The sequence below is a fragment of the Centropristis striata genome, chromosome 4 (genome assembly GCF_030273125.1).
Source record: "Centropristis striata isolate RG_2023a ecotype Rhode Island chromosome 4, C.striata_1.0, whole genome shotgun sequence".
NCBI lineage: Eukaryota > Metazoa > Chordata > Actinopteri > Perciformes > Serranidae > Centropristis > Centropristis striata.
Genome location: NC_081520.1, coordinates 37,289,731 through 37,578,088, shown reverse-complemented (window position 1 = coordinate 37,578,088; position 288,358 = coordinate 37,289,731). Strand labels below are relative to the sequence as shown.

The 288,358-nt window shown below is 39.2% G+C and overlaps 10 protein-coding genes across 19 annotated transcripts in view; 3 read left to right on the top strand and 7 right to left on the bottom strand.

Moving 5' to 3' along the window:
* Positions 1 to 22,797: 22,797 nt before the first annotated feature.
* septin4b (septin 4b) lies at positions 22,798 to 51,807 on the top strand. Of its 4 annotated transcripts, XM_059331312.1 has the most exons (12): positions 38,052 to 39,172; positions 40,428 to 40,757; positions 41,613 to 41,709; positions 41,832 to 41,918; positions 42,031 to 42,154; positions 43,238 to 43,372; positions 44,791 to 44,908; positions 45,033 to 45,134; positions 46,532 to 46,628; positions 47,357 to 47,519; positions 48,634 to 48,733; positions 50,878 to 51,807. In XM_059331312.1, the coding sequence occupies exons 1-12, from the start codon at positions 39,023 to 39,025 to the stop codon at positions 50,944 to 50,946; spliced, it is 1,572 nt and encodes a 523-aa protein (XP_059187295.1). In that variant the 5' UTR covers positions 38,052 to 39,022; the 3' UTR covers positions 50,947 to 51,807. The 4 variants fall into 4 exon arrangements, with proteins under 4 accessions (XP_059187293.1, XP_059187292.1, XP_059187294.1 ...); XM_059331311.1 differs by lacking the exons at positions 38,052 to 39,172; positions 40,428 to 40,757 and adding an exon at positions 31,080 to 31,327 and having other exon boundaries at positions 50,878 to 51,806; XM_059331310.1 differs by lacking the exons at positions 38,052 to 39,172; positions 40,428 to 40,757; positions 50,878 to 51,807 and adding an exon at positions 22,798 to 23,010 and having other exon boundaries at positions 48,634 to 50,853.
* Positions 51,808 to 55,780: 3,973 nt separating this feature from the next.
* Positions 55,781 to 75,128, bottom strand: mnta (MAX network transcriptional repressor a). 2 transcript variants are annotated; one of them, XM_059331800.1, is made up of 6 exons: positions 74,647 to 75,128; positions 68,856 to 69,441; positions 68,183 to 68,224; positions 67,782 to 67,893; positions 59,003 to 59,195; positions 55,781 to 58,398 (listed from the first exon to the last, which is right to left on the bottom strand). In XM_059331800.1, the coding sequence occupies exons 1-6, from the start codon at positions 74,717 to 74,719 to the stop codon at positions 57,596 to 57,598; spliced, it is 1,809 nt and encodes a 602-aa protein (XP_059187783.1). In that variant the 5' UTR covers positions 74,720 to 75,128; the 3' UTR covers positions 55,781 to 57,595. The 2 variants fall into 2 exon arrangements, with proteins under 2 accessions (XP_059187783.1, XP_059187784.1); XM_059331801.1 differs by lacking the exon at positions 68,183 to 68,224.
* Positions 75,129 to 80,052: 4,924 nt separating this feature from the next.
* mettl16 (methyltransferase 16, N6-methyladenosine) lies at positions 80,053 to 113,806 on the bottom strand. The gene is made up of 10 exons (XM_059332059.1): positions 113,675 to 113,806; positions 113,152 to 113,293; positions 98,075 to 98,262; positions 97,221 to 97,361; positions 96,244 to 96,359; positions 95,934 to 96,076; positions 92,024 to 92,093; positions 89,963 to 90,052; positions 83,162 to 83,335; positions 80,053 to 81,746 (listed from the first exon to the last, which is right to left on the bottom strand). The coding sequence occupies exons 2-10, from the start codon at positions 113,277 to 113,279 to the stop codon at positions 81,066 to 81,068; spliced, it is 1,731 nt and encodes a 576-aa protein (XP_059188042.1). The 5' UTR covers positions 113,280 to 113,293; positions 113,675 to 113,806; the 3' UTR covers positions 80,053 to 81,065.
* Positions 113,807 to 115,031: 1,225 nt separating this feature from the next.
* On the bottom strand, positions 115,032 to 155,049 carry LOC131969685 (lissencephaly-1 homolog). Of its 2 annotated transcripts, none has more exons than XM_059330819.1 (11): positions 154,891 to 155,049; positions 146,983 to 147,293; positions 136,225 to 136,309; positions 132,534 to 132,608; positions 131,520 to 131,726; positions 125,757 to 125,925; positions 123,628 to 123,730; positions 123,290 to 123,518; positions 121,249 to 121,350; positions 120,942 to 121,098; positions 115,032 to 119,151 (listed from the first exon to the last, which is right to left on the bottom strand). In XM_059330819.1, exons 2-11 carry the CDS (start codon positions 147,012 to 147,014, stop codon positions 119,078 to 119,080), a joined length of 1,233 nt encoding a protein of 410 aa, XP_059186802.1. In that variant the 5' UTR covers positions 147,015 to 147,293; positions 154,891 to 155,049; the 3' UTR covers positions 115,032 to 119,077. The 2 variants fall into 2 exon arrangements, with proteins under 2 accessions (XP_059186802.1, XP_059186803.1); XM_059330820.1 differs by lacking the exon at positions 154,891 to 155,049 and adding an exon at positions 154,677 to 154,694.
* Positions 155,050 to 156,972: 1,923 nt separating this feature from the next.
* On the bottom strand, positions 156,973 to 190,146 carry cluha (clustered mitochondria (cluA/CLU1) homolog a). Of its 3 annotated transcripts, none has more exons than XM_059330983.1 (27): positions 189,844 to 190,146; positions 183,057 to 183,250; positions 182,628 to 182,799; positions 180,587 to 180,730; positions 179,335 to 179,462; positions 179,066 to 179,220; positions 178,161 to 178,286; positions 176,406 to 176,553; positions 176,222 to 176,314; positions 174,621 to 175,055; positions 173,183 to 173,442; positions 171,734 to 172,146; positions 170,866 to 170,967; positions 169,490 to 169,590; positions 169,244 to 169,396; positions 169,088 to 169,150; positions 167,720 to 167,964; positions 167,042 to 167,126; positions 166,798 to 166,951; positions 166,565 to 166,704; positions 165,739 to 165,819; positions 164,667 to 164,792; positions 164,428 to 164,549; positions 163,614 to 163,707; positions 162,466 to 162,600; positions 162,287 to 162,360; positions 156,973 to 159,067 (listed from the first exon to the last, which is right to left on the bottom strand). In XM_059330983.1, the coding sequence occupies exons 1-27, from the start codon at positions 189,977 to 189,979 to the stop codon at positions 158,941 to 158,943; spliced, it is 4,206 nt and encodes a 1,401-aa protein (XP_059186966.1). In that variant the 5' UTR covers positions 189,980 to 190,146; the 3' UTR covers positions 156,973 to 158,940. The 3 variants fall into 3 exon arrangements, with proteins under 3 accessions (XP_059186966.1, XP_059186967.1, XP_059186968.1); XM_059330984.1 differs by having other exon boundaries at positions 171,821 to 172,146; XM_059330985.1 differs by lacking the exon at positions 189,844 to 190,146 and adding an exon at positions 188,746 to 188,787.
* Positions 190,147 to 191,289: 1,143 nt separating this feature from the next.
* On the bottom strand, positions 191,290 to 210,931 carry ccdc92ba (coiled-coil domain containing 92Ba). Its single transcript, XM_059331313.1, has 4 exons — positions 210,543 to 210,931; positions 210,082 to 210,224; positions 200,183 to 200,230; positions 191,290 to 196,713 (listed from the first exon to the last, which is right to left on the bottom strand). The coding sequence occupies exons 2-4, from the start codon at positions 210,212 to 210,214 to the stop codon at positions 195,995 to 195,997; spliced, it is 900 nt and encodes a 299-aa protein (XP_059187296.1). The 5' UTR covers positions 210,215 to 210,224; positions 210,543 to 210,931; the 3' UTR covers positions 191,290 to 195,994.
* A 9,476-nt stretch (positions 210,932 to 220,407) lies between these two features.
* On the bottom strand, positions 220,408 to 251,485 carry tlcd2 (TLC domain containing 2). The gene is made up of 4 exons (XM_059331368.1): positions 250,952 to 251,485; positions 249,550 to 249,632; positions 246,090 to 246,172; positions 220,408 to 221,284 (listed from the first exon to the last, which is right to left on the bottom strand). Exons 1-4 carry the CDS (start codon positions 251,128 to 251,130, stop codon positions 220,904 to 220,906), a joined length of 726 nt encoding a protein of 241 aa, XP_059187351.1. The 5' UTR covers positions 251,131 to 251,485; the 3' UTR covers positions 220,408 to 220,903.
* Positions 251,486 to 256,661: 5,176 nt separating this feature from the next.
* aifm4 (apoptosis inducing factor mitochondria associated 4) lies at positions 256,662 to 270,464 on the top strand. Its single transcript, XM_059331293.1, has 18 exons — positions 256,662 to 256,732; positions 257,501 to 257,610; positions 257,712 to 257,821; positions 259,838 to 259,882; positions 259,990 to 260,071; positions 261,450 to 261,562; positions 261,673 to 261,759; positions 262,990 to 263,081; positions 263,810 to 263,940; positions 264,130 to 264,245; positions 264,352 to 264,423; positions 265,736 to 265,799; positions 266,200 to 266,276; positions 267,212 to 267,329; positions 267,428 to 267,526; positions 268,849 to 268,924; positions 269,012 to 269,116; positions 270,364 to 270,464. Exons 1-18 carry the CDS (start codon positions 256,698 to 256,700, stop codon positions 270,392 to 270,394), a joined length of 1,563 nt encoding a protein of 520 aa, XP_059187276.1. The 5' UTR covers positions 256,662 to 256,697; the 3' UTR covers positions 270,395 to 270,464.
* Positions 270,465 to 274,341: 3,877 nt separating this feature from the next.
* On the bottom strand, positions 274,342 to 282,519 carry zgc:153372 (uncharacterized protein LOC767695 homolog). The gene is made up of 10 exons (XM_059331506.1): positions 282,413 to 282,519; positions 282,026 to 282,159; positions 280,272 to 280,422; positions 280,062 to 280,198; positions 278,853 to 278,922; positions 278,684 to 278,765; positions 277,331 to 277,462; positions 277,089 to 277,231; positions 276,123 to 276,245; positions 274,342 to 274,821 (listed from the first exon to the last, which is right to left on the bottom strand). Exons 1-10 carry the CDS (start codon positions 282,446 to 282,448, stop codon positions 274,744 to 274,746), a joined length of 1,086 nt encoding a protein of 361 aa, XP_059187489.1. The 5' UTR covers positions 282,449 to 282,519; the 3' UTR covers positions 274,342 to 274,743.
* A 2,180-nt stretch (positions 282,520 to 284,699) lies between these two features.
* prpf8 (pre-mRNA processing factor 8) overlaps positions 284,700 to 288,358 on the top strand; it is a 20,748-nt gene continuing 17,089 nt past the window's right edge. The window contains exons 1-9 of one of the 3 annotated variants that reach the window (XM_059330897.1): positions 284,700 to 284,903; positions 285,550 to 285,670; positions 285,784 to 285,952; positions 286,147 to 286,311; positions 286,449 to 286,667; positions 286,773 to 286,985; positions 287,232 to 287,357; positions 287,593 to 287,698; positions 288,058 to 288,248. In XM_059330897.1, the coding sequence (XP_059186880.1) occupies positions 285,562 to 285,670; positions 285,784 to 285,952; positions 286,147 to 286,311; positions 286,449 to 286,667; positions 286,773 to 286,985; positions 287,232 to 287,357; positions 287,593 to 287,698; positions 288,058 to 288,248 (1,298 nt within the window). In that variant the 5' untranslated portion in view covers positions 284,700 to 284,903; positions 285,550 to 285,561. Of the gene's footprint in view, positions 284,904 to 285,546; positions 285,675 to 285,783; positions 285,953 to 286,146; positions 286,312 to 286,448; positions 286,668 to 286,772; positions 286,986 to 287,231; positions 287,358 to 287,592; positions 287,699 to 288,057; positions 288,249 to 288,358 lie in introns of all 3 variants that reach the window. The other 2 variants (XM_059330895.1, XM_059330898.1) reach the window with 2 other exon arrangements.

Below are 288,358 nucleotides of genomic sequence, written 5' to 3'. Positions count from 1 at the left end.
ACCAGTACAGAAGGTACTGCTGTGGATAGGGGCAGCAGCCACCTAAACAAATCTATATCAGTTCAAGTGTGTGCTTTATGTTCACTGCTTTACCTTATATCAGACAGTTGTTTAAGTTTACCCAGGGGGAATTGAAGCTGTTCAATTCTCTCCTCAAAGCCACCAGACTTCATTGAAGAAAAAAAAAAATTACTTCATCGAACACAGGAATATCTGTTCTACCGCTGACTTGATCATTTGTTTTGTTTGTCTTATTGCATGGCTTTGGTGAATCCAAAACTAATCTTTAAAACACCAAAGTCACACAATGGTTCGAGGCAGTGCTAGACCAACAAATTCTGTGTTCTGAGAGGTAACATAATTGTTTTTTCAAAGGAGTATGGTAGCTTTCATACAGCAAGGTGAAGGGGTGAAAATATTCAAAATCTAGTGTACACTTAATCTGATATTGGCTAAAATTGTGTACCGATAGTCTTGCCTCTTTCTCCAATATCTGGGCATGCGACCACCCTCTACTGTAGATTAACACTGACTGTGGATAAGCCCCTCATACAACCCCACTTCAAGAAATCAGAGCTAACCCTTCATACTGCATATAAAGGAACATGTTCCTTTTCTACACAAAACAACTCCAGCCCCTGACATCAGCCCAGACTCACTTAAAAACAAAGTCTGAGCAAATCACCCAGTAGGAAAGTGAGTGGTGTGGATGGGAGGCACAGTCAGCAGTAGCTCACATTCCTCAGGGAAAGCCTTGTGGATAGATGCTACCATCCTCGACGCTGTCTGTGGCCGCGCTGACAGCATCACTGGTGGAGGACCTCGGCATGTAGGTCAAGAGACGAACCACAAGAAAAATTAACAAGTCAAGCGAGTAGCCATTATAGCACAGAAACAACAGAACCCGGAATTTAACGTTGATCACATGTTCTGCATCTGTGTAATAAGACGTTTTCAACTCCAAATTTGCAGCCATTTTTGGAGGGCTGCAGTTGAGGATGTTTAAATCATCTGTTCATTTGTTTGCTCTGACAATAGTGTGCAGGAGTCTTATTTGTATGTCATCCTGCCACAGTAATTCCATTCAAAGTACATCTGAACTGATGCATGCTGATGCCAATTCTGTTTTAAAGAGCAGCAGCAGCAATAAGCAGCTCATACATAATATATTTTCTGCATGCAGGGACTACTGAAGCACCGTCTGCCTGCTGTAACAGTTCTGCTGCTCCTGAAGCGGTAGTAAAAGGTGACAGGGGTTATAATGATATTTCTGTCCCCTGACCTGCATCTCGATACAGTCTGCTCTTTGAGCTGACAGGCAGTGATGGTCCAGAGTTTAAAGTAGTGAATCAATATTTGTAACACTGCCAGAAAGTTTCCCCGGACAGGCAGCTCTGAAGTAAAGAAATTTGTTTTGCCTCTTAAGAACTGAAAGAATCAGTAAATGGCAAACATCATGAATAATTTGGGTTGTCGTCTGCTCTTGACAAATTACTGGAGAGACCGGCTGATCTGAAAGTGCCAGACTTTGAGAAAAGGGCCAGTTTCATCACATGAGAAGTGTGCAACACTTCTGCTTTGTTTCCTGAAGCAAAGCACATTACTTTTACTAACAGGGTATGGAAATGGAAGGTTTTCCAAATGTATTTTCCGCTAATAATTGCTGTTTTGTTGCAACCCAATCCTCGAGAAGTGACCATTGCAGTCAATCAGAAAACCCAATAGAAGCCCTGCACCAATTGATTAGGGGAACATAGACATACTCAGCCTTTGAAAACTAAATTGCATGCAGGCTTTGAATCATGCATACCTGGATACTTGTGCAACATAATCACTCAAGCCTTTTTTAATGGTTCTAGAGATGTGCAGAAGGTGATATGATATGAATATATGAGGGCCATTACCATGTTCAATTATGTCTCTTAAGTTGTTGCAGTCATTTTTGGGTTGATACCATTTTAACACTCAAGAATTTATTTTAAAAATGGTCAAAAATCCCTCTGAAATACCACATTAAGACACAAGGACCTAGAAGAACACCATAGAAAAATCCATCTTGTGAGATGGTATCAACACCTCTGACATTTCTGCAAGAACAGCAATTTTTAGTCATTGGATGGTGAGCACTTCTGTTCTGAAAACTGCTCTGAAATCCTCCTATTGTCAGTGTATCTGGGAAAGCCACACATCCTCTGAATGCTCGAGGACTCTAGTTTGTGGTTGTAAATTTTCATCAGTTTCATTTATTCATCACACATGAATAAAATTGGGCTCATTGAATCCAAACGAGTCCCAGCTTTCCTGTGATTAAGGGGTTAATAAAGCATAGATGTTTTGTTTTTTTACCTTATAGATAATTAAGTAAAAATGGAACCGGTCCATGACCAGTTTATGTGACATGTCTAAACAAGCTGTAGGGTTTCAGGGAGTCCCGGTGGCTCAGGGGTAGAGCACATACCATTAAGGGTTAGTCCTTACAATGCAGTGGGCCAGGCTTCGAATCTGGCTCTGAGGCCTTTCCTGCATGTCTTCTCCTCTGTCTCCCCCATTCGCTTTATATATCTGACACTTTCGAATAAAACTGAAAAAACGCCCAAAAAATGTGTTTCCCTCTCCTAAAAAAACAATTTATGTGAGCCAGATCCTGAAACTAGATGCTCCAGGTGTCAAATACTATGAAATCACCTCAAAAAAGGTCAGATGCTATCCCAATGTTACCTCACAGTGTCAACATCAATCAGTTGTTTCTTAGATTATTACCAGCATGTAATAAATGTTCACTTAACTTGTTTTCAGCATGATATATTTTCAACATGTTGACAATATTGTGTTTCTGTTTCTCTCCCATGTGAATGATGTCCGTTGGCTGTGGTTTTTGAAAATCTCTCCTGCAAATCAATCATCCTCCCCTAACCAGACGATGAGGTAAGAAACCAGAGTTTTCCTCAAATCTGCTGCCGAAGACGAAGTAGGTCACTGGTGAAGAGAGATTTGGCCTTGATTATCTCACCAAAATGAGGACATTGTGGTTGTTGATGTCAGCCCATTTTACCCCTGATAGCCGGTGCTGGTCAGGCAGGGCTTTGTGCAGTTTGTGTTCATGTGAAAGGAGTTTATGTTTTAAAGTTTGAAATAAGTGGAACAGTCATAGATGGCAGCTGACCATGCGGCATTTTAGAATTTGATTGCTGAAGTCACAGGCCTGTTGTTCTGGTTTCCCATTCACAAAGTGCTCTAACTGAGCATGTGATGTTTTCGCTGTTAATACTCTGAAGTTGTTTGACTTCTCTTTTCTCTTTGTGACTTTCTCTACTTTATGTGCTTCGGGGTTTTACCTGACACCATAGAGGAGTAGCTGCGTGAGAGTAGGTGTGTTCCCAAAGCCCAGATTTTCTTGTTCCTTGTCTCGCCAAGTGACAACTTTGAATCTGCTGTGTGTGTGTTAGCTTTGTTTGTGTTGCTGCAGAGTTTCACTCTTTTCATTTTTTGGGTTTATCTCTTAGCAAACCTCTTGATTATCCTTTAGCAGAGTCAACAGCTCTCCTGAAGCGTATCATAGTGTCAGATTGATGGTGCTCATCTGTTATCGCCTCTCCAGTAGCCATTGGCCTGTCACCTCAGTGTCAAAACCCCTTCTCCATGTCACTGTCTACATCCTAAAGCCCTGCAGCTGTGTTTGGCCCGGCTGACTGCGGATGAAAGAGAGGAGGGGGCGTGTTTGTTTTCAAGCCCAAACAGTTCACAGACGGGTGGAGAGGAGTGGATCCGTATGGGTGTGACAAAACCTTGGTTCCTTCCTCAGCAACATTCCTAGCCTATGTGACAAAGCTTCAATATGTGCTGACAGAGGGAACACCTTGTGAGGAACCTTTCAACATCTGTCCGAGCGTCACAGACTACTGCTGCTAGCCGGGTAACCAGAATCTCTGGTAACGCTCATGATTCTTTGGCACGTCTCTCGTTGGCTATGTGGTTAAACAAGCAGATGCCCAAGTCCACATAAATGGAGTTCCTGCTCTTCTTACCACACCCTTTGTATCATTAAACACAATGTATCTCTCCTCTGAAAGCCATCATTCAGTCCAGGTTGACATAACTAAAGTGCCCTTCCCCTGCGCCCACACCCCGACGCTGTTAACCATGCAGGACTGGGGTGTGGTGGAGCAAGAGGGTGGCTGCTGTGGCTTCCTTTTGTTAGCCTAAAAATGCCACAAAACCTCCCATACATGCACACACACAGAATGACGTCACTGTTCAGGGGCAGTGCCAGTTGTGGACAGAGAAGCAGAGGACGAGGACGGTTGTCTCTCTCTCAAACACACATTCAGCATGGTGCATTCCTCTGTGGCTTTTACCCAACTAACCATTAGCTTCCTGTGCCTTCAATTGCTGCTTGCCACTGCAGCCAAAGTGTAGGCAGTCTATACTTGGACTTTATTAGCCCATTAGCTCGCAAGCTACTGCAGTGGAAGCCGGTTTCCCCCTTTCCTCTCCCTGCTTCCCCCCTAGCTCTGTCTGTTTTTCTCATTTGCCGTCACTGCTAGTGTGTGCACGCTCATTGCATTCATTTGCAAACTGGAATGGCAGAATCTGGAGATTTGCTGCACCACACCCCGTCTGTGCACTGATTGACATTTCATTGTTGACTAAGACACATACAGTACATTTTATTGCGAAGAAAAAAACATTGCAATTAAATAAACAATTGAAATGTCAGATGATGGGTGTGAGACATGATCCTATGACATTTACTTACAGTTCATTGACTTCATGGTTCAACACAATGTGTGTTAGATGAGGAGGATTTGACCCAGACTCATACAACTTCTCTCTCTTCCTTTAGTTTACATATATATTCATGATCTTGTAAATCTTAATTACCATACAGTATCAAATGTTAACATTATACTCTTGCATGTGCAGTAGTTCTATCATCCATGATATTATCTCAGTGAATTCACACACAGTAGTGCCACTCTACTCTGTGAGCACTTCAGTGAGGGAGGGTGGTGTATCACTCATCAGTGCAACCTGACCCATCGTTTTGTACAACTCTTGGTAAAATGTGTGGGCTTTACTCTCTGAGAATGCAGTCACATTCACTGTGTGATGCGGACACGCAGGCTGTAGTGGTGGGGTCTTGGCCTGTGGGCTCGGCTGTGACAGGCGGCCCTCTGGGCTTTTTCAGTTTGATGCGAGGGCAAACAATCGGGTTAGTGAGCATGCACACAACATTCCACTGAATACGAGGCTGTCGTAACACAACAATAAAGACACGGTGAAAGATGAACATTAGAAGCCATCATGTGTTCAGTATTGTTTTGTATGAGCCAGTTTTTCCATAGCAGTCATGATAAATTATGTAGGTTTCTATCAAGTGTACTAATCTAGGCCCATAACAAGGGAAATACTGTGTTTTCATATTATTTATTTGTATTTATATCGGGTGGAGAAGGCTGCAGGTACTAGTTTATACGATTTTGTTTCCCTCATTTACTTTTAGGGCTGGGCAATATCTCATCGTATATCTAAATGTTATATCTGATATAGGTGATTTAATTTCTTGATATATATGATAATGATATATATCATGACAAAGCGTGTTTATTGGTAGTTCAATATATGAAATAACTGCATGATAAAGCCCATTGTTGTATATTACATACTCCATTTTAGCAAAACATGGCTTCCATGCTCCATCCCAGCTTTGCTCTTGTTTGCACAGATCAGGATATTTTTTTCCTTTACAAGTTTGAATGTTAGATAAGGTAGATAATATTAGATAAGGTATGTGATCTTTGGCTATCCATCCCATTTCCTTGTATGCATTCCCCTATAAACCTCTCTGGAATATCTGATGTTAATAATCTTTGTCTCATTTTCGTAAACTGCAAGCTTTGAAATGGCTTGCTGAATTGCCCTATTTGGTCCTCCTCTGACATCCCAACTTCCTATGCTCACCGCTTCCTTCCTGTCCCTGCTGGGCCTGCTCACCAGACCCTCAAGCTAATTGGCCCGTGTCTTGGTCTCTGCAGATGTCCTACGTCAGCCTGAGCTAGCCTCCCAACCTCCAGCCTCAGCACGCTGCAGAAGTTTTGGTCAGAGGGCGACCTTAGACATTCCTCTAAAGCCTCATAGAAGTGGCCCCTGCCAAGCCCCCCACCCGCTATAAATAATCCCAGCCCAGTTCCCATGGCCCCCACCGAGGTCCCTGCACTCAGCTAGCAACGCATGAAATGCTGTGGTGACACCATCCTGTTCTACCAACCCAGGGAAGATTAACTTTCTGGTAGGAAGTGGGGCAGGTGTTGATGTCATGGCAGTTATCAAGCCTCCTGATCGCCATGATTAAAGGATTCTTTCAGTATACAGATTATTGTTGTTGTGCTCCAGCTGTTGTTTATTTGAGAGGCTTTAATTGTCTATCTAAGGCCTGCATGTCCTCTGCAAAGGTGACAATCAGTGACAGAGCTGTGGAACTGTTTGTTATCAAACCCCAATTCACATTTCTAGTGTGGCTGTTTTTTTTTTTTTTTGCAAACTTGGATTCATTGCGCAATTATAGTGTTTGCAGCATCTATTCCTAACCGCTTACCCCCGTGGGACAACTCTCAAATTCCTCCAGTTTTTCAATCTGTGGTTTGGTGTGCAGTCATAATCCTTCTGGGATCTGTCTATTTAAAATATATTTACATGCAGGGGTGTGACTACTAGAGACGACAAGGCATACCATAGAGGGAAAATTCACCATAACCCACTGCAGGCCAGCTAAAACATTAGCACGAGTATTAGCATTTTGCATTTATGTATAGGTTTCATCATTTGATGGTTTATTTATTTAGTTAACTTTGTTTATTGTGCTTTTTAACACGTGGTACAATGGTGTATGACTATTTTTGGTGGCAACCAAGACAAAAATAGAATCGAAAATAGGGTAATAAAAAAAATCCCAAATAAAGAAAATAAGACAAAATAAAAACAAAGTAGGCTGTCGGATAGTTATGTCTTCTGAAGTGGAAATGCAACACTATTAAACGGACCAATATCAGTTGTGGGCTGCGTCGCTGCAAAGTGTAGTTCCGTATCTGGAGAGGTGTACATCATGCTCAGCTCGGCCACAGGTCTGCACTTATATAATGCTTTTCTAGTCTTAGTGACAGCTCAAAGAGCTTTATATTTCATTAACCCATTCACACACATTTATACTGGTGGCCGAGGCTACCCTAAACAGAGCCACGTGCCACCATCAGGAATTCATTCATACACCGATGAATGCAGCAACCGGAGCAATTTGGGGTTCATTATCTTGCCCAAGGATACTTCGACATATAGGCTGTTATGATCAGCGGTCGAAACTTCTGATCAGTGGAAAACCACTCTACCAACTGAGACACAGGACCAAAACACATCGGCATAAGTATTGGGAGATAAATTGCAAATATTTCAAGAGGGATTAACATATGGGAGGATTAAGGCATGTTTTATTTGTCCACTGGGTGGAGTGCATAATGTCATGACTGGCACAGATTTATTAGTCTTTGACAGACTTATTTGTGGTAAGATGTTGATAAAGTGACACGTAATTTCCACTGCAGCTACTGTAGAGTTTAATAAAGGAAAAGGCTTTATAAAATGTCATTAGTAAAGGCCTGAGGGTTTTTTTTCTGTTTACTAACATTTAACAGGCATATGGCAAGTATTCCAAGATGTAAATATGTCAGCTTATGACTTAAGGTTCAGTAGGCAAGAATGCAATTAATCCTCAAGACACAGTGCATGTTTTATAAAGGACATTCATGTTGTTAATGAAACCTGCAGTGTGATGAAGCAGATATAAGCTTTCTCTGTAAGCGTTAAAAGGTATTTTAGGCAAAACAGAAAATGTGTAAATTCTGAAATACAGTACATCTTGTTTGCTTTTATTACAACTTCCCATATTTCATGTGTTGCAGTGAAGTTTCACACAGCGAACACAGGCGATGTATCAACCAGACTGATGTTTGTCAGGACGGACAGTAGCCTCTCCTGGGCCCAAAGCCAGGATGCCTTGATCTAATCTTTGTTCTTCTGGGAGCAAAGTCAGAGAGTTTACTCTAACTGCAGGCACTGTGAAGACAGAGCTGCACATCAGGCAAATAACTCATTAAGACAGTCGTTAGTAGAACAGTTTCATACAAATAAATGGTCGAATGTGAAAGCATGTGGGAAATTGTCGCAGGACGCTTTGAGAAGATTGTAAATAATTTTAAATGTAATGTAATAATTAAATTTTAGCTGATTGTGATGCAAGCCTTACATAAGTTTTTGCAGGTCACATTTTGAGGCCCCACAACCATAATTTACTTATATAATTATTCATCATCATGTTCAACACATGTTACCCCATCAGCAGCAGCAGCAGCCATGGCCTTCAGCCTTTTAGTTAGTTTTGTACTTAAGATTTAAATATTACATGACTTTGACATCTTCTGATGGTAGTCATGAGTGCTGAAGTCTTTTTGAACACTCTCGCATGTGTGTGTGAGTCTGTGTATGTGCTAAATGCATAGAGATGCTGGTTGTGCGTGTCCAGAGCCAGCATGGTCCTCAGCTGCAGCGCCCTCCACTCCCCTTAAGAAAACACTTCCAGATGCTCCCACCATGCTGCAGGACAGTGAGAGGAAATGCCAGGCCAGCCAAAAGGAAGAGCAGGAGAGATGGAGGAGATCTTGTCGAGGACAGGGGATGTAGTAAAGGATGGCTAATGTCCCTGGAGGACATGAAACCTCTATCTTGATTTAGTTTGTCACTGGAAACAAGCCCCTTATCTTCAGGATCTGGGTTTTGAATATAAAAAAGGCTTGGGTATTGGAACGTTTGATGTAATGTGGAGTAAAAACAGAAAGGGAAGATGCTGTGGTGTTGAAGGGTTTGTAGATGACCCAAAACAGTCATGTGGAAAGTGTGAGCAGTGAGTGAAAGAAACTGTATTCTTCTATCCACACCATCAGCATCAACACAACCAGCAGGCTCATGGACACACACAGAGACAAAACATATACAGATGGTGGTATCAGATTTAAGCACTTGTGAGTAAGTAAAGCAAGGAATGTGTTAGCATGCTGTGACACGATGATAGATGGAGGAGAGGAGGCCGGGAGTTTAAGACACTTAAGACAAAACCACAATATTTAGAGAATGTTACTGTAAGTGGGATTTAGGAAGTGGTTCAGTGAGAAGTGTAAGAGAGCAGAAAGAAGGAAATCACTGTTAGCCAATCAATCAGTACGTTTGTGCATGTGGATTTGCGTGACTTTTTGAATGGGCTGTTCCCTCAACATCACAGACCTCCGGACTGTAGGGCCAACATAAGCAGGAGACCCCAACCTGCAGCAGACAGATAGGCTCTACACAAACATGCAGAGGAGCTGCTCACCCAGTGTAGGTAAACAGTGTCAGAATTATAATGGGGGAGTTCAGAGACCAGGTGCACTTTTATTGACCAACAGTGTGTGTGAATTTTCTTTCCTCTCACCCTTTTGTGTGTGCGAGCAAACGTGTGTGTGACTTAATACATATCACTCCACACTGCAGCCTTTTGGAAACCAGATGCTGAAATAACCTCAGCTCTGGCACGCCACCATTCAGTAAATATTTACTACTCTTTGAGCGGTTTTATGGACTTCCATAAGTCAAAAGTGAATGCTATCTTCTGATCCTTTTCTCTCTCTGGAAACAGATTTAGTGTATTTGGGATGGGAATTGGTAGGATTTATTGATATTAAAACCATCATCGATTCTGCTCATCATTCCAATTTTTAGCAATTCCTTTATTGATATCTGATAGATTTTCCGTGTGGAAAAATGTAGGCTTACACAGGTTTTCAGAGTCAACGCAACTTTTTTTATTATCTATCCAAACACAGTGTAGATGAAATGCATTAAAAGAATATTTTGCAGCATTTTAAAAAAAATGTAGGTTTGCTTAGTTAAAGAACACCTAGGAAACAAACCAAGGGAAGCATTGGCACCCATGCGTAGTGTGTCATATGCACAGCATTCCTGTAATTTAAACCCATGTTGTGTGGAAAGATGTTTCTGCATATTGTTGGTGTTTCTACACTTACATGAAATCATAATTTGGCATACATCACAAGCAGGACTGCGTTGAGTGTTGTGCTCCAATGTGCAACCATCAGAGAAACATGCCGGCATCGATAATGGAATCGATAAGCTTGGAGGCATACACATTCTGATGAATTGCACGCATTTGATCCAGTTCTCAACAGGAACTGGTTCTCAATTCCCATCCCTAGTTGGTATCCAGGTGAGCTGCAGATGACTCAGCATTATAGGGGATTTGCCTGTGAATCTTGGCATTTTGTAGAAATGCACTGACATTCAGTTCTGATCTGATCTGCTCTTCCTGCATTCTGATGTTACTACAGGCACGAAAACCTCTTTCATCTTTCTTGGCACATGAGTCCGTTCTCTTTTAAAAGATCTGAACCTTTATGTTTGAAATCTGACACAGTTAGCTTCTTCCTTGAAACTGCTGATGGAAAGAAATACAAGAAATGGTTGTTATTCCAATTTAAACAAGAGTCAACTATTACAGTATATGTGGGCAGTATTGATGAGGATCTGTTTGGATGGGTACTTGTCTGGATCTTGATCGGTTTCATATTGCTCTGTGACATTACAGTCTGAATTGGTCTTCTGTTGTGTTTAATGCATCGATATGGAGTGTTTTGGTAATCAGTGTTGGACAATGTTGCTGTTGCTACTGTTGGCCTTTGGGACGGAAGTGTCTGAAATGTGCTTCTGTGAGAATTGGGACCATACGAAATGGGTGAAGACCACAACATGTGGATCTCATTGAAGGATCAAAGGGAAGACACGTGGCTCGTGCCTCCCTCGATCCCTTGAGTCTGCTCCCCCTTTTTGCTTTCACCTCTCTCCCCTTTCATGTGCTCCCTTCTTTCCAAACTTGTTTTTTCTTCTCTTTGTCTTCCGGTGTACCAAGGAGCCCCCCTGTCTAAAATAGTCTGCCTCACTTACAGGGGTGACTCCCTCTGGCTTTCTCTCTTTAACCTCCATAAAAACACACTCGCATACCTGTGGCATCTTGACCTTCCTATTATCAAGGAGCTCAAACCACACAGGCATCCCCCTTTATACCCATCCATGTACCAGACTCCATGTGTCTCCACCCTCACTGCCAAGAAGCAAGCTTCAGAAAAAAAAATAAACAGTAAGAAATGGATATGAGTTTTGGAAAAGAGCCAGCTTTACATCTTTTTAAATCATGCAGCATGAATGTGATGTATTTTACAGTAACATCCATTAGACATCATCAGAAATTCTCCCAGATAGTTAAAGTCACAATGCTAAGAGACATTTCTGTGTCTTTATCTATTTGGCAATCTGTCTGTCCAAAGAGTAAGTTCATGAACCTCTCATACCACTGCTGTGGTATGAGAGGTCTTCTATCTTTTTACTTACATCAAGCTATGCTATGTTTTTGCTTCGGTTTGTCCGTCTGTCAGCAGGATTATGGAAAAACTACAGGCCCAGTTTTCATGTAACTTGTTGAGAGGTTGTCACATGGGTCAAAGAAGAACCTAATGCATTTTACAGCGTGTTGTGTAATAATCTGAAATGTGGAAAAATTCACATGAAAGCCTGTACATTCGTTTTTGTTTTTTTTTATATATTTTTTTCCCCCCTCAAAAAGCACTTACATGACAAAACACAGAAAAAGGGAAAAAAAAACAAACAGCACAGCATGCAGACAAGGAATGCAACAAAATAAATAAAAATAAGAGATAAAAATACGAATAAGAAAATAAAATAAAATGAAAAATAATAAGTTACCACTGTGTTAGCTATACATCTCTCATCAACCGTCAGTCACCCAGTCATCCGCGCAGATATACAAGGCCGTACAGTCCACATGAAAGCCTGTACTTTCATCCACAAATCCACAACTTTTTAAACTACAGCCGCATACAAGCTTGATCAAGTTATATTCAGTTATAACAGTTTCATATCAAGTTTTGATAATTGGCAGTAAAATAAAAAGTCACTTAAAATGTACTTTACTTCTATTATAATACATAGTATTGCATCCCTTATACCTGTTCTTCTATTTATATCTTCTAATTTAGGGGAACTCACAGTAAATATACAATGCAATTACTAAACTATAGAGTGTTGAAAACCCTTGACTGGCAGGAAACCACAAACTAATTTAATGCTGCTCTGTGTGAGGTATTTTTAATTACAGGTGTCTATCTTATCGTGTGTGTATGTGTGTGTGTGCACATAATGATCTTCAAAGGTTAAGAGGACACAAAGCATGGATGCTCATTACTGACTGCTTTATGGAGCTGACCTTAGTATTTAAACACCATAAGGAGCTGATGACTTCCTTATTTTTACTGCTGGAAAACCTCTTCCAGTCTCTGTTTTTAGGCTCCTGGTCATTGAAAGGAAACAAGAAAAGCATCCGGTAGTTTTAACAGATTAACAGGTTGCCACGGGCAACTCTTTATGGGGTGATACACACTGGCAGTGTTAATTCAGACCTTTCTCTGAATATCCCTAGTATTTCTTTTTGTTGTTTCTTTTTTAATGAAACAAAGACACAGGAAACAAGGGTTTTACAGCCAGAGAACCACTGTTATCATAGCTTTAAAATCTCAGTACAAAAGAATGTGCTCACACTCACCTTCTGAGGATATTTTCAAGTCAGTGGGGTGAAAACAGAAACTGAAGAGGAAGCCAGAGTGCCAAAAACATTTGATTCGTCTTAAAATAACTATACCCTATTGCTGAGTGTGATGCTTTATTTCCAGCTAAACTAATCAAATCAATTTCCCATAAAATGTAGAGCCCAAGGTCAAAACCAATGGAAGGGAACTGCATTTCCAGACATAGACCAGGTTCAAAATAGCTCACATACTGTTAACCACTGTGCATGTACACCTGCTGGACTTGACCCAGCTTTGACTTTTTGCAGTGACAAGCAAATTTAAGTCACTGTCAAAGTCATACTGAGTCTTTAAGTGACCTCATTAGTGGGTAAATTGGTGCAGATTTATATAGAAGGCTGTTGTCTTATTGCTGTAGCCTATCTCATTATCACCGCCTTCCTGCAGGGAATCATTTTTAAGAATTAAGGTTGAATTAGATTTCAGTGTGCAGCACATACTGTTTGTGGCGGGATGACATTATCATAGCACAGCTCAGGCTATATATGTACACATCCTTCATAATAAGTTATTCAAGAGAAGTAGACCTGGAACTGTCTCGTTGAGATGCCAGGGGAAAGAATAGAAGCTCACTTCTTGCTGGCAGAGATGCTGGTGGAAACTGGGATGGAAATACACTTAAGCTTCTGATTAGCTATTTAATAGGTGTTGGATAGTATTGCTTGCTCCTGCAGTGTCACTCTCTTGGATCACCTGTAAAGGGCTAAAAATGTATACCAGTCAGTGCAATGTCACAGTTTGTAAATGGGTTTTTTTCGTTGTTTTTGTTTTTTTTAAACCCAGAATTGAAATAACTTAAAAGAGCCCTTGAGTCTGGTATAGTCTCCCAGACCACTAGGCGGTAAGTAAACGCCCCCAGTGTCCTTGCCCTTCAATTCCACCTGGTAACCACTGCCACAGCAGACTGCCAGTTGCCCTCTCGTGACGCCTGTTTGTGATATTTATGTTTGTGAGGAATGTGACATATTTTAGGAGCACCCTGAAGGAGGGGAAATGTGTTTAACCTTTGGGGATGTACTACATCAAATTACAAAACACTCACAACAGGAGGGTTCAAAATATGTGACCTTGGTGCAGTTTTACTGCTCATATAAGCAGTTAACCCTTAGAGACCCACATAGAAACATTTTTTTTCTTTTTTAGACGGGACAAGGGGTCTTTAGGGGGAGATTACAGGTTATCAGTAGATGCCGCATAGAAGTGGTGTGCATCATCTGAAAGCTGAGCACTATGTGTCCACTGTGTCAAGTTGACATAAGTCTGTAATAAATGTTGTGTTTTGGTTAGGCGCCTATTCAAATTTTTAAGTTGTAGAAGAGCATAGAACATTATCGTGACAGTATATGATGCTCAATTTTGTCTCATACGTTGTTGCAACAATTTTTGGGTTGATAGCATTTGTTAAACAGGTTTGGTGCTATATTTGACCATGTTTGACCACTTGAGAATTCATTAATGTGGTCAAATATCCCTCCAAAATGTCACTTTAAGTTGCCATGCCCTTGGGAACACCACAGATAAATTCATGCTGCGATTTTGTATCAAAAACTTTTTGATATCTTGCAGATATGAAGCTGAGGTATGAGCTGATCATGAGGCTGTGATTATTCCCGATCACTGAATGAATCAGTGAATCTAAAAGACCCTCAGCTTTCCAGTCATATCCAATTTGTACAATTCCAAGACTGTTTAGGCACCCCAATATGCAGAAATATTCAAATACACAATTTTTAGAATTGGCAAAAGTGACACATTTATACTGCATGCAAAAGACTGCATGGGATTAACATAAAGTGGATGTCGGTAAAAGGGAGCCTCGTGTGTACCCATAGAGCCTATTTTTCTCCAGAGGTGAGAGGTTAGGGGACAACTGTGAAATTGGCCATTCCACTAACTTTGGGGCATTATTTATGCCCCTTGCTGAGAAGCTAGCATGACATAGTTGGCACCAATGGATACCTTTGGTCTTCTGAGCCGCTACAACTTCTTAAAGACAGCTGGCCGAGACTACAGAGAAGCGGTCCCACTGGTCTTAGAGTTGTGATTGCAGTAGACAAGAGTGTATTTCAGGCATTTGTCAAAAATAAGTAGCACTGGAAGAAGTTCAGTTTTCTTGTAATTTTGGTGACAACAGAGAGAAACTTAGTAGGCCGAAAGTAAGATGTAGCTTTGAGATCATGTTTATCTAAAATGACACTTGTGGCCTTTTCCACTCAGCCACTTTGGGTATGACATTGTTTTCATACAGAATGACTAGGCCAGTGGCATCCCAAGACAATGTATACCAATCCCCCAGTGCTTTAAAGAAAGCAAGCCTCACACAAACACACCGGTAGGATTCCTGTGTGACATGAACGCTCGAGCAGTAAATTTCTGTCACCATAAACACATAGAGTCAGTTTATAGCATGAAGGAAGTTTGGCATGTTGAAAAGCAGTCTCAGAAGCCTGTCAGACATTGTACATCTTTTGCTACATTTAGGCAAGTTTTCTACTGATTTACTACCAGCTCTTGTTTTTGTTGGAGCTGCAGCACACCAATATTCTCCGGATCCTTTTCTGTTTTTAAGAGTTTGTGGAGACAAAAGTTTCCCTGCTCTGAATGAGCAGTCTGGTTATGGCATAGCAGTGTCTCTTTCGCATTGCTGCCCAGTTTCCCTGGGAGTCGTGCCAAAAGGGGTGCCCCCTTCTCTGCAGTATGAGCATCAGAGAAAGATGCTGAAGAGTCATGCATTGTCGTGTTGCAAGCATACCATTCTTCTTAAAAATGTACAGATTTAATCTCAATACAGATATTGATATTGATATGTGCATGGGAGGCGTAAAAACTTTGTCATCCATGTTTGGACTGCATTGTATATTTTTAGTTGCATTGTACTTTTTCTTGTAAACACTGGAGAATGACTAACTTGAATAAGTTGAGAAGGCAATTCAGGAGCTGTGTTTTTCTTTCTAATCAACAGCCTGGTCCATCTCGAGCCAAACTAAAGCAGGGCCTGGCGAGCAAGCTCTGGCTGCTGACTTAGGAGTCTTGCGCTCACTGGTGTCTGGGCTATTAATAGAGCTAGCCTGAGAATTCAGACTAAGGTCAGCAATCAGATTCCTGCTCCCAACTAGTGGAAGGGAACAAAAAGAAAAGTCCCTCATAGAAATTACGCATTTTTCACATTTCCATAAATGTAAACTTCCACTCATGCGGGATGAATGTACTGAGAGGTAGGGGTACCCAGTCCTCTTTCTGTGCCAACTCTTATGTGTTCTGCTGCCTACATAAGCGCACCACTTTAAGCTTTTACATGAGTCACACAGTAGAACATACTTTACCCATGGGATTGTCTTCAGCATCCTAACCACATTATGTGTTTTAATTCATGAGATGAAACATTTTTATGCACTGGAACTGTTCTTAAATCTCCCTCTTAAATGTCCTCCTTCATTACTTTAACATGAGCTTGTGTTCCAGAAGGTAGAAGATGACAGATGTAAACAAGCAAGAGACATTTATATTTTGGGGCTGCGTGCTTCGGGAGCACTCTATTAATCCTGTCCGCCCTTTTTACTAAACGTGATGGATTAACACCAGTGGCTTAGGTGAGCGCATTTAGGATAAAATAAATTGAAAGCAAATCTTACCCTGCTCCAGAGCTATGATATGTCACTCCCACAAGTCAGCATTTGGCCTGATCTATAGAGCTGCACATTTAAAGGTTCAAGTCAGCTCCTCTGTGAATCTTTGTAAGCTGATACAGGGTTTAAATACTTGCTTTCTTGGTGGTATTTTTCCAGAGGCGTTATGTTTTGTTGGGTTGTCTGTCCATTCATCCATCTTTTTGTTCCATTCTTGTGAACGTGATATCTCATGAACGCCATGAGGGAATTTGTTCAAAATTGGCACGCACATGCAACAAAAATCACAGATGAACTCATTTAATTTTAGAGGTCAAAGTTCAAAGTCACTTGGACTTCATGTCCATCCCATTCTTATGAACATGATATCTTAGGAATGCCTTGAGGGGATTTTGTTCAAATTTGGCACAAACATCCATTAGGACTGAAGAATGAACTAATTGGAATTTAAGTGGTCAAAGGTCAAGGTCACTGTGACTTCACATAATCTGTTTTTGGCCCTAACTCAAGCCTTCTTAAGCTAATTTTGACAAAATTTCACACAAATGACAAAGTGATGACATTTTAAAGCCAAAGGGTCACAGGTCAATTTCACTATTAGATTAGAATGTTCTGCAAAACACACATATTTCACATTTGGTTGGATACAGAATAATTAAAAATAATTGTTTAAAAAAAAAAAAAAAAGTGCTGCCAGGTTGAAACGTGTGAAGCAGCCACTTTTTTTTTTATAATTTGAAGCTTCTTTGCAGCAGCATCCATTTATGAAGCATTGTCTACTGTCACTGCAGTTGTCATGAACAATTACATTGACAGGTAGAAATTCAATTTTTGTTATGACGGAGAGTAAAGCAGCAAAAAAAGGTACCATTAAGTATCATATTGGTTCAAATGTGAATGGTACCCAACCCTATAAGTGGTGTTTCATTTATTTCTCCTCTGAAGTAGCTGTGTTTTCTTTTACACTACAGATGTGGCTGAATGGATTATTGTTATTAGCACAGCACAGCTGCTGGCTAGACGACGGCAGCTTTGTCAGCAATCTGTCCACTCACACAGAATAGATAAATAGACACGACGAGCATCGGTGAACAGTCACACGCAGCTGGAGTTTGCAGCTTAACTCAGAGCCACACGGTCCTGACGATCACACACTAATTTAAACAAATATGGACACAAGACTGCTTATTCCTCAGCCACAGATGGCCTGCATGAACCCAGTATAGCCCCTACCAGATTAATGTCGTACACTATGACCCACACAGATTACAATCCACTCAACATCTACACATACGATGGGTTAAACAGTGTGTGTCAGACAACAGTTCGCCATCTTTGACGTCATTATCTGTGGATTTATAGTCCATAGCATAGTTTAGCGTGCGGCTGTGTATTTACAGTGACAGTTCTGATGTGTTCTGTTCATTCTTGAGTCTGTGCTTCAGTCACTTTGTCTAACATAAATCTGCTATTTTTGGTCTATGCCGATTATACTGTGAACATCTGTTGGAATTACTTTTTTGAGTGCCACAGTGCAGAGTGCAGAGCTTCTGCAACAGATGCAGAAGAAGGTTTTCTAGAGCTGGAGGCCTTTTGCTATGTACAGTTCATCTATTTTTATGCTTATTATAGCCATATTTAACTTGAATGAAATGCAGGAATGTGAACTTCATAGGCAAGCTGATCATTTTTGTCCTTTTGGGGTCATGCCTGCGAGGGTAGAGTGAACGGAGCCAAAGGGAAAAAAAACAACAGCCCTGGTGGATAGTTATGAGATGTCATTTGATTCTGGGCCTCTGATCTCTGGATCTCCGTGCATCAGTCTCTGCATTGCTCAAAGCTTTTTCTCTCCCCCTCTCGCTATCTTCCTGTCACTGTTGTTAATTCTTCTGAACTTGCCCTTCACCCATATCCTTCCCTCCTCATCTCTGTCACATTGTGCCATGGTGGCTCAGTCCCTGCTGTTCCCAGCAGCCATGAAGACCCCAAGGCTGTTTAACAGTGGAGTTCATCACTTCATTCAGTTTGGCTCACAGAGTGTTTCTGATTGCATCTCCCATAAAGAGGCTTCTTACAGTCCCAGATGAGATGAAAATATCTCTCCTGGAGGAGTTCTGTGCCATTTAATATCGTCTATGCCAGTTGGAAAGTTATTTATCGCTTGGGTTGAAAATCACTCTGCAGCATTAGGTTTGTGTTCTTGCATTGGCTGCTAAATAAAAGCATCCAATGATTAAAAGAATACTGCTTCCTTTAACTAAGGGAATGAGAGAAAAATCTATAAAGACCCAAATAACACCTGATTTAACTCTGCATTAAATAAGAAATCTAAATCCTATTTAAAAAAAAACAACAACTGCATAGTGCACACTGTACTACAATTTTCCCATGCTTTGTGAGATATTTCCTTGGGCTGAGTGATTATTCAGTATGATTTATAATATTTTGATGTAAACACAGTGATGAAATCCTATAATGATAATGATATATCATGATACAGAATAACATCATATAAATTGATTTTAACAAGCAAATTCTAACTATTTTTTCAAGAAAATCTGATGTGAAATATTATATATATTTATATTAATTATCTATTTATTATTATATAATTATATATATTTATTATTATATAATTATATATATATATATAATATATATATATATATATATATTATATATATATATATATAATTTTTTTAAGGGATTTTGAAGATTGTGTTACCACTTGGTTCAATTTGATTAACAAACTGGACTCCAACTGGCAACCTTCCAGTCAAGTTTCTCCCTTTAGCTCCATTACCCAGAATACAATAGTGCAGATTCAAGAAGATTTAGTCAATATCGCCCTGCCTTTATTTCCACCCCTTTACTACACTAAATCCTGGATCTATTCAACTGTACACAGGACCTCTCTGGTGGTGCAATGACCCACTTTAAGAATGAAGACGACTTTGAGATGGTATTCTGCTTTTTCCACAGAAACGTGGCCATGACAGTTATTGACTTACCATTGGCAGGCAAGGAGCTCATAACATAAGACGAGCTTCTCACTGGAACTTATTGCTCAGGAGTTTTTATATCTGCAAAAAAAATCCCAATATGAAATTCAGTATTTCAGTCTTCTTTCTTTGATTTAATCAAAATGTTGATGTTTCAGCACAGTCTTTCCAAATTAAAAGTTGCCAGTTGAGCAAATACTTGAATCTTTGTTTAACACTTTAAGTTAACATGTACCGTATCCCACTATCTGCTGAAATCAATTCCAATGAAAAGTAGTAAAAATACCAACATAGATTAACTATAATAATATAAATTTTCACAATGTACAGCAGAATTATTATTTCCATGTGTTGCCCCTGTGTTCATCACACTGTGTGAGACCAAGCAGGATGCCAGGTGTCTCACTGAGTCTGTCATTTCCTTTTCTGACACTCTTTTGACACCTCATTTACTTGAGGTGTGAGCGCTGGTGACGCACACCATGTGCTATACATAATTTGATGATTTTTGAGAATCGTGCAGCACTCTGAAATGCAGCAGCAGTACTCTTCTCACAACTCTGTGTGCACTTGTACTGCCTTTTCTTTGGTTCATAGATAATTGAACAGTAAAGCTCAGTGGAAATGGTGACAGTGAATATTTTAACACAACTGAGGCTACAAAAAAAGAACGCAGTTAGCAAAAGAACAAAGGTTCAAGTGTTTTACATTATGACAAGTTTGAGAAGAAGTGCTAACTTTGGCGCTGGAGTCACCAAAGGCTGTCAAACGTACCCTTAGCTACTGTTCTGTTCATGTGTAAGTGAGGGAGCGTGCTATGCGCTGCCTTAATAAATATTATCATGCCTCACTGAGCGTACCCAAACACACTCTAACCAGGACAGCAGTTACCTAAATAAACCAGAGGTGACAGCCCTCGCTGTGGCTTTTTGTTGGGCTTATTATTTGCTTTGGTTTTCAGTTCACCATAAAAATGTATGGTGTGGTTCTGGGATGAATTACTTAACTAAAATAAAGCGGTAAAATCGTGTCACCAATCACAGATATTAGCATCTGTTATTTAATTATATCTGAGTTAAACAAAGGTTTAAGCAATTTGCATAAAATTAAATATCATTATTTAGATTCAGGGCAATGAAGTAAGCATAAAGTTCCCCTCCACTCAAAAAATGTGTTTTTCTTATTTTAATCTCCTTGACTATACTGACTTGTATCTGTGCTGAGTTGGTCATAAGAGAGATGTTTTTATATTCCTCTACTGAACGGGGGTTTAAAGACTTCGAAGGCCAATCAAAAGCCGTGAAATGAACCTGAACCCTCCAGCACGAAGTAAAAACACACTGTTAACATGGTAGCAGATATTATTTAATGTTTCACAACCACTAACGCTGGGTTAGCAACTTCCAGTTAAAAGCTGACAAACAACATAAAGATGTGAACTACGATTAGCATTCTGATACGTTGGCTAGTCACAGATTATGGTGTAAACCAGGTGGCAACCTCCGGATCTGAGCAGGGAGGCAAACCAGAAAATGCCTTAAGCCTGCATTCTACCGAAAATTCCAGCAATTTGATGTTAATAGTTCAAATAATGGCCCCATTTAGAAGAAAATAGAAGATAAAGAATTGTATGATTTGGGGCGTGGCTACCTTTGATTGACAGGTCACTAACAAGGCGATCTGTCACCAGGAGAGAAGAAAAGCAATGCGTATCCACGGCACTGTGTTAATTAAGTTATATAGATATATATATACATATAAAAATGTACGTTTACCGGTTTGGTCTCATAACTAACCCTTTCACACTGTATTTTCAGTTAATGACAGTTTATTTGGTAAATGGAATGGTAAATGGACCTGCACTTATATAGCACTTTTCTAGTCGCTTTGCGACCACTCAAAGCACTTTACACTACAGACTGCGCTCATTCACCCTTTCACACACACATTCATACTGGTGGCAGAGGAGACCCTAAACGGTGCCACCTGCCACCATTGGGAATTCATTCACACACTGATGAACGCAGCATCGGGAGCAATTTGGGGGTTCACTATCTTGCTCAAGGATACTTCGACATGTAGGCCGAACCACCAACCCTGTGGTTGGGGAGCAACACACTCTACCAACTGAGCCACTGCCGCCCCTATTTGAATGTTTTGTTCAGTAAAAATGTCTTGTTCAGCGTTTGGTTGGACTAACAGACACTACAAGGAGTCGCTGCTCATTTTTCTTCAGTAAGTAACATACTTTTTGTTTTTTGCTAGCCAAAATTAAAATCCCAGTTAATGCTCCAGTTAATGCTAACATGAATTAGCAGCAGCTTCTCTCAGTCAGGTTGAGGTGTAGAGAGGCTGTAGTCAGTGATCAGATCCCTCTCCTCCTCCACAGTCCAAATATGATCTGCTCCTCATATCGGAAACAAGATGGCGACACAAGATGGAACTTGATGCTTCCAACGGGCAGTCCACAAACCAGTGGGTGACGTCACGGTCACTACGTCCATTATTTATATACAGTCTATGTGTACAGCAGACTCCTCATCTGAGCCTGGAGGCTTGAACACTAATTAATTCATTATCCTTAACCACTTATACAAACTCGGCTTGCAGGGGGCTGGAGCCAATCCCAGCTGATACGCCCTGGACAGGTCGCCAGACCATCACATGGCAGACACCTATACCCCTTTTCGACCAATGTCAACCTAGTTCTTTTGCTGGGCTGGTGCTGGTTCGCAGTTGGTTCAATTTGCAAAAACCTTCTCAAAACCTGTTTGCTTTTCGACAGGATTGAGAGCCACGTAATAATTACGTCACTGTATACAAATGTCTACCTCTCTGCTCTTCACAAGCATAATATCAGTCAATTAAACCTAAGCTTCATGTTTTTGGATTGTGGGAGGAAGCTGGAGGACCTGATGAGAACCCACACTGACACGGGGAAAATGTGCAAATTCCACACAGAAGAGCCACAAGCCAGATTCAAACCCATGAGGTGAGAGTGCTAACCACTACACCACTGTGTAGCCAAGTGTCTGCAGATCACAAGTCTCCACAGCCATTTTTTTTACATGGGACAACCCTGTTGAATAAAATATTAATTATAGTGTTTTTATGTATTTTAAAAAGGGGGAAGGGGACTTTAAGTATGTTTTTTGAGCTGTTGTAGAGCCCCCGGGGTCTTAAGGAGACCAAACACAACATTTAGGTTGAATGATGATATTTTTATTGATTGTTATTGTTGTTAATATTGAGATTGTGTGGTGATTCTAGTTCTGAGAGAGTTAAACCACAGCAGTACCTGGTGTTTGATCCTGCAGCTCTCAGGTCTGTCAGTATGCCTCGCCACACAAAGCTTTTCCTTCCTCCTCCTGTCTGACCCTCACACTCAGGCGATCCTCTCCCTTTTCTCCTTTTCCACTATCGCTTCTCCTTTTGCAGCAGAGCACCAGCCAGTCAAGCCCGGGATGCAGCATGTGTCAGTGTGCAGCATTACGTTATTAATGTCTGCCTGTAAGACTGTGTAGCTCTGCTGGAGCTGGTTTGTCCATACTGACCTGGAGTAGCTCGCAATCTATCGCTTTCCTCCACTGGGTCGTGTGTCTGTGTGTTTTGGTCATCTGCAGAATGGTAAGTGCGGCGTATCATCTGCATTGTGATGAGAAGTGAGATGAGCTCTGCTACAGGCTACGCCTCCTGGTTTATAATGTGAGGAGTGTGGTGTATATGACCAGCCTTTAGTTTCTGACAGTCTGATTCTCTAAGCTGTGCTTTTAATAACATGCTAATGACGATCTGGACACACTGTGTGTACTCTGCCTGCATGTCTTGAGATTGGTGTGTTCTTGGTGGCAGTATTACTATAGTAGTGAGAGCTGGGGCTGTTTCATGTCAATGGGACTGCTCCTGGCAGGCAGATGTTCCTATAGTTTAATCCCAGCTGTGCAGTATAAGGCTGCTGTAAACCAGAGAGGCTCATGAAATCTGTGCCAGAAGAGTGTGAATTCCATATGAAGGGGTTGCCTGATGGTTGTGTATTAGTTAATGTATGTTTTAGCTGCTAAAGTCACTGGCATCATAGTTGAGTCAGTTGGCATGGTATCCCATTTGTGTGTGTGTTGAGGTTTTCAAGCTTTTTTTATGGCTCTTGGTGTGTTTGGGCATCAAGATTAGAGAAGCGGATTACATCCGGGCGGAGGAGAACAGATGGAAAGAGAAAGAGGAAAGGGACAATTATGTGTGTTCATGTTGGAGCCCAGGCCAGTCAGGCACCACCCCAGAAGTCACCAACACCATCTGTTGAGGGTACAAGTCATGGATTGAGGCATTTCTCTAAGTACTTATTAGGAATTAGCAGAATTCATTTAGTTTTACTATTTTTCTGCGTTTGTCGTGTAAAAGAGTCTTCTAAATGTCAATGTTAATTTTGAAAACACTTGCACTCTTCACACTAGGGGCGGGCAATACAGCACAATTGGATTTCCATCTGATACCAAGTAATACAGGGCAAGAATCACAGATGCCAATGAATCGATACCAATACAGATACATTTTATTATTAGACGCTATAGCCTATCATGGACTACATGTAGCCTAGATAGAAGAATCATATACTGTGAAGCCATTTTCATATTTGAGGTGTATTGTTTTTTTCAATTCCATTAAAATATATTAATGCACAAGGGTTTCAATGGACTTAATATATTATTTAAATGTCCGAATATAGTCTATTTAGTCAATCAAGCCTTCATGTACACATATTATTTTGCAAGGTTTTTCATTCACAGCAGTGAAATGACTTCAAACAATGCTCCTCTTTTGTTTGGAATGAAGGAGACATGTATGTTGTTTTAGCACATTACAGTACATGCACTTAGATGTGCTCAGGACAACAGAACATTGTTTGCACAGGTACAACATACAAGAGAGAAACTAATCCTTGCCTTGTTATTGATCCCATTGATGCAAAATCAATCTTCAAACAAAGATCTAGTGTCTGTAGTATTTTTAAATGGATCCGGCCACTCCAAGTTTACACTGACTGTTTACCACATATAAGAGCAGAGACTGTTAATGCCACATGGTGGGAAATCGGCTTTATTTGTTTCATTCACAGGTGAAGTCCAGATGTGACAGCCATGTTCCTCTAGTCGGTATAACAGCTTTTTAGCCCCAGTGTGTAGACATTTTCTGAGCTGCTAACTTGCTTATTATGCTAACAGCTTCATAATCCTGAGGGATTCCTCATGTGGTGTCTGGAGCGTCAATCACAGGCTCTTGTAAACTCAATTTGGGTCTGCCGCTTGTCAATCAATGATGCTGTAGGAGCTTAACAATCTTTGACGTTTGAAATAAACAGCTCAGCCACCAGGGAGATGACCCCAGATGGCCCAGAAGAGGTGGCACCAAAACCAAGCCATTTGTGCACTTGACAAGTATTGGATCCAGATGAAACATCATCATCTTGTTTATATGGGGGAGAAATGTTAAACAATTGTGTATTTATCCCTCTAAACTTTATTTATAGAAGTCTACAGACTAAAGTATATTAACTGATTTCTAAAAGAGTTGGTTCAGAGGATTCACTGAAGTACTTTCTGCTTTGCGAGAATTCAACACTTTCAAATATCTGATTTGTTCTCACGTTAAGTAACACTTTTGCTGTAGTGTGAGAGCTATTGTGTAGTAGCTGACAAAAAGTGTACATGCACACTTACCATCTGTTACAAGGCCTATTGTGTGTATTCAAGTGTGTGTGTGTGTGTGTGTGTGTGTGTACCACATGTGATATAAAATATTCATTAATGTTTAAGGCACAGATTTATAATCAGCAATAACTATGAAATCTTGTCCCAGGAGACAATCTTGAGTGCTGCAGATGTTGGCTTTTGCCTTTTGTTCTGTTCATTGCTGTGTGATCCTATACATGCTGACTATTGCATTTTGGCATTGTCAGCTTAGCACAGTGACTCCTGTATCCCCCAAATACCAGATTACAATGATTATTGAACAGGACAAATATTTTATTCAACATACCATCTCTCAACCTTGAGAGATAGAATAGAATAGTCATACACACAGATTACTCTGCCACTGTGCAACTGACCTGTAATCCTTGCATGCTATGTTTCTTGTTTTATTTTTTCAACTATCTTGTTTATCTGTCTGTCTTACAGTGTGCTGCGTTTCTAACACCTAGGGTTGTAATAGCATGAGATTTTTACAGCAACGATCACAGAAAATATCACAGTATACCGTTTTACACTATTGTTATTATTATGATCAAAAACTGCCCACTAGTGCATTTGAGCTAGGGTTTGACTCGGGGTGTTTGAACTGATGTCATTCTCATGTGATGCATTTTTACGCATGCCATGGTGGCTGGGTTTAGGGATTCTTTATTAATCTCTGAAGTGTGTGTGTGTGTGTTTGTGCTTGCACACACACACACCGGACGGACCCAGTGAGGCATGGACCATATCCTACTTCGCCCTTAACCCAGTAGCAACAGCTCTTAGAGTGCAAAGCCTATACAAAATAGTTACGTACTGAAACTTCTATGAAATTCTATGAGTATAGGCGCAGCCCTCTAAGAAATGGGCCTCACTGGCTCCATAATGGCTGAAGAAAAAGTGATGTTTGTTACATACTGTGGCACCTCTTCACTAACGTGTAGTAGTGGCATCCCCTGCTTTCCGGGTGGCGTCTGTGGTGTGTTGAGGTTCCTTGACAAGTACAAAACACTATTTTTTCCTCATAAATCTGCAATTTTTTTCTTGTAGATTTGACACTTTTAATAAATCTGCAACTTTTTTTCTCACAAATTTGACACTTTTAAACTCATAAATCTGCAACTTTGTTTCTCGTAGATTTGCCACTTTAATCTAGTAAATTTGCAGTTTTTTTTTCTCGAAATATTACCCCCCTCCCTGGGTTTTTTTTCATACTTTCCCCAAATACGCAGTCATACTAACCCTAACCCTGGAGGTTAAATGGTAAATGGAAACCTAAGGCAACAAGCTACCATGCAATATGCTGATCGAACCATCAGGAACAATTTGGCATTCAGCGTTGACAGTAGACGATGGGAATTGAACCACTAATGCTGCAATAAGTGGAGTTGCTTTTCCTGCTGAGTCACATCTTACTGAAGAAAGGGATTGTTCAAACTGGTGCTTCTAGTTGCAGATCTAGTTGTTGATACTGGTTATACAGATACTTGGACACTTGTTTTAAGGCGTACTGTACATACAGCTGCAGGTTGGGTTTCACATTAAATTCTTGTTGTTACAGTGCTCTTTGATCTATGTTTGGTTTAATTCTATCAACATGTTTGCCTTTAAAGACTTTCAGCAAAACTTTAGGTGGCCAAGCTCAAATTTGACACAACAGGGCTGATCATGTTAATGAAAGTAGTAAAGCTGAAAGTCTTTAAACTTTTTCTCCCAGGCATGTGTTTTTGCCTCTAGTTCAAACTTAAATTAAACTTTTGTTATGCATATTGCACATGATGTAATGAACAGTCAACCTCCAACATTGCCTGCCTTGGGGACCACCGACTGCGGTTTCCTAATCTGCTGTTGCAAGAATAATGAATCCAAGAATAGTTTAGCTACTTTCTGTTTGTTTCCACACGATTGGCACCTTTTGGCAAGACAGGAAACCCAGTCCAGACGCTGATGCAATTTCTCTTATTGAATCTGTTCAAGACACAATGCCAACACTGTTTCAGCAGATCTGTGGCTCCGACTTCAGACCTAACCCCCTTCAGTAGCATTGTGATAAGGCCTGGCAGGAGCCAAAAATCACACAAGGTGGTTTGTGTTCATGTAATGTGGGAATTACACAGGCTGGAGTCCAGTGTTGCAGGAGCGAGGCCACACAACAACCCAGTGACTTCCTTTCTCCAGGGCAAACTGAGTTCACCGCCCAGCAGATGTTGGGCTTGTTTTGTCTGCTCTCGCCTCTTGTCTGACAGGTGTTGGTTTTCCTCTGCTCTGTTTGGGTGCAGTCAAACTTTAATTACACCTTTCTAGACTGGATCCAAGTCAGTTTATGTGGTCTCCTTATGATTCAGCTGTCTGGAAGTCAGTGGAAACCCATAGACCTTATCATTCCTGGTTCTCATTTTGAATAATGGCTGAGAATAAACAGTACAAGTCATTAAAATGTGCAGGTCTCTGGTGGTGGATGGTAGAATAAAAGCGTTAAAGTGAAACCAGACCCTTTTTGTTGTGGTTTCTTAAGTGTAATTCCAGCATCTTGTGTGTGCTTGTCTGATGTCGATAAGCTCTGAATATGCTTGATATTTTTAAACATTTCTTCCTTAATTTAGCCAGGTTACATTAAACCATCCATGACTCTTGCTAATGATGCAGTTCTGACAAATTGTTGGAAAAGATTCCAAACAGAACAGTGCAAACTCCCTAAAATTGAGACTAAAGTTCAGCCATAATTGCCTTATTTTCTGCTGTTTTCCCACTGAATCTTTTGCGATTTGTTTTTTCTCTGAGGAGAAGTGAGTAAAATAGAAAACATGTAGATACAATTATCTTGAGACAGATTTTGTGCCGGCTGGAAATCCCACTCTCTGCAGGCAGAGCTGGTTCATGTGGGTCAGTGGACACACAGACTGGACAAGCCACAGGTGACTGCGCCTGGCATTACACCACGCATAAATCTGGCATCCCATGAACATACTGTACCAGCTATGTCCCTCCTGAACCCGGAAACCTTTAGGTGACTGTTGATTGTAACATACAATGTGATTAAAATGAATTAAAATGAACAAAGGAATTCCTCACTTTTAATCTGCAAAAGCCTCTCCCTTTCTTAAAGTCGTGCAGCAGAAAGCCCCCCCGCCCCCTCTCTCCAGAGCCACATGAGCCTTTGTTGCACAAATGCCACCTTTTTAAAGGGGAAAAAACAAAGTGAGAAAATGCTTTAGCTGCTTTCCAACAGGAATCGCTCTGTGTCAGATAAAGAGCCTTAATTGAATGGAGGAGGAAGTGTAGGAAGTGTAAGTTCAGCAGATCCAGTGTCCCTCGCCATTGTTGAACAATATTTATGTTCCTGCAGAGATGGTGGATATCTGCTTCAGAGGGCGTCAGCGTCCACTGACTGAGAAACTGGATGAAACGGTATGGTTACAGACAGCTCAGGAGAAAATGTATATCCAATTCAAAGGTTCTGCATATTTTCTGCCAATTTCCTGTTGGCCTCATACTACACAGGTTTTCATTCTTTCCTGGATTTTCCTCCTGAGTATTCACTTGCACAAAACACCCTGCTGAAGAGAGAGTCACAGGACTGCTTGTGCTTGGGGTGAGAGTTGTTGTAGAATTCAGAGCTGGTTTGTTTCTACAATATCAACTTGTAGTGGAAATGGTATTGTGACGATATGATCATACAAAGCAAAATGGCACAAGCAGCTCCGGCCGTTCATACTTGTTCATATTTTTACTCGATAAACAATTTGTTAATCTAAGTATGCGTAGCTGCATGTAAACAGGAATATTCATTTCCATTAGCAGTGTAAACAGCTTAATAGGAATATGTGGTTTTTGGAATAAGGGGCAAAAACCTATTGTGGATTATTGTTGTGGTTTACGGGGAATCTTGAATAGAATTTTATCATTAACATAAGTTACTAATAAAACATTAGTAACACCTGTGCCACTAAAAGTCAAAAGGCATGCTATAAAAAAGATTGTGACTCGTACAATACATACTATGTATCATACACAAAACATATATGCAGATCCACAGCTGTACATCTACAGTCCAGCTATTGTTTTCCAGTCATGAGCAGCAGGTGGCACTGCCCTCCCTCCACTGTCTGCTCCCATGGGGCACAGCAGCATCCTCTGCAATAAGTAAATGACACAAAGTCATGCTTTGTGAAAATTTAATAAATAGATCAGACTCCTCTCTCTCCTCTCTTCCCTGTTTTTTTGGCTCGGGTCTTTTTTGAATACTAGCGTTTGTTGGCTGCAGATGTTGGTCCGTGTGCCTTGGCTTTTATCAAGGAGCTCATTCCAGCCCTGCTGGACCTGAGCCAGACGACCTCACAGTGTAAACAGGGAAACATTTTAATTACGACCGGCAATGTGATCCTCACAGGCCCACAGACAGCGTTTTACCATTTTATCATGTCTGGTGTGTCTGACATTTGTGTGTGTGTGTGTGTGAGTGTGTGTGCAGGCCAACATATAAGTTAACGCATGTACATGAGTGACTACGTGCAGCCGGAGATTGTATATCTAAAGCCATCCCTCCCTTGGGCACAGTCAGCCCTTTCAGGCGGTCCATGATAATCACCCTCATGATGAAGAGCAGCCAGAGAGGATTAAAGCAGACCTGAAGTCGTCTCCCCAGACACCGTCTTTCCTTAAAGGAAGTAACGTCTACTGTGTGTTCGCCTGTATTATGCCCCCTCTCATACACGCCAATTCTGTGAACACATAAAGAGGGGGATTTAAGTGAGATTTGCCTACCGTGTGGTTTGTTAGAATGGCATGACCTGATACTATTTGTGTTACTCTCTACTTATGGTAGTTATTACTGTTGTATAAGTTGGCACACTTTGCAGTGAGAGCTATTAAGATTGGGATCATGTTACGTTTAGTTCTTCCTCCCATAGGCAGAAAATGAATTCTCAGCTGAATTCAAGTCCCTCTGTTTTCTCTCCCTCTTTCTTTCTCATGTTAAACTGAAATACTGAACATTAGGTCCCAGACACGAGCAAATTAGATCTCTGTCTTTGTGGTTTAGACAGTGTCGGGCTGTGGTTAGTCACTGGGACTGTCACAGTCTCTTAAATGTCTCTTGTTTCTATAAGTCATACAGTAAATGGCTGAGAGTCATTGAGCTCTTTCACTTCTGGACAAAGACCCAAAGCTATAACTTAATCACAAAATCCTAATTCCTTAAGAATGGGGAAGTATTATAAAGCCTTGTAAAGATCCATTGAGATTAATGGAAAAGCTTTGTGCTGTGGCCCAATTAAGTGTGTGTGTGTGTGTGTGTGTGTGTGTGTGTGTGTGTGTGCGTGTGAGAGAGAGAGAGACAGAGAGAGAGAGAGTGAGTGTGTGTATTAGATAAAAAGATTATTTGTAGCATGTAGGCCACAAGTCACCTCATGGACAGGCACACACACACACACACACGCACACACACACTGATTCCTCTTGTACCACTCTGGCCCTGGCGCTGCCAGCTGGGAGGTCTGGGTTGGATGTGACGGCCATTGTAAGAAGTTATTTGTACACAGCTGATGTGTTCCTCTGATGCTCTTACCCCATGTCTTTGATTTTTATAAAACTGATTTGTTGATTCGTGTCATGTCAGACTAACTTCTTAATACTCCTTCATTCATGCTGCTGGTGACAAAATATTTTGTTCATGCAATTATTTATGCGGTGTGATCTTGCATGTGTGACTTTAAGATCGAGGGCATGACAGGCTTGTTGCAAGGCGACAAAGATGTTGTCATGCTCTCCACAGATCATCACCTCCTCTGAAGTCGGGATGTCTCTGCAGACGCAAGCTTCCGTCACTTCAGCTGCAGCTCATCTCCATATCAGCTGCAGATTGGCCATAGCACGAGAGCGGGGTGGAGCTTTTGAATTGCTCCAGATGCAGAGTGGCAGAGACCGAAGGTGTACCTGTTTTTAAAAAAGAGGTTTCCAGTCCAAGTGTGTGGGGGAGGGGGGAGATGGGAAAAAGAAAACTGGATGCCATCCGATTGGTGAGGCAGGGAGAATAGGTGTGCTTATGTAATGTGGGGTGCCCTGAAACTCAAGAAGTGACAGTCTGAGGAGCTTTTCAAGGGCCTTTTTTACAGGTTGCGGTCTCTTCTCTGGCTGTCCCGGTGAAACTAAGGGAATATTGCTAGTTCTGAAGGGATAATATGGCAGCAATTTCAGAAACAAACTGTGATACAGAGGTATGTGCTCATTGCTTTGCTTCTAGCTGACCCTGCAATTAAGTGCATCTTTGTTTATGGCTTGCTCTGTGTTTTTGTAGTTCTCTGTGGCTGCATAATACAGTATGCTGTACATGTGTCAGAGTGTAGATTATCCAAACACACCAAGTGGACCATTCATGTGAATGCATGTGACCAGGGCTTTGTGCTCAAATATAACCATGTAAGTAATGACAATTTTCTGCGAAGCTACTGAGAGGAGTATCTGCTTTCCACATGACTGCAGAGCTCAGTGGACAAGTATTGATCAGGTGTGACAGTTTAATGCATTGAGAGTGTGGTGAGCTTCGTAGACTCTGATGGTGCAAGACACAGACAGTAATACTTTTTGAATGGAGATGCATGCACCATCTTCTTCCTCTGACTTGAAGTTGAAAGCAAAAGCACAGAGAAACCCTTTTAATTGTGTTTTCTGTTGCTCTGAATATGTGGAGTTTTGATCACGTGGAAATTTGCATCAGCTCTGTAGCTGTGGGAGTGTGTGGTGAAGCAGGACTATTTCTGTCTCTCTCTCTTTCTCTCTCTCTCTCCCTCTGTCTCTCTCCCTCTCTCTCTCCCTCTCTCTCTCTCTCTCTCTCTCTCTCTCTCTCTCTCTCTCTCTCCCTCTCTCTGTCCTGAGCCAGCTTCACACAGAGCCCTGCTATAACTATCCAAACAACCACAGCATTTACAGAGAGCGCACATGGCTCACTTCACCACCTGCTACTGGCCTCGCCACAAGGGGAAACCTCACTGGTATTCAGCCTGTGCATTCCACAACATTCACTTTTCAGAGGAATAAACACTGAATGTTGTTTTTTTGTATGAATGCCTTTGATTATCCACATTAGTCATGCTTTTTCTTGAAAAACTACTTACAATTCAACAGGAGCTAAGTGTGTACAAATTTGTTTTTGCAATCCCACTGATGCACCTTCTCCCACACTTACAGCATAAAGACAAGTAAGCATTCCTGCCAACAGGGGCGAAGCCTGCCCAGCAAAGATTATGTAGCATTCATTGAATAATAGCATAGTAATTACTGTAGCTAGATTATAAATGACTCTGTCAAATGCATTTCCTTCCAAGCTGAAATCTGCTTTCATCATAGAAGGTCAATAACAACACGCTGTATAGTTTCTTTATGACTTGTGGCAGCTTCTGATTGCATTTCCCATGTCATACAGGGAGCATTTGAAGTGGGCTTTCCCCTGAGAGCTGTGCTTCATGCAACAAATCATCATCTATCAGCATTGTGGCAGCCAAACCCACTACCATGATCCAACACTAACAAAGCAGCGAAGTCAACCACACAACTTGTTTGTGTTGAATTGGGTTTCATGTCCTTCAATTGTTTCTCAGGGACCATGTGGGCTTTAGTCCCATCATAAAATATGTCCCACATCACTCTGACATACTCAAGAGGCTACTTACAATGGTCTCCTTGATATGCTTTGATTGAAAAGGATATTTGTTTCTGTAGTTAAGCAAACCTGCCATTTGCCCCTCAAACTGCTTATTAAATTTCATTAAAAGTATTGGATCCCTTGGTATTGTATATGCAATAAACTGCTCTGTGGTCAAATTGCTGCTGTAGCCCCACTTAACTCGATTCACATGACAAACAGGACATTCCAGGCCAGCATCTCCTCCACAGAGGAGATCTTAGATGGGACACAAGTTCAGCATGAAAGGCATCGACACAGCACAATGTGCAATTTTATCAGAAATGTAGGGAATGTCAAAGAAGCAGTTGTTTACAAAGGAAGATATTTTGTTATTACATAAGACTTATGACTCTCTGCCCACATTCCCATTGTGTCTCATTTATTGTCTGGACAGTGATTTACAGTTTTATCAAAATTTGAGTAGGGACTAGTGCAGTATCCAATCGCAGGAGGTGCAATACTTGTCAAAATACCATTCTGAATTAAGTAATGTGGTGCTGCAGATAGGAATATACAATTTTATTGTAGATCAAGATAAACACTTAAAATAAGCTTATAAGTTCAATTTTAAGAGTTGTAAGCATATTTTGAAAATTATTAGCAGGAAAATATAGTGAATTGCAATCATTTTCGCCAGGATAATAATTACAATTGTATAATGAAATGTTCATTATAGTCCCATGTCCCATGCAGAGATGTCCTGTCACACAAATCGTATTCTGCAGATTTAATAAAGAAATATTTGTTTGGTAGAGATGCTCAGAACAAATCACACCATGTTAATTTGAATATTTTCAACGAAAATGAATATAATGATGCAAAAATGGTCATCAGGTATCATATTGTAAACAACATTTTCATTTGCAATAACACACTTTTAATTACAAATTTAATTAACTTGCAATAAACCAGTTTTGGATTGCGGTGATAGTTTTGCTCTCAAATCTATTATTTGATTGCATGGTGGAATATTTTGCTGACAAACTTATCCAGTAAAAATTATCGTCAATAATAGTCAAAATACTTGTACTTGTTTATTGTTTATTGTTAAAAAGATCCCCATTAGCTGTCACCAAAAGTGGGACGAGCTAGTCTTCCTGGGGTCCACAAGACAAAACAAAAATCACTTAACAATTAAACATTGTAGACATTATTATATACGTCATCAGAAATCATTCCGAATAAGTTATTACATTCATATCTATTATATTAATTCTCACTTTCATACAGTAAATATGTTAATTCACTACTCACAAATTTAAATAGTGCATTCTCAAGTAATAATTAAAAGATACTTTACTATTCAGTTCACGTATATTCAGTGGGCAATTATTCCAATAACTGATAGCACGATAAATAACTGTTCTCTTTAAGGCATTTGATTTTGATTTTGGACATGGTAACATCATCTGACCACCATTAGCTGACCTTGTCACATAAGAATGAACTTGTCACCAAGTACTCCTGAAGTGTTTCTCTCTCTCGTCTGAGACATTTCCAGCCACGTGTCTCGCTCCATGGCCTCAGCTACTTTATACCACTCTGGACTTGATCCAACCCACACTGTGGTTTCACCTGGTCTGGGGCTTATTTATTCTGTTTCATCACTGACAAACTCTGTGTGGCATCACTGCTGATAAAGGTTGCTTATTAATCACAATGAACTAACCCTCAAGAGAACATGAAATGTCAGTTTGGCCAATTATGGAAATTGTAATTGGTTCAGGTCTCAGCTGTGACTTGTTCCGGTGGGAGACTGTGTGGCTGCTAATGAAAATGTGTGAAATTGATGTCAGAGCCCATTAGGTTTTATTCTAGTTATAGAAGACTGTTTTCACATCATCTCATTAATATTGTAGGATAAGGTCGAAGAAGTTAAGCCTCAGTTTTTGGTTGTGGAAGACGTCAAAGTAACTTGTTTGTTTGTTTTCCAATCTTTTAGTCATCTCACCTTGTTATTTTATTTTGAAAGGAATTTATAATGTGCATGGATTTTCTGTGTTAGCATGCCTCACCAGAGTATGATCGATGTTTGTATGGCCAGTCAATCATATGTTTTGTAAGAATATTGATTATCTGCCACACACAGAATAGTTTGAGTTTAGGTTTCTAAAGCTTTTCAGTCCGAACAGGCTCGTTTATAGAAAATACCTGTATACAAGAGCTGTAAGAGGGTGTTTTTGCTGGTCACAATTGTTGTCAGACAGAACATCTTAGACTTTGAATAATAATAGCACTTCTACATTTCTACATTTGACACAATTTATGTGATATTAGTTTTTGTCACATTTTTGACAGACTTCCACTTTGATCGTGGTGTATCTGTGGAAAACTGAAGTTCAGTGTGTGACGTAAAAGAGCAATTCACTGGGATTAAACTCAAGCAAAGGATCGAGTGTTCCTGCTTCTGTGTGACAGGAGAAACTCAAATAGCTTAATAAAGTGGAAATGTCTGCATGTGGAAAAAGTGCACACACTAAAAATTGGATCAATCTCTCCTCACTGTTGAACTTCTAAGATTACTGAAGCATAGCAATTCTCCCGTATCCCTTTTCCTGAAGGAGGGAATGCTAATACAAACGTCAAACCCTGAGCTTTTCCTACTTCACACAGCTGCGTGCCAGGAACGCCAAGTAGCTCAGATTGGAAAGCATGATGTCATCGATAAAAGTGCTTTCCATAACAAACACTTTTGTTCTCGAGCTGTGTTCATCTTGTGCATCTGCTTTCCCGTCACAACTTTCTTTTTTTCCTACCTCCAGCTGACTGTCATGACATCAAATATAAAGCTCAAGATAAACGTTTGTGTTTTAGGCCACCAGGTCAGGCATTTACAACAAAAAAAAATCCATCAAAAGTGAAATACCTTCCATTCTCCAGTGCTGTAAAACCCTTTCAGCTGTAAATGTGTTATTTTCCAAAGACTTATATATCAAGACTAATAACATTGTGGACTAACAACCTGGCTGTTTCATAGCGAGAGGAAAAGGTTGAAACGTGTTCCAGTTTTGACTTCAGTGCTGAGTGGAAAGTGAATCTACTACCTGCAAGACAGTGTAACCAGAAACCGTATTATTTGTGGCTTAAAAAATAAAGCTTAAAAGGTACGGTCAGCATTCAGGAATGCAGCTGAAGGAAGGTGGTCAAACTCATAAATGCATTAGATGGATTATTAAACCGGCCTACTGGGCTTAGGTCCTGGGGCCTAAAGTGTCAGGGGCCCCCATAGCCTTTATCTGCAAAATGTTGACACCAAAGATACTTAAAAACACGACCAAGAAACACAAAGACTAGAACAACTACAAAGACAAAAAGACAAAGAGAGACTTACAATGACTATAGAAAAACTTCTACGAGATACAAAAAGATTTTAAAAAATTGTTCAAAAACAACTAAAAAAACATGTAGAAAAGTTGCAGAGAAAACACAAAGACTCACAAAATCACAGAGAGATTTTCCTATTCTATGAAGGAAAGACAGCAGAAGCTTTTGCATGTGTGTGCCCAGAGGAGCTCAAGAAAGTAAGTTTAGAATGTGCACATAAAATATGAAGGAGGAGAAATATTCAATGAATAGCAAAGTATTACATCTGATGAGGCCGTTAAACATTTATCATATCTGTGTGAGTGGTTTTATCCCAGACATTTTGTCATCGTGTCTTCTTTTAAAGACAAACACCCCGTAGAGTCGATAGTCAGATGACTTTTTGGCGCAACTTGCTGCTTAAATTTGCATATGAATGAAGGAAATCTGCTTAATGCTTAATGTGGTATGTGCAGACAAGTACGTTGGTGTATAAATAGTTTCTAATTAATTCATTGGTTAGCTTAATTAGTGAACTCGTTAGCATGGCAGGTTATGTTTAATATATAATTTGTGATAATGATGTGATGTTAAGGAGCTCATGTGGCTCGTGGTGTGTTATAACTCTGGCATTAGTACTGAGCCGTCAGTGTCGGTCACAATATGTGTGGAATTATAGGTGTGAATAGGCCTGTCACCATAATTACTATATTGATAATACAAATTTAATATAAAATTAACTTGATAGTTGTTTCTGGAATCAATATATTGTGTGTTTGTTTACATAAGCCATCAACATTTTTCGCCAGTCACGCTGCTTCTTTCCCTCTCATGTCACTCAGCTGTTTATATGTTATTTATTATATAAAATAATATAATTCAAAATATTCATCTCAGTGCATTTTTTGTTAACAGAGCTTGAGAGTATATTTTATTTGTTTTGATTGTAGTTTATTTATTTATTTTTATTTATCTATCTAGGATATTTTATTTTATTTTTTTCACAATTCAATTCAAATGTTTAATATTCTTGATATTTAAAAATGAATTGCTGTGGAAAAGGATGGGCTTGGATTTTTTTTCTATGCTAACGCTAACCAGGGAGTCCGGGTTGCCTCTCCCACTCTGTTGTTTGGCCGGTTTGGAAGGCATTTGTCCATTCGTGAGGAAATAAAGTCACTTAATTTAAGTTTCAAACGAAGTCTGAACGGTTACAAGGTCCGAAATGTAGAAATTTAACAGATTTTTGCGGGAGCTATGGAAGACACGTCTACTCACTACTCATGCTCAAGCGCGCCCCTGGGCTTGGATTTTTATGCTCTTATATCATTATATCAGCTTCATGAAATGGTCCTGAAACGACATCAACGATACTATCGTTTATCGTGATAGTTTCTGGGAAAATATATCGTCCTAAAAAATGTGTTATGGTAACAGGCCTAGATGTGAATAGCGTTTACTGTCTGTGTATGTTGTGTGTCTGGTAAAGAGCTCTACTGCTCCAGCTTGTAGGCAGATTGGGATGTAGAGCATGTAGTTGGTGTGTAGCCTGTGAACGGTGACGCGTGGCTCATCAATGCTGCTGATCAGTTCCCCGGGCGATGAGCGGCTCGATGGGGCTGAAGGGCGCTGCGTCCTCTGGGACGGGGGCGTATAAATGCGAGAGCCTCTGCTCTGTGCTTCCTGCTGCCTGCTGGCGTGGGCATGAAGAGCAGTATACGCAGAGACAAGGAGAAGAGGCTTTACGAACTTGTAAAAAGGTACCACAGGTGAGGCGCTGCAAGAGAGGAGGTGAGGAGGGTGGGGGTGGCTTGTGAGTTTGTATTTCAACTTCTATTCTCCGCTTTTCTAAAGGACATGGCGTATTAATGTTTTTTTCTGTGCATGTTGCAGTTGTGATTTCAGCAGGAGATTACACTTGATTTTATTGAAAGCCAAACAGCTCACTTTTTAACCAACATCATGTGAAAAGAATAAAATGTAATGATAAACCTGTTAGCAGTTTTGCTTTAAAGTTGTCAAAGCTTCGCAAATTGACCATGTCTTCTATATGGGTCACAGGATCCACCATGTTGGACATTGATCTCTGTGCTTTGAAAGCAGGTCACTGATTTCCTAAACCGTGAAACTATCAATTTCTCCTCTGCCCTTAAGCTAAAGCATAATTAACACTGAAGGCCAGGGGTGGAGGACATAAACTATGTAAGGGTGACATTGATGATTTTGAAGGATTACATGAAAAGTTTCTTTTTTTAACTCTGCTTGAACAGTGATGAATAACTTAAAACAAATCTGTCAAAATGTTGCTTTAATTACTTCATAGTTGGGATTTTAACTGCAGGTCAGTTAAATAAGTAGTGATTATTGACTACAGGGTGAATGAAATCTTTGTGCAGAAGTGTGGCTTAGTGTCTTTAACTTTGTTGTTCATCAAACTCCCTGTTTTATGTAACTGCAGCTGGCACAGATAGTCTTATCTGCTGTCACTGACATTGGCTGGACCGGTGCATTCTTAGTGCCTGAAACATTAAAAAGAGCGATATGAGGGGGACTAATAACATTAGGCAGTGCTATAATGGCAGGAAGCCAGATTGGGCCAACATTATACTGAAAGGAACAACTGCTCTCAAAATGCCATTATGCATCACTGAATCATTTCTCTGGCTACTCTATCTGCTCTGTAATCATACCATTTCCTGTAGTAAATGGTATGTTGTTTCATATGTCGTTACTTTGGCTTTATTTAATCATTTTGATTTATTTTTTTCGTCTCCGTCTTGTCCTCATCTGTCTTGTCTGAACACATTCACTCCGTTGTCATATCGCTCCCGGCTCTTGAACCTCACGCACCCAATTTCCTCATGACTCCGCTCCTTCGTCTCCTGACCTGACCCTCCTTCTTCTTTACCCTGTAAATCTGCTCCACATGTGTGCTCCCTTCTGGGTGGAGATTGCAGAGTGCACTGTAGCTCCAGTCGCAATGGAGGACAGTGACCATGAGGTTCACTCTTCATCAGAAGAGCAGGAGTCCTGCCCTGCTTCCCCTGACCACAGCAGTCACCATGATGCTGAACAGGTACCAGTGACACCTGAGCTCCCTGTTTAATTCCCCTTCTAGGCAGGCTTCAAGTAATTTGGTCAACTTTACCTGATGTGCCTTGAAGCGACCAGTAATATTCCTTAAATGCTTGAAATTGAATACAATTTGCACTAAACCTGATTGAAACTGAAATAAAACGTGAATATAGTGTAATAAAATGTAATATGTGGGGTTGCAATTGAGTACAAGTAAAATAAAATCCACTTTTAAATATTAGGCTACTTAAGTGTTGAGGTCAACTTTGTTCTTCATTTTAAATTTGATCAGGTTAAGTGCAAATTTTATTACATTAACAGGAAATTATAACATTAATTGATGCTACAAGCTTAGAGAAAAAGCAATAAATAGGTATTTTCAATACAGATCAAAAGCATACTGTCCAGATCACGTGTACTGTCCCAGCAACCAGGTATACTTTAATCCCTATTCATAAAGTGCATAAACGTAACATGAGTGCAGAGTCACAGTGTGGGCCTACAGCTGAATTTAAATGGCCTCATTGCTTTCAAAATGGGGCCATTGCATTATTTATCCTTGTGCTCAACTAGCAGGCAGACTTTAGTTTGTGGTAATTGGAGTGCAGAGTATGCACAGCAGCTTGTACTTCAGCTGCATATCCTCTTACAGGAAAAGCTACACTTTGTTAATTTATTAGTTTTTAATATAGCTTTGTGATAGGTTATTGTGTATTAACATCTAGATCACCTAATATATGAAATAGTTCTTGTCATCTAATATCGAACATAAAAAGACCTTTTTGCCTCACATTAGCTCTGCTAAAAAAAATATAAAATAAATAAAAAATAAAATTTATGAAGTGGTCAGGAGATTTATAATCCATGATGTAGGAAAAACTCACTCTCTGTTCCAGGAATGTACAGTCAACTTTATGCCCAAGTATCACAGCTCGTTCAATATTAGTTTCATCTTTACACACAGATCCACTGAGATGGATGTGTGGTATTATTGTTCACTTCTTACATGATCCATCTTCATTAATGATGATAGAAAGTGATTTCCAGCTGTATTGAGCCTCACAGTACATGTTGATTTTTTTCCCGTCACCATAAAATATTGCGACCGTTTCTAAAAGTGTGCATTTTCCACCCTCTGGGTCTCCTTTCCCTCCACATCGGCGCTTCATCTGTCCTCCACCTATCTTTGCCTCTGTCCTCTGTTTTTTATCCCACTTGTTCCTCGTCCACCCCCTTCAAACATGGCGTCTCTCTAGCATTCAAGCCATTCAGAGGACTCCGAGGTGGAGAACATTATGCAAGACCCTCACCACCAAGGAGGGCACGGCCACCACCACCACCACCACCACGAGCACCACGTCCATCACGGCCATGAGGCTCCTCATGCAGACAGGGAAGCTGAGGGCGAAGAGCGCCCACACACCCCGTCATACTTGCGTCCCCCTGTGGCAGGCAAGGCGCAGTCCGATTCAGGTTCAGAGCCCACTTTACCGCAGAGCCGCAGTGTGGAGTTTGATTTGCCGCCCCCCAGTCCCACCAGGCCCAAGAGTCCCTGGGGTCGGTTTGACCCGTACGACAATAATGAGGTAACACAAGGAGGCTCAGCCGGAGAGGATAAACACCATCTGTGTGGTTCAGTTCTGCTCTGAAGGCGATGATGTTTGTGTGCTGCAATGTGTTGAACAGTTCAGACTGAGCTTGTGCAAGATTGTATACAAGTCTATTATAGAATAGAATAGAATAGAATAGAATAGGTCTTTATTTGTCATTGTCACATGTACAACGAAATTCAAAGTGCTCTCCAGTAAGTGCAACATTTAAGAGTCTATAAAAATATAAATATAAAAAGAAAAATATGTACAATTTAAAATACCCAGTTTAGACAAACACATAAACACACCCAGACATACATGCATAGTCGCACAGGAAAAAACAAAACAAACAAACAGCATGAACACAGGGTCGAGACAAACAACAGTACAGAACATATCTCAAGTGTGTTGAGCCATCAATGTGAATGCAGTGCAATATTATCATTTTTTTTCAGAATTGAGGGTGGTTATTGCAGTTGGATAAAAGCTGTGTTTGAGTCTGTTAGTCCTTGTGTTGAGTGATCTGTACCTTCTGCCTGAGGGCAACAGTTCAAACAGTGAGTGATCGGGATGGTGTATGTCCTTAATAATGTTCTGGGCTTTTTTGAGGTCTATTATGTTGCTTTATGTGGTTATAAAAACAGGGTTTAATAGTGCTTATTTTCTTCAGATGGAACAGGTTGTGTTTGGGACTCTGTGATGCTTTTATCTATTGTTGTGTCGTTATTTAGTGTGAAAGTCCAAGTGCTGTTAACTTCGAGTGATTCATTCGTTTTCTACACAGTCATATATACATTGTAATGCATGATTCCCTGGTGAATTATTTCACCTTTGTGTGTATTCTTTTAGGACCAGGACAAGGAATATGTTGGCTTTGCGACGCTGCCAAACCAGGTGCACCGCAAATCTGTGAAGAAGGGATTTGACTTCACGCTCATGGTGGCAGGTAAATCCTTGTTCGCACATTAGCAGACATTTGATCTTAAGCCCAGCTCTTACTTTGAAGAGACTGATAATCACAAAGTCTTAAACCTTGCTCCTTTCTTCTCTGTTGTTCTTTGTTTGAAGGCGAGTCTGGCCTGGGAAAGTCCACCCTGGTCAACAGTCTCTTTCTCACAGACCTTTACAAAGATAGGAAGCTGCTCAATGCTGAAGGTGAGGATGCCGCAGCTTTTGATATATTTTTTTTGCTTTTGTTTTATAAACATTTGCCCTACAATAAGTCACGGCTGATATAAAAAACAGTGTGTTTGTGCCCTTTCCCTAGAGCGAATCACACAAACAGTAGAAATCACCAAACACACAGTGGATATAGAAGAGAAAGGTGTCAAACTGAAGCTCACCATCGTGGACACCCCTGGCTTTGGGGATGCTGTAAACAACACTGAATGGTACGTGTCAAATATCTTCCAATTAATTAAACAACCGGGAAGTTTGGAAAATGCTGGAATATGTTTTCAAGGTTAAAAATATGCTTGAATTTGAATATACTCCTTGAAAAAATGCTTGATTTTCAACAATATCTGGTGTTCCATCGACCCAGTCACAACCATCAATCTTTTAATATTTGAAATCAAACAATCCCATCATCATATTTGTCTGTTGTCAGCTGGTGTCCTACTGTTTGCAGAGGATAGAAAAGATTTCTGTAAACCTATTTCACTATTGCATTAATAGTAACAATTTAGACTTGATGGTTAGTGCTTCGAGGCTGGACATTTTTGTTTTAGGTTCCTTAACCCTTTATCAGGCAAAGAACTATATTTGGTCACTTCAGGTAATATTTCGAGAAAAAAGTTGCAAATTTACTAGATTAAAGTGGCAAATCTACAAGAAAAAAAGTTGCAGATTTAAGAAACTTAAAGTGGCAAATCTGCGCGAAAAAAGTAGCTGATTAAAGAGAAAAAAGTGGAAAAAAGCAACTTTTCTCTCGCAGATTCACCACTTTACATCTCATAAATCTACACATTTTTTCTCGTAGATTTGCCACTTTAATCTCGTAAACTTTTTTCTCAAAATATTATTTTCGTATGTTTTTTTTTTTACATTTTTAAAATCGCAAGTATTTCAATGAGTGCCCTATTAAGGGTTAAAGTGGTGAATCTGGGAGAAAAAAAGTTGCTTTTTCCCCACTTTTTTTCTCGTTAATCTGCGACTTTTTTCGCACAGATTTGCCACTTAAATCTCTTAAATCTGCAACTTTTTTTCTTGTAGATTTGCCACTTTAATCTAGTAAATTTCCAACTTTTTTCTCGAAATATTACCTGAAGTGACCAAATATAGTTCTTTGCCTGATAAAGGGTTAAAGGTGATTGAATATTACTCTTAAAAGCTGCATAAACCCTGCAAAATTAAACTATTCACAGAGCCCAGCAGGATAACCTCATTTCCAACTGTGTTGTGCTTAAAAAGTCATGTGCAGGATTTCTGCAATTGCCTCAGAGACTGAATGTCCCTGTGTGTTTCTGCTCTAGCTGGAAGTCAGTGGCTGACTACATCGACCAGCAGTTTGAGCAGTACTTCAGGGACGAGAGTGGCCTCAACCGCAAGAACATCCAGGACAACCGCGTACACTGCTGCCTCTATTTCATCTCACCCTTTGGTCATGGGTATGACAAACCCTCAGTGCTCTCATAGGGAGTACTTAGCCTCCTCTTTCTCTTTTAATAATGGGGAATTGTAACCCTTTTCTACTGCAGGATGCAGCTCACACACAGCTCTGTTTGTGCACATGCTCAACCACCTTTTTGAACCAATTTGAAATATATCATAAACATCTTGTGCACCAGTATTTACTTGCTGTTCATTCAGCTCTATAAATTCTTAATGCAGCGGGCTCATGCCTGGAGTTAAAGCAGTTCTCAGCTGCCTTCAGGTGAATTTACATCGAGCACTGTGCTTTCGCTCTAATCAATGGTTTGTGCTGATGTGAGGCCTTTTGCCGCAGTTGTGCACATGCACTGTTCCGTATCACTAAGCTCATTAAAGAACAAATATGCCATAAACTTGAAGTAATGCTGCAGTGCATTTTAAAGTCACAGTCATGGAGAAGTTGCTCCCTCTGTTGGTGAGCTCCAGTCATTACTCATCACACACCAAAGAGGTCATCTAAAGAGCAAACGTCTGCACTGCCAACATATAACTGACATTATCAGTTATATGTTCATATTATGCTGCAGACATGCATATAAAATAATACAACATAAAAACAACTCCCCACATCCCAACAACTGAAATCTGTTCTCGTTCCCAAAAGAGAGATTCAAAAAGTCATACATAAAATGTTGATATTTGTCAGAAAATGCTTAATTTTTTAAATTGCTAAAAATGATAAAGATGGCTGTATTATACTTTGTTGATAAATATCATAGCACAAAATTTCTTGTCAAAAATGACAGAAAACACCAAGTTATAGGATGTCCAAAGTTTGAAAAAAGAAAAAAAAAGTCATACATACTATAGCGTGTCGATTTTTGTCAAAAAAAGGTCAAATTTCAAAATGCCTAAAAATGCTTAAAATGGGTCAATTATAGTCTTTTGGTTCATATTAGAGCATTATATGGTGAGAAAAGACAGAAATACACCATATTTTGGCATGTTCAAAAATGACCCCCTCAACAAAAAAAGTAATATTTATAGCATGTTGATTTTTGTCAAAAATGGTCAAATTTTAAAATGCCTAAAATTATTAAAATGGGTCAATTATAGTCTGTTGATACATATAGAGCATAATATGTCCAAGAATAAAAGAAAACACCATGTAATAGGATGTTCAAAATTTTAAGAGAGAATAAAAAGGTCATACTGTGTTGATTTTTGTCAAAAAAAAAATGCTCAATTTTTAAAATGGCTAAAAATGATTAAAAATTGCTCTATTATACTCTCTTGATACATGTTATATCCAAAAATGGCAGAAAACACCATATTATGGGATGTCCAAAAATGACCCCCTCAAAAAAATTGTCGATTTTTGTCAAAAAAATGCTCAATTTTTAGAACTTAATTGTTTGTTTCCTGTCTCTTTTAGCCTCCGGCCTTTGGATGTGGAATTTATGAAAGCTCTACACGAGAAGGTCAACATTGTCCCTGTCCTGGCTAAAGCAGACACACTCACCCCTAGTGAGGTCAAGAAAAAGAAAATCAAGGCAAGGTTGATGTTGGTCAATGAACTGTGATGACCTATCATTTCATAGCAGAGATGTACATAACCCATATATCAGTCTTTCACAATTAAAATTCATGTTTTTTCTCATTGTGTGTTTCCTCTAGATCCGAGAGGAGATTGAGCAGTACGGTATCAAGATATACCAGTTCCCCGACTGTGATTCTGACGAAGATGAAGACTTCAAGCAGCAGGACCACCAGCTGAAGGTGAGAGACCGAGCTGGATGCTCACATGGATCATTCAATAAACAAGAATTGAAATCACCAGTAGCAATTATATTGTGATACGTTTTTATTCTTATTTTGCATGTTCTTTTATTTTTAGACAAATATTATTGATTTAACCCATAAGAACCCACGGTGACACAGGTGTCACAAACATTTTAAATGTTCTCGTAATGTTCATGTATGTTTTCTCAAGTACATAAGTGTGTTTTCAGTGTTCTAAAGCCACAGTAGCTTGTTGAGAAGCCGTCCATTGAGGCAGTGTTATTTATATTTATTTATTATTGATTTATTAGTATTTGTTACTTAGAAACAAAATCTGAAATGGAATTTGTTGTCTAACAGCGATATTAAAGTCACAATTTTGATACATGTTATGGAGATGAAATCAAATCTTAAAATAATTTATTGTTAAATAGCACTATTAATGTTACAATTTTGATATATGTTGTGGAGATGCAAAGAAAAAGGCAAATTTGTGTTTCTGTAAGCAGAAAAGGTGTCTAGTTTATACATTCAAAAATAAGAAATATCATAAACATAAATACCGTAAACGGCCAATGTAACGTTTATAATAATAATAATAATAACTTTATTTATATAGCACCTTTCAAAAGCAAGTTACAAGGTGCTGTACAACAGAAATAAAACATATCAAATACAATTTACTGACAACAACAAAATAAAACAACAAGAAGAAATTACATTAAAAAAACTTTTAAAAAATGTCACATCACAGATCTTTGACATTTACGGGTAGTATTTCTTTTTTTTCAAAAACATCATAAATGTGGTCCACTTGGTCTGTGGTATATCCCCCATAATTTTCCTTTTTAAGGATAACTGGGTCTGGGTTCTTATGGGTTAATGGAGTGTAGTGATGTTAAAGTGAATATACAGACCATGTAACATAAGACCTTGGCAGCCAGTCCACTACTGACTACACAGTCCTGATGAGTCAAGCGTTTCTTGCTCTGCTGGCATGGTGAGCTGGCAGCGAGGACACAGTCAGTGTGCCAGGATATATTTCTCTTTGCTTCTGTCCTTGAGGAGCCTCAGATAAGAGCACTGTGTTAACTGGAGCAGAGAAACAATAAAAAATAAATAAAAAGATTGAGGAATTGAAATAATAATGGTCAAAGTCATTCATGATTCAGTTTATAAAAATACTGAGGGGATAATGGAGTTTCAGATGAGAGGAAGCAGCCCTGAGGAGGAAAGGAAAGATGGCACCGAGGAGGCAGATTTGGATAAAGCATAAAAATGATAAACACATCTGCACTGCACCACTCACTGGCCTTAACTCTTCTACCCCTCCCCTGGCAGATCTGTTTGAACCCTTGTTTGAATTTACAATCCTTCTCTGTTCTCCCAACAAGGAAAGCATTCCCTTCGCAGTGATCGGCAGCAACACGGTGGTGGAGGCCAAAGGGAAGAGGGTGCGAGGCCGTCTCTACCCCTGGGGCATCGTAGAGGGTAGGCCTGTTCTCCTGCTGCATCACAAGTTAAAGTTAAAGTTAAAGCAGCCTTTAGGGACGCTGCAGCCATGATATGTACAGTACACTACCGTTCAAAAGTTTTAGAACACCCCAATTTTTCCATTTTTTTTATTGAAATTCAAGCAGTTCACGTCAAATGAACAGCTTGAAAGGGTACAAAGGTAAGTGGTGAACTGCCAGAGGTAAATAAAAAAAGGTAAGCTTAACCAAAACTGAAAAATAATGTACATTTCAGAATTATGCAAGTAGGCCTTTTTCAGGGAACAAGAAATGGGTTAACAACTTAACTCTATGGAGTCTTGGGCTATTTTGGCCATTTTTTAAATTCTTTTCATGTCTTTGTAAGTCATTTTGTGTCTTTTAGTGTCTTTTTTTGTCATTTTGTGTCTTTTTTTAGTCCTTTAGTCCAACATAAAATGTGATTTTGAATCTTTTTTTTACTTTCAAAACACTATCATGCTCAATAAAGAATTTTAAATGTTGCAAATGTGCATTCATTTCAGAGTACACTGAGACATTAAACTGCATCATTTTCAATTAAATTCTGGAAAAGTTGGTGTGTTCTAAAACTTTTGACCAGTAGTGTACATCCAGAAAAACATGTGTTGTCTCTGTTCCTTTAGCTTTTCTACCTGTGACCCAGTGTCAGCAGTTTTTGAAAAATGTTTAATTTTCTGAAACGGAACTTCTCACTGTGGTTTGCAGTAGAGAACTCGGCACACTGTGACTTCGTGAAGCTGAGGAACATGCTCGTTCGCACACATATGCAAGATCTGAAGGACGTGACCCGGGAGACCCACTACGAGAACTACAGAGCCCATTGCATCCAGAGCATGACCCGCATGGTTGTGAAGGAACGCAACCGCAAGTACGCATACACTCAAGTTTTATACTGCAATAAAGTGTAGAAGAATTACTATACATCTTTCTCTCTTATCTCTTGATATGTCAAGAGATAAGAGATGGGGGGGGGTGTCACAATTTGATTTAATCTCAGATTTTAAGGTCACAATTTGATTAGATTGTCGATTTAAACCTTTTTGTGCAAGATTTTTTCTGGTTCTGTTGTTTCTCCGTCATCTCCAGTGGAGAAAAAGCTATGCTGTGACGTCTTTTGAAGTATTTCTTTCTTGGAGAGGCCAATCCTGCCTTTGATTTCAGTGATTATTAAACCTTTATTTAACCAGAAAAAGGTCCCATTGAGATTAAAAATCTCTTTTTCAAGGGAGTGATCAAAATTGCTAATCAAAAGCTCTTTTGAGTCGAAATTGTGACACCCTTAGATATTATAGACATTTAAAGACAAATAATTAAAAAATGTTTTTTCCTTCCAGCTTTTATCCATTATTTGCTTTATCTATTTTAAAACATTTTAATTTAAATTCTTGGAATGTAGTTATTTTAATATATATATATTCTTTTTATATATATCATGGAAAAAAATATTAGACCATTCTTTTTCTTCAATTTCTTGTTCATTTTAAGGCCATATAATAATAGATAATAACCACAATCATTATCAAGAAAACCATGGAAAATGTCTAGATACCAGCTTTTAAATTAAACTCTTATGAGCTATTTTTGTTGTAATCATTATATTTGTCCAAACAAATGTACCTTTAGTTGTACCAGGCATTAAAATGAACAAGAAACTGAAGAAAACAATGGTGGTGTAACATTTTTTTCCATGACTGTGTGTATTTATTTATTTATTTATTTATCTTTATATTCAACCTCACGGGCGCCAGTAAATTAGCTAAAATATTCCCTGTTGCGACGCTCAGATATACAGTATATTTATCTGCAAACATTTCCCATGTTCAGTGTTTTTTACAGATCCTCAGCAGCCACGTGTCATGCAGTTCAACCCCTCAGTCAACGATTAGCTGATGGCATGTCAGACACAGATCCACCTAGCATTGTAGCCTCTCCCTTTGCGGTAAAATAATCGTTGAATTTCTCCATAACGTGTATCTCTGCAGTAAACTAACCAGGGAGAGCGGCACAGACTTCCCCATCCCCGCAGTGCCTGGAGTGGCAGACAACGAGACAGAAAAGCTCATCCGAGAGAAAGATGAGGAGGTACGGCACGCTGACCAACAACCGGACTCGCAGCACCAACACGAGCATGAAGCCCAACACAATAGTGCCCGACACGAGCACTCAGACCCTCAGCCCAGCGCAGAGTCCCACTTAGAACACAGATATCTGTCTGATGAAGCCCTCTGAGTGGCTCAGATTCCCTTCATCCAGAAGCTTTTTTTGAAGCTCATGTTTTGTGAGGTTGACGATGAGTAGCCTCAAAAACATGAATTGTTGTAATTGTACATTGGAACCCCTGCTCCCCTGTCCTCTGTCCAACGTTTCATAATCCCACTCATGAGAGTCAGCACTGCTTCTGACCCTGCTTTGGTAAAACTTGCTCCATGGCTGGTTATAAACACTGACAGGTGAATTCACAAAAGAACTGCGCAGCTTTTGCAGCCACTAAACCTGCACAAATAAAGACAAAAAGAAACAAAACGATTAGTTCCCAAAGTACCTAAGGGGTGAAATGCACCCCTAACTGAGTTGCAGAGAAAATACTGCTCAGTCTTCCTGTGCTATTTTTATTCAGTTTAAATTAGATGATACTATGTGTACATTTGCTGCAAAGTTGGCCTCTATGCAAATGATCATCACCACAAAAACAGTCCAGCTCCTAAAGATCAGTTACAGTGAAGTTATAACTTCTACTGAACTTCTTTTCCAGTCTGAAAACACCAACAGCACTGACACACTGGAACATTAAATTTAAAATAGTGTAATCTAAAAGTTTTGAGGATTGTTTCAGGACCTGTAGTTCGTGGCCTACCGTAAACTTGTAAATTTTACCTCATGGATAATTGCAATCAGACACAAAAAAGAGCCAAATTGCACTCAACTAAGAATACTTTTTGTGCGCTGTAATATCGTTAGTAGAGTATCTTGTAGATGAGAAGATGTGAGTGATGATGAATTATGTTGCTGGCTGCAATCCATTCATTGTGAATTTGCCCGTCAGTGTGGTCCAAACAAGGTTCTGCTATTGTTAGAATTCAACAATTATTTTTAATACCCCGCATTTATGTTCAAGGGCTAAATAAAATTAGTTTAAAATATATGAGAATTTGTTTCTTAGAGGAAATATCATTAGATGAAATATTGTTCCTTTTAGGCTCCTAATATTTAAATTCTTCACACACAGTATGAGCCCCCTCATTGTGATTACTTACCACTTCAAGCACCTGGAGCAAAGAAAATAAACTGAGCAGACATAATAACTGTGCATGGTGTTGAATTATAAACAAATACAGCTGTTGATACATCTGTTCATGGTGAATGATCACAGAAGTGATGCTTAAAGTTCCTTCCCTCCTCCCCACTAAATCTATTTATTTTATCAAATAAAGAGATCATTTCTCCTCAGTTGTTTTTATTTTTATTGTGGGTTTAAACATGACAACAGCCGCAACGGATGAATTGATTGATTCATCGGAAACGGGGTCATTCCTATGATCTCAGGGCCTGATGTTGCCCAGCCCAGTTAATATTATTATAATATTATTATATGTATTAGGGTTAGGGTCTACTAAATAATATTTATTAAAAATTTTAACAGCAGGACATTTGGTGATGTCCCTGTGGACTGGAAGAAACTGTGATGGATATCTTTTTACTGTGTCCTAATGTTTTGTAGACTACTAGAATAACTGATTATTTTTATTATAAATGAATCAGACAATTTGTGATTAATCAATTAATCAAATTAATTTAAACTAATCCTGTGACACTATGTTTGCTGTTGTGCATGTGCTATACTTTTTCCTATAAAAAGTACAATCACAGCACAAAACTGCATGTGTTTCTCTCAAATGTAGCGTTATTTTATATTTTTGCCTTGAGTTTTTTAAACCCCTGAAGCCAAAGAACTCAACATGACTAACCTGTTAACTAGAAATGAATATATTTTGCTGCTTTTATAATATTGAATACACTGTGGTGTAGTTTCCTGCAGTTGATCAGCACAGGTCACGTGATGTAGAAAGAACAGTCTGATCTCCTGAGTGTTATTGAATTGTTTTCAGTGCAGTCACGTGTAAATAATTAGAAAACGATGCATTGCATGTCGAACCGCCATGAATGCAAAAGCAAACTCGTGTCGGTTCAAATCGTGGTGCTAACACTCGTCTCCTCTCTCCTCACAGTTGAGGCGGATGCAGGAGATGCTGCAGAGGATCCAGGATCAAATGCACACCCAGAAAGAAGGCTATTAACACAGGACAGCACCGTGTACGTGTCCGTCTGTCACTGGGATAAACACAACAAAAAAACCACCCAGGAAACCGTTATTCCTCTCTAGAACATTGACATCCCTCTGTGTCCACCCAGCCACCACTCAGCCTCATCAACAGCACGTCACACTGGGATCAGAGACCTGCGATGGTGGTAAGATGATCTGACAGCTGCAGCTTCCCTTTATCCTCTCTGACATTAAGGCACCGCTGCTGCAAAACACTCCACCCTCCACTCAACTGTTTTCTGTTCTGTCAAAATAATAAGGTTTGTTGTTGGTTTGATGGTGAGGAGGTGGGGGGGGGGGGGGGGGGGGGGGGTCTGATTTTCAAATATCTGATCTTTATTTAGCCACATGATCACAGGGTTTAATTTTATTTTATTTTTTACATGAGGTCTGATATGAGGTTTACATGTGGTGACCTGCTCAGATTTTTTTAAGCACACTTTTTCAGTGCAAGTGTTTATTTTGTATTATCTCTATAGGCCAACATGCATACTGTAATAATTTAATTTTCTATATTACACTCATACAAATTTGTTTTACTGTTTTTCATCTTTTATGTGTTCTGGGTTTTATTTAAATGACACTGCTTGATATAAGGTATGGATGATAATTTAATCTTAAAAGGACAGTTCAGATTTGCTGAAGTGTGGTTGTAGGAGGTACTGTATAAGCTAAGTGTAAGAGGAGGACAGGGCCGGCAGGTAAATGTATTTAAGCCTCCTTGTTATATTTAGAATATTTTCCCCACTTTACCTTGCTGTCAGACAGCCCTTTCCAAAAGGTAACTGGAGCTATTTTAATGCTCTCATCAAAGCCACCAGACCCCTTTGACAAAAACAGTCATTTTACCTCAAAGAACACAGGAGTTGCTGGTCTACTGCTACCTCGATGAGTTAGAAAGTTTTTCTGTGACTTTGGTGTTGATTCATGTTCACCAAAGTCACACAAAAACACAAAGAAACTGTCAGACCGATGCAGCAGTAGACCAGCAACTCTTGTGTTCTGAAGGGTAAAATTATTGTTTTTTTCAGAGTCTCGTAGCTTTGGAGAGAACATACAGTCATGGAAAAAATATTAGACCACCCTTTTTGTTCAATTTCTTGTTTATTTTAATGCCTGGTACAACTAAAAGTACATTTGTTTGGACAAATATAATGATAACAACAAAAATAGCTCATAAGAGTTTAATTTAAGAGGTGATATCTGGACATTTTCCATGGTTTTCTTAATAATGATTTTGGTTATTATCAAGAAAACCATGGAAAATGGCTAGATATCAGCTCTAAAATTAAAATCTTATGAGCTATTTTTGTTGTTATCATTATATTTGTCCAAACAAATATACCTTTAGTTGTATGTGACATTAAAATGAACAATAAATTGAAGAAAACAATGGTGGTCTAATAATCTTTCCATGACTGTAGACAGCAGCTTCAGGTTCCCTCATATGTAAACCTAAACACGGCTGTCTGACAGTGAGAAAAATTCTAAATATAGCGTACATTTAAACTGATATTGATTTTTATTTAGGTGGCTGAAATCTTTATTGCTGCTGGCCCCGTCCTCAGCAGTACGTTGCCTAGCTTCAGTCTCATTACTCGTCCCTGCACCTCCAAACTGGCGGGCGTGTCGACGCCATCTACTGGTCATACACTGACTATGGTTAACCCTTTATCAGGCAAAAAACTATATTTGGTAACTTCAGGTAATATTTCGAGAAAAAAGTTGCAAATTAACTAGATTAAAGTGGCAAATTTACAAGAAAAAAATTGCAGATTTAAGAGATTTAAAGTGACAAATCTGCGCTAAAAAAGTTGCAGATTTACGAGAAAAAAATGGTAAAAAAGCGACTTTTTTCTCCCAGATTCACCACTTTGAATCTCATAAATCTACGCATTTTTTTCTCATAGATTTGCCACTTTAATCTCGTAAACTTTTTTCTCAAAATATTATTTTCGTATGTTTGCAGTATTTCAATGAGTGCCCTATTAAGGGTTTAGTACCTCCTACAACCCAACTTAAAAAACATCCAAACTATCCCTTTAATGCGAGGATTTTTTTTTTTTTTAGATTCATTTAAATTTTTTTATCAGTGTCTGCATGTGTATGATAGTTGCCACCTCTGCTGCCTGACAGTGTGGATGTTAGTGTCTCCGCTCAGTGTTCTGGCCAGTCTTAACCCACTGCAATGCTTACTGATTGCCATAGCAACATTTAAACTGATCAAACTTTCTACATGACAAAGGAGTCTATTATTATTTGGAGAATTCCCCCAAAACAGACTTGTTACAAAGTCAATTCATCTCATGTCAAAACCACCAACAGTTCACGTGTGAGAGCTGATGGTTAGTTGTTCGAGGTGATGAGGACTTTGATAAGACGAGACCCTTTGATTTGCATGAGGTGAGTGTCCGAGGGAAGGGTTGCATCAAAGGCCATGCAGTGTATTTATTTGTGCATGTGTTGTGTGAAGGTTTCTCAGATTGCAGATCAATTTAGTGATCAAAAGGTTATTTATGGGCAATGAAAATATGTAGTTACCTAACTGTTGGGGTCGATGGATTGAGAGGAGGTGGGGTTTTATTTTTTTTTATTTTAGTTGGTTATAATTATGTCCTCAATTCAAGGGAACTCATTTGTTGGATGTGTGCTAACCTTAATGTCTATCTTATAACCAAAGCCAACAAATGATTTTTTTTTTTTCCTTCTCAAAAAGTGATTTTGTTTTGAAGAATATGACTTCTCAAAGCCAAGAGTACCGAACAAACTTATTGGATGAACTTAATTATATATCTAGTACAACCCTTTTTTTTTGGAAATGAAGATGACTCTGCCATGTTGTGACCTTTGTTATGTAAAAAAAGAAAGAAATTACATTCCTTGAGCTTCTGTCCCAGAGTCAGGTATTACTTTTGTTTTTGAATTTGTTTTATATTAAATTTGTCTTTTGTTATTCTACTTTATGGAGTATATTTATGTAATAAATTTATAAATGAAATGCGGATGGAGAAGACCATATGTACAAATTCTAATATTGTAATAAAATATGAATTTAATTTCATGTCTCCATCATGCACTGGGTTTTGCTTTTATTTTATGAAAATCAGAGCAGAATTAAATGCTGTGGTTTGATTTTTAATAAATGAGCTTAACGTGAATACATTTTGAAGAATCAACTAATCCTACACAAGATGAACCGTCATTACAAACTGTGTCTTGGCCATGAAGTTGCAGTAAAATTAGGACTTTTGTTAACAGAGTTGTGAATGGAGGGCAGCTGTGGCCCCGCCCCTTCAGGTGACGCTCCATAATGGCTGTAGTTAATTGCTAAATGACTGGTTCCTGTGGCTCAGTGAGCGCTTCGATGAACCCAAAACAAATCTGTTTGTTTGCTTAAATACGAGTGTTAATCTGTAAAGTAATAAGACTTGAAACTAAAGGAAACCTGACGCCGTCTTGCTGCCGCGAAGGGATGGCAGCTGGTGAAGCGATCAAGAATTGTAAGTCAGGTTTTATATTTTTTTATGTTTAATTAATGTTCGCCTGTTTTTATACCTGCCACCAAATTACACATCTTTCTCATAAGGTATTCAGACAACTTGCATGAGTGCTTTTCACACTTTTTAAAAAGACTTAAGATTGTCAAAAGTACAAAGTCAGACCATTAAGGTTCCATATATCATCAATAAATAGCCCAATTATAATCTGATACATGTAGTAGTATAGTTTGTCCAGAAATAGCAAAAAGAAACACACACCATATTATGGGATGAGTCAAAAATGGCTTTTTTGTGGTCACTATAGTATGGTGTCTGTGTGATATTGTTGGACATACTATACTATTACAATGATCAAGATATTATACTAGACTACACTGACATTTTTTAATGAAATCTTTGACACACTACTATGACCATGTCAGTTAAATTTTTATGGAATACTGAAATGTGACATTTTAATAAAATTGTTGTGGCACACTAGACATTTTGCAAAATGTTTCATTGTTTCTTGATACTTTTATGCCTCTGTGTTGGCAACAGTCATGATTCGGTTCATTCTTGACTATGGTGACTAAAATATCAGAAAATTATATTTCAGAAAATAAAATATCAAATTGAGTTGCAGCCATAATAAACAGTAAAAATCATCATCTTATTCTTTCTGCTCTCAGATGCCAAGCACTCAGTCTATGTATAACTGTGATAAAAAAAATTTAAAAAAAAACATTCGGTCAAAGAAACAACAACAAAGCTAGTTTACATTTGTAAACATAATACAATTTATTAAGTATCTTTTTTATAAATTTTTAATTGTACATATTTTCCCCAGCTTTTTACATAATACAGTTCGATCTAAATGCAGCCCAACATTTACAGGCTATATACAACTTAAACTTTCTCCATAGGGAAAACACACAAGTGTATTGTTGCTTCTTCAAGTATCTGAATCCCTGTTCGTTTTTTCTTCACATTTTGTTTTGCTACAATATGATTTCAGTACGATTTGTTCAGGATCATTTGCATAAAATATGAGGGTGAAAAAAAATCATTACTTCATTTTTACAATCAATTAGTTAAAAACTAAACTAAAAATTCCCTGCTTTAATCATATTGCATCAGAACAAAATAAAAATCAATAACGGGGTGAATACTTTCCAAAGTGGCCGAATGTGGTATCAACGCGGGAAGAGGTTTGTGTAGTCATTACCCCGATACACAGCACTATACATGGTCCCAGAAAAAACAACTATATTATCAAATTTACACTGAACAGAAAAAAGGTCTCCAGATGAAACAAGCAACAGTATATCTTAAAATACAAAATCAGTTTTAAATGTTACTTTACATACAGGTGATACTTTAATAAAGTAATCGCATTTTTATTTTTTTTTATTTAAAAAAAAGGGCTTAACTTCCGATGAGTGCACTATTCCACATCCTTTCACAGATCAGTACATTCAGATTAAATAAGGAGAGCACAGCGTGTTGCTGTTCTAGCAAGTGCTACGTTAAACTGCTGCTCGTTGAGACTAATAGAAATGCTCACAGTGCTAGCTTTGGAAAAAGGATAGTCATGAAAACACACATTGATTGGATTCATGTTAATTGTTAAATCTCTTAACCGATCCCGACCCAAAGTTATGGATGACAGAGCTTCGACTCTGACCCACAATCTTACATTCCTACTGCAACGTGTTGAAGTCCCTAAAGCTCACCAGACAGACCTGCTATGCCTCCTTGCTTTCACGATTATCACTAATTAACACACACATGCATTCACAGCATACAAACACAGATCCTACAACCATTTGTCCTGCATGAAAACACACTTTACTACATGTCATGGACCTTTATGTATTCACATTCAACCCAACTCCCTTCACCATCTGGAATCTGAGTTTGTATTTAAACGGCTGTCTGTGGTGGCGTTTACATTTAGAGGGCATGTAGACCTGATTCTATTTGGCAAAGATATTTTTTTAATTGTATTAGCAGCTGTGACAAAAACATAATTATATCCTAAAGCTAAAACTTATACTTGTCCTCAGTGTGTTTGAAGGACAGATATTAGAGATAAGTAACAATTTGAGTGTCCCACACTAAGAACCAACCCCTGATAAAACTGAATATTCTTCTACTTTACGTGGCTGTAGTTTGAATTATATCAGATTGTATTTTTAACGTTGCAGGGACACTGAACACAATCAGCCAGCAGGTGGCGCTATTGCTGTACGCACCATCACAGAGGAATGCAGCTCCTGATCTGGAGCTGCAGTTCAGTCCGCGATCTTGTTCCAGCCCTGCAGCATGTGTCTCTGCTGGAGAGGAGGAGCTCCTCTAGATCACATTCCCAGTGTGCTGGTTATGGCGGGTCGAGCACTCTAATCTGTCACAGCCATCAAAACCCAATGTAGCCTCTCGAGTACATGATCTACTATTAGTTAATCCACAGTGGTCACACTGATGGAGCAGGGCGTCGAGCCACCTGCCAGTACCTGCATGAAGGCTGCAACAGGGTGCCGACACGGACGCTGTATATGAAGCCGTTTCTGTAAAGCTCCTGTGAAAATGACTACTGCTCCATTATCTGCAACAAGGGATGACATCAGAGGGTCTTACATCTGCCTAATGCATTTCTGCACCAGTGTTGGGTGCAACATGTTGCAAAGTAACACGGAGTACATTTCTTTTTTTTGTAACGAGTTTTGCAATTCATGTAGTTATATAATTATGCTTTCTAATATGCAATCCATTACGCCGTTACTGTATTGCCCTGTTCCTTTGTTGCCACAAAAATGCATTATTTGTGATTCTTCGCTGCGTACTCGTGAAAGTTTTCGTCACACCGATTGCCGCACACACACTCAACATGATGACTATCAACCATATCCTAAAATTAGGATCAAGATATCAGGACACTGGGGTGGACTCGTATTAAAAGAGGTTTTGTTGTAGGAATGTTCCCGGCGTTACGTCAGCTTCTGAATGTCAGTGACACTGTGGATCAGCGAGGTGTCTGGCTGCCCTCACTGCGGGCTCGTCGGTGGCCTGGTCGGAGCCCTGTGGTTCTCCCCTGTCGAGGGGCGTCTTCGTCTCCCAGCCTGGTGGTCCTGTTGGCAGTGTTCAGGCCAGCTTTAGAGTGCTGATGGGAAAGGAGGGCATCACCATTGTCACTGGGTTGAGCACCGTCTGACCCACCAGCTGTGGGTGGTGGGCCACCATTTGGGTGCTCACTGCTGTCTGCTTGCCAACGATGGTGGCAGCTGGTTGGCTCGCCGCCGTGCCGTTCATGTGAGGGTGGGCGTGGTTCAGGGTGTGGGTGATGTGACCCACCACAGCCGACTGTGTGACGGCCACCTGCTGGGGGTAGAGGGTGGGTAGATGTGGGCTCAGGTGAGCCACCGGGTGCACGGTGATGTGGCCGATGGGTTGGTGGCCGGGGGCTAACTGGACAGTGCTGGTGGTGGTGGAGGGAGCCAGGTGGGCGATGTGTTTGGGAGCACCTCCTTGGATGACGTGGTTGACTGCTTGGATGACGGAGGGGTGAGACACCGAGGCGTGGGCGATAACTGTGGGGTGCAGGCTGGACGCAGTCACCATCTGTGTCTGGGTGGGGATCAGGGCCTGACTGGGAGTGGTGGGAGTGGTGGGAGTGCTGGAGGTTGTGAGCGTGGGTGCAGGCTTGGACACTGGCTGTGGAGGAGTCACTGTCAGCGGCTGCTGGTGAGTGACTTTGTGCTGGATGGAGATGTGTTGGGTGATGAAGGAGGTAGTGGTGGGTGTGGTGGGTGTCGGGGTCGGGGGCTGAGTGGGTGTTGCAGTCTTGTGCAGCTCAGGTTTCAGGGTTTGAGGCACCGTGGGTAAGGCAGTCTGAGCTCTCGGCGCAGTCTCATCTTCCATGTCATCGTCCATAATGTCTTCGCCTTCTGCAACACCAACAAATGAAATCATTTACTCAGTGATGACTTCATAAAACACTGCAATAACCACATTGCATCTGAGAATATCAACACCTCAATTCTTTTTAAAAAGGAAGTGGTTTTGGTGCTGTGGACCATGTTGAAGATCGGAACTGTTACAAATCAACATACTATTAATGTTTAATATATTCTTAACCCTCAAAAACCTAAAACCTACTGGCGGATTTTAAAAACCTTAAAAAAGTAATACATTTTTTTTTTTGGGGGGGGGATGCTTTGTCCTCGAGAGCAACTCATCTGAACAGTTACATGACAAAAATTCAGTAAAAAAAAAAGGCTGAACTGCAGGCTGTACACAGAGCAAATTGCGTTTTTTTTTACGGTGTTATACTGCACAAAAGACATATTTGAGTTCTCCCTACATCTAGCTATGATTGTGCTGTTTCCACAGAGCAGCAGACTTGTACATATCAGTAAAAAACGAGGCCACAGTGAATAAAATGTTACAGGAGCAAAAAACGCCCTGTAACTGCTCGGGGTTCAGAGGGTAAGGTTTTTAAAAGGGAATCTTATGTAGGCCTCCAGTAATCCGACCTGCCTGTCACTCTACCTGAGGCGGTGGAGGTGGAGGCCTGGTCCTCCTCCGGCTGCACCGTCTGTCGGAGGACTCGGTCGATCTCAATCACATCCATCCACTGGCTTAGATCGTTCTTCAGCTCTGCTAAACGCTGCTGCGTGGCGATCTTCTCTCTGGCCAGTCGCTCCATGTCATGCTCGTACTCCTTCTCTTTCCGCTTCAACGTCTAGAACCAGAGAAAGCAGAAGGTAGTTTATAATTCTACAACCTGATTATTTAAGACTTTTAAGAAGTTGATGGTGTGAGCTGCCACCACTAAACGTACACCTTGTTCCAGTTTACCAGACTCACAAATTACAGTGTAATACAGCACTAGAAAAAAAGAAATGGCTTTGTGAAGCTTTGCTTTTGTTGACACTGTGTCAGACAGGTGTTGATATAACTCCAAGCTAATGTTTGAGGCTTTGGCTGGTGGTTTGTATTAGACGCTTATATCAAAAGGCCATTAACATAATACAAAATTGACTTACTGTCACTAACCACAGCCTCAGAAACTAGACTGTGTCAACAAGGATAAGACTTTTTTGCAAGGATATTGGATTAGTTTATACAACACACTTTCTGCAGAAATTGAGGTCACCGTGCAGTGGTTCTTAATTACCTAAGTACATTTGCTCGAGTATTGTTGTTGAGAATAATTTTGATGCACTTGTACTTTACTTAAGTATTTTCATTTTATATAGAGCCTGACAGACATGGGATTTTTTTGAGACCGATACCAGTTTTAACAGAGAAATTAGTGTATATATATATATATATATAAATAGAAAATAAATAGCTAAAAAGAATAGTGTGTTTAGTAGTCAGTTGCTGATCATATAAATGAATAATTAATAAAGTAAAAAACAGAGGAGGGAGACCATCTTATTAATTCATGTATAAATCAAGTTAATTCAGCCTCCATTAACAACCGGTGGATTCCTAGAAAATGTTAAACCCCTGAAGAAAAATGGTGTCAACTTCTTGAAAACAACACATCGCACCAATAAATCTCAGTTGAAAACCAACATTTATGCTCATGCTGTTTTTACAGCTGGTCAATGAGACATAGGTTCAAGAAATAATTATTTAAAAATAAACCTGCGACCAGAGCCTCTGTGCAAGGAGCAAAATAAGAGAAGCACAAGGGAAGAAGGAGGTGGAAGAGGGAAGAAGGGAGGAGATGAGTATGGAAAGTAGGAGGTGCTTCCAGGCAGTGGCTCTCTGTGACCCAATTTCCCCCAGCCTGTCAGCTGACACTAGGCAAAACCAAACAAACTGAGCTGGACTTCCCTCTACATGGCACCAGGAGTTTAAAAAATTATGAAAACAAACTTCACACTGTGTAAGAATAATGTACAAAGAAATGTTACAACAACATAAACTAATTCCAAACTAAAAAGATAGCTGCTGGGTCAGGTAACAGGATTAGTGTTTTGAAATGTAACACTTCATATAATTTACTACAGGTCAACGTATCAGACCTTGTCCTCGAGGGGGAGATGAGGGAAATGACACTGTGTGAAATCTTTTACCAGCAACCTGATGAGTCAGGATCATAAAGCCGTTTCCCCAAAGGGTGGACTTCCTGTTAGTGTTCATGCTTCCGTGTATCTGTGTGTGTGTGAGGGTGCAGTGCATGTTCTGTTGCGGGAGAAAAGGGCATCTGTATGTGTGTTTAGTGTTGTGGCTAACTGTTGCTGTATGTTGAAAGGTTTCTATTCAAGTGCAGTGTGCGTGTGCATCCACAGTACAGGATACATAAATAGCAAAGGGGGACAAAAGGCGGGCCTTGTGTAATTCAGCACCTGTCTCTAGTCCTTATCCAGGATTAGAACTGCACGGGCCAAGCAGTCTGTGCTTGGACTGCATCCCACTGGGGTTCTTTTCAGTCCCTTAAACATCCAAATTCAAACTCAGGAACTCCTGTTCAAATATTTGTTTGGCTGAAGAAAGCCATTAGAAGAACACGAATCACAATTATATCCACATAAATGAGCCGTTTGATTTGGTTATTAAGGTGAAGAAGTCAACGTAAAATTAAATTATCGATCAAAAATGATCCATACTGAGCGGCTGACATTTACATAGTGTGCAAACTATAATATAAGCCATTTATCAGTCCCACTCCAGGCATGTTTTAAAACACTGATTAATATTTTGTTTAACATGGTTTTCCCACCTAAAATGTAGGAGTCTGTTATGAACCAAAGTCAACGAAAAGAAGGGATATCAGAATGGTAGGTGTAGCTAGCAGCGTGTTGGCCTGTAACTAGCAGTGGCTGACATTGTCAGTGGTTGTGAAACATACAATAATATCTGCTAAGATGTTGTAGTGTGTTTTTTTTTGGCTTCTCATTGGCTTTTAAAGCGGTGATATTGAACGTTGTGGTGATACCGAAAAGTGCTGACATCTCCTGAAGTGGAGGGATGTTAAAACACCTCTCTAGAGACAAACGTCACACAGATACAAGTCAGTATAGAAGTGAGACATTTTGGGGTCATAAACATGAGAAAAACATTTATGGAGGGGATCTTTAAGTTCTGGTTTCAAAATATCAACAAATATCGAATTAGAATATAACATGTTTTCACTCAACATTGTTAAAGACAAACCAGCAGGAAACACTGCTGCCTGCTATGCATCTTATTATTTTTGAAAGTGGTCGAATGTTTCTGAAAACCACAAGAATTCAAGTACTGCATTATTTCTCAGTCACACACACACACACACAAACAAAGTGGAGAGAAAGACGCATCATTCCTCCATGATGAATGAATAACGTGTTAAACTTCAGATGATGAGCCATCAAAAGCCTCTGTCCGTCAAGAAGAGCTGCTGATGTTGGTACTTCAGTCTCACAGTATCCTTAATCTCAACACGATGATGTACCGAAATGCCCTCATATCTGGTTGTCATGGAAACAGACAAAAACCTCATAAGGTTTCCTCGGTAACTCAAATGACCATGTACACCTTCATGTGCCAAAGGTGCTAACATTACTATTTTCCTGTGACAGTGTCACCATGTAAAGATTTCTTTCACACCTGGCTTGGTGTAATAATTTAAATCGATAACTCGCACGCATCTCAAAGGCAGCATCTACCTCGAATAAGAGCGTCAGCAGGGCAGAACAAAATGGTATAAAGAGCGTACAGAAAATGTGACACGTGGACAGAGAGAGCTGGCTGCCTCCCTTTTACTCTCATGTATTAGCAGGCAGCTTTATGTGCGCAGCACCACAACTGTGCATGCCACAAACTATGACTCATGGAGCCGAGACCCACTGAACTCTCCTCGCTACAGTACTGATCGAGGACAGAGCTCTTTACAAACAGCTAGCCTGAGATTAAACCTGAAAACCCAGTCTGCTGCAGATGGATCCCACATGACTTCATCACCCTGTTAATCGTGTCACCAGGTTGGTAGGACACAAGGTGCCAAGTACCTTTTGTCTCTTTGCACATGGCCGCACCCCTCCTCAGGGCCTTGTTTGCATGTGAAAACGAGTTCTGTACAAGGATAGGCTGCATTATGTGTGTATGCGCGCATGTGTGTGTGTGGGGAAGGTAAACACTGCTCGAGCGCTGTCACAAGCAATGCGAGTGCAGAGCACATGGCCTCACAGAGAACAGGAGAGGGAGGGAGGGCGGCAGATAGCGGGGGATTGAAAGAGAGCAATACAAGCTGTACTCACTGACTCACTTTTGCAGCAGACGGCACAAGGCTGGGCTTTCTTAAAGGGCCAGGAGCACAGGAGGCCACGTTGCAGACATGCTGCTCAGCCTGGATGACTGATCAGGCGTCTGCACAGAGGTCTTGTGACAGGGTGGTAACCATAAACCCTTGTCTCACTCTGCCTTCAAGCTGCAGCAGAGTACTTCACGTGGTGCCTCGCTTTACAATAAAAAGCTTTCTGGGGAAAAAAAAAAAAAATCCTACTTTTGCACACCACTCCTTGTGTGCAAGCTTGTGCCGGTCATAACTGACCTAATTACCTCATCGTGGCTAAGGACCGGTCGATAGTCCAGACCATGCTCCAGTGCTGTCAAAGACAACAAAACTGCACTCCACCTATACAGATATGTACTTACTGTATAAAACAAGTGTAGGAGACAACCCTGATGATAAAGATTTTTTTTTCCATAGAAAATTCTTATTTTACCTCAAGATAAATACATGCTTATGTGCCACGGCAACAATTTCTCTGTAGACTTGGCTCAAATATACCATAAAAGAAGAGAGTTTCACACAGACTAAGCTGAGATAAGCATGAACGGTTTGTAGCAAAGAAACAAAAAGACGAAGAAACAACAATTGTTACACTATTTGATCAGTCAATCTACAGAAACATGACTGCCAAATATTTTTGAAAAATCGATCAATTGTTGAAAATTTTCCATTCTCTCTGTACTGAATTTTTGGGGTTTGGAGAAACAAAACAAATCACCTGGACTTTATGAAATCACCATGGATATTTTTCACTATTTTCTGACATTTTATAGACGAAATGATTCATTGGGAATAATAACATCAGAAGATTAATACAAAAATGAAATAAACAGCTGACAAAAAAAACCTTAAAAGATTAAACAGCAATGACTTAGACTGCCATAGAAGACTGATCATTTTTAATGTTTAAGTCTGCATGAATAATAAATGTCAAAGCAATCAGTGTTTTGTTTTAATGCAGGGCTTCTAAGGAAATGTGCCATTATGTGCAGTTAAATGTAATTTACTTACAATGCTTCAACTGACACATTAACTATAAATCAGAAATGCAACTGCTTCATGCGAGTTGAATTTAGTCTTCATTTTGTTTCAGGATTGTATTTCCTGTCTGTTGTGTTTTATTTCTATTCAAAATGTAACTGGTGTGCTGTCTTGTCCCTCGGAAAACAGGTTTCCATTTGAAGGGATTCCCGGGTAAATTGAAGTTTAATAAAATTAAAACACACTAGAACACATCCACCTTCCTCCACCTCTAAAGTCAGACTTTCCCCACCAGATGGCACAACACGTTTCAAACTGGCATTCAGCGATACGCAGTGCAGGAACAAGTTCAGTCAGCTTTGAGGGGGAAACGAAGCGAGAGCGGAGTAAACCGAGCCTTGTGTTTACCGCTCCATGTTCCCTCCCTGCTGCTGGCAGCTAAGCCTGGTGGTACGGCGGGGGCCCAGCACGGGGGGGTGACGTCACGCGGCTCAGGCTAGCCATGTGCTTGCTGCTCATGTGGCCTTAAAAGCTCAGAGAGGCAGGATGGAGGGAAGAAGGGAGGGGGGAGCAGAGAGGAGGAGCTCTAATGCATCAAGGCTTATTTTACAGCCTCTGCAGCACCACTACAGGCTCACAGGAAAGCCTTCAGGAACAAGATGTAATACATTTAGAGAAAAAAAACAACCGTTAATGCTCTGGTACACACAGTCGTAAAGCGAAATAATCTATCTGCATGTGAGGTTTCTAGTTAGTTGCTGAGTCATTTGGATGTGGAATGAAATGTGGAAGTGAAACTTTAACAGCGTCGATGTTCGTCATGCCGGTGACTTTCTGTCGAGAACTGATAAAACTGCAAAAAAGAAATTTCCAAGCTCACTCTTAGTCTAACAGACAAGATAAATCAAACGAAATGTGATGCTTAGCCAAAAGCCTCTCCTGAGCTCAATGTTTTTGTGTGCAGGCTGCTTTTCTGCTGCCAGCTCAGAGGGGGCAAGGACAGGGGCGGGGAGGGGAGGGGAGGGGAGGTGTATGCAGGCAGGACATGCTTCTGTACTACCCATGCCAAGATGACAGTGTGTACACGTGTTTTGTTTTGGCTTCCCATCACCTTAACTTCCCCACATTTACTCCACCCCTCTAAAACAAAACAGCACCAGCCAGGCCAATGAAAAAATCTGCACAAGTAAACAGCAGCTAAACTGTTCTGACCTACAACCGAGAAACTGTTAGAGCATGTGGTAATATACTTATATATATATATAAATAAATACACACATACACAGGAAACTACATGTTAAAAGCACCTGTCAGTTAAGGCTAAGAATTGACCTTTAATTTTGGTAGAAAATTAATTAATGGGATACGTTAACAAGTGTGTCTAGCGAGACATGATGAGGTTGTAACAGTTTTTGCAGAAAGCAAGGATCAGCTTGGATCATTTTATTCAGTCTATCTGCTCTGAACGTATCCCTTGTCCAGCTCAGCTGTTGACTGGAGGAAAGTAGAGGCAGGTCAGTCTGCCAGTCGAACACAGCGCTCTTAACACCGTGTTGCTTAATCACACAGAGAGGGGGCAGAGGGAGGGAGACTGGGTGACGGGCTCTGCACCCACGCTGTCCTAGTTTCCCTCAGTATCCATGCGCAGAGAGGAACAACCAGACTGCTGCTTCTGAGAGCATCAAATCAGCACAGCAGCACACTGTCCTCCTCAAATTTACATTAGTAAAGCTGCACCACAGTTATATAATGAGAAATATGAACACTGCATGGCTGGTTCTTTCATAAAGGCCTTTAAAGCTCATAACCAAGAGGGGCTGTCAATGTGCACACCAAACATTACAGATCACTATAATCAAATAAGTACCTAATTATTCTGTACACCTTACATGGAAACCCCAGTCATCACTAGATCAATTAAATTACAATTAAACTGTGCTGCTAATTAGCTTACATACAACTCCACCAATTGCACCTGGATAATGTTTTTACAATAATTACAACACAAAAACATGATCGCCATTCCTAAATTGCAACACCCAATAGTTTCCTCAATAATTACACAGACATGACTGGCTACCAGGCTGCCATATATTATTCTATATTACATATTTTTGCAAAAAAATAATGTAAAATATATCTTCCAGTGTTTCCGATATTCATTCTGCAGCAGGACAGCATGAGTTCATGCATGAGTGTCTGTGGATAGTAGCGTCTGTAATAACAGCAGGGTAGTCGAGTGTCTGTTATCTAAGCTTTTAAAGTCAGTTGAACAGGTGATTAACGCCATATTTCACCAATCCACCTGTCGATGGGGATTCAGCACTGGGCTCTAACCTCTTCACCTGCTCACTGAGGGAATCCTGGTTAGTTTCTTTTCCTCCGCTCAGTAATACGTGACACTATGAAACATGTAGTTATTTAACCTGAGGTGCAGACATCATTGTTGGTATCATACTGTTTATAAGAAGCGCTCTGAAGTGAATGACACGCTCACATGCTGATCGATTCTGTGTTCTCGTGTTAGAACAGAGAATATATGTGATAATATACGTATATGTGATGCTGTTTCTGAAAGTAACGTTGAAGTCAACAAGGCACTGAACACCTGATGCCAACTTGGACCTATAGGTGAACTTGTGTCTCACATTTAAAACTGCCACCCTACAGTATCTATCTATAGGAGAAGAAGAAAAATGACCCACAGTAAACACTGGGATATGCACATTAGCACATTCACTCTGAAAGAGTTAAACTAGGCCAGTGGTGAACCTTTGCACCAGCTGTTTACAACCATGATACTCACACAGAGAGAGCCTGACGCAAACACATGGTGAGTCACTTGCGGGCATGGCACATATTCTTAATATTAAACAGAGTCGAATGAGGAAGTGCAAGAGATTTGAGTAAAGAAGGATCCATTTATAGAAATGAAAAAGGCACCAAATGCAAGAAAAAGAATCAAGCTGATCAGACTTGGACAGGCAAAGACGACATTTAAAGCATTTAAAGCTACAAGAAGTTCTTAACTGGTTATGAAACAGCCTGGAGTTAATACTGTTGCCTCTATATGACCTACATAAGTAAACAAGACCATCAGTGAGAAGACGGGCCATTTCTATGTAGTAATTAGTAATGCCTCTCACTGGTTCTGATTTCCTGCAAAATCAGATGAAATTATTTACACCATGCAGGCCTCAAGAGCCTTTGTTTACATTTTCCAAGGCAAGGTTTCATAGTGAGGAGTACATTAGCCAGTCAAAAGAAAAAAGATAGACAGTGATAGAGCACAGGCAAAAGCATGAATCAACATTGGTTGGTCATTCAACAGATTGCGGGATTTGAAAGGATTCTAAACTGATCCTGAACTGGCCCTCTTCCTCCTAGACAGGATGTGTCCAGTGCATGGAGTTATAGGTCATGGTGGACATTGGACATTAGTGTATTACAACTGGCTTTTAATGAACTATTTTTCGTCTGTCATTGTAAGGCTTCTTACAATGACGACATAATATTACAAGGAAATGTTGACAACTATAGTTTTCTAAAGAAATTGACTTACTGAGCAACCAAATCTGTTAGTCGTGGGCTTGAATGCAACCTTGGTGAATGAACACTTTCTCCAATAACACGCAATGTTTTTGAGAAAAGAAGTACAACATAAAGTAAATTAAAATGGCTTGGTGTAATAAAATACACCCATACATCACCATCTCTGAGCTTATGTTTATAATCCTGATAATTACAGTTGTGATCGTGCTTTTACTACAAAAGCTCACACAAATGCTCTGGCTCCTATTGCAGCATGACTTCAAAATAATGGGAGGCTCAATTGTTCAGTATTAATCATGAATACAAATCAAACAAGTCTTAGCAGGATTCACAAACATCTGATGAATGCAGCACACAGGCTGAAGCTCATTGGCTAATAACCGCGCAGTAAGTGGCTGGAATATTTTGTTGAACCATCTGATACAATAAAGGTCTGGTGTAGTGTAGAGTAGTGTAGTGTAGCTGTAGGGCTTTTTGGCAAACACGCCACCAGCAAACTTGTCTTACCTGAATGTATCTCAGCGCACTTCTCAGCACACTCAGATTGGAGGTCTTCTTCTCGTCTATGTTGGGGATGTTCTTTTTCAGCGTCTCAAAGCACTCCTTCAAGTGTGCTCGTCTGACAGACACAAAACATAGAGAGGGGATTTGAGACAGCAGGACGTGGAGGAGCCACACTATTTTAGCAACAGATGATTACCACAACAACATTTTTAATTAGTGTTCTTAACTTAAAAACATCAAGATTGGCATTAAAATTAAACAGCTACAAATAAGCAAAGGCACCAGTCAGTATCAGAGAAAACAAAGTATGTAACTAGAACACTATTATTTAAATGTAACAATACAAATAACCTCAGCTCGCGCTCTCTTTAAGGGAGGCCCTGTGGTACACAGGTTGAACCCACCTGTTTTTCTCAAGCTTGTTATGCACTTCTCTTGTGCCTGCCCTGTAAGAGCACAGATGAGAGCACAGTAAGAATTTGGCGTTTAAAAGGGCAATGTGACAAGAATAATCAAATCAACCAAAGAAGAGAACTTTCTATGATACCCATATCTAAAATGCATGATGAATATACTTTTAATGCCTCAAAATCTGCTTACAGCTCTGTATACCTGTAGTTATAAGCAGTGATTATAATGCGATTTAAATAGATTATAATGTATAACAACTATGAGAATTATAACACACAATGATCATTGCAAAAAATGTCAGTGACTTTATTATGTGTTACAATTACTGTTATAATTGACTATATACAGAGCTGTAAGACGATTATGAAGGATTATAAGTAGGTTAAGAATGCATTAGAGACATAGGCATCACAGAAAGTTATTTTTTTGCTAGCAGGGTCTTTTAGACAGGAAATATCAATAATGTAACAGCTTCATAAATTATACATTTTGCTTGTTTTTAAAATCATTACAAGACAAATCCTTTGAAGAGTTTGATGCGGCTGCAGGTCAAATATGCCTTCATAATTTTTACATTTTGATCGACAAAAAATTAACAGATAAATTAAAAACATGTCCACTTGCAGTCCTATTTAAATGATAGTGTAAACAAGTTAAGAGACCTACCCTCCAGGTCTCTTCTTGTCTAGCTGGCGGCCGTCATCAGGAGGACTCCCCCGGCTGACGGGGCCGTTCTGTAGAGGAGCCGGCTGGACCACAAGGCCCGTCTGAGGGAGGAGGGCGTGCTGCTGTGGGGGCGATACGATGGACCCGGGGTAACGCTGGACCAGCTGAGGGTGTGTCTGCTGCTGTAGTTTAGTGTTGTTAGTTTGAGCGATGAGTTGTGGGTGATGATGGTGGTTCTGTATCAGCTGCTTGTGGTTGGCGGTCAGCACAGAGCTGGGGTGGTCGGGTTTGGGCTGTGGAGAGCGTGGCAGGGTGGGTGCCGGCGGTGGAGCGGCTGGAGGGGACAGCGTGGCCACAGGTAGAGTGGGTGAGCCTGTCGGGTTGGGGGTGACCACAGGGATGGGGATGACGGTGATGGGCATGGAGGGGGGAGGCAGAGAGGGTGGGATGGGTGCCGGGCGGCACTCAGTGCGCAGCTCCTCTGCTTTTGAAACATTGTTGATGTGGATTGTTGAGTTATAGTTCACATCCAAGTGCTTCTGCTCTGCCAACTGCTCCAGACGCTGCTTTTCTTTCAGTTCATCCTCTGTGGAAGAAAGACAGAATAAATACCACGGAGCTCTCCTATACACACTTTAACTACTACAAATCAGAGCACAGAATTTGTTCAGTTATAGCGATACAAACAATAAAATAAACATTAAACAATAGTACTACGGCTTTGATTGAGTTATTTGGGGACATATATGAGAGGAAATACAGCAGGCCTATTTTCCGTGTGACTGGCATATACTGAATGTAAACCGACAATGGACAAAATAATTGACAAATCCTTGAAAAGTCCTTGGTGACAACACACACTTAAACCCCAAAGCCTATCATAAGAAACACAGGAAGAGAAAAATTCCAAATTCACTGATTCCAGCTTCTTAAATATAGATACTTTGTTGTGGTGCTGTAACAGTAAACTAAATAACTCTGAGTTATGGATGAAACAAGACGTCATCTTTAGCTTTTGGAGACACTGCTTGAAAGTTTTTGCATTTGACATTTTAGACACTAAATTGACAAAATAATGGACACATTAACTGACAATTAATATGATCATTAGTTGCAGCGAAACGTATAGGTGAAGACCATTTTGCCATAATTGAGCAACCCTGCTTCAGACATCCTTAAAGAAATTATATCATTTTGAAAGATAAACTGTGAAATATCTGTTAATTAGGAGAAACATCCAGCAGCTGAGGGTGTACTGATAAATGTGACAACCAATGGGACTTGCCTGGACACCTTTAAGAGAACATGAAAAGCGGGACAATATGTGCAGTATTGCAGTGTTCTGGCAACAAAAGAGGAGCTGAAATCAAAGCGCTTGATCCGCCTTTTAGCACCATCCAATGATATTCAAGACACACTCTCCATGATGTATGGATGCTGGAAAAAGAGGCTGTCCGGTTGCTATGGCAGCTGTGATGTTCAGTGATGAGATGTCAGGTACAAGTTGTTGTCACCAACAACATTATTATGAAGTGGACCAGGGTCACTGCAGCACTACACACACTTGTTCCTCCACTGCAGAACTAAAGATTCAGTGGAAGACTACACTGAAAACACCATAATACCAATGTTCAGGATTAGAGCCAATATTAAACTGTTGAACCGAAAACACCAAGACTCAATACTCACAAACTCATTATCAGTTCAACAGCACCAGAAACTATATCCTCTGAGAGGTGGGACCAACCCCTCTGAAACCCTTTTAACAGAAACACTTCATTTGAACTGCTATATTAGATTGCATTAGTTTAACTAGGTGTACCTAATAAACTGGCAACCAAGCCCACAGCACTAGCAGATGCCTGCCTCTGTAATCAATTATTTAGAGTCGAAATTGGGATATTCACTAATATTTCTACTTTGAAAATTGTACTATGTGTCTTCAACTGTTCATCTTTTGGGTTAGGGTGACCCTTTTGTAAAGAATTTTCTTTTTCCATGTGATGACACTGCTTAATATTTTCCCCTGTGTATAGGGAGTCCACCTCAAATTACAATCTTCTGTTTTTGTGTTTGTCTAGCAGTTAAGAGTTCAAGGTTCAGACACATTATAGCCCTACTTTTACAACAAACCTTTCACTGAGGCCTGGCTCAATTATTGTCAAACAGAAAGCTGCAAATTAGACAATATGTAAAGCAGATGCATGCATATGCATATTTATATATTCATTTTTGTTCATACAAAAATATTCATAAGACAGTGATGCAGCTTTTCAAACATGACCTACCCTTGTGAAAATCATGTGAAAAAGGAAGGAAAGAGGTCTAAATAGCTCTGGAGAGCCATTTAATGTTTTCAAATTTATCAGTCGATTGTGTAAAAAGATCCTTTATATGTCTGTTAAAGTGTTAGTAAAAGTAAGCAGAAAAGAACAAGATGTTCTGGTAAGTGTGCTGGCCAGCTTTCATAAGGTGTTGAATGTATGGTTATGAGACTGACAATTTAGTATTGTGTTGCAGAACACACAATTGATTGAGGTGTGCCGTTTCGGAGAGAATATTTATGAAGCACTCAGAAAAACAAGAGGATTTTCTATAGACATTATATAACTGCAGCACATAGAGAAACACTGGCCTACTTTTCTCCACACAGTGACCTGCTCTACAGTAGCAGAGAGGGAGGAGGCGGGAGAAAGGGGGAGGATTCTGCTCTCCCAATGCAGCATGGCGGGAGGAGCTGGAAGAGAGAAGGAGCAGGATCGCTCACTCTGAGCTTTTTTCATTATCCCAAATGTCTCAATAATGATCAAAGTTGGAAAATCTGCAGGCCTTTTCAGAATCTGGGCAAAAGGAATATCATTTTGTCTTTCAAACATACGTCTCTGCAATGGACAATGTCTGAATCAACTGCACAGTATAAGTACGAGGTGAACTTGTTTACTGCAGCACGCCTAAGCTGTCGTGATATCTTGTCATTCATGTGGAGAGACAGCAGTCCCATATATTGCGTGTTGAACCATTTTCAAGCCTGATACAAAGTATCAAACAGTAGAAACAAATCTGTTGGAAGTGATGTGAGGTCGAGTGATTGGTTAACAAGCTTTAAATGTGGTGGGAACACGTTATAGAATTGTTACTAATGCCCAAGTAGGGCAATTGACAGAGCAACTTAGGGCATGTAGAATTGGCAGTGTTGACAGATTACAGTCCATGTGTGAAGGGGGATTAATGGTTGTGGAAACTTTGCTTTACATGTGCTGCTAGTACAGTAGCAGCACATGTAAACACCACTTTCATGACTTTTTTTTTATGTCAAATGCGATCGCCAGAAGTAAAAATGCTACACTGTTAAGCTGTTAAGGAGCTACACAACAATCACATGACTTCTGTCACCACTACTAAGCTAACAATGAAGTTAATTGTCCAACAACCTCTGTAGATGCATAAAAGCTTCAAAATTCACAAGTGGGATATTTATGGATTTATTTTATGTAATTAAATAAATTGTTAAAATCTCTGAAGCTTGTGTTAATCACAGACCTTTTTATTTCAGCCTGTAAAAACCCATATCGCTGCGGCGAGGGAACCAGAAGTGCAAAAATGCTAATTAATTTCCAGGTTTTAGGACTCATTCCTGTGTTGCACTGCATTAATGTCATGGAGCAATGGTATTACATCTTTGGAAAACATTTGGCTTTTTTTTTTCATGAAATTCAATTACCAGTGACATGTTGATTCACATGCAACAGTATGTATATTGTATAATTTCCATTTAGTACAAAAGTGTATATTGTTGCCATATTATATAACCTGTAAAAAATATAATATCTTACATACTGGAATCAATTAGGGTTGAATCTGGCAATACGATATGTGCCATGATGCAGGAATTAAGATACACTATGTCACAATACTGTAAGCATATTTATATCTCAAATACACTTCTTTTTATACATCCATGGTGTAACCTCACCATACTTCCTGCCTCAGTTTATGTTGTAATATTGCTGTGTAAGGTCAAATGGCTGAAGAAATATTGCAACACAGCCCAAAATGAATCACAGTCTCATACAAATATTTGCATATAAACTATTAATTATTTGCATACAAACTATTAGTGCCACAGGAAGGAATTAATTCCTTAAACATGTTCACACATTTACACCTCACAACTTAACTGTATATCTTTGTTTTAGCCATCAGGCTGTTCTGTTTGCCTTGTCACAAAAATATTTCGCCTAAATCATCTCCTCATGACGCCAGCCACCTATGGTAAAATCGCCTACATCCTCAGTTGACCAGATCATGTGATTTTACCCCTTTAAGATAACGGCCTATGTCAAGTGTGTGACTTAAGCTGATTTATTATCCCTAAATCAAAGTAAAATGTGACTTTGTGATTTAAGATATGGTAACACTTTATTTTGAAGGTGTCATGAACATTAATGACACTTTGAAGTAACATTAATGCTCATGATACTTGTCATGTCATGTTTCTGACAGGCTTGTGTGACTCTTATGTAGACACCTTAAAAATAAAGTGTTACCATATCTTGCTTAAGTCACAAAGGCATTTATTTCTCTCAAGTTACATGATTTACACACAGTGTTATTACTATGCCAATAGCCATCCTTTGTTACATCCTTTTTGAGTGAAATGATCAATAAATGTCATATGTTACACTTTTGGTGAAGTTTTTTGTGTTTCCTGCAAAACTTGAAAAAATGAGTTAGGCGATTATTTTAACAGGGTGACGAAATGTAGTACACATATTATTTAGAGGAGGTGGTCAGGTATTTTCCCAGACTGTCTATCGTAGTGACTCTTCTTCTCCATAAACAACCTTTGGGAGGGGTAGCCCAGCACGCACGTGGTGAATGGGGCGGGGCCAGTCCCTGCTGCTAACACATGGGGGCGTGGCTGGTTGGTACACGTCATCGACAGACACCCAAAGCTCTCCACGAGCGACTGAGGCCAGGGAGTTTGTTTTTTTTGTTGTTGTTTTTCTTACAAGACACAAACAATAAGACTGAAACATGCATGTACACGGTGCCACATAACTACAACACTTCACGTTTTTTAATAAGCGGGGATGATTGAGGAGCACAGATGCATGTAGGGGAAGCCTGTAAGCCAGAGTCACTTGATCCCCGGCGGACCATGTCAGGTCATTATGTAAAACGAGCTTGGCATTCCCGTCGCCACCGCCCTTTATCAGCGCATGTTTGGGTTATTTGATTTTAAATGTCTCGACGCAGAGCGAGCAGAAAATACTGACAAGCAAAAAGGGAAAGGGGAACGGATCCGACAACTTTACAGTGATGCCGCTGTGCAGCCTACCATTGTAACAACCCTGTCTATGCAGCAGGTTTCAATGCAGTAACCCCTCATACTGCAGCACACCATGAATGTTTATTAGCCACTATTTGGGAGCACTTTGATTCAGGTTAGGACAGAGACACACTGTTGCATGAACCAAAGCAAAAGGCAACAAAAATCTGAAACGCGTCTGCACACTAATAGCGAATATGAAAGTAAAACTAAAATGTCACACTGGAAAATATTCTCAATATTTTTGCTATATTTTATTGTTTAAGCAAACAGGCGGTGTGTACACTGAAATTAGACCATGAATGGCGTTGATAAGTCAGTATTAAACAGGGTTTGTTTTATTACTCAGGAACTAAATCCTTCAGAGACACGTTACGGTTGAATATTTTACAATTAAAATGTAATAGTTAACACTGTTGCCAAACCATAAACTATATTTCTAATAAAATACCAACTTACCACGTGCTTTCTGTTGTTGCTGGGCTTGCAATTCCAAAAACTTGGCTGCTTCCAGAAGCGTTTCGATGCTCATTTCTGTCCACTTACAAAGACTGTGGCTTATTTTCTTTGAAAGACAAAAGGCGATAAAGCGACTGCACTATGCGCCCGAGTACTACAGGGAGAGGTTCCCAGTCTAAAACTGGAGAAAAGGGTAATCGGATACCCCCTCGGTAGAAACTCTACCACTTACGTAGAAGAGTTACAAACAAGATGGCGCTCAAAGTAGTAGGAACAAATAAGGTTTGTGAATCACGCACCGTTTGTAACCGCCCACAGACAGGCACACTCCCTCCCATGCACATAACGCAGAAAACTACAAAACCAGGACACAATAATCTGGATTGGACTATAACAAACCGTAATAAAGCCCCACTCATGAGCTGAGTCACGTCCATCACTGCTGTAAAACGGCCAGAAAGCGGCTAGCTGCAAGCTAAATGCTACCACGGTTGTCTAGCTGTCATGTGTCGCTTAGCAACCGCTTTAGCACAACGAGGAAGCAGGTAGAAACGGGTTATAATAACGTTATATCGTCACCCTGCTAAAATAGTCTCCTAACTCATTTTTTCAAGTTTTGCAGGAAACACAAAAAACTTCACCAAAAGCGTAACATATGACATTTATTGATCATTTCACTCAAAAAGGATGTAACAAAGGATGCTATTGGCATAGTAATAACACTGTGTGTAAATCATGTAACTTTTTTTCATTGCAATTTTTTTGAACATGCCTTTGTGACTTAAGCAAGATATGGTAACACTTTATTTTGAAGGTGTCTACATAAGAGTGACATGAGTGTGTCATAAACATGACATGGGATGTGTCATGAACATTAATGACACTTTGAAGTAACATTAATGCTCATGATACTTGTCATGTCATGTTTCTGACAAGCTTGTGACTCTTATGTTAAGTCATTTATTTCTCTTAAGTTACATAATTTACACACAGTGTTATTACTATACCAATAGCCATCCTTTTGTTACATCCTTTTTGAGTGAAATGATCAATAAATGTCATATGTTACACTTTTGGTGAAGTTTTCTGTGTTTCATGCAAAACTTGAAAAAATGAGTTAGGCGATTATTTTAACAGGGTGACGTGTTGTAAAACGGCCAAAAAGCGGCTAGCTGCAAGCTAAATGCTACCACGGTTGTCTAACTGTCATGTGTCGCTTAGCAACCGCTTTAGCACAACGAGGAAGCAGGTAGAAACGGTTTATAATAACGACTTGTGTGTAAATGTGTTACAAATATAACTCATGACTCACATAACACATACAGGCCTATTATTGAGGATATTATTATGGTTGTCCAGTGCCTGATGAAAACGTTACGAGGTTGACACTTGTCTCCGTAATTTCCGAGTCACCATGATTGCAGCACATTTACGTCTCATTGATGTGTTGCTCAACAGCCAACCAGCGCGAAGAACAACAAGGTATGGGTTTGCACACATGGAAACAAGCGATGTGTCTGTGCTGCATCTCTCCTGCTTTACAGGCGTTTATCGCTGTGATAATCAGTGGTGGAAGAAGTGTTCACATCCCATGCTTTGGTAAAAGTACTGTACCACACTGTGAAATTACTCAACTACAAGTAAAAGTCATGCATTCAAAATTTACTTCAGTGAAAGTGCAAAAGTATTAACATCAAAATGTACTTAAAGTATCAAAAGTAAAAACACTCATTATGCAGAATGGCCCCATGTATCCCATCATTGTATTATTAATTTTGATGCATTAATGTAAGCAGCATTTTACTGTTGTCCAGTTAGGGCTAATTTTAACTATTTAATATAATGTTATGTGGTTTAACTTGTGTAGTAATTTTAAATTTATCACATTTTTTCATGTTAAATCTTGACCTGAAAAGTAACTGAAAAGCTGACAGCTAAATGTAGTGGGGTAAAAAGTACAATATATTTCCCTTAAATATAGTGAAGTAGAAGTGGAAATACTCAAGTAAAGTACAAGAACCCGTACAGAAAATTGTACATAAGTACAGTTCTTGAGTAAATGTACTTAGTTACATTCCACCACTGGAGATAATAATGTAGACACACCAAATGTAGTCTTGAAAAACAAGCCAGACAGTAAGGCTTTAAACAAACACATTAAAAAGACAAATAAAAGCAGTTTAAGTTGGGAGAGACCAGGTAAACATGCTGCATGCATGTTGTCTTTAATAAACCAGTGGTGGAATAAGTATTTAGTAAAAGTAAAAGTACTAATACCTTATTATTAAAAATGACTTTACTACAAGTCCTGCATTTAAAACCTTACTTAAGGAACAGATGAGAAAAAATGTACTTGGTATAAAACAATTGTTGTGATACTGCAGATATCCATGCCCCTGCCTGCATACATGCGTACAGTGGCGTAATGTCAGTGCATTTACTCAAGTAATGCATACATTTCCGAGGTATTTTACTCTACTTTAGTCTTTCCACATATGTAACATTATACTTCAATTTCACAACATTTTAGAGGTAAATATTGTACTTTTTATTCCACTACATTTAGCAAACAGCTTTAATTACTTTTTAAGTCAAGATTTAACATGAAAAAATACAATCAATTTAAAATGATACACGTTTAGAAATTAATCCACATAACAGTGTATTAGGTTAACCATACGTTGACAACAGTAAAATGTAAAATGCTGCTTACATAAATGCACTACTAATAATAATATATTTAGCATAATGAGTACTTTTACTTTTGATACTTTAAGAACATTTTGATGCTGACACTTTTGAACTTTTACTTGAGTAAGTTTTGAATGCATGACTTTAACTTGTAGTGGAGTAATATCACAGTGTGGTATTAGTACTTTCACTTCAGTAAATATCTGAATACTTCTTCTACCACTGACTATGGATGTTTTTTGTAATATTGTTATTGCTGCATGTGACCATTAGTTGATCATTGCACAGTTTACTGCTACATACAGTAGTGTTCAATATAATAGCAGTCCAATGTGACGAACCAGATTAATCCAGGTTTTTAGTATATTTTTTATTGCTACATGGCAAACAAGGTACCAGGTAGGTGCAGTAGATTCTCAGAAAACCAACAAGACCCAGCGTTGGTGATATGCAGCTCTTAAGGCTGGGCAATTGGCCAATTAGTTGAAAGGGGTGTGTTAAAAAAAAATAGCAGTGTGGCATTCAATCAATGAGGTCATCAATTTTGTGAAAAAACAGGTGTAAATCAGGTGGCATCTATTTAAGGATGAAGCCAGCACTTGTTGAACATGCATTTCTCTTTGAAAGCCTGAGGAAAATGGGTCGTTCAAGACATTGTTCAGAAGAACAGCGTACTTTGATTAAAAAGTTGATTGGAGAGGGGAAAACTTATAAAGAGGTGCAAACAATTATAGGCTGTTCAGCTAAAATGATCTCCAATGCTTTAAAATGGAGAGCAAAACCAGAGACACGTGGCAGAAAACGGAAAACAACCATCAAAATGGATGGAAGAATAAGCAGAATGTCAAAGGCTCAGCCAATGATCAGCTCTAGGATGATCAGAGACAGTCTGGAGTTACCTGTTAGTGCTGTGACAGTTAGAAGACATCTGTGTGAAGCTAATCTATTTACAAGAATCCCCCGCAAAGTCCCTCTGTTAAAAAAAGGCATGTGCAGAAGAGGTTACAATTTGCCAAAGAACACATCAACTGGCCTAAAGAGAAATGGAGGAACATTTTGCAGACTGATGAGAGTAAAACTGTTCTTTTTGGGTCCAAGGGCCGCAGACAGTTTGTGAGGCGACCCCCAAACTCTGAATTCAAGCCACAGTACACAGTGAAGACAGTGAAGCATCATGATATGGGCATGTTTCTCTACTATGGTGTTGGGCCTATTTATCACATACCAGGGATCATGGATCAGTTTGCATATGTCAAAATATCTTGGTTCCAAACCAACAACATTGATGTTATGGAGTGGACCTTAATCCAATGGAGAACTTGTGGGGTGACATCAAAAATGCTGTTTCTGAAGCAAAACCAAGAAATGTAAATTAATTGTGGAATGTTGTTAGAGAATCTTGGAGTGGAATAACAGCTGGAAGGAGCCACAAGTTGCTGACTCCATGCCACACAGATGTGAAGCAGTTATAAAAAACTGTGGTCATACAACTAAATATTAGTTTAGTGATTCACAGGATTAGTAAATCCTAGAAACAAAAAAGTTTGTACAAAATAGTTTTGAGTTTGTAAAGTCAATGACACACTGCTATTTTTTGAACACACCCCTTTCAACTAATTGCCCAGCCTTAAGAGCTGCATATCATAAATGCTGGGTCTTGTTGGTTTTCTGAGAATCTACTGCACCTACTGGTACCTTGTTTGCCATGTAGCAATAAAAAATATACTAAAAACCTGGATTAATCTGGTTAGTCACATTGGACTGATATTATATTGAACACTACTGTACTTGGGATGGGAGAAATAGCATAACCAGTGTCTTTGTGAAGCTTGTGTTTCTGCTGAGACTAAGGTCATGAGTTGACTCAACGCTACAGTAACTTCTGAGGCTGTGTTTTATGGTTTTACAATAATATTATATTTGACCTCAAAATAACAGTTTTAAATACCATTTTGATGCTACTGGCTTGTCATAGGGAGAATTGTGCCTCTGTCATTTCCACTCTGCACTCAAAAAGCCTGTGTAACTCTGGTTGCTGGGTAAATGTTATGGTTTCGCAAAAGAAAAAATCCATGCCTGTACTATACATGATGTCATTTAGATAATTATTATCATTACTGCTGCATTCATGTGTGTTGGATTTTGCATGTTGCATTTTCCTGGGGGGAAACACATTTAAAGGAGACATAGCTACCATATGAGCAGTTTGAAAGCAGGGTTAGTACACTTTTCAGAAAATTCCTATACTATAGTATTGCTATTTTTACTTAAGTAAAAGATCATACTACTATTTCCATCACTGCAAAAAGGGCAACATATTTAGGCTATAAATGCAACTTCATTATCAAATTGTCATAAAATATATGATATTCTAACCAATCGGATTGATTTGGTGGAGGAATATAAAAAGATTAAGTAGAATACTAACATGTGCAGCCATTAAGGTTGGTATATGTCTTCTCTTTATTTTTCAGGATTAATAATTTCTTCTATAAAATTTTAGAAAATTGTGACAAATACCCATGCAATTTCCCTCAGCCCATGGTAACATCTTTAAATGTCAAATACAAAAAAAAGAGTGATTTATGATGCAATGAAAGAGCTATTTGTTTCAAAAAAGGAAGCAAATTCTCACATTTGAGGGACTGGAGCAAGCAAGTGTTTGGCCTTTTTCTTAAATCAATGACTTAAAAGATCAATCAATCACCATTTCAGCTCTGTTTGATTTATTTATGTAATTACTCTTATTACATCAGTCCAAAATGGCCCAGAAACAGCCAGACTATTGATTCTCACACAAACAGAGGCGGCTGAAGTCAAAGTCCTGATATATCTGAGGGACAAGCAGTTCAAGTAGGAACTAGTTGTTTTTTTTTTTGCTTGCAACACACAGTGAATGTGCACGTACATACACATGGCCCTGGATATTTAGGTATCTCTTCCTGTTATTCACTCAGCTCTGGTCAGGAAGTTTGTCGCCTGCAACAGAGTTATAATAGTGTACCACAATACTAAAAGGCTCTCCAGGCACAGGAAGGACCGAGGGCCTCCAGGAACATCCTGAATTAAACAGGCTGCGTATACATTTAAGACAAAGCTGTCATGAAACAATGGGATCAACTTTCAAAAGGTATATACACAAAGATGATGTCTAATAAAACAGTTGTATCTTTATTAAAAATAACCATGACAGGATTTAAATCCCTTGTAAAAGGAACGCCTACTGCCCTCTTGTGGCCATGTGAATGCACTGCATGTTTTTAAAGAAAACGCCCAAAATGGTTGTCTTTGCATAAAGTAAGTTTTTTAGATGAGATGTATTTAATGACACGTCAACGTAAAGTTTGTCATAGTTTATTTAGCCTATGTATGCACCAAGAGTGAAACACTTTCTCTTGATATTTTGTTTTGTGTGGTAATATTCTAAAAGTTTATTCAAATTAGAAGTGTAAAAAAATAGACCACGTCAAATTATTTTAAGCATCATATATGAGTCGGTCCCCCACTGTAATCTGTGGTAGAAAAGATGCAACATAAAGTAGAAAACATGTTATAAAACTGTACATTTATTTCAAATGTTTTGACAAATTTGAACACAAAACGCTGCGATACAGTATATACTACCTTAAAAGGTAAGCTGATGTGAACCCCTGATTATTTACTGAAATAAGCCTCCAGAAGTCACAGTGAATCCAATAATCAAATCTAAAAACATCATTTCTGATCATTTAAGGCTTTGCGACGCACCTTAAAAGTGTGTTTTTCAGGTATGTGCACAGTTGGTTCATCAGGTCTTTACTCTGACCCTCGACCCAGTGCATCTCAATCACCACGTCGCTCTCCTCCAGCATCACATTTAGCAGACACTTAAACAGGAAATGTTCGACTGCAGCGGGGCTCAGGGGTCGCTTAGACGGAGGCCCACTCGCTGCAACAGGTGCTTCCTGTGGACCCGTTTCCTGCCCTGCGTCTGTGCAGGTGGAAGACTCCATGTCCACATCTTCACTTGACACATTTTCTAAGACCTCTTTCCGGTCTGAAGTTGGATTTTGCGTGACATCTTTACTCGTCTCGTTTGAAGAGGCTACATTTTCAGTCTGCTCTGCCGGCTGCTGCTCACTGGCTGGCTCCTGTGCAGACGGAGTTTTGTTTTCAGCGATGTCACCCCGGGTGTTGCTGTTCTCTGTGGAGGCGGGCTGGGTTTGAGATGCCGGGGTTGTGGCAGGTGCGGCTGTGGTTGGAGTGGTTTGAGAGGAGCTGGTTCCAGCACAGTGAGGCGCCCTGGGAAGCTCTCGCAAGTGGCGCGCCCCTTCACGCCGCTTCTGTCGTCCGTGGATCCAGGTGTTCTCCACAGCTGTTAGAAAGAGGCTCCGCTCCTGCTTGCTGCATGGGGCATGCTTGTGTAGCACCTGTAGATCCAAACAGAAGACAATCTGACTAATGAGGACGTTTACTGGAGGTGTAAGCTTGTGACCTGCTACGCTACAGTAACTTATGAGTAGGGCTGGGCGATATATGTGCTATATGCTATATCTGTAGCTGGATGATTCTTCCTTTTGAATATTCTCCAATGAAATGACAAATTATAAGTGTATACAGCTGATATGGACACTATAGACATCTGAATTTATGATTTTTGCAGTATAACATTTGTCGGGTAAATATGAATGTAGAATTTTTAACAGTATTGCATGTATGTATTAATTGAGTTTGTTATTGTTTTTCTTGTATGTACTGTTTTTGTTTATGTTGTTTGTATGTCATTTTCTATGTCTTTTTAGGGACCCCAGGAAGACTAGCAGTCGCCAAGGTGTCAGCTAATGGGGATCCATTCAATAAACAATAAACAATATATCGATATAAAATATATATCAATATATTTGTAAATGTGATATGGAATTAGACCATATCGCATATATCGATATAGTTCAAATTTGCACTGTGATCCCTGCTCCGGCTTTTATTTAAGATTTTTTTTATTTACATATGCACTTTATGGAGCTTAAAAAAGGTACTCCAGTTATACAGTATCTATGTTCACTTAAATATACGGTTTCAATAAAAATACTTGTGACATGTCATATTTGGCTTTGACTTTGACTGAACATTTGCTCTCACTTTGCGATGAAAATATTGGGATATCAATATTCAGCCTAAATATATCGGGATATGACTTTTGGTCCATATCGCCCAGCCCCCACTTTGAGGCTGTGGTTCATGGTTTCGCTATACGACATTAATATTATATTGTTAAATCCACATTTTGCAACAGTAGATGGTTGGACTGATTTTTAGTCATTAGCAAAACCTTTGAGAAATAAAAGGCTGTAGGACAGACGTCAAGCTGGTCTTCTTGATGTTGGACAAGTAATGTTGAATCTTTTTTCCATTTTCCATGTTTTTTTTGGTAATAATCAAAATCCTTGAGATGGCTAGATATCAGCTCTTAAATTAGCTCTTATGAGCTATTTTGTTGTTATCATTATATTTGTCCAAACAAATGTACTTTAGTTGCACCATGCATTAAAATTAACAAGAAACTGAAGAAAACACGGGTGGTCAAATAATTTTTTCCATGACTGTATATAATGTTGCTTTAAGTATTCTCCTTTGCATTCTTGTTGTAATTTCAGTGCAATTACACCCTAAAAGTTGAGAACTTGAGATTTGATAATCCAAGATGCATTTTAATGCCAAATGTAAACAAGGCTGCTGTGTACAATCACTATTTTAACCACACCATCTACAACTTTGTAAAGGGTGAAACTTTATTTTGTGTGAAAATGTAATCTTCTAACTGTGGTTGTGCAGCTCTAAAGCTTACCCGCAGCTCAGAGAGTGTTTTCTCCAGCAGAGCGGTGACACTGTCCACAGGGCCGCGGGCTGAACCGCCTAAAGCTGAAGCTTTGGCCTGGAGCTCCTTCAGTCCTGCCTCTGGCAGAGTGAACGACAGGGGCTTCCGCACCTTCTCCAGTTTCCGCTTTTTACTGGGAGGGGACTAAGATAGAAGGGAAGGAGATCAGGAGAAAAATAAATTAATAAATAAACTATAACAAAGTATTCTGGACACAATACAATAGACACAAATATAAACAAGTTTCAAAGATAAAGTGTTTTTTCGCCTTCAGTTCTAGTCATACCAGTTTGACTACGGGATCATCTGAGTGTAAATAAAGCCACAATTTATTTCCTTGATCAACTACGTCCAAAATAACCATGATTGCTGCTTTGTTTCTGTTGTGGAACCAGATGGTTTGGAAAACAAAATGGCGTTGTGTTTTGTTTCACAACATCACACAGCTTAGTGAATTTCATCACATTCTCCAGGAACTGTGCAGTATTAACCCAAAATAAACTGATTTTATTGCAATAAACAGATCAAAAAGATGCTGAAATGACATCATGAAGCCGCTTCGTAGAAATCCTAAATTAATGCTTTGTCAGGTCTGTCTGCAAGACGACAAGCAAACAACTTTTAAAATGTTTATTTTTTTTGAATGGAGTTTGGCTCTCAGTGCTGGTCGGCAGGTTCACACAAATGATTTACACAACCCTGTATCTACTTGCTTCTTTGCATTGATTGTGGGATATGTGTGTGGGTGAAGTCAACAAAGCCAAAGATTCCTGTGGTAATTTCCTCAACAAGATTATTGTGCAATGATAAAAAAACAATCCCAAATATGCAGGAACATATTTATTCTAGATTAATTAGATAGTAAAACTTACAAATGACAATAGAGACCATTTTTTTGCAGCCAAAGAAAGTATTTTTGAAGATTAGGTACCACTGGTCCTTCCAAAATATTGACATCTCAGTTCATGTTGCTTTTACCAAACTAAATGCTTTTGTTTTGGATATTTTCCCATGTCATTCATTTCATACTTTAGCTGCACCTTTTTAACTTCACTGCTTTATTTTCTTTTGTCCGGTCTGATCTGTTGTTTATTCTGGTGTTAAGCTCTTCCGTGTTTAAGTTACATATCAGGGCACAGTGACTCGACTGGTTGAGAAACTCAGACACCACAGTTTGTGTTATCATTGGCATTTTCAGACATTCAACATCAGAGGCTAGACATGACTTAAAGGCCTCGTTCAGACTGCCAGCCAAAATCCGATGTTTAGCCCATCCAGATTGGAACTGGATGGCTCTTTTGACGTCTGATCAGTCACAAATTACATGAAATCCGATTTTTGCAAACCGGATCGAAACCACCTTCGGGAGGTAGTTTCAGATCGCATTTGGACAGATGCGTCTCAGTCTGAACCTCCAAACACTCAGATCGGTTTTGACTGTCCATGACTTCACTCTATGCGGCGTAGCGCGGGCAGCACGGAGACGAGGTGTCCACCGGCAGCCGCGCCCGACTCATGCGGCCCGACGGGGGCGTCCATCCGCCCGGTTTCTCCCCTGGTGCGTCTGAGATGTTCTGCACCTCTACTGGACAGTGATAAGGCCAATATACTGAGGTGACCTGCCTCCCTCATGTTTGTTGTTTTAGTTCTTGTCACTGTCGCAATTATATGACGTCAGACGCTCTGACTCCATTACTACAGCAACCTGTCAGATCAGTCGATAATGTGGCCCAGTCTGATTTGAGTAGGAATCGGATTTGAATCAGATTCACCTGCAGTCTGAACGCAGCCAAAGTGATATAGTAATCGAAAAATAACTACGCCCAGAACCCGGCTGTCAACAGAGGGCAGTGCTTCATACATAGTACAAGCTGTCTACATTCTGTTTTGCAAATTTAAAACTTTTAATTAGGCAAGGCTTTTGTCCCAGGCAACATGTTTAAAAATAGAGAACTGATTACATCTAAAGAAAACATTTAAACAAATTCATACATACATTCCATTAGAGGTGGGGGGAAAAAAATCGATACAGAATAGTATCGCAATATTTTGCCTGGCAATATTATATTGATTCATGGCCGTAGGGGGCTCACTTTTAGGAATATCCTGGAGATACTGGTATCATACAAAACTAGAAGATCTAAGGAATCTATAGGCGCCAGGATATCATGTCGGGAAACTGTCGAAATAACGAAAGTGCAAAGTTAGGCTATATTTTGATGTTTGATGGTGATTTTCGATCAAGTCATGTGACCTCTGACGTCATGCTATCTCAGTGAAAATAGCCTCTCTGGGTTCCCACAACTCTCTTTACATACATGGCTGCCTCCCAATTCACATGTGTCTAATGTGACTAACCAGATTAATCCCTGGTATGTGATAAATAGGCCCAACACCAGAGTAGGAGAAACATGCCCATATCATGATGCTTCACTGTCTTCACTGTGTACTGTGTCTTGAATTCAGAGTTTGGGGCTCGTCTCACAAACTGTCTGCGGCCCTCGGACCCAAAAAGAACAATTTTACTCTCATCAGTCCACAAAATGTTCCTCCATTTCTCTTTAGGCCAGTTGATGTGTTCTTTGGCAAATTGTAACCTCTTCTGCACATGCATTTTTTTAACAGAGGGACTTTGTGGGGGATTCTTGTAAATAGATTAGCTTCACACAGACGTCTTCTAACTGTTACAGCACTTCCAGGTAACTCCAGACTGTCTCTGATCATCCTGGAGCTGATCATTGGCTGAGCCTTTGACATTCTGCTTATTCTTCCATCCATTTTGATGGTTGCCTTCCATTTTCTGCCACATGTCTCTGGTTTTGCTCTCCATTTTAAAGCACTGGAGATCATTTTAGCTGAACAGTCTATAATTGTTTGCACCTCTTTATAAGTTTTCCCCTCTCCAATCAACTTTTTAATCAAAGTACGCTGTTCTTCTGAACAATGTCTTGAACGACCCATTTTCCTCAGGCTTTCAAAGAGAAATGCATGTTCAACAAGTGCTGCTTCATCCTTAAATAGAGGCCACCTGATTCACACCTGTTTTTTTTCACAAAATTGATGACCTCACTGATTGAATGCCACACAGTTTTTTTTTAAAACACCCCTTTCAACTAATTGCCCAATTGCCCAGCCTTAAGAGCTGCATATCACGAATGCTGGGTCTTGTTGGTTTTCTGAGAATCTACTGCACCTACTGGTACCTTGTTTGCCATGTAGCAATAAAAAAATATACTAAAAACCTGGATTCATCTGGTTAGTCACATTGGACTGCTATTATTTTTAACACTACTGTATATATAACAGCGCTGAGTTAGTTTACAGAAGGAAACGGAAATTAAATGAAGGTTTAATGTAGGATTATCACATGTAACAGAAGATGGATGTTGGTTACAAACCACAAGAGGGCACTCAAACCACATCAGCTCCTCCTGAACCTGCCGTGAATGAAACACCGCTCCTTATTTCTAATCCCCTCTAATGTCACGCTGGGATGGCGGTGGAGGTCATTTCCCCAAATGTGTTAGAATACAAGAGACGCTCTGCAGCATTTGTTCCACGGTCGTCCACTGCAGCACATTAAGTCAACGATGCACTGGCGAGTGAGTCACTGCGGGCTGACTGAAAGTGGGGTGACAGCGGGGGTCTGCAGCGGCGTTGTACTGTGACGGAGCAGACAGTATGGCCGACTGACCTACAAACAGCTGAGGGAAGGAGCAGACTGTGACCTTCACACTGCAGCACTGATCTGAGAGTCAACTTTTGATTACTGGTGCATCGGAAGACTTTGCAGCCATTTTTTCTTTTTAAATGAGGAAGTATAATACATATTCATTGTTATGCTGTTGTTATATTCGTTGTTTGTTAAGAATAACAGAAGAATCTAAAATAATGTATGATAAATACATTTCTTCACCTGCTTTATTTAATTGAAAAAAAGCTACATCTTCATTTACACTTGACTTTAATCATTTCAATATTGATTTTCACTTAAACTAAAGCTCCTTTCAGATGCATGTTTAGAAGTGATGGACATATTTAATTAATGTATTTGACAATGGACGCTGTCTTGTCTGGCTGCTTGTTTGAGCTTCCTTTATTTCTTATGTTTCTCACAGACTTCCCCCTTTCTTCCTCCCTGCTCTGCAAGCCCTGCAGCTCATTGTACAGGGAAAGGAAATCAATAAAATCCATCAAGCCAAACCAGTCTGTTTGTACGCAGCATCCTTGACACAGATTCTTGCGCTAGTACATTAGTATATGAACACACATACATAAAATGAACACACACAACAGACTCAGACAAAGAGCATGAGAGCCACATGTGTGCAGAATCACAGCCTCTTCTGACTCCGCTGCTCCATTATTAATCCCACTTACACACTCTCACCTCACTGTATGGTCTCTCTCCACACACACACACTCACTAAAACACACACACACACACACAATATGGGTAAATGACAACCTCATTATAAAAGCCAGGCCTAATTTTGAAAACCAGACACAGTAAAAGCCTACAAGTCCAATAAGAGATGTTTTCACCATATATAATGTTATTCAATCATCCATGTTGATTGTGAGTACACACACACACACACACACACACACACACACACACACACACACACACACACACACACACACACACACACACACACACACACACACACACACACACACACACACACACACACACACACACACACACACACACACACACACACACACACACACACACACACACACGAAAAATTCTGCAGTTTTCACCCTCAGGCATGGATTGTGAGTCACATCTGACCTTCCCTCGTCTCCCAACCCCCATTTCATTTTTGTTAAGTCAAAAACAAAGAAGAATCCTGCATGGACTCCTGAACTCTGGACCTTCCTCACGCCAGCGGCCTGTATGAGCAACAGCAGCACACCTCAGGGCTCAGATAAAGCCTGGACGCCTCCATGAGCTCTAATCTCACTCTCCACAGTCTATATCTCTTTGTCTGTTTTTGCAGGATTTCTTTATCTGCATCTTGTTTTCCACCAGTCCAATTAATTTAATCCATCCTCCGCATCTTTCCCTCTCAGTAACGAGAAAATCCTCATATTATTCTGATTTTAAGTGAATACTTCACCACCAAAATGACAATTTGTACATCAATAAGTCAGCGCGTGTTACCTTAAAATCGTAAAGAAAACGTTGTTATGATCGCATGCCCCAACAGTGACAGTGAACCCAAAAAAAAAGTAAAACAAGAGCAAAACTATATTAAAACATCTGTTTCAAACTCTCACGCAAATCGTGCGGTATATTCAAAATCTCATTTATCCAGTCATATGTTCATAACTTGGCACACACACACATTTTTGGTAAAACCTCTTTAATATTTTATTAGAAATACTTCTGCATGAACCATATCAATGTCACGCTTGCACAGGTGCGCTGCATTGTTAAACGCAGCCCCCATTCACTGCAATTCATCAAGAATTTACTCTGAAAAACAACGTTTCCTCTAAGGATTCCAAGTAACAGAGGACAACTTCCTGAATGACACAAGTCGTCCTTGTGAATCCAGGGAATTAGATTGTTTGTGCTATAGAGGGAGTTTCACTCTAGTTGTCACCTGTGGAAGACAATTTGTCACCTGTGTAGTTAAATATAGTTTAAACAAATCAGACAGGGAGCAAGAGAAGAAGAATAAAATAGCAGTGGTAGTGACTCTAGTGTGAAGGCTGACCTCATAATGAGAGGGTTAAGTAGGTCACAGATGCATGCGTGTCACATATGCTATAGTCTATATGTAACATTAATGAGCATACACGCACACACACATACATACATACATACAGGCCTCCATAGGAAAACACGCATGCAGGCAGAATCAGGCAGTCAACCATGCAGGAAATTGCACTTGCAATAACTTCTGTCATGTAAGCACACACACACGCACACACACACACTCACACAGAGCAGACACGCGTGCTTGAGGGGTCTGCATTGTAATGATGGCGAGCAGCTCTCGAGTGTAAATGACGATGGATGTGCGTCAAAGTGGAATAGGAGGAGGAGGAGGAGGAGGAGGAGGAGGAGGAGGAGGAGGAGGAGGAGGAGGTGGAGGAGGAGGAAATGTAGGCCAATCATTCTGCTCAACTGCCTTTTTGCTGAAAGGCCAAAACACAGAGAGGCGCCCAACAAAACACAAACAGTGGTCGTCACGCGGCCTCTGCTGCACCTGCTGAACGCCTCCACCTGCACCTTTCTCCAGTCTGTCGTCACTACAGCTTTATTATTAGCTGCTGAGGCTACTTCGCTGTCCCCGCTTTCTGTTTATTTCCAACTCTCACGGTCCAGACAAGACAATGCTTCAGTGTGTGTGTGTGTGTGTGTGTGTGTGTGTGTGTGTGTGTGTGTGTGTGTGTGCGCGCAGTCCTGCTCAGGCAACTGTTGCCTGGATACAGCATGTTAAAAATCACATAAACATGTCCCCAGAGGAGGAAGGGGTGAGTGCTTCTAATGGAGCTGCGGGGAAAGAGGATACCGTGTGGAGAGGGGAAAGGGGACGGAGGTGGTGCATAATTGAGGAAGAGGCTTTTTGGAAATATCCAGTTCAAGCAGAAAAATGACTTTTGAGATTACTGACATGTGTATTGACTTATGGTGTCAAATGTTAATTCTCTGTATCATCGATTGCATATTGGTTCCGAATTTCATTACTCAACGTGTTTAAGAGCAATGGGACTGGAGCTCTTTAAAGGGAATAACCTGCTGAGACTTACCGGAACAGTGACATCATCATAGAAACTCCAGGCTAGCGCCCAACGCATCGTCCTTCCCTGGCAGAACTCTGTGTGTGTGACTTTAGGTACCTGAGGAAAAAAAGAAAAGAAGAGGCATTATCAGCACTGTTTCACTCGCTGCATGCAGTAGGTGATGATTTCACAATGGATTCAGTTTACTTTAACAGCTACACAGCTCTAACTTAAAGGGACAGTCATCCCAAAATATATAAATCTAGAGTTTTGGTGCTCAAAGCAGCAAAAAAAATCTTAACAGCAAATACACTTTCCAGAAATCATGACCTGGTTACCTAAAATGAGCCATAGATCTTGTTGCGAGCAGTTTCATGTTCTTTACTCATAAGAAAATACTTTCAACATGAAACTGCTCACTTGTTTTGGTGAATTATACTGTCCCAGAAACAGAAAAAAAACCCCACTAAAAATATATTTTGTGATGGTCGCGGGATGGAAGGTAGACCTAGCCTTAAAAAAAACAAACTATGGTTAAACCATAACATTATTATCTGACAGGTGTCCCGGTGGTGAAGTGTATACCACTAAAGGCTTCGTCCCCATCAGCAGAAGTCTGACTTGGAGCCCTTCCCTGCATGTCTCCCCCTTTCACTGTTTTTCTCTGCCATTGTCTAATAAAGCATCTTCATTTTCTTGTTCATTTCAATGCCTGGTGCAACTAAAGGTACATTTGTTTGGACAAATATAACAACAACAAAAATAGCTCATAAGAGTTTAATTTAAGAGCTGATATCTGGCCCTTTTCCATGGTTTTCTTGATAATAACCACAATCATTATCAAGAAAACCGTAGAAAAGAAAGAAAAGAAAAAGAATATAAATCCATAAAAGTGCGCCCAAAGAATCAGCAGTCTCTCATTGATGAACGTAAGAAAGCTTGTAATCAGTTTCTGGCACATAACTTAAAAAACTTGAGAAAGAAATGCCTAAATACCTGATACTTATAGTTTAAATGTATTCTGATAAGTGACTCCTTAGATGATGATGATAATAATAATAATAATATTAATAATGTTTTTTTTGTTGCAAAGTATACCAATGAAACTATGATCTTTTTGGTACAAATTTGATCTTGTTTCCAAACTTTTGGCCTGTAGTGTATACATTACGATATAAAAATGTACCAACTCATTTAACAGACCCAGAATGTGACACTAACACTTCAGCATTTTTCCTGCTGTGTGTTTTGGCTTTGCTCAGCTCCACATCCTCTAGTGGGTGAGAAAATAAAGATGTGAAAAAGACCCAACATGTGGTGTGAAAACCCTCGTGCTAACAGGGCACTCTAAGCGTCTCTCAGGACTCCTTCAGTAAATAAGAGGAGGGTCACTGAGGGAAAGGTCAGAGAGTATCGGAGACATTTGCTAAATTAAAAAACACAAAGAGAGATGAGGAGACACTGGAGAGAAGACGGAGTAATGGGTGATAAAAGCATTAGCATATTAACTAGGCCGGGTTTCTGTTTACACACACTTTAAAAAGGAGGCAACGGTCTTCTCTCTGGACGTTAGCCAAGGCTGCACTCACTCTGATGAGCAGCGACAGCACCTGAAAACCTCTGTAGGAGCTTCCAGGGAGGCCAGTTGGCATCTTGTTTTTTTCTTTTTTTGAGCTTGTGAGGGAAGTGACTGGCACCGGACCAGAGGCCTGCAGCAGTCAGGAGTCATGTGCTGGGCTATTAGTTAGGCTAATGACGCTAATGCATGTTAGCTACAGAGTGCCGTGTGATTCAGTCATGCACCGCGCACAGAAATCAGCTCCTTCATGGCTCGTTTGTGACACTGCTTAGTGGGCACATGAGAAAGAGGTGATGTGTTTTATTTCTCTGCTGCTCTGACGGTGGCGGCTTCTAACGTCAATACCCAGAAGCGTGTTGTGGGTTTTGAGAAGGGAGGTGAAGATTGTTTTAACGAGCCAATATCAAACCTGCGTGAGCAAACTGAGATCAAAAGCTGTGGATGCTTTGTGACTCACTGATTGCAGAGGATGCAGATGTATTTGTGCGTTTGCCTCGGTTGGTACTCACCCCTTGCTTCCTCAGCTCCTCTTTCAAAGGTGTCAGGCTACATTTTTTCCCCAACATGCAGCTGTACCACCTGCAGAAAGAAGAATCCATATTTTACCCTGCTGCATGTTAGCGGTGTTAGCGGGCATGAACCACCAAGCAGAGATCAAACAAGCCAAGGTGAGCTTTGGGGTGCAACGAAAACACAAAAAATGAAAACATGAGACAGGAAAAACATCCTCTGTGTGTGTGTGTGTGTGTGTGTGTGTGTGTGTGTGTGTGTGTGTGTTTGTGTGTACGGTCCACAGTGAAGGAAAAGCTACTTTGAAGTCGTCCCTTGGTGGAGGCCTGATCAATAACCTCTGCTGTGCAATAAAGAGGTGAGTTGGTACTGATCAATAAGCAGTGGGGTCCAGCTGAGGAAGATGGTGGAAAGATAAACACATCAGGGAGACGGACTGGAAGAAAGACTGTTCAGTTCTGCAAACCTTGTCAGGGTTCGTTTACTTTTCAATCACATTATTAGAAGCTAATTATCTGGTCTGTATACAGCCATGGAAAAAAATATTAGAGCACCCTTGTTTTCTTCAGTTTCTTTTTCATTGTAATGCCTGGTACAACTAAAGGTACATTTGTTTGGACAAATATAATGATGAAGAGCTGATATCTAGCCATTTTCCATGGTTTTCTGGATAATGATTTTAGTTATTATCCAGAAAACCATGGGATATGGCTAGATATCAGCTCTTCATAATTAATTGAAGAAAAAGGGAGGTCTCATAATTTTTTCCATGACTGTAGGTCTGGTCACAGTTTGGGGGGAATGCACATGAAGTATGATAAATAAATATGCAAAGCATGCAGATACTCAAACAAACTCACCAAGTTTGACTGGGGAGGTGGTTAAAATGTTTGTTTTGTTCACTTTTTATAGGTCCCTTTGATCAAATCTCTACTCTAGTCTCAAGAGCTAATTTCTCTCCGAGTCTGAGGGGGGTGAATTTTTTTATACAGTCTATGGATTAACCAAGAAGGCTCTCTTTAGACTGAACGATTAATCAAGGAAATAATTGATTAATAATGATTAATGTGAAAATAACAGTTGCAGCTGTTGTTTGTCTTTTACTTGAGGTTCAATTTTAGTGCTTTTTTAGAAAAAGTATTGTGCTTTTTGTTGTAAAGACACAAGAAAATCAAGGTTCCTTAATGTGATTTTAAGTACAGCAACACATTATTAACACAGCTCTTATGTACTAACATTGTTATTGAAAGCAAGACAACCAGATTGATATGAATGTATATAAGTGCAGGAATTTTTTTTTTCTTCTGAGTTAAGAGACCTCTGTCTTGTGTTCAAACCTCAGCCCATGTAAATAGTCAAATTCCTAACTATACAAAAAGGTAAAAAGTCACAGTCACACCCAGCGCCTGTAGAATAAATTACCATCTTCAGAACAGATCTGACTGACAGAGAGAAAGGGCGATGATTTGTAATCAGGTTAGGTAGGAATGAAGAAGCCCAGAGGGGGTGAAGGGGGGGGAGAGCAACATGTCAGCCTCGGGTTGACATAATGAAATATTGAACAGCTCTAATATTCACAGATGTTCCCCACTTTTCCACACAGTGGGGAGGAACACCCAGCCAGCCCCCGGCTTCCCTCCTCCACTGGCGGCTTTTCAAAACATCCCAGAGTGTGCAGCTGCATCAGCATCCACACTCCCTCTTCACATGCTGAAGCATGTATGATTACAATCCTATTAGCAGAGATGTAATTTTCATATCAATGGTGTGATAAATGAGGAGTATCACCTCATTTCTTACTGGGTCTGGCTGTGTGTTATACTGGGAGGAAGGTGGCTGGGCCCTATCTGACAGTAATTGCACTTCAATGGAAAGAAGGAGAGAAGAGGAGCAGGGTGGGGCGGGGTGCTGAGGGCGTCTCAGAGGACCCGTCGGAGAAGCTGGCAGTGTTACCATGGACACCTGGTGGCTCTGGTGTCCCAGCATGCATTTGGGAGTGACAGCCGGCTCCGGTTGGTTTGGCCCGAGCCTCAAACCTGTTAAATAAGACCGGGTCCGTTCTCCTTCCTTTGCTACATGACTGTAACACAGAGCCACACAGGAGCAGGCAGGTGTTAAAATCGGTCCCTCTCAGGGCGCACGGCGTGCCAGTGACGCATTATGCAAACACACACACACACACAGCATACAGCACACACACACCCTGTACTCCCCTGTAGCAGCTAAAGCAGGTGTGGCATGTCTAATCAGTTTTAATAGCACCACTCTGCAGCTCCCTCTATCTGTGTCTCACTCTGCTGCCCCGGTGACAGCCCTGGTAACGGGGGAGGGTAAAGAGACGGCCGCTGGAGACGCCTTCACCCACCCACCCACCCACCCACCCAAACACAGCTGTTCCCTGTGGGCTCCCGGATACAGTGCAGGGCGAGCTTGTGCCAGAGTCATTAAAGCAAGTGTGGGTGACAGCTCCATTTAAGTGCAGCGACCCATCTGCACATTTCACCTCTTGGTGTCTCCCCTCCACTGGTGCTCTCAGCGGCCATTTAAACCTCTCGAAGCCTCAAAGAGAACAAAACTGCAGCTCTTGTTCTTCCATCTGCCACTTCACACACGAAGCTGTAGGCGCCTTTTTTTATCAATGTGCATTTTTAAATTGCGCATAAAAACAGGTAGATAGAAATCTGAAAAATGCCATTAGACAAACAGATCTGATGTCACCTTCCTCACATTAATACAATAGAAATAAACAGAAATGTTCAAAAACATCCGAGTTTTCTACATTGTTGTTCACCATCTGAGGTATGACTCGCATCACCAAACGACTGGAGAAAGGTCAGGTTTGGCTGCACCCATTATTATTCTGATATGAGTGAAAAATCTCTTTGGATGTTTGTATTTCTTTAAACCAATCACAATTATCTCGGGCAGTGCAAAGCCCAGGATGCAACGATGGTGACCCTGAAAAATAGATAGCAGAAGTGGAGGAAACTGCCGTCTGAAAGTCTTATTCCAACAGTCTACATCCAGTGAGGCAGACTAACGTTCCAAACAACTCAAAAACCTCTTAAAACAATGCAGTCAGTTGCTTCTCAAGAATTTGGGGCAAATCCAGTCACTGTGACTTCATGAAGAAACCGTTGTCTAACGTCACACAACAATGGCAAGCTCCAATGAAAGTGCACGTTATAAATGGTAAATCATCCACAAAAAAGGCAATGTAAAGTACTACCGAGTCCAAAAATGTTGGGATGCTTGTAAGACAGAAATATAAGCAGAATGCATCATATTCAGGATTCAGTGAATATTTACAAAAGGTTAATCAGTTTGAACATTAAATATATTGTTTTTGTGCTGTTTCCAATTGAATACGATTTATGATAAGATTTATTTATTTACATTTTTAAATTCTGCTTTATATTCGACTTTAACCCTTTATCGGGCAAAGAACTAGATTTGGTAACTTCAGGTAATATTTCGAGAAAAAAGTTGCAAATTTACTAGATTAAAGTGGCAAATCTACAAGAAAAAAAGTGGCAGATTTAAGAGATTTAAAGTGACAAATCTGTGCAAAAAAAGTTGCAGATTTATGAGAAAAAAGTGAGAAAAAGGCAACTTTTTTCTCCCAGATTCACCACTTTAAATCTCATAAATCTGCACATTTTTTTCTCGTAGATTTGCCACTTTAATCTCGTAAACTTTTTTCTCAAAATATTATTTTCGTACGTTTTTTTTTACACATTCTGGCTGTATGTAATATCCTCCAATATTCTCTAGGGTTGAAATTTGGAATTTGCAAGTATTTCAATGAGTGCCCTATTAAGGGTTAACAAATATGCCTGCATCGAGGAGAGAAATCATGTCTGAGTTCAGATTACATTTTTCAGGTCAATGTCCAGCTCTCGTCCTCACCGCAAGCGTTTCTTGAGCTGCAGGCTGTCATGAATGATCCTCTTGACGAACTCCAGCTCCCCGCCCTCCGCCATGATCTCCGTCACCCCGCCCGTGTTGACCGAGCTTGGAGGAGGTCGCCGGGAGTTCCTGGAGTTTACCCCCTGGAGAGAGCAACAAGACAGACAGAGATTAACACAAAATCCTATTAGAAGATTGTTACTATCGTGTAAACAAACACAGTAAACAAGTTCAATGTTTACTATTCACTAGCCAAACACTTATGTTTAAAGAACTATGTATTTTCATTTTAATTGTTGAGAACACTCACCTTTGCTTCAAGCTGGTTGGCAAAAAAAGGCGGGTTGCACATGCAGAAGTCGTACACGATTTCTGTCTCTTCTTTCAATGCGTCCATCAGTAAAGTCTTCTGAGGGACTTTGACAACTAGAGAGATGCAAACGCACCAAAGTGAGGCAGGGATTTTAAATTGTAATATTTTAGCTAAACATGACCTGACTTCAGGCCGTACCAGAGAAAATAAATGTGGTTAGGTCTGTGAGACACTTTGCAGTTTCACATTAACATAAAAAAAGAAAAATCTCAAGTTGAATTTCTTTGAAAATGACTTTTTTAGTTTTAAGTTATATATACACAACACTTTTCCAAGTGCACAAAAGTGTCATGAATATTGGAAAAAATAATTGGAATGTGAAGACAGTGAACTATTTGCATTTTTACCAACTCTACTCACAACCTCTCCTGTCCTCTCCCCTCGGCTCTGTGTAAACAGCCTGCTCTTCCGTCTGATTTTCAGTGAATAGTTGTTACGTTTACAGTTGCAAAGTTGTTTTTAACAGGATCTAGTTCTTCCAAAGGGTTTATTTTTGGTTTTAAATGAGAGAATAAAGTAATTTTGACAGAAATTACAATCACAGTTTGAGGATAATGGCTGTATTTACAGTTTCTTTCTATGGGGTAAATACCAGAAAAACACTGTGCCATAGATTTTAGACCAGGTTTTTGTTGCAATTTCTTTTTGCTGCCTCAACATCACCATGTACCTACAATACACCTGACCACACCTCAACCGACCAGCAAGCTCATGGCTGCACAGACGAGCGTAAACTGGGCACTGAGTTGGGAAATGACTACATTGGTCTGAAACCAGAAATGACAGTTGTGCTGCTCTGTGCCCCACTTTGTGCCGGCTGAAAGATAATAGGTTAGACAATATATAGAAAACTGTTTAAAAGCAGCTGTCTAGTGTCTCCTGAGATAATTCCACTACTGAGAGGACACGTTTACCTTTAATCAGGTCAGACATCTTGTTCTGCTCCACGTTTTTTGTAGCATAGTCAAAACAGATGTCGTCCACCTCTGTGGCCAGAAAGTACCAGCCGTTCATGGTGGCTCCCAGTAAGGGGTAGATACAGGACGCACCAGTGCCTGAGGAAACACACACACACACACACACATATTTTTGGCAGCTTCAGAGTGAGCGATCATTAGGATGATGAATGGTTATGAGTTTTATTAGACCATATGGAAATATGTTGTTTAAAGTAAATGGTGAAGGGGCTTTAATGCACAATAAACGTCAGTTCCAGCAGCTCTTATTGAATCATGCACACATGACAACGACGACCACGGCCGCATAATTCAGTCCAGGCTCAGATAAAAGTGGCACCAGTTAGTGAAGGAAGCACCGGGCGGTGATCCATCAGACAGCAGACAGCTTCAATCTGCTCACAGAAAGAGTCAGGGTCACCAACCAGTGACCTGAGGCCCTAAAGAGGACACACACACACACACACACACACACACCTGCAGCCACAATCACCACACAGGCAAAGACAAACAGCTTTTCCTCTGACAGACAGAAAAGCAAACACGGCGTGACATGTGGAAGGGGGATTTACTGGTTAAGTGCTGGGAACACTGGGAATGACGGGGCTCGTGTGTACCAGCTGGAAGCACCAACTGACATTTCGTGCGCCGCTCTGAGCTGCTGGAAGCCAAATCCAGAATAAACAAGAACAGGGGCCTGAAACGCAAATTAACTAGGGGAAGCTCATTTGAATAAACATGGTTTTTTTTTGCATCTACGGTACACACTGTGAAAGAAGTGAAGAAAATGAAGGTGGTGGTGGTGGTGTTACCTATGTCGATGCCTCTGCGTAGCTGCTTCTGGCCGTCGATGAGGTCCTCCACCCAGTGGATGTAGTTGAGGCGGAGGGGGACGGTGGGGATGAGACGCTCCAGAGGGATCTCGATGGTTAAACCGAAGTCCTCCTTCAGCAGGGTGCAGGTCAGCGCTCGCACCGCCTCCGGCTCTTTGAAATTCACTCTGCAGGAGAAACAGACATGGCTAGTTTCAGATTTATTAAAAACTAGAGTAAATGCACCTCCAACAATTGGGGGTTGGCACAAAGTGATATTTGACCTAATACCAATGAAATATCTAACACACAGATTTAAATGTAAGATGGATGACTTTTTAAAGATCTGGACACCTTCTTTAAATACGCTGGTAAACGACTCACAACTATTGTATTAAAAGGGACGATAGATGGCAATGAAGGAAACTGGCTAACTGATGTTTTTGGGTTATAAGGAAGGACATTCATTTACTTATAATTATTACTTTTAATTATCAAAAAAAATTAGCATTTTCTCTCAAAATGGAAATTGAGATTTTTGAAAAAAATGTTTTTTTTGTTTCTTTTTTAACAACTCTTCACTTCTTTCCAGATGTGTATTTGCTACATCACTGTCAATTGTAATGGGACAGAGCATTTTCATTGTATTGTCTGTATTACGTAATAAGTAATTGGACATTTGTTTTCTGTGGCCACAGTGTGTTGTTTGTTGTTTTTGTCTATGTTGGAAAATGCAATAAAAAATATTTCAAAAAAAAAAAAAGAAAAAAAAAAAACTAGGGTCCTATTCTATTAGTAGTTACATTGTGTGGTATTTACCAAACGAGTACGGTTATACTAAATTTAGTTAGTTAAACTAATTTTCCTTACATTTAAAGCTTCTATTGAAGTTTTTGAATGAAGCTTTGAATGTTTGTAGTCATATTTATGACATGATCATCCCAAAAAATGAAATACAATCCTTAAACAATTTGAAATAAAGTGATTCATTGGATTTGTTTTGTTTTGTTTTTAACCACAGTGAAAATGTTGTTTTTGAAAGGCTAAACACCAACAAATGTGGATTGAAGCAGAATACTGAGTTAGAAAAAAACTGAATGTTTTGAATTGATTGCATCTATTTTTTTGGACTTTTGGATTTGACAATGCTCTGAGTTATTGGAATTGTTTATTGTTTATTAAATTATAAATATTGTTAGTGTAGCCCAAGGGTCGGCAACCTTTAATAACAAAAGAGCCAATGTTGGCCAAAAATGAAAGAGAAAAAACATCAGAATGGAGCCACAAAACTTATTTTGAGCTGACAATGACGATTAAAGTCTTAATTAGCCTACCAACATTACTAATAGGTAATAATGAGAAATTATCAATATGATTTTGTAAGAATACAGCGACGACCCAAGTGCAAATGAGAAGCTGGACACCAAAGAAATATCTCAGGAGATTTGGAATCGAAAGCTAGCCTAGCTAGGCCATTTCTTTTTTAATGCATATATAAGCTGCACATATTTTACAATTGAAGAATACAGAGGATATATATATGAGGAATACAGGTCCTACGTGATAAATTCATTAATTTCGTATAATTGTTTTGCAGATTGCCTGAAGAGCCACATGTAGGAGTAGCCTAATATTTATCTGCAGCTGTGCAGAAATACTGGGTTTCAACAGTATTAAAAGACATGCAAAAAAAAAAACATGATACTGATATTATTCGGTGCAGCCCTAGTTTAAACCACTGCAGATTTTACACTACTATATTTAATTTCCTTTACAGCTGTTTGCGTTTTAGAAAACATTACACTTGCAATAATTTAGTCTTCTTGTGTTAAATAAAGGGTGTGTATAAACAAAACACAAACCAACCAAATTTCCTTCAGTAACAATCTTCAGCCCTGGAGACTGAAGTCATTATGTTCACCTTTGTTTTCTCCTCCGAATGAGTTTGTTTAACGTTAACCTGAGGGTTGTTATTGCTGATAGAAATGGTGCCCAAAGCTATAAGAATAAAACCAATGTTGTATGAAACCAGAATTTGCCTTTAAGGACGATTTCAATTTAGTGAGTTGCTGATCCTCTTGTTTTACCAACCAGGTGCCCTGACAGCAATTTACCAAGCTGCTCTTACTACTGCACTTCATTAACCCTCTGCTCCCCTCTGCACCAAACCCCATTACACACACACGCATACAAAAAAGGACAGGAGGGAGATAAGCAGCCCGTTGCTAATGACAATGAAATTCACATTTTAATGTTACCAAGACCTCCCACTTTTCACTCCTAGTCCTCAGTCCCACTGGTTCAGCTCTGCCGTCTTTCCCTCTCGACGTGTTTAATGATTTCAGCTGTCACACAAGCGGGCACGAGTGCGGCAGACAGAACGAGTGGGCGAGATAGGTATAATTAAAGCTTTGCAGAGCACTTTCACACCTTGGCAGATGTAATTAGACACATCCTGGTGATGGGAGCGTCTGGCACCTCACCAGTTTGGTGTGAGCAAAAAAAAAAAGATGGTGTAGAAATGGAGATTTAACTCCGAAGCAGCCAACCGCTGATTTTGTTTTTATTTCTTTATCCAGAAAATCAATTACTGAAATGTTTTGATCTCTTGGTATTCAGCTCCATTTCAGTGATATTTCATAACAGATAAATACGCATCCAAATTTCCATTTTTGCCCTTTCTTCTCGGCCCATTTGAAGAGCAAAGAATGCCAAATAGATTAGAAAAATTCGATTCAAGCAGCTTTTAAGACTGAAAACAGTCCTTGGTTGCTTCAGGTATGGGAAGGAAACAAAATACTGTACAAGAAGTCAAGTTTGCGAGCCAAACCTAAGATTTTAAAGGTTTACAAGGGGCCACAATGCTATACCAGTTTATATTATGATGAGGGATTTTACTCTGCAATACAGCAGTCGAATTAATTCATTGTTCTTGGCAACAATCTCCAGGTAAACAGAAGAAATACAGCATTCACATTACAAAGTAATCTGTCAAGAATGTGCACTAACAAAATTCATTAACCAAGTTGTTGTTTTGGCCTCTCACATATCACCTCCTCTGCAAGATCAAATACGGTCTGAGCACCAATAAAGTATAATTAAAAACTGAAATGGTAAATCATAATATAATTACATGGTGGCATCCTCAAACATAAATGTGCTTAATAGAGTAGCAGTATTAGTTTATTTCCATAATTTTCAACTATATCCGCAATAAAACTTTGTTGTGTGTGTGTGTGTATATATATATATATATATATATATATATATATATATATATATATATATATATATATATATATATATAACTTTTTCATCACTATTATGTAGTCAAATTATTTTCTGTGTGTTAATTTTGTATTCTTTATAATATCGTGAAATTGCCCATTTGGCCTTTCTGTCTCTCCCTGCACTGTACTTTGTTTTTTGATTATTGTTTGCCAAATGTCATTTTAAATTGTGCAAAATAAAAAAAATCTTAACTAAAAACAACTGCTAAAAACAATTTGCATTATTTTTTACAAAAGGAAAATCAGTTGCAAAAAAACATAACACATGCAGCCTGAAGTGTTCAAGAAGATTTCTGCATGGGGTCATGTTTGAATAGAGAAAATGGCTGGTGATGACTGAAAGGTTATCCCACTAATTTACCAGGAACTGTGTGTGAAAGAAGCTTGAAATGCTGTCAAAGAGCCAGAACACTCCGACATGAGTCAGCAATACAGTCTGAGAACAAACGCATAACTTAGCATCCAACAAATATCACTTATGGATCTTAAGTATGTTTGACAAGCACCATCCCTGGCCGGTGGTTCCATCTCGCTTGGGGAACTTTCAACAGAACCACACCACCACCATGAAGCTCTTGTTTCACCGAACACCACTTGTGTCGGGTCTGCAGAAAGGGATTCCTTCCTCCAGCGAAACCAGAAGGAATTGGCAAGACTCTGGACCTGTGTCTATTTCAGTTTGTAGAGGTCATTCTCCCCGAAATCTCCTTGAGGAGTAGAAGAGCTGGCGTGAGGATGAGTCTGGATCACTTAATACTAGAACCGGTGGGCGCGAAGTCATGTTTGCTTAGAACCTCATGTGTTGGAGTCCTACATGAGCCAGTAGGGAGTCTAAGATCAGGTCTTGAAATACTGGACTGGGTTTTCTGCAGGTCAGGTCAGGAGTGTGGGGATTTCCCCTGATCACTCGGTCTTGTTCACTTCCCAACTCTGTGAACAGAAGTTGCTGTGATTGTGTCCTCCTCCATGTGCTTTGGCAATTTATCAGTTATTTCTTAGTCAGGACCAACTGGCTGAGGATCCATCATCTCTCTCTCCCCTTATTTCCTTATTATCTCTCTACTGTTGGATGTGTAATAAAAAGGCATAAAAGGTCCTAAAATAATTTCTATGTGTTTCAACTTTTATCTGAATGTGATCAAAGCAACATTGAGTGTGTTTACATGCAGATTTAGGATATTATCTTCTTATACAAGTTTATGAGTTGGTGTATCATTTAAAAGAAAGGTAATACAAGTGGTTGATTTACTTTTTTCTGTTTCCTTTAACACAATCATGTTTTGGCTATTCACAGATACAGCCATGCTGCTGTAAGGAATGATGATGATGCTTATCCTGAATACAACCTCAACAGGAAGTGAATCTCAACCTGTATGCATGTTAAATCACTCATTGTTTAAAGCTGTGGTGTCCTTTTAAATCATGCTCCTTCCTGATTGGTTCTTCTAATTTTGGCTCCAACACTGTTTGTACAGTGTCTAGCATGATGAAAGCAATACAAAAATTCAGGAGGCCCAAAGATTATTGCTCATGTTATAAATAATCATTTTAATGCCTTTATAGCCAATTTACACTGGGGTTTTTATGTGTAGTTGTCTAACTTTAACACATTGCTGAAGTTATTTGTCTCTTCTAATGGAGATACACATTCAATTTATTTACTAAATTATTTCTAAAGACTGCAGCAGACACCTGCCTCGGTGACTCCGGTCACTGAACTCTGCAGCTTCATTCGGCAGCGATAACGGAGACAAACGAGCCTCCAGGTGTGAGACGGATACAAATGAGAAGCAATTTACCTGTAGAGCCAGACATTAATCTTACCCTGCGTCTCCTCACCTAATGAACATATTAGGTTAATGGTCCGGTTTAATCAGCGGCTGAAGGAGTGTGACCTGCTGCAGGAAGGCGAACACCTGGCTCTTCTTTGAGGACGTTAAACACAAGAGATGAACCAGTGGAGAAATTTACACTTTTTAAAAAAACGGCCTGAGCTTAGGGGAGGAACTGAGCTAATGAGGGCGAACTGATACATCAGCATAACGCTCACTCTTCTCTTAAAATGAAAAGCCTGCTTCTCTCAGATATTCTGCCCTCTTTCATTTCTCCTCTGAGGCGTCATTAGATAAGGATCAATATTCAGAGAGCGAGGCTGCTCAGGCCAGCCCTCTATTTTTAGACCCTTATGAGTATGTGTATGGTCGTGTGTGTGTGTGCAATGCAGACCGTTCACTCCCATCAGCAGCACTGCGAATGCCACGTCTCCATGGCAACCCCACCTACTGAACAGATGAGGGGAGCACGCAAATCCGGCCACGCTGGAGCAATGGCTGATGCCAGACGGAGCGTGAGCGTGCCCGCGATTTCACCACACGCAGGTTCACTGCTGCGTGCTTACGACATTAATGTGGACGACGGGACGCAGTTTGGGACAAACCTGGATAAAAAAAAGTTGTGATCAGACTAAATGTACTGAGAGTGTAAGGGGGGGAAATACAATAAGAGTCAGCTCAAAACTCATCTACAGCTTACGTTTGTGTTAAACAGCTGGAGCAGATGTGGAGTGAAGAAAAAGAAGAGACTTTAGTGCAGAGAAGGAGAAAAGGCTTTGGTTCAGATGGATGAAGAGGACGACATCATTAGACTGAAGGGGATTTTACTGCTGAGACAAACCGCTCACTCTCACCTCTGCGCTACATGATCAGCATGAAAGCACACACACAGGAACGCACACACACTCTTTCAATCTCTGTCCACAGAGAGGTGACCTTCATGCTACATCACTTCACTCTGAGGGAGCTGGGAGAAAAATTTGTGCTGATTAGCTGCAACTTCTTCTCTCATGTCAGGTGTTTTTTTTTTTTTGTTTTTTTTGAGTCCTCACAAGAGGAGAAGTGACTCTCACTTAAAACTCAACATGAATTTAAAACTGAACTTGAATATCTCAGAGCTCATTTAGTGATATTTTTGCAGTTCTGCAGAAATGCTGATGCTGGAAAAAAACGCCTTGTTGGGATCCAAATATCAGCCAGCACTTATGGCTGGAATAAATATTTTTTCTAGGCGTTTCTCAGATTATTTGTTATTATTTATGGTTTGGTGAATAAAATTGGTATTGGGGTGTGGCAAGTCGTCAACTCTTACTTTAAAAATTGATCATTTTGAAGTAATAATCTCAAAAGATTTTATTCTAAATCAATTTTTGTTCATCCACGATCTCTGAATAAGGTAACACAATGGTGATAAAGCAAAAATAATGTGACGGAAACAAATATCTTTCCTTTCTGAAATTACTTGTAATAATTTTGGGGGGAAAAGAAACATAATTGTTGATGCATAGATATCAATGATGACCATTGATATGCATCAACAATTATGTTTCTTTAAATGATATAGTATGAGGAAACTTCATATTTCATTCATGATGGATATGCATGTAGGTATAAGAATTGATTTGCCAGTGAATATTAGGTTAGAAAATACAATATTTGCCAGATTTAATACAATGACAATAAAGGAAAGCTTGAATCTTGTATGATTTACTGAAGCTCAAGTTACCAAATATGGTTCTTTGCCTGATAAAGGGTTAAGAGATAATTCCACATCAGACAAGCATCATCACTGTCCATTTTTAAAACTCATCTTAAAACCTATTTTTATTCCTTGGCTTTTAACCACGCATGAGACCCTGCTCTTGTTTTTAGTGTTTTATGGTTTGCTTTTATTTATTGTTTTTTAAATTGTTTTATTTTTTAAAAGCGATGAATCTATTTAAGTGTTTATTCCTGTTTTATTTATTTTATTGTCTCTTGTTTTGTTTGTTTATGTACAGCACTTTGTTGCGGCTGTGGTTGTTTTAAAGTGTTTGTTGAGTTGAGTTGAAAAGGCAGACAGAAGCAAGAGAAGTTTATTCACTTGATTTTACATAATGAGATCTGTTTATGTCAACTCAAGAAAGTTTATTGGAGCTGCTAACCAAGAAACCCTGTGGGTCATAATTAATATTTAACTGGTTTAAAAATAAATGATTTGGAGTACAGTGGTGGTTGTGCCTGGATATTAAAGGGAAAGCATCGTGACAAGCAAGTGACACAGCGGACAAGGTCCTCTTCACAGTCAGTGAAATATGTAAAAATAATATCCTACCTCAGGCAGTGAGTTTTCCCATCAGATAGTAAGGTGAACATTAATCAATTTAAAATGTGACATCTGAGTTCATAATTATTCATTCACTTCTCCTCTATTGCTACGAACATGTTAAATAATGTACCTCTGAACAAAACTGGTGTGATAATTGAACATTTCATAAATGAGGGAAGTGAAAATCCTCCCACAGATGATCGTCTCTCAGGCCATAAAAAATATGACTTCCAAATTAAATGTCACCCAGGCTGTTGCATTTTTAATACCCATTCATGCCTCCTAATCCCACCCCTCTAACTGGCTGATCTGAGCCCCCCTTCTCCTTCCCCAAAAACTGAAACAAACCAACATTCAGACTACTTTTATTTTATCTCGTCCCCGCTTCAATTCCAATCACATCCCCCATATGCCTTCTCCGGCTGCCTCTGGTCTGAGCTTGACTCCCTGCCCACCGCTATCAGTCCGCCCCACTGACGATCCCTAAATGAAGGGAGACGTATCTCCCCTGGGGATTGAGTGAGTGTCTCCCCAAGATTACTCTCATCCCTAACTCACCGCTTAAATACTTAAAAAGCCCAGTTGATGAATTCATTGGGAAATACAAAACCACACTAATCCCCCAACTGATGGAATGACAGACTGACGGGGAAGTGGAGCCAAATTTGTGCAGACGGCTAACCAGAGCTGCGTAGCACACACAGAGGGAGACACAAATCCTGGACATCCGTTCATGCAGCAGGCAAAAAAAACGAATTGTCAGCATCTGCTCATTGTGCATTATACTACTGAAACTATTTGTTTAAAGAAAGAATAAACAGACATTTCAGGTGCTGGACATAAAAAAATTAAGCACGTACTCTACACTGGTCTGTACTTGGATTCCTGGCTACATGTCAACGTATCCTTGGTCAAGATGCTAAACCTCAAATAACTTCCGGTGGCCCAAAGGTGTGTGAGTGAATGTTTAATTTACTGATGAGCAGGTGGCAACTTGTTATAGTGCTTTGAGAGCTAACATGGCCTAGAAAAACACAACAAATGCAGTCCACTTACCATTCTGACCAAGACTGAAGTATCTCAATAACTGTTGGACGGATTGTACAGACGTTCACGGCCCTCTCTGGATGAATTGTGCCAACTTCAGTAATCCCCACCCTGATTTTTCATTTATGTCACCCATCAGATCAAAATTGAAAATTGAATTTTGTCCATTACTTTACTTTACTAGTGCATTGTGCGTTCAAAACATGCCTTTTCCCGAACTGGACGATTTCTTGGCCTTCGAATTGACTTCTTTTTACAGAAAAACACTGCCGGCTCTTCAGCGTGGGTTCTCACCAGGTACTCCTTCTTCCTCCCACAGTCCAAAAACATGCACTTAGGTTTAATTGGTGACTCTAAATAGGTGTAGGTGAATGAGAGTGTCTATGTGTTAGTTGTTAGCCCTGCGATAGTCTGGCGACCTGTCCAAGGTGTACCCTGTCTCTCGTCCAATGTCAGCCCGCGACCCGATTGCGGTCAAGCGGTTAAGCTAAATGAATGAATGAATGAATATACTAGGGGTGCAACCTCTTTCACGTCAAACCGATCTTATCTAGCGATCTTATCTACCTCGATAATAACCCCCCACCGGCGAAGCAGTGCTCCCAACTTTGTTGATAAATGTAGTAACTTTTCAGACTCTTAGCAACTATTTTTCAAGAAAGTGACTGGAGACAAATCCAGCGACTCCTTCTTACTTTTCTTAAAGAGCCGCTAACGAGCTGGAGGCCGGCTTGATAAGAAGAGCCGTTGTTAGCGGCAGTTAGCTAGTGCTAGCTGCAGCAGTACAGTGTGTATGTGCTGCTGCTGCAGGAGGTGTTCACTTAGAGATCTCAGTTTGTTTACTCTGTGCACAGTTAATAATTCTGACACAAATAATTCTGAAAGTCACATTGTTGATGTTTGAGTTTGCTGCAACTTAACATCTCCGGTCTCTTCAGTCTCTCTATTTATCCGTCTCTGTTAACTACACATGGTTGAAAAGTGAATGAGCACTGAGGTGTGGGCCTATGACTCCAAAGATGGTGATGTAGTTGGCTTAAAAAAACTAAATCAAATGTTTTAGCTCAGATAAAATCATTAGAGACATCTGTAAAAACATAATTCAGTAATGAAAACATATAAATACTGATGTACACAAACTGTGACATGTGACAAATTGCACCAATACAAGTCGATGTAGACAAGCTCAGACATTTCAGGGGAAATAAACATAAGAAAAATCAACTTCATAAGAACATAAGAAAAATCAAATAAACATAAGAAAAATCAAATAACCATAAGAAAAATCAACAATGCAGCAGGCTCAAGACCTATCTCTTCCAACAATACCTCGGTTAAGTCATGGTCACCTAACATATATATTTATATAAAAAAATAATAATAAAAAAACTTTTTGCACTTTTTTTTTCTCTTCTTCTTTTCTTCTTTAACATATAGCACTCCTGTAGCAATGACAGTTAGCTCTTAAAGTTATGTACTTACTTGATTCCTGTGGTCTATGTCTAGTACCATCAGGTTGAATGCACTTATTGTAAGTCGATTTGGACAAAAGCGTCTGCTAAATGACATGTAATGTAATGTAATTTGTCAAATCTACCAATGTTTACATCACTAAATAGAAATAATGTTTAATTAAAGTGGAGTGTGAAGCGGTTTCATTCATATCTTTTCACATTTTGACACATACAACTCCCTAACTGTCTTTCCATGTTGGATGTCCAGCCCTAACACTACCAGCCCATTGTTTGTCATCTGTCCGTCTGTCTGTCTGAGCGAGCTGCAGACGGACAGTCAACGCTTCAAAGTGATAATTAACACCTGTCACAGACGGACATCCAGTCGTGTTTTCCAGCATGCCCACACATGCACATGCCCGGCCCGCTTAAGATGATTGACTGGCCACCTCAGCACCACAAAGGATCAGCCCACACCAATATGTTCACATTCACACACAGATGTTCAGACTCGCTGCAGTGACACCATGTCGCCATTCATCTGCATAACACAGACAATAACAAGAGATTTCCTCACTGAGCAGACGTGCTACCTGTTTCACAAAACGCCAACAAAGAGGGAGGAGAGCGTCTCCGTCCTGACGGAAGAACAACAAGTCTCACAATAACTGTCAGCTCTTACATTCACCAGTTTGCTTTGTTTTGATGGACATTTGTATCAACTGAGGAGACTTAAAAATAAATAAATAAATCTAAATTTATAAAATGACAAGCCGACACGTCTCGCTAAAAACAACAGAACCAACTAAACCAGGATAAACAAGCAATGCTATTTTGGGCATTAAAGAAAGAAGACTGAGGTTTACCAGTCACTGTTAATACCACAACTACATTCCTACAAACCCATTTTTAAAACATAGAAACTGCACAATAACATTATTGTATAGAAATTTCCTCATTTAAAACAGAATTATTATTTATATGAAGAAATATTTTTATTTAAAATTGAGTAAAAAAAGGAAGAAAACTGGGATGAAGCTAGGGTTGGGCAATTATATGATCAGAATTAGTGATCGAGATAAATTTCAGTTTACAGTGATCAGCTGTGAGCATATTTACTCGATCAAACATGTCCAAAATGTGCGTGACAACAGCCAATCAGAGTCGACCTTTTCCTGCTCCGGAGAAGTAAACAGAAAGACAGAACGTGGAGATAAATGCGGAGCTGAGGGCAGAGAAATAGATGTCAGCCATGACTTGGAGCAATAAACCAGGGAGGTACAGGTGAAAGTTGGGAAAGAGCAAGGAAATTACAATCTATCCGCTGCTGTATCAAGAGAAAACTAACATTCACAGCATGGCAATTCACACAGGTATGGTGCATTCAATAGCATTGGAACGGCTAGGGTGCGTTCAAGAGCGTGGGACATATGAAAACTTACACAGAAACAAGTTATAAATCGGGGTGCACCAAACGATCGTCGATTCCTTTCTGTCAAACCGATCTTATTTAGCGATCTTATCTACCTAGATAATAACCCCCCACCGGCGAAGCAGTGCTCCCAACTTTGTTGCTAAATTCAGCAACTTTTTAGACCCCCCCTTAGCAACTATTTTTCAAGAAAGCGACTGGAGACAAATCCAGCGACTCCGTTAGCGGCAGTTAGCTACAGTTAGCTCTGTAGCAGTACAGTGTGTATGTGCTGCTGCTGCGCAGGTGTTCACTTAGCGATCTGTTTGTTTACAACAAGCACAGGACACAGTTAGCAATGCTGGTTAAATCACGATCACTATGTTTATGATCAGCGGAGACTCTGTGCATAATTAGCCATGCTGCTGACGTTGTGCACAGTTACAGTGCACAGGCTTTTTAAAAATTGGTGATCGGCCAGAAAATTGCAATCGGTGCACCCCTAGTTATAAATGAATGGAACTTCGTTCAATAAAAAAGTTGACATTAACAGCGTGAGCTTTGTAACAACAAGAAGTATGTTTAATTTGCTTAATTTAAGCAGTACTACCCAAGTGATTATGCAGGAAGCATGAATATGCACAGCCTGCCACTGCTGCCAGCACATGTAGCATTAGCAGTTCAGCCACTACTGGCGGGACTAATCTCTAGTTTCTTTAGTTCCCAGTACAGATGCTTTAAAACTGGCAGTTTAAAAACAATTTATTAAAAAATCATGATAATAGTCGAGATCAGACAATATGAAAAAATATCGTGATCACTCTGCAAAATAAAACTTCTGAGTACCTAAATTGGAAACATAAGTTGCAGCAAAATGTCTCAAATAGCAGAAGAGCAAAAATTATTTTGACAAAGTTAAGTTCAGTAGAAGAAATATAAAGGCTGGAAGCAGAATGGCAATAACCAAATCCAATCGCTCCCATCAGTATATTGTCTCATTGTTCTGGACTTCATTTAAATCATTTTAGCATCACAGAAATACAGGATGTGGTCTGCTATAGACAGAAAGACATTCTGCAGGACCCACAGCCGACATTACAACTGCACATTTAATGAGCTTTTTAAGGGTCTTGCTCTGGTGGCTTTAGTTTTTTCCATTATGGTTTTGTTTCTCCAAATAGGCCTATGTGGTCTTGTAAATGTGGTGAAATGTCATTATAGTGAATTAAAGCTGTTTTGTGTCACTGATACATTTAACTCATGACAAGGTATTAATAACATATTAACATAAGGTTTTGTAACATATAAACACAAAAGGTGATTAATTCAGTCTTCAAATAAAACTCAGATTACTGGAGAAATACTGAGGATTGTGATTGCTGATTTTTTTTTTTTAAAAACTGTACAGACTCAGAAAAATAATCTCTGTCAAAAATGAATGGCTTAAATTAAAAGAAACTTTCATGACATATTAACAAAAAACACCTGTTGATTTTTCCATCCACCCAATCCAGGTTGTTGTCTCAGGTTTGAATATTCTCATCCAACACATCTAGTTTATGAGGCCTTTATTAGTTAAAAATGAATCAGATTCCTGCTTCTTTCCCACAGCAGCAGCAGCAATCATGAGCTCACACGGTTTGACGTCAACACCACTAATCCCATCAGACATTTCTTCCTTTGTTATCTCGGCCTGGACTTTCTCACATCATGACATGACTTCTCAGCTGCATCTTACTGGGAAGGGGACACACACACACACACACGCACACGCACACACTTGTAATTTGTATCCGGTGTGAGTCTGTAGTGAATCGCAGGAGGCTTACAGGCCAGTTTTTGATTGACACACGAACCTATTCTTAAAATTGGAAGTTTGTTTTAAACTGTAACTCACACATACTTTGTGAAGTCTCTCTAATGAAATAAGGGACCAGCAAACAAGAGGATGGAGTGGAGAAAAAAAAAAAAAAGGCTTTTGATGTTGGGTCCATTAATCATTTGCCCGGGCTTCGTCCTGCTGCTTTTTCAAGCAGCTGAATGAGCAGAAAAGCTCAGACTGAGTCAGCTAGGGCACCATCGGTGCTGAATGCGATCCTCAGGGTTCGACACTGGCATACCGGTGAAAAGGTGTTTCTGTATACAGCTTCAGTATATACACAATATGGCTAAAAGTATAGGGGCACTTGGATATAGCAGAGGCCTCTACTACAAAGAAGGATTTGCGGTTAGCAAGGTAACTTTTAGGGTTAACTCTGGGTTTTCTGTCCCACAGCAGTGGTTCACTTCTTACTGGGGTACATTAGCCTGAAGCTGAACACATAGCCTGCTCGAGAGAACGTTATGTTTGAGATAACAGATCAACGCCAATAAATGCACCCCCACTAACCAATTTCTCCTGGCAAGGTAAACCTAAATCAATTTAATTTATCTGCACTTTATCTAATTTCCTGCAATGTTTAATTTCCCAATTAAAGTCCAATTTCTCTGCAAATGTTTAATAATTTAGCCAAGATTTTAATTTAAATTCAGATTTATCATAGGTTAATTATTTCTTGGTTAAATTTAATTTTAACGTATGTATTGTGTATGTTCAATGTATGTTTGAATACTGCTATTGGATGCTTGAATTTCCCTCGGGATAAATAAAGTATGTATCTATCCATCTATCTTGGTTGTAACAAGTGGTTATTTGAGTTACTTTCTATCATTTCTTTCTATCCTTTCTATCATCTCCAACCAGTCTGGCCATTCTCCTCTGACTTCAGGCATCATTAAGTGAATTTGGGCCAAAGAACTGCCGCTTACTCTCTTTGCCAGACCATTCTCTTTTTTTTAAATCGAAGTAACATTAATACATTTTCAAGACCTTTCAAAATTGGATTTAAAATGTTTTATTGGATTTTAACAGATTTAGACATTAGACATTATAAGGCCTTAAATTCAAATAATTGTATTTAAAACTTTTTAAGACCGCAGGGATACTCTATAATAATAAAATGTTGGGAATCATTTCCTTTAATTCTCTACAAACTCAACAAGAAATTTGTTGTATTTCATCAGTATACGGAGTATGCTTCAGTCTGTTTATGCATTGCATTATTGCACATTTTCCTCATATTGTGAAGCCAAAATAGAAACCATTCAACACCAAACATAAGGCAGTCCAGATGTTCGTAGTGGTAGATGGTGATGAGAGTATAAAGATCAAGAATGGAGGATACATGCACAGTAGAGGTCAACCGATATATCGAGCTGATAATTGCGTTTTTTACTTGTATCTGCATCGGCCGATACATGCGTGCGTTCGCCGATCAATTAGCCCATTTCACTGAGCCAACACCAGGCAAGGCTCGGTGCAACATCTGCCATTCCCTGCTGCTGATACCGGAAAAAAACCAAACATCAAATATGTGGATCATCTGAGGCGCCACCACCTCCAGGCCTAGAACAACATGCACATTGCTTGCTATCCAACTGGTAATATGTTTTGTTTGTTTTGGTAATAAATGTTTTTTTTTGTTTAAATTGAGACTTGTGTAACATTTGTTATCATTGTGTCATTTTTACCATGTAAATGGAGTGAGAAAAGGAAATTTTGGCTTCAAGAATTGACCCAAAAAATCGGCAGCACATATCGGGGATCGGTTAAGACTAAGTCAAAATAATCGGTATCAGCATCTGCCTTAAAAACCCGTATCGGTCGACCACTACTGCACAGTCTCAGGTACTTACACAGGTCTTCCCGCGAGGCTGGTGTGCACGTGCTGCTGAAAGTCTGGATACTTGGCGGCCAGGTAAGAAAAGTCCGGCGGCTTGTCTTTGTAGCGGTTCCGGGGGTGCATGGACTTATTGAGAGCCATGATCCGAACTGTGACTGCAGGCAGGAGGACATGAAGGAGGGACATGAAGCAGAACTTACAGAAACAACACACTCACAAACTAAATATTTAAGAAGCACACTGATGAAAGCAGTGACTGAAGTTTGTTTTTAGAGGTGATGTTTACTTTAAAGCAACATGAACGTTCATATATCGACATCAAACGCAACGTTTGTAACCGCCTGTTGTTGGTACAGCTGTGCTGATGCTCTATGTCAAGATGTTTCTTAAATGTGACTGGACTCAACTGAACTAAAACGAGGGGAACAAGTCGTTTTATTTTTTCAGGCTGGAGTAAAAGCTGATCAACGGAGCTAGTTTGGCGCGTTAAGCTAACATTTTGAGCTAATATGTATCCACTGTCTGTGCCTGCCTACCTTTATTGTAGTCTTATCCGTGTTGAGATGAAGTCTGATATTATTTTCTCACTTGTGATGACTTTACTGGAACAGACAACTGATGAGAAAACGACTCACACAACTCACGTTGTTCAAACGTTTCTGTGACTCTCTTCCTGGATGTGTGCGACGTCACGTCTCTACGTCGATGCGCGTTGACGTCACAATACCACAGCACAGTTTTTTACTCAAAACCCCAAGAAAACAAGATATGTTTAATGTATTTTTACAATACATTATAACAATGATGCAACATTGTTTATTCATAAATGTAAATTTTGCAAAGATAATGTCTTTTGTTGTTTTTCTGAAACTACTTTCTTCAAATCAGCTTCAAATTAAGCTATCAAAATTGCCATCAAGCCGTGCAATAGCAGTCTATTATATGTATATGTATATATATGTAGGCTATATTATGATTGTATTTATAGTCTTTAGTAATATCTGTATGTTGAAGAATATTTGTCTAATGTGATATACCCCTTGCTCTTTTGTCATTCTTCTATTTTTTTTTTTTTTTTGCTTATTGTTTAAATCAATGAAAAAGGATTTTCTCTTTCATAAAACTAATTTAACATTTTTTTCTTGTTTTTTACCACTGTATTATTATAGTAAACATTATTAACGCTGTCAGTTGAACTGGGAATAATTGTTTTTCTTAAGGAATAGCCATGTTAACTATTTTCCCTCAATACTTTACATTTCAGCTAAACTCATTAAATATACATAAAAAAAAAAACCAGAAACATAACAGCTTTAACAATTCCCCTTTTTAAAACCCACTACGTTTTTCTGCTTCACTTTTTATATGTTTCATTTTATTACCATGCTTCTATGTACCTTCTTTATTCATTTAACATTTTCATGATAAATTCTGAATTGTTTTACATAGTCCACATGTATTACATTTTCACATTGTTTTGTTTAATTTTAAACTTAATTGTAATTGGAAAATTTGTTAAATATGTATATTTTATTGTACTTTCTTAATGTATCTACCAAATAATGTTTTCCTAATTGAAGGTATTTAATGGCTTATAATTGTATACTTTGTTACTACATTCATTTGTTGTTTTATTCGTCCTTTTCTTTGTTTCAAGTATAAATAATGGTTGAAAAAATTAATGAATTAATGGATGTTTTGGGGAAAATATAACCAATTAATCAATTTGCCAACCCTTAATCATGATCATAATTTTATTGACCACATTTCAAATGGACTGTGAGTCACTGTTGTGAAATTGAAATTCAACTTTGTCCAAATATAAATAAATATACTCTCTTAAAAATACACTCCACCTCAAACAGCTCCAAACAAATAAAGACCACACAGATGCAGATTTTTTTCTTTTATTATATCGCAAACAATAATGACATCCAGGTATATTGTTAACAGTTTGCTGAGTGAAGAGTGAGACCTTAGTGGCGAAAACATCACGAGCTCTCCTGTAGGAGCTTGTTGTGCAGTCTGAAGCTCTCGATGTGGTTCACAGGCAGCTTACAGAGGACAGGTGGACTTGAGGACTGAGGAAACGACCCACAGACAGTCAAAGCGTGTCTGTCGGTCCCTTCACACACCAGACCAGAGCAGAACAGGGATTGCTTGAGACCTGCGAATGGCAAAAGGGGATTTCCTTCATCAGGGCACACACTTGCCCACAACACCAGCAGCTGTGTTGTAGCTTTTTCCACCGATTCTTAGAAAAGAAACAGAACACACATCGTCCTGACCTTTGATTAACCACCTTCCTTGAGTAAAACCAAGGAAGGGAATTCGTTTTTACTTTACATTTAATGGTCTGGCATGTCATAGCGTGATCCTGAGGAGACTAGCGTCTATCAACAACAAAAAGGAGGCTGATTTCTCAAGCTAAACCAGATTGTACTGACAAATGTCTCCATTTTTGGCTTCAGCTAGAACATTTAACACATTGGCATCTTCATTCGTCATGCCAAATTGAACTACAAAATAAGCTGATTCTCCACCCAAAGTCTTTGCCTCAGAAGTCGGGACAGAGAGCACAGCGTGTAGAAAAAATAAGACCTTTGTAAGGGGGCACACACCAGAGGGAGACATGAGTTATATTCCCTGAAAGAGAGGGTTTCTCCTTTGGGACATCCTAGTCTGCCACAATCCCATTGCATTTACAGAAGAGGAGGCAAACCTCCTTCAAATAGCATCACACACAACAAAACCAGCCTTTTCTACAACCAATGAACAGAGCTGTCTGAACTCATCACTGACCAAGGACGCAGCGACGTGAGAGGAATAGTCTGTTTCGTGGAAATAAGTGTATCCACTTTCCTGCTGAGAATAAGGGTTTTATGTTTGTATGATAAATATGAAGCTGCAGGTTAGCTTAGCTTTGAACCAGAGGGAGCCCAGGACACTACCAGTCAAGAAATAGTCACATGTGCTGCTTTCCAAACCGCAAACTTTTAGTTCATACTGTTGCATGCAGTAAAGGTGGAGGATTGTTTGTAAGTAAAGCCAGAAAAGCATGCTGGCTTGCAAAATGCGACCTGATGGAGTAAAACATCCTGGTATTATTTGACATACGGCATGTGAAATACTCATTATGGGGACATACAAAGTCTTTTTCTGGCATACCATAGTCTGGTAGCATGGGTATTGAAACACATGTCAGCCAGCAAGTGTTTTTTTTTTATTGGGAAACTTCTTTAAAGTTTCTAAAAGTATGACCCATATTCATCATTTCCCTTCTAGACATATTGTCATATTTTGATATTCTGAACTCTTCAAAAGGTGCATTAAAAGAGTATCTTTATGAATATTAGAAATTAACTTCTGTTACTACCAGTGGAGATTCCAGCAAGTTACAGTCAGACACAAACCCCTAATAAAATAGCATATTGTTGTTTTTATAAGTTGGTTTCTGCAAAGTTTAAACCAACAAGATATGTTAATTGTGAGTTTTAATGATGTTGGAAGGCTGATTCAGAGAGACTGAAAAGAGATGATATAAAGTTGAAGGTATTTTATAAACAGGGCTTTTGAGAAGAAGTGGGGCTGTTATGCTGAGCTACACTAACAGGCTTCATATTTACAGTACATTTGTGTGGTATCGATATATTCTCATCCAGTTGACGCTCAGCGAGAGCAGCACAGGACACAATTTGCCTCTGATAGGATCCAGTACTTTTATAATCGCATTGTTCCGACAGCTCTGCCTCTGGTGCAGGTTCACATGCAGCAGTGCTACATCAACAGGTCACATTAGGCTCACAGTAGCCACTAGCAGGAGCTTGAGCAGCAGATCACCACATCCAGTACACACAGGAAGAGGAAAATGTGGCAAGAAAGCGAAGATAAGAAGATCAAGTTAAGCAGTGGAATTCTTTATTAGCCAAGAACTGCATTGGAATGAAAAGGCTAATCAGAAATTATAGGTTTATGCATTTATCAACATCATTAGATTTTAATGTCGTCTTTGATCGCCATTAAAGGACCAAAGATTTAGTGAAAACAGGGATGTGCAAGATTAATGAATCACCTTGTCAGCTACAGTTAGAAGCAAGATGTTTCATTGTTTTGTCCTCCGGGCGGAGTGGAATGGTTTCTACAGCGTGGACTGGTTTACAGTTGACTTCCAGTCGTTCAGCTACGGCTCCGCAGAGATCAAAAGCTGAACATTTGAGGAAAGCCACTCAGTTTGCATACGTGTGAGTCGGTCTGTGGGGTTTGTCTGTAGAGATCCTCGCTGCTGCTCAGGCTTTAAGCGTTCTGCTCCATATCTGATCCAGGAGCTCCTCTTCTTACAGTGAGGAGCTCTTTACAACAAACACCTCAGCATCAGACTCCTCTACAGACTAAACAGCATCCACAAATCACTTAGCATGTCTGCTGCTAGCATTTCCTCACTAACCCTAAATTCCCATCCAGTTCATCCTTTAGTGCGATAATACAAAATTGCCAAATCTCTTAATAACAAGCTAAATTTACATTTCATATTTTCACAGAAAACTTTTTTTTTTTTTTTTTTTTTACTCAAAACCATTTTTTTTTTTATTATGCAGAACATATATTTCACCCCTCAGAAATTGGAGATCTTTGCACATCCCAGATATCAAACCCAGGGGGCTCACTTTGACTCCTCATCATGCCTTTATTTTTTTCTCTTTAGCGGATTTATTTTACACAAGGCTTCTGTTTGTAGCGTTCAGACGCGCCATGGGACAACGGAGCATCTTCTGACTTCACATAATTCCTATGGTACACTGACCCCTGCCAGGACTTCAATAGTCCGGGGGACTAAAAGTGGACAGAGGTTTCGGTTCAACAGAAGTCTCACGTGCAAGGTCACCGGAAATAGTCTCCTGAAGGGAGACGCACATCAAATGAGAGAGATTAATCAGGTGTAATCCCTGAACTCTGCTCAGGTGATACCGTGACCCAGGGCGCTCACTGACGGCAGAAGCCAAACAAACTTACTCTCTACGTCGGGCTTCTCGTGAAGAACTCACTGCACAAAGCCGCTTTTATACATTTCAACTTCTTTTTCTTCGCTGCAGATTCATTTAATGGGATAATTTATCTAAAGCCTAGCAGTGGTTCATGTGCCACCATGACAAGAGTACAAAGCTGTTTTTAAGCCCCCGAGGTCCAAGGACAACAGTTTGAAACATTCGTATATACAGCCATTAAAATATTACCTAGTTCCACATGAAGAGAAATGGTATGCACACTTGAGAAGTGATGTTATAAAGCTACAGATTATTTCAATAACAAAGCCCCACAGACAATCGTTATCTTATCGCATCATATATGCTTTTCCAGCCTCGTCTCTCGAACATTTCACCAATGCTAGGCACCAACAGACTACGACAGTGAAGGAGAGAAATAACAGAAAGAAAAGAAAAAAAAAATCCTAAATAAAAAAATAGACAAAAATAAATCTTACACATAAAGACACTGTCATTTCTTAAATTATCGGTTTTTAGTGCCCTACATTTTACACCCAGTCAAAAACATCTGCCTTCGGTTGGTCGGTAAGGCTGTGTGACAGACGGCCAGCCCCGTGGTAAACCTATGGTACTTCTAGACGTTATGTAAATTTACAGTATACAATTTTGGATTACCATGCAAGAATACTTTTTTGTGTAACATTTAATAGCTCGATCTACATCCAGGAATAATTTACATAGAAGGACAATAGTTATTGGACCAGAGAGCGCAATGGGTAAATAACCATGGTGGTAAGTGCAGCCGGAGGAGATGATGTGCGGGTGAGGTTTAGGTTAGGTGAGGGGAGAGGGGGGAGGTGGGATGACAGGGGGGAGGTGGGGTGGCAGGAGGGGAGGTGGGATCCAGAGGAGCGCCTGGGTAATTGGGGGTGATGGTCCAATCCTCCAAGGTCCAAATCAGCGGCACTCCCACACTTTTACTGTTTGATCTACGCTTCCAGTGACCACGTAGGGAGCATTCTTGTGGAAATCTGTGGGAGAAACAAAAGATTGTCAGAACAAAACAAAAGAGACAAAAATTTATTTTCAATCACAATAATACAACAGAATGAACCTCAGAGAGAGCGGTGTAAAAGGTGTGTTCACATCACATGCAAAGCCAACTGACCGCTGGACCATGTGGGGATTTTGTTTATTTGCATTATTCACACCGTTGTAGATACCAACTATGTTTATTTTTGCCATGAACCGTAAATAAACATAATAGCGACACATCAAAAAACCAAATGCCGTTGTGGCTGAGTTTGTAATAGCGTTGGGCAATTTCCACTAAATTGGCATGTCATGATGTCCACAGTAAAACGGCTGTTGATATTGTTGTTGTTAATATACTTTTTGGCCATTTTTCCTAAGGGCTACTTTTCCTCCCTATGAGTGATGTGTTGGACAGGGTTAATATGCACTCACCACCCGTTTTGAGAGCCAATCTGCAAAAATATGTGTCAATGAGCCACCAGACCGAACCGCAAACTGCCAACTTGAACATTTTTTTAGGACAATTATCCTGACTGAGGACACGGAGACTGAGACAGGCTTTAAATCACAATGCGTTTTCCAAACTCTTGTAATTTTTCCAGTTAGATGTTTTGGTTAATCTTCTTCACCCTTTGAGGTTTGTTTTCTTCCAGTTTCGCACCAGCCTCATGATAAACCCGTCATCAAAACACAGACTCACTTACTGTGAAATCTTCAGACAATGACCAGCTCTAATCACACATGGGCTCAATCTGACATTACACAGACTTTGTACTAGGGAGCCAATAGGGTACCGTACATTTAAAGCCTGGTCCAACTGATTAGGACATGATGTCTAGATAAGTTCAGGGTTGCAGTTCATGTGTGAAAGGGGCTTTTTAAAATGTAGTTATAACCACAGTAAGAACTACTCTTCCTGGGATTAAGAACAAATTACCAATCAGAGCTTTGTACGGATGACTCAAAATGAGGACATCATCTTCCAGTGCAGGAGCCAGAAAAAATAGCTGCATTAATTAAAAATGGAAACCAAACAAAAATAGAGAGAGGTGTGGATGAGAGCGCTGCAGCTTTACAGGTGCAAGTCGATTTATTGAGAGTCTCTGGTTGGCCAAGACACTGATACCGTTACTGCAGCATTGCTGGTTTGACCCCTGAAAGCGTTGACGGTAGCATCGATACAACACTCACTACTGATTGGTCAATGAATAATGAAGTGAACTAGCAATTCACTGTGGTTATGGGGCCATTTTAAAAACACCTTTGGGGAAAAGCACTTGGTATTATGTTGTGCATACAGACAGGACAATGCCTTTTAGGGAACGGGGAAAATAATACTTCAAAGGTACTTTGTTTTTTCCACACCGCTCCAGAATTCATCACATCAATAGCTCACAGCGATATCCTCTTTGGTTGAAGTAGGATTTAAGAGGACTGGGTTTCAAACAGCTTGCCAAGGAAAAAGTTGGCTGAAGAGCTCCTCAAGAGAGTTACCGAGCCTTGATCTGCTGAAAAGCTGCAGATACGAGGAGGGGGAGGCGGGAAAATCCTGGAGCGCTTGTCTACCTCTTAAACCCCAGCTGCCAGCAACCCTCAGGACGCTCAACACACTGCCGGTGGAGTCACCGGGCTTCTCTATAATTATTTAACCTTTGGCTAGAGCAGATATTTGTGAAACCAGCTCCACTGTCCAATGAACATGGAATAAAGAGGTTCCTGCTGCACCTCAGGAGACTGACTGGTCAAACAAGAACAAGGTGGAGGCTTCTTTTTTTTTTCTGCTTACCCAGAGAGGTAACAAAGTGTTCGTGGGCACACAGGGTTTTCATGCAGCGTTTGTTCTTGTAGTCCCAGATCCGTAAGGTCTTATCATCCGCACAGGTCACAATAAACTTCCCTCCAGGGTGGAAGAGGATGCCACGCACCCAGTTGTCATGGCCAACCTGCGAGACAAACAGACAATGCTAAAGACACCAGTTGCAAATAAACTCATTTCACTCAAGGATAAAAAATGTTCCCAATATAAACATTTAACTGAAATATTCAAATATATATACAAATAATAAAAAGGTTTGGCCTAAGATGTTGCTCACCAGTGTCATAAGGCACATGCCAATGCTAACATCCCACATCTTGATGGTTTTGTCTCTGGAGCCAGACAGCAGGAACGGACCAGCTTTACCACTCTTCTTGGTCTGGTTGAGAACATAGAGGGAAAAATAAAAAAAAATAACAGAACAACAATGGAGCATAATTAATACAAATGCTGGCCTTAAACCAAATGACTTTTCAGGCAATTTCACTGACATAAACACATTTCAAATTAATTTACAAATGACTACATGTCTGATCATGTTCAAACATGCTAACAGGTGCATCTAAAGATTATAACCTGAGTTGGGGCAACCTGTAGTTCACCTGGTAGAGCATACGCCCCATGGTTAAAGCCTGAGGTTCGATTCTGACTTTGGGGCTTTTTGCTGCATGTCATCCCGTTTGTGTTTTTAACGCTTTGGTCTGTTAAAATGTTTTGATATAAAAGGATCTAAACAGTATTTATGTATTTAAGTTATGTTTATCATTATTTGATAAAATGGCCCTGTCTTTTGGCGCAAATATTATATTCACAAAGCCAGCTTTCCCTATCTACCTACCAAACATATCCTTACATGAGACACTGATTTTAGATAATGATAATTTTAAATTTGTTTTTAAAATTTTGGTGACTGACTTGGTTAACCTGTATTTTACTTTTTCAGCTTTTGTCTTATTTAAACACTTCACTATTTGTTTTATGTCACTGAGGCATTAATGAAAAAAAAAGAAATCAGGCAGTCGCTGAACTAGAACATTGAGAGCAGCAGAACATGCCAAATAAAATACCTGCGGGTGTTTTGTGCATCTTTGACTTCGGTTGAAAAACAAAACACCAAAAATCATTTTCTGTGCAGCAGAACAGTGTTGTTCACTGCACACAGGTTAGACTGGGACAACTGCTGTAAGGGCAAATATTGTTTTAATCTGACAAGGTTATAATTGGACACACTTGAGATCACAAGGCATGAGGAGGGAGTCTGGGCTGTCTCTAGGCCATGCTGATATGCAGCCAGATTATGCGAGCACACACTCTTCATTTCAAACTGGTCCGGTTCACGTGGCTGTCACTCTGAGTCGTGACGTATGAGACTCACAGACATGGCTACGCATGTAGAGAAGGAACACACTCTGCATCATGAGATAGTGTCAGTAAAACTGTGCTCATCACTAAGGGAACTCATTACATGACCATTAGTTTACTGGTTAGGTCTGCCTTCACTCAGGGATGCACAGTGACAGTTGTTCAATAACAAATGTCTGACTGCTCAATCACTTGACCTGTAAGTCATTGTCTAGTTTGGGTCAGTGTCTGGAAAATATGTTTCTAGTCCCACGAATATTTCATCAGTGAACGGCCAGTTAGCACACTTATAGTTCAGACTGTTTGACGTGGTTGTATGAGGTACTTATCCATAGTCAGAGTAGTACCTGCATTAGATGGAGGTCAGCATGCCCCCAGTTTGGAGAAGCAGAGAGCAGGACAGGTACCGAATCTAAGCAATGTACTGCTTTTGACAGCCACCTTAACAAAATCTATATCTGTTTAAGTGTACACTATATTTAGAATATTGTTGTGAGTTTAAGTTTACATGGAAGGAAGTGAAGCAAACTGACCAATCGATGCAGTGGTAGACCAGCAACTCCTTTAATACTTTTTTTAATTACCTTTTTTGTCAATGGAGTCTGGTGGCTTTGAAACAAGCATAGATAAAGGCTTCAGTTCTTCATTGAATAGGGCAGTCTGACAGCAAGGTCTAGTGGTGAAATAATCTTAATGTAGTGTACACTTAAACTGATACTGAGGTTACTAAAATACATTTGCCGGTCCTCCTGCCTGCTGCTCCAAAATAGGGCATGTCGAGAGCCATCTACTGTAGGAAATACACTGACTACGGATAAGTACCTCATACAAAACCACTTCAAAAAATCTCAATTATCCCTTTGCAGCGCTGGTAGAGATTTGGCTTTGGATACCTTGAAACTCTTAGGGTCTGCAGGGTTTCAGGCAAACAGAGAGATTTCTGGGTGATCCTTTACCTCAGAGCCTGTGGCCTCCTGGATGGTTGGGTGGGCGCTCTCAGGTGCCCAGGAGATGCACTCCACCACGTGTTCGTGCTCCCGCAGCTCAGCCTTGCACTCTTTGGAGGCCACGACCCACACACGCACCGTCTGGTCGTTGGAGCAGCTGGCAATCAGTGTGCCGTCCTGGTTGGGCCGCACCATACGGACCCACTCCCTGTGGCCTGTGAAGGTCTTCACACAGTAGCTGAGGCACAGAAAACAGAGAAGGAGTCATCATGCTGTAAGAGTGGATGTGACCAAGCAAACAAATCATCATGACAACAGTTTTAAGGATGTTTATAGAGGGTGCCTACCCAGTAGCCACTTCCCACAATTTTATGGTTTTGTCCCTCGAGGCAGAAATGATGTGATCTCCATTGGGCATGATGGCTACAGACGAAACATTGTGGTCATGTCCTGGAAAACAAAAACAAAAATACAAAAACAACATCTCAGTTAGAGCCAGAAACAAATCATGTCATATTCAAAATGCACGCCTTCAGCCACCAACAGCGCCAAAAAACAATGGTTTGGTCGCAATTAGCCAATTAGATGACAAGCGAGGCAGCCAATTTGCCTGGGCTTACTTTGTTCCACGGAGAATAAGAGATGCCTAATTACCTCGACGCTGGGCCATATTTAAGCTGCTAAACAGATGAAGACAACAGTAAGTGTACTCTAAAAGGCCAGCTTAACTGTATGTGTGTGTATGTGTGTGTGTGTGTGTGTGTGTGTGTGTGTGTGTGTGTGTGTGTGTGTGTGTACATACACATGCCATCAGGCTACAATAATGGGTGGCAGCTACACAGAAAAGTGCTATCTGGTGCTGAAGAGGATAATTAAGATGCTGTCCAAATCGGCACTAATCTACTTCACCAGTTGGCCTGTTCTTTTTTTCCTTTTTTAAGATGTAAAAAAAAAAAAAAGTGGCTGAAAAAAAAGTAGTGTAGATGAATTGAGCGTGAATGGAGACGCGAGTAAAAAAAGATAGAAGGATGGATGGGCAGTGGAACAAAACCAGACAGCGTGTTCAGTTTAATAGAAGGTTTTAGACAGCGATCGCTGCACTTCAGGGTTTTTTCTGCACAGTGTGAATGCAGCTCGTCTGCTTGAGGACGTGTGCCAGGAGCTCACACCCTCCTTTATAACAAAAAGAGATTGGCAGACGGAGAAATCTGTTGCTCACTTGAACAAAACTGCAGCATTTACAACTAAAGCATTAATGTAAGAATGTGAGAGTGCTTATTGTGTGTTTGCTAAGTAGGGTTATTTATTTCACTGATATTCATTCATGTCTGCTTCACAGTCAGACGTTAATGGGCACTTATAGCAGACTTATGAAGAGGAGAACAAAAAGCTTCATATTGTTTGGGCTGCTGGCTGATTGGTGGGGGGCCTTCTCATAATTCCAACAAGGAAAAGAAAAAAATCTTAAAACCATTGGGGCTGAGGGAACATGTAGACTGCTGCCATCATTTACTTGGCAATTAGGAGTGTGAAAGTGGGGGGTGTGATTAAGGAGAAGACAGTGAAGACAAGACCAATGGTGTCGTAGTTTCTCAAATAGGAAAAATAATGTAGCAGAGCTTATTAAACAGAGTGTAACCACTTCTAAAAAACACATTATGACGTCAGCAGATCTTCCGTCATTCCTGTCGTAGTCTTTTTAAAGCAGGGGCTGCAAATATATAACAATTTTACGGATGCAAATATGACCATTGTTGGCCTCTCCGTATTATGTCCGAACAGAGTTTACATGCACTGTCTTTGTTATGGTTTACTTCCCATCAGCTGCTGCAGATGTAGCGAATTAAGTCGCCCACTATGTCAACACTAAACTACAAAATCAACACTCCACTGTTTTTAAGTGACATTTTGTTTAGGAAAGATTGTGCAAATATTGCCTTGGTCAGGGACAATGTGACATGTTATAATTTGTCTCTGATTTTGTGAAACAATTTGTGTTATTGTTGTTAGAGTTGATTTAATAAAACCTTAATAACTGCAGCTCAGCAGCCAAGGTTTTCACACCTCAACTTACAAAAAAACTCCTACTTCTTCACAATTTAAATGATGCATTATAAGAAGAGCTGGATCCAAGTGCCTGTAGTAGCATGCTGTGGTGGGGATTAGACAAAATGACTTAAAGAGTCCATTTGTCAGAGGTGGTTGTGAATCTCAGCATAGGTTGCTGTGAACTGGAGCAGATTGAGGCTCATCAGCAGCATCGAATGTGATAACAAACCTCATCTGCACCACCTGAGCCCCGCGCACGGTCACAAGCTACATTTATGATGCAATGACGTGGAAACCACAACAGAGCATGTTCACAAACAGTAGGTAACAGAAATGGGAGCAGCTGTGATGCCGGGCTGCAAATTCTTAACTGAGCATTGAAAAGTAGTCATGCAAAACGTTTTTTTAAAAGAAGTCAACTTCTTACCATGCATGGTCCTGATGCACTCAAAGCCTTGGAAATCCCACAGCTTGATAGTCATGTCTGCAGAGCAGGATGCTAGCAGTTTGCCGGTCTGGTCAAAAGAGATGTCCTGCACAGAATCTGTGTGGCCCTTCAGTGTGCGTTCAAAGTCTCCTGTCTCATAGTCCCACACCTGCAGAAGATAACAGATTCTACATCAGCTGACAGGCAGAGCTAATATATTAGTGTGTATATCACTGGGAAACACATGTATGCTATATATTTCAAACTGAATTCATTTTCACACCCCAGCCAAGCCTCCAAATGTCACATAATTTGTAGCCACATGTCACCTCTTCTTGGGTGAACAGTCTAGCAGCAAAACAAGCTGAGAGGAGAGAACCAGGCTGTCCAGAGACATCATATCAAAACAGGCCTGGGTGATTTTGCTTCAAAATAATATCAATTATTAAGGCTTTCCTACGATAAATATTGCAATATATTTTTTAATTGATTTAAAATAACAAAACTGTTTGTTTTAATCCTTTGATGCTTATGACCAAACCAGTGTGATCATTCTTATGAACTATTCTGAATTTAGAGGGAAACAGCTTGTATATGATATTTAAGAGGGCTTTTGGATTCCACATCAGAATGTCCTGATGTTATTTGAGTGGCTCTCCAGTTTGACCTTTTTTGTGCTAAACTGTGTTTGTGGTACCGCTACCTTAAGCAGCAATCCTTATGTGGCACATCTGCCCTATTGTCCAGAATAAAGACTGAAATGAATCATTCTGTGCTCTTTCCTACTCTGAGACGTCCTCCATTTTAATTGACGTGAACCTTGTACAATGGCTGACGTTAAACTGGTGGGAATGGTTGATCAGTTTATAACAATATGGTTATTGGCCATATCGAACATAAAATGATATTAAAATATATGGGATACATTTGATACATCGCCCACCCCTATATTACAACCCTGAAAATTGAGACATGCTAAGACAACATTACCCTACTGCAATGTCATTCAGCCTAAGAGCTCATTCAGGCCTCAGTTTGCAGACTCCACACACACTTTGTATATTGAATTCCAGAGTCAGTGACGCATTGCCGTTGCTCATGGCAGGGATGCATGTGCCAGGATGCCGATTAGGGTTACAGTTAGGCCTGATAAAAACAGAGACAGTTTATTGTGCTGAGTGTGGTACTGCCAGTTGGAGTACAGACAGAACATGGAGCGTACAGTAGTAAACCTCAGTTTCTAGCCTGAGAGAGCTGTTATGTTTCAGGCTTTCAAGCAGACAGACGGTTTGTCACTGAGGGATAAACCCTCCTTGGTTCCTCTCTTGGGGTGGGGGATTTTGGGCAGACGGTGACAGGAGACCCCCGCCTCCTCCCCCTTCGCCCTAGTCCTTCTGCCTCCCCCCCAGAGGAAGCTACAGACAGTGCAGATGGCCGCGAGTTACAAAGTGCAGGGGGGTTACCCTGGAGAAGATCAACGCAGTAAATGTGTTTGGAGGTACACCAGGTTTACACACATTAGAGTGTGCACACATAATCCAATAACTACCTGTAACTCAATGCTCTCCACTAGCAGTTAATACTGGCACTCCTTCGGGGCATTATTAAAGCAGAAAACATGCCCCATTTAATGATTAATAGTTTACATTCTTTCAGGGAAAACGCCTTGCATCGTTGGCGTTCAAAACTCAACAATAATACAAAGACGTTCTTTGTATATGCCATTCATTAAGTAAGCAATGAGTAAGCTGACACCCAAGCACGTTGCCCTTGTCTAAATTAACCTGAATGCTGGTTGACATGTGTGAGCGAGCACAGCGCTGCACCCAGGACCTGCTGATTTACATACTGTGAAAGGTTAGAGCTGAACTCAAGGTAACATCTTGCCATGCAAAGATCTGCCACGTAAGCAGAGGAGAGAGGACGAGGAAAAAGAGGGGGAGGATGAGGAACAGAGAATGAAACAACACAAACACACCTCGGTACCCACATCTCCGATTAGCTCTGATGCAAGTGTGGATGAGATGGACACAGCTGTTCAGTTTGTCGACTTTCAGAAATAACTCTAATCTAAAAAAAAAACTAGAAACAACCTGGTAATTAGTGAGAATTGGAAGTGCTAGGCTAAGCTAACCTAGCTGTTTATCTGTATCATATTTCATTGCTTACCTTATCTGTCAATGTATTCTATTTTATTGCTCAGAATGGTTAAAACACATCTTCTTTGCGGTGTCCATGTTGTTTACACATTATGACATGAAGCTCATGAACATACCAAGTCACAAGAACGACTTCTGTGACGACTGTGACTGCCACTTTGGTTTTCATCATAAACAAATGATCATTACTGAAGATTTATTGATTTAATTGCAACTTTAATTGGCCACAATCACAAAGAACAGTCATAATTTCCTAAAGCCCAATGTGGCGTTGGCAAATCACTTGTTTTGTCCAACCTAGAGTTCAAAACTTAAAGTATTGTTTGTTCAACACATACAAGAAAAAAGCATATCCTCACAATTGAGAACTTGTAAATAGTTAATTCCAGTTTGATGTGCCAACTACTGCAGTTTCTGTATTGTCCAAAACTTACATGAGCTAGATGGATACCTCATTTGACTGGTTTGGGCAAAACAAAATGAAAACCTCCAAACAAGAAAAGCCCAACATGACCACAATGTCAGGCCAAATGTATAAAATGAACCAAAATGGCAGTCGAGTCTGATTATCAGGCGGTGCAGCCTCACTGGCAGGAGATGGAAAACCGATGAGCCTCTCAGCCCGTGTAAAGAGCACTACTCCTCAGTTAAAAATTTAACAGAGCTGTTCAGGAGGAGAAAAGTAGGACACAGGGGGAGTCAGGCCAGGCCACAGAGAGCTGAGGCAGCCAGGAAAGAAGGTGCAAGAAAGCAGCGTTGAATTTTAGATGTGGGCCTCCTGCAGGATGGATAGCTCTGATGGTGGTGGTGGTGGTGGGTCGTCATGACGGGGCAGCTGATGCATTAAGTGGAAGATAAATGGGGCAGGATGCTGGGAGGCAGGGTAGCAGTGAGAGGGAGGGGTGGGGTTCGGAAAAAAGGAAGAAGATGCCAAAACAGAGAGAGGAATCCCTGCTGTGTGGGCGTAGCTGAGGCGATGTACATGTGTCTCTCATTGTCTCATGAATAAAATATACAGAACAAACAGCTCAGAGTATTGGCATTGTGCAGTGAGGCAAGGAAGAGCTGCTACTGCTGCAAAAATAGCCCAGAGACAGACTATGGAGTTTATATATGGAATCTAGGGATACATAGACGACAGAGAGGAAGAGACACTTGTGTAATCAGGGCGTGTCTGGGAAGGAGAGCTAGAGCAGGCGAGGTAATGCTTAAGAGGCGTAATGGATGAAAGGAAGAGGAGGAGGAGAGAGGAGCAGCATTAGACGGAGTGAGCAAAGCCTGTGTGGAAGAGCTGCCACCAAGCTGGCACTAAATTGAAAAAGACCACTCAGTCAATTTTAAACCTGAATCCTATTATTGTAATGTGGGGAGGACGTCTGAAAACAAGCAAGCAGGAAGCACGCCGCGGTCTGTCTCTAAAGCCAGATGATGTGCTTATAATCACCTTGAACTGCACAGCAATGTATGTCTCTATTTTTCGTTTGCCAATATTCAAAGTCAAACAGGGGAAACTCCAAAATGAGACAAAAGATAAATCTTTATGAAGTCTCTTTGTCTTTGATACCAGGCAGGCAAATATGCTTCTGAGAAATGGAAAGACATGATACTCTACTTACAGAATGATTTCAAACGTCTTCAATGGAAACATAAGCATACTCAAATATCCCCCATACAGAGCAACAGCTGTGCTTTCTGTGTGAGCTGGAAAGGGAAATGCATTTTCTGGTTTGGTTTGTAATGGCTTGTAGAAATAGTTCCAGGGTTCTTACAGCTTTTTCAGAGTAAAATTCAAGCCCTCTTCAAGCAATTTACCAAAAATCCCCAGACTCTCAAAGTCTTTATCGTCACACGGTCTACAGCAATGATACTTTATTTTACCATCGATTCATATTAACTTTCATTGCATTTTTGCATCATGATTAATGACCTATGTTTTTATTGCTTGGTCATTTCTAGAGTAATGGATTAAGGATTTATCTAGTTTAGTCTGGTATGAGACACCAGAAGACAACAAACAAATATGACGATGGTGTTTGACTTACATAAGTGACTGTGTAGATGAAGCACCAGATTATGTTGAAAATAGCATTTTTCAAGGAGCATATTCACATTCATAACCTTTAAAAACATAATGGCTTACTGTGTACGGACCCTGTAGCTCTGCACAGAGGCACAAAGGCGTCCTTCTCTTAGCCAATATTAGGTGATAATTGAAAAATATTTCCTCCTTTAAAAGAGGATGTTATTGTTGTTAACACTAATAATATACTTTTCAATTGTTCCTTGAGTTGTGTGGCAGTAAAGCTTAATTTATGAGTGAAAGTGTCCTGTGACAACGTGTTGGCTGAGAGATGTTTTTGTAGTTCAGTTGCTACTTTAGCAACTAGATATTCAGCACTGCTGCGCTTTGTTTATATTACCTCAAAGAAATGTCAACAAATGTTGAATTAATGAAGGAGAATGAAAATTGTTTTTCTTTGTTGAGAGAAGAAAGAAAGGGATCAGGTTGTCTTGCCTGCTCACTGTTTTCACAACTAATGTATACATCCTGTACTCAAATCAGTCTACCAGAGGTTTCAGAGAGATTGACCGTCAACATCCTTCTTCTCACCAGCTTAGATTTTGCTTAATGAATAAGATAAATTCAGCTCTGCAACAAATGGCAGCATCTGTGACCTCAGTTTAACATCAGCTGTCTTATCATATATATATTAACGTCTGACAAGTAATCAGCTGACAACATTATAAATTAGCCTGAAGCAACAACAAAACTAGAAAAACTTTTAGACAACAGAAGACAATGCTTTAAATGTGGATGTTGCTGCAAAGTAGCTACAAACACTAAACTATATCTTCAACCAAACCACACAGAAGATCGAAACAATCACCACAGTTTCAAGATTAGTGTCACAAATTCATAATCGGACCAAATGTGAAATATGGTCACAGTCTCCAGTTCTGGTTCTGAGTTATGACAATGAATAACATTTTTACAGAACATTATTATGTAACAGTGAAGTTGACCTTATTGGATATAAAATGTCATCACTTCATCATTAAGAGTATTAAATGTTTGTTGAAATTTGCTGTAATTAATGTATGTCTTCTTTCATTTTGGCCAGAAATGTATTTTGTGAGGTCACAGTGACCTTTGACCACCAGAATCAAATCCTTTCATTCTTGAGTACAAGAGGACGTTTGTGCCAAAAGTCTTGCAATGGTTGTAATGCATGTTTCTCTTATCTACTTCGACTTTGGAGACTGTTAAATGCTCAATAGATTTAGGGTCATCTGATCATGTGCAGCAACGAACACAACCCTACAGGTTTCAACTGGAACCTCCAGCAGCGGTTTCACTGCTTTGCACACCTTCAGACCAAAGACGATAGACTAATCAGTGAAAAACACCCGAAGCAGCTTTTATATGGAAAACCTGCCTACTTTCAACACTGCAGAACACGGTTAGAAAACCCTGAAAAACAGTTTAAACACCATTTCAACTAAAAAAAAGATTAAGGATATTAGTTCCGCAGCCCCATTTGAAGGCAAGCTCTGCAACAAATCCATTGTCAGACCTTCACTCCCACCACCCGGCAGCACTGACCTTTATTGTTGCATCCTCGGAAGCAGACACCATGACACTGAAGACCGGGTGGAAGATGACGCGGGTGACTGGACTGCGGTGACCACTCAGCGCGTACCTTTCTGGCGGGCGTGGGATCCACTCTTTGGGGTCGCGCTTCTGAGTTACGGGCCCACCGAGGGTGATCTCCTCCTTCGCTTCATTCAGTTTGGATTCAAGCTCCATCACCTGCCCGGGGAGTACAGGTACAAGTTAACAGTGCAGAGGCAGGAAGTTATACTTCTACAATCCAGATTCCATAAAAGTTGGGACGGACGTAAATAAAAACAGAATGCATCAAATTCAGAATTTGTACATGGGCCTGTCACAACAATTACAATGTCGACTTATCACGCTAAGCGAAAGCCATCGAGGTCATGTCATATATCGTACGATATCGACCGCTTTGTTGTGTTTGTTTACAAAACAGTTTAATCATTAAAGCAGCAGGGTTTTCCTGAAAAGACTTGCCTGCAACACCCAAGTCGAATTAACAGAAAAAAGATTAGATTAATATTGACTATTTCAATTTCTTCTGGGTCAATATATCATCCAACAAAATGTAGCAATCGTTACAGGCCCAAGTGTTCATTTAGACAAAACAGAAGTTTATCAGTTTGAACATAAAATATATCATATGTCCAGTTTTCATTTGAATATGTAAAAAAAAAAAAAAAAAGATTAGCAAATTATCCCATTTTTGTTTAATTCATATTTTAGAAAATGTCCCAACTTACTTAAAATTGTTTTGTTTTTTTTTGTAAAAAATATGCTCATGTATAGATAAATACACCAGGAAGGAAATACATAAAACAACACTTCTTTGTTTTCTGTGTTTTAAACTGATTCGTATGTATTAATTGTTGGATTAGTGCTTGCTTTTTCCTTGCTTCCTTCTTTTCGGTGTCAACAGTGGATTCAGCAGTAATGTCATGAACCATTCACAAGACTGCAATCCCCACAAGCATTCTTTGAGGAGAAAAACACCCCACAAACCTTCTTTTGTAATCTGATGACTGAGGTCCATTTCTTTTCCAAAAGGCCGGCGTACTTCTTATCCAATTCTTCATTCTGTGAAGAAAAGAGGGAGGGGGGTCAGAAAAAAAGGATATCAGACAAACGTGAAGAAAGCCAATCAAAATTGTGGGCTCAGCATAATAAGTGAGGCCTGTGGGAGGGGGGCAGCTGGGGGGGCATACTGAGGTCTTTGGCTATAGTAAGAAAGAACAGGGAATTATTTACACACCCCTCACAGGCCAACACTGACTGCCAGACACCGTCAACCTACTGTACAACACACTCACACACAAACACATATATGCTACACACACACACAAGAACACACCCTAGTCCTAATCCTTCTCACACAAGCTAATCTCCTGCAGACAAGAAAGGCTTAGGCGGTTTACAGCCACACACCCGGTACTGGAGGCAGCGGTGGAAGTTAACTTGTGGCAGTCCTGGCAGACAGAAGCTGATTCCACCTGCGGGCTAATACCACGAGCTGGCCACCAGCTTTTACATAACGGACTTCATGGCAAATACAGGCTGTTCCTTACTGCCAAGAAACAAAACAATGTGGTGGCATTTTTTTCTCTGGCGCTACATACAAACTAAAAATAAAACCGGGCCTGAAACAAATTATTCTTTTCATTATCAATTAACCTGCCGATTATTTTCTACATAAAAACACAATTTCAAAAAGTGACAAATGCCCTTGATCTTCTCACAGAGCCTAAGGTAATGTTCTCAATTTACTTGTTCTGTCCAGCCAACAATCAAATATACTATAATATTTATTTTCCATCACGTAAGAGAAAGAAAAGCAGCAAAGCTTCACATTTGAAAAGTTGAAGCAAGGGAACTTTTTAGCATTTCTGTCAATCAACTAATTGTTCAGGCTGTATATTACAGGAAAAAAAGTCAAAATTAGCTAATATTCGTCAAGGTCTTGAACTCTGAGTTTTCCCATTTAGTTCTCTTTGTCAGTATCTATGACAATAAGCAGTAACTGCAGGTTCATTTGTGTCCCACTTTCACTTGTTTTCCATTGTCTGTAGTCATCAACCTTTTCTTTCTTTCTTTGTTTGGCCATAGTAACACAACGCAAAGCTAAGAGCAAGTCTGTTTGTAAACTTACCCACCACTGCTGGGTGATAGAAAACAGATCATGCACTCAAATTTTTTTTTTATCAGGAAAGTCGCCATAGACACCTAGTTCGAAAATGCAAATGCTTTAAACAGTGAGACAAAGGATCATATATTTATATGACAGCCTTTGAAACATTACTTAAACTATCACACTTTTAACATGTGACAGTAATGGAAGGACTTTCTTCTTTCCCTTAAAATATAATCACAGGCAAAGAAAAGAAGAAGTGAATCTTTGTTATTCTATACACCCATCACAGTATTGTTGGTACCACTGTGTGTAGAAAAAAATGCCTTGAGGCTGTTACTAACTATCAAAGCATCAAAAACCCACATTGACAGACAGCCATGAGTGTCAGTGAGGGAGAAAATTAGCCTTGCGCTCCAATTTCACAGCGAGCTCCTCGAGCCTCGTCTGGAAACAAAAGCCGACCTCGAGGTGTGGAGAGTCGCAGGCACCGCAGATGCTTATATTTAACACTTATCAATGACAAGAGGTGATTCCTCGGCCTAGCGTGAGGTGTATATCAGGACAAAGACAAAGGCACTGCAGAGAAATGGAGGAGAAAGAAAACAGAGAGGGAGAGCAGGGAACCCAGTTTGGACGAGTATGCCATCATCTAATCTGCCATCTGCCTGGACACCCTGCCCATTACACCAACACACACAAAGACGGACACGCACGCATGAGAAGTGCCAGACTTCACTGCAGCCTGCCAGTCTGTTGACAGTCGATAGCAACCATGTTTGTGTGTGTTTGTATATGCATGCAGGTATGTACATTTTCTTTTAAGCGGCAAGATAAACTAAACCTTGGCCCCGTTTACTATTACCACTATGAAACCTGCTTGTCCACATCGCATAACAGAACAGTAAACTTAAAGTAGCCACAAAAAGCTTAAAAGTAAAGGTAAAAGTCTTTCAATTCACTCTGAACAAAATGTAACGTGGTGTCAAAAATCACTTGATTGTTTAACATGGTGCTGCCAAGGTGTGTGCGGCTGAATGCTAATGCCCAACAGGGTGCACGCTATCCCTCCGTGCCATTCATCTATTATTCAGCCTGCTTCCACCGGGCTGCCACAGAGCAACGTCTGGAAGAAGAACGAATAAAGACGCAGAGGAGCAGGGGGTGGGGTGTCACGTGAACACAAGGTGAAGAGGTGTGGAGAGGCAGAGGAAGAGGAAGAAAAGAGTCTTAGATGAAAGAGTCTGAGATCAAAATGGGTTGAGATCAATCAGTGTGCCAATGAGCAGGGGAGCTTCTGAAACTTTGGAAGCACATGAATCAAATTTTAGGAGAACAATTTTCTAAAATAGTCATTATTTCCACCACTATGTTTGGAATTTCCAGGGGTGAACATTTTCATTCACATTTTGGCTCGACAGTACATTATGTATGAAATAATACAATGACTATGAGGTATAAATGCTGTATTTCTGTCAGAAATTGTTGACCCAACATTGTGTCGATCATGTTTAGACTCTGAAACTATTGTTTGTCCAAGTTTTTGGAACAGTTTCTATCTTCTATATTTCTTCAAATCTGTCAAAAACCTTTAGAGAGCCATTTCAATCAACCAATCAAACTTCATTTGTATCGCACTTTTCATGCAAAAGAAATGTAACATAAAGTGCTGACCACTCAGAGCCACCGTACAAGCATATTAGTCATTTCTAATCATTTCTAAACCTTGCATCTAATGTAAATGTGTATTGTACAGGTATTGTTGGAACATTAACCTCATAGTTATTGTTTCATTTCAGATCCAGTGTGCAGAAGTCCAAAACAGCACAAATATCACTTTTATTCTAGTTAAACAACGTGGATTGTGCAGTGGCTTTTGGTTAAAAATCTGGGTGAAAAACAAAAAGTATAGGACAAAGTGCAAAATGACAAATGAAAAGAACATGGTCCAGCTTCAGTGTTACTTGAATATTTTGTGTAAAGCAAAATAATCCAAGTGTCAACTTTATAAGGTATACCAATACAATCAAACACAACAGCTCTGCCAACTTTATGAGGTTTATAATGTTATTGCAATGGTCTTTCATTATTTCCATATCCCTATTTACATACATGAGAGACAACACTTTAATACGATGCTGTGCAGTATATTAAAGGCATCGTAAAAATAGTCTTTATGGCACAACAGTTTTAGTGGATTTCATTAGTTTGTACAGGTCTACCTTGTAAAGTGGCCACTGAGTGAATTTTAAACAGATACAAACCCAAATTCTCATTTCATCAGAAAATTAAACCAATAATTAAAAAAGAAAAATCAACACATATACCACAGTGTTCTTGTAAATGCAATTTCCACAAGTGGAAAAAAACTCAAGATGAATTAACAGCATGTAGCACCGACCCCCTAATCAGACAGACCACCATAATTAGGTGCAGGTGCTCCCGGTCACACTCGTGAACATGTTGACTAAAATGAGATATTAAGTGAAAATCAAGGCATATTGTTTGTATAAATTGGCCTGATTGGCTGTGCGGATGTGTGTGTGTGTCCACCCATAATCCACTCACATTATCTAATTCCGCCTCCTTCTTGAAAGTGGAATATGCTTCTTCATATCCATTGGAACGTAGATAATCGGCTATCGCTCGATTTCTGAAACAGACAAAGAGGACCCATAATTAGTTCTCCTGATTAGCAGACAAGATAGTTGTTAAAGTGCCACGAGAAATGACGTGAGTAATGGAGTTGTATTCAATGCTGTAAAACAAAGACAGAAAATTAGCATGTTCAGGAAAAGTCTCAGACAAAGATTTACAATTTACACATTCAGACTGTGTTATCATGGTTCTAGCCATATAATAAAATCGCTTGGCATGCATAAATGCAGTCTAGCACTACATATAACAATACACACAGACAGTCTGCTGCTCTCTCACACAAACACGCACACACACACACACCCTTCTCCGCCCATTTGACACAAATCAAGAACACATCTGTCTGGTTTCTATAATGAGCTCTTGTTGCTGTGGGCAAATAATGGAAAGGGATGACTCCCCATGGTGTAGATAAGGGGAAAATGAGAGTCAGTGTATATCCCACCATCACCTACATAAACACAAAGACAGACATTTAATGGAGAAGCAGAATCCTCCCTGTGAAGTGAAACTGCTTCAGGATACTGCTCTACTCCAGTTCATCTCTTTTAATGCACAAGTTTGCAGAGGTAGCCATTCTAAGGCACCACACCTTTCAGAAAGCCGAAACAAAGATGGTGGGAATGGTAGCAGAGGGGTGTGTTTCGGTCCTACTATTTCAAATATGTGAAGAGAGAAGCCCAGATAGCACAGACAATAGACTAGCAGAACTGAAAGTGAGGGAAAAGGAGGCTATGTTCACCCATCCTCTCTTTGTGTCCCGGGCTGCCAAAAGGAAAATACACACATTTATAACACACACACAGCTAACATACACACTGACTTCTGACCCACTGAAAATCTGTTCTAGTAAAGTAAAAATAAAATATATTTTTCGTAGTCATCAATCCAATTGTTGTATATCTGTCATGCTAAGGCCTTAATCATACATTATAGTACAGCAGCCATTTTTGATCAACACATGAAGAGGGGTTGCAATAACCAGTGCTAAAAATAATGAAGCCAGTGATTTACAGAGAAACTATAATGCTTTCAAAGATATAACATACAGTTGGAGTATGATCAGGAAGTTTTGACAACTCAGGGTATTCTGGCATCTGCTGCTTCAATCTTTGCGGTTCTTTTTTTCCTCATTGTATTGATAAATCTCTGGAATACCCCTTCATGAAAAGAGAATCTTAACCTGCAGTTGTAATGACCTAACAACTCATGTGAAACTCGTTATATCTTCAGGGTCAGTCTTGTTTTTCTTTCGACTTTTCTTGTTGTGTTTTTAGTTTTTCTACACCAGACCAGGCACTTAAAAAGACTTGCAAATGAGGGAAGGAGACACACAGAGACTGAATTCATAAATGTCCGATAAAAATGCTGTTATATTCTTATATTAATATATTTCCTAGAATGCCGTCGTCAAGTCGTCAAGTGTTCGCGCACAGTGAACCCACCAATAAAGCCAGGAGAAGCCAGACAAGCTGTCAGGCAAGCAAGGCTCTGAGGTGCCAACATGAAGAGGGTGGGGGGCACAATCTGTCAGCCCAGCCTGTGCCCCCTGCGCCCTCTCGGTCAGTGTTGAGCAATGAAACCACCATCTCCCTCTGCCCACCTGAATCCCCATGACAACAGGAGCAGGCCTAGTTACATCTCAAGGTTAGCAGGAGGTTATCTTCTCCTCTGACAGCCTGCCTGCTGCAAGTCTGCAAAACCAGAGGGGAGGGCCAGGGTGGAGCATGTCTGAGAAAGTGTATAAGCAGGCGCGGAGAGCTGCAGGTGAGGCAAGCTGAGGCACAGAGGAAGCTTTGATGTGGGATGGGTGTGTCAGGGGAGTGAGTATGAGCAGGTGTGCTTCCACCAAACACAACAATGAGATGTCACACCACTTATTTACAGTCAAATCCAGAGGATAGGGTATCAGGGACACTACCTGGCTGCAAAAAACAACCATGAACCAAATTCTGACAGGCCACAACTAAAGATTGAAATTATGGAAAGGCATTCAGTGCTGGTTCATTAATCAAATCTTTCTTTGAAAGACAAAAAATGCAGGAAATCAAATCACTTTTTAGGGATGTGACGAGTTATATGTAGGTCCAAGGAGAATACAAGTAAATTGGGAATTATTCTACTTCAATGTCAATCTATAAGCACATAGAAGTAGACAAACGTCACTTTGACTGCTTATACGTAACACATGAGTAAGTACCCATGGCACTTATTCATGTGTTGTCTGCTAACTAGATCTTTGTCTTGTTAGCTTGTGTTGTATGAACTCTAAACTTTTGCTAGGGATAAAAGCATCTGCTAAATGAAACTGCAACATTGTAACTTTCTTTGCTGCATGGTGTTCTATGCAAACCACATGGTTGAACATTTTGTTTATGCCCCTCCTGGGGATTGGGTAGTAATCATGAATCGTATCCAGTATATTTGAAGTGTTATTACATGGAGCAAGAACAAAAGCACACACATGTGATCATCTGCTTTAAAACAGCACCGCCACACAGCAAAGCAAGTGAACAAAATGGGGGCTAATATTTATACAAAACATCTCCTGCTCCTGTTTTTGAATGCATATTGTTTCAAATATAAGCACTCAAAAGCGTAGCTTAGCAGCAGTGGACAATACTGTCAGAGTATCTGTCAAAGAGCTTCACTGCTGAAAGCAGACATGAACAAGGTACCAACCACTCCCATGACCCCCCACTGCACCCTACATGCGACAAAATGATAAAAACAAACCACACACCAGCACGCAATCTTCAATATATCCAGTCCCCCAAGACTGAGAGAAACAGGGAAAGCAATGTGTACTAATGTCGACAGAAGGGGAGCAAACCGGATGGTTTCCATGGTTACTAGCAGCCCACAGCTAGATGACGTGATGAGGAGATAGTGAGAAAGAGGGCAGGGTGAGTACGTGGACAAATAGAAGAAGGGAAAAAGAACAATAGATGGACTGAAAGCCCATATTGTAGCTGTAAACATATTCTGTTTCAATGAGATCAAAAGGTTTCTCTGTGAGGACTGAAAACAGCACTAATCATTCACAAAATATTCAGGAACTACAAAAGCAATGTCTTTTTTGAGTCTCAAATGGGTTATATCAGTGTTGTGGTCAGTAACACCTTCCTTACAGAGCTGCTCATGTGCTCTATAAACCCTTAATGGAGTGAGAGGGAAATTGTCTGTGACACAAACGGAGAAGAGGGAGAGATGCATGACTTCATCCTTCTGAGAAGAGAAGTGAGTCAGCCATCCAGAATGTTGTCTGCCAATGACGTCACTTCCTCCCAATCCCTGCTCTATGATCAGTCACTTTCACATCATTTTTAAGATGAGCAACACTAAAACAGCCACCACCCTTGCATAATTTCACTTAATTCTGTGCACATGCCATATAACCTCCATTTCCACATAATTTCCCCCGTTTCTACACTGTCCTCTGTTAAAAAGTGATTAAAAACGTGAGTAGTTTTAATAACTAAAACATTTCACTGTTAAGCCGTATGAAGTGTACTGCATAATACATCAATAGCATCTCATGTAGTTCAAAAACAGGATAAGCTGTACCTGGTGGTGGCTGGGCTGTTCTGTTTCAATGGTCATTGGATTATGATTCAGTATTAACCCATGTTTAGGCTTTTTAGTATGGCCAACAGCATAGTTGAGCGACACCGGAATAAGACTGTGGCGGCACGGCTGCTGCTGTGTTTACATTAAAAATATTGGAGAAAGCGACCCGCTGTCTGAAAGCACGACATGAGGGCTGCCTCTAACAATGACTACCTCCACCAAGGAGGTTATGCTTTTGGTTTGTTTGCCATTTTGTCAGCAAATGATTTGCCTTTTTCTCCTTAAACTACACGGAAGGGTGTAGGATAGGCCCAAGAAGGCCCCATTGAATTTTTGATTGGATCGATCTAAATCATAGGGTGGATACATTTTTGTTCACTTCAGCTAACAATGCTCTTCAAGTGTCTTTCTAGTTTCCAATGTATTTTATATTAGTCAATAATCTAGTCAAAAAAATTCTGGCAAATGTCCACCAGAAATTCACAAGACCAACAACTTCTCGTAGCTAAATTGTCTTTGCCTAGGCGTGAATTTCATACAATGCTCATACACTTAAATGGCCAATTAATTACTGATTTTATTGAGTTACCAATCCTGGACATAAGTCATCCAGCAAATACACTACCAGTACACTTGTCAAAGCACCACTTATACATATGATGTATTTAATTACAGAAACACTGGGCTACCCACCCACTTTGCCTAAATGTTAAAGAAATACAGCCCTTCACAGTGCATTGCACATAGCACTCTCATCAGCTACAGACAGACTTTAAATGCTTTAATAAATCAACGAGGAAGGAGAATTTGCTTGCCTGGCTAGGCCATTGCCCTGTGCCATATATCTGTCTACGGCCACAAACCCTGCAAAAAAAGCCTTTCTAGAACATACGATGTATGGACCTGTTCAATCTTTTAAAAACTGCTGATAAATGTTTAATATGAAGAAGCTGAATTCTACTCTCTGAAAGGTCCCTCGGCACATATAAAATTCCCCTTCCTAAGGATTACCGCACAAACGTATATCAAAGTGGCAGCTTTTGTATCCTATGAGCACATTGCAAACACCCTTAGACATGCTTTGTTTGAAAACCATTTAACCACCTCGTGATGAGGTTGATGGTTTTCTGCTGCTCCAAAAGTTGACAGAGATTGTACCAATGGTTCTCTGAGATGATAACCACTGTGCAAACAGCAGAGGACAACAGGCCAGTGCAGTGTGGTTATGCAACCACTGTCTCTAAGTACACGTATTCAAGGAGCAAGGCCACTAGCAATGCATGGCAGTATTGAAATAAAGTCTTTTGAAGACCTAAAGAATCAGAGAAGCTTTTGTAGAGAACTGGTGCCATCTACTAGTAATCTTATGTGGATGGAAACATTAATGTGCATTTTCTTAAACAGATTTTCTCAAAATTCAGTTAAAACTTGCAATACATTTCAATGGAAACCTCACTATTGACAGTAGGAATAACATTAGGTATCCTACATCAGCTGCATAAAGTCTAATCTCACATCTCAAGCATGACCCTGTCATGGGTAAACAAAAGTGTTTCACTGTGTGAAAGTAACAAGGGACATATTCATCAAAAAAGAAGGTGTGTTAAGAGAAGAAGCAGGACGGCAGAGAGCTAAAAAGGTTAAGCTTCTTCCTTCAACTTAACAGCTGAGCACTGAGCAGCTGATAACTTCTAAAGGAGAAACATTCCACAAAAATCATATGACAGGATTGCATAATTGCCTAGTTACAGTGGGATCTCCATGAAATCCATAACCAATCTACCATTTCTATTGCTTGGCTGAGGAGGACCCACAGGCGTTGGTTACTGAGACATGATGCATGTCTACTGCAGGTAATCATTACATAAATTAACCAAACAATGAATCCACCACATCATTACAAAGAGGTAAAATGAAAGAGAAATGTGTTTTATCCATAAAGGTTTATGCCCTTTACTTGATTCCTAACTTTCAATCATCTCAAAGCCTCTTAGAGGGGCGATTATCATAATGCTGTTAATTTCAATGTGAAACAGGTAGGGTGAAAGGGAAAGAAAGCAGTATTCTTTCATATAAGTTACGAGCTCTGCAATGGGGATCAACCCTTAAGCCAGAGGAAGACTTCAAAGGGTAAACTCTTTCTAACTGGGATGCATAGAAAAGTAAACATCCAATCAAGGGCTGTCTTTTTACAGAACTGAGACTATTCTTCACCATGAAAGTGTGTGTGTGTGTGTGTGTGTGTGTGTGTGTGTGTGTGTGTGTAGTGTTGTTTCAGATCAAAAAGCAGCATGAGGTCTACACACCAAAATACACAAAGAACTCACACACATTTTCTATAATGAGTGTGTAGCATGCACACATTTTCTGTCACATGGCGATGATGGAGCTTTGCTGGCCAAGCTGAAGCCAAAGCTTTGACGAGTTAACTGTACTTTAAGTCCCATGACGGTGTCTATACTTCAAGCATAGATAAACAACGGGTAACAAGGACAGGTAGAGCAAAGATGTGAGATGAGGCTTCCTATCACATATATTAGAGGATATTAAAGCAGATTTCTTTTCCTACTAAACCATATCCACTAAGGAGGGAATCCTTTTAATATCTCTGAAGAACTACTTTGTCATACTGGATTTAAATGTTCTCAATGTAATGAAACAAAGTAAAAAAATTACCAGTTTTGATGTTCTGGTCCAGTTAGCTTAAACTGGCTGAACCAATTAAAAAAGTAGTAGTATGAGAATGTGATTACCATATTATGTTTGTTTACAAAGAGACTAACAGAGTTGCTGTTGTCTGACAGACGGTGTGCAATTTAACATTATTGCAGAACCAAAGCAGGCGCCATGAAGGAGATCAGTAGAGGTGGGATGGGAGAAGCTCATGGAGCACATTGTGTTCTTTAGTAGAAGTTTTGTGTGTATATTGAGGTGACAAAGGAGACGGCAGAGTTAGTCTCAAAGAAAAGCCTGAGCCTCACCAGAGAGTTTAGAAGCCCAATGGCTCACTGCGCAAGTCCCATTATCGGCCCAATATATATCATGCACCCCTAGTTCCAGGTTTTACATCAAATAGACTGGCCCCCTTTCTAAAACCCACTCCCTTTTATATGGGGCGGCGAATGACTGATATGGGATGATGGGTCTGCCCATCCATCTGTGTGTCAGTCCCGAGGCAAAATCAGATCCGTATTGCTGATGGACCCCCTGCAGATTCACTGCACTGAGCACCAATAGAGAGGATTGAGAACTGAACATGCAAGACCAAGCGTCTGTGTGTGCCAGCAGCAAATGACTCTTTGCAATCCCCCTCAGGAGGCACCTGTCGCACCATAGCCAAAATACATCACAACCATTTGAAATACTGCATCTCTGAACCCAAGTAGGGAAAAATTGATGCTTCGGCCTTTAATCGACAAATCTGGTCACTGACACTTTACACAAGTTTAAAAAAAGATTTGTGTAACAATGGTTGACTAACAGATTTAAAAGACTCAAGACTCAATATCTGCTTTAGTTTGCATATCTATATTTCACAACAAGACAATATCTATTTTTTGTTGACTAGTATTAAGTTGGACACAAACCCAGATAAACCTTCATCCAAAAAAAGACCTGTGTTTTTCATGTCAACATGATAAAAAATGAGACAGAAAGAATTATCAGGTAGGGTTTTTGATAATTATGCTTTTTTGCAGGTATATGGACAAAGGGATATTAGAGGACTGGTAAATGTCCATGTCAATGTCCAATACCAATTTGTATCTGGGACACTGTGAATTAAAGAGTTTACCATACCATAGTTATGACTTCACTATACTATAGTCTTTCAAGGTTTAAGTCATCTTAATGTCTTCTAAATGGCCGAAGTCTTGGCTTTTAATATGTTATGTCACAACATTCATAGCCAGGGGACGATGGGGGGTGGGGAGGGGGGGGAAGAAGAAAATCACATGAACCATCTTGTAGCCTAAGACATGGAGAAGGCTGAGGGGATTTTCTTTGTAAAGCAAAGACAGAGTTCAAAAGCAAAGGCCCATCTGCACATGGGTGCCTCCAGGTCTTTCAGGGGAGCAGATAGTTTGTGTTCTGCATCTATTTTTATTACACGCCAGCGGGGACGAGTCCCCTGACCCTGGTAAGAAACACAAATGCGCTTTTCATTGACTATGCTCATAAAAGTAAAAGTTGTTGTGAGGATGCTACGCAATCACAGCATCTGACTGCAGTGCTGACAAAATTGCACCAGTTAATACACAAAGATTATTTCTCTTTTTAGATTACTTTGTTTCACATGGGTAATAAAACTGTTTTAGCCATATTTATGGAAAATGTCAAAGAGCAGGTCAATGTCTACTGAAAAGACAAAAACAACTAGGATGAACTGCCTTCTTTTGTTTTCTACTGAACCATTTTTAGTCTGTATGATTTCACCTAAAGACAAATAATTCAATGCCAAAAATTTTGATGCCACACAGTTTAAAGTTGGTACATATTTGACAGTTATAGGATGCCTTTCACAGTTTTAGCTTAAAACAGAGGATGAGGAGGCCTGGATACAACATCTATTTGTTTGCTCCCTGATGGTAAACAGGGCTGTGACAAAGAAAGGAGGGGGCCAATGAAAAATTAGTGTGAATAGCAGACAGTCGACCGGTCACTGTTCCCATCACCCCCTCTGCCATATTGTCTGATTCGAATTCGGCTGCTGGGTTTTCAAGCTGGCTTCCCAAAATGAGGCTGCCAGTTAGGAAACCAGATCTTAAGGGCACTTTATGGCCGACAAACTCAATGAGAGCACCAACTGTGCCAGGAGACATCTCCAATGGGAAGAATGCAACAGATGCTTGAATGTGACACAAGTGGTGTGATGGTCCCACACCAGTTTCCTGTAAGCTATGGGGCCAGAGACTTGTGCAACAGAGGAGAAAAGAGGGGTAAAGGGGGGTCCCTGGCAGCTTCCTCTGAATAGCAAATAGCATGAAAGATTAGCATTCCAATAGGTCTCTCCATACCAACAGACCCCTCCCACAGTGCTAATCTAAAAACACAGAAACATAGCGAGGAATGTTATGAGCCTTGTCATGTGAATGTTGATGCATTTATGAATGACTGTGCAAGACGGGGGGCAAAAATGACAACAGGGGCAGTCGTCACAGTCACATTTCAAGTCAGAGGCAAATATCTACATCATATATGCCCTTTAAAATATTCCGTTTTAACATACTTCTTAAGTGGAAGGAAATTCTTAAGGACTAAAGCTCAGAAAGATCATCTCATCTCCTTCTCGTGACCTTGTATCTCTCAACGAGCTGCCTCAACTTTTTATTCCCTGCCTCAGGGGTTAATTACCAAGCCCACAGACTCAGCAGAGCCAAATTACAGTTCCCTCATTATCACAGTCTCTCTCACTCTTCCCACTTGCTCAATATATATACCACACAGCACATGTGCAGATATTTCTTTGTCTGTATGCCACTTCAGTGCCCATGCCAGAAAATTTGTAGGAAGATTTCAGACATCTTGGGGGACATGGTTTCCCTGTGGATTCACTCCAAGCACAGAGTTTGTACAGAGCAAATACATGAAGCTCGGTCCAACACTTTGGATCCATTTTTTTTCTCACTGCATGTTTTAGGGCAAAGGTGGTACTCTAAGCTTCTCCTAAAGGTCACATAGGTCAGGTTGTGAATACTTAACATCTACAGGGGTAGCATAGTGTAGGTGGAGGATCAATAAATTTGTGCTGCAAGACCTCAGGGGAGCTCAGGAACCTTAGACCAATCATTGATTCTTCCTAAGGGGTACTACGGAGAAAAAATAACAAAAATGTCCCCATTTAAACTGATTCTAGTAATCAATACACATCCTTGCCTGGTAGCACTGAAAAGCACAATTAAAAACAGGAGCTGCTTTTGAGGCTTTTAACAGATTTTTAAAATGTCAGTGGTTGTGGAGTACAGACTCTTTTTGCCTGGTCACAGATTTACAAACAGGCCCACTTTAAACCATCCATTGAGCGCTTTCATATCTACACTCATGTCTATCAGATTGCACAGCTTCAAGACACATATGATTCAGATCAGCATCACAGCAGCTCAGCTTCTTTGACTCTCACATCTGATTAGATGAAAGGCAGAGTAGCATGGGCTGCCACAACGTGTCAACATAAATGTCAGCAAGCAATGGACAAAAAGAATAAGTATGGGGATCTAATGGCTCAAACTTGCTGAGGTACCACCGACATTGTGATAAAGCATGGTTGGTATCTGGTTAAGGATGAAACAATAGATACAAAAAAATAACTAAACTACATGAATTTGATCTGTAACAATTACTGAATTACCAGGAAATAAATCTGCAATTAATTGAAACTTTAGATGGAGGGTTGGTCAGACCATTTGCTTACATCATCGTTTTTAGGCAATTGTGTTGACCGATTTCACTATTTGACATTTTATCAAATAATAATTTGATTAATTGAGAAAATAAGCAGATGTTTAATTGATGACAAAAGTAATTCTTAGCTGCACCTGAGGCTGGGCTATATGGAGAAAGTTTTAAAAAATAATAATGAGGATATAATGACCAAGTGAGTAAAGGCAAATAATATAACTACTAGAACTCTGTAGTCTGTTTAGTTCAGAAAATTGCCAACTTTACTCTAAAAGAAAGCATGTACACCAAAGACACTATGATATTCAAAATCTTAGAAGATATCTAGATAGATGTCACGTTATCATATAATAATATAATATTTATAGATTTTCCAGCCCTAGCTACTCCCCTGAAATGAAAATAGCTCTTCCCTCCTATTAAAAAACCTTAAAAAGAGGCTTTGAGAAACCACGTCCACTCCTTCAAAGTTGCACAGGAACATCAAAAGACTGGTTGTACTGGGCAGCCGTGAAATTGTTGTGGGTACATGAAAGTGAATTTAGCATGAAGGTGAAATGAAACATCTCATCACATGATGCAACAGATGTACAACATCGTGATCACAGTGTAAAACTTAATACATTCACACAATCCATGCATTTTGAATCTGATATCTGCACATCTCAGCCACGTGTTATGAAAGGTGTGTTGGCGACTTACAGTTCATCTCGTTGCCGTTGTGACAGCACCATGGTGGCGGGGCAGTGTGGGCGGGGCTGGGAGGGATCACTTGGTAGAAGGTGAATCTTGTGCAGCTGCTGCGCTCTCCTCAATCAGGAGATGAGCTGTGCTGATCCAAGCAACACGGGTGAGGATGGGCTGCGTACTCCAGTGGCGGGCAGTTGGTGTTGTCCAGACAAAGACTCAGACTGAGAAGGGGAACGCAGGAATCTGCCCCCCAACTGGCTGACTCCAGGGACAAGAGAAGTGGAGAGCCTGCAGACCAGTCACAAGCCAAGTCTACACTGCATCTGTAGAGGAGAGAGGGGGAAAGTCAGCATTAGGTATGCATGAGAGATAACATGAAGAGTGGGTGGAGATGAAAATGTTTATAGGCCAGAGGAGTACTGCTTCAATGTCTGCAGCATTTTATATGCAGATAAAATGGCTGAAGAATCTGTCAACAATGATAAAATAACAAAAGCACAAAATATGTACATCATTATTTCCTGCCACAAGAGATGTGACTTGTCACATAGAAGAGCCCATCCATCAGAAATGTCATAAAAACCAGCTCTTTTCCATAAACTAGTCCTTCATTTGCTTTTCAGCTCAACTCCTATCTACCTTCATAATCTGTCTGTCATGTCACCAGTCTGGTCTGAGAGTTCTCGTCTGCTCTTGCAGCAAATTCCTTTCTCCGTGAACATACAAGAGCTGACCCACATTCTCCGAGCAACGTATTTCAACTCCCAGGTTGCCAACAGAAAAGAAAAACAGGACACAGGCAAGCAGGCAAGCAGGCAAGCAGGCTCGAGTAACGGCTGTGCTCATGTCAAATTCCCCCGACCCTATCATCTCAAGAGCTGGCTGACCTAACTGATGGCACGATGAAATCACTACGACCTTCAGCAAAGCATTTATTACTGTTAGTGTGACAATTAATTTATTGTCAGCAGTGGAGTATTGATGTGAGGAACGATAAATGTCAACACAACACAACACAATGCAGCTTACAATAATGTGATGAAGCCTATGTTTACACTGCATTGAGTCTTGAAAAGCACTTTACTAAACCAGGTACCCACTGGAATACTAACTGTGGGCTACAATAAGCCTCTTAGTCTACTGGGACCAGCCTGACTAAATCTCTGCCAGACCAGTAAACAAAGGTACAATCAAAGCCAATTTACCTCCTTCTAGAGACATGCAAACTGACAAAACTACACCAAGACCCATGTTCATGAGACAATGTGTGTCATGTATGAGATTTCCTGCATGTAAAAGCAGCAGTAAAGGAAACCGTGAAGAGTCTGGCCTAAGCATGAGCACTGGACACATCGAAGGAAGCAGCAATGAAGGAAAATTCACACATTCCTGATTTCAGCTGATGATGCAGGAGTGACATTACCACAGGGGGAAAATTCCTCCTTTTCACTCCTTTTGTTTGCAAGAAAAGAGCACAGCAGCTCTGGGACCTACTAAATACAAATGCAGACGCTGTATTTCGAATGTAAGATTGAGTCCATTCTCATGAATTCGTGAGGTAAAACGGTGTTTGTTTGTTTTTTTTGGTTTGTATGTGACACTTTGACATTGAAGAAGCCACTCTAACCTAGCAGCTAACCTCAGGACCCTGATGTCACCACACCACACCTGATGTGAAAGCACTCCAAATATCTGCTTACCTCTGACTGTGTGTGGATTACAACATGCAGGGGGGTTTCTGGCGGCTGCCCAAGTACTCTGCCGTGTCCCAGGGTCATCACAACAACACAATAAAGTGATGGCACTGAAGCTAAAAATGGCTCTTTCTAAAACTACACACATACAAAGCATCCATTAAAGGCATGCACCTTCAACACCAACCTGTAAAACTGCTGTAGTGGATGAAATGAGGTCATCTAGTATGTATTGATACTTCTGTCTGTGCTGCTGGCAGCTGTCATCGCTGTGAGTATCTATTAATGTGTTAGACTCCCTTCCCGCACATCTCATTTGTGGCTTCAGTATTGAGCAAAAATGTTTGCACAATCACATAATCAGGCTAATTGGCTGAGCACAAAATGAAGTTGTGTCTTGTTGGAATGGGCTGCAGCCGCAGAGCATCTATAAATCTGCTCACTGACGGTTAATAATGGTGATGTGCCTTCCTCCCATTGATTGTCTTTGTGTAGCAGCAGGAACTGTACAATAAAGGGCCCCTTACAGTAATGGCAATGACTGCTTTGAGAATTGTTGTTTAATTTCCTGATGAGTCCTAACAGCTTATCTGTTGTTAAAATGCCAATATTAATGAATAATGAAAAATCTCCTCTGTTGAGAAGAATGCAACAACCACACCCATTGCATCATCGTCTATGCATAAGGTCTGTTTTTATGTAGTCCAGTACATGAATTAGACCACCAAACATAAGATTTGAGTCAAAACACTCAAATTAAAGCAAGTGACTAAAACAGGAGAACCATGTTTTGAGACAAACTCTCAAAAACTCAATGTACATGTAACAACGCTGGACCTGAACAAATTAGGTCAAACTAGTACATCAGACAGCAGTACAATATTACAACTTGGCATCACTCCACCTATCAAGTATGACAGACAACGTATGTGTACAACATTTTTGACAATCAACACTTCCATGTCTGAACAAAGGAAGGCACTCCTGAGGAATGAAATGTTAGAAGAGAAAAATAAAAACACCAGTTAGAGACTGAAGTAACCGTTTAGATATCTTAAAAAACTAACTTTTTAGTGCTTGTGCACATACATTTGGGTTGGATTTCATGGATTTCAACAAACCAATTAGAGCTTAAAAAGCAACCAACAGAACTACCTTTACAAAGGTGCGGCATTTTTCTCACAAGCCAATCAAAGCTGGATTTTTTGGGAGAGGGGCTTAAAGAGACAGGTGCTAAAGCAGAGTATTTAAGACAGAAGGTGAATCCATGTATATTCAGACAATATGCAAAAAATAAAGTGGTTTTGGATCATTAACAAACATCTTCTAGTAGAAACCCAAAGAACAAGTCTGTGACAATAATGTGTCCCATTTAAGTCCAACTGGAAGTATGTTTCGGAGGCCAAACGTACCAACACAGCAATGCTGACAATGTTGACAGCTATCACCTCACTGTCACCTCTTGTTCACAGTTTTCCGCTAACGTCATTATGTCATCATCCTCTTTCAAAAGCAAAGCATCTCAAACAGCTGGAATCTGGAGTGCCTTCATTTTCTGTCAGTGACTTCACCTTCATATCATCTATGTCCTGGGAAGGCTACATTGTCATCTTTGACTGCCTTATACAAACAACATAAAGCATTGCGGTAAAAAACGACATTGAATTAAAAAAGGGGCTAAATTACAAAACAAACGCAAGGAAAAATAGCTAAGGGTGGTTCCACAACACTGTTTATGTTGACAAAGCTCAAGCTGAACACAAATAGCACAAAAACACAGACAAAGTCCTCTGTGCCTTGGCACGTTGGCACATCATTTTGAATTAGAGCAAGAAAATTACTATTGTTGTGCAGTAGTTTTAGATTTATTCTTCTGTGACTCATATTTCTTGGCAACGTTTGTGATATAGATTTTCAAAAATATGAGATTACATCTTTTTAACATTATTGCAGTGGATGTTTCAGTATTCCACTAAAGATTTAGCAATTCAGTCAGTGAATTCCTTAGCCCTAAATTTCTGTTGTTTTTCTTATAGTTTTATTATTTGACTGTGACGTTAACATGCAATAAACTGGCAAACTGAAACAAAAACAAAGCCCTCATGACATCTGTTAGTAGACACATTTAAGTACATGCAATGAGATGAGTAAAGTTAATTTACTTTACTTGATTTTTAACCTAAAAATGTTAGGCATTATTATGTTTTCTTTTTTTGCAGTAATTCCCTTACTCCAAAACAATTGTCTTGTATTGGTGACAATAAAAACAACTTCAATTTTGGTTTCAGCAGTGGCACCAACACTATTCAAATTCTGATTAAGATAATTTGGTGGCATGTTCCAATCAGGAGACAGCTACACAAACAGTAATTTTCATGCCTACAGTGAACCACTGTGCTGCATCAGCTGGATAAACATGGATAATTTATTATGTCAAGCAATCAAGAAGTAGGTAATGTGATGCAGCTCTGACATTAGCCTGTGTAGAGGCCTGTTCATCTCAAATTGTCCAGATTCTTAAACCAGCTAACCTCCAACACACATAAGGCTGAATATCCTGTAAATCATCTCCAGTTTCCATGAACAGTTGTTCTTGGTAAAAGCACTCAGACAGAAATGATCCAAAGAGCTTTATCAGTAACTCAGTGAACATCTGGCTCAGCTTTCAATCTGCAGCCGTAATGACCTGCAAGGTGCTTGTGTCAGTTATGTAGGTTGGTAACAATCAGCTATCTTTATTTAATTACACAGCTAGTGACTTCTTTCAGTGGCTAATAAAAGAAGGTTCTATTAATACAACTCAGCAGCAGATGTTAATTCTGTATTCACGAGCCTTGGCTGTTCCTCCATACATTTTCAAACACTAACGTCACTGGATGAAAAAAAAAATACACATCTTTCATACTGACAAGTGTGTGTGGCCAATAAAAATGACCAGGCCACCATCCTATCAGTTAGCTGATGTTGAAGTAGATCAGAGCTCTCATCCACACAGAGGTACGAGAAGAGACTGAATAGGCAGGAAGCCATCAGGAAAAAACAAATCGATTGCATGCCCAAGCCAACCTGTATACACAGGTGGGAACAATACAATGAAAACTAGTTAGCCTCATTCATCCATACACGTTTGAGTTAATTGTACAGCTCAAGCAGTTCCCCTTGGCAACCCCAAGATGCTTGTTGAATCTCTCCAGGGTATTTACTTCATGCCAACAAGTTAATGGTTAAATTATTACTGCTCTAAATTTAGACTGGAGGTGTATGATGAGTCTGTCAGTTATTGTTGCCAAACTGGCAAGTAAGAAGCAGGTTCAAAATCAAAACTTTCAATTCTTCAGGCTACTTTGGCAACGACTATAACTGGTTGCTAAAATGGTATACGACAGCTTCTAGAGCTTGTTGACAAGAGTGTTAGTTTCATTCCCACATTGTCTGACGTTTCCACAAAAACAAAGCGGCCGTTTGTGGGTTGACAGGCAGTTGCTGCTGGCAGCAGGTCAGTAACGACCCCTCAGCTCACTGGTGGGCAGCCTGTCTGGAAGGTCAACCTCTGGGCTACCGTCATCTCAGAGAAGGAGATTCGTACGGGTATCTATTTGCCCTTCAGCCTGCCACAATCACAAAGATAAACAGCCTGTCAGGCTCATCATTGTCTGTTGACACAAAATAACGAGGAGGCCCCCTTGGCAAAACTGTACATTCTGCTCCTTTCAGGCAATAATTTAGTTTTTACTACCCCAACGGCATGAGGGAGGAACACCCTCCATAATCTGTGGCTGTCCTTTATTTTCTCCCCAGTGGTTGAAATGGCAACAAGTGCCAGCAAAGCAGCTCTTGTAATGGCTGAAACTTTTACAGTTGTCTGTGTTTCCATTCCTGGTGCCACTGAATAGAGACTGGCTGCTGGGATGTACTTATTCAAATCAACTTTTGATAAAACTGGGGACTGACCAAGAATGCTCTCCACTTGACTGCAAGATAAATGAAGCATGCCTGTATTTTAAAAGAAAGAGAGCGTGCTGTTCTTATTTTTGCTCATATTTCCAAGTAATCAAATGCAGAAAATGGGTCTTGCAATACAAAGTGTGAGCCTGTTTCACACATTGTGCACTGTAGTTTGAACTTTGAGCCATTTCATAATCATGGTTAGTCTGCAGTTGTGGCTTTTCTGACACGTGAAATGACATCAAACCTAATTGCATTACATGCTTAATTGATATGACATTTTCATCAGAGAAGACAGTGCAAAGATCCAGATTAGTCTGTCAAAATTAGGGCTGCCCTTAATAACAAAAGTGTGAATGTTGTAGTTAAATAATAATCTTATCAGGGCTGAATATAGGCATATTAGGTTGGTTTTGTTAACACAAAACACAGACATAACCATCCTAAACTGAGAAAAATCCAAGAGTCATTCCTTTTGACTCGCCACAGGTGGCAAAATATTCCTCATCAGTGATTTCAAGAATAAAGCCTCAACCAGTGCTGCTCCAGCAGAATCAATTTAAAAGCTCATTTGTTTTGTTTAATGTTAGCACAGTTTTGCTAGTCCCAACAACTTCCAAGATTATTGCTGTCAAAATAACTCAAAGCTGAAAAGGGGATCACATTCCCACTCAAGATGGTTGCATTGGAGTCCGTTCAAGCATAGTCATGGTCTTAAACACAAATACTCTTACCTGAGAGGAGAGTATGTAATCAGCGTTTATTTTTTAAACTCAACACTGTTATAAAAATAAACAAATTCATCAGTATCCCATTATTCCAGTTGATCAGCTGCAGCGCAGTCCTTACAGGCGTGGCTGGGAAACATAAATCACCCAAAGGATCCTTGCACAAGCCAATGCTTTGTATCCGATATCACGACAAGGGTGGCCAAAATTACGAGTGAGACTCGCTTGTCGGATTCAGTGAAACAACCTTGTGAGAGCCACCACAGCGACGATTTGCATTCATGTCAATGCAGCTAAGCCCTCGGTCCACAAATTCCTGTTCCGTAACACTCAATCATACATTCACACAATGAGAGAGAAAACGTGCAAACGGAAAAAACGAGGCATACACTTGATTGGGGAGACGCAATACATACAAACTGATCGCCTGCGATGTGCTCCACCCTGATTTTCCAATACCGTGCCAACAAACCGCATGAAGAGTCGCAGAGATGATGGGAGCTTCAGCTGAGCATGGCTGCAGCCTTCGAGGGCATCTACCAATATGACAGCGACAAACAGCGCATCTGGAGCATGTCATGGTAGAAAACTGCAGCAATGGTTATCTCATGTTCAATTATATATGTACAACAATTACAGAACCAGATGGTTCTGGTTTGCTGTGTGATTGTTATACAGATATAATTGAAGATGAAATCAGTTTGTGAGTATTGCGTCTACACAAGCAAGTGTATGCCTCGTTTTTCCATTTGCACGTTTTCTCTCTCATTGTGTGCATGTATGATTGAGTGTTAGGGAAAACATGAATTTGTGGACCGAGGGCTTAGCTGCATTGACATGAATGCAAATCATCGCTTTATACAGTAATGGTCAAGCTGCAGCGCAGATTTACAACAAAACACGCACGCGACAGAGCAATGGACGAAGTAAGAATAGCCGCGAGATAGCAGCGGTAACGTCGCGTGACCTACATTTGATTTCGTGGTCGAGTTTGTTTTTGTTTTTTTTTGACAGTCTGCACTAACGCGGCTTCAAACTATGCTAATTACTGATTATTACTAACTTGGGCTGGACGCCAAATGCAGCTGTATTTTAAGCTGACTCTGCCAAACCTTATTAACACATTGACATGTTTTGCTAACGAGTCTAGTCGACATGACATTGCGGGTGCCAGTGTGTCGCTTTAACGTTTATATCGGTGCTCAGTTATCGTTAGCTAATGTTAGCTAAAGTTAGCCAAGTTAGCTTCCCGGCATAGCAGCCAGAAAGTTAGCTCGTAGTCGTGAAAACTACGGGCTCATAATGTGCATTCAAGCTCAACTAGCTACAATTAACTTACACAGCAGCTAACGCAAGTGCACACGGTTGTTTATCCGGACACAAGGATAAACTCCGCTGTCAAGGTACCTGCTGCTCCAGTGCAATCGGCCTGTCCGCCATTTTGAGACATAAAAAGGAGGTGCAGAAATTACAGCCACATCGTCATTTTCCCACCTAACGCCAGATTCCTTCGACCCCGACCGGCTTCGTAACTGGAAACTATTTGGACTCACCCTATTGTTTCTGCCCGTGAATATCCTCAGCCGCCGTTAACGGTAACACGACCCGACAGGGCGTGAAATTTCCGCACCAAACTCTGATCTTGTGATGTGGAGGTAAACTGTCTCGTCTCTCGGTCGCTGCCTGCTTGTTTTTTCCTAGGCTACCGCATTCGCCTTCAGTCGGGAGCGCGCACGAAGCTCGCGTTCACGGTCCGACTGGAGCGCGCACGCCCTTGGTTGCAGAAAAAAAATCTTCGCTTTGTTACACGTTTTTTTAAACCTTTAACTCTTGCATGACTTCCCTTTTAAAACGACAGAAATTGCTTATATTAATAATTAAAACGCTGTATGATTGATTCAGAGACTTGCCATTATTGGATCTTATGCATGGATCTTATATTGGATCTTGTACATGCAAATAATACAATAAAATGCACGATTTGAATTTTAAACTAAACTTTAGAGATTTACACTATGTTAAATGCAAATTGATAGATAAATATGTTCTAATACTTGACTTTGGAGGTACTTGTATTTTACAATACTTCCAATATATATAATATACTTCTACTCCATTACAATTCAGGAGTAAATATTAAGTAAATAGAAAGTAAATATGTTATACTACATTTAACTTGCAGCTATCAACTTAAAAAAATCATAATTTTACATTTAAAAATGTATTATAGATTAAACACCCAACAGTTTATAGTAGTAAGAAGCTAAAAAAAATACCTAAAATGCTGCTTACACAGTAATGCAGAAGTAATAATCAGGAATATAACCTGCTTAAAGGACCCATTCTGCCACCTAATGAGTGTTTTGGTTTCTAATACTTCAAGTAAATTTTGCTGCCTGTATTTTTGTGATTCTACTCAAGTAAACATAGTGATATTCTAACTTTTATTAGAGCTCTCAATAGTTCCGTCATTGGCTACTTGCATGAGTTATCAAAGTCCCAAACAAAGTTTGACTAGTTTTATTTTATTCATCTTGATATAAAAGCATACTCAAACCAAAATATAATTAGATTGTTATTTTGTAAAGAACAACACACAGATACCACACATCATCAGGGGAAGCGGACTCAAACACTCGGCCTCAGAAGCCTTTGTGCAGAACAAATTTCATCAGCTGAGAAAACACAAAACGTTTTTTACACAATCATTATTTCCAAGACAATAAATGCAACATGGGTGCGTAATATATTGGGGTTGACAGACTTTTTCTCCCCACACACAGACCTTTAATAGTTATTTTTCACAGGATCCATAACTGAAAATAAAAAGTATTTGTCTATATTTGCATGTAATTTTAGTTTATATGCACATTTTCCACACTCGCTTTGCATTTCAGACATTCAGGTTGCAAAGAATAGTTTATATATGCAAATTATGTGAAAGAATGCTTAGTTTTCTTACAATTACACTATGTCTTGCTGTTTTTTTTCCACTTCTGATGCTAACATCTAATAACATAAGATCATATCTCAAACGATTTAACAGCTAAACTATTTTAAAAAAAGAAATGTTACAGTGAACTTGGGTGGAGTGAGATTAGTGCTTCCAACATAATCTATTAAAATACCCAAACAACATTCCTGCTGATGGGATTTCAACAGGTTGAGAAAATGTTCAACAGGTAGCAGGGTTTGTAGTTTGGGACCATTTGACTAATATCCTCAGGGAGGATGCAACAAAATTAAATTCCCTCATTTGAATTTGTCAGACAACTGAAGCATGTGCATATTGATTTGTAACTGCACTGCAACATCTCCTGCCATTCAGGTCAATGTGTGTCCTTCACAGTGAGACAAATGTTAGTGTGCCACCTTGTGGACTCTGTTGGTATTGTTGGGGGAAAATTAAGGAGCTGGGGGGATGACAAAAAAAGCAGAAAATAAAATCAACGGACCTATTTCACCTTCATAAACTTCACCAAATTACCTGTTATCACCCTGTTTTCATTAAGAAGCATCAATAATAGGCACAATACACACCATGCTGTGATATTGATGTCATGACATCATGTGTTAGGAGCACAATCAGGAGGGGAAAAAAAAAAAAATCACTGTAATAACCGACTCTGAAGAGCTTGCCTTTTGTTTTCTTTAATACCGCTCTCTTATTTTCAGGTAATTCAGCCGGTACAGCAAGTAGTCCATCTTGCACGTCTTGTGCGAAGTACAAACTGCATTTCTTCCAAAAACAATCAGTTCCAGCACCATCTCTCTATTGCTTTAATCACATACATTTAGACACGGCAACAATCAAGTAACAAATTGCCATGGGAGGGATACATTGCATGTATACAAGCGCACACAAACCTTTATCAGTCTCTTTTTGGTACATCACACTGAGGCAGCCCTTCTTTCGTCCACGTCTGGTTGTGCTGCGGACGTGGCCACACACCCAAACAGCACGAGAAAGTGCACTAAATACTGCTCAACGAACAGACACTCCTGGCTGGGGTTTTTTTTTTATCAGTTACATGTGGGGAAAAAATGACCCAATAATGGAAAGAAAAGGAAAAAAAAAAAAAAAAAAAAACACCCAGCAACAATAAATCAGTCACTACTGCCAATGCTGAGCACCTGTCCAGTGATGAGAAGAGGTTCACTTCAGTACCAATTCACACATAAACAGATCTGCAACGTTGGTGGCCATGAATGTTTTAAGAAAAGAGGCATCAGCCATCCAACAGGTTTACTATGCGTAGAAAAATAAAACATTTGGAAAGCCAATGTTCGCTCAGCCTCTATTCAAAACTATGCAGCAGCGAAAGCAGCGACCGCCCTGGCCGATAGATTTGTTGGACTACACAAAGACACACACACCGTCACACATACAAACATACATGCACATATCCTTTCAATGTGTAAAAATAGAAGATTGAACACAGCTAGTATATAGATAGATAAATTTACTGCTTAAAGGTGGACGTTTTTAAATCTGCGTTTTCCATTACATCAATCAAGTACCTGTCTAAATCCGATAGATTTGTACATCTTTTATCCACTTCTATACATTTTCTATAAAACAGACATGGCTTAAATTAACAGATGATCAACAGGTCTAAAATACCTTCTTGATTCTCCTGTGCACGTTTACAAAATTCATTTTTTACTAAAAAAAAAAAGAAAGAAAAAGAAGCAATTCCAGCAAATGAAATCAAAGCTCACTAATGTGTCACTGTGTTGTTTTGCTTGCTTGGAGAAACAGGAACCATAGGACACAGCAGGCACCCACCTGGGATGTTGTAAGTACAAATGATAGAAGGATTAAAGTAATTAACCATCGGGGACGTTCAAGCATGATGAGTGACTGCTGCAAAGAAGCCACTTTAAAAAAAAAAAAAAAAAAAAAAAAAGGGAATTTACATTCTGAAGCCCCGCTTGAAAAATCTCAAATTTGGTGACTGTTTTCTGGTCTTAGTGCACAGTAGAAAGTACCCCTGAGTTCTAGGACAGGGTGGGTGCTTTATCATTTAGAGCACCGCTGTGTGGGGGGGGTTGAGGGGGGCGGCTACGTGCCCAGGGGTCTTCGAGGCTGTTTGGGGAACGACGGGGCAGAATATGGTCCTGGGCTAACAGTGCTGTGGGACGTTTGAGCTGAGAAGAAGCATGACTGGGGGGATATGGTACAGTGGATAAGGCTCTGGTATACAATGTCATGGTCATCCTTGGTCTCCCTCCCCCGGCTGCAACCACGCTTTCATATGCAATCGTATTCCTAAGCAGCTAACACCTCGAGTGACGTCTCACCACCGGGTTTTCTCGGGCCGGGGATATTTCAGATTGCATGTTACATTGATTCTATGTTTGTACTTTCTCCTCCCTCTCTTCCTACCTCGTAGGAAACTCCCGCTCTGTATTCCTTTGTCCTACAGTTCATACAGTTTGTTCTGTCTGCTGCCCTGACCCATCCCTCCCCCTTTGTTTATTTCAATGCTGATTTTGACTGCTCGCCTCTTGGGTCCACAGGCTCAGTGACATGGCTGTTGCGTCACGGCCTCTCCCCGCCCCCCATAACAGAAAGTAGCTGTGTCGAGGGCTTCTATACATTAATCGATGGGAATTTTGTCTTCTAGCTCCAGTGGCTTGTCCTCGGCCGGCTCCTCGAGCTTTCCCAGCTCCTGCAGCTGCTGCCGCCTCTGCACTTCTGCCTTCAGGTTCTCCAGATCCTTTTGGCTGAAACGCAACAAACAGACACACAAAATCAATACTTCACTTCCTGTAGAGGAAATTTCTGGCATCGCTTGAATATTTGACATTTTTTGTCCTTTATTTATCCCCTCATACTAGGATGTGGTTGTCTATGAAATCTATTATCTTCTGTATTTTTTCTATATTACTACAGGTGCATCTCAATACATTAGAATATGATGGAAAAGTTCATTTCCAGTAGTTCAAGTCAAATAGCCCCAACCAAGTATTGAGTGCATATAGTTGGATGTAGTTGGATTGTCTTTCCAGAGGCCAACATTTCCATATTAAACATACTTTATAAAATGTTTTTTTTGTAATATAATTTTTTTTTTTGAGACACTGAATTTTAGGTCTTTATTAAATGTAAGCCATAATCATTATAATTAGAAATTAAATAAATTAAGACGTGAAATGTTTCATTCTGTGTGTAATGGATCTATATAATAATAATAATAATAACTAGGACTGCGCGCAGTACTGAACGGGCCCTCGCAGTACACGCGTGTCGGGCATGCTGCCGTCGGGGTTTGTGCGTTACAGGGGCCAGTCTATACCACCCCTATGAATTTCATTGCCTTAAGTCTTATGGTCTGGGAACAGTGGCACCTATTAAATTAAACTGCCGCCAGAGCGCCACCTAGGGGCTGATCAATAAAATCTTCAAGGGTTATCCTCAGGAGGGCATTGACAATAAGTATACCAAGTTTGGTGTTAATCTGACCAACCGACTTGGAGATATAAAATACTTCAATTTAAAGAGCGCCACCTAGTGGTAATCGTCCAAAATTTTGCAGCAAGCCTCAGGGCCTCATGGGGAAGTAGTAACCTGAGTTTCATGTCATTCAGACACACCAGTGTGGAGATATGCAACACTTTGTGTTTTGTCTTGATAATAGCGCCACCTGCAGGAAGTTGTTATTTAATAACTTGAGTATTGTTTGGGTAATCAAAATTCTTTTAATAACTTTTTGTCATGAGGGTCCATAGATGCTGTGTGCAAAGTTTGGTGCAAAACGATGAAATTGCCTAGGAGGAGTTCGAAAAAGTAGGTTTGCGACATTTCGCGAATTTGCGAAAAAAAACGGTAGGCGAAAATGGGAGTGGCCTATATCACGAGATTCAGCACAACTCAGTGAACGCGTGGATATAAGTTTTTTGAATGTGCGATAAAGTATGTGGGAGTTATTAGCCTAAACGCACTTTCCTTTATTATAGCGCCACCTAGTGGTGGAAATTCAGGATGACAAAAGATTATAAAATTTTTCACCAGGTGTGACTTATATTTAAAGTTTCATGAGTTTTGGGTTATGTTCAGGCAGTGAAATATGCGATCATTTTGGACAAAGAATAATAAAAATAACTAGGACTGCGCGCAGTACTGAACGGGCCCTCGCAGTACACGCGTGTCGGGGCATGCTGCCGTCTGGGAGTGTGCATTACAGGGGCCAGTCTATACCACCCCTATGAATTTCATTGCCTTAAGTCATTAGGTCTGGGCACAGTAGCACTAATTAAATTAAACTGCCGCCAGAGCGCCACCTAGGGGCCGATCAATAAAACCTTCAAGGATTATCCTCAGGAGAGCATTGACAATAAGAATACCAAGTTTGGTGTTAATCCCACCAACCAATGTGGAGATATAAAATACTTCAATTTAAAGAGCGCCACCTAGTGGTCATCGGCCAAAATTTTGCAGAGAGGCTCAGGGGCTCATGCGGAAGTAGTAACCTGAGTTTCATGTCATTCAGACACACCAATGTGGAGATATGCAACACTTTGTGTTTTGTGTTGAAAATAGCGCCACCTGCAGGAAGTTGTTATTTAATAACTTGAGTATTATTTGGGTAATCAAAATTCTTTTAATAACTTTTTGTCATGAGGGTCCATAGATGCTGTGTGCAAAGTTTGGTTCAAAACGATGAAATTGCCTAGGAGGAGTTCGAAAAAGTAGGTTTGCGACATTTTGCGAATTTGCGAAAAAAAACTCTAGGCGAAAATGGGAGTGGCTTATATCACGAGATTCAGCACAACTCAGTGAACGCGTGGATATAAGTTTTTTGAATGTGCGATAAAGTATGTGGGAGTTATTAGCCAAAACGCACTTTCCTTTATTATAGCGCCACCTAGTGGTGGAAATTCAGGATGACAATAGATTATAAAATTTTTCACCAGGTGTGACTTATATTTAAAGTTTCATGAGTTTTGGGGTATGTTCAGGCAGTGAAATATGCGATCATTTGGGAAGAAGAATAAAAATAATAAAAATAATAATAAATAAACATTCGAAATACAATAGGGACCTCGCAGGTCGTTGCCTGCTCGGGCCCTAAAAATAAATAATCATTCGAAATACAATAGGGACCTCGCAGGTCGTTGCCTGCTCGGGCCCTAATAATAATAATCCTTTATTTCAGACCCAGGGGGATCCATATCCCAATATACAGCAAAAGAACAGACAGACAAACAACACAATATATTTTCGCCAATGTGCAATATCTGTAAAAATGCAAAGAACAGGAAGTTCAGGAAAACAAAAAATAACATTCATAATAAATGCCAAATAGCAGAAATGTGTGTATAAAATGTGTAGTGAATGTATGTATACGTCTTATGGTTTATTCTGTTTTCCATATCTATGTGTCTGTATCTTGAGCTGCTGTGACAACTAAATTTCCCCACTGCGGGATAAATAAAGGCCTACCTTATCTTATTAGACTGTATAAAAATCTACAGTGAATATCAAAATAAATATGACAAACAGAGTTATCTTTATGGGCTGAACTTTTCCAGCATAGCATCTTTAGATAATCTAATAAAATCCAACATAATGCAGCTGCAGCATCCTTTCCAGCAGTGGTGCACTTTCACCCATTTTTACAGAGTTTCTGACTGAAATATGCTGAATATATCTTTAAAAATAAGTTAAATATGTCTAGGAGTTTTTCAGTAGGTTGTGGCAGCGCTCTACGACATATTTGTTCGTGTTTATTTATTTTTTATTCATTAATTAATTATATATTTTATTTATTTTTTATTTTATTTTTTTTATTTTAAGTTCAATAAAATCCACTCATAAAAAAGGCATTCAAAAGACACAACATATCAAAATAAAATCTAAAAATTAAGTTTCCAAAGTCAATAAATTATATAATGGTGATCTTAATATTGACCGATCAAGCAGGGCAGGTGTTCTTTATGTACCTGAGTGGTATAAAGATGATGCCATTGATAATGTTGAGTTGTTCCAGGACGCTGGCCATGCTGGGAGCGGTGAACTGAAAAACAGGAGGAAATAAAAATGTAACATCAGTGCTCGACGGTGAAGATAAAACAGATGGAAGCTTAAAAAACACACACACGTCCTGAATCAGAGCAGTCACCTTGAGGGGCATGATGCTGGCGTTGGAGCCGTTCTTATAGATCTCATTCATGGTTCTCTGCAGAGCCACGGCCTGCTGGGTGAGATACTTCAGGTACTCCGAGCTCTCCTTGGTCTTCTCATGTGCCTCGCCCATCTGAGAGGAGAAAAGGTATCTTATGCTACCTATAGACTAGAAGACTTTGAAAAGATTTGGAAAGACTCCTGCAAGACTATCAGCTCACACCTGCTCACATCTAAAGACGAGTGTTTAGAGTTTTTAGTCCCAGCCTGGTCTCACACTGAGATTCTACAAAGACTGTGAATCTTGCACTATTTACAAGACTACAACTAGATTTCCTTTAGCATTTTTTACCTACCATGCAATTTTTGTGTGTGCAGTGGTTTGTGTTGGAAAAAAAAACAACAAAAAGAAGAGAAGACGCCAAAAAATGCCCCTCACAAAGCTGAAAAGGGATTTCTGTTTTTCTGACATGAAAAGTTGACTATTTTACAGTAAAAATAGATATAAGGAAGAAAAAAAGGAAAGGAAACTGTAGAAAAGAATTCAAGATATACATTTGTGTCCTACTTAATTATAATTTGTTTAATTGAATAATTATACTTATCAGCTCTATCAACTTTCATTTAGTTATTCACACATTAAAAATCAATTATTTATTACTTATTTATGTTTAGGCCTACATTTATTTATACATTTTAACTGGGGCTGCTTACTGTTTTCTGATTTTCCCAAATCCCGCTTGTGGCCGTAAATATATGACATCTCTATATTTGTATTTAGGACTGAGCTTACTAACATGTGATGTAACTTTTCCTGTGGAAGTGGTTTTACTAGCCGGTCTGGAACCGCTCATCTATTGGTTGTTGATTGTGTTACGTCACTGCGACTTGCATTAATATCAAACACGTTTGATATGATCACAAACCAAAGACTAGGAAAAGACTGATATGAAACAGTGCCGATTACTATCTTAAACTTTACCATGGAGATGACAGGAGCGCCGTGACTCCAGTAAAACTCCTAGATTTACTAAAGACTTTCAGTTTTTAGTCTGGGACTGGGGAAATCGTTTGGTGTAAGCCCAGCATAAGATATCACTTCATCACAACTGATAGAAAAGCGTGTCAGCAGTGCAGAGTTGTTACCTGGTTCTTGTAAATGGTGTAGCCCTCCTTCTCGTGCTGCAGTGCAGAGCGGAACTCCGCCTTGCTCTCGTAAACCCTCGCCACCAAATGATGGCTGTGAAAAAAACAAAAACGTATACATAAAATAAATCATCAAATATGTAGAAAGACTATATGTGATGGCATGATATTTATACTATTTTCCTTCTCTTTTTTTTTTTTTACATATTTTTTTTCTTAATTCTGTTATTATTGTTATTTTTGGTCTTACTATATTTTTATTTTCTCAATCAGATGATTCTCTTCCATTCTTTTTCCTAATACCTATCTTGATGTATGTTATTTATCTTGTATATTTATTTTGATGTATGTTTTGATATTTTATGTTTCTTACGGAAAAAAAGCAAATATCACCCTGTTCAGATACGTCTGTGAATTAAGCCTCACAATAAAGATATTTGAAACAATGTAAATCATCATAAATATGTGGAATGACTAATAGGTGATGGTATGATATCTATATATTTTCTTCTCTTTTTTTTAACATATTTTATTTTTTCTTAATTCTGTTGTTTGACATTGTTATTATATTTGGCCTTACTATATTTTTATTTTGTCAACCAGATGATTCTGTTCCGGGTTTTTTTTCTGCTACCTAATTTGTCTTGATGTATGTTTTGATATTTTATGTTTCTTAAGAATAAATCAAACATCACCCTGTTCAGATACTTCTGCGAAGAATGCCATCCAATAAAGATATTTGAAACTATGTAAATCATCATGTCAGTCAGTAATATAACCATGTTATGCATAAGGATGATTATTCTCTCCCCACCTGAGGGCCACTTTAAGTGACCGGGGTCCATGGTACTTTGTGTTGATGGTCAAAGCGTTCTCCAGGAATCTCAGTGATAAATCATACTCCATCACTCCGTGCAGCACCAGACCAATGTTACTCTGTGGAAGGAGAGCCAAGAAAACATTATCATTATTAATGTTAATTCTCTCTTATTTATGCATTACTACAAAAGCAGTTTGTGTTTTATATAACTCTCATGAAAAGACTGTACTCACATCTAGCAGTGCCATCTCTGGGTGGTCCTCCCCACAGACCAGCAGCATGAGGTAACGGGCGCGATAGAGCAGCTTCAGGGCGGTCGACAGCTGGCCGTTGGCAAAGCAGTACAAAGCCAAGTGCATCTGGAAACAGACACGTGGGTTAGAAAGGAATGAAGCATCTTCAGCATGAACTTAGGGCGCTTTCACACCTATCTCGTTTGGTCCAGACTTTAGGACTTTTCAGTTTGATTCGAACCTAAATTCCAGGTGTGAAAGGTGCTGCGGACCACGGTCCGGACCAAAGGACCAAAGTTTGCTCCGACCAAAATAGGTGGTCTTGGTCCGGACCAAACCAACCAAGGTCCGAACCTTTTGCAGTGTGAAAACAACTTTTTTTTATAGTTCGGGCCTTCGTATCAATGACAGGAAGTTTTTTTCTTCTTCTGCTCTCGAATTACGGTACAGGAAGTTGGATTGCAGGATTGCGAGACATTTTCTCCTCCTCTCCTGTCGACGGAGATACAGTTTACGCATGATGAGGAGTCTCATTTTGCTAATACCAAGCACTTTCACGTGTTGCTCATTAAGCTGGTGCTGCTGGTAGCAAAAGACCAGCAAAAGTATTTGTTGCGGCGATCTGCCTGGAGGTGCAGCTGCGTGTACGTTGCTCCGCGGCGCCTCAGCAGGTGAGCACAATCACTAATCAGCGGCAAGGTAACACAAGACCAAGGACAAACATTTAATTGTGTGCACAACGGACAAGACTGAAATAACGCATGGGAAAAGGACTCAAATGGAGTAAAAGGTGTCTCGCTGGATTCATTTAGTGTAAACACGTTGAGGAAGTAACATTGACGTCAGATGCCGACCGGCCTAACAACGCAGCGTAACCAAAACAAAATGAGCCGCAGAAGTACACAGGGAGATGACGTGTTCAGTAGAATTGTCTTGTAAAGTCCGTTATTCCTTTTGCAGTGTGAAACCAAAACCAACAGCACCAAATGTAGACAATGTAACAGAACACGGGCCTTGGTTCGGACTTTCAGCTGTGAAAACGCCCTAAATCTCTTTTGGTGCGATAACTTACATATTCTTGAATTGTGTTGGGGTGCTCAATGCCGAGGACTCTTTCACTCATCAGGACAGCCTTCTGCTGGTTGCTGAGAGCCTGAGGGCGAATACACAAAATGTCAATAAGCAACATTAAATTCGGTCGTAGAATGTAACCATGTACATTTACTCAAGTACTGTACTTAAGTACAATTTTTGAGGTATTTGTACTTTACTTGAGTATTTCCACATTTATACATCTACTCCACTACAATTTAGAGGCAAATTGTACTTTTTACTCCACTACATTTAGCTGCCGGTTTAAGTTACTTTTCAGGTTGAGATTTAACATGATGAAACATGATCAATTTAAAATGATACGCACATTTATAAATCACAACACATAATAGTGAACCCTTCTAATTACTGTACAGTGTCCTTGAGTGTTTAGAAAGGCGCTTATAAATGAAATCTATTATTATCATTATTATATTAAGTTGTTAAAATTAGCCCTAGCTTGACAACAGTAAAATGTGTCGATAATAATACACTAATATATTTATAATATATTAAACAATCTGAGTGGGTCCATTCTGCATAACGAATACTTTTACTTTTGATACTTTAAGTACATTTTGATGCGGATTCTTTTGTACTTTTACTGAAGTAACATTTTCGACTTGTGGTGGAGTAATTCTGCAGTGAGGTATCAGTACTTTTGCTTAAATAAGGGACCTGAATACTTTTTACTCCACCTATGAAATCAAAAGAACACTAAGGCTGCACCAAACAGTTTTCAAGCTTAAAATAAAAAAGAAGAAATTCAGCATAGGACACAAAGTTGTCACTATTTTCCGGCCTACCTCAGGGTGGTCTCCCATGATGTAATTAAGGCGAGCCAGCAGGCGCAGGCAGGCACAGATCTCTACATGCATGGCTCCGTACACGTTGTTGAAGAGGTTAAGAGCCTCGTTGATCAGCTCACAGCCCTCCTTCAGAAAACCTGAACGTGTAAGACAAAAACAGTGAGATTTTCTTTTCGTTCATTCTGCCAATTTCTTATGTTTGGCTTTATCTTTTGACAAACGCATCTCACCTTGCTGCACCTTGGCCTGCCCACTCTGGAAGAAGTGGAAGGCATCTGAGGCTTTGGGGTTGACGTGCTTCACAACGGGGAAAATATTCAGGATGTCCTCCTCTGTTAAGGCAGGCTTGTGGCGGCTGTCAAAGTTATACTCCTTTATCAGGATCTAGATTGAAATGAAAACAAGAAGAAATGTAACGCCCATTTGGTGCCACTGGACGTCCCTGGAGATGAGTGAGTGATGAAGGAGTGTTACCTGAATGCCAGTTTTGATTGAAATTTCTCTGAGCAGGGTGGATTTCTGGAGGCCGTATTTCTCCACCACCTGGTCCACACTTTCACTGTGCAAGAAAACATTTCATTTGTCACTAATAAACACAAAATGTGAAGGTAACGCCTTATAATAAGGTCCTTAATAACCATTAATTAACAAGTAATAAGGCATTGTTCTTGCTTTAGATCCGGTAGTTGCAAAAAGCATAGTTAACTTATAGTTAACTTATAACATAATAATGTTATAATAGATGAGCAATAAAGTATATTTTAATATCAATAAGCAAACAAAATAAGATTAATAAAGGCATGGCAAAGACATAATGGGTGGCTCATGGGTGTTTGTAATGCTATTATGAACAATTATAAGATACTCATGAGGCTTTTATTAATGTTCTTGAGCATTTGCAAACTGTTAAGTTTTTTATTCATGCTTATAAATCTCTTATACCCTGCTATTAACTGTATTATAATGCCATTATTAACACTTATATAAGCTTATAAACACACAATAATGTTAATAAGCATCTTGTAAGGACTTACAAGGGCCTTATTACTTGTTAATTAATGGTTATTACAAGGACCTTAATATAAAGCATTACCAATGTGAATGCTAAAAAGAGAGCTTTAACATGATTGTTGCCAACAGAAGGATCTTTACCACTGGATAGTGAAGTGATAGTAGCTCTTGGCCTCGGAGGCAATGTTCTTCCACAGCTCGCTGGGCGTGAGGCTGGCCCACGCCGTGTTGTCGCCGCCGCCGGGGACCCTGTTGCGACGTTTGCGGCTTTTGCGGCGTGACACCAGCTCGTCAGCAGGCAGGTGGGCGACGGCGTCGGGGAAGGAGCTCAGGAAGCAGTTGAGGAAATGGCTTACAGCGGCAGAGAGAGCAGACAACTCCACACCCTGCACCATGAAGAAACATTATGAAAATACAGTCATGGAAAAGTCTTTTTATTGCATAGTTATATCCTGTCTGGGTCTGGTGTGTTATGTGCATGTGTGTTGTCTCCTCTGTTTGTATCTTACCTATGTACTTGCTGTCTTATATTTGTATTTATTTTTAATTTTTTTAGGGACTGCAGATGCAAAATAGCAGCCTTGCTATAATCCGGCATATTTACAAAGATGTTTATCGATGTTCATTAATGTGCACTGTCCCTATCCAAAAATAAAGTATTCGTATTCCAAAAAATTAGACCATTGTTTTCTCCAATTTTTTGTTCATTTTAATGCCTGGTACAACTAAAGGTAAATTTGTTTGGACAAATATAATGATAACAACAAAAATAGCTCATAATAGTTTAATTTAAGAGCTGGTTTTCTTGATAACAACCAAAATCATTATCAATAAAACCATGGAAAACAGCTAGACATCAGCTATTAAACCTATTTTTGTTGTTATCATTATATTTGTCCAAACAAATATACGTTTAGTTGTACCAGGCATTAAATGAAGAAGAAAGCAAGGAGAAAACAAGGGTGGTCTAATCATTTTTTCCATGACTGTATGTTTAATTAAAAGAAATGTAAGCTCGTCTTAAATAATTTCTGACAAAATATCAGTATTTTAAGCTTTGATTTGGTTATTTTTCCTGAAGGAAGCATTTACTCATTCAAGGAATGTCACAATTTCAGTTTTTTTTCAATTTTCCAGCCATGATATATAATCTAAAAAAAATCACTAAAATTAAATAAAATATGACTTTCAAACCTGCTGGCTGGTTGTGAGTTTCACAACTTCAACAAATTCAAAAAGTGCTGCATCTTTGAAATATGTCAGATGGATTGAGTAATGCTGATATTTATTTTCTTAGGGGTTTTTTTTTGGCTTTTTAGTTCTTCTGACCAAACTGATAAGCATTTTTAAAAATATATATATTTTCTAAATACACGCAGACAAACGATCTTGGAATTAATAATGTGCCAAAAGTTTGGAGATGACTGTTGCTGTGCTTTCAGAAGATATTTTCTGGGTTCAGAGGGCTTTAAGGAGGCTGGATAATGATAATAATAATATTTTACCAACCTGGAGGTATGTCTTGAAGATATGTTTTGCACATCTGGTAATCAGCTCACTGATTCCTATTCTCTATGGTGTAGAAAGAAAAAGGAAATATTAGAATGACAAAACAAGATGAGCAAATTGGGACAGCGGTGGCTGCGTTTGGGGGTTTGGACTCACATAGAAGTGCTCCAGCTGGGCTTTGGCCGGAGTCTTGTCCACAAACTCCAGGACGGTGCCCAGGTAGCGAACGTTGATGCCTCTCTGGTGCAAGGCCTCGGTCAGCGTGGCTCCGTCCATGGGCAGAGCACTGTGGTCCAAACAGTCTTTAACCTGATCATCAAACAGACATAATGTGGTGTTTAACTCAAGCCACACAACCAGAATATTCACCCTCTGTATCTGAACAGTGTCTGTGTCACTGACCAGTGATGGGATCTGACAGGACACCAGGAAGGCAGCGGTGTCTTTCAGAAGCTGCTTCTGCTTCTGGACATCATCCGCGCTGTCGTCTGGGAAACGGACTCCTGGTTCAACAACACAGGCACAGATTCAGTGCTTTTATTCGCCTCAGAACAAGAGACGTTCACTCTCTCTTCAAAGACAAATTAGAGCCGAAAGCGCTAAAAATGACTACAAGCGAGAAGGAGATTACACACAGACAAATCAGGGAGGGAAAATGGATGAAAACCCATCAGTTATCATGGCTGCTCTTCAACTAAACGGTTTCATTAATTTCTACAGTTATACACATTATTTCATAATGGATTACACATACTTTGTAGCACAGTTTTTGGACCTTTGGTCATTATTTAAAAAATATTTCGAGCCAAGCACTGGTTACATTTTTTGCGTCCACTTTTCTTATTCTACTTTAGTCTTGAAACATTTTATTTATATATATATATATATATATATATATATATATATATATATATAAAAAAAAATTCTTGTTAATTTAAAGGTACCTTTGTTTGGACAAATAGAATGATAACAACAAAAATAGCTCATAAGAGTTTCATTTATTTAACCATTTTCCATGGTTTTCTTGACAATAACCAAAATCATTAACAAGAAAACCATGGAAAATGGCTAGATATCTGCTCTTAAATTAAACTCTTAGGAGCCATTTTTGTTGTTATTAGTTGTACCAGGCATTAAATGAACAAGAAATTGAAGACAACAAGGGTGGTCTAATATTTTTTTCCATGACTGTATATTTAGCATATTCCAAAGCTTGGCTAAAAAGTCTCACTTTGTTTTTGTTTTTTTATTTAAGACCTATTGACGTCTTAAAAAAAAAAAACACCCTCTGAAAACCTCAGCATTGTTTCAAAACCACCTCCCAAAACCTGAGGGTTTTCTACAAAACTGCACAGAATGTCAACTTTTCCTAAAGAGTTTATTTCTCAGCCTCTGCAGCAGATAGAAATATGAAATAAAAACGATCTGAAAGCTTAAACTCTTGGTTTTAACTGTAAATAATTGTCATTTAGTACATGCAAGTACATAAACATTTTTTAAAACATCATTTAACAAAAACTACACTTACACTGTTATAAAGTGGCACAGTAAGAAAAAGTGTCAGTTTAAAGGTATATACACTATACTAAATCTAAATGGGTTAATGTCAATGAAAAATATTTTTGATCCGTGTCTGTTCTACTGGTATCAAAAATGAGCCATGAAGCCATAAAAAAGCCACTTTGTGTATGATGTACAGCCTGCATTGTTCATTTGTTAATAAGCTACTGTCAAGCTTTCATAGTCCACATATGGTTAATCATGCTTGTGGTGCTCACCTGGGGAGAAGATGTCGGGGTTGAAGCGAATGTCGAAAGACGTGTTGCTGATGGAGCCGACTGCCTTGCAGGCGTTGAGGACGACCTCGCGGCTTTTCGGATCTGTTTGTAATTTGGATCGATACAAGGAAAAGATGCAAAACGTTAAAAGTAACGGTGACGGACACATCCTGGCAGCACATCCCAAAAGTGACAGTTTAAACCTTGTCCACATTAAGCCTAAAAACTGAGGGGAGCTTCAGAAGCAAAAGCCCTTTTTTAAGTCCAGAATGTTTATATGTCAAGACAGCTGGTCAAACAGGTAACACTGATCTTGTAATTGAGTTTATTTTGAGTATAAAGTGTTCAAATATAATAATATAAAGTGTTTTTGTAAGCTTATTGTAGACATGGCCTTAGTTACGTACCCACCACATAATAAACAACAGATTAGATCACTCAGATTACTGTGATTTAGACTCAATTGTGCAGCATAAAAATGAATTAAATAAAATTAAAATTAAATGATTTCTGCATTCCAACACACATTCCGATTAGTGAACACAGCAACCAATTATTCAGTTTATTGGGTCACATCCAACAGCAAAGACATCACAGGCTGGGACACTAAGAGATGGTTGATTGGGGGCCAACACTCGTCCCAACTGCAGGCTGAGGACGGAGCAGGGACAGCTGGCCTGGTGGAAAGAAGCCACTAGATTTAATATTAAAATACTCTACCTAGTACTCTACTGTCATACGATTGACACATACATTCTCTAAAATTAGCTACATCAAGAAAACTACATTTTCTATGCAGTTATCCACCAGGGGAGCTCTCCCTGCGTTGTCCTGGCCTTAAGTTTGGGGGTATTTCTTTTGGACGTACCAATACAAGATCCGTCTTCGCCAACTAAGGTCTCTGCCAGCTCTTTGGCCTGAGCTAATCCTGGAATACTTTCCTCAAGCTCCTTACCCTCCAGTGGGCTCTTGCATTCCCCATTCTGGGTGGCTGCGGGTTCTAGAGACCCGTTTGTGGCGGGCTTTGAGGCGTTTTCTTCACCGTCAGTCGCTGCCTCTGAGGCAGTGGAGGCGTTATTCTCCGTCTGGCTGGTGGCGTCTGCTGAGGCCTCTGTGACACTGGGAGAATCTGACGCGGCGGTCTGTGTCTGGGTCGTGTCGGCGTTGCTTTCTGAGGGCGTTCCGGCGGTTTCTGTGATGGCGGGTAAATCGGTCTTAGCGTCCTTGTTTGCTTTCTGTTGCATGAGCTGCAACGCCGCCATCTTCATGAAGAGAAGATATCTGCAGGGAGACAGAATCGACAGTTAGATAGATAGATTACTTTATTCATCCCCGAAGGGAAATTCGGTTGTCACAGCAGTCCGGTATTCAAGTACAATAAAATACAATAGAATAAAATACTGAGGTAGCATAAATAAAAACAACAATAGAAAAAAAAACACAGAATAGAACAAGGACACTTAAGAAGTTAAAAAAGAAGATCAGTTGATAATTATACTGATGATATGATGGCAACAATGCTATAGTGACTAGACGGTATATAATTGTAATAATAGTACAGTATATAATATATAATAATAAATAGTAACAATATAAAATAAAATAAAAATAAATAAAATAATTATTAATAAAATAATATCATATATAATATATAAATATATAATAATAGTAATAGTAATAGTAATAATAAATAAGGCCGGTACAATAATAATAGTAGTATATTACAGTATATAGTAATAATAATAGTAATGTCAGCAACAGTATATATCAGCCATTCTCAACCTTGGGGTCCCGACCCCAAATGGGGTCGCAAGATGATTTCTGGGGGTCGCCAAATCATTTTGGAAAAAATATAAAAATGTATATCAAATTACATAATTTCAGACAGGGAGATGTTTTAGTTGTTGTCTGCTTCATTATTTGTCCAAAATTTGTCGTATCAACTGAGTTTGTGTTATCTGAACTGTGCGTGTAAGATTCTGTTTAGCGAAAAAAAAAAAGTGTTGTCTAAAAAACAAGATAAAAACACTAAATCTGAGGGAAATTATCTTGCTGCATGGACAGATAATTTACTTGACAAGATTTCTTAAATTAAGATTATTAAATCTAGAAATAAGCATGTTGAACACTTAAAATAAGAAATTAACTCTTAAAACAAGATGGGGCGGACAACATGCATGATAAATTGGGGGTCGCGGCTCGTAAAGGTTGAGAACCACTGGTATATATAATAATAATAATAATAATAATAATAATAGTAGTTAATCTCACATGGAACCTCTCATGATGCTGGAAATGTGAAGAGGCAGACACGTACCTGTGCTCAACGAAGGCCTCGATGAGCTCTTGGCGTAGACAGGCCAGGTGGTGGCGGTGCTGGCGGGGGAAGCCTTGGCGTTTGCTCTCTGGAGGCAGCTCCTCGCCATCCACAGGCAGGAAGTTGAGGTCAGGAGGGAAGGTACGGAGAAGGTCCAGGATGTAGTGTCGGCCGTCGTTTCCGATGATGCCCTTACACTCAACAGAAGAGCACAGCTCCACGGTGTCATCTTTCTCGTTCAGCACGTTGTGCCTCTGGACCTGAAGGTTACAGTGTAAATGAGAAAAATCACTTGGAGAGACAAATGGATCTGAATACACTCTTTTTTTCTCAAGCACATTCAAAGATATTTAAAATTTTAAAGAGTGATGCTGCCGATATTCTACAAACAAGTGCGGGTTTCCCAGTTGTGACTTTTTGTTTTGTTTTTTTGCAAATACCGAATTTGTCGGTTACCATTTTCAGCTGTGGATAACATATTTGGTGCTCGAGTGAGTATTTACTGAACTATAGCAGGATGTGTACTGCCATGTTGGCCCTGCTCGCTCAACTCTCTTTTGGCACCAGTCTTTTTCTCTATTTCACTAATCTTGCATATTTAAGTGCGTTTTGTGTTTAAATATGTTTTGGATTAAAGTAAACTCAGTATTAATGCTGACAAGGTTTGATACAGAAAGCTAGTTTTGCTCAATTTAATGCTCTTATATTTCTGTATGTTTTATAATTGTTATTGCAACTTTCAGTTTGCAAACTGTAGCTTTATCCAACTTAATTCTCAGCTCATTGGGTTATTTACGTACTGAACGCTCGGCCGTGTTTCAGTTCAGTGAGTACTGATACGCAGTCAGAGATAAAAAATTTAAAAAATACACGGTTTGATTAAAAATGCCACATGACTGACCAAATTCTTAATGACCATTAATCAATCATTATGCAGGTAGCCTTTTTTGAAAATCTGTGTTGAGTTAATTAAAAAAAATTGTGTTCACAACTGACGTTAGCATGGTAGCATTTTTTTTTTTTTTTTTTTTTAAATGCAGGATGTCTGTGTCCATGACTGCAGTGTTTTGAGTCAAGTATCAGCTCGGCCCACTTGGAACCTCAACTGAGGTGGTGATAAAAAATGCACCAGGTACTATCCACAACCTTTGCTCATAGAAAACCAAAAAAAGAGCAAGCGAGCCATACCATGCAGTGGAAAAAGGACATATGGTGGATTAGCTCACGACACACACACAGAGTTCATGTCACAAAATGTGAGGTCACATGCGCAAAATAACATTCAACTCTGATGAACTCTGAGAGGTCTAGACTCTGACTCTCGCCTGCATTCACTCATATGTGACTGTGCCCTGACAGTCTCATTGATGCGTTTCCTTGGATATTAACGGAGTAACACAGGAAATGAACAATCTCTTGAACAAAGACAACAACTGACCTTGAGTGGCCGGCTGGTCTTATCCAGCAGCTCCAGGTATTTGCTGTGAGACACGACCGTCTTTCCAAAGTCGATGGAGCCGTAGATGACGCTCTGCTCCTGCTCGCGCTCCAGGATGCCGGGGATGATGGACTGGGCGGTGACCCGGTAGCCTCTGTAGTCCACCACGACCGTCCCCAGAGTGTACAGACCCTCCACGTCCACGGCCCCGTAAGCCCGTACTCCGTTTAAGTCATTGGTGGGTGCGGCGTGGGCGGCGGCGTCTCCGCCCAGCTCGCGATAGTGGTCCCGTACGTCGAAGCCCAGGCTGAAGAAGATGTTGTTCCAGATGAACATCTGCATGCGCGTCTCCTCGCCGGGGTTGATTGCCATGACGTTGCCGTCGATGACCGCCATGGCGCCTCGTGTGGCAGCTGCTGCAAAGTCACTGTGGACCTGCAGGAGAATTTTTGGTAACGCTTTATAATAAGGTCATTAATAACCATTAATTAACAAGTAATAAGGCATTGTTCTCGCTTTAGATCCGGTATTTGTAAAAAGCATAGTTAACTTATAATAGATGAGCAATAAAGTATATTTTAATATCAATAAGCAAACAAAATAAGATTAATAAAGGCATGGCAAAGACATAATGGGTGGGTCATGGGTGTTTGTAATGCCATTATTAACACTTATATAAGCTTATAAACACACAATAATGTTAATAAGCATCTTGTAAGGACTTACAAGGGCCTTATTACTTGTTAATTAATGGTTATTACAAGGACCTTAATATAAAGCGTTACAGACTTTTTTTTTTTTTTTTTAAAGGGAATATTGGTGATTTAGAAGAAAAAGAAGCTGTTGCACATTAAAAAGATATTACGGCTGTACCAAATGTCTACCACATTCTCAAATGAAGCTTTTAATGTCTGTCATCATGTTCTATGGAAAATCCTCAGACAAAATTCTGAATTTGAATAAAGGGATTAACCTGATTAAGTTTCTCTATCAATCCACTTTCATTTATGAATATGTGGTTCTATAAATGTGATGTATAGTGCTGTGAGATTGTTGCTGGACCGCCACATTAATACAGCTGTGTGCTTCTCTTAGAGCTGCAGTAAAAAAAAAAAATAAAAAAAAAACATTAAAAAAAGTTTTTGAAAGGCCAAAACATCAAATAAATATGACAGTAGTGTACTTAGATGTAATCATTTCTTAAATTGACAGGTTTTTATCCAACTCTCTTTTTTTCAATAAATCTGGACTTTATAACACTATGGAATTATTGTAAATGTTTGGATCATTCAAGTCTGAAAGAATCCTACCACCACTGGAATCTTATTCTACAAATAGTATAATATCAATAATACAAATGAGCTAAATCTTTATTTGTAAATGTATATACATTTTTATGGTTTAAACAGAATGAATAGAGATGGAAAAAGAGGAAAGTCTGCATCATTTGAATTTTGATTTAGAATGTGAGTGTCAACATTATTACTGAAGCTTGAAGTATTCGGTACGGTGCCAGAAGCTACACATTTACACATCACATTGGCCATTAACAGAGTGACTCAGCAGTTTGGGTGATTCAGTGCAATCTGTTGTGTTTATACCTTGAATATGGCTCTCTCCCTCAGCAGCCGTTCAGGCAGGTTTTTCCGCGGCAGCTCTCTGGTGGTCTGCAGCTCCTCGTTCCAATCTCTGGTCTGCAGACAAATCAGCACAAAAGAAAAAAAAGTATTAATACTGGGAGAGCTTTACATGATTAGGCCGACTGCTGTGTTCAGCTGTGCCCACCTGTCCAGGTATGTGCTCCTCATAACCCAAGCGGGAGGTGTAGGCGTCCTCAGCGCGAACACAGTCCATGGCGTGGTCCACCTGTGGAGCTGTCCAGCTGTACACCTGGAAAGGCGTGGCTATCCTCTCAAACGGGTGTCTCTGGACCCTGCAGCAGAAACGCAGTGAAAACCGTGAAAAAAGGCATCAGTGGGGTGGTAATCACAATCACCAAAATGAGTGACAAGAACCACAGAGTCCTGCTCAAAAACAACAAACAAAAGTCTTGTTAACTTTTCTTATTGGGCTTTAAGACTTTGACCTTCTGGCCAGGTATTGGCTATAAGAAACAATAGCACCTTTCATAGTGCCGTCCCGCAAATAGCCCATTATATTGCCAGAAAGATATGTCCTGGCTTTTCGCCTTAGGGCGTTCATAGTGATCCCGCAAAGGCAAAGTGATATTTGTGCCCTTTCATAATGCAGTCCGGCGTCACTGAACAAGTTGGGAGGAGAGGATAGTGACATGCAACAGAGAAGAAGCAGTGCTGCGCAGTAGCACAATGCTAATAGGCTACATAGTTAGCTCTGTAGCAGTACAGCATGTATGTGCTGCTGCAGCAGGATGTGTTCACTTAGGCCTCGTTCAGACTGCCAGCCAAAATCCGATTTTTAGCCCATCCAGATTGGAACTGGATGGCTCTTTTGAAGTCTGAACAGTCACAAATCACATGGAATCCGATTTTTGCGAACTGGATCAAAACCACCTTCGGGAGGTAGTTTCAGATCCCATTTGGACAGATGCGTCTCAGTCTGAACTGCTCCAAACACTCAGATCAGTTTTGACTGTCCCTGACGTCACTCTATGCGGCGTAGTGCGGGCAGCGCAGAGACGAGGTGTCCACCGGCAGCCGCGCCCGACTCATGCAGGCCCGACGGGGGCGTCTATCCACCAGGTTTCTCCCCTGGTGCGTCTGAGATGTTCTGCACCTCTACTGGACAGTGATGAGGCCAATATACTGAGGTGACCTGCCTCCCTCATGTTTGTTGTTGTTGTTCTTGTTGCGGTCGCAATTATGACGTCTGACGCCGTTACTATGGCAACCTGTCAGATCAGTCAATAATGTGGCCCAGTCTGAACAGAGCCATATCCGATTTGGACACTTGCTAAAAACAGTGTGGACTGTCAGACCCTAAAAATCAGATTTGAGTAGGAATCTGATTTGAATCAGATTCACCTGCAGTCTGAACGCAGCCTTAGCGACCTCCGTTTGTTTACAACAAGCATCAGACACTGTGTGCAGTTAGCAATGCTGAACAGTGATTTGATGACTGTTGGACCAAGTGGGAGGTGTGTGTTAGATGTCAAGCGCAACATCAAATATCCCGCTTCGCTCCGATGTCCCTTCATAGTGGTCCCACCTCCAACAGTCCCACCAATTTTCCACCTCTGTGACTACCTCTGGAGGTGGAAAATTGGTGGAATCACTTGATCCCGGGATTCCGCTTCGGGCACGTTATAGTGGAAGCGATACGTTACAGAGCCATAAATGCCCCGGCATGAAACAGCACTATGAATGGGTTAATGTGTTTTCACCTGGTTGAATAAAATAATCATTTCTAAATGAACTTTGGAATGATTTGATAAACATGGTTGCGGATATGCAATAAATAACTAAATGTTTTTTTAATTAAGAACTAAAATAAATAAAAAAGCAAAATGTTAATTTGGGTATTGGGCTAATAATGCGACTGACGATTTATTTATTTTCTTACCTTTTCTTTTGCAGGGCAGTGAAGTTCTTCTTGAAGGCAGGGCTGATCTGGCTCAGCAGCTCCACCAGAGAATGGCTCAGGAAGCTGGGGTTGGCTGGTTTAGGGTTAAAGGTATAGGTAGTAGATCTGGAATACAGACGGACACAAGGGTTGGGCAATGTCGACCCAAACAGCAAAAATATCAAGATAGATATGGATAGATGATATTGTCAGTGCAAGTCTTCCAAACTGATCAAATCATATGGACACAAAACCAACTACAGGGCTTTATCCACCATTAAGAATCATCATCGTATTATTAATTCTTTCACCAGACTAGGGTGCTTTACATAGACGGTAAAAAACAAGTGCGTTCTTCAACGTTTGGATTAGTTCTCTTCTACTTTATAGCAGTTGATGTGACAGCAGTGAAATCAGTCTTTGCGCAATTAAACACATCAGAATTGTTACTTTTTAAGCATTTAATAAATTAATAAAAGTGTGGATGGGAGGGGGCGGGGCTTTTAAATCACGATATTGGGCTCAGTGGTCGATGTCTGACAACTACCATGATGGACAAGTCTACAAACAGCCAAGCAGGCCTGGACAAGAAACATTTTTCTGCCAGTTTTGTCCAACTGATTACTAGAAACTACAAAAAACACTTATAGGCACCTAAACTAGCTGTGATAAAGTTGTTAGAAACAGAAAGATGATGCTTTTTTTAAACACCATGATATTTTTCCCAATTCTACTTTCCAATGTAATCCAACTGATTGACTGTTAAAACTAATCCAAAATCAGGATCATGAAACTGTGAATGCCAAGTGACAGCCAAATGCTTCGCAGATAAACTATGTCTGAAGAGATTATAGAGCTTGAAAGGCAGAGCTGCAACTAGACACAGGGTTGAAATGTTGACTGACTGGTTGAGGTAGAAGCCACGTGTGGAGGCAGTGACGCTGACGTGACGCTCCTCCACAGTCACGATGTACAGGTACATGAGGTCACCGTGCATCTTCCTGTTTCCAGGTGGAGGGTTCCAGCCGCTCATGGTCAGGACCTTCAGGCACTGCATAGGCTGTTGGAGGCGTGTTAGAGGCATTAGTTACTAGGAAATCATTTTAAAATTCAGTCTCTTGTAAGTGGTTTGGAGTCAGACAACATGTAGGGCCAAGACAGCGCTGCTCCTCACCTTCCAGTCCTTGTTCTGTGGCTGGAGGGGCACCAGGGGGCGATCTTTGCTGCCGGGCAGGATGTGCTCTGGGGGGGTGCAGTCGATCTGCTCCATCTCGTTGCCCTTTTTCTTTCGCTTGCCGCTATCTGCAGACACATTAAAAAAAAAAAAAAAAAAAAAGGAGTACAGTGAACGTCTGCAGTCCAGCTGCATGTTGCTACAATAAAACTGGAGATGCACCAATCGACCGGCCACTGAATGAAACCGAATGAAACTGAATGAATAACATATATACAATTTTTTTTGCCAGTCAAATTTACACATTTGTGCCACATATTTGTGTGATGTCACAGTCACACACACGCACCATGCATGATGTCGTCAGTATGTTCTTGAGAGTGAAGAAGACATAAAGCTCATAATTTGTAACACCTGCAAATTCAACATAAGCCATCTAAGAACAACCTAAGAAAGATTTGGAACAGTGCTTAATTTGACAGGAGTCAAACATGTAAGACAAAGTGAGATATACTGCAGAAATCTGAAGCACTTTTATTTTTAGATTTGCTTGAGTGAGAGTAGGAGAAGAGAAGGTCCTATGACTTGGTTAAAATACAAGTTATTTAATATTCTTGTATTATTCTAAACTAGGGATCTGCAACCTTTGCTCACAAAAGAGTCATTGTTGGCCAAAAAAAAAAGAGAAAAAAATGTTGGATTGGAGCCACAAACCTTATTTTGAGCCATAAAAGTCTCATTTACCCCACCAACATTCCTATTAGGTCATAATGAGCATTTATTTATGAATTGTCAGAATGCAGCAAGGACCCAAGTGCAAATGAGCAGGAGATTTGGAAAGCTAGCCTAGCGAGGGACACTCAAAACTAGACTTGAGAAGATGGCCAAATGTAGAGGTTAAGGCATCAAGCTATAGACTTTCGTAAGCTATGATGCACATTTTAGTTGACTAAAATGTTTTTATAAAATGTTTAATGCAAAACATATGGTGCACATTTTTACAACTAAAGAATACAAATTGCTTTGGCCCTAGACAATGATGCATTTAAATCAAAATGTTAAGAAATAAACTATTTCATATCGTATCATTTTTTGAGGATGATTTTTTTTTTTTTTAAAAGAAAGAAAATCAGAATCGGCAGTTCAGACTTTTTAAAGCTGGAATCACCCAGGAAGACTGCAATCGTTGCAGCTCTAATTAAAAAGGCACATTACAGGATGGCTAAGGCTGTTAAGCTACACGGCCTCATACCTCCGAGGTCTCCATCAGTGAATATGCTGAGGAAGGAGAGAGAGTTGCAGTCCACTCCGTTGTAGGCATCTGAGGGGTCCAGACTTTTCAGCAGGTCTCTGATGTGACGCACATGGATGCGAGCCTCGCGGACTGTGTAGGGCTCTGGAGAGAAGACGGACAAAAGAAACCCGAAGGGTATAAATAGCAGGCAGTGAACGGTTTGACAAGGAACAGATCAGGCTAATTGACACTCGTAATGTCTTTCTTGCTGAGGTTGTACGGATTTGCTGCTGGTCAAAGACAGTGTGCCATCCAGATTACAGAAAATATATCGGGATGTGTCACCCCAATGTATTAGGTGTCAAAGTGAAGAGGGAACACTATCCCACTTATTTTTGTCGTGTCATAAGCTACAACCATTCTAGTCATCCTTGTTTGAGTTCTTCACCAAGGCCCTTAATCATCCATGTAACCCAGACCCGTTCACCGTGTTGTTTGGAGTGGCTAATCCAGATAGTGTAAAAAGTAGTTATGAAGCTAAGGCTATTTCCCTTTCAACGTTGTTAGCCAGAAAGTTAATTCTACAGTTTTGGAAATCTGAAAGGGCTCCTACGTCTGAAATGTGGTTGAGAGAGCTGGGAAATGTATTACACTTGGAGAAAATCAGGTACATCATATCTACTAAAGAGGATATTTTTTTTAAAATATGGCAACCTTTTCTTGATTTAATGTCTAAAAACTGAATTAGTGTTATTCTGTTGCAGTGCCATTTATGTTATACCCTTGTTTTGTTTGTCTAATGTCAAAAAAAAACAAAACATGTATTGTTCTGTGTAGCTCAGGCGGCAATCTCCGTGCCTGAGCATGGAAGCCACCAGGAAGTGCATAAAGCCTGCAATTCACCGAAAATTCCAATAGGGGGTGCTAAGTTTGGCTGCAAAAGAAATCTGCCCATTCATTTCAGTGCTAAATTTGAAAACTTCTCACTTGATTTATTACCTCAGAAAAATTTTTCAGGGACAACATTATGGTCTCAATCGCTAGTAAAAAATCTTCTTCAAGACAATTTGATGTCAATAGTTCTAATAATGGCCCCATTTAGAAGAAAATAGAAGATAAAGAATCGTATGATTTGGGGCGTTTCTAGCTTTGATTGACAGGTCACTGACAAGGCGAGCCGTCACCAGGAGAGAAGCTGAGCGTATCCACGGCAACGTGTCAATAAAGTTATATATAACGTTATATAGATAGAAAAGAGGACGTTTAGCGGTTTGGTCTCATAACTTTGACCCTTTCACACTATTTTTTCACTTAATGACAGTTTATTTGAAAGTTTTGTTCAGTAAAATGTCTTGTTCAGTGTTTGGTTGGACTAACAGACACTCCAAGGAGTCGCTGCTCAGTTTTCTGAGGTAAGAAAGATACATTTTGTTTTTGTTTTTTTGCTAGCCAAAACTAACATCCCAGTTAATGCTCCAGTTAATGCTAACATGAATTAGCAGCGGCTTCTCTCAGTCGGGTTGCCGGTGTAGAGATGCGTGTAGTCAGTGTCGTCAGATCCCTCGCGCTCCGCCACAGTCCAATTATGGTCTGCTCCGCGTATCGGAAACATGATGGCGACGCAAGATGGCGACGAGTGTAACGCTGAACTCGAGGCTTCCAACGGGCAGTCCACAAACCAATGGGTGACGTCACGGTGACTACGTCCATTATTTATATACAGTCTATGGTGTAGCTCCACCATTTAACTCTAATTTGTATACATAATTTGTATATATTTTTCTGAAAACAATAAAAATAAATACACAAAAAAAAAGACAGTGTGCCAGCCTGCAGGTAGAGGGTAAACCATCAAACCTATAATAATTTATTTATATCTATAAATCCTGTCATCTTGTTTTTCCAATGACGATGACTGCGATTACTGTCTCCTAAAACCGGTAAAAGTGCTCTACATGCCTGGCTAAAACAATGTTAACAATGCTATAAAGTAAGCTTTATTCCCTCTCTTTGCTAAACAAGAACAAGACAAACCCAGGTGTGAATAAAAACCTCTCACCTTCTACCACTTTGAGCAGCGAGCCCTCCTGTAGACCCTCGATGGACTTGAGTTCAGCAAAGTTATCCAGCACGTTTCCGTCCAGCTGCAGGGAGAAGCAGGTGCGATGGCAGGTGTCCTCCCGGTCCATCAACACCTGATGGATCTCCTGGACCATTTCCTGGGGAGATACCTGATGGACAGGAGGGGGGAGTAAGTACAGCTTCAGAAAAATCCGCAATTTGACATATATAACCTGCACAACCCGTACAGGTGCCATCTCATGATCCAGGAAACTTGAGTTTTACAATCTCACGAGAAAGAATTTTACAACTCCTTCCCTCTTGTGGCAATCATCAGGTAAACTGCAGATATATCCAGTTTATGTCGCTATTGTCTGTCTGAACACCCGACCTGATGAACGGCTGCTTGTGAAGAGCTCATCCTTACCTGCAGGTCGAATGGCTCTGTTCCTGGGGCCTGGATCTTGACGGTGAAGCCCGTGTCCTGGATCACTATCACTTCCTGTTCGTTAGACTCCTCTCCTCCGTCCGTCTCGCCGTTCCCATCCTGCTTTGATTCTGCCTCCTCTGTGCGCTCATGAGCGCCATCACCATTCACCATGGCTGTATCTGCACTGTGCCCTGCAATGGAAGAAACAAAAGGGTTGTCAGTGAATGTAACAGATTTAAAATTTGATAACACTGACCAAAGATAGAGACCCAACACAGGCCTATTTTTGTTGAATACTACAGCAAGCACTTCTGTTTTGTAAAATACTGAGAAACCAATGTATTTTCAATATACCTAAGAAAGCCATACTTGCTCTGAATGCTCTATGTCTCTAGTTTATGGTTGTAAAGTTTCATTAAGATGTGATTATCCTAAAGGTTACAACAGCTAATTTTATACAGTTAGGTCATGCTTCAAATATGAAATGCTACGATGGGGACTAACAGCATCACAATTGAATAAAATTGTGCTCAACGATTCCAATTTCCAGTCATACCCAATTTATGTAATTCCAAGACTGTTTAGAGAGCCCAGTATGTAGAAGTATTCAAATATAATAGGCGAAAAAACATAGTATTAGCATGCAGTGGACATGTCTGTAAAGGGGAGACTTGTGGGTACACTTAGAACCCATTTTCACTCAGATATCTTGAGGTCAGAGGTCAAGAGAGCCTTTTAAAAATAGGTATGCCAGTTTGACATAAGATGGGGGTCAATGGATGCCTGCAGTCGTCTATAGTACCTTCACTCTAGCTTTAAACAATAGCCCACTACTACCTGTGAAAAGGCAGTAATGTCGGCCAAGATCTCCAGGTCCTGCAGGTCTCTTCAGGTTAAAAGTCTTCAAACTGTTTGCATGACTCTGAAGCAACACAATACAAGAAGAAAACTACAGTCTTCAATGATTAACAGACGGGTTTTGGGGAAAACAGCTCTGCTCTCTATACTGTAAATCTACAGCCGTCATGAGTTAATAATCTGATCCACAGTGAGCACCACCTTCAGACAATCAGTGGTGCAGAGAGGGCCACCCTGACAACAAAACGCCTCTCACCCAGGCAGCCAGGACACAAACAAAGCTTGGAGATGCAGAGGCTCCATGACCGCAACGACAACCTTATGAAATATGTATGAACGGGTAAAAGGAGCCAACAGAAGCTCAGGTACGGCACGCTGGTGTTCCTACAATTAATTAAAATACACATTAATGCAACACAAACTGCAGATTAGGGGTGACAGCATCTAGACTCCATTATTTCATTCCATCATTTATCGTCTACACAAAAGAAGCACAAAGTTTAAACTTCCAAAAAAAATTGACTATAATGTAACAGGGCATTCTTTTCAGCTGATTACAAAGCAACAACCAGCAGCTGAAACAAACACTGTTGCTACACTGGAGGGAGTTTAGCCGGGGAGTCTTGAGGGATTGAAAACAAAAGAATTCAACATTCACTAGAGGGAATTACTGGTCACTTGCATGGCTGATTGTGGTAAATACAAAACCTGCAGGTCAGCTAGAAAGCATGAAGCAGCTGCTCTTACTCTTTTGTTGACTCTCAGATTTACAGTTACCCATTATCTTAATAAAAAAAACATGAGAACTGAGACTTAATGAATGAGTTGGGGGTGAATATAATGCCTGCATAGTTTTTAAGAGTACGTATAGTTAAAGGTGAGAAGAAAATGACATGAATAAATGTGGGGTGTGGGCCGAGTATGTGGATGTCTCATTGGGACATAACTGCTGCCGTCAGCCGGTGTGTCCTTGCTCACTGTCAAGGGTAAACAGCGTCAGGGTCACTGAAGAGAGGGGGGGCAGAGAGGGGTGGGGCCTCATAACTGGGACTGCGACCCTGGGTGGGAAAGACAGCACTGAAATGGTGGAGGAACGGGGGAGGAAGCAGCAGAGGAGAGAGGGGCGACTGGCCACGCTCTGAATAACAAACACAACAGCTTCAGAGCAAACACACGCAAGTTAAGAGTGTTAGACACCAGAAGAGAACGAGGGCTCGATGGGAAGTGTTTCAGTGAAGCTGTCGTTTTTAACAGATCTGAACTATTTTTGTCTCAGAGGTTGGGACAAAGTTAGCAGATTACTTCAGTGATTTTCCATCTTAACCTGCAATAACTGATGTTTTGGCCACTTGGAGGCAGTTGAATCAAACTGTGAACACAAAATGCACATGTCGTCACATTTTAAGCTAATATGACAAATCCAGCAATTACAGAACAGCATTATTCTTCATCTGGAGTTGTGTTTTGGCTCCGTTTTTGGTCTCCACCATCTCCTGAATGAGATCCCTGACTCTTTAGCTGCTAAAATCTCCATTTTGTTCAGCCTCTTGTCGCTAATTGTGTCTGTCTGCTATTTGGTGCTGAGCAGGTAGTGCCCAGTCAGCTTTTTTTAGAGGTTTTCCTGCAGAAAACAGCTACGAAAGCGGCGAGAGCAGGGCCGGGCATCATTCAAAAAATTATGACACCAGTAGCCTAAAAGTAATACCGGTACCAATAGAGTTCTACATTTAATATATTTTTTCCAATTTAATAGGCAAACACACAATCGCCATATTTAGCAAACTTTTTCCAACAAGTAAAATCAAATAAGGAAGTTTAAGCTTTGAGTTCGCAGCATTCACCACATCAGAGGGGAAAGAGTACAAAGTGCCAGATTTCAGACTGTGATTGATGAGGCAATCCAGTAGTCTGAGTGTTGCAAAACTGACCCCTTTCTGCTGCACAGTAATGGAAGAAAGTTCAGACAAAGAAAGGAGAGAGGTGAACTTCAACAGTAAGCTGGACAGATCTTATAACCGGCTATTGTTTCAAAAAGGAAGGATAGGAAGTAGTAATGGATTATCCTTTATGCATTTCCTGTTTAAATGAGATATGACGGTGAGGCATAATGCAATGGTGGTAAACGTTACAGTGAGACAGCAGTTTACTCTCATGGAAGAGGCAGGAGTGCACAAAACAGACATGGTCCACTTTCTCATGAATAGATTTAAGTGGTTTAGTTTAGTAGTTATTTTTAATAAAGTTGTGTTATAAGGGATGCACCAATGATGAAATTCTTTTTTTGAACCCAAATTGTGCCAGCAAAAGAAATGATTATTCTTTATAAAACAATAACTGTGCTGTTTCAAAATGACTATTTTGTCCAGAATGCAAATAACCAATATATATATATATATATAACATTTAGCCACTGCAAAATTGATGCAACATATCAGATAAACTGCCAACAGTGAATGACCATATTGCTGATGGCAGACAACACATGATATTGATATTAATTATTCTGATTATATATATGAAAATATTAAATATAGATTCATGAAGAAATCCATACATGACTAAATTAGAAACCAGCAGGTATGATATGTATCATTTGTCATCCATCAGACAATCAAAGTTGGAAGTTATCAGACAGCTGACCTCCAGGTCAAGAGGTCAAGGTAAAGAATTAAAGGAAACAAGGTCACCACTCAGATAAAGACAAATGAGCGCCAAACACCAGAAACAATGAAACACTACAGCAGGCGAGGTTTACTCTGTAACAGAATATTTTGCCCTCTGACTAAACCTGTTTCTGTATAAAAACTGCCAACTCATAGTGAACATTCACATTATCCTCTTTCAGATGATGTAATGCTTAGAAATGAGCTTTTCCTCAGTTCGCACTTCTCTTGGGAATAACAAAATAATAAATCTAGCCAGCTATCTATCCACTCTGCAGCCCTCGACATGGGGACCCTGGCTGCTGCCATGGCAACCTTAACTAGCAAGGCAACCCTGAAAATAACAACAACAACACAAGGTCGGTCGATAATCAGGTTTGCTGCCACACAAGAAGGAAACCTCCTGATGGTCAGACAGATTCTGAGTCATCTGTAATGAGATTCCACAGAAACACTGAATATAAGTTCTGTTTGAAACTGATTTTTATAAATCAATCACAAAATAGTTTCCAGCATTGAAATTTCTACACGCAATCCCAAAAGGACCTCATGACATGGGGCTGCATGCCCCTTGTTAGGATAAGCTGTTACGGATAACGAATGAATGAAGCTACGGACATAAAGGCACCATTGCCAGAGATGATGAAGACAGTTGCTTTGGCTGTGGATTGGTGAGGAAGATAACTGGCCAGGAGAGGAGAAGTGCCATAATCCAGGCCACCCTTCTTCACCCATCAGCAGCATTAAGCCCTTTAAAATCACCAACAGTGAACCTCACCTATATCTGTCTGCTCTGCTATGTGCTGTTAGTATTTCAGAAGAATAATCAATAAATATTTGGTCATTTTTCATGCAGAAAGGCTTTTTATAATGTCTCAAATATTGGAATGCCCTGCTTTTCTCAAATAATATAACATGAAACTGAATATCTTTGGGTTGGGGAGTGAAAAAAAAAAAGAAAATTAAGGACATCCCCTCAGACTTTAGAAGCTGGAATGGATATTTTCTCAAACATTTAATGGAATAAAAGAATAATCAAGAAAAAAAAACGGCAGATTAATTGATCAAGCACATATTGTGTAGTTGCAGTCATACTAGTTTTACTAGCTTTGGTTTCTGCCATCAATCCAGTCACTGGAGGCCTCGACAGTTATGGCTGCCATGTAGCCATTGTCAACCATTTTGAGAAATTAGCAACCTATTCTTGGCCTTTGGTTGCCACCAGTTGGAGACACTTTTTAACATATAAAAATAGAGACAGTAAAGAGCAAAATGTGCAGTATCTTCAGCTGTATGTGAGAGGGGAGAATCAAGACAGATTGGAGGTCATCTCTGGACAAAGTGAGGATGGACAAGCTGATGTTGCTGTCATTTAAGGGACCCACAGCCCAAAACCTCACCGCATGTGTGATCAGCATTGAGGACAAGTTAACGGCTAACACTTAAGATTCAAATTCCATCAAGAATCAGATAAAATCAGTCAAAACCATTCTGTTCGGTTGCTGTTTTAAAGTATCATTCTTTTATGCCACATCTGCATCATTAAACTGACATATAACTGCATAGTATCTCAACTACTCAAAATATAAGTCGACTATAGAAAATGGCAACCTAATAGTCAGGAGTCAATATAATACAATGAAACACTGACATAGCTAAATAAAATACAAGATGGATATAGAATATGCAAAGGGAATTATAATGCACTATAACAAGTGCTGCAGAGCCTGTGCACCAACTGAATAACCTCATTAATATTTATTAAATGAAATGGACTATTTGTTTATGCTCTCAAATGCATCCACTGCTCCGTGCAGCTTTGTCTAAAGACTGGACAGCACATCTACATCATCCAGTTATAATCCTGCCAATATTAATTTAGATGCATTCAGATCAGCAGTTCCTTCACAGACTCATCCCTTCACAGGTGGAACAGTTGGGTCTCTGGCCTGTGTTTTCCTTTCAAATGACACAGGCAGAGACAGCTCAAGGTCCCACATGTGACACAGACCGGCTGCAGGACTTCAGGTGCTCTCCAAGTTCTGTAACGTTAACTTCACCGGCTGACAGTCCACCGTCTCGCTTTAATCTCCTCCTGACTACAACCCTGTGCTGCCGCTCCGCTGGGAGCCGCCGCCACCACTTTTATCTCTCATGATACTCACCAGCTTTGCGCGGCTGTTCATGTATTATTAGCGTAACCTTCCCTCTCACTGTGCATGCACCATCATGACTTTTTCTACCGCGACCAGCTTCCGTTTCCAGGGCGAGCGGGGACACTCGATCTAATCTTCCCCGGCGGGGGAGGACCGGCCCCAGCCGAGAGTGGTACCACTGGGCGCTGGGTATTTTATCCAACTGACGTCTATCAAATAGTATTTTATACACCAAAAAAACACACAATGGATATTTTACATAGTTTGTCAGACACAATTCCGCGAGATAAAAGAACAACATGCGTAACGAACCCCCCTGCGTTCACGGTGAGAGTGTGCGGCTCCACTGAAGGTGACCTTCAGTTCAAGCTGTTACCGAACATGTGCGTCAATACGAGTTAGCACAACACCGGCTGCTGCACCGTGACACATGAACAAACCATGTGCTACACAGACGGTTCATGTCTTACAAGAAAAACACTTTTTTTAGTGCATATGATTGTCTTTTTGGGGCAACGCGCAGGCTGTGACGAGAGCAGCTGCTTGCTAGTTAGCCAGCTAACGCTAGCTGCAGTGAGGAGGCTAACGTTAGCATGCCGGTGAACTTGTTTTGAGTTAGCCTTGCTTGCTTGCTAGCAGTGTCAGTGTCAACTTGGACTACATGCTAATAGTTATAACATGCATGCATGAAAGGATCTGATTATTTGGAGGTTGTTAGCTTGCTAATGCAGCTAGTTAGCAGATGCTGCTAGGTGCAAGGTGGATCCTCTAAACTTGGAGAGGCTACCAAGGAGATGGTTGGGAGGAGGAGGAGGAGGGGGTTCACCCCCAAAGACCACCACCACCACCACCACCTTGGGTCTGAGGACTTTAAGTCACATAACAAAGCATGGAGGTGAATGTCATCAGCTATGTGCATATGCTATGCAGAGATACAGACATAATAGGTAATAATAAAACGCACTGAAAACAGTTTTTGCACAGGGATGCTGGCTATATTAAGTGGTGCTGTTACCATATGCATCATGATTTGTGTAGTCAGTGTATGTATGCAGTGTGTTAGGTGTTGTAACAGCAGATAGTCATCAGTGTGCTGCAGATTCTCACCACAGCCGCAGGACTCCTTCAGACGTGTCTTGCTGGGCTCATTGCTGTCCTGGGCTCCATCCCCGGCTTCATCCGCAAGATCAACCGGATTACAGTTGGGCACTGACGCCGGGATGTCATCTGTCTTGCTCACCATGGTCGGCAGTCAGTGTGGCAACAACAAAATATCCCCCAGCAGCGTTGCTTGTGTCTGTAAAGGGAAAATACAAAAAATAATCTTCTTCTCCGGCTAACGCAGGCTAGCTGGCTACATGCGAAGGGTACAAGCTTACAAAAACAAGTCTAGTGAGGAAGGACAGTGCTGTACATGGTGCTGGGCACACGTGGTTCCCTCCTCCCCTCCCCTTGACCTCTTTGCCTTTGCGTTGCACTTCCCCACCCACTAAGCGTGGCGCTACGGAAAGCCACATGCGACAAATGGCTTTTACAAACTCCTTTTCCCCCCTCTTTTCTTTTTTTAACAGTTTAGATTTTATCTTGTGCACTGGGTGATAAAGCACATGAGTGGAAAACAGACTATCATAATACAGTGACTGTTTCATTGTCATCAGCTGCTGTCAGTCACTTTTACCCTCCAGAGAGCTGCAGCTCTGACATGAACTCTGCTTGCTCCCTTTACCACTGTGAGGAGCACAATTAAAGTAAGCCTGTGTTATAAAGTTGCCTGATTGCCTGAAGATGCCATAGATTCACACCAACTGCAGTCAAACTGTTTAACACCAGCATGACATAAACGTAGCTCTGCCTATATCACCATGTCACTTCACTGTTTTAATACTAGACTGTATATATTCCTCTGCATATATTATTCTTTTTTTAAATGTATTTATTGTCCATAGTAGCACATACAATGACACAAAACAATCTATTCTCACCAATATGCAATATCAGTGCAAAACAAAAATATTCTCAGGAAAATCCCCATGTGCAATATTAACAATAATGTTCAATAGCAGCCATATTTCATGTATAAAATGTGTATATAATGCACACTATATATAATTATATTTATATATTTTTTAAATATCTTTGTTATATCTTTAACTTCTGTATCTAAAGCTGATGTGATTAATAAAGTCTTATTTTATGTAAATTATCAATAATATTACTATTAACAGTCCTTCTTCCTTAATGATAATTTGAGAAACTGATTGTTACACTTGTCAATTTTGAAATTTAGGCTATTTTGCTTCTATAATATGTCTCCTCTTAGACTGGATTTCTCTGGAATTAAATGCTAATTGCACATTTTTGATAAGATAATGCATCATTTGCATATTTAAACATACAATTTCAGAAAACCTATCCTCTATTAACCTGTAGGGTCTCCCCTTTGGGAAAAAAAAATCAACAGACTAGCTCCATTTTCTGTGCAAGTTTATTCTGTTCTTCTTTCAAGTCACATTTTCTGGTAAACTTTCGAGCAACAATAACGAGCAGGCAGCAGACTAGACAATCCTTCATTTTATTCCAATTATGTGTACAGTAGATCACTATAAGGAAGCTAACACAGTATATGCGGTAATTAGTCAACAGTTTCTGCTCACCCCGAGGACAAAACCACACAACAACCCAGAGCATCATGTTGGGTACCACACCGCATTATTGCTAGAGACCACATAACATGTCGAACAAGATGGTGCCACGTACAGTCAGTCCACTTAAAGGTTCATCTAAGGTGGAAAATAAAACTGATTGGACCTCAACCAGGACGAGGCCTAGACAGGAAGCTGCTGACATTTGTTATCATTATTACTACGAGGATTATTATAAAGAAAAATGGAAGACATTCTCTGTGGGTAAGTTATTTATGCTATGCTGCGAGATGTGTGAAAAGTAGAAAAAGCAAATCAGGCGGTGAAGATTTACTCTCTTTAGCTTAAATATTCATGAAAAGACATCTTGATTAAGGCAAGGTTCGTCTTCATGTTAATTTTAGTGGTCGGCCTCTTTGGCTCATTAGCATTTTCCCTCAAAGCAGACAAACAAGTCAACAGTCTCTGCAGCAGCAAGCAGCAACCTGTATTTAAATGACTTATCCAAGTTGTGACATAATACCAAAGTAAAGATCATCTAAACGGTGAATATGCATGATGTTAAGTTATTAATATGAGAGGTGGATGGAGAGTTTAATCTACCTGCCGCTTCATTTGGATGACATGAAGTCTAACAGTCTAAAGTTTCAGGATTCCTGTTGGAGAAAAAAAACTGACGTGTAGTTTTATCCCCTGCTGTCTCGTAAAACTTGAGTTAGAATAGTGCACAGAGTCATGCTAATGGCTTACCAGCTGAGAAGTGAATATGAAAAACCCTTGTCACATTTGCATTTTTTGCTTAAAAAAAAAAAAGACAAGTTTAGTTCATTTCATCCAGACAGACAGTCTCGTATGGCATAATAATATGCCCGTTTGTTTAATGCTGCTACACACACAGCAACGATTCCTCACTTTATATGCCTCCTAAAAGATAACAACATAATAAATCATGTAAAGAGTTAGTGACAATCAACAGAAACAACAATTCAGAAAAATATTAATTAAACATACCGAGCTCAACGATTACAAAGTTAAACAATCATAAAATCTATTTAAACACCTTTTAAGTGTCCTTAAACCGACTGACGTGACCTTCTAATGATATATAAATATATTGATATATTGCTTTATTGAGGATATACTGCTAAAACATAATGCTAAACTCCAGCTGCAGAGGGCGAGAAAAGCCTCGCAGCAACTAATCACATTTAAATTCAGTCTTACAAGAAGGCTCATTTCAGAGAGATGCTCAGTTCAGTTCAGTCATCAAGTATAAATCAACACAAGATTGAATCAAAAATAACTGAGGTGTCACACTACACACAGTAAACCCCAAAGAGTCTTATAAAAGTGTTTCTGAAACTAACAGACACAATACTTGAAATAGAAATGTCTCCAAAAGGATGGTTCACCCCAAAATTAAATACATATTTTTCCATTTACCTGAAGTGCCATTTACCAATCTAATTATTATTATGTGTGAGGTGGCTGCCTTCTCTGTAATATAATTGATCTCTGTGGCTATAGAATAGAATAAATTTGACAAGAAATGCCTTTTTCCAGAAATCCTAACACAGTTTATTCCAGAGAAGGCAGACCTCAAACAGTCAGCAACACACACCAAAAATATCAGTGGTGGAATGTAACTTAGTACATTTACTCAAATACTTTACTTGAGTATTTCTACATATCGACACCCTCTTATAATAATGACCCACGTTATTTTTTGAGGTTTTTCCGGCGATTTTACCAGAGGTGGTCAGCATCATGAGGAGATGATTTAGGAACAAAATATCATAGGCCATTATTTTAGGAAGGTGACAATATGCCACTTTATAGTTCTACTCCACTACATTTTAGAGGCAAATATTGTACTTTTTACTCCGATACATTTAGCTGACAGCTTTAGTTACATTTTGGTCAAGATTTAACATGAATAACATAATATCAATTTAAAATGTGTATGCATGTTCATAAATAAACCTCATAAAACCTTGACAATAGTAAAATAATCAATATCTAGAATAATAATCCAAATATCGAATTTATATAACAATCGGAGTGGGCCATTCTGCAATGAGTTCTTCTACTTTTAATAGTACTTTTTTGATTCTGATACTTTTACTTAAGTTTTGAATGCAGGACTTTTACTTGTAGTAGAGTCATTTCACAGTGTTGTATTAGTACTTTTGTTTCAGTAAGGGATCTGAATTCTTCCACCACTGAAAATGATCCAGATTTACAAATTGATCTACAGTTAAAAGAAAAAATGTGTTTTTCTGGGTGAACTGTTCCTTTAAGTTTCCACACTTTGTTCTACATCCTGCTTCTTTGTATACACACTGCATGTCTTCTATCTACAGCTCCTCGATTATAAGGCAGCAACTACAGGAGGGGACTGAATGGACAACACTCAAGCAATTAAAGTGTTGATTCAATCTTTCTTATACTGCTTTTCCCCCCAAGTTGCCATTTTCTCATTGTTACACTAGGGGCCACCATGCGCACGTTTTTTTTATAACAGCAGATAACACCCACACACACACTCAGAACACACACACACACACACACACACACACAGTCAGGTTTCTGCTGAGCCTGCCCTCTTGTCATTTACAGTACACAGTCACTGTCTCAGTGTGCATGTTGACACAGCTACTTTGGGAATTTGTTTTAAAGCGGAAAAGAAACACTCTGACATCAGGTCAAATAAATCAGACTTCTGTTGAAAAAAACACAGTTAAACTTCCAGTCCGGTTCCCATTTGTCTGTTTTTCCTGAGGTGAAAACAAACACCAACAACCTCAAACACAAGCAGCTGAAGCAGTAGTCCTGTAGGTGTTTGGTACACAAACACACCACAGTGAAACACATGATCCAACGAGTCACAACTCATCACCTGTTTATACAAAGCAGTCACTACTGAGAAACTGAAGCACACACGTGTCTCCATTTGTGTCTTTAAAATATATATACAATATACTGATGTGTCCTCCACCTAGGACACTGATGAAAAAAACTAATGTTAGATTTGAGGGGGAAGAAACCCTGTTTGTCGAATTGTGTATGTCTCTTTATTATCTTAAACAGGATATTAGTGTCATCACTACTCTGTATGATGGTATAAAAATGAATGCATTAATTAATTAATGTGTAATACAGAACAAAGCAGTAAAAGAGTGTAAGAAAAGACTGTTTCTTTACCTGTTTTTTTTAAGCACAATTATTGTTGCTACATTTACCTGCAGTTGATCTCTTTCACACGGATTTTAAACAGTTTCAACTGAAGGCAGAGCTAGGTTATTATAGTCAAATAAAACTAAACTAAAAATCTAATATAAATGGTTGTAGTAACTATTCTGAACTTCTTAAATCTTGCCCCTGACAAAAACACCCCATCATAATATTTTTTAAAAAGCATCATTATAAAAGAAAACCATTACTGGAACTAATAAAACTAAATATTTAACCTAAATAAATGAAACCGTAATGAGCAAACCCACTCTGAAATTAAACTGAATTGAAAATAAAAAATTAAAAGGGTATAATAAGTGAAACTAATGAAAAATACAAAACTATAACTATTTGGAGGTGAGGATGGAGAAACAAATTGATGGAGGATAACGACACAACACTGGAAATACGTGTCCTGATTAATTATTTTCATACAACTTCTGGCCAATTACAAATTGGATGCAAAGTCCCTCCCACATACCAAAGACAAGCAGCTTAGGTTTAATTGGTGACTCTAAATTGTCCGTAGGAGTGAATGAGAGCATGTCCAGGGTGTAGCCTACCTCTCGCCCAATTTCAGCTGGTCCCAGCCCCAGTGAACTGAGTTTGTGTAATGAATGAATGAATAATTCCTGGCACAATTCAAGTGGGATCAAAAACGTATTTGTCTCTCTCCGTTCACTAGTGTGCAAATGTTTTTCTGCAATGAAATCCCATCTGTCACACCTGAAGAGGAGGGACTTCCCCTCTATGAATATTTGTTTTGTTTAAGGTATAAATAGGTGTGATCGACAGTATTTTTCAGTTTGATTGGAAATGACTGGTTCTCATTGGTGGTTATTTTTTGTATTTTTTCAGAAAGTAACGGGAACAAACTGCTTCCAGTCAACATTCTTTCACTCTGAGGACTCACACAGACGACCGCTTCGGATATTTTCAGCTGTAACTTAGTCAGGGGCCACACAAACGTTTGGTCACAGGGTTGATTTATGGTCGGCCTTGAAAGCTCACAGTTGGTTGGGCTTGTAGTCCGTCTAAAACGGCTGCTACCACCAATATAGATCAAAAAAATGGGGTTGCTTTGAAATAAGGCCCCACAGGACATTGATTATGTGACACCAGTGTAAACAGATAATTCATCTAACTTCATTTAAGACTGACTCAAAGTGACACTTACTGAGTTTTGCTTTGCAAACTTATTTAAGGTTATATCAAAGTCCATATTAAAAAAAGTGTCTATGATAAGTGTAATATAATTCAATAGCTAAAATCAGTCTCAGTATCAATTCAGTCAAGGTGCAGAACAACAGTTAACAGCATTAACAGTCAGACAGAAGATAATTATACAGTGATCAAACTGCAGTTCAAAGTGCAGGTCACAGCTAATCTGCCTTGGTCTCAGCAGCAGGGGGCGCCGCAGCTGAGGACACCAGTCTGGCAGCTTCCCCCTGGAGCTCTACTGGCCCCTCTCCACCTCCTTCCTCCTCCTCCTCCTTCTCCAGCCCCAGCGGAGGTTGTCTTTGTGCCGCAGCGTGCCTGGAGCGAGCCCTGTGCCTGCGAGGGTGGAGGAAGAGTGCGGGGTCAGGCATGGCCGTGGGCTCCGCGGGGCCCGTGACCTTCTCTATGGGCACACACTCGCGGGCTCGCTCCACTCTCGAAGCCGCCCTTGCACTCTTACGCTTGGGTTTAACAACAGGAGAGGAAGGGGAGGCTCCTAACGGCATCAGTGGAGAAACGGTGTTCTGCTCGGCGCCATACTGGGCCCCCTGACTGTTGGCTCGGGCGAGGAGTCCCTGCCTCTGCTGCATCCGCTGGTGGTGCAGTTTCTGCCTGGCAGCGTGCAGCTGGAAGGAGAGGTACGCCGCTGCCTCCGTTTGTTTCTGCAGCTCCGTGTTGAGAATGGTGGAACAGTGGCTGCGGCGTTTGAGCTCTTCCAGGAAATGGCGCTCCTTCTCCTTGAGGTTGGCTCTGAGGGCTCCCACCAAGGCCCCTTTGTGAGTCAGCTCCTTACGAAGCTCTCCTAAGGTGCACTCCTGCTCGGTCAGACGACTCTCCAGGTCCCAACAGCTGGCCTCCAGCAGCTCCTCCTCCTCCTGTAACTCTGGCACAGAGACGGACCGGATATACAAGTGTTAAATACACCTGCTACACAGAGTAGCCAAATAAAAAGACTAACAGTTCACAAAAATAAGTAGAATACATTTTCACAACCTGAAACAGTACAACAGAATTAATACAGCATATACACAGTTTAATACACACTGTGCATTACCATAGAGGCAGATTACTTTTAACGCTTCGAAGAGCAAAGCTGAGCATTTGTTGGGCCACACAAGCTTTAATCCTCAGCACATATGACTGCAGAAATACAGATTTTTCAGACCATAATTTAGCTGAGATCTTCTCAGTAAAATAGATATCAAAGTAGAAAATTGAAACCATGTCTGAGTATTTAGAAAATCACCACTCTGACATGAAATAAGATATATTAGCATTATAAGCACTGCTAATCAATATCTAATTAAATAAAAACTACTTGCTCTGCACTCTGTTTAAGGAGCAAATGCAAAGAAAACAAGTGGGAACGCCACCAAACTTGAGTAACACTCAAGATGCTTGTTATTGAGCAGAGTCTGACATGGAATATCTATGAAACAGTTAAAATTCTCTATATACTCGAGAACGCCAGCTCAAATATCTTTTAAATGAGGACTCTGCATTACATAAAAGATATAATTCATAACAATGGTGGCTTGTTACACACAGCATTTGAAGTTGGCCACTTTATCCAAGAGAGAGAGAGAGAGAGAGACAAAGAGAAAGAGCGAGTGGCGGTGGTGGAGAGAGGTAGAGAGTGACTGAGGGGAGAACAAAGCTGTGGATCACAGGAATAAAACCTTATTTTCTGATTTTCCATAGCAGTAAACCCTCCTTTACTACTGGAATGCTGCACCACAGATATATAACACACTGCACCAACGTGTCCTTGCAATCTGAGTTATTCTCGCGTTATAAAACTCCACCGGCTAATTTCTATAACATCAACTTCTGCGGATTATTCCCATGAGATAAAACAGACAAAGTACTTCTTGAGGCCTCCTCGCCGCATGAACTTTAACCTCCCTGCCAAGGTCAGGTTTAATGCAGTATTCTGCTTATTGCTGTTTTTTGCTTCTGCAGACAACATTTGCACTCTTATATTCCATTAAAATTCCCCAGAGGAGAGGGAAGTATGGATGAAAAGCCAGTGCAGCAACCTCAGGGCTGGCTGAGCTGCAGCCTGCCAGAGGAGAAGAAGATTACATCCACAGAGGCCGATACTGAAGCCGCTACCCGTGGAAATAGGTCAGGTTTTCAGGGTAGGAGAATCCCAGAGGGTGGAGGGGGGTTTGGTGATTCCTGGAGGTAAAATTCTAAAGCCTGGAATCCATATCGGGCTTAAATTCAATAGAGGGCTTCATACTTTGATAAAAGCTTTGAGTTTAAGGTTAGAGTTGCTTCATCTCATTGCTTTATGATCTACATTTTTTTTATGATGCCGTATTAGGACGACTGAAAGTAAAGGGAAAAGGAGCCAGGGGAGGAGGGGGATATTCTGAGAAATATTCAGAATTAACCTGTAAATGTACTGAGAATTTCTGAGTTTTTCTTGTTAATAATGACTTTATAATCTCAGATAATATTCTCGAAGCCATACATTTGTCTCGCGGCGTATTATGCCTGCAGTGGATGACCTAATTAAACTACCCTTGCAATGCAATTAGATTTATCAATAAGCAAATACTTGTGATTTTAGCCCAGAATTAGCATATTACCAGAAGCATCTGGATTCTGAAGAGAAATGGTTGTAAATTGGGCCTAATCAGAAGAAAACAACTGAAAACAACATGATTTAGATGAGATTTGTACCTTTTCTCAGAGAGATAACAGAGAGTATCCAAGTTTCCAAGACTTAAATCTTGACATTTCTGAGTTTTTTGTTGGAATATTACCCCCCTTCTCCTGTCTGCTTATGGCCCTAATGCGCCATCATATTTTCCACTTGCTCTATCTTTTTCTCTTATTTTTCTGTCTGTATGACTTCCCATCACTACACTTAGTCCTTTTACATCATGATTTTCTGTCTCCAGTATCGCCTTTCTCCGATCCGCTCCGTCTTCCAGGATGGATCCTCTGAGGACCGATCGGTCTCAGGTTTTCTGTCGCCTATCACCCCACCCAGGTTGAGCTCATATCCTAACTATAGACTCCATCACCCAATGTGATCTTCATATCCTCCCATACTCCTCTCCCCTCCTCCACGTCTGCAGCTGACCGCATCCTGCCGCCTTGTCTTTTCCCTTAATCGCTCTGCTCGCTACCTCTCATTACCTCTCTCCTTCCACCTCTTTCTCTCTCCTTTTCCTGGCTCTACGTCTCTCTCGCTCTCAGCAAAGTCTTGTAAGTGGACACCCCCTCTGGGACGGCGAGGAAAAACGAGAACGGGGAAAGAAAAAGAGGATGGATCAATTTGTCAGGGTGGGAGGAGGAACAGAGGGCCGTGCTGTATTGATGGATCGGGGGATAACCTGTCCTGGAAGAGGGGATGGAGGGGCTAATGGCTGAGTAATACAGCCAAACACAACCTCCCCTTGCTATCTACACGCACACATTCCACAGCCTTTTGGATCTCTAATTCGCTGTGACAAAATGGTGCCTATCTCTGCGTCCCTGCATCCAGACACCACAAATTGTCCTGCAAATGTCAGCTGTGAGCCAAATATGTCGCGGCATGCTGTCTTTGCAGCTGTGTCTGTTTCTTCACAGCGAGGGCGAGCGACCCCCCACGCAGCCGTGACCGTTTCTTTTCATACAGAAAAACAGGAAAACACAGACGCACTCATGATCTGTGCTGTGCATGGTTTGTCAGATGCTGAGAAGAGGGAGAAGGGTGGCTGACAGGGATCTTTCCCCTGGGGGATGGATTGGGGGTAGGAAGGACCGAGGGGTGCAGGAGTCGAGTTATGGTGGATTGGGGGTTGAGGTTGAATGCGGTGAAGACAAACAAGCCCAAGAAGCTGTAAACACGTTGTTGGTGTGGCTCCGTCTAGTTTTACTTGAAACGCACGCTTCAATTATGGAGCGTGAGGATGTAGTTGACGCGTGTCTTAAGCCGAAAAAATCCCACAGTTTCTTTCTTATGGTTTATTGAAAACCTTTCGTTTGAGCATTACAAACAATAAACTGCAGCAATCCAAAATAATAATAATTATGAGCACGGTCAAAAACTAGTGTGCTCTCCTCGTCTCCATAATCCTAATTAAAGCAAAGTAAGCAATTATGACGTTACACACATCTCAGCCAATAAGAAGAGTGCAATTCCTATGAACCAATAGGCATTCCTACAACCTCAATAAAGAACTATAAACTTAAGAAATACAAATCTGAATTATTTATCAGCTTCTCTACAATGTACAAAATGGCTCTAACACACGTGTCTGTCTTTCCGTCTCCTGTGCAGATGGAGGGCTGATTCATGATGCAAGTAGATGAGGGAGAAAAAAAAAGAGGGATTTTGTTTTTCAACGTACCTATCTGGCTCCTGCCTGGAGGCTTCACCTTTAGATCACTTGTCAACTCTGGAAAACACAAGAGAAAGACAAAAACACAAGAGTGAGCTGTTAAAGAGACAGAAATATATATATGAAATCATACTGTTAGAGCTTAGTGGTGCTGAAATCTCTTAACACAGCTGTGTGGTGACATTTTATGTTGCCTGCTGCTGGTTAACATAACAGATGCTCGTTGCAGTTTCCAGCACATTTTCAATGCACTCATCCATAATTTATGATGCTAAATCTGAAACTTTACATCAAAGACTGATGTCCTGTTACATTCTTGGAGAAAAACTGTATTTTTATTGCAACCTCAATAAGACATATTAGCATTATTAGCACTGAAATCAATATCCAATTAAATAAAAACTACTTGCTCTGCACTCTGTTTAAGGAGGAAATGCAAAGTAAACAAGTAGGAACGCCACTAAACTCGAGTAAAAATTCAAGATACTTGTTATTGAGCAAAGTAAGCAGAGCCACATTTATCCATAGGCTGCATAAAAGAAGCGTATGCAGCCATAGTGACATCAGCCACAGGTTTGTGGACTATTGATTAGAAGCTTCAAGTTGTCAATCACAAGGTCGTCTATTTCTACTCTAAATGGGACCATCATTTACAAAACGAACATCATGCTGTGTTAAAGAGTCAAAACAAGGAATTGAGAACATAAACTCACTACAGAATGTTTACAGAGATAATGAAATAAGTGAGAAGTAGCGTCATTTTCTCATGGACTTCTTTTTACAACCTGTGGAGTTGCGCCCTGCTGGCCGTTAGAAAGAATGCAGGTTTGAGGAACTTCTTAATTGGCTTCACTGTCCAAAGCCAGAGGCTTCTGTACGTCCATTTCTTTTATACAGTCTATACATTTATTACAACATCTGAACTGGTAGAGGAACCCTTTATACTGTGTTGTGGCAGTTTTCAACATTTAAACCCAAAGCTGCAGTTTCACACTGTAGCATTCTGCAGACTAATGGATTTGATAGATGTATTTATACTTAATTGTCCCGTAAGGAAAGTTGTCTTGGGCTTAATGCTGCTTTAAACACAACACACTTTCCAACAATGTCACAAAGCACAAAAAACATAAGAAACTGTAACAGATTAAGATTTTTTTTAAGTTGTATTTGTTTATTTAAATGTTATTTTATTTGGTATTTGTTATAATGCTTTTATTTTGAAGGTGAACTCTCACCCAAGTCTCGTTTGGCTGCTCTCGTGTGCATGTGGGTCAAAGCAAAATTCCCGGGAAGCATGAACAATGGTTCAGGTTGAATTGTTTGTCAAGAGAGACTGGAAGTAAATGCGAAGAAGAAGACGAAGGAAGATAAAGGATAATTCCCTTTATGTAGCATGCAGCCAATGAGGTATTTTGTTTCATTTATCTGTATTTCACTTTGTAGAATGTGATCTTAAGTGAACTTGATTTAACCTTTACTTCCTTATAAATTATGTACAGTTTTCACAGTGGATTTGAGATGGAAGAATGAGGCTTCAAATAAATCAGTGCAAGAAACCGAGTTGCTTTTGCCTGGTGCTTGGAGGGAGTTACAGAAACATAGTATACAAACATACATACATACATAAAAGTGCTTAAATTCACATGTTGAAGGTGAGATAGCAGTTCTATAAAAATAATAACAGATGGTAATAAGCAAAGCCACACCACCAGAAAAAAAAGATTATAAAGGTGATTTTGTGTGAAAAACTGATTAATGTAGATGTTTCCAAGGGATTTCTTATAACATCTGTGTGACTTTCTGATGAGTATTGTTTCATGGAGTTTGTGTTTCCTCTGAATATTGTTATAGTCTGTGTCACGTACGTTGTCTTTTATGTCTGGCATTAGTGGATAGCTTTTGCATCCATTTGTCTTGTGTCATAAAAAAACAGACACTCAGCAGCTTGTTTGTCTTGCTGCTCGATCCGACAATAAAACCATGATTGCATGCCTTTTTTTTAAAGCCCTGTAGAAAGCAGTAATAGAGCTAAATAATGTTACTGCCAGAATGATAGTCCACCAACATGATGAGGATTATCCAAATATTACATGATATGATGTCTGGCACGCTGGCATTTTTAGATGGATTATATCTCATGTCAGAAACTAACGGTTTATGTTTTTGAGAAGATAATGTATCAGGCTGGTGTATCAGTTATTAGCAGGGCTGGATTGTCCCTGATAAAAAGCATTGCAGCTTAGCGTCTGTGAGTCTGGACTGCCTGTCTGTCATTTCAGTTGTCATTTAGAGCAGCCGGACTGCAGGGAGATCTCTACATGCAGCTTTCAGCACACACTCAAACACAGCAACACATAGTTCAATTTTCAAAAAGGATTAAGCTATTATTTTAAACACGAATCCTCCTAATACTTTGATATTTGGATATAAAGATATAAAGCAGAATCGAGAGCAGCAGATGTGTTTTTCTTAGGCTTTCTTCTCCTCTTGCTCTCCCTGTCACACCCTTTCTCTGTCCCCTGCAGTCAGCATAACACGCCCACACATGCAGCTGGCATGAAGAGAGGAAGACAGAGGGGATGAAGATGGTGTGAGATCGTAGAGAGGGAAAGACAAGAGGAAGGGAGGTAAGAAGGAAGGGAGAGAGGAATGGTGAGGAATCAAAAATGTTGGTTTTAATGGGTTTCATGGGGATTCATGGGGTTTTTAAGGCTCTGAATGTCTTTATTTTGGCTACACAGGTTATTAAATACTTATTATAGGAGCTGAAGATTAACTTCAGAACAAATGATCAAAAAATAAATAAAGTGAAAACACTAAAAAATGTCCCCAGTGAGACACAAAGGGCTAATTGAACCGCAAGCAGTCGTCTGTAGGAACGATTTCTTGAAACAACAGTCAAACAATGAATTCGAGGAGCTCAGCACATTGCAGCTTTCAGTGTGAGTAATTCTTTGGCTTATCTCCTTCAGCCTCACTCAGCATTCAAGGTTTTTCTCCCATGGTTTGACCTTGACGCACACACTTAATTGATTTTTCATGACACACAACAAAAAAGCCCCAATTTCAAAAGGGGACAATAATTGATTTAGCTTGTTGTCCAAGGAGCCTTTATGGTGATTAGAATGAGATGTTAGAACAATAAAAAGAAGAAGTGAGCAGTCGGCAGAGCTGATATGCACGGAAACATCGTCAGCTCAACCTTGCAGTATCCTTCACATTAGCGAGCTGGCAGCAAACACCTGCAAACTGCATCAGCCAATCAGCACCTCGCCTCACAGCCGTCCTGCTGACTCTTCATCACCTCCATTTTATATCTGGAAACCTCTTTGAAAACAACCCAAAAAACAGAGACATTGACAAGTTATACATGCTGTCAAAGTGTAACACGCAGTGGCGGTTCTAGACTAATTTTCCTGTGGGGGCCAAGGAGGGGCCAGTGTTTAATCAGAGGGGCACATAAAAAAACGGTAAAGATGATATTAAAGCATTCAAAACCCTTATTTTTAGCGTATTTAAAAATCTCTTAATTTACAAATTAATTGATTGAAACAATGAGACTTACCAACAATAACATTAATTACAATTAAACTATTACACAATGTACACATTCTGGGTTCCTTTTGTGTACAATAACAAAAAATAGATAAGAATTGTTCATTCGTTCTTAGTTATAAATTGATTTTTATGTATTATTAATTTGACACAGGGGCCACAGCAGGGGCCAAGGGCTTCTTCACAGGGGCAGTGGCCCCTGGAGGCCCCTGTGTAGAACCGCCACTGGTAACACGGACTCAAAACTGCTCAGAAACAAGAGGGCTGCCAGTCAGGAAATACAGCAGTAAGTACTAGTCCTCTGAGAATAAATAATTTCCCTGGCAGGACGAGCGAACGCCAGAGCCGACTACACTACTGGCTGGCCTGCATTAGCATCCTCATCAACACCTCAGTAGGAGGCGGGACAGCTGTGAACAGGAGAACTGGAAACAAACCTCCTCAACAACAGGATGTACTTAAAAACTTGAACTTTTTAAATTGGGATTCATTTCTTTTTGGGCTTCTACACTCTGACAAAACTGAAACTAAAGTTAGGATTCTTTTTCAGAAACAAATCTTGCTTTTCCATCAGTCAAGGAAATATTTAATTTCTGCAACTTTCTTGCCAACTAATCAGAGCCTTCAGAAGCTGGACTGTGTTTATCATCGTGCTCTGTGTTTCATTACTGGCTTTGGGAAATCGTACACATCATTGTACTCTGTATGCCACGGCTGAAATGCCATCTTTGTATGTTCGCAGGCTCTCATTGGTTAGTTTTTATCTATAAATGTATTCTTGGGCTGCTTTCCTCTTACCTGTGTACATACATGTGTCGGAACCAAACTAAACATGGTCTACGCTCACAAAATATTGTACAGATGTTGGTGCCAAGAGTGAGAACTGAGTTAGGCAAGAAAGCTTTTAGTTACTCTGCCCCTTTATCATGGAACAATCTGCAAAAGGACTTGAAACTGTCTGAACTGATTGATCACAATCGGTGAATTCAAATCGATTCTAAAGTGCTACTTAAGTCGGCTACTGAGGCTCCTTCAGTGTTGTTGTGATGGCTCTATTTGTATTTAGTTGTTTATGATAACTGTGTTTAAATGTTGTAACTTGTCTCTTTTTATGCTGCTTTCTTGGCCAGGTCTGTCTTGGAAAAGATACTTTTTTTAATCTCAGTGAGACTTATATATATATATATATATATAAGTCTCATATATATATATATATATATACATATCCTCAAATAAAAACACAAATACCTTTTTGGCATACTGAGTGTAGCTAAAAAAAGCTATAACAAGGAAATGAGTTAAGACAGACAGCCCATCTATAGACAAGTGGTATGACATCATTTACGAAAGTTTTGTAATGGAAAGAATCACTTTCTCTGTGAGGCTTCAGAAAGCCAAATTTGAGGAAATCTGGGAGAAGTGGAGATTGTACATCACCCCGAAACATCCTGTTTTGTTTAATATTTTGTAACTTTCAGTTTTTTAATTTTTAATCTGTTCTACTACTTGCTGTAGAAGGACACGCCCCCAAGTTCTGTTTGTTGCTGTTTATAATAATAAGATAAAAATCTGGATCACAATGCCAATTATTATAATGGTGATGACTGTGTCATGTGCTATTGAAATGTGATTCCAAATAAAGACAAAATTTAATTAAAAAAAACAAACTTAAAATATGTAAAAAGACATGAGCATTAAGAACACATTGCTTTCTGACATGACAGAAATAATCCCACATATTCTGGCTTCACACCCAACTGTGAAAAAAAGAAATCATAGTGAGCATAGGGACGTATGACATTGTGAAACTAGAATTAACGCCTCACGGTTGTATGCCTCCACAAACCAGTCAAGTTGCAGTTTAATTCAGTGTCTGTCCAGACTCATTTGTAGCCATGACAGTATAGACAATGTTTAAAATTTTTGCTGCAAAGAAGCTACAAATTCCACAACATAGATGCTTCCCACAGATCCTCAAACCAGGCAGCTCAACTGCTACAGTTTCAAGGTGGACACCCAAGATAAGTGTCGCCAATTCAGTATCAGTATTCAGTATTTTATCCCAATACTTGAGTCCCGATGCAATATTATTGCAATTTTAAGCATTTTGCGATAGGGTGAGTATTGTGATACAATATATTGCAATCATTGCGATATTGCAACCAAGAATTGTTTTGTCAAATAAGAGAAAATTCTCAGTCTATTCATCTCTTTTACTACTATTCTACTCATCTCTATTCATCACTTTAGTCTTTTTCTTTCTCCACAATGAGACTATGAGTCACAGTGACCTTTGACCTCCAAAATCGAATCAGTCCAACTGGATATTTCTGGCAAATTTGAAGAAATTCCGTCAAGGTGTTACTGAGTTGTTGTGTGAATGATGAGAATGGGACAGATGGAGAAAACATAATGTCTCCAGCCACGACTGTCACCACCACAGAGGCCTAACAACCATCAGAAGGACTGAAACACACTGAAGCCATTTGTTTGTGGCGAGCATATGATCCGACCTCAATCCGACGCAACTACCAGCTATCCTCCACAAGTTTATACTGTTACTGCACCTATAGCCAGGATGTACATTCTGTTATGCAGCAGAGGACACAAACTGTAGCAGCATGCATGACAGTACAAGCACCTATCTAGAGAAATGCATAGCAATGTTTCTCTAACAGAAATATAGGTAACGCTTTATATTAAGGTTCTTGTAATAACCATTAATTAACAAGTAATAAGGCCCTTGTAAGTCCTTACAAGATGCTTATTAACATTACTGTGTGTTTATAAGCCTATATAAGTGTTAATAATGGCATTATAATACAGCTAATAGCAGCCTATAAGAGATGTATAATAAGAACATTAATAAAAGCCTCATGAGTATCTCATAATGCTTCATAATAGCATTACAAACACCCATAACCCACCCATTATGTCTTTGCCATGCCTTTATTAATCTTTTGTATGCTTATTGATATTAAAATATACTTTATTGCTCATCTATTATAAGTTAACTATGCACTTGTTAACAGTTAACTATGCTTTTTGCAGCTAAAGGGATCTAAAGCGAGAACAATGCCTTATTACTTGTTAATTAATGGTTATTACAAGGACCTTAATATAAAGCGTTATTGAAATATATACTAGTCCAGACCACAGGACCTTCTTCCTGTCCAGCGAGAATGTTCTCTAATGGTTTATAGTGATGCATTTTGGTTCATTTGATGTTTTCTGTGTGTGGAAAGAGTTTACAACCTCATCAGCTGATTCAGACCAGAGCAAATTAACTGTGGGAGTGTAAACGCCCTCAGATCCGTGAATACCGAGGTGTTTATTAGTCGCCCTCGACTGTTTTGATCCAAGTTTCTCTTAAAACAGACATTTGCCTGCAAAACCCTTCAAAAGATTTTCCCTCTGGCATGCCAGCATCATAAGAAGCTTTAAAGACGCACGGCAGAAAGAGATGTGTGTTTATAGTGAGTGTGGTGTAATAACGTCCCCGCATATGCAATCCCACAGAAACCTCTGAGGAGAAGATTTATGTTTATGTTGAGGAGTTCTTCTGTGGAAGGAATTTTTTTTTTGTTGTTGTCACTGTGAAAATGTAGTGAAACTCTCTGGAGTCTTAAATTAGTTTTATAATGAAAAATATGGTATTTCTGGAGGGTTTCTTGCACATAAACAAAACACACCATCTCTGTTCGTGTGTTGGTCTCCAGGGCTGGGCTAATCAAAATGTTCTTTCCTGATAAAGGTAATGTTTTTATATGCCATATACAGTCAGTCATGTATGTAAAAATGATTAGACCACCCTTGTTTTCTTCAATTTCTTGTTCATTTTAATGTCTGGTACAACTAAAGGTACATTTGTTTGGACAAATATAATGATAACAACAAAAATAGCTGATAAGAGTTTAATTTAAGAGCTGATATCTAGCCATATAATATATCAAGGTAATTCAAGTAATAAATATTCAATATGGAAATGCCTTTCTTTGCTGTTTTTCAGCAAAACCACTGCCACTTCAGCTCTGCTCCCATGTGCAAGGATCAGAACACAAAGGTCGTCCAAATGACGTAAATATTGACGCAGTTCGAACGAAAGGATGTAGAAAAAAATATATGCAATAGGCATTTTTATATCACTTTGACAACGTACAAAATCATCATGTCACCCAGCCTCAGCTCTGCCTTTCTGTCTGTCCATCTCTTAACACCACACACACACACACACACACACACACACATGCACTCTAACCACAACACATTGCTTTATTGACCAGATGTGATCATCCAGCAGAGCCACAGAGTGATGGAGGAGGTCGTTTTCTACATTACTGGTCACACACTGGCTCTGAGCCATGTCACCATCAGTCACACACACACACACACACACACACACACACACACACACACACACACACCCCTCCCCCCTTCATTTGTTAACCACAATCCTGTTCATATGGATTACTAAGGCTATGGGATCTATGGATTAACTATAATGGATACATTCTCTCTGAGGATGTATTGTGTGTGTGACATTAACGTGTGTGTGGGTGTGTGTGTGTGTGTGTGAGAGAGAGAGTGTGAGTGTGAGTGTGTGAGTGTGTATTGTGTTAGGGCTTAAATTTTATTTTCAGTTACGTTTTTAGCTTCCAATGATCATTAATGATCTAATTTATTTACATTTGTCTAAAAATGCAAGAAAATCCACTGGTAAAAAGATAAAGTTCAATAAATGCATGATGTTTCCAAAGTTAATTAATAAATGTGTATAATTTTGCTTTTTAACATTACCCAAAATGATTGTGACTATAATTTTTTTTGCCATAATAGAGCAGCCTAATGTGCATGTGTGTATTCAATCATATAAAAAGTGGATTCTGCTCAACTCTGAGGACAGAAAGCTGCCTCTGACTAGGTTAAATAATTATTAGTATTATTTACTAGTATGTATACTATTACTAGTATTATTATAAAGACTAGTATTTAGGTTAAAATCATGACCGGTTTAAGGAGAGGGTGTGTGTTCTGTTTAGCATGTAACACTACTAAGAGTACATGGATAAGGAAGACCTCCCAGGAATTAATTAAATTACATTGTGTGTGTGTGTGTGTGTGTGTGTGTGTGTGTGTGTGTGTGTGATCATATGCACTTCTTGCTTGATTAAAGGGACGGCATATCCATTAGGATCGAAACAGGAAATGATGCAATCTACAGGAATCATAGCATGACATCACCATGTAGTCATTGTCTGGCATTGACTGATGTTACACACACACACACACACACAGAGGAACAATGAGGCCTGTGTACACGTGGGGGGATTCAGTTTCTCAGCCAGAGATGAAAATGACAGTAACTGCACTGCAGATTGTAACTGATCTCAGAACAGAAGCTTTTGTTCCTTCCAAAAATTAAATATTGATAATTTGTTCCATCATATGAGGATGAAATCATTAAAAATGATATTCAGATTATCTGAGGCTCCACCTGGATAGAATCACATCTGGGTGATTATCATAAAGTGGACGGGAAAAAATCATTAAAAAAAGGCCACAAAAAACTGCCTTCTTCGCATTAATACATCAAGTCTGTAATTAAAAATCTCTGTGCATCTCTCTGAGGGTAGGGGGTCAATGAGAGGGGTCCCTGCTGATTATAGCTGCAAAAAAAGTAATCCTTCACTTTAATTCATTAGCGATGACATTATTAATGATCAACACAGAATTTCAGACAACAATGCAGAACATTATCTGGTTCAGGTTTACCACATGTGAGGATTTATCAATTACTGTCCCTAGATGTGTAATAAAAAGCACCAGAGCTGGACGATATGATGATATGTATCGTTATGTAGCTATAAAAATGCCTCTCACTTACATTTTTCTATACTGTGTCTATCGCAATGTTGAAAAAACAGCTGCTAAAGTGCATAACGGCAATTTTTATGTCTTCGGACGACACTTCACATTCTGATCCTTAGTGAACCACAGAGGCTTTGTTTTGTTAACATGTCATATAGAATATAAGGCTTTAGCTCGTGGTTATTTTACATAGATTACTTATTTAACGAATAACCAGAATACAAGCTGTATCCTGATATATATTGTTACTGAAATATGAAATGACCTATAAGAGGATAGAAGATTTTGGCCATTAATAAGGAATTTAAAACCTCTTAAACCATATAAGTGACATATATAAACTGTGCAGGAGAATAAGAGTTCAAATAAGGCACATTCAAGAATGTTCCCCTATATCAAGGGTGTATTTTTTAGTTACATAAAAGTTTCTTAGCCTCTTCTCTCTCTCACACACACACACAACCCAGCAGCAGTGTGTCCCTCACCTGAGCATCGTTTCTGCAGGGAGAGGATCTCCAGGTGGAGGCCGTGGAGTAAAGTGAGATGCTCCTGCCCGAGGAACACCACGCTCCTCTCCACACTCCTGACCTGCCGGGACAGGCTGCCCTCATCAGCCATGGCCTGGAGTCTGCAGGGACAGAGGGGGGGGGGGATCAGAAAGATGGCACTGATAGATTTCATTTGTTTACTCCACCATCAGCATCCATCCTAGCCTGACTTTATAGACAGCTCACTGCTGAAAATGTCACTTTCCCACACTGGGAACATTGCTTATGTCAGCCACACTGAGAGAGAAGTGCAAGTTCTGTATCGAGGTCATGTGGCAGCTATAAATAAGGTATTGATGACCAGAGAAATCAGCAGAAAACATGCACCTCCTGTCAGGCTGCAGCTACGTCGATAATGAAGCCTTTGCATTAGCTCTGAAGTGGATGCATCTGCTTACCTTTAAATGTAGGCTATGTTAAGTGCCAAAATGTGCTAAATAAGAGTCGCAGGCGTTATAAAACCGTCCTCTGATCCGGGCATGCTGGCCTCCGGTGCTGCTGGTCCAAACACATCGTATGTGAAGCGTTAAAGTGCCTCTAAACTGCATGTGACGCCGTTTGATATGAGGACGAGGAGGCTGGAGAGCTGCGTAAAAAAGCAAAACCACCACCACGCACGGCACCGCCACGGTCCTCCGGATAAAGCGCTCCTCGCTGCAGCATCGAGCATCGCTCCGCTAACAGGATGTTTTCAGATGCGTCGATGTGAAAGCCAGCAAGGAAAGTGCGCAGTCCGTTTTTTTTTTTCAACATGCGCACCCTTCTGCCTCCTCTTCCTCGCCCACAGACTGAGACATCACCGAGCTGCTGTGTGTGGACCGAGGCTGAGCTCATGAAAACAAGCCACCGTGAGCAGAACACGCGAGATCATCGTACGACGGAGTCAGCGGGACAGCTGATTGGAGGGACCAGCCCAAATCAGCTGTACGTCGACTCAGGCTGATCGATACAGGCAGCGCGTGGGAGTACAAAGGAAACACCCAAACTGTTAATAAAGAGGAAAACATTATTAACAAAACAAACTAAATGCGTTTACATTTTTTAAGCAGTCCAATGGTTTATTCTGGGACTTTTAACATCTTGATTTGTGCATCATGGATAGAGACAACCCAGGCTGCTGCAGTGGTTCTCAACCTGCGGAGCGCGGACCTCCTGGGGTCGCCTCAGGTGAAGTTTTCTTCCTGAACAGTGCTGTTTCTTTTAGTGCAGAGACATCTTGATCTTAATGTGGACAAAAACTTAAATTTATTGGCTGTTTGTGTCATTTAATCAAAGTTTGTGTGCAGCATGTTAGTTTCGGTGCACTATGTTTGTTACGTGATTGGTCAGCCTGGTTTTAGGGGTTTGAATATGAACACGTATACCACTATAATACCAGTACTGTGCTTTTTAAAAACCCATTTAGGCCTAAAACGCCTGGAAAAAATGCCTGTAAAACCTCTGGGTGATTTTAAAATAACACCCTAAAACCTGAAGTTTTTCTGGAAATTCAACAGAAGTGTCAACGTTTCTACTAAATAATAGATTTTTCAGCCTCTGTAGCAGATAGAAATGAAATTCAAAAAGCATTTGAGAGCTTATACCTGTGGCTTTCATGAGAAGTTGAGTTTATTTGTCCAAACCTTCAATAAAGTTTTTTAAAAAATCAATGTGTTGCATTGCGACGCTCCCACATGTATTCTGATGCATTTCATTGGCCAAGAGACCGAAAATAGGTGGAAAAAACTACAAATACTACAAAACCACGTATCCGTTTTCCCGGCTTTAATGGTAGAATAACTCAACAGCGCCCCCGGTTTTAATGGTAGAAATGCAGTAATGCTTTCCCGCCTTAAATGGGTTAATCTAAATTTTCAAATAAATGCAGAAGTATTATTCAGAGCTGCTGCAGATATGATAGCTGATTACATGGTTTTAATCCTTTTAATTTTAATATAAAAGAAAGTAAGTGATATGAATGAGATTAGCATTCTGTGTTGGTTGAAAACAATGTTTTAAAACAGGGATGGGCAACTGGAGGCCCGGGGGCCACATACGGCCCGCACCCTCACTTGAAGTGGCCCTCAGTACAATTACATGCATTTGAGCATGACATTTTAAAAGTTCAGTGTAAAAATGCACAAAATTACTTCTTGCAATTAATGTTGGTCTGCTGTTCTTGCACTGAAAAAAAAGAAATCACAGTAAGTGGTTATTTTTTATTTGCTCCAAACCTTTTGTATTCCTATTTATACTGTTAAACATGCATTTGAGCATGAAATATGTTAAGTTACTGCACTGTAAACATATTTAAAATTGCAGTTTCATCATATCTGGTTAAGTGCACGGTCCTATATGTGGCCCTGTGGTAGTGTCAATGAAAATTTGTGGCCCCCTCCAGCATTTAAGTTGCCCATCCCTGTTTTAAAATAATTGTTTTCCACTTTTTATTGATATTACGGTTAGTAAAAAAGAAAGGCCATTACAACGCAGCCTAAATGACCTCTGATCCAGTTTGCTGTCCTTTTCCAGCTCCACTCTGCAGAAAGCGGTGCCCGGCCTGAGGGCCAGCGGTGACCAGCAGACAGACTCTCCTCTAACGCCTCCTGCTGCTCTGCAGGTCAGCTCGGCCTCAGGCAGCTTCCTGCTGTTCTGTCAGGATCAGCTTCAGCAGACTCGAGATCTACAGCAGCAGCACAGCAGGGAGCTCAGGTAAGAGACAGATACCTGACTAATCCTGTAGATGGACCGTCACTGTGCTGTGTTTCTAATGTGGATGGTCATAAGACCATCAAGGATGACAAAACATCAGTGATTGGAGATGCTTTTTGTTAACTCAAATTAGATAATTTTCTCTAAGGCCCCGTTCACACGAGGACGGTCAGGGCCAAAGAGCAGAGCCAAGCATTGCTAATAGATTAATTAAGTTTCCATTGAGGTGGCTTTGTAGTCAGTTTATCCCCTCAATGAAAGAGACATTATATGGGATTAGGACAAACACACACACATACATTCTTGTACTTCTATCCTTGTGAGGGCCCTCATTGTAATAGTGAATTCCCTTGCAAGGTGATAGTAGTTTGGGATTTTTTCATTAGTTTTAGTTTTAATTTTGTTGTGAATTTTTGTTTTCAAATTCAGTTTGTTTTAATGAGTTTTTAGAGTGAGTTTGCTAGTTTTAGTTTAGTATTTATTTTTTTGACATTCTTTAGTTTTAGTTTAGTTTTTATTAGTTTTAATGTTAGTTTTAGTTTTTTGTAATGGGGTATTTGTTGGGTGGGAGATTAAAAGAGGTCACAGTAAATTTTGCCTTTATTTCCTTTGCCTTATCATCTTCATTATGTATGAAAAAAGTTGACAAAGACGAAAACGAAGGACATTTTCACTATGATTTTATTTAGTTTTGTAACCACACAGTACAGTTTCAGTTAATTATCATTATCATGTAAGCTTTAACCCTTAAAACAAAGTCTGAAATCTCAAAAAAGCCTTTAAAGAAGTGAGGACCGGCCGAAATGTCCTCACTTTGCAAAAATGTTCTGACTCTGTTGGTTAAAAATGTGTTCCGGTCCTCACTATGTAGGAAGAACAAGAACACACACACACACACACACTCACTCACTCAGTTCATTCACCTTAAAACATCCATAAAACATCAGCAAAATCTGGTATTCCATTATGGACTTTTTCATTTTTCTGTGCAGAAGTGGTTGAATTTGTCAAGAAATTAAGAATGAGGAAATAAGCCATTTCATAACAGTATACTCCAAACTAAACAACTCTAAAAGTCAGAAATACTTCAAAATAAACACAATACTTGCTCAGAATTAGGTTATTCTGCCTATGTGGTTTATTGATTATACGATTATTTTCTTATGTTATTGTGTGTTTGTGAAAAAATGCAGCAAACATGTCTGCCATTTTTTCAAGATGGCCGCTATTTCAGGAGAGAGGAATCATGTTGTGGGAGAGACAAAAAGTGGTTAAAAAAAACCTAAAAATGTTTAGAACTTAAAATTAACTTTCTTCTGTTGATTGTTGTTTTTAAGACATCATAATTCCAACCCTCCTCCTTTATCCGGGCTTGGGACCGGCGAAAGTGACCCAAAGGAGACACTCTGGCGGAGTTATTGGGATTTTTTTGGGGTGGGGTGGGGGGGAGGGAGATGGGTTTTTTTTGGGGGGTGGGGGTGGGGGGGGGGTTGTTTTTTTTTTTTTTTTGCTTGTTTTTTTTTTTTTTGGTTTTCTCGAGGTTTTTTTTTTTTTGCTTGAGTTTTTTTTTGGGGGGTTTTCTCGAGTTTTGTTTTTTTTTGTTTGAGGTTTTTTTTTTTTCTCGAGTTTTTTTCTTTTGCTGTAGATGTTGTTGTTGATGTTGTTCAGGATGTTTCACAGATGACAGTGTGACTTGGGTGGTGGGAGGGAGAGTTAAGTTAGTCCAGGTCCAGGTCCTTCAGGTCCCTGTTCCTCCTCCACTTGTCTTGTCTCCTCACCCCCCGACGGCAGACTCTTTTCAGGACTGGTGGACTGGGGAGGGACGCCTCCTGCTGGCACGGCTCCTCGTCCTGCTGCTCCTCAGGTGGATCTTCAGTCCTGGGCCTTTTTCCCATGGGAGGAGAGTTGTCAACTTGTTCAGCTCTGTCAGCTCTTTTAGCTTTGATCGGAGATTGATTGGAGAGCTCAAAGTTGAGCGCCAACTGGACGCTGAGCTGAGTTGCCAGCTTGTCCACGTCCTCCTGGAAAAGGCTCTGATCTTTAATGGTGTTTTCTTGTAGAGTCCTGAAGTCCTCCTGCATCTTTGAATAGACCTGGTCTTGCTCTGCCTTCATGTTCTGGATCAGAGTCTGGTCTGCTGACGCCCTCTCTGCATTAATCTTGAGTTGATGGTCTAGCTCAGTCTGAAGAGAGGTCGCCTGCTGTTTGACAGCGACCACATCAGCTTCGTACTTCAGGCTGAGCTGGTGCTGGGACTCCTTGGCCTTCTCTAGTTGTTCTTGGAGCAGCCGGTTCTTCTCCTTCTCTACTTGGAGTTCAGTGGTGAACTTTTCCTGCAGCAAAATATGAGCGACTCTCAGCTCCTCATAATCTTTATGAAGCTCCTTCTTCTTCTTCTGCCTGGTGGTGTCCCTCACTTGTGTGGCAATTCTTGCAGTGCTCAAAGTTGCTGGATCGACGTACTTCTCGAGTCTTTCCAGGTCTTTCTTGTACTCTTTCCCCCTGTTGATGAACATTTCTTTAAGGGTCTTCTGACGAGCAAGTTCTTGCTTTGTTGCGTCTAATTCTTGGATGAGTTGAGCTGACCTGTTCCTTTCTTGGAAATGGCCAGCACTCTCTCTACCAAGAAGGTTCTTTAGATGTTGAACTTCTTGGCGAAGAGCATACAGCTCCGACATGTTGGGGTTCGGAGCCGGACGGTTGTTCTGCTGTCTAAAGGCTCTGTTTCCTCTGGGGTCTCTTGTTGGAGGCATTTTCTAACGATGTTTGATTAGATGTTGTCTGAATCAATGATCTGCTTTGGTTTTCTAACAAAGTGTTCTCTTTCTCACAGTGTAAAAACTAGTTGAGTCAGGGATATGAGACCGTCAGATCAACCGTTCAAGTATATATAAACTTCTGTGAAGTGAACGGATGATGTCATGATGACATCATCAAGCATTGCTTTGATCTTTAATTCTATTTTTCTATTGATCTTTGGAGCAGTTCCATGGTTCCATTGATGATGACATCACGGAACTAATTCTCTGATGTCCTAAAATAACTGATGATGTCATGATGACATGGTTCCATTCAAACATTTTTTTTATTTTCAATTTAAATAACTTTATTTGTATTAACAAAACATGTAGTTGACAAAGAATATTAAAGATGTACATTACACAATGTCTACATGACCCAAAAAGGCACAATGTCCGGCAACAACACGACTAGAGATGCAATTTGTGATTTTTTTTTCAGAAAATATTGATAACATATATTGATAACAAAGGGTGGGAAAAAAGAATAAAAAAACAAAGTAAATGTGTCAACATTTTTTAATCAGTGGGACTTTTTATATCTTGATTTGTGCATCATGGACAGAGACAAGCAGGATGCTGCACTGGGGTCGCCTCAGGTGAAGTCATGTGCAAGTTTTGAAGATTAAAACAATTCCGGATATGCCTTTGTTTATATATTTTTATATATTTTTCTTTTTTAAGTTTGGCAGTAAGTAATAATGTACACTGCAAGAAAAGAAAAGTTGGGTGAACTCAAAATTTCAAGGCAACAAACTTCGATAAAATTTTAAGTTGGACAATTAAACTAAATATTTTAAGTTTTGTTTTTGAGTTTCCTCTGAATTCAGATTTATGTCAACTCAACTATAAGTTTTCCTAACTTATAATTTTACATTGTAATAACTTTTAATCCTTACTTCTGCTAACTTCTGCAACGTGCTGAATTGGCACGATTGTAACACCGCTATGAAATGTCAGCTAATGTTGCGACCACAATTTTGAGTTAGCATTGATACGCTAATGGCTACTCTTGTAGCTGTAAGAAGCAGCGGCGCTAGCATCAGTTCGCCGCTAGCATCAGTTAGCCGCTAGCTTTCGCTAATGATCGATTTTCACAACAAAGAAATAAGAGTTAGCAGAACTATTGTCCCTTGTTTTGAACACCAACTTAAAGATATAAGTAACAACAACTCACAAACTTGTTTTTGAGCAGACAACTAGCTTCCTTTATTGTGCTAACTTTCATTATTGCCCTTAATGTCAATCATTTATATTTCCAAGTTTTACCAACTTAAATCACTGTTTTAGGCAAAAAATACAAGTTGGCTTTTTTGCAGTTTATGTATAATGAGAACTGGACACCAGTGGCGGAAAAAGTATTCAGATCCATTATTAAAGTGAAAGTACTAATACTACACTGTGAAATGACTCCACTATAAATGTTTTTGGGTTGTTATTATTGATGCATTCATGTAAGCAGCATTTTAATTTCCTCAAGGTAGGACTCATTTCAACTACTTAATATGCTTTTATGGGGTTTAATTATAAATATATAATAATTTGAAATGATTCATGTTTTTTATGTTAAATCTTGACCTGAAAAGTAACTAAAGCTGGCAGATAAATGTAGTGGAGTAAAAAGTACAATGTTTACCTTTACACAAATGTAGTGAAGTAGAAGTATAAAGTTAGATATGAGGAAATACTCAAATAAAGTACAAGAACCTCAAAATTGTACTTTAGAACAGTACTTGAGTAAATGTACTTAGTTACACTCCACCACTGTTGGATGCAGGCATTTCTATTGTGGGGCTCTTCTAGACTTTCCAAATGTTATCAAACCAAATTAATTAGTCATTAACAAAACCTATGATGTGCTTATATTATATAAAATATGGCAACAGTCTATATAACAGTTCGCTCCACCTGGGCCAGCTGAGATATCTGGATGCTTCTTGTATGAGACAGTTATGAAATACACTATAATAATAAAAGTCTGATTATTATTAAACCTGTATAATGAGTACTTTCACTATGTAGTTTGTTTTAGACCCTAATTGACCAAAGTTATTCCAGCATCTGCAGTAACAGCTGTCATAAACACAAAATTTAGTAAAAACATTTAGTGAAATAAAAACCACATTTGCTCCTTTGATCTTTATTTTCACGTTAATGTTAATATATAAACATAAATTGGAGTTTTAATTACAAAACAATCTGCCAAAACATGAAAAAATAAAACTGTTATATTTACACTTACAGGCATATTTCATGTGAAACTTGACTTGAGTTTGATGCTCTGAGGAAGCAGGTGACTTTGCTTCAGATTTTCCCGAGTGGAGGGTTTAAAGTCTTTGACATGCTGCAGAGTCAAGAGTGTTCACTGTTGTTATGAATTTAATTTTTTCACAATAGACAATATTTAACCAACCACCAGAAAAAAAGGGCACCAATAAATGAACAATCAGTAATATAAAACAGGTCTTATGTGTTGGTTGTGCACCACCAAATTTACTGTGAATATGAGGCAGTGTGGCAGCATGACTTCATATCTGCTGCCACTTTCTCCTGAAATAGTTTTCCTTGTGTCCACAAATATAAACCAAAGAATCACCCCGTGGTGTCAGGACAGTCATATAGTTTCAAATCAAAGCCATACAGAGAGCAAAAAGAGCAGAAATCTGACTGCAGAGAGCAAAACAGAAGCTTGTTTTTGGCCAAGAGTCGTTCAGTGTTCTGATACGCTGTAGTTTATCACAATTCCTAAAAGCACAAAGCAACATAAAGTATAAATCCAATAACGTTACAGCCATATACAACACATTCACAAAAATAAGCTTGCTTGTTAGAAAGGACTTCAATTGTCACCATTCATCTTCACGAAAACCACAAAGTTAAGCTGCCCTAACAATCTGAAGAATTAACAGAAAAAAAAAGAAAATTTACATTCAGAGCAAATATTCAAAAAGGGAGTTTCAAATCTGGGAATCAGCCATGAGAACAATAATCCAAGATTAACCGTCTTCTTCCCAAACAGTGCTGTTTGTTCATTTAGTGCAGCGACGTCTTGATTTTATTGTTTGTGTCATTTAATAACAGTTTGTGTGTAGGCTGTTTGTGTCCCTGCACTGTGTTTGTTACATACATGATGTCTACAAGACCCAAAAAGGCACGATGTTCAGCAACAACACGACTAGGGCTGCAACTTATGGTTATTTTCTCTATCGATTAAACTGCCAAATCAATTGTTTGGTCCATAAAATGACAGGAAATATTGACACATTTGTACAAGGTGACATCTTTGAAGGGCTTTTTCAGTTCCAAACCCCCAAAATATTCAACTTAATTTGATATAATCACAGAAAAGCAGGATCTCCATGTTTAAGAGGCTGGAAAAAACAGCATTTCATGCCGTTTTTTTGCATGAAAAATGACTTAAAAGTTTAATCTGTAATCAAAATAATTCACAATTTTTTTCATGTTGATCGCTTATCAATTTTTTGACGAGTCGTTGCAGCTCTAAACACGACTTATAGACTCACATCAGCTCCATGACAATCATATGTTTTTTTTCATTGAACTGTGTTCATTTTATCTTGAATTTACACCTTTTTTCTTTTGAGTACAAATAAATTACAAATTTTCACAATTAACCCCCCCCAATAATGATTTTACACAAAAAAGCAACAAAACATAAATGGCATCAAAGATGTTGAATGCCATAGACGGACTGTGACGAGCCGTGTGTATAACAGTTTGCTGTGTTCACAGATCTCAGACCTGTTTATTCTGACGCTGACCTCAAGACTTTCTCTGTGCGGGAGGCACAGGTCTGCACAGATGTTACAAAATAAAGACATCTCTGGTGTTAAGATCACTGAGGTGGTGTTGAGGAGTGATGCTGCCCTCCGAAGGCCAAACGAAGAATAACAGCTTCTGTCTGAAAGCTCCTACTGCAAACTCACAGAGCTCTGAGGAAACACATGAACTAACCTGCTCATTGTGCTTTAGATTGTTCTGTTTCAGGTGAAAAATACGGGGCTGGACGCTTAAGACACTGGTGATGGCTTGTGATTAATCCACAAGACAAGTCTGAATTTACTTGATTTAGTTTTGTTTTACCAATATCTACTAACAACAAATCAAATAGGAGGGGCACGAGTTGTAAAGATTAGAGTTCCTCTGACCCTCCAGTGACTGATTTATGGCTGATTTGTTCATTTTTTAAAATAAAATTTTCTTGATGTAAAAATACAATTTAGCAATGCAATAAATGGCCACAAATAATCAAGCTGTTCTGCATTGTATCATCAAATCAGATTTGTTTTATTTACTTCAAGTCCACCTATTATTTTCTTATTTAAGGACTGGTATTTGCAGGATACCTTTAGAAACAAATCATTGTTTTAATACATTTTTTTTGAATACAAGGGTTTTTTTTGCTATAATAAAGAACCAAAGCGTGCGTAAGAGTGAGGCGAAGAATTGTTATAAGCTTCTTGAGGTAGCAGGCGTTTTTCAGTTGAGGAAATTTGTTGGAGAAAAAAAGACATATTCACCTCTGCAGTGTGAGTGTTTGGACACCACAGATTTTTTTACTTGGTGCTAAATATGTGAGATTTTAAACATCCCACGACAGTATAATATAATATAATAAATATATATATATATATATATATATATATATATATATAAACACATATATAAATATAAATATATATATGAATATATATGTTTATATATATATTTGTATATATATATATTATGTTTATATATATATATATATATATATATATATATATAAATAAAAGGTTATTCTTGCGATATTTTGTGTTTGTTTGCTATGTTTTCTATGGAAATATATAATATATATACAGAGTGTTTGTTTTATGAACAGTATGTTTTGATGTGCTACAGTTTAGAGGAGATTTAGCTGAAACACCCTGTGGGAAATAAGGCGTTTGGTGTCGTGTCGCAAGGCCTTACAGTGTTGATATAAAGATGAACCATTAGTTAGCCACTAATAGCACTTAAAGATGACGGGACACACAGGTAAACAAGTTAAAACTACAACTAAATGCAGCTTTTATGATCGTGACTGTGTCTGTTTTTAAATGAGCCCGTTTGATTTCACCTTGTGTGCATGTACCTGTACAGTATAAGAGATAAAAAGATCCCTCCATCTCCCAGCCTTGATTATATTATCACACACAAGGTACCAAATCTCCTCCACAGGGCGTTAACATACAGTAACGAGTGTGTTTGTGGATCATAACCTCCCCTCCTCTCTACATCTCCTTCTCCTTCTTCGTCTCCCGGGTGCTGCTCTTCAAGAAGTCGCTCCTGAGCAGCCGGTAGAACAGAACGATGTTCATGCAGGTCATGATGGCCATGCCCACGCTGCCCAGCGTGTAGGCCAGGAGGGGCACGTTGTCCCTGTTGAGCACCAGCCAGCGGGTCATCCAGGCCAGCGTGTTGATGCGGAACACCACGTACGTGCCCAGGTTGATGATGCTGTTGACCCGGTACACCGTGCCGGAGGCGTTGCTGGACATGCGCAGCATCTGGCGGAGGTGGAGGAACACAGAGTTGATCTCCACCAGCAGGGCCACCACGGCGAAGCCCACGTAGCGGCAGGACACCACAGAGAGGCCGAAACAGGTGATCACCTACAGAGGAAGACAGGGAGGAAGAAGGTTAAAATATAGCAGAGCATTAACATATCATCAACAGTATAATGATACTTGAGAGGTTAAGGCAGGGGTGTCAAACTCTGGCCTGCGGGCCATATTTGGCCCGCAGTGTAATTTTATTTGGCCCGCGAGGCAATACCAAATTATTATATTATTATTGTAAATTAATGACATTGATGTGTTTTTTATTTGAAATTTGATTTTGCATGTCTGCACTATTTAGTTATATATTGGATGTTTATAAGCGTTGCTGGTTCCATATTTAATGTTAAAGCAAAACATGTTTGGTATATATTAAAATGTTTATTTGTTCAATGTTGTCCCGCGACTTTATTCAAGTTTTACATTTTGGCCCATTGTGTATTTGAGTTTGACACCCCTGGGTTAAGGTGACACATTAAAAGGCAGGGATCAACAGATGTTTAACCTTTTATCAGGCGAAGAACTATATTTGGTAACTTCAGTGTATATCAAAATGGGCTGGAGAAAAAAGTTGTAAATTTACTAGATTAAAGTGGCAAATCTACAAGAAAAAAAGTCGCAGATTTAAGAGATTTAAAGTGGTGAATCTGCGAGAAAAGTTGCTTTTTTCCCCCACTTCTTTCTCATAAATCTGTGACTTTTTTCCACGTAGATTTGCTACTTTAAATCTCTTAAATCACTTTAAATCTCTTAAATCTGCGATCTGCGTATTTTGTAAATACGGTTCTTCGCCTGATAAAGGGTTAAACACCTTTTCCCACAAATAAACAAAAATGTATAAAGGAAGAATGTGTGCACTTCACTCAGTCTTCAGACCAAGTGTAAACATGGTTTTAACTGCAGGTGATGTGACAAGGAGACTTAATGTGACACTTTTTATAGGTTGTTCCATGAGTTCACTGATTGTGTTATTATTTTTGCAGTCTACAAAGTGTTCTGTTCAATAATAAACCTCAATTTTAATTATTTATGAATTATTTTTTATTTACATATGAGCATCATGTACCTGTTACTTATTATTTGATTTGACCCTCACTGTTTTTAAACGGATAAATATGAATAAATATTTATAGGATTTTAATGATTCCAATGCCAATGCGCAAAAAAAAGTGCAAATGTGTTTGAGCTTTAAGACATATATTCAGGTATTTTTTTAACAGAGCAGGGTAAGGTGAAAAAAGTGACAATTATATCAACTGACCCAATAATAAGCCAACACGGGCATCTTTAATAATCAAATTATAATTTAATTAAGGGGATTCTTTTAAATTAAGTTAAAGCTGTGGCGGAGCAAACTATGAATAATTTTCAGATCTGATCCATTTCCATATTAAACTCCTTTTCAGTAAAATTGTTTGACACATTCTTTCACGTTGGAAAGTATTTTACTCAGTGACCAGTGGAAGGAGACCACCTCAGTCCTGCTGAAAGTTTGTGTGACAGAAAATCTCCACAAGATGGCAGCAACATCCCTCACAACCAGCCTGACTTCTGTAAACACAGACAACTCAACAAGTCCTGTCCACTAAACAGTCCCTGTATTTAATGTTGGGACAGAAGCTGACTCACTCACTCACACAGCAGCTGTGCCGCAGGTGTAAAATCTGGACGACAGAAACAAGTTTATAACCAAAACAAGCTGCTGAGCCGCCTCTCCACAGGAGCTGCAACTGCTCTTACACCAACACATTCAGCAGCTTCATTCACACTCAGAGCACACTCGTTTAGTGTAGCAGCAGGACAAACAGGTCGCACTTCAGTCTTGTTAAAACCTCGGCTGCCTTGTTTATGAATCAAGAGTTTGGTCGAATGCCACTAGAGCCATGTTAAATAAACTACAATGTATACAGAATAGAGTTGCCCGCACAATACTAAAGTGTGACTACAGGACAAATATTATCTCTATGCATAAGGAACTTAATTGGTTATTGGTCAAACACAGACTATTGTACTCACTGCTAATTGTTATTAGAAATATATCTGTCCTAAAAGCACCTTTTATTTTGTTTAAAACCTTGCTTTTAGTGCAGAGAGTCATAAATATATCACCAGACATGCAGCTGTAGGTAACTTTACATTACCTAAAGCAACATCTAACGCCAGCAGGCGCACGTTTCTGTATAGAGGTATGAAAGAATGGAATTCACTGCCTAAAAATATCAAACTCACCACTAACATGAAGCAATTCAAAATATTAATAAAACAGTATTTATCAAAATAAGAAAACATGGTACATTTATATGTATGTAGTATATTTCTATAGATATATGATACGTGTTATTATAATGTATGTATGTATATATGTATAATATATGCTGTAGAACGAATGTTTATATACAACATATGTATTATGTGTTAGTAGATTTTGTAATGATTTATACATATGATATGTAGAAATGTGTGTAATATGGATTAATATGTGAATAATTTTTGTTTTGTTTTGTTTTTTATTTTTATTATGTTTTGTGTTTTCAACTGTATATTTGATACTGTTGGACCCCAGGAAGAATAGCTGTGGCTTTGCTGCAGCTAATGGGGATTTTAATAATAAACTAAACTTAATAATAAACTAAGACTAAATGGTTGGAGAGGACCAGTCACGGGACGCACGATGAGAGGATGACCTTCACCATCCGTCACGGCTCAGCTGGAGACGCATCTTGTGTTTAAGTACGTGTGTGTTGTTTGAAGTCACAGGATGCAGCAAACAGTCGTGCAATGTAAGACAGCAGGGCATGTGAGGAAAGTCAGCCGGCCCTTACATTAAGTGTCCGCTGTGACATTTGTGTCCTCGGCTCAAGAGGTCAGAAGACACTTTTCACTTTCTGCAAACTCAATCAACGTTCAATTACTTTTCTGTTTGGATCCAATCAAATAATCTAGAGTGGACTGATATGGGATTTTTAGACCGATGCCAATGGTGATTTTAGAGGGAAAATTCATTGATAAGAGATATGGTGGCTAATGTATATTTTCTCCAATGTGCAATATCTGGAAAATGCAAAGTACTCTCAGGAAAACAAACAAAGACAAAATTATATATTAATTAATAATGAATGCCAAATAGCAGAAATGTGTGTATATAATATGTATAGAATGTATATGTCATATTTTTTATATTCTTTATTATGTCTTCTATGTCTATGTGTCCGTATCTTTTTTTTATTTATTATTATTTTTTTTTTAAAATACTTTATTGCAAGGCTGCTTTTTTTTTCAAGGTATATATTCACAAAGTAAATAACAACACATAGGGCAAACAGACAACAGACAATTTTTTTTTTGTGTCGTTAGTTTGTTGTTTATTCCTTTTCTTGGAGATCCTCATTTGGGGAATACCAGTTTGCCTTGTATATATGTTTGTCTGTTTACCCTGTGTCCGTATCTTGAGCTTCTGTGTCAACTAAATTCCCCCACTGTGGGATAAATTAAGTCATATCTTATTTTATTTAGTGATTTTTTTGTTGTTGCCAAAATCAAAACAGACCTTTTATTAATGTGGATTGCTATAATATGACTGTAAGTGTTTGGCAACTTTATAATCTGTTGCTTTTTCACTTTGTTAAGCACTTTAAATTTTCTTACTGCTGAAATGTGCTCCTGTAAGTTCACATTGTTGTAACGAGTTGTTAGTCTTGGCAGCATTTCTTGTGAAGTGCACTGTACGGGCACTGCTCAGCCTTCACATCCACAAATTAAACTGTCATCAAAATGGTTTGGCTCAGATCCAACATCGGTCCCGGCCAAGTCTGGCCATTTGATTTATATCCTGCTAGGACCCAAGTGTCAAGTCACCGAGATGTTTACAAATAAACCTGTGGGAAATATCTAAAAAGGGAAAGTTGAGAATTTTCTGAAGGGGGTTGTATGACGTACTTATTCATTCACAGTTGTGTGATTAGTTTACACAAGGATATGATTTGTGGGATTTGGATTGTGATAATAAAGATAAGCTAATAATAATGTTAAATACAACATGCTGTGAAATTGTTGCGCCAAGTACAGACACACAGACATTGTATTAAATTGTTTTTTTTTTACCAATGTTTAAATATTTGAAAGAAAATCTTAAGATTCTTTTATATTAATTTATGTGTTATGTTATTTGCCCCCATTGTTTTACAGCGAGGAGATGAAAGTGACCGATCCATGAAAACGATAGCGCTAGGCTAATTCACCGGCGTTAGCGTCCTTTGTAAAACGTAAAACGTTAAACGGTTTGAAGATAACAAGTCAACAGGACATTTTATGACATTTTGATAGCATGTTAGCCAAAAGCCGTCCGATGTGTGATTCAGTGACACTAGCTATTAGCACTGTACAGCCCTGTATTATGTTAGGCTCCAAGCAACATTGCTAGCTAGCTTAGCATGCTAATTTTACAAACGGTGTCATTAACATACGTTTTATGACAGGAACCATAACTGTTAAATCCGGTTTGGGTTATCTCATCTAACATCGCTAGACAATCGTTAGTTATGTTTGCTAGCTAGCAAATTACCTTGGAGCAGACATTTGTGTGTCTTTTGATCTTCGAGATATTAAGTTGGGAGAGGGGTCTCCCACACCGTTTAATCCAAAGCTTCTTATTTATTGAGTTTTGGAAAAGGGGAAAAAACAACTCCCGCTAAACTCTGAGGATACCTGGTGGCAGACCGTTTCACCTTGTTGCTCAGAGCTCAAAGCTTGATGGAGCTTCTTCTCTTAGTAACGGTACTAAGGCTATGATTGGACGAGGAGCGTTTGGGGGAGGAGTTTTGCGAAAGGTCAATTGTGTTTATTCACCTATAAACGGCTCAAAACAAGTTTTGTTTTTTTAAGTACACTTAGAAATCCAAAACATACTTCAATGGGTGGATAAAAGATGTTGTGTTTCCTTTGACATGGACTAAGACGTCAATGCTGTCATTTCACTGACGTGCTGTAAATTAACTCCCTCCAGACCCTCCTACTGCTGACTGCTGAAAATAGAAACAATCCCAAGCATTGATCTCTGGAGAAAACACATCACTTCATAGTGGAAACTCCAGCTGAACAATAAAAATAGTGATTTGTGGACTGAATGACTCACACACACAGCGGGTAATCACAGTCCAAATCAAAGTCTTCACCTGTTGTCAGGTTATAATAACAGAGATGATGAACAACATCACCGAACAATTACAGTGACGACAGTGAAAGCAACACATACCACCCGCCTCATCAAAGTCAGTTGTCTGGGAGGGAAAGCAGTTATGTCAACGGGACAAATGGCCAAAACAAAGACGCGTGCGTGCGCACACACACACACACACACACACACACACACACACACACACACACACACACACACACACACACACACACACACACACACACACACACACACACACACACACACACACACACACACACACACACACACACACACACACACACACACACACACACACACACACACACACACACACACACACACACACACACACACACACACACAGTAGTGTGGCTCCTTTACACTCTAATCTGATCTAAGAAGATAAAACATGACTGAACTTGAGGGGGTCAAAACAAAACCCTTACACAATTTTGAGATAAATACAGGACTTTTTCTGTGCACGTGTATCTAGTTTTATCTCATTTATGGGTTTTCTTTTATCGGCCTTATCAGTCATTCTCAAGCTTTTGTAACCTTGTTACAACCTTGTTACAAAAGCGGGTCAACAGGTCACACTACATATATATAACACACAATAAAGTTGTACAACAGTGAAGTGGCAAACCATAAAAAGTTATGCAGACAAACGCGCCACACTGTGTGCATCCTCCCAGTGCAGAGAGGTGACTGTGACCCCACTGATGTCACATCACGGGGACATCAGGTGATAGCAGACCCACATGACTCAGTGGCCAACCAGCAGCCAGCAGCAGGCCAAAACAAACCCTGATGTTTCTGATAGTCATCCATTAACAGGGCCAACTCCCTCACCCTGACCTGAGAGAGAGTCACAATAACCCTCCACCAGCCCCCCGGATCTGTCAGAAGATTACAATGATTCAGCACTAGCTGGATTTGCATCGTTAAACTCTTCTGAAGCTCTGCTTTCACATGCAGAAGCCCAGACACTGACACAGACACACAAACTCTACTGGGCAGACAGATCCACAGGTCAGCTGGATTTTAACCACTTTGACCCATATTAAAGGGAGAGTTAGGTTTTTTTGTGGAAGTGGGGTTGTATGAAGCTCTTTACATTTACATTTAGTCATTTAGCAGACGCTTTTATCCAAAGCGACTTACAGGAAGAATAAAAACAAACAATCAAGGTATAGTGTAATAAGAGCTATTAGTGCATCAATAAGTGCTAGTGACAATTCTTTGAGGAGTAGGATTATCGTGTGGTGCTAGGAAAGAAGGTACTCTCTGAAGAGCTGAAGGTCTTCAGGAGTTTTTTTTAAAGGTAGAGAGGGACGCCCCTGCTCTGGTTGGAACTGGTAGTGTGTTCCACCAGCACCACCACTTATCCATAGTGAGTGTATTACCTACAGTAGATGGTTCATCTTCAGTTCGGAGAAGCGGGCGGTACTGGAGGCACCAGATTTTGTGTCCAAATAAATTACAAAATAAAGGAACATCTTAAAGATGATGATATGTATCAGTATCTTCACTTTGCATCAATGATATTGGAACATTGATTGCTGTATCACTCTAGATTGACGTATTGTTAAAGCCGTAATAGAAAGAAAATACAGTCATGGAAAAAATTATTAGACCATTGTTTTCTTCAGTTTCTTGTTCATTTTTAATGGTTTCCTTGATAATAACCAACATCGTTATCAGGAAAACCATGGAAAATGGCAAGATATCAGCTCTTATGAGCTATTTTTGTTGTTTTCATTATATTTGTCCAAACAAATGTACCTTTAGTTGTACCAGGCATCAAATGAACAAGAAAGCAAGGAGAAAATAAGGGCGGTCTAAAAAATTTTCCCATGAATGTAGTTCCGAAAAAGGTATTATCTTGAGTAACTGGGTCAGACTGAGAAACAGTTCAGTCGTTCCCTTTTGAGCAGCACAAGACGAGAGCTATCTAGATCAGTTATATTCTATAGAAAGCAGAAATCTCTATGGCCGCTATCTCCACAACAACACAAACAAACGAGCAGTAGATCAGCATCTTCCGTGTTCTACAAGGTAAAATGTTTTTTTTAACGGAGTCTGGTGGCTTTGAAGAGAGAGATAACAGCTTCAGTTCCCCGTTTGAAAGGGCTGTCTGATGGTAAGATAAAGCAGTGAAAATAGTCTAAATATAGTGTGAACTTTCTTCTCATTAGTTTTCTCATTAGGTCTGCCTTTTTTAGGTGGCTAAATGTGTTTTGCAGTACTCTGCTTAGCTTCTTGTTTGCTTCTTCAAACTGGGGGCGTTTTCGACCGCCATCTACTGTAGGCAAATCACTGACTTTTGATAAGAACCTCATACAACCCCACTCCAAAAAATCCAAATCATTCCTTTCAAACAGAAATAGCAGTGCAACTACTTACATTTCAGTTTAATGCCAGTTAATTCCAAATTACATTATTACGTTAAGGCTATTTATTTATTAAAAGTTAGTGAAAAGGCTGGTTTTGAAGTAGCAAATGACCTAAATTTGAGGAAGATATTGTGATATGATTCAGAGGAAGCCAACAGATGTTTTGGTCAACCACCTGTAGCTACAGACTGCGAAGTTGGAGGTTTAAATTGCACCTAAGAGGATACGAGGACCTTTGGACTGCACTGATATACATTAACCTGCTGTTTATAACCACCGGGATAAAATACAAGCAAAGGGCTGAAAAACAAGGTGATGTGGGTGTTTGTTCGCTGCGTCTTCTCCCTGTGGGCTCAATTAGATGTTCTCTGGTGAGGGACCTCCTCGGCCAACTTTCAGTAGGGGGGGCACTGGGTGAAAAGGTTGCAGGCAAGTAATGTAAACTGTGATATGAACATGTATGAACATGTATATATCCTGTTTAGAATATAACCAGCTCTAATTAGACTTTATCCTTAACCTTGAGCATCAAAGGAAGCAACCACTCTGACCACAGGTCAACCAGAAACTGGGGCAAAGTTCACATGATAAGTTTGTGTCCAGATGGCAGGTATTGATACAAGTTTGTGCTTTTGAAAAGAGCCACTATGTCAATCAGTATACAGAAAACAGGGCGAGATGAAGCTGATAAAAAGATAAGTAAAGCCTTGAACAGGGTTTAGAAGAAAGATAACCTGAGAGTTAAACAGCTTCATCCTTTTCAGTAGTTAAAAAAACACTATATACTAGATGTGGGAATCAGCAGAGGCTCCAAGATACGATTTCATCCCAATACTTGAGTCATGATTCGATATTATTGTGATTTTAAGCATTTTGAGTGTGTCATAATGAGTGTGAGTAATGCGATACAATATATTGCGATTTCACTGTTTAACTGCATTTTGTGTCCAAAAATTTTAATAAAATCAAGAATTGTTTGTCAAATAAGAGAAAAGTCTGTTCATCTCACTTCAGTCTTTTTATTTCTCCACAATGAGAGTAAAACCCACAGACTGACCAACAGTCAGACTGAACTGAACTGATATCAAACATGTATGGACGACTGCAGCATTTTCTCTAACTTTCCTCAACCTTTAGCTTCACTGCTCTGAATTATTTTGAATGAAACATTAAAAAAAAGAGCCTAACTTTGCAGCATTATTTCGACAACTTCCCGACATGATATCCTGACGCATCGATCTTCTAGTTTCATATGAAGTTTCATATATGAATTGATATAATAATGCCACACAAAATATTGCAATACTATGCTGTATTGATTTTTCCCCCACCTCTACTATATACTCCAGCTTTATTGTCCAAGGATGTTTGCTGCAACTTGTTTCAGTGTTATTTAAACATATAATGAAATGCATTAATGTCCATCTGCACATGAAATAAAACACTGAGGGAAAACCATGCTCGTCTGTGCTTTACATTGGTGAAAATGCACACATTTAGAGTCGTTTGGGTCTCTTTTATAGTGTAAATGCAATGAATGCATCTCACAGAATGTGTGTGTATACGGGAAGTGATTTTCACTTTTGTTGACATTATGAGATATAGGGCATGGCCTTAGCGGTGGTCTGTGCTTTCTGAGGGCCCTTCTAGTCAAAGTTCAGCCCCTTTGAAGCTTTTTTTTTTTTTTAAAGATTATTTTTTTGGCATTTTACATGCTTTATTGAAAGCGAGAGACAGATAGAAAGGGGGTGACAGAGGGGAGGACATGCGGTAAAGGGAGCTCAGGCCGGATTCGAACCCGGCTCCACCACAGCGAGGACTGTAGCCTCTATACATGGGGCGCCTGTGTAACCCACTACCCTACGGACCACCCCCCCTTTGAAGCTTTTAATGAACCTACAATGTTTCAACCACGGGGACCAGGGTCCAAAATATGTTCAAGGGACATTTTCTGTGGGCATTTTACCCCCCAAATGTGTCCTGGTCATAGGTCAGTTCCTTCTAAAAGTACAGGAAGTTTCAGGTTGGCTTTGCAGGGATGACCAGCGCTGACACAAAGATTGCTTCAACTCTAGCTGGATACTCTAGAATCCATTAAGGAGCATTTAACCATGAAGAAAGAAAATTTCTCATTAAAAGTTAAGTTAGGCTTTGCTGTCGGCTTCCTGTCTCATTTTAAAACAGCTGAACAGGTACAACCGTGATTCAAAAAACAAGTTGTAATGTTGTTGAAAACAGAAGTAAAAGAGAATGTGATAATTTGCGAATCTTCTGTTTTATTTTTTCAGATGAAGCGGGTGATCACACTCGTTTACATGACACTTGAAAAAAAATATTGCCTTAATCCGACTGTAACTGGACTGAAGTGCATGTAAACAAGTATCCTGGGACTAGATTAACCAGGAACTTCTTAGTGGAAACGTAGCTTAAATTGTTATTTTTCACACAGCCATACACTTCTTCCACTACTGATGCAACATTTCAGAAGTTCACCCTTGAGTATATACCTTTTTCTTAAAATTTAAAATACACTTGGCTCTAACTTCCTGCTCGTCACACACCTTTATTTGAAATTGTCAAAGCAGACACAAAGGTTATTAAAGGTTATTTGTCAAACCAGTTTTCCTGCCTCCAACTTATAACTTGTTAGGTGGCTCAATGAAAGGAGAATTTCAAGTTAAAAGACCGGCGCAGCATGTTTCATTTTCTTTGTTTGGGAAAAAAAAGATTGGTTACTCTGATATTCTTGACAGTGTGTGTGTGTGTGTGTGTGTGTGTGTGTGTGTGATATTGGTAAGATGTGCTTCTGAAAGCACATTCACACCCATATTTGTTGAGTGACGATTTAATGAATTCCAAACATCATCTAATTTATTTTGCTACTGTACGTGTGTGTGTGTGTGTGTGTGTGTGTGTGTGTGCGTGTGTGTGTGTAAGAAGGCACATAAATACCAAAACCACCTAAAGACGATGTCAGCAGCAGCCCTTCTGAGGTAACTAAAGCATTAGAAATAGCAAACCACAAATATTTCAGATATGTTGCCATCAGCACTCCGACACATGGAAAGTAGCGTCTGTCATCATGTTCCACCAAAGTTAGCGTTCAGGTTTAACCGCTTGAACTGGAATGGAAAGGTGGGAGCACTGTCAACCTACAGCCTGTTGAGCGGGCGGCCCGGGTTCGAATCCAGCTCGGAGCCCTTTCCCGCATGTCTTCCCCTCTGTCTCCCCCTTTCACTCTCACTATCTCTCAATAAAGCTACAAAATGCTCAAAAAAATATCTTATCTAAAAAAAAACAACCTACAGCCTGTTAGCCATTACAGGGACATTATAGGTTGGTTTACATACAATAGATAAGATGTTGTCATCAGAACACATTCTAACACCTGCTTTTCTTTTTACAACTTTGATTTTTTTTTAAAGTGCTGAAAAGTGTTATTTTATCCCAAAAAGTGAAGAAGTATTCAAGATAATGATGATGACATTATATATTCAATCAAATCACCATATATTCTTTCAATTATAGCAAAGCTTCAATCAGTAACTAAAGGGAAATAGGGAAAGGGAAATAACTGAAATAGATATTATATATAGATATATTAGGTGGCACTTTCACAACCCAAAGTTTAGTCTGTTTTAATGGAACTCTGGTGCCGTTTAATCAATGTTACAGTTTGTTTGGTTGCCTACAATCGTACTTGGTGCGAACCAAGACGAAAGGTCCGAGACCACTTGTGAGAGGGGGCCTTGGTCCATGGTGCGGTTCGATTGCACTGTGAACGTAATCCAAACAAATAACAGGAAATTACCCAAATGCAGCAGATTGTGGGCTACCTACTAGGGGATTTAGTGAGATGTACACAGACCGACAGATTACAACATTACAGACTTGCACTTCTGCTGAAGTCTGATGTTGACTTGACATCTGGGCCGAAGAACACAAACAGGAGATGCTGAATAAACTGCACAAAAACAATGACATTTATAAAATAATTCACAATAGATCAGGGCAGTGTCTAGGTAAAAAAAAACTTCAAGAGCAATATTTCATGGTGCGTTCGGCTCCATGTTGCTTTGTTTATATCCTTGTTTACATTTTCCAACACCAACTTTCCAACCAATGAGGAATAATACTACGAGTATATTTCTAGCCCTCTGCCTTCGTACACGACCCTCCACAAATCCTTTTTAAAAATTTGGTCTGCACATTTGTACACTGTGAAAGAAAACCAGACTAAATACAAAACAAACCAAAAGTATCACAAAAAATTTCACTCTGATTTGGACTAACAAAACAGACTTGGGTTGTGAAAAAGCCAGAACTCAGAAATCCGAACTATCCCTTTAAGAAGACAGTAACAGGTTTCCTAAAAATCATTATTAGACAGGCAGTGCTTTTTAACACGGGTCATAAAGTGAAGCTGATGGAGAGGAAGTCGACCAGCTGTGGGGTGATGAGCAGGTGGGAGGGACTAATGAAAGCTCCAACAGGAGGGAAGGATGTGCAGCTTGGAAACATGAGACTGTTATGATTACACACACACACACACTGGAGGACTGAGGGACATAGCTATTATCATGCGATCTGCATTAACTCCAGTCAGCTGACAGCGGCACAGCAAGCCACTTCAGAGCATCACTGGGCGGTTTCACCAGATGTGCGCAAATAGTTATTTCAGGCAAATTTGATCAATTAGCATAGCATGGGTATTAATTTACATGTTTACTGTGTGCGTGTGCTATTTTAACCCTTTATCAGGCAAAGAACTATATTTGGTAACTTCAGCAGCTATCTAAAATGAGTAATAAATGAAATAATATTTTGAGAAAAAAGTTGCAAATTTACTAGATTTAAGTGGCAAATCTACAAGAAAAAAAGTTGCAGATTTAAGAGATTTAAAGGAGCAAATCTGCACGAAAAAAAGTCAGATTTACAAGAAAAAAGTGAGGAAAAAAAAGCTACTTTTTTTAACGCAGATTCACCACTTTAATCTCATAAACTTTTTTATCAAAATATGATCCCCCTCCCCTGGGTCCATTTGTTTATTTCACACATTCTTGCTGTATCTAATATCCTCCAATATTCTCTAGGGTTGAAATTTGGAATTTGCAAGTATTTCAATGAGTGCCCTATTAAGGGTTAAGTGCAGGCTGGGACTCTTTTTCCTCCTCTTCCCATCACGAGACGTCAGGGCGAGGCTCCCCGACTGTTGTGTTTTGGTGAATCATGGCTACTTGTAGTATTCAGGCTCTGGGTGTGAAGGGAGGAGCGGTGGTTTGACTCAGCCATTACTTCACCTCTGACAGCGGCCAAGGGAAGACTCCCAATGCTCTCAGTGCTCATTAGGACCAGGAAGCTCCAGAAGGCTCCTGAGATCTGAGGAAACTCCAGATTGTTTACGTGATGCACTTTCAGCTCTGAAACCTGATGCTGTGATGTTAACTTGTTTATCTTTTTCACGAGAGAAAAAAAAACACACTGGTACTAATCATATTCAACCATTATACCATCATTTTTTTCTCCAAATAAATTATCAAATGCACTTAAAACATTTTGGGAAAAATGTTTGTTCTACACTAAGCTAACCAGCTTCTCAACCCAGCTGCTTGTTTATCTCACAGATAGGAGAGTCTTTGAGTGACAGCTTGTTTTTAGCCATTCATTTTATTTTTGATAAACTCTTTATTTAAATTGTCTGCAATTGACTGATACTGAACATTCATGTTTATTTAGCCATTCATTTATTTTCATTTTCCCAGTCTTCATTTCTGGAACTGGTTGACAATGTCATACATTTTATTAAATGTATAATTTTTTTATTTGTGTAACTATAATTTTTTATTTATTTTTTGGGCTTTTTCATGCCTTTAATGGACAGGACAGCTGAAGAGAGATAGGAAGCAGGGGGCAGAGAGAGGGGAATGACATGCAGTAAACGGCCGTCCGATGCGGGACTCGAACCGGGGCCAGCTGCAGCGAGGACTGTAGCCTCTACACATGGGGCGCCTGCGTAACCCACTACGCTACCGACCACCCCCTTGTGTAACTATAATTAAATTATATTATTTAACTCTTGAACCAGGCAGTGTCTTAAGATTACATGTTAAATATTCCAAAATAAAGTTATTTGTTAAAGAAAGCAGCCTGTGCACAGACATACAGGTGCAAAATTGTTGCAAAATCCACATAGAAAATGTTTATTTTCATTCCAGCTCAAAAATTCACTAAATCATCCGCTATATCGGTGATTTCCCCCTCTAAATTCATAATAGTTATGGGTTCCGGGGAGATGTGAGGCACAAGACAAAGGAAATCTCTTAATGGGATTTCTCTTACTCTTATCTCTTAATATCTCAGCCTTTCTGTGAAAAATAATAACAAGAGAAGACACTGAAATGGTTAACTGCACTTACTACAAACGTTCAATGTGAGGTTGTTCCTACGCTGCACTCTAACATGCATGCACTCCCGCCTACGCTGCTTTAGGAATCATACGCACGTACTCTGGTATTCCTGCTGCAGCTGGATCTGAGCTACGTTTGTTCTCAGTCTGTTTCATGCAGTGGCTCTTGGTCATTAGGTATGTCACTGGGTGGAAGACACGTTCAGTTCCTACTTTGACCCAGCTCGCTTTTCAGCAATGGCAAGTGTGTCAACTTTGCAAACAGCATTCCTTGTCGCCATGCCAACTGTAAACAAATGCCACCTCCTTTTTGGTTGCTCCCTGCCTGTTTGGAAAGCATGGCACGTGTGGGAGAGTGCTCTTTTCTGTCCATATAAATGTTTTATACATAAATATAAATCAGTGTATGAAGTGTAATATAAAGCTCACACACACTAACATGCTCTGTGCAGATGGATGACACCTGTATCTAAACGCATGCTGATAACTTGAAGTTACAAAATCCTGATAAACACTGTGTGGGGTTAACACGACAATAAACACTAAGTGTTTTTTTCCCCACACATGCTGTCAACTGTTTTACGATGGACCTCCTGTTTTTAACACTTAAAAAGGTATAATATGTAACTTTTATTGCATTAAAATGTCTATAAATGACTAGACTAATGTCCTGTCAATAGCGTAATATCCCCTCTGCAGAGCAGCAAGAAGAGGTTTGTTAGAGGCTTGTTAGACAACTTAAGGCCAAAATAACTTGGCGAAAGACAAACAGGGAAACAAGCCGAGCAGCTTTGCTTGCTGTCCCTCCAGCACGTCCTTCATGCACAAATCAGCCATAGAGAAATGCTGAATTTAAGATCATTCAGTGCTTTTTATGAGTTTTAATCACCCGGTCAGTTTGTTTTGAAGAACAGGAGACGTCTTGTGTTATTGTTTTTGATTGTGTGACCACGAGCAGCAGAAAATACAAACTGTGTTTAAACTTCCGACCAAAGCTAATAGTTTTTATTTTTCTGTCTTTATGATTTGCGCTCAGTACTCTCACATATTACAGATGCAGAGATACTTCTCAGTAGTGGGAAGTTTGAATGGGAAAGCATGATGTATTAGGGCTGGGCGGAATATCAGTATTATGATTTATACCAATATATTTTAGAAAGACGTGTATATTAAATGTATAATAAACTGATATATAGTACCTTTTGATGTCGCCTTAACTCATGACTGCTGTTTCTTATGGCCGTTTCGGATTTGGGATTGCAGTTGAAGAGCAACACAACGTTGTTTGTGCCGCAAACAAATTGCTTCAAAAGGTGAAAGGTTTGGACTTAAAGTCTTAAATGAAACAGGTTGATGATGATAACTTGTGACGTTGAGTTAAACCTTAAAACTTTGCATGTTTTGTTTAAAATACCAATATATATTGTATATCGCCATTCGGCCTTAAAGTACCAGGATATGACTTTTGGTCCGTATCGCCCAGCCCTATGATGGATGCTTTCTCACTCTTGAAAGCAAATGGTAATGGACAGTGTATTAACATCATGTCAACCTGACTGCTTAGGGCAGATCTACACACGCACTCTGAAAGCAATTTTCAGGCTCTTCATCAGCATTTCTGTGGTTGATAAAGAGACAAGAAGCAGCAGCCACCAGTCTGTTATTTTCATTTAGTTTGTAGTCTTTACATGGGATGAGCGTGAAAAACAGCAGACAAGGAAATTCCCCATTGTCAGACCATGAGGGGGGAAAAAAACAAAACCAAAAAGAGATATAATACTACCAGAGCGGAGGCTGTGATTGGTGTGTAGCCATGTGAGGGGGTGGTACCAGCTGCAGAGAGTAGGTGGACGAGGGGGGATGGGGGAGATGTTTGGAAGTCAGACGAAGGAAGAGGGGAGGGGGGTCGAGAACAAGGCAGCGTGTGTGATATATGGAGTGGAGCCACAGCACAGAAATGTTTTGGGGGTTGCACACATTTGCAGAAGTCCTCTCAGGAAGCAGGAGGTTTGCTTCATGTATGTATGTTTGTGTGTGTGTGTGTGTGTGTGTGGTGCCCCTGAGGTTTATGTGGAGACCAGATGTCTGTCCTCCTGTCAGGATATGGGGGACCTCTCGGGGTTCCCCGCCAAAAAGATGAGGCTGCTGAGCACACATCTTTCCCGCCAAAAAACCCCCAAAACAACTCAATTTCCATTTTCTGTTCTACATTATGTGTCACGCTCTGACGTCTCATTGGCTGTCTATATGTGGCGTGAAATTGTTGTCTTTGTATCGTTGGAGGCCTCCTCGCTCAGTGAAAACAACAGACGTTCACGGTTCGAAAACATGATGTTGACACTGTAGATTTTAAACACCAAGCCTCGCTCCGTGTGGTTTGTCGCACCAAAGTGTGGCTCAGAAAGGGGGAGTGGCAGAGCCCACAGATCATGGATGGCTGGAAATATATCTGTGGGCAGGATAGTAAAAACAAAAACATACCATACATACTGAACCAGCTGCTGTGAGGAAATATCAGGAGTTGTTTTAAGTGTGAAAAAAACAACACAAGGGTGTATTACAAACAATGCTCTACAATTCTTTTTGGCTTTCACATTCATAATGCTTGTGTCAATGGAAGGCTAAATCTCTGAAACCAAAGCAGTTTTGACATTTTACCCTCATTCATAGCTTCGGTGCGCTGAAAAGTGTAGAATTTTATGACATTTATAGCATCTCATTTGTGCAAATTATATATTTTTGGCTAAATTTCAAATGAGAAATATGATTTTGATAAAATGTAAGAAATGTCAGAAAGTTGAAAATCTGATGTTAATGCATGTTTTTACAGTTTCTGTCCATGATAAATAGTGTAATTTTGGTGATTTCTTAAAGGAAACGTGCATTTCAGGTTTTGGGGGTTCAGAGGCTTAACCCCTGGAGGAAGTAGATCAATCAGGAAATAGACGAGCTAAGCTTTGGATATGTTTGAATAAACAGAGATACCTCAGCAACAATAGAGACTTCAAGCCAAACGAGGCTTTAAGGATTACAAATGTGGCTTTCTGCCTGTACTGCTGTCACATTTAGCTGCCAGTTTGCACCTTTAGACAACTAGCAGCTAATGGAAGACGTGATGAAGACAGAAACAGACGTACAGGATAATCTGGTTCTCCCTGGCATTCCAGTGGCATGTGGTGTTAAAGCAATGTCAACATGAACAACCAAATACGGTATGTTCCTGCTGCCAAAAGTGACATTCCCTGCTGACTACGTGACACAGGTCCACATATCTATTTTCACGCCTGGTAAACTGAGACAGGTTCCTTATATATCTGAGGCTCCTATGAGAAGAAGCTTCAAGAAGAAGCTGTTACTGAGGTTGAACATGGTAAACATGAGTATAAGAGGATTTCCTCTTACAGACTGAAACTCCTGAGCAACATACTGAACACCATCCACCAGCAGAAGCAGGTGGGTGAAGGTGAAAACCCTTTTTTTACAGACCAAACTCAGCCAATAAACGGCCAAGTAGGTCGTCTTTGCAAGTAGCTTATCACCATATCACCTCACCCATATTTACGTTGTCAGGCACAGTTTCTATAGTGCTTTGAGGTCTATGAAGATCTGGTTCAGGCGGCAGGACTTTGACCCTGGAGGCCAATGTTTGAACAGAGGAAACCACTTGATATCAGATCAGTTGACAGATATTATTGGCCAATTAGCCAATATATATATATATATATAACTATGAATGAACACATATGGAATTATGTACTTAACAAAAAAGTGTGAAATAACTGAAAACATGTCTTGTATTTTAGATTCCTCAAAGTAGCCACCCTTTGCTTACTAGAATATAAGACATGTTTTCAGTTATTTCACACTTTTTTGTTAAGTACATAATTCCACATGTGTTCATTAATAGTTTTGATGAATCTACAATGTAAATAGTCATGAAAATAAAGAAAAAACGCATTGAATGAGAAGGTGTGTTCCAACTTTTGGCCTGTACTGTATGTATATATATATATATATATATATATATATATATATATATATATATATATAAATTAAACAATTATGTCACAAGACACAATTACCCTAAAAATATCAGGATTATTCAGTCTCAACTACAGTTTTGTTGATATTTAAATTTACAGTAGAAAGCCTACTCGCTGTATTTTATAACGGTGATGTTCTGGTTCTGGCAACCACAGCTGCTGGTATTTTACTGTAAATTAACGATTTTTTTTACAGCATACAGAGAAAATTCAGTCAAGTCGACTTTTTTAGATTTGAAGAAGACTGAGAGGAGCAGACGTGATCCTGATCCTCAAACAGCTGATTGACCCGCAGCCCCGGTCTGTTTCAGAGGAGAATTGGCCTCGGCCCCGTCTACAAGGATAACTTAATTCTGCTTAATGAGAGAGGGTTGGGAGCCATTTAGGCAACAGCAAACATGCTGCAAAACTTTAATTTAAGTTAGAGAGCAGATGAGCAAAACTGATTCACTTTCCACTGTTATTGATGAATATCTCCAAAGAGAACATTGGACAAACAGCTCTTCACATGCTTTCATTCTTCATGGAAAAAATAATCTGCCCTTCTGCTTGGCATCTTTTTCTTTTGGCTCTTTGCAATTACAAGCTCACTATTTCCAAGAGTCGCAGGCCAACGAGGCCAAGACAGACCCGACACTGAGACGAGGGCTTTTTACAACAACGGCAAACAAACCTTGGTTTTACATTAACTACACGCTCTGCAGTAAATCCAACTCAACAATAGCAAAAAGCACCATTTTATTTCCCCTCCACTTCTTAAACACTATGCTTATCAGCCTTCACATTTTTTTACAAGCCCTGCATCACTGCAAAAAAAGCCAACTTGTATTTTTTGCCTAAAACAGTGATTTAAGTTGGTAAAACTTGGAAATATAAATTATTGACATTAAGGGCAATAATGTTAAGTTAGCACAACAAAGGAAGCCAGTTGTCTGCTCAAAAACAAGTTAGTTGTTGTTACTTATATCTTTAAGTTGGGGTTCACAACAAGGGACAATAGTTCTGCTAACTCTTATTTCTTTGTTGTGAAATGCGGTCATTAGCGAAAGCTAGCGGCTAACTGATGCTAGCAGCGCTGCTTGTTACAGCTACAAGAGTAGCCATTAGCTGACATTTCATAGCGGCGTTACAATCGTTGTAATTCAGCACATTGCAGAAGTTAGCAGAAGTAAGGATTAAAAGTTATTACAATGTAAAATTATAAGTTAGTACAACTTACAGTTGAGTTGACAAAAATCTGAATTCAGAGTTGAGCAAACTCAAAAACAAAGCTTAAAATTTTATTGAAGTTTGTTGCCTTGAAATTTTGAGTTCACCCAACTTTTCTTTTTTTTGCAGTGATGTTTCTTATATAGGAGATGCATATATATTTAATCTTCTCAGAAGACAGGGCCCTGTTTCTGGCAGAACTATCAGGACTTCCTGTTTTCCAAAGGAAGCTGGAGGTTGTGGCTGACAGGATCTCATCAGGCTTGAGTGACTGTGGCGGGGCCCACATGCTTCTCAGACAGAAATAAGAAGCTGTAATCTCCACTTCAGTCAATAAGAAGGGGGGAAAATAACTTTCCATGGAATGTTTGAGTTCATTATTTCTCCCGGACTGCGACAACAGGGATCAACAAAACTCATGTTACACCTCAGGCTGTTTTCACTATATGCTGGTGGAACAGAGGAAACCCTCTCAGGTGATTACACAAATGAAGACGCCAAGAAAGAATAATTACCTCCACCATGGGGGTTATGTTTTTGGTTTGTTTGTCAGCAGGATTACACAAAAACTACTGGCCCGACTTTCATGGTGGAAAGGTCCAGCATGTGCCAAGAAAAACTTTTTTTTTTAAATTTTGGAGCAACTCTGAATCACGGGGCGGAGACAAGGCCTGCAATTTACGAATATTTTCATTGATGATTAATCTGTCATGCATGCAAAAGTCAACATATAATAACTTTTTTTTTTTTTTTTTTTTCCATCAATTGTTGACACTGCATTCAAAATTTTCCACCCAGGACACACCTTACACACACCTGCACACACCTGCACACACACCTTTGCATTCTGTCAAGACTTCCACCCATATGAACCACCTTGTTTATTCAGTCACACATAAATGTTTAACATGCAGCACAATACGTTTGCTGAGTTGGTACACATTAACCCTCTGAATCCCACAGCTTGCCTGTAGGTTAAAAGGGCAATTTTTCTTTAAGTTTTGAAGAAAAAAGTGCTAAAATTACACAATTTACTATAGCCGGAAACTGTGAACACAGCAATTATTTAAAAAATTCTGATTGTCCTCAAACAAATAATGTGTGATGAAGGCTTCCATCAGAAAAGATCAGCAAATCTTAGGTTAAAATAGGGATATTCTATTAAAATAACGTCATCGTACATGTCTCATTTGAAATTTCTCCAAAAATAAACCGTTCATACTAATTGAATCCTGTAAAAAAGGTTTAATTCTATGCTCCTCTGCACAACAGGAAAGCCATGAATGACACAACTGAAACCAACAGTCACCTGACAAAAATGAGCAAAACTTGGATTGAAATGCTGGCTGTTTTCACAGAGCAGAGAGGAGAGGACAAGAAAGCGTGTACGGCAGATTGTGCACAAGAATTGTAAGAAAAGGCGTTCGGGGTGAAAGATGAAATATGATGATTAACTAAAGATAAACCTCTTCAAATGGCCTGTACACTAATATTTGCAAATCAAGCCCCGACTTGGTTCTTCTGCTTTAAACGCCTTAAGAATCTCTTACACAATAACTTGATTTATAACAGTTGCATGAAACTGATGAAAAAGTCAGCAAAATCTAAAAGAAAGGAGCCAGATGAGGACAGGATTTTAGGGAGGATGACCTTTCAGAAAGGTGCATTATGGAGAAGAATGAACGAAAGTCTTGATGTTGGTACAAAGTGGAGAGAAAGAGAGTTAGCTCACTGAGAAACACAAAGAGCTATGTGAATGAGGAAGAAGTCTCCGTCCCTCCCACACTCCAGTGACAGTCTGAGGCCAGCTGGCCTGGCCAAAGCATCCATTCACTAACAGGCTTCCAGGAAGTGAAAGAGAGAAAAAACAAGATTTTCAGGAAAAAAAGACAATATAGCTATCTCTCAAACTGTTAGGCCATCAACAGGCGGGAGTGTTGGAGCTGGTTCCCACAACGAATCCTGAATGACTCTTAACATTTTCACCATCGACGGTATAAAAGAAGTGGTAGTAGCCACCCATTAGTTTGCAGACTACTGTTTTGAAGCCACACTGTAAAACTTTTTACTGTAAAATTAAAGTAAATTACTGGCAGCACTTTCGCCAGTAAGTTACTGTAAAATTTACAGTACCTCTACTGTTTTATAGAAATACAGGTCCGTTTACTGACAAACTGTCTCGTAACGAAGGAAAAAAAAATAGTGTGACGTTTAAATGTTTAACTCTAAATTATGTGACAACTAATCCATTTAAACTGTATATTAGGATTACTGGAAAAACAACAACATTGTGATTATTTCAGCCCAGACAAAAAAGAAATAAAATAAAACTTTTCTTCTTTTCAAAAATAACGGCTTTATTTTCCCTACATGCTCAGTTGAAAACAGTAAATTCCTGTAAAAATATCATTTTGACCGTTGGAATGCCTGAGCAATCATGATAACTCCCACAATGCATTGTTTTCACAGCAATATACTGTACAATCATAATACAAGAAGTTACTGTTAGAATTTGACTGTAAATTTACAGCAAAGTCTTACAGTGCACCCTTAAAAAGATTGTGATCGCTAAAAGTTGATGGTGACAATCAGGGTTTCAGTGTTGACCATAACAGACCAGGGGCCTTATTCATTAATATCTTCTTAGAACTAAGAAAAGTTCTAAGAAAAGTTTGATGTCAGATTCATGAAGATATAAACTGCAAAATTGTTTGTAGCCATGTTCCAGTAACGATTAATCATACTTCCTCATGATTGGCAGTGCCAGTTGAATCATTATTAAAAAATCTGTATGCGGTTTACCTTAAGATCAGTTGGTGAATGAGGCCCCAGATTCGGTACACTGTAATAAATTATTTTGTAGTCATTTCATTTTACTTAATAGATTTGATAAAATGTATTAAATATAAATGTGTCCTTTACTTTGAGGCAGTTGTTTAAGTATCTTTAATATAAAAATGTTGGATATAGAATCTACTTATTTTGATCACATTAAATATAATCTTTTTGTGTATGTAATTCTAAATCAAGAGAATTTTGACTGAATCCAACACAATAGAATTAGTCTGTTTTTAATTGACAGGCACTTCCTGTTAAGTTGTTATTAACTCAACTTGTAACTTAGTTAGATTTAATAAATAATATTGCGTGCAATCTGTTGCCTCAATTTTATTGAGTAGCTATTGTTTATCTTTTTTTACAGTGTATTTGCGCGTTATCAAAATATTAATCGTTTAAAAAAATAGTGCAAGACATTTCTGTGTTGGTTGCTAGAGAGTCGAGTTAATCAAGCCTCAATGTATTCCATAAATGATCATACAATTTCACTGAATGAATTGTTTCCTCTGCCAGAGAGGTTATACCCTGTTTTTCAGGGTGTTTGTCTCGTTGTCAGCAGGATGATTACAAAAAAACTACGGGCCTGAATTAAATTAAACTTGGTGCAAGAGTGGAGAATGGACAAAGGAAGAACCCTTTGAATTTTGGAGTGGATGCACAAATTATTTTTCACTTCACATTGATATAGTGAGATAGAGCATGGCCTTTGTGGCGGTCTAGTAATGCCTAGTGTTCTTTGCAATGACTTCTTATATCTTAGCATGTGGCCATTAGACCACAAAACCAGCAGAACGTGAGCCGATTGCTAAACAATTGGTGTGACGGAGATAATATAAAGGGTTTTCCAAAACAGAAACACACTTGAAATACAAAGATGTTACTCGGAAGTTTATCAGAGTTGTCACGACAGATGCTTATCAGGACAGAATGAGTCCAGAATACAGTGTATGTTTCTATTTATATACACAGTTTGTCTGTATTTACACATAACTGGAAACGGCCATTTAAAGCATGTTTTTCCTTTGTAAAACTGGAACGTCATCGTGCAACGATAAGCCACTTTTACATTTCTAAGTTCTGCAGTGAAATATTTCCACATTCTTTGGGTTGCAAACACGCCTCCATTAACAACCAAACACACATAAATCGTGGCCGCTGTACAGCACAGGCCTGTCAGGAACCCTTCCAATAAAACATTTAAATAAACAGCTCTTGTAAGGTGAGTACAGTAACAAAACGAGAGCTTGGCAACAGAAAGCAACACACAACATCAGCTCGGTCTTGGATGTAGGTCACACAGTCGTACAGGAAGCGGAGAGAGAAAATATTCAACCAGCATGTAGTTCTATACTTCCACTTCAGGTCACTTTCCATAGTGTTTAAAAGAAGGGATGGGGGAAGGGCTAACTGATGTGACCTGAGGAAAAACCTCCCATTAGAAGGTCACTATGTCATGAAGATGGGAATCTGATGGAACCTGCGGTTAAGTGGATGGTAATAGACTGAGGGAGCCGGGTGGAGTTCAACTTTCTCAAGGCATGAAAGAAGATTGAATACTTGGCGGGAGGCTGTCACACTGGAATGAGTGGCTCCTTGTTCCTCCCTCACTCTTCCTTTGTTACAGAAACAAGAAAGACGGGTATTTTGTCTTTCCCGTGACAGGTGCGCTGGAGTCCTACTGCATGATTTATCTGTGCAGAGTCCTACTGTACAGATGCTAAGTCCTGGCTTTAGTGGCCCCTGGTTCGACTCCAACTCACACCCCGTTGCAACATGTCTCTCCAGGGCACGTATGTATAGTAATCATTGTGCTGTACTGTAAAATACCCGGGCGCAGTAATGTGCTGCCCACTGCTCCTTGCATGGTGTGTTCACTTGTGTAAAAAAGGATGGGTAAAATGCACAGGTTGAATTTCCCCATTGTCGGATTAATAAAGTAATCTTCTTCTTCTACTTCTTACTCTAAATACATGCAAGTTTTAGGAAGGTGTGAAAAATGCTGTAAGAAGAATGCTTTCAAAACTAGAAATGTTAATAGTTCATTTTTATCAATTAACAAAACATAAAGTGAGTGAATAGAAGAAAAATCAAAATCAAAACAATATTTGGTGTGACTACCCTTTGCCTTCAAATCAGCATCAATTCTTTTAGGCATTTTTTCACACCAACATTTAAAGAAACTTTAAAGTTCGGTGCTCAGGGAGAAACCCGATATCTGATCAATCAGCAGCGCACAGATTGTTGTCTTCTGCACGGAGGTCCTTAGGACCACCCGTAGACAATAACTGTTTATTTTTAGGTTCATAAAATGCTCCAGAATTAGCCCATATGTAGGATATTACTTCAGACATTATAATCTTCTGTCCCAATGATCACTGACACAAGTTAATGTTAGCTTCAGCAAACATTATCAGTAAATCTAGATACTTATATAGTGTTGGGGGCAGAGTTATGATGAGGAAGCTCCAGTGCATCATCGAGCCATGATTTTAGACATTCCCAAAAATCCTGAACACTGAAAATGGGGGAAAAAACTCCAAAACTCAGTCATATATAGTTTTAAGTCTTTTTACATATTTTTCGCTTTGATTTTATAGCCTACCTTGTAAATTATGTTTCCATACAAATCTCTGATTTTACTTCACCGGGGCTGTAAAGTGTTTAAATTAAAGAATGGAAGTTGGTGGTGCAGATTGAGTGTCACCCTCCACCCAGCCAGGCCGAAGAAGTAAATTGAGAAATTGTTCCCCTTCTAGTTTGTAACAGTGACATTAATGGTTGAAAGACCTACCACTACGTGATGAAAGAGAAGCTCCCAGCACTGACTCAGCTGCTGGTTCCTCATCATGTCGAGGAAGTCATAGATGAAGTAACCTGTGAGGATAGAGAGCATTTAGCCAACATTAATGACGTCTTTAGGTTGAGCAATGCATTAATCAGCCAAAGCATGGCACATTTCTCTGACAAGAGAAGCCTCGAGCATGTCAAGTGCATCAGGGGGGACCCTGCTTCCATGACGACAGCGATGGCAACCAAGATGTGTCTTGGAGAGGGGCTATTCATATCCACCATCCCCACCCCTCCGCCACTAGCTGTATCCATGGTGACAGCTATTCACAATGTTGTGTTCAGGCCAGGGTCTGAGGGGTCTGAGGAGGCTGAGGGGGTTTGGCGAGACTGGAATAATTTGACACCAGGACCCTTGTGTCCATGTGGTGACATGTTTGGGTTCGTCTCACTGTAAACATGTCGAACTAATCAATGTCAGAAAATTCATATCAAGCATTTCATTGGTTATTTGCATCATCTGCTCGACATAATAGCTCATATTGTTTCGTGAGATCGTTGACAATTGACGGGGGAAACTCCACGCCAACGTAGTCTTCTCAACAAAAGGGTTTTTTTTCAGCGAGAGGTCGAGTTTGGGTCGAGTTTAGCCATAAACAGCTAATTGGAGCCGTGCGTGAACTGTTAAATGAAAGTGCCAATTAACTGACATGTCTTTCGTGTTTTCATCCAGTGCTGTTTGACATGTGTATTAAAACAATTATATTTAAATAAAACTGGATCTTGCTTCTTGAAGCAGTGTTACTCTTTGTGGCATGATGCCAGAATGAAGCTCTGCACAGCTAATGTCTGCACTGAGAACAAAGGAATCGGATGCTACTTGACTTCCCATTGGCTTCCAACCAAACAGGAAAAAAACATAGGTTTCTACTGTAATCCTCCAAAGCAATGCATTTTCTTTTTTTTAACCAGTTAATCAAAGAACTGGGTTTCAGGCTGATACAACACGCTCTCTGTTGGAATAACCCAGTTAAGTACAGGAAACCTGATTAGGACACCTGGCGCTGTCTGACACTGCAGCTTGTAAACATCTTACTGCTGTGGCTTTCTGATTCTGCAGTAGTAGACTTAACCTGCAAAGAATGACTGAATAGTTCCTTATACTGTATCAACAAAATGTGCCCATGGTGTAATATTTACATGATATCAAAGTGTCATTTTTTCCGTACTAGACATACATTACTGTTCTCTTGTAGGGGTGAAACACCACAGCTAGACATGCAACATGGTCAATGCAGAGAGTACTAAAGGGGGAGTTCAGATTTTATTTATTTATTTATTTATTTATTTTTATTTTATTTAGTGGGGTTTTATGAGGTCCTGATCTATAGTCAGTGTATTATCTAAAGTAGATGGCAGTTGGCATGCCTCCAGTTTGCAGAGACAGACAGGAGTGCGGAAAAGGAAGCTCAAAAATGAACTGCTTTAACCTAAAAAAATGATCAGTATCTGTATTAGTTTACAGTAAATTTAGAACATTTACGCCCTACATTGCAGTCAAACCGCCCTGTTTAGTTTTTTACGCAACTGAAGATGTTTTATTCTTTATTCAAAGCCACCTGACTCCTTTAACAGCTACAGTATTTACATAGCAGAACTTGGCAGTTGCTGCCATACAACAGCCTTGATCATTTGGTTTGTTTGTGCTATTGTGTAACTTTGGAATTATAAAGAGTTAATTTAGATTGAGCTTGGTCGCACAACAACACAAACAAACAAACCAATCGAGGCAGCGGTAGGCCAGAAACTCCCATGTGCTGCAATGTTAAATTCATTTTTTTGTCAATGGAGTCCGGTGGCTTTGACAAGCTCATAAGGCTGTATCATATAGTCATGGAAAAAATTATTAGAGCACCCTTGTTTTCTCCCATTTCTTGATCATTTTTGATGCCTGGTACAACTAAAGGTACATTTGTTTGGACAAATATAATGATAACAACAAAAATATCTCAGTTTTTTTAAGAGCTGATATCTAGACATTTGCCATGGTTTTCTTGATAATAACCGAAATCATTGTCCAGAAAAAACATGGAAAATGTCTAGATATCAGCTCTTAAATTAAACCTTTATGAGATATTTTTGTTATTATCATTATATTTGTCCAAACAAATGTACCTTTAGTCATACCAGGCAATAAAATGAACAAGAAATTGAAGAAAACAATGGTGGTCTTATCATTTTTTTCATGAATGTTTTATACGTGGAGACTTAAACTGAAATTGCATTTTTAGTTGGCTCATATATCCATATTTCCTGCCAGCCTCGTCCACAGCAGCATCACAGCATCCTGCTTCTCCAAACTGGGGACGTGCCGTCCTCCATGTACCGTAGATAATAAACTGACTATGGACAAGACCTCATACAACCCCACTTCAAAAAATGTGAACTATCCCTAAAGGCACATGACACAGTATTACACACATGAACCGTTCCTCTGCCAGACATTGTTCCACACACTGAACAAGATCTCCATTCAACAAGTGGAGAATCATTTATAGCGTGGTGTCCCAGCGAGCCAGGCCGAATGCACACATCTGGTGAATTAAACTCCTCGCTGCAGCTCGCTGAGGCCTCAGAATCACACCACATCTCTAGTGGGAGGACTTGGCAGGAGAATGACTCCCCTTTCTGTTACCACTGGCATCTGACGAGCACGGCGCGCATAAATCAACCGACTTTTTAGGCCTTTACTGTCTCGGTGATGTCACATGACTGTACGGGGTTACGCCTGGTGCCTTGGACTGATAATAATGCCCCTCATTGATCCTCACATATACTGCCCCATGCATTGCCAGCTTCGAGGGCTGGGCTTCCTGAAAGAATGTCAAACATCCTGGGAATCCTCCTTCCCCGGCACAGATCCAATAAATTTGCGGATTGAGGAGGACTCACGTGCCACAAGTTGCTCTAGAATCCTTCAAGATTAATGAGGAAAGGCAAAAAAACAGGGGGAGTTGCTATTTTAAGAATGCGGGGGTCCCATGTGCATTTTGGTTTGAGAAATCTTAATGAAATCTCATTCATGCAAGTCTCTGATTTTGTTAACAGAGAGAAGATGACACTGATTCTCGGTAAAGAAGTGTACATGAGATCAATTAAAAGTCCAATTAAAAGTAAAGTGCACACACACTATAACACACCCCAGGATCAATCATGTCCATCACCTTTGACCTTTAACCGCCTTGACACCATGCAGGGAAAGGAAACAAACCAGGAGGGATAATGCCACTTCCTCATTTCCCCTTATGATGGCAGCACCTATGGGTGCACTCAGTCTCCAGCCCTCCCCTTTCTCCACCACCCAGCACATTCACACACACACACACACACACACACACACACACACACACACACACAGCACACTCTGTTACTGAACACTGTAGAAGCGCTGACAGGCTACTCACCGATAGAAAACGACACCAATGCATGAGAAAACACGGAGTGAGTTTCTATCAAATCTTCAGCCATCTGAGGGTGACGGAAAAAGCTGGAAAACACAAAAAGTCCAGATAAATTATTTAATGATGTGTTTTACAGTTTGAGGAACTTTATTTGACAGTGATATCTTGTGACAGTGAATCAACCAGTGCAGATCATTTAGTTCTCAGTGCGAGTCATACAGTAAGCTTGTTTAATATCTTAAAATCTGCAGCCCAGGCAAAAAAGTAGTATACTTAAGTGTATTAGAAATATCATTTTAGTATTCTAAAGTTTGCTTTATTTTATTGAAAGTATACAACATGTGCTTTTAAATTGTGCACTTCATAGTAGGTCTTAAGTTTCACTTCAACACATAAAAATATATTAAGTGGAAATTTAAGTGGTGTTCTTATTGAACTTATCAAAAGTATACTTTATTGTAAGTGCAATCTAAATTGTACATAGGTGTGTACTTTTAAAAAGTGTAATAAATTGCAAAAACTTGCAGTGGTAAATAAGTGCCCTTGTGGTGGGATACTTAGTCCTTTGCAATACACTATTAGTATGCATTATTAAAGTGTACTTTATTAGAAGATTATTATAAGTAAGTGTACTTTGCTATAAGTTCATTTTAGGCCGTGTCTTAGTGTACTTTGCGAAGAACATGATTTGATTTCCATTTTTCTTTTGTTCAGTCACTTTGCATTTTACAACTATTAACATTTCTATTTTTGAAACCATTCTTATTTTACAGCATTTTTTTCACACCTGCCTAAGACTTTTGCAAAGTACTGTATATCAATGTTATATCGATATCCTGATAAGAGGCTAGATATTACCTTCAATTTTAAAGGCTGCATTACAGTAAAATTATGCTATTTATGAATTTATTAGACTGTTCTTTTCCTTTGCCCACTTTTCCATTATATCCACACTACTGGTTATTTTTCTAAAATATTTTGTCAAAACACAGTCAACAGTCAACCTTACAATATTGTCTTAATATCAATATATCGAGGTATTTGGTCAAAAAAATATTGTGATATTTGATTTTCTCCATATCGCCTGCCCTTCTTCAATCTTACTTTATTATTAGTGTAATTGAGAATACATGCGAAGTTCATTATAAACTGGGTTTCTCTGCACTTTGAAAAAAAGTGAACTAAATTGCAATTACTTACAGTGGCAATTTAGTGTATTTATGAAAATTATAATCTATATTATAAATACTATGCTGGTCACGCAGCATGGCAAAAAATCATGGCAAAACAAATTTAAAGCAATTTTTTAAAAATACAACCGCGCCAAAATCCAGCATCCATTTATGAACCCATGCTTGCAAGATAAACATCAGACTCATTAACAGTGTTTATCGGCTCCACTCACCACAGCACTGCCCATATCGCGGTGATGAAGCTGTGGACGGAGGATGTGGAGATGTTTCTCCATTTCCACGCGTTCCTGCAGGCAGCCTCGGGCATGGGCAGCCTCCCGACCCCGGCGTTGACCAGCCGGAAAAACCCGACGGAGCTCCCGGTGGTGATGATCACTGAACTCAACTCCATGGCTCAGATTTGTATTTAGTTTGAGTCAAGACTCCACAGGCCACAAGTGTCCCCCAACGTGCACGGCTTGAACGCACCGGAGCCTCCGGCTGAGCTCCGCAGACAGACGACGACTTCTTCTTCGCGACGACCGAGACAATGACGTTAACATACCGGTGTGCTGCTAATCATTTCTGCGTGTTTCTGTCACGGTTATTGTCCAGAGAAAGAAGGCGTGAACCAGTCTATCCAGGGACTCCCCACTGATTAAATACTTGGGATGTTTTTTCTGTAATAATGAAGCTGTGTCTCCACAGGTGTGACCAGTGGAAGTGGGTGATGAGTTTAAGCCTCGTGCACTGTTGTGAAACGGTCCTGTTGTAAAACCTCATCCCTTGCTTGTGTAACTTTTTGACATCAACACAATCCAAACGACGGATTTTCCCCGCCCTACTATAAAGGGGCGCGGCCACGAGCACGTTACATGTGTTGTGTTGCATTCAAGTGCTGACAGAAATATCACGATGAACCTGTAACAGGTTTATTGCCAAGTAGGCAGTTGGTGAAGGAGTATTCAGACCATTTGTTCTTATTTGTAATTGTTTTATTGTTGTTTATTGTTACTGCCATTGGTGTTTTATTATTATTGTTTTTTTAATTGTTTATTGTAAAGTGACCTTGAGAGTCCTGAAAGGAGCCTATAAATAAAATGCATTATTATTATTAAAATGCATTTACTGAAGTAAAATGTGCCAACACAGCGACATATACATACTTCAATACAAATCGCCCATCATACTGTCATAACGTAATAATAAATATAGTAATATCAATATCATGTGCATTATTACTTTCAATTCATAAGGTAAGATATGATAAACAGAATAAGAAACAAAATAAGACATACATACACTTTATACACCTTACATACATAAAATACTTACATAGCCGCTATTTGGCTTTTTTTTTGTCAATTGGGTTTTTTGTTTTGTTGTTGTTTTTTAATGCAGAGGATATCCACAGTATAGTATAAGGGGTATAAAACAGATATATAATACAGAACAACATACAGAGGATATTTATACATAAAGTATGCCATACAGCAAATATGTAAAAAAAATATAAGCAATTCAAGTACAATATGACCCTTTTAACCGTTAAATTAAATATTATTACCTTCCAGCATCATGTGTGATACTACTTTTTTTTTAATATCATGTGTAATATTACTGACATAACAGAGGGGGCCCCAACCATAGACATATATATATATATATATATATGTCTATGGCCCCAACTGCCACTTTTGTGAGGGGTCAAAGGTCAAAGAGGTTGGACCTGGACCCAAAAGTGAGATAAGTAAAAGACAGCAATTAGAAAGCCTGACATACCTGCTGATTGAGCTTCGTTTATACATTTGACAATTGTAATAAATTTTATTTGTAGCAGGTATTAGACTTGTGCTCATATAAAACAAAAGCATGTACCAAGGTAGGTTGTGTTAAGATGTATAGGATTTCTCGCAGAAAGAATGCACCACAAAGTACTGTCTGACAAAGGAAGCTGCAATGTACGAAGAGCACTTTAAGGCAACATCGCTTCTCAATCAGATACGAGTCACCGTGGATTTATGGGAGTGGTAGTTTATTTCACATAGCCTATTAGCAATACATATGTAACGCATTGCATGATACTTTGATTAAGCACGTCTATTACGCACTAATATTATTTGATGTATTTACTAAACCTTTAAACGTGATGAATATTTTACTTTCCACTGGTTCATTCATTAAAAGTGGGGAAAAAAAACAGCGCCTCGCTCGTTCAAGCCAAAGCCTGCGACCATGAACATGAATGACTGACGACGTATTTGGTGACACAGCGCCACCTTCCGGTAAAAGATAATAATAATAAAAAAAACAGGCCTCTCAGCTACCATCATTGTGCTGTATTGGTGTTGTCAACAGGTGAAAGTGAAGAGTTAACCAGAGTGAGACACTGCTCCTTGGTATAAGTCAACTCTTCATTACATTCATATTAATTCCACCGAATCCCACTTTTCAAACTATTCCTTCTTCTACTTCTTCTGCCCCTGCTGTGGCCCCTGTGTCAAATTAATAATAAAATTATCAATTTATAACAATGAACAATTCTTACCTATTTTTTTGTTCAAACAATATCTCATTGTACACAAAAGGAACCTAGAATGTGAACATTGTATAATAGTTTGACTCTCTGGAGTCTTATATGACTATTTTGTCCATTTTTGAATCCTTTTCATGTCTCTACGTGTTTTTTTGTGTCTTTTTTTTGTCTTTTTTTGTCATTGGTGTCTGTTGTTGTGTCTTTTTCAGTTATTTTGTGTCTTTTTTTGGTCATTTTGTGTCTTTTTTGGTCATTTTGTGTCTTTTTTTAGTCATTTTGTGTCTTTTTTTGGTCTGCTTTGTTTTTACTGCACTTTCAAAATAAATGTGATTGTGCACAAAAATGAGAAATGTCATTGTCATACAAAAATTTTTTATTTTTTATATTTCTTTTATTTAAGTGTTAATACTTTAAAAACACATTTCTTCTTGCTTAAATTGTTCTTTTACAGTTCCTGTTAATATGACTTGTTTCCATTTATTGTTATCAGTGGTGGAATGTAACTAAGTACATTTACTCAAGTACTTTACTTAATTTTGAGGTACTTGTTCTTTTCTTGAGTATTTCTTTGAGTATTTTTATGTAACTTTATACTTCTACTTCGCTACATTTTAAGGGAAATATTGTACTTTTTACTCCACTACACAACTTTTGACATGAAAATTATGAAACATTTAAAGTGATAAGTACTTCACTTGAGTATTTCGATTTTATGTAACTTAGGCTATGTAGGAAAATATTGTACTTTTTACTGCACTGCATTTATCTGACAGCTTTAGTTACTTTTCAGGTCGAGATTTAACATGAAAAACGTGATCAATTTAAAGTGATCAGATAATTAAACCTCATAACAATATATTAAGTAATGAAAATGAGCCCTATCTTTAGGAAATTAAAATGATGCTTACATAAATGCATCAATATAAAAAAAATCTAATATTATATTAAGAATATATACAACATCATCACCCTGTTAAAATAATCGCCTCACTCATTTTTTCAAGTTTTGCAGGAAACACAAAAAACTTCACCAAAAGTGTAACATATGACAATTATTGATAATTTCACTCAAAAAGGATGTAACAAAGGATGGCTATTGGCATAGTAATAACACTGTGTGTAAATCATGTAACTTAAGAGAAATAATGACAATTTTTTGAACATGCCTTTGTGACTTAAGCAAGATATGGTAACACTTTATTTTGAAGGTGTTTACATAAGAGTCACACAAGCCTGTCAGAAACATGACATGACAAGTATCATGAGCATTAATGTTACTTCAAAGTGTCATTAATGTTCATGACACATCCCATGTCATGTTTATGACACGCTCATGTCACTCTTATGTAGACACCTTAGAGTAAAATGTTACCAATATTAGTGTCAACAATAAAACACTGATAAACTAAAGTGATAACTAAACAATCTCCCTCTAGCTCTTCTTTGCTGGGTTCTTATCTGATGCCTATGAATGTGGCAAATTGTCAAAGAAGTGATGATCTTAAAGGGGTAAAATCACATGATCTGATCAACTGAGGATGTAGGTGATTTTACCATAGGTGGCCGGCGTCATGAGGAGATGATTTAGGAAAAAAAAAAAAAATGGACAAAAAATGACTTATGCGATTATTTTAACAGTGTGCCGATGTGGCGTCTTTGAGATGGATTTTAGTGGAGAAAAAGTCACCAATTACTGATATGACAGTTGTATAATCATTTTCTTTAACTGGAATGAAAATAGACATTTAATAGTGGAATGTGCACCAATTTTGCACCGGTATGACTCTGCAAAGGTACTAAGAAGGCTGCTTTCTTTAATAATATTAACATAAAAATTGCCTAAATCACATTTTATTTTGACTTAGGCATAATAAATCCGCTTAAGTCACACACTTGACATAGGTCATTATCTTAAAGGGGTAAAATCACATGATCTGATCAACTGAGGATGTAGGCGATTTTACCATAGGTGGCCGGCGTCATGAGGAGATGATTTAGGCAAAAAAAAAAAAAAAAAAAAAAAAAAAGACAAAAAGCGATTATTTTAACAGTGTGACATTATATATGAACGTCCGCAGTTCATGCTCCTTCCTCATCACCAATAGGAGAGTGAATAATCTGTGGGAGGAGCTCGCGGTCAGCTCGCGATACCGGCTGCCTGTCACGCGGGCAGCTCGCTCTTGTACGACGCACGTTGTTTGTTCTTCTGCGGATCAGAAACCTGAACCAGCCGAGAGAGGACCAGTTTCTAACAGTGGATGCGTTATTGGTGACTTCTGTCGGAAGAAACCAGGTGAGCAGAGACACGCGGAGGCTCCAGAGGTTAATGCAGGTAAACGCTGCAGCTGAGCAGAGAGGCTGCAGGTTGTGATGCTTTTAGAGGCTTCAGCGTCTTTTGGATCAACTCAGGTTGTCTGTCAGCTTTGCAGCAGCAAACACAATGTGACATGTGCATGGCTTTATTCGCACGTTTGTTATGTATGATACGTTATTATATTTGTATTTTTGTATTCTGTCTCTTTTCTATACATGATGCTAGCTAAACAAGCACACATATCACAAAACAGGCATTCAAGAGTTTTTTAAATTTGCTCTAATAAATGTGCAAATGTGAGCAGATAGTCCAAAGCAGCTTACAGTAGCCTGCTGTAATGTAAGGGTCATGCACCGAATAGATTCATGGTTGAAAGTATACATAATGTAACCTACCGTAAAAAATAAACTGTTTAATAATTTAATTTAGCTTCTATTTGGTCAGGTTTGTCCCATTGACATAAAATACCTCTTTCACAGTGGAGACCTGGGAAAGATGATCAGCAACGCACTGTTTTAACAATGAACATAAGAGCACATATATTTTAATTATATTTAGATAACCATGCACATTTGATAGCTTGAAATCAATAGATTTCACCCAAAGCTTAAAACTCATTCAGGGTTTTTGTGTTTTGAAGCTTCAGATCAGTCTGTAGTATGGCTGGGCGATATGGACCAAAGTCATATCCAGATATATTTAGGCTGATTATCAATATATACAATATATATCCCAATATTTTTATCACAAAGTGAGAGCAAATGTTCAGTCAAAGTCAAATAAGACATGTCACAAATAGTTTTATTTAAACCGTAAGTGAACATAAATATATAATACATAGATGTATAACAACAAACAACAGGAGTACCTTTTTAAAAAAATATATATATTTTTTTTTAAAGTGACTGAGGCAGTGTGTACATAAAGCAGGCCAATTCCCTTTTGAGTAGAAAACACACAACATATAATCTACACTAAATAACACTCCTCTGTGCCTGTATCCTGTGTCTCCTTTGCAAAGCTGGTTGTAACTTAAGCCAGTCGTCTAACAATAGTCATGTTTTCTTAATGTTTTGTAGGAATGAATCTGGAGCAAGATGATCAGCAGCAGCAGGAGGAGGTGACTGGGATGGTTTGTCAGGAGGCCGACCTGAAAGATGGACAGTAAGTCGCCACAGTGCTTCTGCTTACTGCAAAAAGAATACAAAAAATCTTTCCTTCCACATGCCATCACACTGAACAATAACAAATAGTCTGGTTCATTACATACAATTGTGCACTTTATGTGTTTTTTTATGCACACTTTTCATTGCACCTTATTTGTTTCACGGCACAAACATTTCTATACTGCATATTCATATTTATTCTGCACTGGAATTCTACTACTTAATACATACTCCTTCTTTCGACACTTTATTTTTATTTTTACATTACATTTTATTGTATTTTATTGTATTTTTTATATTTTATTGCTTGAAGTATCCAATCCAATCCAATCCAATCCCCTTTATTTATATAGCACAATTTTAGCAAACACAAGGTTTCCAAAGTGCTGCACACACAATAAATACATAACACAATACAAAGAGATGTAGTAAACAATAGAACAGTAAGATGCAATAAGATAAAATAAATTAAAAATGGGATAAAAAATAAATAAAATAAAATGTAAAATGTACTGCCCGCACAAAATAAACTATGCATGAATACAATTAAAAAAAAAAAAAAAAAAAAAAAAAAAGTATGCCTAGGTTGTTCTTTTTATTTAATTGTGTTGTCATTGTCTCTGTGTGTAATGCTGCTGCTACACTGTAATTTCCCAGCTTGGGATAAATAAAGTCTATCTATCTATCTATCTATCTATCTATCTATCTATCTATCTATCTAAGATCCGGTTTTAATATCGGCTTTTCTCCTTGTGTGTTTACAAAGGATGAAGGAAGTGACAGTGGGGGAGCAGAAGGTGCTGCTGGTCCGGACTCGGGGTCAGTTCAGTGCTGTTGGAAGCCAGTGCTCTCACTATAATGCTCCTCTTATCAAAGGTAACCCTGCCGTCTCCTGCCGAAAACAAAACATTTTAATGGATAACTTAGTGAAATGTTTTGCATTGAATCTGTTATTTGCATGTTCTCGGGTAACCCAGGAGCTCTGGTCGGGGACAGGGTGAGATGTCCGTTTCATGGCGCCTGCTTTAATGTCAGAACCGGAGACATCGAGGAGTATCCGGGTTTGGACTCTCTGCCTTGTTACAAGGTACAACACGTCGGTACAGATCAACACCAATAACAATTCACCGCTTTTTTTAACCCTTTATCGGGCAAAGAACCGTATTTGGTAACTTCAGCGGATATCCAAAATAAAAATAAAAATATTTCAAATAAGTTGCAAATTTACTAGATTAAAGTGGCAAATCTACAAGAAAAAAACTTTTTCTTGCAGATTCACCACTTTAAATCTCATAAATCTGCGCATTTTTCTACTTTAATCTCGTAAATATATTTCTCAAAATATTATCCCCCTCCCCTGGGTCCGTTTTTTTTTTTTTTTTTTTACACATTCTGACTGTATGTAATATCCTCCAATATTTTCTTGGGTTGAAATTTGGAATTTCAAGTATTTCAATGAGTGCCCTATTAAGGGTTAACATGAATTAATCAAATCAATCAATCACACTTAATTTATATAGCACCTATCATACAGAAAAACCAAGACCAACAAAACAAAAATAAATAAAGCCAATAAAAATGCTGAAAAATAAACTACTTGTATATTTGAAAGCTATAATAATAATAATAATAATAATAATAATAATAATAGACAAAAGCTAGACTTTAAGCTTGAATATTATCTTTTAAAACAAAAACTTGCAGTCGTTTAAGCCAGAGAAAAGTTGCAAAGTCATTCTCTGCTGATTAGATTAAATCTCTATGTGTCAGGAAGTCACACACCCAATTACACAGTTTACAAACAGAAGACTGCTTTGTCATGTACATGTAGGTGCAAGGCTATGTGAACAAAAAGAGCTTCAATGAGGAAAAACTGGTATCGCCTACACAACTAGCCATAAAAGTTTAATGACAACGGCCAGTCCTGCTGGGATCAGATCAACAATGGAAACCACGCCCATTCTTAGGCTGAAAAGCCTCTGTGTTGTTTGGAGTTTAGCCTATGAAATGAAATAGGCAAATCTTTTTCTGAAATAAATATATTTACTGTATATGAGAAAAGAATAACAAACATTACAAAATAACTAAATATGACAAACCCTAGTAAGGGCAGCATTTATATATGAAGAAATACATTTTTTTTTTAAACTTTCTTTTTATTGATTTTTCAGTGAAAAAACAAAACACAAACATATAGTTATACACACAGAACAGGTACATGAGACAGGGTCATCCATAGCAAAATACAATGGCAGGTTCAAAACAAAGGGCTAGCAGAAATCAGGCTGATGAATCGGGTCTAGAGGCTTTAAGGCACCCACAGTTCTTTAGTCTCTCTCGGTCCAGTGACACAAAATACCTTTGTCTGTGCTGTCCACAAGGTCACCGGTACAAAAAAAAAATTAAAAAACAACCCCATAACAAGCGGAAATGGAATATATATATATTTATACTAGGGGAGAAACGCTCCTGACCCAGGGGAAAAATACAATAATATAAAATAAAAAGATTTTCCCACACAGAATATGCAATCACCTCTCATATATGTAGTCCCTCCATTTCTTCCAGTATTGGTCACCTTTTTCAGTACTGTATCTCAGGGAAAAAGAAATACATTTTTTAAACTATATCGATATATGCATTGTGGTCTAATTCCATATCACATTTAAAAATATATCAATATTTTTTTTATATCGATATATCGCCCAGCCCTAGTCAGGTGTAACCTTTTTCTTTTTTATAATATAATTACAGAACCTGACAAAACATTCTTCCGTTTGGAAACTGTGACCCAACATGTTCACATTAAGATTAAACACCATGTTTAGTACATGACCTTTAACCAAAATGTTGCAAGAAAGGGGAAAGAAAAGTGCAAATTTCGACTTATCATTAGTTCTTTTCATTTGTAGTTCAGTAACTAGGTGCCACTTCCTCACTCTTTCAAATCATTTCCTCCTTTTATGCATCGTTGATGCCGTTTTAAACATTTCACCTGCTGCAGATCATCATCCAGAAAAGCTGATCTTGCTCTTGTAGACAAATGATCCCCACTGTGCTAGTATGACTGAACTTCTCTCACACTTTTTGTTAAATTTCACAGGTAAAAGTTGACGATGGCAAGGTGTATGTTTCTGTCAGCAAGAATGTAAGTGATGGCACATTAAATAGATTAAAAATTTCACAATATTTCCTTTTATTTGTTTTTAAAATACACACTTTTAAACTATCCCCTTGTTTGTTTTTGTCCTTCAGTCTCTGAAGTCGACAAGGCGAGTGAAGGAAATGTGCGGCATGAAGCCAGACAGCAAACACACGGTGCTGCTGATAGGAGGAGGTAAGCACTGGATGTAATACAAACAATAAATAAATAAAAATACATTTGTTTGGATGCTTACAAATCCCTGATGGTAGGATTTTCTTCAAATGCAAATATGCCGAAAAACTTTATTTTCCTTGAATTTAATACTGATTTTCATAATATACACAACTTACATGGGCACAGTAATGTTTTGCAGGCACAATGATTCATTCAATTAAAACCTAAAGTGTTCTTGCTCAGCCCTAGCATCCCATTGGTCTGCAATCTTTAAAACACTGTCAAGCTCTTAATATTGACTTATAACCAGTAATGACCATATTTGGTACTACAGGCAGAAGATATTCTAAAATAAAGAAAATGTATAAAAACATCATTGCTTTTACAACACTGCTTGTATGCAGAAGAATTTTATTACATTGGAAATCTAAAAATCCACCACGTTTGTCTTTGTGGTTTAATGACCTAATGCAGTTCATACAGTTAGAGAAAATAAAATACACTCTCAGGGGATCTAGGGATAAAAAAAATTCTGTTTGGGATCCAGTGCTGATTATAATTCATACAAAAAAACAAAAAAAAAGATGTGGGCATTGGTCCAAAGTTTTCTTTTGTGAATGTTGTATTTATGTACACTGTAAAAAAGATAAACAATAGCTACTCAATAAAATTGAGGAAACAGATTGCACGCAATATTATTAATTAAATCTAACAACGTTACAAGTTGAGTTAATAACAACTTAACAGGAAGTGACTGTCAATTAAAAACGGACTAATTCTATTGTGTTGGATTCATTCAAAATTCTCTCTATTTAGAATTACATACATATAAAGATTATATTTAATATAATCAAAATAAGTAGATTCTATCTCAAACGTTTTTATATTAAAGTTACTTAAACAACTGCCTCAAAATCAAGGACGCATTTATATTGAATACATTTTATCAAATATATTAAGTAAAATTAAATCACTACAGAATAATTCATTACAGTGTACATGTCCTGTACTATCAGTGCTCAATAAATATAAATGTTAAAAAAACCTAACATGTCAGTAATGCCTGTAAAAAGACCCTTCTTTCTTTTTTTAAGTCAACAAATATAATACACAGTGACACAAAAACATGGGTGGAAAAAATATGCTTTAATGATATTAGCATACTGAATTTGTGTTACCTCCTGAAAAAACCCAGAAAGGGAAAAGACATCATAAACATTAAGCCTTCATATATTCATACACTCATCCAAATCATATGGTCTTCTTGTATCCTCTCCCGGGAAAGGATTGAAAACTTTTGTTCTTGTAAATTTGCTGGTCTTGTGCTGCCATGAACTCCTCCTCTGAATATTCCCTCTGATAAATCACACACTGAGTATGAATTTTGTGATTTCAGGCCCTGCTTCTCTGGTTTGTGCTGAAACTCTGCGTCAGAACTGCTACCAAGGACGAATCGTCATCATAACCAAAGACAACCTGCCTCCGTTCGACAAGCCCAAACTGAGTAAGGTAAGAGGAGCGCTAACCTGCAACCATCCAGCCCCGTTTGTTGATTCCAGTGAATAGATTCTTCTTCGACAGCGTGTATTTAGATCTAAAAATGTCATTCCTTGCTTCAGGCTTTGAATGTGGACAGCAGCAGCATCCTCCTCCGACCAAGTGACTTCTACCAGCAGTATGGGATCGAGGTGTGGACGCAGAGGGAGGTGAGAAGCTGAAAGAGACATCTAATCTAATCGTCTCATCACAGTTCCATCAGTTAAAATTATAGACACAATAACAACCCTGTTAACCCTGATAATTAGTATTTATTTTTTTACAGTTTGTCAAAAAGCAACAGCAGCATTTTTTAACACTGTTTTTATTGAGATTTTACTCGTATACAACTCCAATACAGTTCAGCACCTTTTCATGAATATAAAAACGTCACAGCGGTGCAACAGTCCAGTCCGCCCTAAGGCATAGATTACAGTGGGATCTGGTCCATGTATAAATAGACAGAACATCAGATTTACATTACACGACGTGTTATTTAGCAGACGCTTTTGTCCAAAGCGACTTACAATAAGTGCATTTAACCTGATGGTACTAGACATAGACCACAGGAATCAAGTAAGTACATAACTTTAAGAGCTAACTGTCATTGCTACAGGAGTGCTATATGTTAAAGAAGAAAAGAAGAAGAGAAAAAAGGATATATTTTTAAAAAAAATATATATGTTTGGTGAGATTTACTGGAACTGTATCCAAAAAAACAACAACAAACAAATAAACAAAAACAAACAATCACAAATCCTTTCGCCAAATTACATTTGAAAGGTTTTCAGAATCGTTGCAAATTTAAGGTCCCTCATTGTTCCGTGTTGTAGAGTCACCATGTGAGGTTTACAACAGTTAGTGCTCAGTCTTCTTTGTCTACTAAATCCAGGTTTTTCACAAATAAAGTAAAGGTCCCCAAAACTTCTCAAACAAGTCTGCTTTCCCTCTCTGCATATATGTTATTTTTTTCCATAGGTAAAGCTGTTAACATCTGCCTAATCCAAAAGTTCACATATGGTCTTTTTCCAAAATAAGGCAATTTATTTTTTAGCTTGTAAAAGTCACAAATCTATCAACATTCGTTCATTCAGGGTATATGTTGGCCCCTGGGATAGGGTCCTTAGATAAAAAGGGCAGGGTTCATTAAGCAATCTTATGAGATAACCTTTTTGATTGCTTTTTTAACTTATTCCCAAAAAACCTTGATTTTCTGACATTGCCAAATGCAATGAAATAGCAACAGCAGCATTTTTACCGTAATTGAGTGTGAATGAGCGTGTGCATGTGTGTGTAGTTTTTTTTACATGATGCACAGAAAATGTTGTTGTACCATTGGTGCAATGACAATAAAGTCTTCTGATTCTGATTCTGATAAAGAAATGTGTTTTGTGTTGCAGGTGGTGTCGGTGATCCCGGCTGATAAGGCGGTGAAGCTGAGTGACGGCTCTGTGCAGCGATACGACCAGCTCCTCATCTCAACCGGCTGCAGGTCAGAGTCCCCGAGTCTTCCACCAACAGGTCCCCATTGCCTCTAACCCTAACCCTTCTAGACCAGTTTTACTGTGGGGGCCAAGGAGGGGCCTGTATTTAATCAGAGGGGCACATTAAAAAGCGCCAAAGATGATATTTAAGCATTCGAATCCTTTATTTTAGGTCATTTAAAAATCTAATTCAAGTATATTTGGAAGATATAAATACATTGATTGAAACAATGAGACTTACCAAAAAAGAAATATGTCATTGTCGTACAAAAACAAATATTTTTGTACGACAATGACATTTCACATTTTTGTGCACAATTACTTTTTTTATTTTGAAAGTGCAGTACAGTGAGAATGAGCTTTATATTTATATATATATATATATATATATATATATATATATATATATATATATATACACAAGCTTTTATTGCACAATTCAACTATTATACAATGTACACAATCTGTGTTCATTTTGTGTACAATGAGATATTGTTTGAACAAAAAATATGTTATGTATAAAAGAATTGTTCCATTGTTCATCGTTATAAATTGATCATTTTAGTATTAATTTGACACAGGGGCCACAGCAGGGGCCAAGGGCTTCTTCACAGGGGCAGTGGCCCCTGGAGGCCCCTGTGTAGAACCGCCACTGCTCTGGAGTCATGTGACTCCATAAACAAAAGACAATGGAAACACATTCATGAAGAAATGTCCATGTTTGTTTCATTCACAGAGCGCGGCCACTCGACTGTCCCGGCTCGGAGCTGAAGGGAGTAAAGTTACTGCAGCGATACGAAGACGCCAAAGAGATTCACGAGTCCTGTTTGGACCAGAGAGTCGTTGTGATCGGAGCCTCCTTCATAGGTCTGTTTCTCTTGACGCAGCAGGATTTTGCATCTCAGATTTTTGTGTTTGCTTTGTTTTGGATTGAGTTGACTCTCAATATTAAATCTGCTGTGTAAATATTTGACTGCTAAAGATGGAACTACTTTACAACACATGCAGCCACAGCGATATTGCAGACAGTTTAATTGTTTTTTAATCGTGCAACAGGTATGGAGGTGGCGTCCTACTTATCAGACAAAGCTGCCAGCGTGGCCGTGGTCGGAGCTTCCAGAAACCCGTATGAGCGATCTCTGGGGCCCGAGATCGGCAAAATGAGCAAGCAAGTAAGAAACAATGATGACTTTAGTCTGTCGCTGTTAACGCTGACTGAGATTTTTTCAGCTTTGTGGAAATGAAACAAACTTTAAAACACAGTTCTCTTCTTTTAAGATGTTGGAGGAAAACAATGTAAAGTTCTTCATGAATGATAGAGTCACAGAGATCCAAGGGGAGAACGGCAAGGTAACTTTTACTCTCTAACAGAGGCTTAAAAAACACTTTAACAAGGAACTTTATGTCTTCAGGGTATGACAAGTGCTTGGATTTTGAAAGAAATGTCTACTTGAAAGGTTAGGTTATATAAAATGCCAACTCTATTAACAGGTGACAGATTATGAAACATGAAACTTTGTTCAATTTTAATTTGTCATCCTTCTGTAGAATGCTGCCACAATTGACTGTATATACAGTTATGGAAAAAATGATTAGACCACCCTTGTTTTCTTCTTGCTTTCTTGTTCATTTAATGCCTGGTACAACTAAAGGTACATTTGTTTGGACAAATATAATGACAACAACGAAAACAGCTCATAAGAGTTTAATTTAAGAGCTGATATCTAGCCATTTTCTATGGTTTTCTTGAAAATAACCCAAATCATTAATATATATATATATATATATATATATATATCATAAATCGTTGTTAGCATTATATTTGTCCAAACAAATGTACCTTTAGTAATACAAGCATTAAAATGAACAATACATTGAAGAAAACAAGGGTGGTCTAATATTTTTCCATGGCTTTATATCTCTACCATAGCTGTAAGGTGCCAGAAAAGCCTAAAACTTCTTGAAAATGGCCGAATTTGAGTTTGGAAATGATTTAGGAACCCTGTTTTTACTTGTCATGGTAGAAACAGCATAGGTGCGACTAATAGCATTAACCCTTAATAGGACACTCATTGAAGTACTTGCAAATTCCAAATTTCAACCCTAGAGAATATTGGAGGATATTACATACAGCCAGAATGTGTAAAAAAAAAAACGTACGAAAATAATATTTTGAGAAAAAAGTTTACGAGATTAAAGTGGCAAATCTACGAGAAAAAAATGTGTAGATTTATGAGATTTAAAGTGGTGAATCTGGGGGGGAAAAAGCTGCTTTTTTCCCACTTTTTTCTCGTAAATCTGCAACTTTTTTTCGCACAGATTTGCCACTTTAAATCTCTTAAATCTGCAACTTTTTTTCTTGTACATTTGCCACTTTAATCTAGCAAATTCGCAACTTTTATCTTAAAATATTACCTGAAGTTACCAAATATAGTTCTTTGCCTGATAAAGGGTTAACAACGACTCTGTTATATTCAAGTGTCCTACTAACATTCAGGTACATTTGACAGCCATCATTCACTTTATTATCAACGTGTCATAATGTCTTCAGTGGGGAAAAAAAGCCTGTTGTCACTGAAACTGGAAACATGCTGCTTTAGTCCTACTGTTTGTCTGCTGTGTATATTCTGTTGTAGATCCCTACATGAGCTTTCATTTCTAGGTGAAACAGGTGGTGCTGAAAAGCGGTGCAGTCCTGGAGGCTGATGTGGTGATTGCTGGAATTGGTATGTTCATTATTCTACTTGTATCAATATTATACAACACAAATCAAGTGTGGGATTGTTTTAAACCATAGAATAATAAATGGGGCCATTATTAGAACTATTGACATCAAATTGTCTTGAAGATGATTTTTTACTAGCGATTGAGACCATAATGTTGTCCTGAAAACATTTTCTGAGGTAATAAATCAAGTCAGAAGTTTTCAAATTTTGCACTGAAATGAATGGGCAGATTTTTTTTGGAGCCAAACTTAGCGCCCCCTACTGGAATTTTCGGTGGATTGCAGGTTTAAGACACTTCCTGGTTGGCCTCCATGCTCAGACACAGAGATTGCCGCCTGTTTTAAACATGCAGGTCTGCAAAAAACAAACACAAAGATCTCTGTCCTATTTTTTTTTTTAGGTGTAATCCCCAATTCAGACTTCTTGGCAGGAAGCGGGTTGGAAGTGGATTCAAAGAAAGCTGTGATTGTTGACAAGGTAACACGCTGGATCGTGATTAATTCAGTTTAATTATCATGAGATTTTATATATTAATAATAATTGAATATTTAAATCTCTTATTACTTCCTAATCTAATAAATCAGTAACTCTTAAACTCAACAAATATCTTCAACACATTAGAAGTGAAACAAAAGGGACATAGATGAGGGGCAGTGGTGGAAAAATTATTCAGATCCTTTACTAATACAACACTGTAAAATTACTCCACTACAAGTAAAAGTCCCACATTCAAAATTTACTTAAGTAAAAGTACAAAAGTATATGCATCAAAATGTACTCAAAGTATCAAAAGTAAAAGTACTCATTATGCAGAATGGACCCACTTAGATTGTTTTATATATTCCAAATATATTATTAGATTATTATTTTTGATGCATTTATTTAAGCAGCGATTTAATTTTCTCAAGGCAGGACTCATTTAAACTACTTAATATACTGTTATGAGGTTTAATTATGTAATTTCTTTGAATCGATCATGTTTTTCATGTTAAATTTCGACCTGAAAAGTAACTAAAGCTGTCAGATAAATATAGTGGAGTAAAAAGTACAATGTTTGCCTGAAAATGTAGTGAAGTAGAAGTATAAAGTTATATTCTCTATTTTGTAAAGGGTCCTTGTCTAAAAAAACCCAAACAGATAACACAGTCTCCAGCCAAGCTTTAATCACCTTGATATTGACAAAACTAATGAAGCATAAACTTGGATTTACAGCTTTACATTTATGAATTATCCCGATGGATACGGTTCATTTTAATTGCTTGTTTTTAGCTAAACATTAATATCACATATTACCTGAATCCCTCATCTAACTGCATCCAGGTGACTGTAATTTAATCTGTATAAATAAACAGTTTGTAATTGTCTTTGTGAGCCTAATGTTGAGGCTCTGCTGTGAACTTTCATATCAACAGTGCATGAGGACCAACGTACCAGATATTTTTAGTGCTGGAGATGTTACGTCGTTCCCTCTCACCATCCGCAGAGACCAAAGGGTTAACATCGGTCACTGGCAAATGTCACAAGCTCAAGGTGAGAGGCTGAAGATATTGATGCTTCACACATCTTTTTTAATCTTAAATAATATGACACGTGGAGTTAACCTTGTCATGCATGTGTTTTTCCCTCAGGAAGAGTAGCTGCCTTAAACATGCTGCAGAAACCGACCACATGTGAGTCTGTTCCTTTCTTCTGGACCGTGCTGCTTGGGAAGAGCATCAGATACACAGGTGGAGTATTTATTCTTCCATCATTTACATTTTACATTTAGTCATTTAGCAGACGCTTTTATCCTAAGCGACTTACAGGAAGAATAAAAACAAACAATCAAGGTAAAGTGTATAGGTACAATAAGAGCTATTAGTGCAGCAATAAGTGCTAGTGACAATTCTTTGAGGAGTAGAATTATCGTGTGGTGCTAGGAGAGAAGATGCTCTCTGAAGAGCTGAAGGTCTTCAGGAGGTTTTTAAAGGTAGAGAGGGACGCCCCTGCTCTGGTTGGAACTGGTAATGCGTTCCACCAGCGGGGAACAAGAAATGCAAAGAGTCTGGATTGCCTTGGACCAACGGGGGGCAGAGCCAGGCGCCGTTCATTGGAAGAGCGCAGCAGTCGTGAGGTATCATATGTCTGAATCAGGGCGTTCAGGAAGGTAGGAGCTAGCCTGGCTAACACCAGACTAATCTCAAATGAGATTTGGTCTGGAAACCAACCGTTCATTTCTCCGTAGAGGAGGTGTGGTTTACGATCCTCCGGAGCCGTATATTGGGCGCTTAGAATGTCTATCAAAGCGTCTGTAGGTAGCTCTTAGCCAATCAGATCAGTTATACCAGATGACGTAGTAGAGCAACAGAAATGGATGTTTGTTGTGTGTGTGTCTGTGAGAGTGTTGCTTGCTGCTTTGCTTCTCCAGTTCTCGCTTTCTGCAAGATTTATTTTCACGCTTTATTCCCCCTCATGTCATTCAGCCACACACATCCACTGATTTTATGGGCAATAAACAAGCTGCTGCGGGTCTCTCGGCGGCTCCGCTGTCCCCCGGCTCAGAGCCAGATCACCGGCAAGACCGCCGGCTCGTATCGCCGCTAGCGGCGCTAATCACCGGCGCTACCGGTGATCTCGCTACGAGCCGGGGGACAGCGGAGCCGCCGAGAGACCTTTCGCCTTACAACTTTCGCTCTAAACTATTTAAAACACCATCTACAGCTAAAGAGAGTTTCGCGTCTGCAGCAGCCATGTTGGATCCGTAAGAAAACTACAAGCTTCCAAGTGCCGAGTAGTACGCGTCATCGTCTTGCCGTCCCTCCCCGCTCTGTGATTGGATCCCTAAAACAGGGCTAAGAAACCTCTCTGGTTGCCAGACTGCCTGGAGGTTCGAAATTAAATTTGAGCGCGCAAGGCAGTATGGGTATACCCAGGCTAGGTAGGAGCAGTACCAGAGACAACTCTGTTGGCCAGCATTACAGATTTCAATTTGATGCTTACATAGCAAATTTAAACCCATATAAACCTCAGATAACTTGTCTCATTTCCTCATTTCATTTCCCCTTTCTAGGTTACGGAGAAGGATACACAGAAATCATATTCAAAGGCAAAGTGGAAGAGAGGAAGTTCCTGGCTTTCTATCTGAAGTGAGCAGCTGTGGAATAACCCTCCGAGTCAGCTGAGTGTGAACTTGTGCTCTTTATGCTCAGTTTCTTTCTCTTCTGCTCTGACAGAGACGAGGTGGTGGTGGCTGCGGCCAGCCTGATGTTTGATCCAGCTGTGGCTCGTGTTGCAGAGCTGATGGCTGCCGGTCAGATCGTAACAAAGGCTCAGGCTCAGTGAGTGTCCTCATTGTTTATTTTGGCCAGGTGTATATGATTATTCCATATTAAAACACCTCTGTATTATATGAAGTGCTGCCCTCTGGTGGTACAAGATATATAATAAATCAATAAATATTGCAAAAAGGCTCAGTCAGCATTGTGTTTCGGAAATTTTTAAGACTTTTACTGTGAAGTAAATCATCCTGGCCTCCCTCAACTGGCTGCTGGTGCACTTAAGGGTTCATTTTAGGATTATTTTATTTGTTTTTAAGTCTTTAAATGGCCTCGCCCCACCCTACCTCTCTGAGCTCCTCCACCCCTACGCCCCTGCACGTTGCTTCCGGTCGGCCGATCAGCTGCTCCTCAGGGAACCGAGGTCCAGGCGTAAGCTCAGAGGGGACCGGGCTTTCTCTGTCGCTGCTTCCAGCCTTTGGAACAATTTACCTTTGCACATCAGGCAGGCCTCCTCACTGTCCGCTTTTTTTTTTTTTTAACAATATTTTTATTAGTTTTCAAGTTTTACAATAAAATTCAAACAAACAAAAGTAAATGATAACATACATAAAGAATGCAGAGCAGAACCCAAACCTTCATACACACACCCATTCACACCAGGTAGATTTGCACGAAATTATATAGGCCTATGTATACATACAAGCACACATACACACACATGTATGCATTGCACACGTATGCATATCTAAACAACATGTACATACATATATTCTTATTAACACAACCATATACATACTTATACATACATGTAAACATATACACATGATAATAATAACACTGTCCGCTTTTAAAAGAAATCTTAAAACCCATTTTTATTCACTGGCTTTTAACTCAACATGAGCCTTTGCTCTGTTTTATTTTTTGTTTTTATTTGTTCTTTGTGTTTTTTTTAAATTAAGATTAATTTTAAAATTGAGATTAATTTTAAAAACCCACTTTTATTTACTGGGTTTTTTTACCCAGCATGAGACTCTCTTTGTTTTAGTTGTTTTTGCTTGTTCTTTGTTTTTATTGTTGGTCTGTCCTGCCATGTACAGCACTTTGTATCAGCTAACGCCGTCTTAAAGGGCTCTATAAATAAAGTTGATTTGATTTGAAGTCATGTGAACATCACACAGGGATATAAATCATAGCGTTACTTTATGTTCTATGTAAACATCATGTCCCTAATCATAGGGTGAGACTCCTGAGATAACCTGAATTTTACTCTTTTCTGATGATTTGTTTTGTCGCCTCCTTCTGTTCAGAGCTGACGACCCGAGCTGGCTGCAGATGTAACTGGACGCCGGCTGTTTCCAGAGTTGCATCTCTCCGTGATGAAGGATGTCGTCTCATTCTTTAATCTTCCTCTCTCCATCAAACAGTGCCAAATAGTGTCGCTCCATTCACTGCCTCGGGGCGACTGAAAACCAATCAGACCTCTGCTCTTATCAGAGCGCTGACACCATGGCAGCAAGTAAAGCTGTTTGCATTTGAATAATCTTATCTTATCTCTCCCACCAGGGGGCGCCAAATCCTCATCCAAGGCCTTCTTGAATTTAAACTTTGTAAAACAACTTTAACCCTTTATCAGGCAAAGAACTATATTTGGTAACTTCAGGTAATATTTTGAGAAAAAAGTTGCAAATTTACCAGATTAAAGTGGCAAATCTACAAGAAAAAAAGTTGCAGATTTAAGCGACTTAAAGTGGCAAATCTGCGCGAAAAAAGTTGCAGATTTACGAGAAAAAAGTGGGAAAAAAACAACTTTTTTCTCCGAAATTCACCACTTTAAATCTCATAAATCTGCGCATTTTTTTCTCGTAGATTTGTCACTTTAATCTTGTAAACTTTTTTCTCAAAATATTATTTTCGTATGGTTTTTTTTTACACATTCTGGCAGTATGTAATATCCTCCAATATTCTCTAAGGTTGAAATTTGGAATTTGAAAGTATTTCAATGAGTGTCCTATTAAGGTTTAAAGTGGTGAATCTGGGAGAAAAAAGTTGTTTTTTTCCCACTTTTTTCTCCTAAATCTGCGACTTTTTTTGCGCAGATTCACCACTTTAAATCTCTTAAATCTGCAACTTTTTTTCTTGTAGATTTGCCACTTTAATCTAGTAAATTTGCAACTTTTTTCTCAAAATATTACCTGAAGTTGCCAAATTTTGTTCTTTGCCTGATAAATACATACGGTTGGTTTATATGTTGGCATGTATGTAAGGAAAACTAAATTAGATCGTTACTTTTAAAGTTTAGATTTCTATTTAAATTATAAACTTCACAGGATAAGGGCACAGTGAACACAAACTTAATTTTCACAGAGCATTTTCTATCGCTTTACAGTCAAAAAAGTGTCCAGTTAAACCAACCAACCAAAGAGCTAACAGAGCAATGGCCAAACATCAGGAAAAATAAAACACTGACTCAAGAAAAAAAGGATTAAAAACAATGCAAAAAAACTGGCAATACAGGAAAAAATGATTAAAAGTTAGTAAAAATAACTTGAAAACTGTTCACAGACTTTCTGCAGTTATTGTGTGTCAATATTTAGTTTATTTATCCAGTTAATAAGTTCTGTACTGTTATTGCTATGCATTGAATGTAATTGAAATGTCTATGTCACTTAGTCAGCTGCTGATGATAAAAAAGGCCTCCCTTAAGGAAAAAGGTTGGGAACCAGTGGTCTGAATGGTTAATATTAGTTTCAGAACATAAATATATCCAAAGTTTCTGATATTCAATAAACATTCAATTAAGTAGTATTTTTTTTACTATAGAAATGTTAATTTTATCCACTTTAAACACTCCGAAAAACACTCTGTTGTCTTTGCTACAATATTTTTATGTTTCTCTTTAAAAATCAAGAAGTCAGTCAAAATACTACACTCAACAATACGGTGATAAACATGTTGATTATTGACAGCTTATTTCATTGCTTCAACTCTGATCGTTAATAGCTCTTTGTTTTCCACTTCAATCAGTCATAAATATATAAATATTTATAGCCGAGATGTAGCTTATGGTTTTGTCTTCATCACTAAAGACATGAAGTGCACTTTGTGTGATCTTACCTTTCACTCACTTTATAACAGATTGTGGATGCTTTGTGGTACGTAACATAAGCTCAGGTATTAAACAAGCTGTTGCCTACTTCGTGTTAACTGTTGTCAGCCTGCTGGTGCAGGATGAGGATGAGTTTTCTGTCTGGGATGTTTTCCAGGAATTGTTTGTGACACTGACGACAATAAATCATCTCTCATCTGAAAACCTCTGCTGCTTTATTTGTTTTCGTCTGCTTTTGAAATGGTTTCATAACAAAACAAGATAATAATGTTAAGGTGTAGTTGGAGCATTTGTTATCACACATCAGAGAGATTATTAGGTCTATTATTATCAGTGGCGCAATGAAACTAAGTACATTTACTCAAGTACTGTACTTAAGTATAATTTTGAGGTACTTGTACTTGAGTATTTTCATTTTATGTAACTTTATACTTCTACTTCACTACATTTTGAGGTAAATATTGTACTTTTTATTCCACAACATTTAGCTGCCAGCTTTAGTTACTTTCAGGTCGAGATTTAACAGAAAAACATGATCAATTAAAAGTGATTAGACATTTGAAGTAGTTAAAATGAGCTGTATCTTTACAAAATTAAAGCGCTTTGTCATAAACCTGGCTCTAGGTCATGAAAAAAAGTGAAGAGACACAAAATGCCAATAAGTTACATTGTTTATTGCCAAAAGTATATATATATATATATAATCTAATAATATATTTGGAATATATAAAACAATCTGAGTGGGTCCATTCTGCATAACAAGTACTTTTTCTTTTGATACTTTTGTACTTTTATTGAAGTAAGTTTTGAATGCAGGACTTTTACTTTTAGTGGAGTAATTTCACATTCTAGTATTAGTACTTTTACTTCAGTAAGGGATCTGAATAATACCACTGATTATTAGTGCAGTCAGATTTAAAAGAACTCTCTGTTTAACATGAGTATTTTATTCATATTATTTTCGACTTTCACTGAGTCAAATTTGAATCTGCATCAGTTTATTATAGACTTATTATAGAAACTCAGGTATAAACTAGAAATATAAGCATAAAAACAAGTAAAAAAAAGTATAATAAAGTATGAACAATTTACAATATAAACAAGAATTCTAAAAAATATTAACAATTTAAAAAAAATTTTAGGAACCTATCAGGATTTTTTTTTCTTATGATAAATATTACCTGTGCATTTGCCTGCTGTTCGCTATGATTTCATGTTTGGCTTCTTGTATTCATTTAACCATAATTCTGTCTTACTTTTGTTTGGCTGACCTGTTTAAGCTTTGGTTTTTTCATTGCCTTTTGCTTCTGCTCTTGTCTAACTTTGTCTGTCAAAGAACTTTGTAAAACACAGCTTTTAAAAGGTGCTTTATCCCATAAGAACCCAGACCCAGTAATCCTTAAAGGAAAATTATGGGGGATATATCACAGATCAAGTGGACCACATAGACGACATTTATGATGTTTTAAAAAAAAAATCTACCCTAAATTTATGGTATTTATGTTTATATTTCTTATTTTAAAATAAAAAACAAGCCACATTTTCTGCTTACAGAAACACAAATTTGTCTTTTTCTTTGCATCTCCACAACATTTATCAAAATGGTGACATTAATAGTGGTGTTTAACAACAAATTACTTTTCAATTTGTTTTTAAGTAACAAAATAAGAATAAATCAATAATAAATAAAAACAAATAACCCATTCGCCTTTTTGTTTGCATCTCCATAACATATATCAAAATCGTGGCTTTAATTTGTTCAGGATAATATGGTCAAAACAAGTTAAATGCAAAACAGGACAACCTATTAACGGATAAGAATTGTTAAATGGGTTTAAACTTAGCCTCGTAACAAAAAATATGCTTTTTGAAATCAGCTACTCTTTCACATTTCTGTTTCCAGTCACAGCCGTATTTTGGAGAAGTCACTTCTTGTCAAAGTCACATGACCACCACACCAGGGTGTTCAGTATACGTCACTTAGGGATTTAATGAGTTAAAGTGAAGCATTAAGCTGAATATGGGAGATTCTAGAAGATTTAAAGTGTTTGTTACATGGGTGTCACCATGGGTTCGTATGGGTTAAAGATAAAGGTTTTTTTAACACAAGTCAAGTTATTACAGGGCAGTCCCCTCTCAGTATTCTTTGCTTACTTGCATCACCACCTGCAAACACTTTTAAATGACACCCATTAGTACAAATTCATTTCCCATGTTGCACAATTATGGCAGAATACATTAAATACTGACAAGATGTTTTTATTGTCATTTTTACACAGAATATATTTATTGTAATTTTACATGGATGTAATTTGAAGTATGCTAAAGTATCAATATTGTGTTTAAAGTTAAAACAATTACTATAAAATGTTATTTTAGTGTCTGGACACTCTTATCTATCATTATATTACTCTGACAGCATCATCGTGTCAAACAATTAACTTTGTTATCAAAATGTGTAGGCACAGGAAGTGATTTGTCTGGAATTACAGTATAAAATCAAATAATCAAACTCTCAAAACATCATGTTACAATCTTGTTCCAGTCTTTAGATCAACTTAATCAGCATCCAGCTCCGTCTTCATTTGCCTGTTTTGGAGCATTGTTTCATGGAGGATCCCAGTTTGTCCGCCAGCAGGAACGGGTTGAGGTGACAGTACTGAGGAAAAAATAAAATTTCACAGTCACTTCACACAAGACTAAAATAAATCTTCAAGTACCATCAAAGCTTCCACTGTGCAGGTGTTACAAAGAGTTGTTCTTCCTGAAAAAGGTGGTTAAATCGCTTATAATGCTGGAGAGGAAAGTATTTATAGTGAACTGGTTCGGGGATTACCTTCCACTTTTTATGTGGAAATCTCTATTCTCAAGACTCTGTAAAAAATGAGACACTATATTAATGGAAGGACTCGTCTCTTTCTGTAGAGGTGGAACGAACTGTTGGAGTAAAGATGATCTGGATTTAAATGCACAATTTCTGAAGACAGATCTCTGTAAGGGGGCATAATTTTTTATCATGTTTACAATAATTATCATTTATTAGGGCCTCGGGGCAATCGCACCGAGCACTGGTCCCATACAGCAATAGCTGTAGGGACCAGTGCTCGGGGCGATTTCGGAAAAAGTGAGATTTAACTGTTTTTTTAGATCGCTCTAACAAAGCTATTTTTTCAATTTTCTTAAAAAAAAAACATATGTAGAGGTTCAGGGAGAACTCAGGACGCTCAAAGTGAAGTCGGATCAATGATAGGTATTATGGTTTTGCCAAAAATGCTTTCTGTTCGAGGCCAGAAATTTCACTCTGCCCACCTCTGGCTGCTTTCACTCTGCCAGAAGATTCCACAGCTGTTAATTCCATTGATTGCTCTGCTCTGATTGGTCGACCCCCCGCTTTGATGTTTTGATGTGATTACAGTTACAGATACACGCACGCACACACACACACACTGGTCATTTAATGTAATATCAGTTAAAGATACACGCACGCACGCACGCGCACACACACACACACACACACATATGCGCGCGTAAGCGCGCACACTCCTCCAGATACAAATGTTTCACAAACACACACATTTTGAGGTTAAAGGGCATAGGTTGCTGTATAAATAAATACTTGAAGAGGAATGTTTGTTGTAGGTGTGCTCCTTGTATATTATATAGTATCATAACATTACTAGTATTGTTTGAAATCTCTGAAGAATCTCATCATAGTGTACACACACCGGCAGTAGCCCCCGTGGCCCTTTCAAAATTTCCCCCAGAGGAAATTTTCTAGTTTTACCATATTGTGTCTCTTATTATGTAAATGCAGTGCTTCATTTATTATATTTTCCAATAAAATAAAAAAGCTTGTAAAAACGCAAAATGTGCGTCAACTTTACTTTCTTTCTGAATGCAGTCAGTAGTTGACCTTTCAAAATAAAAGCATTATAGCCACAGTAAACCCAGACCATCTACCTGTGGTGCTGCCTTGGAGCCAGATTCTGGTTGATCCGACATCTGGATTTTGAAATCCGGACAGAAACGAGACGTCAGGAGGATTGCTGCCATCTCTCCACAAACCTCCACTGGCACATCTTTCTGCACAGCACAAAATAAAACATTGACATAATCTTTCCAGCAATTCAAATGATCATACACTTTTAAGGATATTTTGCTTCTATAGCTTGCTATTCTCGGACTAGTAGAAAGAAATAAACCAAAACACATTTTATTTTTAATTGTCTATTTGCATCTGTAGACCTCTCCTCCATATATATCTTTAAAGGCCATTTTCTCAAAATGAGTTTTCTCTCTTTCTGAACCAAAAATCTCAACTCCAGTAGCACTTTCATACAACAAACCTTCTGGTTTCATTCCTACTTTTATTCAGAAGGTTTTGGTTTTTTTCATAGATCAATCATGCTGCTGTTTTTTAACCACTTCTTCTATTTGAAATTATTATATATAATATTATTTATACTTTATATGCTTTTATTTATTCTTAGATAAAAGGTTTTTCTTTTATTTTTAAATTTTAGATGACTATTGACACTTTACAGAAATTGTATTATGCTGCTGGGAGCTGAGTGCACATTTTGTTTTTGAATGACAATAACTGAACCTTCCGCCTTATAACATTTTATTCCTAAAAAAATAGCAAAAATGCATTTTTTAATGTCTATTAACTGTATTTTCTGATCAATACAGATTTCCAAAATTCCCTCAGTAAAAATATTTGACTCTAAATGTAAATAAGATAAAAAAGGATTTTGAACATAAATCATAAAATTTCAGAAAACTTGATATACAAAAAAACAACGTTAGTAATCAGCTGTGGAAGTTCCATCTTGATATCTATTATTATAAATATACCCTATTAACTGAGCCAAAGGTTAGTAAACACTGATAAAGCAGTTTAATATGGTGCAACTTTTATTATACCTTGAAGCAGTGGGAGGAATCAAACTCCAACTGATCTGGGAAATCTGCCACCGTTCCTTTATAAGTCACTGTTGCTGCAGACACAGCTGAAGTCTTGGGCAGCTTAAAGAGCCGGTAGGTGGTCGAAGCGTAGCTGACGTCTCCTGCAATATGAAACTGAAACTGTCTCACTTGTAGAGTGATAATAATAATAATAATAATATTTGTGTCAAAAGTCAGTGTTGCCTTTTTTTTTTTTTTACCTGCTTTTGCTTTGAGCTCACAGTTATGTACTTGAAGGCGGGTGGCTGACACGAGCAGAGGAGTGGTGAAACCGACGCTGTGTGCCAACGAGATGAGATCCTGCCAGAACAGAGAACCGCCCATTCCTTCACCTGCACCAGGAGACAAAGGTCACAGTCAGAGGATAGTGGGAGTCAGGGTGCAGCACTTCTACTCTTCTACTGTACTTTAAAAAAAAAAAAAATGGTAACGCTTTATAATAAGGTCCTTAATAACCATTAATTAACAAGTAAAAAGGCATTGTTCTCGCTTTAGATCCGGTAGTTGCAAAAAGCATAGTTAACTTATAATAGATGAGCAATAAAGTATATTTTAATATCAATAATCAAACAAAATAAGATTAATAAAGGCATGGCAAAGACATAATGGGTGGGTCATGGGTGTTTGTAATGCCATTATTAACACTTATATAAGCTGATATACACACAATAATGTTAATAAGCATCTTGTAAGGACTTACAAGATGCTGATTACCTGTTAATTAATGGTTATTACAAGGACCTTAATATAAAGCGTTACCAAAAAAATGATGCAATGTTCTTTAAATATGTGAGATAAATATTCATCACATACGTGTTTATATAGAAATATGCATTCACCAGCCACTTTATTATGTACCCCTGCTCAAATATCTAATCAGCCAATGGCATTGCAGCAACTCAATGCATTTAGGTATGTAGACATGGTGAAGACGAGCTGCTGAAGTTCAAAGCGAGCATCAGAAAGGGGAAGAAAGGTGATTTAAGTGACTTTGAACGTGGCATGGTTGTTGGAGCCAGATGAGCTGGTGTGAGTATTTCACAAACTGCTGATCTACTGGGATTTTCACACACAAACATACGTTTTATAATAATAATAATAATAATAATAATAATAGCATTAATGTATATAGCGCCTTTCCAGAAATCTAAGGACACTTTACAATAAAATACAATACAGTAGGATGACTAAGAAATTGGGCACTGATGATGGATTGAGGGGGTTAAGTGAGTCCAAAAGCTTTTGTAAAGAGATGGTACTTAATTTACTACTAATACTAGTTTTTTGAAAACGTCAAGGGAGGCAGCATTTCGGTTCGGCCGAGAGAGAGTTCCAGAGGGTGGGGGCTGCACAGCTGAAGGCTCTTTTTTATTAGGTTAGCTGTTTTTTTTCTTCCATTTTTGTAATCGTTTGTTTCTCACTTTTAGTTGAGCAACAACGTTTGTTGTTTAAGCCTGCAACTTCTTCTGTTCTTATCTTTCATCATCTTTACTTCCTGCAGTGTTTTATGTGCAAATAAAACTAATAAAACACAAAATAAAATGGTATTTTACCCCACAGGACTGCATCTTCCTTCATGTGATCAGGAACGACTTTGCTGGCGTACATGTCGCTGAAGTACAGTTCACCTCCCTCCTGTGTGAAACAAGCAACAGGAACCATAAACAGCTGTTCACCTCTCTGATTCAACATTGATGCTGTTTTTAAACCCTTCAGACTAACCTTCAGCACGTTGTACGCTTGCTGCAGCACAGCTCGTTTATCAGGACACAGACAGATTACACAGTTGGATCTGGGTGTATTAGAGGGAAAAACAGTTTAGTTTAGCAACCGATCAAAGCGGACTTGTTGTAAAAAGCCAACTGACCAGTGGCGGTGCTACACAGGGGCCTCCAGGGGCCACTGCCCCTGTGAAGAAGCCCTTGGCCCTTGCTGTGGCCCCTGTGTGAAATTAATAATAAAATAATCAATTTATAATGATGAATGACAGAACAATTCTTACCTATTGTTTGTTCAAACAATATCTCATTGTACACAAAAGGAACCCAGAATGTGTACATTGTATAATAGTTTAATTGTGCAATAAAAGCTTGTTTATATATATATATACACTACTGGTCAAAAGTTTTAGAACACACCAACTTTTCCAGAATTTAATTGAAAATGATGCAGTTTAATGTCTCAGTGTACTCTGAAATTAATGCACATTTGCAACATTTAAAATTCTTTATTGAGCATGATAGTGTTTTGAAAGTTAAAAAAAGATTCAAAATCACATTTTATGTTGGACTAAAGGACTAAAAAAAGACACAAAATTACAAAAAAAAGACACAAAATGACCAAAAAAGACACAAAATGACTTACAAAGACATGAAAAGAATTAAAAAATGGACAAAATAGCCCAAGACTCCATAGTTAAGTTGTTAACCCATTTCTTGTTCCCTGAAAAAGGCCTACTTGTATAATTCTGAAATGTACATTATTTATCAGTTTTTGTTAACCTTACCTTTTTTTATTTACCTCTGGCAGTTCACCACTTACCTTTGTACCCTTTCAAGCTGTTCATTTGACTTGAACTGCTTGAATTTCAATAAAAAACTGGAAAAACTGGGGTGTTCTAAAACTTTTGACCGGTAGTGTATATAAATATAAATATATAAAAAGATCATTCTCACTGTACTGCACTTTCAAAATAAAAAAAGTAGTGATGCACAAAAATGAGAAATGTCATTGTCGTACAAAAATAGTTGTTATTGTTGGTAAGTCTCAATGTATTTGTATCTTCCAAATATACTTAAATTAGATTTTTAAATAAGCTAAAATAAAGGTTTTGAATGCTTAAATATCATCTTTGGTGTTTTTTAATGTGCCCCTCTGATTAAACACTGGCCCCTGCTTGGCCCCCACAGTAAAACCATGATTTAAACCTACAGCACAACATCCACTGAGTTGCTCTGTATGCCGGCCTCGCTGAGCTTCTCCATGTATCCCTGGACAAAAGTAACGTTGGGCTTCTCGTAGCCGAACGTCTTCTGATGATACTCGATGTACTGACGAGACACCGCAATCTGAACAAAAGCAAGTTAAATCAGAAGAAAGCACAGAAATAAAGTGTCAAATGTTGTGTGAACATGTAATCACCAGCTCCTCCGTCATATCCAGCCCCGTCACATGACCGCTGGCTCCAACCAGCTTACTGAAGGCGTAGCAGTCTCTGCCAGAGCCGCTGCCCAGGTCCAGGACTCTGCAGCCATCGAGCTTCGATGGGAAGGGAAGGCCACAGCCGAAGAATCTGGAGAAAAGGGAAGTCGCTGACAATCACTCGGCAAAGATTGTAAAGCGTGTTAATAAATGTGTTATTAACCCATTAAGGCCTAAAACGCCTGGAAAAAAATGCCTGTAAAACCTTTGGGCGATTTTAAAATGAGCCCCTAAAACCTGAAGTTTTTTTAGGAATTGTATGTCTTTTTTGGTAATTTTGTGTCTTTTTTTGGTAATTCTGTGTCTTTTTTTGGTAATTTTGTGTCTTTTTTGGTAATTCTGTGTCTTTTTTAAATAAATTTGTGTCTTTTTTTGGTAATTCTGTGTCCTTTTTGGTTATTTTGTGTCTTTTTTTGGTGATGATTTAAAAGTTCTGGAAAAGAACTTGCCTTTTTAGTAAGCTGTGTTAAACATGTTTACAGAGAAATTCAATAAGTCACTTGTCAGTGAAACTGTGGCATGATCATAAATAGATTCTATCTGACATGTTGAAGGCTGCAGTGTGTTTGATTTGTCACGATCTGTCTGTGTCTGGTGCTCTTGTCTTGGCTGAGTAATCAAGTAGCTACAAAACAGTCTATTCTTTCAGAGTTGGATAGTAATGGATTACATGTAACTGGAAATACATTTTTAGATTACAAATAATAAGTAACTATAATCAGCCTGGATTACAACTGAAAAAATGTGCAACTAGATTATAGTTACATTACTTAATTACAAGATATGGCCATTTTAAAAGACTTATGGATAAGATTTACGGATAATTTATTTATTAATAATTATTATTTACACTGAAAATGGAATATGAACAATTTAAATAAGTGCTCCTCTTGTGTTACAGGAGCAAAGTCCTCAATGTGGCCTTTGATAATAAAAAAAAACAACAGCAATAAAAACACATACTAAAAGAAACAGAATCCTAAATGTAGAAAACACAAAATACACCTGGAGTTTGTGCCAGTCATGTTAATATAATTGTAATTTGATTTTAACCAACTATTAATGCTTAATATGCAATACTTGGTAACGCTTTATATTACGGTCCTTGTAATAACCATTAATTCACAAGTAATAAGGCCCTTGTAAGTCCTTACAAAATGATTATTAACATTATTGTGTGTTTATAAGCTTATATAAGTGTTAATAATGGCATTACAAACACCCATGACCCACCCATTATGTCTTTGCCATGCCTTTATTAATCTTATTTTGTTTCCGTATTGATATTAAAATATACTTTATTGCTCATCTATTATAAGTTAACTATAAGTTAACTATGCTTTTTGCAACTACCGGATCTAAAGCGAGAACAATGCCTTATTACTTGTTAATTAATGGTTACTAAGGACCTTATTATAAAGCGTTACCCAATACTTTATTTGCATGTAAAAAGTTTGTGTGTTTCCTTTTGAAGAAATGCAAAAGTATTTAGGTTAAATTACATTTTTGTGCAAAGTAATCTAATCCTACCAGGCCTGAGACAGAACATATTTGCAGACTTTTTTATTTTGCAGTAATTCTCATGCTAATATGATCACCTGATTACATGTATATGGGAAAGTTGTTTGGGACATATATATATAAATGTGATATTTCTGATGTAGATGTATGTGATACCAGTCTGAACTCTGTACCTTTTGGTTACCTCCGGGTGAACCAGCCTCAGAGCCTCTGTGACACTTCTTGACACCGGGCGACAAGACAAACCGCAAGAAGCAGCACTTGTTTGCAAATCACCAGATGAATCCAACCGGCTGCCGTAGTACTTCTGCACACATTCGGGTCAACAGAGCAACAAATGTCTTTACACATGTGACAGTGATAGAAAAATCACTTCCTCACTAACATTAGAAGGACCATTACTGATGAAAAATAAAGAATGTATCATAGGCTACTTTTTCTCTGTCGCAATGTTTGTTTGATTGAGGAACTGTTTAGACTTCAGGAAATTATCAAATACGACTGACTGAGCGACTGTTATGCAATACCGGAGAAGTTAGAATAAAAACTTAATGCAGTACCTTAACATTTTCCCGCACCTCGTCAGAAGTCGCCATCGTGGACAAAAATTGCAGAAAGTGGCTCCGTAAACCGTGAAAAGCTGACAGACCTGCCCACGACCCTAATAATCAATGCACTGTACTCTTCCGGTCAGCCATTTTCACAATAAAAGCACATAGCATAATTTTGATTTGATTTATATTTTATAATGAACAATAATAATAATAATAATAATAATAATAATAATAATAATAACAATAATAATAATACGTATTATTATTGTTATTGTTATTATTCATTTCTACCAACTAAACAAATAAACAAGCAAATCACCTGAAAATGTACAAGAAAATAATTTTTGGGGAAAAAGAAAATACTTCAATAGCACAGTGCTAGTACTATTTGTAAAGATCTCAGTTACTAGGATTATTCAGCTCAACAAATAAAGAAAGTTGAAACACTTACACTGGAAAGAACGAAAGCTATTATTGTACATGCATTTGACAAGAGATGTGCAATCCTGGAGAAGTATTCAGATAATTTACTTAAATAAAAGTACTAATACCATATTAATACCATATTATCAGACACTTCAGGAAAAGTGATCCACATAATATATAGGCCTACATGTCGAGGATACACCGGCACATGATAGAAGCCTAAACTCTTTTATATAATTTTATAAAAATCGTTACTGCATTTTAAAGCAAGTACACACCACAAAAGAGTATGATACAAGAAATCAAACATGTCAGTAGGCTTTCTGGGAGGAAGGAACAATAACCTGATAGGCATATTCAAGTAAATGTCAGCTAAACAATTTTTGTTAGATATTCCATTTGGTAAAGCTAATGATAGATCGATTTAACTTGTCAAGAGCAATAACTACAAGTACAAATAATAATAATAATAATAATACATTTTATTTATGGGTGCCTTTCACGTCACTCAAGGTCACCTTACAAACAGAGCAAAAAACACTAGATAAAAACAAAACACAATCAGCTACATAAAAACAAACAACTACATAAAAACAACAAAAAGAGCAAAAATTAGGATGGCAAGTTCAGAACAGAACAGAGTCTTGAGCTGTGATTTGAAGGTGGAGAGAGAGGTAATGTACAGTTGGATTTCAATAAATTAGAATATCATAGAAAAAGTGTATTTGTGGAAATAACACATTATAAAGATCCATTACACACATAATGAAACATTCCATGTCTTAATTAATTTAATTTCTTCTAATTATCATGATTATGTCTTACATTTAATGAAGACCTAAAATGCAGTGTCTCTCTCCTCTGTGTAACAAGTGCAACTTAGAAAGGGGGACGTATTTCCATTACTTTTGGGAATGTAAACTAATCTCCAGATTTTGGTCATTTATTTCAAAGGTGGTCAGTGGGATATTTAAAATACAAATTAAGAAAGACCCTGGGGTTTTCCTCCTAGGCATTCCCTCTAGGGACTTACATCTCACTGTGTCACATCATAAGCTCCTTGATAAACTCCTTCTCGTTGCTCGAAAGTGTATATTAAAAAATTGGATCAAAACCCTTCCACCTAGTGTCACCCTTTGGTACAGGGAGATCTTTGATATCCTCCCTCATGAAAGGCTACAAGCTGCTGTAAAGGGAAAGGACGAATTGTTTTTAATTGTTTGGACACCCTTTCTTGATTATATACCTGCAGATCTGAAAAATCTGCTGTTGATGGGTAGACGGTTTTCTGACTGGCGATCATGAGTGCCTATTGCGGACTGGAGACAAACTAGAACTGTATTTATTTATTTATTTATTTTTGCCTAACTTTGTATAGCATGTGCTGTCTGTCGGGATGGGGTGGGGGGTGGGGGGGAGGGCTTCTGTTTCTGTGTTTTGTATTGTTAATGTGTTTAAAAACAATAAAGTGTGTTTAAAAAAAAAAAAAAAATGCAGTGTCTCAAAAAAATATAATATTACAAAAGACCAATTTTCAAGTATGTTAATATGGAAATGTTGGCCTCTGAAAAGTAATAATGCTTGGTTGGGCTATTTGACTTGAACTACTGGAAATTGATTTTTCCATAATATTCCAATGTATTGAGATGCACCTGTACATAAGTTAATGTACTGTATGCCTTTAATTTTGTTGTGAAACCCTGTGGGCTTCACCTCCAACACTACAGGGGGCAGTAATGCGCCGGAAACATCCGCGTCATCGAATCATCCGGGTACTTGCAAACTTGCGCTTGTCCAACGTATGCGTAGTTTTCTACGTAGAGGCCCGTCTGTTCAACGGTAAGACGTGCAAATATCCGGCGTACTTTCCGTCCGTGACTTCCACTGAACTGCGTTCATCGTGTGGCCGCCGTTGGTCGTGCTTGATGCGGTTTTTATGAAGACAAACCAACACATTGAATCTGAAGAAGGACAATATAACTCGGAAATAGAGATGTTATGGTAGCTGATTGTGTGTGGAACACGGCTGTCTTCAACGTTAATAAATCACCCAGGGAGTGAAGGTAGCGAGGTGAGTGGCGTTGCAACCGTTTTCGTATTGTTTAACATTCAGTCGTTAGCTGCTATGCTAGTTTTAGCTAGCTTACCGCTTCAAACACGTTTGGCCTAATCAACAGCCGTATAGAGTGCTAGCGTCGGCTTTTGCAAACTTGGTGTGAAGCATGTTGGAAATTATATTTTAATTTCTTTATTGTTCAAGCGTTGCAACTGTACCGAACGGGTAATGAATCAAGTCTGCAGTTCTTGGATTTGTACATGATGTTAGAGTTTACCGAAAGGGAAGCCATGTTGGAAAGCTAACTGGCTAACCGCTAGCCAACTATTGGACTGCAAGTTTTAGCATTTCTGTGCCTGGATTATGTGCAATACAAATGAGTAGCAGTTTGTGTTAAAACAACACGATTATTTAAACGTAATCCATAGCGATTTTTAACCTTAGCATGGTTTCCTGCGGAATTAGTTGGCATTAAATGTCGGTGTTCTATTATGATAGAAAGGTGTCCATCAATTTAACTTTTAAGTGTAGTCATTCAAATGCGATTTTTTTTCCCTGTTTTAACATGTAACCGCACTATAATTCAAACATGAAGACTAAACGCAGACAGCACATTCAGAGTTTATTGAAATTCTTTGTTTGATGTTTTTGTTTTCAGCAGTGAGGCGCCATCATGGCAGCCAGCTTCCCCTACAGAGGGGTCCCTGCTGGGATGCCACCAGGTGTACCCCCTCCTGTGCCCGTTCCGGACTTCATGTCTGAGGAAAAACTGCAAGAGAAAGGCATGTTGACTTTTACCCAATGCAGCTCATCCATCATGTGGTAAAAAGTACAATGTTACAATTGGAAATGATGCATTTTATAATTTTGTTATATATGTCCTCCAATTCTACAGCTAGAAAATGGCAACAGCTGCAGGCAAAACGCTATTCAGAGAAGAGAAAGTTTGGCTTTGTGGATGCGCAGAAGGAAGACATGCCACCTGAGCATGTCCGTAAGATCATCAGGGACCATGGAGACATGACCAATAGAAAGTTTCGCCACGACAAGAGGGTGTACCTCGGGTAAAAATGAATTATATACAATATATGGTAAACATTTCAATATAAAAGTTGGAGTTTTCTAAGCTGACTAATCACTTCAGATCTTCTCTAGGTAGACTGTAATTTTCATGTAAGCTTTAAATGGATGGTCTATAGGCACAGTTTTTGTTTTTTTCCTTATTTGTTAAGAATCTGTCTTTGTTTTTGTTGAACAGTGCCCTCAAGTACATGCCCCATGCAGTACTGAAACTGCTGGAAAACATGCCCATGCCCTGGGAACAGATCAGAGACGTGCCCGTCCTCTACCACATCACTGGAGCCATTTCCTTTGTGAATGAAATCCCCTGGGTCATAGAGCCAGTCTACATCGCCCAGTGGGGGTAAGAGTGTGATGCTGGGTGGTGATATTGTGATTTGTGTTGTACAACACACTTACACAAAATGCACACCAAGTTAGTTGTACTCACTTGTTTTTATAAATATTTATAATCATTGGTATCCCTCGTTCTCCTCCCAGCACCATGTGGATCATGATGCGACGGGAGAAGCGAGACAGACGTCACTTCAAGAGGATGCGTTTTCCACCATTTGACGATGAGGAGCCGCCACTGGACTACGCCGACAACATCCTTGATGTTGAACCACTGGAGGCGATCCAGATGGAGCTGGACTCTGAGGAGGACTCTTCAGTTGCAGAGTGGTTCTATGAGCACCAACCCCTCAAAGATACTGCCAAGTAAGTTGCCATGTTACTTGTGACGGACAAACATTTTACATGTTTACATGTTGGGCTGATGTGAAGCCAGCAGAGTCAAACAGTAATCATTTTTTCCCTTTTCAGGTTCGTGAATGGTACCACCTACCGTCGCTGGCAGTTTACACTGCCCATGATGTCCACACTGTACCGCCTGGCCAACCAGCTGCTCACAGACTTGGTGGATTTCAATTACTTTTATCTATTTGACCTCAAGGCATTCTTCACTTCCAAAGCCTTGAATATGGCCATTCCTGGGGGACCGAAGTTTGAGCCACTGGTCAGGGACATCAACCTCCAGTAAGGATCTCCCATCTTAAATAAAAAAAAAAACAGACTTCACATAGTTGATTATATTGCATTATAGAGCCCTCTTACCACCACCTACATGCTCATTAATATAACTGTTTGTTATATATTTTCTTCATTATAGAATATGCATGTTTCTAAAAGCTGTTTGTTTGTATGTTTCACCAAACAAAACATGAATTAAGAATAAGTGCTAGATGATTTGTGGCTTAGCTGATTGTTCTGCGTCTCCTCCAGGGATGAAGACTGGAACGAGTTCAATGACATCAACAAGATCATCATCCGACAGCCGATTAGGACAGAGTACAAAATCGCCTTCCCCTACTTGTACAACAACTTGCCGCACCACGTCCACCTCACCTGGTAAGAAGTCAAATAATTAGTTATTTCTTTAACTCGCAGGTAATTGAAATTATTTTTAAAAACTGTTTAGATGCAAATTGTGTGAAATACAACTGAATGTCTTTGCTTATTCAATGACGTAGTAGGCCCCTTTCACAGCAGATGTATTATCTTGACACAGCAGGAAAAACTTGCTCCCATATCTTTCACTTAGGCTGTAAGAAATTTGTAGATTCTCATGACTTTACTCTTGCAGGTATCATACACCCAACGTGGTGTTTATCAAGACGGAGGATCCCGATCTCCCAGCGTTCTACTTTGACCCGTTGATCAACCCCATTTCACACAGACATTCTGTCAAGGTAAGTGTGGATCATTGTGGTGTGTTATTCACCTTTTGTCAGCAGTGAAAATATAAATGTAATTATCTCAACAACAAATCACATGTTGCGTTTTTAAATAAAGTCCTCTTACAAAGGCGCACTTGCATTGGTCTGCTTGCCTGTGCGTAAGAACTAGAGGAATATTGAAATGAATGGTGACTTATTTATTGCTGGCTGCAGCTGCAGTTTGCTGTTCATCATTCAAATACTGCTTCTTATTCAAAATTTATTTGAGCAGGAATGAAAATGATTGAGGCCCCCTTTCTCTACGTATAGCTGTTTCATTTGGAAATCAGTTTTCCTAAATTCACTCTTCCTGTCATTTCGTTCACCTGCAGAGTCAGGAGCCTCTGCCTGATGACGATGAGGAGTTTGAGCTTCCTGAGTATGTGGAGCCCTTCCTCAAAGAAACCCCGCTCTACACAGACAACACAGCCAATGGCATCGCTCTGTTGTGGGCACCGAGACCCTTCAACCTCAGATCTGGACGCACAAGACGCGCCATCGACATCCCCCTGATCAAGAACTGGTGAGAAATCTACCAACACATTGGACTCAAGACTACATGTGTCTTAATTAACTGGTTGCAAGCAGATGTGCTGGCTTTGTGTAAAGTGTTATTTTGTGTATCTCGTTAAG

Excerpts from the sequence above, each read along its gene's own strand:
- septin4b (XM_059331312.1), top strand. The coding sequence starts at position 39,023 with ATGTGTGCTCCCTTCTGGGTGGAGATTGCAGAGTGCACTGTAGCTCCA. Across the intron at positions 46,629-47,356 it reads CCCCTGGGGCATCGTAGAGG|TAGAGAACTCGGCACACTGT; the intron begins GTAGGCCTGTTC and ends TGTGGTTTGCAG. Across the intron at positions 47,520-48,633 it reads GTGAAGGAACGCAACCGCAA|TAAACTAACCAGGGAGAGCG; the intron begins GTACGCATACAC and ends GTATCTCTGCAG.
- mnta (XM_059331800.1), bottom strand. The coding sequence starts at position 74,719 with ATGAGCATCGAAACGCTTCTGGAAGCAGCCAAGTTTTTGGAATTGCAA. Across the intron at positions 68,225-68,855 it reads GACAAGAAGAGACCTGGAGG|GGCAGGCACAAGAGAAGTGC; the intron begins GTAGGTCTCTTA and ends GTGCTCTTACAG. Across the intron at positions 58,399-59,002 it reads CTCCACCTCCACCGCCTCAG|AAGGCGAAGACATTATGGAC; the intron begins GTAGAGTGACAG and ends TTGGTGTTGCAG.
- mettl16 (XM_059332059.1), bottom strand. The coding sequence starts at position 113,279 with ATGGCTCTCAATAAGTCCATGCACCCCCGGAACCGCTACAAAGACAAG. Across the intron at positions 92,094-95,933 it reads CAGCTCAAGAAACGCTTGCG|GTGGTACAGCTGCATGTTGG; the intron begins GTGAGGACGAGA and ends TTCTTTCTGCAG. Across the intron at positions 83,336-89,962 it reads ATGATGATGTCACTGTTCCG|TCCCCTCCCAGTAAAAAGCG; the intron begins GTAAGTCTCAGC and ends CTTCTATCTTAG.
- cluha (XM_059330983.1), bottom strand. The coding sequence starts at position 189,979 with ATGGTGAGCAAGACAGATGACATCCCGGCGTCAGTGCCCAACTGTAAT. Across the intron at positions 183,251-189,843 it reads GAAGGAGTCCTGCGGCTGTG|GGCACAGTGCAGATACAGCC; the intron begins GTGAGAATCTGC and ends CTTCCATTGCAG. Across the intron at positions 164,793-165,738 it reads CCAACACAATTCAAGAATAT|ATGCACTTGGCTTTGTACTG; the intron begins GTAAGTTATCGC and ends GTCTGTTTCCAG.
- tlcd2 (XM_059331368.1), bottom strand. The coding sequence starts at position 251,130 with ATGGAGTTGAGTTCAGTGATCATCACCACCGGGAGCTCCGTCGGGTTT. Across the intron at positions 249,633-250,951 it reads GCGATATGGGCAGTGCTGTG|CTTTTTCCGTCACCCTCAGA; the intron begins GTGAGTGGAGCC and ends TGTGTTTTCCAG. Across the intron at positions 221,285-246,089 it reads TTCTCTTTCATCACGTAGTG|GTGATCACCTGTTTCGGCCT; the intron begins GTAGGTCTTTCA and ends CTTCCTCTGTAG.
- LOC131969685 (XM_059330819.1), bottom strand. The coding sequence starts at position 147,014 with ATGGTGCTGTCACAACGGCAACGAGATGAACT. Across the intron at positions 136,310-146,982 it reads CAACGGCAACGAGATGAACT|AAATCGAGCGATAGCCGATT; the intron begins GTAAGTCGCCAA and ends TGTCTGTTTCAG. Across the intron at positions 121,099-121,248 it reads GCATGTGCCTTATGACACTG|GTTGGCCATGACAACTGGGT; the intron begins GTGAGCAACATC and ends TTTGTCTCGCAG.
- zgc:153372 (XM_059331506.1), bottom strand. The coding sequence starts at position 282,448 with ATGGCGACTTCTGACGAGGTGCGGGAAAATGTTAAG. Across the intron at positions 278,923-280,061 it reads AACTCAGTGGATGTTGTGCT|ATCCAACTGTGTAATCTGTC; the intron begins GTAGGTTTAAAT and ends TAATACACCCAG. Across the intron at positions 274,822-276,122 it reads GCTCCAAGGCAGCACCACAG|TACTGTCACCTCAACCCGTT; the intron begins GTAGATGGTCTG and ends TTTTTTCCTCAG.
- ccdc92ba (XM_059331313.1), bottom strand. The coding sequence starts at position 210,214 with ATGGCTGATGAGGGCAGCCTGTCCCGGCAGGTCAGGAGTGTGGAGAGG. Across the intron at positions 200,231-210,081 it reads CCTGCAGAAACGATGCTCAG|AGTTGACAAGTGATCTAAAG; the intron begins GTGAGGGACACA and ends TGTGTTTTCCAG. Across the intron at positions 196,714-200,182 it reads TCCAGGCAGGAGCCAGATAG|AGTTACAGGAGGAGGAGGAG; the intron begins GTACGTTGAAAA and ends TCTCTGTGCCAG.
- aifm4 (XM_059331293.1), top strand. The coding sequence starts at position 256,698 with ATGGTTTGTCAGGAGGCCGACCTGAAAGATGGACA. Across the intron at positions 263,941-264,129 it reads GATCGGAGCCTCCTTCATAG|GTATGGAGGTGGCGTCCTAC; the intron begins GTCTGTTTCTCT and ends ATCGTGCAACAG. Across the intron at positions 265,800-266,199 it reads TGTGGTGATTGCTGGAATTG|GTGTAATCCCCAATTCAGAC; the intron begins GTATGTTCATTA and ends TTTTTTTTTTAG.